At 58.0% G+C, this 252,640-nt stretch overlaps 16 protein-coding genes, 2 long non-coding RNA genes and 2 other non-coding genes across 35 annotated transcripts; 12 read left to right on the top strand and 8 right to left on the bottom strand.

Moving 5' to 3' along the window:
* The first annotated feature begins 23,593 nt into the window (after positions 1-23,593).
* On the top strand, positions 23,594-79,420 carry DCHS1 (dachsous cadherin-related 1). The gene is made up of 21 exons (XM_037376133.1): positions 23,594-23,833; positions 28,146-29,956; positions 49,741-49,929; positions 50,043-50,274; positions 51,341-51,577; positions 51,949-52,968; positions 53,175-53,362; positions 58,275-58,371; positions 58,548-58,705; positions 60,738-61,572; positions 61,887-62,126; positions 62,609-62,734; positions 63,026-63,235; positions 63,803-64,666; positions 65,159-65,272; positions 70,196-70,407; positions 70,574-70,728; positions 71,997-72,127; positions 72,644-72,930; positions 73,790-73,928; positions 74,178-79,420. The coding sequence occupies exons 2-21, from the start codon at positions 28,205-28,207 to the stop codon at positions 76,790-76,792; spliced, it is 9,801 nt and encodes a 3,266-aa protein (XP_037232030.1). The 5' UTR covers positions 23,594-23,833; positions 28,146-28,204; the 3' UTR covers positions 76,793-79,420.
* Positions 79,421-84,711: 5,291 nt separating this feature from the next.
* Positions 84,712-90,895, top strand: TPP1 (tripeptidyl peptidase 1). The gene is made up of 13 exons (XM_037376150.1): positions 84,712-84,773; positions 84,961-85,050; positions 85,120-85,259; positions 85,340-85,490; positions 86,072-86,193; positions 86,998-87,197; positions 87,416-87,614; positions 88,892-89,080; positions 89,305-89,377; positions 89,688-89,808; positions 89,997-90,155; positions 90,229-90,366; positions 90,711-90,895. Exons 1-13 carry the CDS (start codon positions 84,763-84,765, stop codon positions 90,852-90,854), a joined length of 1,737 nt encoding a protein of 578 aa, XP_037232047.1. The 5' UTR covers positions 84,712-84,762; the 3' UTR covers positions 90,855-90,895.
* A 202-nt stretch (positions 90,896-91,097) lies between these two features.
* Positions 91,098-92,950, top strand: TAF10 (TATA-box binding protein associated factor 10). The gene is made up of 5 exons (XM_037376173.1): positions 91,098-91,326; positions 91,574-91,731; positions 91,799-91,863; positions 91,999-92,113; positions 92,779-92,950. The coding sequence occupies exons 1-5, from the start codon at positions 91,140-91,142 to the stop codon at positions 92,866-92,868; spliced, it is 615 nt and encodes a 204-aa protein (XP_037232070.1). The 5' UTR covers positions 91,098-91,139; the 3' UTR covers positions 92,869-92,950.
* A 536-nt stretch (positions 92,951-93,486) lies between these two features.
* ILK (integrin linked kinase) lies at positions 93,487-100,341 on the bottom strand. 4 transcript variants are annotated; one of them, XM_037376152.1, is made up of 13 exons: positions 100,192-100,306; positions 98,540-98,639; positions 97,118-97,283; positions 96,669-96,764; positions 96,415-96,511; positions 96,230-96,313; positions 95,977-96,062; positions 95,535-95,644; positions 95,168-95,295; positions 94,770-94,891; positions 94,584-94,683; positions 94,364-94,494; positions 93,487-94,174 (listed from the first exon to the last, which is right to left on the bottom strand). In XM_037376152.1, exons 2-13 carry the CDS (start codon positions 98,626-98,628, stop codon positions 94,025-94,027), a joined length of 1,359 nt encoding a protein of 452 aa, XP_037232049.1. In that variant the 5' UTR covers positions 98,629-98,639; positions 100,192-100,306; the 3' UTR covers positions 93,487-94,024. The 4 variants fall into 4 exon arrangements, with proteins under 4 accessions (XP_037232049.1, XP_037232048.1, XP_037232050.1 ...); XM_037376151.1 differs by lacking the exon at positions 100,192-100,306 and adding an exon at positions 98,882-99,018; XM_037376153.1 differs by lacking the exon at positions 98,540-98,639 and having other exon boundaries at positions 100,192-100,341.
* A 205-nt stretch (positions 100,342-100,546) lies between these two features.
* Positions 100,547-117,263, top strand: RRP8 (ribosomal RNA processing 8). Of its 3 annotated transcripts, none has more exons than XM_037376135.1 (18): positions 100,547-100,745; positions 100,848-101,052; positions 101,169-101,625; positions 101,739-101,868; positions 102,182-102,288; positions 102,424-102,520; positions 106,092-106,217; positions 109,336-109,638; positions 110,901-110,983; positions 111,394-111,532; positions 112,024-112,158; positions 112,257-112,380; positions 112,537-112,673; positions 114,501-114,614; positions 115,336-115,517; positions 115,781-116,006; positions 116,368-116,578; positions 116,758-117,263. In XM_037376135.1, exons 1-18 carry the CDS (start codon positions 100,695-100,697, stop codon positions 117,024-117,026), a joined length of 3,096 nt encoding a protein of 1,031 aa, XP_037232032.1. In that variant the 5' UTR covers positions 100,547-100,694; the 3' UTR covers positions 117,027-117,263. The 3 variants fall into 3 exon arrangements, with proteins under 3 accessions (XP_037232032.1, XP_037232031.1, XP_037232033.1); XM_037376134.1 differs by having other exon boundaries at positions 106,092-106,262; XM_037376136.1 differs by lacking the exons at positions 100,547-100,745; positions 100,848-101,052; positions 101,169-101,625; ... (1 more) ...; positions 102,182-102,288; positions 102,424-102,520 and adding an exon at positions 103,994-104,189 and having other exon boundaries at positions 106,092-106,262.
* Positions 117,264-135,328: 18,065 nt separating this feature from the next.
* Positions 135,329-136,621, bottom strand: TIMM10B (translocase of inner mitochondrial membrane 10B). Its single transcript, XM_037376180.1, has 3 exons — positions 136,484-136,621; positions 136,125-136,220; positions 135,329-136,035 (listed from the first exon to the last, which is right to left on the bottom strand). The coding sequence occupies exons 1-3, from the start codon at positions 136,520-136,522 to the stop codon at positions 135,766-135,768; spliced, it is 405 nt and encodes a 134-aa protein (XP_037232077.1). The 5' UTR covers positions 136,523-136,621; the 3' UTR covers positions 135,329-135,765.
* A 24-nt stretch (positions 136,622-136,645) lies between these two features.
* On the top strand, positions 136,646-144,970 carry ARFIP2 (ADP ribosylation factor interacting protein 2). Of its 3 annotated transcripts, XM_037376159.1 has the most exons (9): positions 136,646-136,772; positions 138,242-138,349; positions 138,508-138,616; positions 140,667-140,777; positions 141,801-141,916; positions 142,169-142,390; positions 142,715-142,872; positions 142,983-143,157; positions 143,484-144,970. In XM_037376159.1, the coding sequence occupies exons 2-9, from the start codon at positions 138,251-138,253 to the stop codon at positions 143,637-143,639; spliced, it is 1,146 nt and encodes a 381-aa protein (XP_037232056.1). In that variant the 5' UTR covers positions 136,646-136,772; positions 138,242-138,250; the 3' UTR covers positions 143,640-144,970. The 3 variants fall into 3 exon arrangements, with proteins under 3 accessions (XP_037232056.1, XP_037232057.1, XP_037232055.1); XM_037376160.1 differs by lacking the exon at positions 140,667-140,777; XM_037376158.1 differs by lacking the exons at positions 136,646-136,772; positions 138,242-138,349 and having other exon boundaries at positions 138,530-138,616; positions 139,509-140,777.
* A 1,326-nt stretch (positions 144,971-146,296) lies between these two features.
* LOC119142808 lies at positions 146,297-147,755 on the top strand. The gene is made up of 3 exons (XR_005102431.1): positions 146,297-146,634; positions 147,089-147,340; positions 147,437-147,755. It is a non-coding gene; the product is annotated as an uncharacterized LOC119142808 (long non-coding RNA).
* Positions 147,756-153,183: 5,428 nt separating this feature from the next.
* On the top strand, positions 153,184-159,781 carry TRIM3 (tripartite motif containing 3). The gene is given in 15 exon segments (XM_037376142.1): positions 153,184-153,243; positions 153,870-154,033; positions 155,527-155,764; positions 155,960-156,112; positions 156,199-156,381; positions 156,604-157,013; positions 157,015-157,097; positions 157,100-157,321; positions 157,404-157,417; positions 157,420-157,509; positions 157,586-157,753; positions 157,825-158,005; positions 158,550-158,620; positions 158,714-158,854; positions 159,025-159,781. Coding segments are annotated over 15 exon segments (2,322 nt in total). The 5' UTR covers positions 153,184-153,192; the 3' UTR covers positions 159,178-159,781.
* Positions 159,782-161,309: 1,528 nt separating this feature from the next.
* HPX (hemopexin) lies at positions 161,310-164,860 on the top strand. Its single transcript, XM_037376475.1, is given in 16 exon segments — positions 161,310-161,417; positions 161,678-161,748; positions 161,894-161,974; positions 162,531-162,685; positions 162,995-163,031; positions 163,034-163,070; positions 163,072-163,106; positions 163,109-163,144; positions 163,262-163,315; positions 163,318-163,473; positions 163,645-163,704; positions 163,707-163,745; positions 163,976-164,040; positions 164,320-164,369; positions 164,371-164,465; positions 164,539-164,860. Coding segments are annotated over 16 exon segments (1,143 nt in total). The 5' UTR covers positions 161,310-161,403; the 3' UTR covers positions 164,697-164,860.
* Positions 164,861-166,176: 1,316 nt separating this feature from the next.
* Positions 166,177-172,940, top strand: APBB1 (amyloid beta precursor protein binding family B member 1). 6 transcript variants are annotated; one of them, XM_037376143.1, is made up of 15 exons: positions 166,177-166,227; positions 166,407-167,192; positions 168,786-168,976; positions 169,055-169,111; positions 169,200-169,285; positions 169,459-169,495; positions 169,741-169,878; positions 169,955-170,082; positions 170,769-170,774; positions 170,908-171,022; positions 171,237-171,321; positions 171,651-171,734; positions 171,828-171,943; positions 172,025-172,201; positions 172,275-172,940. In XM_037376143.1, the coding sequence occupies exons 2-15, from the start codon at positions 166,580-166,582 to the stop codon at positions 172,440-172,442; spliced, it is 2,001 nt and encodes a 666-aa protein (XP_037232040.1). In that variant the 5' UTR covers positions 166,177-166,227; positions 166,407-166,579; the 3' UTR covers positions 172,443-172,940. The 6 variants fall into 6 exon arrangements, with proteins under 6 accessions (XP_037232040.1, XP_037232042.1, XP_037232041.1 ...); XM_037376145.1 differs by having other exon boundaries at positions 171,299-171,321; positions 172,275-172,392; XM_037376144.1 differs by lacking the exon at positions 170,769-170,774.
* Positions 172,941-173,034: 94 nt separating this feature from the next.
* On the bottom strand, positions 173,035-176,740 carry SMPD1 (sphingomyelin phosphodiesterase 1). Its single transcript, XM_037376149.1, has 6 exons — positions 176,475-176,740; positions 175,062-175,825; positions 174,270-174,441; positions 174,111-174,187; positions 173,661-173,806; positions 173,035-173,573 (listed from the first exon to the last, which is right to left on the bottom strand). Exons 1-6 carry the CDS (start codon positions 176,697-176,699, stop codon positions 173,164-173,166), a joined length of 1,794 nt encoding a protein of 597 aa, XP_037232046.1. The 5' UTR covers positions 176,700-176,740; the 3' UTR covers positions 173,035-173,163.
* Positions 176,741-177,533: 793 nt separating this feature from the next.
* CCKBR (cholecystokinin B receptor) lies at positions 177,534-180,766 on the bottom strand. The gene is made up of 5 exons (XM_037376156.1): positions 180,573-180,766; positions 179,323-179,574; positions 178,978-179,242; positions 178,719-178,846; positions 177,534-178,426 (listed from the first exon to the last, which is right to left on the bottom strand). Exons 1-5 carry the CDS (start codon positions 180,727-180,729, stop codon positions 177,912-177,914), a joined length of 1,317 nt encoding a protein of 438 aa, XP_037232053.1. The 5' UTR covers positions 180,730-180,766; the 3' UTR covers positions 177,534-177,911.
* A 501-nt stretch (positions 180,767-181,267) lies between these two features.
* CNGA4 (cyclic nucleotide gated channel subunit alpha 4) lies at positions 181,268-185,896 on the bottom strand. The gene is made up of 5 exons (XM_037376474.1): positions 184,326-185,896; positions 184,088-184,194; positions 182,480-183,475; positions 181,809-182,400; positions 181,268-181,424 (listed from the first exon to the last, which is right to left on the bottom strand). Exons 1-5 carry the CDS (start codon positions 185,894-185,896, stop codon positions 181,268-181,270), a joined length of 3,423 nt encoding a protein of 1,140 aa, XP_037232371.1.
* FAM160A2 (family with sequence similarity 160 member A2) lies at positions 185,283-196,314 on the top strand. 3 transcript variants are annotated; one of them, XM_037376139.1, is made up of 14 exons: positions 185,283-185,335; positions 185,677-185,722; positions 189,180-189,382; positions 190,399-190,684; positions 190,789-191,391; positions 192,121-192,279; positions 192,346-192,432; positions 192,562-192,729; positions 192,843-192,922; positions 193,172-193,341; positions 193,437-194,477; positions 194,551-194,729; positions 194,815-194,977; positions 195,534-196,314. In XM_037376139.1, exons 4-14 carry the CDS (start codon positions 190,547-190,549, stop codon positions 195,827-195,829), a joined length of 3,084 nt encoding a protein of 1,027 aa, XP_037232036.1. In that variant the 5' UTR covers positions 185,283-185,335; positions 185,677-185,722; positions 189,180-189,382; positions 190,399-190,546; the 3' UTR covers positions 195,830-196,314. The 3 variants fall into 3 exon arrangements, with proteins under 3 accessions (XP_037232036.1, XP_037232035.1, XP_037232038.1); XM_037376138.1 differs by lacking the exon at positions 189,180-189,382; XM_037376141.1 differs by lacking the exons at positions 189,180-189,382; positions 195,534-196,314 and having other exon boundaries at positions 193,437-194,729; positions 194,815-194,931.
* Positions 196,315-202,890: 6,576 nt separating this feature from the next.
* LOC119142907 (G2/M phase-specific E3 ubiquitin-protein ligase-like) lies at positions 202,891-204,368 on the top strand. Its single transcript, XM_037376473.1, has 4 exons — positions 202,891-203,134; positions 203,254-203,360; positions 203,486-203,599; positions 203,843-204,368. The coding sequence occupies exons 1-4, from the start codon at positions 202,934-202,936 to the stop codon at positions 204,366-204,368; spliced, it is 948 nt and encodes a 315-aa protein (XP_037232370.1). The 5' UTR covers positions 202,891-202,933.
* An 18,538-nt stretch (positions 204,369-222,906) lies between these two features.
* On the bottom strand, positions 222,907-225,880 carry RPS11 (ribosomal protein S11). The gene is made up of 5 exons (XM_037376175.1): positions 225,754-225,880; positions 225,316-225,447; positions 225,018-225,093; positions 223,984-224,113; positions 222,907-223,079 (listed from the first exon to the last, which is right to left on the bottom strand). The coding sequence occupies exons 1-5, from the start codon at positions 225,766-225,768 to the stop codon at positions 222,956-222,958; spliced, it is 477 nt and encodes a 158-aa protein (XP_037232072.1). The 5' UTR covers positions 225,769-225,880; the 3' UTR covers positions 222,907-222,955.
* Positions 223,681-223,774, bottom strand: LOC119143906. The gene has a single exon (XR_005102875.1). It is a non-coding gene; the product is annotated as a small nucleolar RNA SNORD35 (small nucleolar RNA).
* Positions 224,583-224,675, bottom strand: LOC119143908. Its single transcript, XR_005102876.1, has one exon. It is a non-coding gene; the product is annotated as a small nucleolar RNA SNORD35 (small nucleolar RNA).
* Positions 225,881-225,883: 3 nt separating the features above from the next.
* Positions 225,884-232,051, top strand: LOC119142804. Of its 2 annotated transcripts, XR_005102425.1 has the most exons (5): positions 226,015-226,346; positions 228,049-228,163; positions 228,936-229,102; positions 229,722-230,158; positions 231,565-232,051. It is a non-coding gene; the product is annotated as an uncharacterized LOC119142804 (long non-coding RNA). The 2 variants fall into 2 exon arrangements; XR_005102426.1 differs by lacking the exons at positions 226,015-226,346; positions 231,565-232,051 and adding an exon at positions 225,884-225,925 and having other exon boundaries at positions 229,722-230,017.
* Positions 232,052-252,640: the final 20,589 nt, after the last annotated feature.

The raw sequence follows: 252,640 nt of genomic DNA, 5'->3' as shown, positions 1-252,640 counted from the left end.
AACAATCATCTAGTCCAACTGCCTGACCACTTCAGGGCTGACCAAAAGTTAAAGCTTTAAGGCATTAAGGGCATTGTACGAATGCCTCATAAACACTGACAGGAGTGGGGCATCAACCACCTCTTTGGTAAGCCTGTTCCACTGTTGACCACCATTCCTATGAAGAAATGCTTCCTAATGTCCAGTCTAAACCTCCCCTGACACAGCTTTGAACCATTCCCACATGCCCAGTCCCTGGACACCAGGGGGAAGAATCGGCACCTCCGTCTCCACATTCCCTCCTCAGGAAGCTGTAAAGAGCAATGAAGTTGCCCCTGAGCCTCTTTTTCTCCAAACTAGACAAACCCAGAGCCCTTAGCTGTTCCTCATAGGACATTCCTTCCAGCCCCTTCATCAGCTTTGTTGCCCTCCTCTGTATGCATTCAAGTACCTTAATGTCCTTAAATTGTGGGGCCCAGGACTGCACATTGTACTCAAGGTGAGGCCGCACCATCGCTAAATACAGTGGGACAACCCCCTCTCTTGGCCGACTGATTATGCTGTGTTTGATGCCCCCCAGGACGGAGGTTGCCCTCTCTGCTGGCAGGGCACACTGCTGCCTCATACTGAGCCTGCTGCCAGCCAGCACCGCCAGGTGCCTACCTGCAGGGCTGCTCTCAAGCCACTCCTCTCCCAGTTTGTACTTCTGCCTGGCATTACTCCACCCCAGGGGCAGACTACAGCTTTTGGTTTTGTTAAATTTCATGCCATTGATGATTGCCCAATGCTCCAGTCTACCTAGATCCCTCTGCAATTCCTTATGTCTCTCAAGAGAGTCAACAGCACCTCCCAGTTCAGAATCAGCAGACACACTAATGGTGCATTCCACTCCTGCGTACAGATCATAGGTAAAAATACTGAACAGACCTGGCCCTAGCATTAAGCCCTGAGGAACACCACTGGTGACTGATCACCAGCCAGATATAACCCTTTTCCCTACAGCCCTTTGAGTGCTGCCATTCAGCCGGTTCTCAACCCAGCACACCACGTACTTGCTCATCTCACAGTTGGACAACTTGGCCAGAAGGATACTGTGAAGGGCAGTATCAAAAGCCTTACTAAAATCCAGAAAAACTACATCCACCGCCTTTCCTTCATCCACTAGGTGGGCGACCTTATCATAGAAGGATATCAAATTAATTAGACAGGACTTTTGCTTTGTGAACCCATTATGACTGTGCCTGATAACTGCATTGTCCTTTAAACACCTTTCAATAGCACCCAGTATGATTTCTCCATAATTTTTCCAGGTACTGAGGTTAGACTCACGGGTCTGTAGTTGCCTGGGTCTTTCCTCACATCCTTGTAAACTGGAACGACATTGGCTGACTTCTAGTCAGCAGGGAGCTCCCCAGACTCCCAAAGCCTTTGGTACATGATTGAGAGGGGTCCTGCTGTAACATCCACTACTCCTTCAGTACTCTGGGATGAATCTCATCAGGCCCCATGGATGTTCAGCTGATACAACTAGTCTACAGGTTCAGTGTCCATAAATGTAAAGTCAGGGTTCCCACAGTTGTGGTCCTCCAACTCAGAGGACCGGGGAGCCCAAGGTCTATCATAAGCATTAAAGGCTGAGGCAAAAAAAAAGCATTGAAAGCATTCCGTGAGTCCTCTTCCAGCATTAGAGGTAACTGGTGCAGCAAACATGCCCATTTAGAATAGGAAAGAAGAGTGCTTCAGTCTACTTTCAAACATCATTCAGACATGGAAGAAAGAAGCAGAGGATGCCAGGGCCAGATGAAATCAGGAAGCATCCAGCTTATATAGCATATTTCAGGAAGAAAAAGCATAAGCAAGATGTATCTCTTGGTGTCCAAGCCTGGAGAGAGATGCGTCACACAGAAATGTATCCCAAATGAACAGTGACAGCCATGCGCTATTCTGCCCTCTTACTACCCACCCATTTTCTCAGCCATGCTCACATTAGATCAAAAGCCTCACAACTGTAACAATGGCACATAATATTCAAGTCACTGCACAAGTCAGCCTTAATAAGAAGGAAAGCAGGAGATCTATAGTGCCCTGCCTCCTAGTAGGTCAATACCTGAATATGCAAAAATTAAAAATTAATCTTGCTCTGCAGCATGCTGTCATCGTTTAACTCCACCTGACAACCAAGTACCATGCAGCCACTCGCTCTTTCCCCCCTCCCCCCGCAACAGTGGGATGGGGAGGATAATTGGGAAAAAGGTAAGACTTGTGGGCTGAGATAAGAACAATTTCACAATTGAAATAAAATAGTAATAATAACAACAATTGTAATGAGAAGAAGAGAGAAGGAGAGAGGAATAAAACCCAAAAAGGAAAAAAATAAAAAAAAAAACAAACCCAAATAATGCACAATACAATCGCTACTGCTCACCCACTGGCCAGTGGCCAGTGGCCAGCCAGTCCCTAAGCAGCAATTGCAATGCCCCAGCCAGCTCCCCCCAGGTTATAAAGTGAGCATGGTGCTCAATGGCATGGAATACCCCTTTGGGGTCAGCTGTCCTGGCTGTGTCCGCTCCCAGCTTCTTGTGCCCCTCCAGCCCTCTCGCTGGCAGGGCCTGAGAAACTGAAAAGTCCTTGACTTAGTATAAACATTACTTAGCAGCAGCTAAAACCGTCAGTGTGTTGTCAACTTTATGCTCATACTAAATCCAAAACACAGCACTGCACCAGCTACTGAGAAGAAAACTCCATCCCAGCTGAAACCAGGACACATGCAAACAGGCAACCTTGGGAGAGCTGCTGTTCTAAGAAAAAGACACACACAGTTAAGATTCACAGAGGTATTATAACAAGAGGAATTAGGTCACAAGAATAGAGAGAGAAACAAGGAGTGTTAGAGTCTCTTGCAAAGGGAAGGACTGTGGAGAAATAGAAGGTGGCTTGTTACAGGATTCTATGATGCAGCTCAAAAACATCTGGACTTGCAATAGCAGAGCGCCCTACATTAACAGCAGGTATCATTCACTGGCCAGTGTGCATTTTTCTGTCTCTGGCAAATGGTTTTGTAAAATGCTGCAAAGAAACTACTGTAATACCTGCATCATCATCAGAGTTTAGCTAAGCATCCGTCAGTGATGATCAGGATATATACACAAAATTAAAGCTTGCCCTTCCTCTGCAGATTACCAGCTCAAAGCCTCCAGATCAAGAACAGACCCATTGGGCATTATACCTTTTGGACTGATATCTTCATTTATGGAGTATGCATTTCACATCCCTCTAGATACATGTGGTGAGCGTTTCTTTAACTGATAACAATAATAAAAGAAAACCTTTTAATGTGATAAAATTTATGCCCAAATCCTCAGTAATCTGGTTGTTTCAAAAATTAAGATAGAAAGAAACTATATTTAACTTTCTCATAAAAGCAAGAAAAGATGTTCTAACCTGTGTACAAAGGTTCTAGTGGCATTCTGGGGAAGTGTCATGATATGCTTCCTCTTTTCTCATGTTTTGCTAGGTATGTGCTGTTGAAGAGAGGACACTTGGCTAGATGCGTCTTTGGTCTAACACACCATAATTATTCTAATGTATATGTTATAATACATACAATATATATTAGAACAATGTGTATGTGTATACATATATTTATAATTTATATATATAAACACACATACACACCACCACTCCATACACACCTCTTAGCTTTGACACTACTTTTTCTAAGTCAAGTATTTTTCTCTTTTGGATGCTGATAGGGAATATGACAGCTTTTTGGGGGGTATTGTTGGTTTGTTGGAGGGGGGTTTCCCTGCAATTTTAGAACTTAATAGACAGATATAAGAACTTGCAACACTCCAAGAATTTGCCAGCTCTCCCTTTTGTATTTCACCAACACACAAGCTCCTGAGAAACATTGTGAAGTTTTTCTTTTATAAAACATCACATCTTCCAGAAAAAAAACCCAAAACAGACGTCTGTATTGAATCACAGAGAGATTCTTAGTGTGTAAATATAGGCCTACACCGTTGAAATAATACTGATTTTTGAGGATGGTGGGGGAGAAAGAACCCCGGAAAGTTAATGTGCAACTACTTCTTGAACAAAATGTTTGTTTTAATGAAATCAGTGCAGCTTCACTGAGTTACACGTGCTATGGCAATACACTTCTGAAGAGTTAGAAATGATACTCAAACTGCCAGTGAAATGACAGGGATTACCATCTAACAAAGTAAAAAAAAATATCTGATTCCTCTACTGTTGTGACCGCTGCTTATATGATTTTACTTTGAATACTTTTTCAGGTTTGTAAGATGCATGATGAATACAGACTGCTTAAGTTGCTTAAGATCATATTTTGTCTTCACTAAAGAACCACAGAACAACCTTGGTCAGGGCAAGCCCTGGTATGAATACAAGCTGGGGTATGAATGGATTGAAAACAGTCCTGCAAAGGAGGACTTGGTAATATTGCTAGCTGAAAGATTGGACATGAGCCAGCAATGTGTGCCTGCAGCCCAGAAAAGCAGTTGTATCCTGGCTGAGAATACAATATCCAGGTTGAGAAAGGTGATTCTCCCCCTCCATTCTGCGCTGGTGAGACCCCCACCTGGAACACTGCATCCAGTTCTGGGGTCCCTAGCACAAGACAGATATGGATCTGTTAGAGCGGGTCCAGAGGAGGCCACAAAGATGATTCGAGGGCTGGAGTACCTCTCCTGTGAAGAAACGCTGTGAGAGTTGGGGTCATTCAGCCTGAAGAAGGCTCCAAGTACCCTTATTGCAGACTTTCAGTACTTAAAGAGGGCTTACAAGAAAGATGGCGACAGACTTTTACCAAGGCCTGTAGTGACAGGACAAGGGGTTATAGTTTTAAAGAAAAATACAGTAGATTTATATTAGACATAAGGCAGAAATTATTTACTATAAGGGTGGTGAGTCACTGGAGCAGGTTACCCTGAGAAACTTTGGACGCCCCATCCCTGGCACTGTTCAAGGCCAGGCTGAACAGGGCTTTGAGTGACCTGGCCTAGTGGAAGGTGTCCCTGGCAATGGCGGGGGGGGGGGAACTGGATGGTCTTTAAAGGCCTCTTCCCACCCAAACCATTCTGTGGTAAGCACAGAACCACAGAATCACAGAATGGTTCAGGTTGGAAGGGACCTTTGGAAGTCATCTTGTCCAAGCCCCATGCTCATGCAGGATCAGTGAACTGTAGATCTCCTCAGTTAGCTTTTTTTAAACTCATAAGTGCAAATCAATTTGGCCTGTTGATTTAAAAAAGCATTTGTTATTGCTAGACTGCTGTTTATTACCTGCTAATGTTTTCATCTTGCATCTCACACATACAAAAGAGAATTTTGACTGTCATCTAGCTGGACTTGTGCAAAGCATTTGACGCTGTCCTGCGCAACATCCTTGTCTCTAATTAGAGAGACATGGATTTGACAGATGGACCACTCAGTGGATAAGGAATTGGCTGGATGGTCGCACTCAAAGAGCTGCAGTCAACAGCTCGATGTCCAAGTGGAGACCAGTGACGAGTGGCATTCCTCAGGGGTCAGTGTTGGGACTGGCACTGTTTAACTTCTTCGTTGGAGATATGGTCACTGGGATCGAGCGCACCCTCAGCAAGTTTGCCGACAACACCAAGCTGAGTGGTGCGGTTCACACACTGGAGGGAAGGGATGCCATCCAGAGGGATCTTGACAGGCTGGAGTGATGGGCCCGAGTGAACCTCATGAAGTTCACCAAGGCCAAGTGCGAGGTCCTGCACATGAGTTGGGGCAATCCCAAGCACAAACACAGGCTGGATGGAGAATGGATTGAGAGCAGCCCTGAGGAGAAGGACTTCAGGGTGCTGGTGGATGAAAGGATGACATAGGGTCAACATGAACTGGCAATGTGCATTTGCAGCCCAGAAAGCCAACCATATCCTGGAATTATGTCACTTAAAAATTACCTATTTCCCCTTCCCAATTGCCTCATTTTCTATTTGCAGGATACAGATTTGACTTATGCCAGAAGCAGACCCCATAATCAAAGCTTTTTTTTGCAGGGGGGAACCCATGGTAACATGACACTGAATATTCTTATCCTTGAAAACCTCCAACCTTGTTGACCCTTCTGTTTAATTGTGTCTTGCAATTGTAAGATCTACAGTCTAATTGCATGTGTAACTGTGGGTTTTATCTTCAGAACAGTAGGATTCAAATTAATCTGGGATACAGCTACTAGCATTCGTAAATCATAAAACCACAAAAAGAGTACTGTCAATCAGTCTGTCATCTTGTAAAACACATGCCATAGAACTTTCCTGAATTACCTTTTCCTTCACTTACTGACATACATTTCAGGGTGAAACCAAAAAAAGGAAAGCAAAACCACACACAAACATGCTTTGATTCAGCAGTCACTGATCAGCAGAAATTCACAACGTCATCAGTTAAGTTGTTCATATTGTTAATTACTTCGGGTGTTAAAAGTTTGTATCTTGCTTTTGAGCTGAATTGGTCTGTTTTATAAGATTGCATCCAGGACAGTGCATTCTGTTACAATCAAACTAACAGACCTGTAATTGTTCAAACTAATTTTTAAGAAATCTCTTCCTAAATAGAGGCATTGCATCAGATATTTACTAAATATTTCATCTCCAATGTGGTAGAATTGCTTAAAAGTTGCTTACATTATCAATCGCTGCACTATGAATGCCCATTCTTTCCATTCTGGGATGCAGAGGCAATGTAAGAACCAAATTAAAATTGAATTCTAATTGATTCCATCAGAGAAATTAACACTTCCATATCTTTATTACTACTAGCACCTGTGCTTTTGACATCATGCTTCTCAGGTGTAGAAATCATTTATGAACAGTCCTGGCTAACTGGGGAGGTCCCAGCTGACTGGAGGTTAGCCAGTGTGACACCCATCTACAAGAAGGGCAGGAAAGAAGATGGGGGAAGCTACAGGCTTGTCAGCCTGACCTGGGTGCTGGGCCCTGGTGCGGCCGCCCCTCGAGCCCTGGGCTCAGCGTTGGGCCCCTCACCCCCAGACAGACCCGGAGGGGCTGGAGCGTGTCCAGAGCCGGGCAGGGGCTGGGGAAGGGGCTGGGGCACAGCTCTGGGGGGGGGCGGGGGGAGCTGGGGGGCTCAGCCCAGAGAGGAAGAGGCTGAGGAGAGGCCTTGTCACTCCCTATGACTACCAGACAGGAGGCTGTAGGCAGGTGGGGGTCGATCTCTTTTCCCAGGTAACAAGTGATAGAACGAAAGGAAAGGGCCTCAGGTTGCACCAGGGGAGGTTTAGGTTGGATATTAGGAAAAATTTATTCCCTGAAAGAGTTGTCAAGTATTGGAACTTGATAAATGACTGGCCTGGCAGATGAAGTCAAGCAGTGGATATTGTCTATGAGGACTTCAGTAAGGCCTTGACACTGTCTCCCATAAGATCTCAGTGATCTAGCTGTCAGTGAATGGGCTGGATGAGCAGACAGTGAGGTTGACTGAAACAACATCTACTGTTCTCCCCTTGTCTACCCAGCCAGTCATTCCACCATCGAAAACTATCATATTGGTCAGGCGTGATTTCCCATCGGTGAATCCATGTTGACTACTCCTGATAACATTCTTTTCCTCCACATGCTTAGAAATGACACCCAGGTTGAGCTGTTCCATCATCTTTCCAGGCTTGGAACCAGTCTGTAGTTCCCTGGGTCCCCCTTCTTGCCCTTTTTGAAGACTGGAGTGACACTGGCTTTCCTCCAGTCCTCAGGCACTTATCCTGTCCTCCATGACCTTTCAGAGATTATGGAGCATGGCTTAGCAATAATACCTGCCAGCAACCTTGGCACTCGGGGGTACATCCCATCAGGGCACATGTATTTGTGGGTGTCAAGTTTGCCTAAATGATCTCTAACCCAATCCTCCTCAATCAAGGGAAAGTCTTCCTTTCTTCAGGCTTTCTCTCTTGCCTCCAGGGTCTGGGATTCCTGAGGGGTGGCCTTAGCAATAGACTGAAGGAAAAGCAGCAGTCAGTAACTCCACCCTCTCTGTATCCTTCATGCCTACCTCATCCAGCAGCAGTCCCACTTTTTCCCTAGTCATCCTTTTCCTGCTGATGTGCTTGAAAGGTTTGGGTTGGAAGGGTCCAATTCCCCTTTCCATGGGGAGGGACATCTTTCACTAGAATAGGTTGCTCAAAGCCCCATCCAACCTGACCTTGAACACTCTCAGTAACAGGACAGGTTAAACACTTCTCACATCACTTTTAAGAACACCTTCACGGGATGTTTTTTCCTCCTTCCATTTAACTTGCATGATACTTTCTGTAACTGCAGAGAATGTTAGTCCCACAGCTATTGCATGGAGTCACAGATTTTAGAGCCAGAGTGTTAGTTTCCCCTTCAAAGTTTTTATTATTTATTTTTATGAGCTCCAGTGTGATTTTAAATTTAACTTTTCAAAGTTTATTATCCTTTTCTCCTCTATGATATTTCCTTTGATGAATATGAACAGGGAAGGATGCTATCTGTGATTAATGATGGAAGACTTCGGCAGCCACTAAATTGCCTTCAGGTCACAGGCACACAAAGCAGAAAAGGTACAATTTCCAGTTCATAGTGTTTATAATTGTATTCCTTACAAAAATCTAAACACCTTCCAGAGGTTTATTAGGCAATATTACAAAACCTCTCAGATGTGCTCTGCTGATAGTGTCCACAACGTGAGGGATGCAATAAGGAAAGGCGGAAAAAATGGGCTATGTCTATGTAATAGACAGATAATACATAGTAGTAGCAGAAGGCAAAGAGGACTACAAGAACGAAGAACCACACACTGTAGGAGACGATCAGATTTGAGACCACCTATGGAACCTGAAGGTGCACAAGTCCATTGGGACGTGATGAGACACATCTGCAGGCCCTCAGGGAACTGGTGGATGAAGTGGCTAAGCCACTATCCATCATATTTGAGAACTCGTGGCAGTCTGGTCAACTTTACACAGGCTGGAAAAGGGGGGAAAGTAACCCCGATTTGTAAAAAAGGAAAAAAGGAAGACCTGGGAAACTACAGGCCAGTCAATCTCACCTCAGTGCCTGGCAAGATCACAGAGCAGATCCTCCTGGAAACTATGTTAAAGCACACAGAAAATAAGGAGGTGACTAGTGACAGCCAACATTGCTTCACTGAGGGCAAATGTTGCCTGACAAATGTCATGGTCTGTCACAGCACTCTCAAAACCTAGCCAGCTGCAACAAGGTCTTTTACCATCTCATACCAACATACTCTTCATGCCAGTCCCTCTGCTGCCTTCTCCTGATCTCTCCTCACCCAGGGCACTCATTCTCTCTGCTTCTTCCTCCTCTCTCTTCCTTGGCTGCCCAAACTCTTAACAGAACCAGCCACAGCTGCACCTTATCTACATCAGCCAACCCGCTGACCCTGAAGCCAACCCACAGCTGTATATTATCAATGATAATTAACTCAGCTTCATTCTTCTACAGTGGCCTTCTATGATGAGGTTACAGTGCTGACAGATGAGGGAAAAGCAACTGACATCATCTAGCTGGACTTGTGCAAAGCATTTGACGCTGTCCTGCGCAACATCCTTGTCTCTAATTAGAGAGACATGGATTTGACAGATGGACCACTCAGTGGATAAGGAATTGGCTGGATGGTTGCACTCAAAGAGCTGCAGTCAACAGCTCGATGTCCAAGTGGAGACCAGTGACGAGTGGCATTCCTCAGGGGTCAGTGTTGGGACTGGCACTGTTTAACATCTTCGTCGGAGATATGGTCACTGGGATCGAGCGCACCCTCAGCAAGTTTGCCGACAACACCAAGCTGAGTGGTGCGGTTCACACACTGGAGGGAAGGGATGCCATCCAGAGGGATCTTGACAGGCTGGAGTGATGGGCCTGAGTGAACCTCACGAAGTTCAACAAGGCCAAGTGCAAGGTCCTGCACATGGGTTGGGGCAATCCCAAGCACAAATACAGGCTGGATGGAGAATGGATTGCAGCCCTGAGGAGAAGGACTTCGGGGTGCTGGTTGGTGAGAAGTTCAGCACGGCCTAACAATGTGTGTTTGCAACCTAGAAAGCCAACCATCTCCTGGGCTGCACCACCAGCAGTGTGGCCAGCAGGTTGAGGCGGGTGATTCTCCCCCTCAGCTCTGCTCTGGTGAGATGTCCCCACGGCACTGCATCCAGCTCTGGGGCCCCCAACATGAGAAGGACATGCACTTGTTGGACCAGGTCTAGCAGAGGGCCACAAAGACGGTCAGAGGGCTGAGGCCCCTCTGCTATGGAGACAGGCTGAGAGAGTTGGGATTGGGGGAGAAGGCGGCTCCGGGGAGACCTTAGAGCAACTCCCAGTACCTAAAGAGGGACTGCAAGAAAGCTGGGGATGAACTTTGGACAAGGGCATGTAGTGATAGGACAAGAGGGAGTGGCTTTATACCTAAAGAGGGTAGGTTTAGGTTAGATATTAGGAAGAATTTTTTTTCTGTGGGGGTGGTGAGACATGGGAACAGGCTGCCCAGAGCAGCTGTGGGTGCCCCGTCCCTGGCAGGGCTCAAGGCCAGGCGGGATGGGGCTGGGAGCACCCTGGGCTGGTGGAAGGTGTCCCTGCCAATGGCAAATGGGGTTGGAACTAGATGGTCTTCAAGGTCCCTTCCAATCCAAACCATTCTGATTCTATGATATTTCTCTCTCTTTCATAAAATGAGGTGAGACTGACTGGCCTGTAGTTCCCTGGATACTCCTTTTTTGAAGATCGGAGTGATATTTGCTTTCTTCCAGTCCTCAGGAACCTCCCCGAGTCACCAGACCTTTAAAAGATAATCAAGAGTGTCCTCACAGTGATGCCATCCAGCTCCCTCGCTACTTGTGAGGTCCCAGGGACTTCTGTAAGCCCAGTCCACTAAAAGTGGTCCCTAACCTTACCCTCCTCCACTGAGGGTAAGTCTTCCTTGCTCCGGAGTTTCCCTTTGGTCTTAGGGGCCTGGGATTCCTGAAGGCTGCTTTTCCATGTCCTTTGTCACCAAGGTGCTTGCCCCAGTGGGCCCACATTTTCCTTAGTCTTCCTGTTGCTGCAGATATACCTGCAGAAGCCTCTCTTGTTGCACTTCACATCTCTTGCCAGATTTGACTCCAGCAGGGCTTTGGTTTTCCCTAACCCATATCTGCTTGCTTGGATAACATCTCTGTATTCCTCCTGGGTTACCTGTCTTTTCTTCCATCTCACAGTGGCCCGAGTTATTTTTAGATATTTAAGAATCATTAAGTTGACTCTGAAACCAAACTTACTTTCTTCCTTCTGCAAGGTCAGTTATGGCCATTAAGGGTTATGCAAGGCAGAATCACCCAAGTGGCTGTTTATAGCCTGGCTCTGCTATTGGAGGAGCTACACAGCTGTGATATAACCTGGAGGTCTGAGTAACTTTTTCAAATGTGTGATAGGCTTGTATGTGTGTTTTATCCCATGGGATATTTTTGGATTGTGACTTGGACTAGAGCATTTGATGTTACCTAAAGGCAGCATCTTTGTCAAGTTATGTGCATCACAGCAACTCAAACTGCAAGTTATTTTATTTATTTTTTTCGTTTTTTCAAATAAGGTAAACACCGTAAGTGTAGCACAGCTACTGATCTGTACCTGGGACCCAAGCAGTGCTCCAGCACGGATAACTCATCCCCACGGCGCCGCTTGTGCAATACGCAAGCGCCCGCTAGATGGCGCTGTGCCCCGCCGGTTCGGGGGCGGGGAGGCAGCGGGGTGCGCCTGTGGCTGCGTGTCGCCCTCCAGTTCAAGAGCCACAGCTTCCTGCGTCTATTTATGGCAGGTATATTTAGTGCATTTCAGCCCTCATAGATGCATGCAGCATATTTAGCACGGACTGTTTGGTCAGAGGGCACACGCAGCATAGTGTATTGGGGGAATAACGCTGCATGCCGGGGTGCATTGGTTGTGGATGATAAACTTAATTTGTCGAAGGCAAAAAAGAAGGTCAGGCCATCTCGGGTTTTCTTTTTCCTGGAGGAATCATCTGATCTTACTTCAGAACCTGCCCCTCTGTGACAGACCAGAGCTTGAACCCAAGCTCTTTGGGTGAGGAGACCACAGGTAGCCAGATGGGTGTTCCTGGGCAGCCACACTGCCCCTCCAGCCTCCTCCCAGTTCCCTGCTGCTAGGCAGAAGAGTCCACTGGAGTCGACAGCATGTGGGTGAGACTTGACTGCTGATCTCAGAGCCTTTCCTTCCTGAACAAACATTTTCCATTCTGAAATAATCACTTCACTATATATAGAAAGCTCCTCCAAAGCAAAAGCCGTGTTCTTTGGGAAGGGATAGACCTCAAAATGCTTTCTGCCTTTTACAAAACAGCCGCAGGCCCTTTGCCTTCAGGCTTGTATCTGTCTGTGAACACTGTCAATCAAAGGCACGTGTTCACCTCACGAAAATAATCTGGATTCCCCATGCAGCTCCTGTGCTCCCCACCCCCACCCCACGGATTCAGAGACTATGTCTGTAATCACAATCCACAGTGTTTCGGAAACCACCTCCCCATCTCACTTCCTCCCAGCTGATTTTCAGGGGAACAGAAGGAGACTTGTTTGCTACCAGGGAGGAAGTCCAGACCTTAGTGAGCAGCTTTCTAAGAGGCACCTATGAGAATGGTGCACTTCAGTCAGCGTACGCTTGCAGAGGCTGCTGCCAAATGAGGTCACCCTGCTGCAGAAACGTGGATGAAGAGATTCCAGAAGAGGAGGATGGAGGAAGCCAGGACAGGAAGTAGAGCAGTCAGTAGCACCGGGCTCAGCTCCGTCAACTCCCCTCTCTGGAAATGTTGATTTCAGTTTTGTCTCGGCTCACAGACAAGAAAGTATTAGATGGTTTCCTTCTCATTGTTCTCTCATTCCCTTTTCTCATCATAAAAATCATCCCTTGGTTTGACACAGTTCAGCCATCTCTTTGGGAAGAGATTAATGGGGCGAGCAGCGCACAGATTCAGAGGACAGTTCAGGCACGAGGACTGGGTGACACTGTCTGTGACTTTTGAAAATCACAAAGCTCACAGAACTCGAAGGAGAGGCTCCTCTTTCAAGCCCTGTAACTTCTGCTGAGCTAGCACATCTCTTGCAAAAGATCATAGAATACCACATCGGAAGGGACCTCAAGGATCATCTGGTCCAACCTTTCTTGGCAAAAGCACGGTCTAGTCAAGATGACCCAGCCCCCTGTCCAGCCAGAGATGGACAACCTTGACCAGGAATCTGTTACACATTTTTCTTAGTTTATTCTAGTAATTGATTCCTCCTTCCATTGAACTATTGCTCTTTGTTTTCAGTTTGTATAACTGCAGTTCCACCCCATTGCTCCTGTTCTGCCTTCATTCACTAGACTGAAACATTATACACAATTTAAAAAGTTCTTTCTTGCAGATCCTTAGAAATCACTTATTTTTTTAATCTTTCTGACGCTCTCCATGCAGAAACTTGTTCTACAGATGTTGACTTACTGTCACAACTCTGACCGCTGTGAGTTTTCTACAGTCTTTATAAATATTGACCATTAAATTTACATTCCTAAAGCTGCAGTAATATAATTATCTTACCAATGTACACAAATATCTTGAGAGCAGCTGTCCAGAGGACCAGGCCAAGCTCTTTTCAGTGGTGCCCAGTGACAAGACAAGGGGCAGTGGCCACAAACTGCAACATAGGAAACTCCATCTGAGCATGAGGAAAAGCTTCTTTACCTTGAGGGTGGCAGAGCGCTGGGACAGGCTGCCCAGAGAGGCTGTGGGGTCTCCTGCTCTGGAGACATTCAAACCCGCCTGGACACGGCTCTGTGCAACCTGCTGTGGGAGAGCTGCTTCAGCAGGGGGTTGGGCTGGGTGGGCTCCTGAGGTCCCTTCTGACCCTGACCACGCTGTGATTCTGCGATTCCCTATTGTTCTGTGTGTTCCTGTTTAGTTAGTCCATACTTCCTTGCAGATTATTAGTCAAGATACTAAACAAAATTGATAGAAATATTAAAATTATTGTTATTATTCCTTGGTAGGAGGATTATCTGCTTGATAGATAATAATAAGCTGTGCAGATAGGGACTAGGAAACAACAATCTGTACAGTAGTTCTGTGTGTTTATAGTCACCTGTAGGCTGAATGTGAATCAGCTGAGGATATGTTGTTGCAAAACCAAAACAACATCATATGAGACGGTATAAACAGGAATATGACTTGCAGGGCTATGATAAGGCCCTTAGCTGCAGTACCATGCCTAGTCTCAGTCTGTGCACTTCAGACAAATCTGACACAGTCCAGAGGACATGATTAGAGGTTAGGAAAATACAATATGGAAAGATTAAATGCTCTTGGGCAGTTTAGTTTAAAGAAGAGTGAGAAGATACGATAACCACCTTGATTTGTAAAAGACAGTTGCAAAGCAAACAATTTCCAGTATTCGTGACAGATAGTACAAGAACTAATGTGTTTAAATAATAGCAAAGAAAATTTAACACTGAATAGATTGAGTGGCAGGTTTATGAAGTCTTCATTATGGGAAGACTTTAAGAACTAGTTAAGCGCTCATCCGCTGAGCATGACAGGGGCTTCTGGGTTCAATTGAACCCTCTCTGAGGAATGGGAATGAAGCAGCTGACAGCCCTAGATTTTTTCCTACTGTTTATAATCTGCCTATGCTATCCTGTTTAGAAAGTACCAGCAAAGAATATAGTTGCTATTTATCTTACTTGTAGCCTTATCCTTCCATGATCTTTGTGGTATCTACCTACTTGTTTTGACTTTAAATTATTTTGCCTTCTGCACATGAATTGTCTTATTGCTGCACTTGAAGTCTTAACCTTTAGATGCTGCTATAACTTAAAATAATATCAAAAGAGCGGCCTGAGAAGTCCCAAGCTGAATTACAAGAGAACCGATAATTGGGAGTACAAGGAACTGGCATAATTAAGAGCAAGTCCAGGTAAAACAATGAGCAGGGGGACTCCCAGCCTGCAAGATGCATGGTATAATGTAAGTTCAAAACAAGGAGGTAGCAAGGAGCAACATTTTAAGACCATCTATTTCACAGGTCTTGCTGTGCTAAAAGATTTGTCTAAAAAAGTAGGCAAGGTTGAAAATGAAGCATTCAGGGCATTTAGGGCTGTGCTAGATAGACCCCTAGAAAACAGACTGTAGGAGTCCTTACCAGGTTACCATGAGAAACACAGGAAGCAAGAGGAAGTGATGGCTGGGTATCCTTACTTCAAACATGATGGAGTGTCACAGCACTCTCCAACCTATCAAGCTGCAACAAGGTCTTTTACCATCTCATACCAGCACACTCTTCACACCTGTCCCTCTGCTGCCTTCTCCTCATCCTAGGCACGCATTCTCTCTGCTTCTTCCTCGGCAGCTCTCTCTTCATTGGCTCTCAACCACTTAACTTAACCAGCCACACCTGCACCTTATCTACATTGGCCAAACAACAGCCCCTGAAGCCAACCCACAGTTGTATATTGTCAGTGCTAATTAACCCAGCTTCATTCCTCTATAATGGAGCATAAGTGTGATGATAAGACCACTGCTAAATCCAGCTGCTCCCAACACTGACAGAGCTTCCCCAAATTTCCAAGATTGTAAATGTGCATATAAACAAATTAACACAAGCCATGAACTTTGCCTGCTCTACCCTAAAACCATGCATCACATGCAGCCCAAGGAGAGCAGCTTACATTCAGGGCTCCAGGCTGCTCATGAACAAACCCTATGGCACAGAAATATGCCTGTTGCAAGAACTTTATGTGATTTGTGGCCATCTAGACAAGCAGGAGATGCAGAAGAACTCTTCCACTGCAAGGTTCAAAGCTACCTAGTCAAGTTACATCCAGCAGCAGTGCACTAGCAGCATTTCCCTTTGACCAGGATGTGAATATAGAGCCGCAAAGCCGAGGTACCAGCTCCATTTGCTGGGTGAAATGATCTTGCAACTCTTTCTTGGATCTCAAGGGCATTCCAAATGACAGAGGCAAACTTCGGATCTCAGCCAAAAAAACTTACTCCTGTCTTGGGGAGAGTTATCCACTCACTTCTGTCCCCATCCCTGCCCTGGCTATGTATGTTTCTAGCAGGTGCCTGGCTTCTTTTATTTTTAACCTTCACTCTGAATGCAGGAAGTCTTTTTTTTTTGCTGTGAACATCCGGGAATCAGAGCCTAAGCACATCCTAGAAGGATTTCCTGTTTGGGACTTTTGAGCCAGACTCCAGCTTGCAAGAATGGAAGCCTCTGAGCAATTTGCTCAGTCCTGCTGGGCTACCTGCCAGATTGCTCCCATCCGGTTCAGGAGCAAGTTGCCATCTAGCAGGAAGGTGCTAAACTGCCAGACTACTTCCCACCTGCTATGGATGAGGGTGAGAGCATGCAAAGTCCAGTCTGGGTGGGGACATGCATGGCTCCAGGATCAGGGTCATTGTGGTGGCAGAACAGCAACATAAGAGATAGCACGACTTCCCATTACATTGCAGTATTTGCCTGTAGGTCTAGGGAAACACAAAGCATGCAGAAAGCACATTTTCTGTGCTGCCTACCAGCTATGCTTTGGTCAGCACTGACTCCAGTTTGCCATGTTTCACTAGCTCTTGCATTATTTCAATTTCAGAAGTTCAGCAAAGCACTGATTCACTCATCTTCAAATTTTGCTCCCTTCTCCATAGTCTGATCTCTATATCATTAATAATTCTACCCAAAGGCATGACACAGCTGGGAGCCTTGCAGTCCTGTCTCAACCTTTACTACTAGCAGTAACCTTCTGCCCTGAATAGCTGAATAACATATTTCTGCTCATTTCTGTGTCTTAGTTGCTCTTACAAGGCATACCTTGACTTAAATTTTTCTACCAGTCTACATACAGCTCCAAAGATGCTTGCTTATCAGAAAGACTGTCCAAGATCTCTCTGAATGTGCAAGCACATCATATGGATCTGTTCTTCCCTCTCTTGCCATGGGGCTCCAAGAATATATAGTAAATTATAATTTACTAGGAGACCAAAAGGAATCCACTAATTTCCATCTCTAAGTAGAGGCAGCACTCGTGTACAAATTGCAAGTCTGACAGAAGGGTTGTTTAATGATCTGGGGTAATGCCATGGGGCTGAAGAATAACAAACATTACAGAGACTGAAGAAAGGAGGACTGAAGTGAGTGACCTAGGGAAATTCAGATTGCTTGCAATAGTATAAAGATTTCAAAGCAGATTTTAAAGGGAAATGATTATTTGAAAACATGACAATAAATGGCAAATGTGATCAAATGCACCAAGTCTGCCAAATCATGCCAGACGAGCACATTAAACAACTCACTTTATAAGTGTTTTTTGGGGGGACCAAGAAAAAAAGTTGGTCAGACTACAGTAACACATGAGAAATTATTTATTCAAATGGAGAAGACAGAAATTAATACAAAAATTGTAAGATGGGGAAGATGGAAAAAAAAAAATTACCAGTAAATCAAGATTTTTATGCTTGAAGAAATGCACCGTCTTTTCAAGGATCAGTTTTGGAGCTCATCTATTTAATTTTTTTCAGTAAAGATCTCAGAAAAAAAAAAAAGAAGTATACTGATAAGGTTGATCAGTGACACAAATTAAAGAGGCATTGTGAGTATAGAGGATGACCAAAACATCATAAAAGTGAAAAGCTACTATTAAGGAGCAGCATAACAGAAATGGAATGAAATTCATAGATTCATAGTAGACAGTCCTTCATGGTTAAAAAAGGATGTCCAGAGACGCATATTCCAACCTCTCATTTGAAGATAGACTGTCGATAGGTCAGATCAGCCTTGAAAACTTGCAAGGAGCCAAGATTCACAGCTCAAAAGCAGCTTTTTCCAGTGCTACACTACTCTCCGGGTGAAAAGAAGTTTTCCTAATGCTCACTCTGAATCTCTCAAGCTGTAATTGTGGCCATTGTTACTGTTCTGTTGTCTGCTGCTATGAAGACACATTTAGTACCATCATCTCTTTAACCTGTCCTTTAAGTAGCAGTAGGATGCCATTAAAAAGCCTCTTAGCCTACTCATCATCAGACTGAGCAAGCCCAGCTTCTTCAGTGTCTCTTTATAAATCAGCCCCCTACCTATCTCCTACAGTTTTCCATATCCCTCACAAACAGGGGGAGCCAAACGTACATAGGATTCCAAGTGTGGCTTCACCACCTCCCAAGTCAAGGGGGATACCTATTTCCCTTGATCTGCTGCTCACCCTTCTCCTTATGTAGTGCAGTAAAGGTGTTTGCTTTATTTGCAATGCAAGCATATGCAACGAGAGCATATTATTGCCTCTTAATTCAGTGTCCACCCCTGCCTTCACATTCATTTCAGCAGGACTGCAACTCAGCCAGTTGGTTCCCAACCTTGTACCAACTACGGCATTATTCTGCCTCAGGTGCGGAACTTTATACTTCTCTTTATTGAGCTTCATGAGGTTTCTGCTAATCCAATTCTTGGAGTTTCTAGATCTCTCTGGACCAAAGTTCTGCCATGCAACATATTGGCCACCCCTCCTAATGCCATCTGCAAACTTACACTGTGTCATCTTGGAATATTACTGAATAATGTCTCCCAAATCAATGCTTGGTGTACTTTGTTGGCTGCCAGGCACCAACCTCATATTGAGTCATTGATCACTACCCTTCAAGCCCAGAGGGGCAGCCATTTTTCAGCCCACCTAATGCTCCATTCATTCAGCCCATATTTCCTCAGGTTAAAAATGAAAATTCACTGTCAAGGCACTTTGCATCCACTGCTTTCCCTTCATCCGTATAGCCAGTCATTTTTCAGAGAAGTTAACCGGGCTGCTCAAGCACAATTTGTGCTTGCTAAATCTATGCTGACTGTTCCTGATTGCCTCCTTGTTCTCCATATGTTCAAAAATGGATTCCAAGAGAATGGGGTCAATGAGTCTTCTGGGAATGGAGATGACCCTGACAAACTGATGGTACTCTGAGTTCCTCCTTGCCTTTCTTAAAGGCGAGTGTAATGTTAAATTCACACAATCACAGAACATTTTTGCGTCAGAAGGGACCTTTAAATGCCATTTAGTCCAACCCGCTTGCAATGATCGGGGGGACATCTTCAACTAGATAAGGTTTCTCAGAGCCCCATCCAACCTGGCCTTGAATACTTCCAGGGATGCGGCACTGACCACCTCTCTGGGCAACCTGTGCCAGTGTGTCACCACCCTTACAGTAAAAAATTTCCTCCTTATATCTAGCCTGAAACTACTCTCCTTTAGTTTCAAAGCACCCCCCTTGTCCTACCACTACAGGCCCTACTAAATAGTCTGTCCCCATCTTTCTTACAAGCCCCATTTAAGTACTGAAAGGCTGCTCTAAGGTCTCCCCGGAGCCTTCTCTTCTCCAGGCTGAACAGCCCCAACTTTCTCAGCCTGTCCTCACAGGAGAGGTGTTCCAAGCCTCTGATCATCTTTGTGACCTCCTCTGGACTTGCTCCAACAGGTCCATGCCTGTCCTGTGCTGAGGACTCCAGAGCTGGACACCGTATACCAGGTGGCATCTCTCCAGAGTGGGGCAGAGGGGCAGAATTACTTTCCTCAACCTGCTGGCCACACTGCTGGGGATGCAGCCCAGCATTCTGTTGGCTTTCTGGGCTGTGAGCGCACATTGCTGGGCCATGTTGAGCTTCTCACCTACCAGTAGCCCCAGGTCCTTCTCTGCAGGGCTGCTTTCAACCCCTTCGTCCCCCAGCCTGTATTGATACCAGGACTGGCCCTTACCCAGGCGCAGAACGTTGCACTTGGCACTGTTGAACCTCACAAGGTTCACAGGGCCCCACTTCTCAAGCTTGTCAAGGTCCCTCTGAACAGCATCCTGTCCCTCAGGCATGTCAACCACACCATTCAGCTTGGTGTCATCTGAAGACTTGCTGAGGGTGCACTTGATCCCACTGGCTGTGTCACGTCCTAATACAGACCCCTCAGGGACACCACTGGTCACTGATCTCAATCCAAACATTGAGCTGTTGACCGCTGCCCTCTGGATGCAACCATCCAACCAATTCCTCATCCACTGAACAGTCCACCCATCAAATCTGTCTCTCTCCAGTTTAGAGAGAAGGATGTTGGGGGGGGGGGGGCGGTGCGGTGTCAAAGGCTTTACAGAAGTCTGGGTAGATGACATCTGTAGCTCTTCCCTTGTCCACTGATGCAGTCACTCCATCATAGAAGGCCACTAGGTTGGTCAGGCAGGACTTGCCCTTGGTGGAGCCATGCTGGGTGTGTTGAATCACCTCCCTGTCCTCCATGTGCCTTAACATAGCTTCTAGGACAATCTGTTCCATGACTTTCCCAGGCACAGAGGTGAGGCTGCCAGGTCGGTAGTTCCTTTCTACCCTTTTTAGAACTGGGTGCAATGTTTCCCTTTTTCCAGTCACTGGAGACTTCACCTGACTGCCATGACTTTTCAGTTATCATGGAAAGTGGCTTCGCAACTGCATCAGCCAACTCCCTCAGGCCTCTGGGATGCATCTCATCAGGTCCCACAGACTCATGTATGTTCAGGTTGCTCAGGTGGTTTCAAACCTGACCTTCTCTTATAGTGGGAGGGACTTTGCTCCCCCAGTCCCTGCCCTGACATCCATCCACTTGGGAGGTGTGGGAAGAGAGGCCGTCAGTGAAGACTGAGGCAAAAAAGTTGTTGAGTACCTCAGCCTTCTCATCCCTTGTTACCAATTTGCCAGTTGTGTGCATCGAGGGGGTACGCTTTCTTCGACCTTCCTTTTCTGGCTGGCATACCTGTAGAAGACCTTCTTGTTCTTTGCATCCCTTGCCAAGTTCAGCTCCAGCTCCACCTTAGCCTTCCTGACCCCATCCCTACACACCGGGCAAGGTCCCTATACTCTTCCCAGGATACCTGCCCCACTTCCACTGCCTGTGCATTTCCTTCTTGCCCTTTAGTTTGACCAGCAGGTCTGTACTCAGCCATGTCAGTCTCTTGCCTTCCTTTCCTGATTTCTTACACATAGGATTCAAGAGCTGTTGCCCTCTATGTGAAGTGTCATTAAAGATCTGCCAGCTTTATTAACTTGTTTCTAATCAGCAAGGACCTCTCCAAAGGCACAAATGTTTATATAGACAGCAGCCTTGTGATCACATCAACATCTTTCAGCACCGTCAGCCCCATATATTTGATTAATGTATCAAAAAGTAAAAGTTAATGCATTTGAACCCGTATCTATAAAGGTGTTGCCACCAAGGTATTAGAAACCATAGAGAGTATATGCCTAAATCACGTTGTGGATCTTGGTCTTAGCAATGTATTGGAAAATATTTGGCCAGAAGATGGAAATGACCCTAGTTAGAAACCACAGAAGGGGAAGAATACCTGCATGTGTCGCATGTAAGACAGTAAGATGACGCAACCATGAAAAAGCAAATGTCATCCTGAAGTACAGTAAACAAGACATTTCCAGTAAAGAAGCCTTCCCTTAAATACTTTTCTGTAAGGTGCAGATGATATTTTTTCAGAACACAGTGGGAACGCTGATCTGCTATACTAAAGATACATTAATTTAAACTAGAAGACATACATATGGAATAGCAACTAGGATAACACCAATGGATAGCTGATCGTAAAATAAGAGCACAAAGTTTGTTCCATTTAGAAGAAGAGATGCTGAATGATAAGCTTACTGCTGTTTCTGAAAATATCTGGGAGGGAATAAGGTAATGTAAGGAAAAAAAATTGTAGACAAAAATAAAGAGAGATAAAGACAGAATAGCTAAATCAAGGCTGAAATGTTGTTGTTAAAACTGGGACAGACACAAGATTATAGGGACCATCTCATTGGGAGTCAGCTCAAGACTCCCTCTAGCCCAGGCTCCAACAGTGTCTACGAGTGGATGCACAGGAAGGTGTGGGAAGAGCAGGAGAAGCATACACAATATGTCACCTCGAGTACACCTCCAGACCCAACTCTTCGTGACTCACACGACGTTATGAGCTGGAGGTGGTTTCCTCTATTCAGGACCCATCAAAGAATTTCTCTTCTGTGAACTAATTCAGACACCACCTGGGCCAATGTGAATTTTGAGCATCCACAGCATGTTATGGCAAGAAGTTCCCTGGGTCCACAGCCACTCACATGAAGTATCACCTTCTTTTGTTTGTTTCGATCTTGGCTTCTGTTGGCCTCATTTCATGCCGCTTTTATATTGGAAGATGCAGTGAACAAAATCAGCTCCACAGAGCTGAACAAAATCAACCCCCAGAGACCATTCATAATTTCATTGTCCTCTTCCTCATTCCCCTTGTTTGCCTCCTTTCCAAAATGGAAACTAAATTGTTCCATGCATTGAAGATGATGGACCTTTATCATCCTTGCTCCCTTCTTCTGAACTTCTTTCCTGTCTTCCTGTGACCTGCAGAAGATAGATGTAGGAGGAAATAAACTGAACATATTATAGCTTGGTGAATTTATGTTAAGAATTGTAAGATGTGCTGTTCAGGGTCCAGAGTATTTGGTTTCTCCAAGGTACCTTTAGATCAGTAAAAGTAATCCAGAGTTAGTTACTTCTTGTTTCTAAATCCAGCTGAGCCTATAAGGTATTTGGGAAGGGGTGCAGACACGCAAATTTTGAAGGGTTCTTTCTCTATGAAACTAGTCTGGAGGTCCACATTCTCTGTTTGAATTGATCGTCACTGACGGAAGACCCTAGACAGTTTCCTGATGAAGCAGACTGAGCTGTGGCCTTTATAGCACACGATCTTAGCAATGGACTGTCACAGCCCTCAGTCGATGGCAATTTCTCTGCTAAGAAATAAAAGAAGGCCCAGTAGTGATGATTGTCCTGAAAGCTGAGTGGCCCCCAACAGACGCACCAACACGGCTGTGGCCTGGCCCGTCTGGAGCAGTGAAAACCAGTCTGAGGGGTCAAGACAAGCCAGAGAGCCAGCCACTGGTGGAGCAGCCTAGACAGTCACGCAGCAGATTCTTGGTTTGTCGCTTTATGAAGACTTGGTGGGGCCCCAGTCGCTCACAGCGCAGGCACTACAGGTGAGACCTTCCAGCCTGGACACTGGAAGCCCTGATGTGAGTCAAGGTGTTGGCAGGTTACACGTGCTCAGGCTCTGGGCTCTGTGCTGAGGACGGGACTGCGGTAGAGAGCAGAGAACAGGCTGTGCCTCCTCGATCGTGCCCCCACACGCCCCCGGTGTCACCCACTGCCTCCCTGCATCTCCTGCCCAGCCCTGTCCCGGCCCACCACAGCCCTGCCTCTCGCTCCTGCCGACCCCTTCCCATTTGCCCGGGCTCCCGTCACCCGTTGCTTTCCCCTCAGCCCCCCTTACCCCGGGGCTCCAGCCCTTCCTCCCGCTCCGCACCGACCACCTTCTCCCCGCCGCTGCTCCCTGGCCCCTCCGTACCCCGTGCCCCCGCCACGCCGCCCCGCTGCCCGGGGCTGCTGCGGGGCCGCGCTCTGCCGCGCGCTCCGGTGGCGGGGCGGGGATGGGGGCGGCGGGGGGAGCGGGGGGCTGAGGGCGGCGCTGGGTCGGGTTTCAGCAGGAGCCGCCGCGCCGAGCCAGCGCCGACCCGCCGCCTGCCGCCGAGCGCTCCGCGGGGCGACCGCGGCACCGGGGCGGCCGCCGCACCGGGAAGGCCGGCACGCCGGAACACCGGGGCGGCCGCGGCACGGCAGGGCACCGGAGAGCTGCGGGTACCGGAGAGGCCAGCGGTGGCGAAGCGACCGCGGTATCGGAGCGCACCGGGGTACCGGCGCGGCTGCGGGGCGTCTCGGCGGGGCCGGGTCCTGCGGGATGTGAGCGCCGCCGGCGCGGGACGTACGGTGTAAGTGCCAGCAGCGCCGGGCACCGGCCCGCTCCGGCTGCCCCGCCGCCCGCCCCGGTCCGCCGCACGTCGGCAGCGCCGCACGGCGGGCCGGTCCGCACACGAACCGGGACCGGGACCGGGACCAGAACCGGCATCGGAACGGGGACTGAGACCGGGACCGGGCGCTTTGTTCTGCCTCCGCTGCGCAGACAATGGGGCGGGGGGGGGCGGGCGGGGGGGGGCGCGCCCACGGCGGCGCAGCACCACGGATCCGCGGCCGGACCGGCCTCGCCCCTGGCGCGACGGCAGCGGGGCCGCTGCTGGCAGCGGGCGAGCGGGACGGGGCGGGCGCGGGACCGGACCGGCGCCGCCGGTGCCGCCGCAGGGGCAGCGCCGCCGAGGGGCGGGCGCGCAGTGGTCGCCGCGGAGGCGCCGGGCGGGGGCTGGGGGGGCCGAGCGTAGCGGGGGCCCGGGGCTGGCAGGGCTCCGGCACGGCGGCCGCACCGTGCCGGAGCTCCCCCCGGGGCCGGGCTGTGCGGGGGGACGGGGAGCAGCAGCAGGCGGTGGGCCCGGCGGCTGGGGAGCCCGAGGCGGGGCGGGGAACCCCGTGAGCCTGGGGGGCCGGGCTGCTTGGGAGCTCTGGGGCAGAGAAAACCCCGACAGCCTGGGGGCACCGGTGGACAGGGAGCAGAGAGAGCCTTGAGGCACCTCAGCGATGGGCATGCGGGATGGCAGGGGCCAGGTCAGCGCTGAGATGCATGTAGGCTGGGATTGTGGGAACTGGCTGATGCATGAGGAAATTTTATTAGAGCTTCCTTTGTGGGGGAAGCGTTTTCAGAGACATGACAGCCTGCGGGAAGCTCCAGTGTGGCACAGAAATGGGATGCACAGGGATGCAGTGGAGCTTGACTGCATCCTCATGAGAGGATGGTCACCGCCGTTGGCCACCACTCAGACCTGTTGTCAGAGGGAGCTGAGGCTGTGTGGCAGGGCTAGGAGTGAGCAATAGAGTGCTGGTCCTGAAGGCCTGGGTGGGAGGTGGTAGGAGGGCTAGGCGGCATGGAGATTGACTGTAGATAGCAGGGGTTGAAAGTGAGTCGTTAGCCTGAGGCTGCACTGGAGGCAAGCCTGGGCTGTGTCTGGTTCTGAGGGCAGATAATCTGAAACTCCAGAGACAGACAACTGTGTGGATGTAGGAGAGAAAAGCATAGTCCAGGTCAGTGACTGGTGCTCAGCAAAGATTAAAAAGGCTTCTGAATCCTTCCTCATCTGGACTGAAGTCTCAAAAAGATCATTATGTGAGTCATGGCCTCTCATGTGAGACTTTGGGTATGGCACCAGCAGCATCTGCAGCTTTGATGGAGCTTTTGCACAGCAAGCACTCTGACATCTGTTTGTGGCATGCACAGTGGGTGCCGTCTTTCCAGCTTCTCTGCTGGGGCCGCTGTGGGCCTGCTTCCCCTTCCTCATGGCTGACATGAGATGTGAGGTGCCCACTGGCAGGCAGGCAGGGATGCATGCAGTGGTCCCTCTCTAAATCTGTGTCTTTTTTGCTAAATGTGACTTATCTGCTAAGTGTAGGTTGGGATTTCCTGGTGCCGTTGGTCTGTCAGCCCTGGGCTTGAAGATGCTTGTGTATATTGCAGCTCACTCCGTTTTAGCTAACCATCCTGTCAACCTCCTTACTATGGCTCTGGACCCCAAACGCCTCTCTGGACAGATTCTCATGCTAGCCGTTTCCTTCAGAGGATTCTGCTGCCATTTTTTACTAGGGAACTCAGTGCCCGATGGTGGGAGGGACAGAGAGGGAGCAGGGCAGTCTGGCTCACATTACACAGGCTGGGCCTGGACCAGTCAAGCCAGCCCCTAGCGCTGGGCTATCTGCTAATTAGAAGCAGCTGTTCAGATATGGTGACTCTGCATCCACTGAGGTCACTGCAGTCTTCCTCTGTGACCCAAGCCTGCAAGCTTCACAGGAACAGAGGGCTGCTAGTACCATGGATGGCCGTCTGCCCATCCTGCACTAGTGCCATTTGGCAACCTGGCTGCTGCATCTCTTGCTGAAGAGGTAACTAGGCTCTGGAACTACCCACTTGTATCCAGGGAGGATGGAAATGAAGTTTACACAGACCTTCATCACCAGCTCCCTACCCCAAGGACCATAACTTGTGTTCCCTGGTTGTGCCAGTGCTCTCAGCTGCTCTTCACACTCCACAGATTCTTTTTCCAAGTTTCTCTCCTCCCTACCAGCAGCCCACAAAGCCTTGCTGCACTCCCTTCTGTTTCTCAAGAGCCACATCACTAATCAAACCAGGTGGGTTTTTTCACTGTATCTGTCCCCTGATCTGTTCCAGGCACCACCTAAGACCTTTCAGCTTCATCCTGTCCTCAGCTACTGAGATTGCCCGAGGGAGCCTTGTCCCTCTGTCTGTTTTTCTACTCAACTTTTTATTTAGTTTTTGTCTAACCTCCTGCCAAGGCTTTAAACCCGCTGCCCCATACCTCCCCATGACCTGAGTGGCAGGGGCACAGTTAGGATAGTGCAGCTTCATCACAGAAGCAAATTGGGACCCCGTTCCCCAGCTCTGCACGTTCTGGATGTATGCAGTTACCCCTCCAGCTGGGTAGCTCCACCTCGCTCCAACAGAGAGGTACACAGACCTGTCTAGGACCACTGAGTGCAGATCCCCAGCTAGCAGCCCACAGTGATAAAAGTACCTTCTTTTGACTTCTGCTCCTGAGACATAATGAGGATTCATATTTGCAAGGTGGAAGAAGAAGAGTAGGTGGATTTATTTGCCATGGATCTCAGACACTGGATGCCCACTGAAATAAACAAACACTTATTTATATGTAGAAAACACTTTTAAATGTTTTTCTTTCTGTCACTAACCCAGGGTTTCCACAGGGAAAACCAATCTGAACAGCTGACCTGAGGTGAGAAAGAGGACTCGATTATTCCTGAGTCCTGTGTCGCCCAGAAAGAGTTAACACTGCTGGAGGGTTCTTTAGATCAAGGGCTGACATTCTTAGTCCCCAAACTAGGCAATGTCAGCCACCTCCATCCCCCAAGACAGGGAGGTTCCTGCTGTCCTGCGCCTGACATGAGCGGCTCCTGAGTGTGGTTATGGGACCAGCAGCAAATGCTTTCAAGAGAGTCCAAGTGTGAGCTCATGCTGCCGCCATCCCTGCAGACCACTAAGCCTCGTTTACCGGGGGCCGAAAGCAGCACTGGGACTGGTGTTCTTCATGTCCTCCTTGACTGCTGTGTTTCTCTGGCTGTTCGCAGGGAGGGTGGGCAGAGCCCTGGAGGGCTGACAGCCTTTGGGCACTGGGAGCGTGTCCAGCAGTGGTGTTGCTGCAGGGAGCCGCTCCTCCCTGCTCGTCCCTCCCCCACTGCTGCAGTGAAATGAAGCTACGGCAGGGGGAAATGGAGTGAAGGAGCCAGAATGAGCAAGGAGCAGTGAGAAGGAGACAAAGGAGGAGAGTAAGCAGTGGAGGGTGTGGGACCGGGAAGGAGCCAGAGCAGCTGGCAGTGAGAGGGAGTTGCTGCGTTCCTACTGTACTGCCACCACCCTCCATGGTACCAGCTTGGGGCATCCACAGATCTCTGTGCCAGGCCAAACAATGGGGCCTGTCTGATTTTATCCTGGGCATTCCCAGCTGTGGGTACATCCTCTGCAATACAGCCATTCTGATTTACTGTTCACTGGATGTAAGCCCGCTCCAGTTCTGCTGCTCCCTCCCGGGGACACCAGATTTGCACTTCACGGGGTTTTTGGCACCTATTTCCCTGTGGTCCTTAAAGGCACGCTGCCAGGGCCAGGGGCTGGAGGGGTCTCAGAACGGTCACTTGTTCAGCTCTCTCCCAATTTGAGACCAGCTTTTTTCAGGGTGGAGAGGTGCTAGGCTGTTGTTTGTCCAAAAATCTCTGTGGTCTTGCAGACAGCCTCTCAGCCTCCCAGGAAGCATTCAGCTGTTAAAGGCACAGGAACACTGCTCTAGGGCAGCTGGATCCAGTGTTGCCTGGAGGGTGGGTGGGTGGAAGAGTGCTTGGCTGTGCAGGAGAGAGCCTCTGTGATATAAGGTACTAGCTGCTAACCTCAGTGCACTGTCAGGTGTGACCTGCTTGGCTGACTTTAGGTACTTCCCTTCTGGGCACACTCTGCTCTGATGCATTTTCACCTTCGCTCTTTGTGAGGTATAGGTGATACAGGGCAATCAGGCAGCAGGTACGTAGCAGATCTTCCCTCTCCAGGATTTTTTTTTTCCTTGTGCTTCCTTTGCTGCTCCCTCCTAACCAGCATCCTCTGGTCTGCATTCCATGCAGGATTAAAGCGCACACTGCAAAGGAGATCTAGCCACGCTCTGCTCTGCAAGTCACTAGCAATGGAGCAGATGAAGGGGTCAGCCGTGCTTCTGCTGGAGCTGCTAATTCTTGGGGGTCTGAGAGCAGGGAAGGGTTCTGCTGTCCTGGGCACCTTGGATCTACAAATAGATGAGGAGCAGCCAGCTGGCACCATCATTGGGGATATCAGTGCTGGCCTGCCCCCTGGAACTAGTGCCTACATGTATTTCATCTCAGCACAGGAGGGCAGCGGTGTCACCACTGACTTGGGGATAGATGAAAACACCGGTATCATCAAAACAGCTCGTGTCCTGGACCGAGAGACTCGGGACCGCTACAGCTTCATTGCTGTTACCCCGGAGGGCATTACAGTAGAAGTGAACATTCAAGTGAATGACATCAATGACCATGCTCCAGCCTTTCCCAAACCACACAGCACCTTCCAGATCCCAGAGCACACACCCATTGGCAGCAGATTTCCTTTGGACCCTGCCTTTGATGCTGACAGTGGTCTACTCAATACACAAGGCTATGTGATTAAGGGAGAGAATGTGGGACAGGCCTTCCGCCTGGAAACACGTCGAGGACCCAATGGGGTCCTGTATTTGGACCTGGTGGTCAGCAATGTCTTGGATCGGGAGAACCGCTCATCGTACTTGCTGCTGTTGGAAGCCTATGATGGTGGCTCTCCTCCCCAGACTACCCAGATGACACTGAATGTGTCCATCCAGGACATCAATGACAATGCTCCTAGCTTCAATCAGAGCCGTTATCATACTCTCATCTCAGAGAACTTGAAACCTGGCAGTAGCATCCTGCAGGTCTTTGCCTCTGATGCAGATGAAGGTGACAATGGGGATGTGATTTATGAAATCAACCGGCGGCAGAGCGATCCTGACCAGTACTTCACCATTGACTCTCGGACTGGAGTCATCAAGCTCAACAAGGGTCTGGACTATGAAGTAAGGAAGGTGCATGAGCTGGTGGTGCAGGCAAGGGATAAAGCTGTCCATCCTGAGGTCACCACAGCCTTTGTGACTATTCATGTCCGTGACTACAATGACAACCAGCCCACTATGACTATCATCTTCCTGAGCGAAGATGGCTCCCCTCAGATCTCTGAGGGAGCCCAGCCTGGCCAGTATGTGGCACGCATCTCTGTTTCTGACCCAGACTATGGCGAGTACTCCAACGTCAATGTCACACTGGAGGGAGGGGATGGCAAGTTTGCCCTCACTACGAAGGACAACATCATCTACCTCATCTGTGTGGACCAGCTGCTGGATCGGGAAGAAAGAGACTCCTATGATTTGCGGGTGACGGCTACCGACTCAGGAACACCCCCACTCCGGGCAGAATCAGCCTTTGTGCTGCAAGTGATGGATATCAATGACAACCCTCCACTCTTTGACCAGCAGGAGTACAAACAAAGCATCCCTGAGGTTGTGTACCCGGGGAGTTTTGTACTGCAGGTGACAGCTCGTGACAAGGACCAGGGTCCCAATGGGGAAGTGCGGTACAGTATCGTGCATGACCGTGACACCCACTCTAGCTGGTTTGCCATTGATCCTGCCACAGGTATCATCACCACCGCTGCCCCACTGGATTATGAGAAGGATCCTCAGCCTCAGCTGACTGTGCTGGCCACAGACAGGGGAACGCCTGCCCTCTCTTCTTCAGCTGTGGTGCATGTGGCCCTGCAGGATGTCAATGACAATGAGCCAGTGTTCAGGAGTAATTTCTACAATGTGTCCCTGAAGGAGAACACCCCTGTTGGGACCTGCTTCTTACAGGTAGGTACAACTGTCGGGAGCTGAGCTTGAGGAGGGCATGGCCAGGGTGGTGGAAGGCTTGGGATGGGAGACCTGCCACTGAAGGCTGTTCGGTGCAGTTGTCATGGCTTAGATGGGCACTGGTTGCAGCAGGAATGGTAGGACAGAGGTCCCTGTGCTCGGTGTGAGGCGGAAATGAGGCAGAGCCTGTTACACCCTTTCTGCAGGCCACTGCTGGGTTATGAGCACACCTCGAGGTGTAAAGCACAGTGTTGACCTCAGCTGAGATTGGAGCCTGCTGTGCCAGGCCTTGCTTGCAGAAATGTGGAGCTGCCTCGCAAGCCAGAACACTCAAAGTGGGTAGGACCTCAAGGAAGCTGCTTGTAGCCAAGCTGCTAACTTCTCTCTCCCCCTGTGAGATCATTAGCCTACGTTATTAGCATTTGTAAGGCTGGTTGTGAACATTAGCAATAATTATGAACAGTTGGTATTGTTACATCCTTGGAAACAGCATCAGCCTTCATGTAGGGAGAGGTCCCAGGTCTGGATGCCTGGAGAAGTGCTGCCCTGCTGACAGGTTCTGCAGACCCCAAGACACTCCAGGGATGCCTTTTGTGTTTTGTGTTTTTTGTGTCTCCTGTGTTTGTTGTTTCAATCACAGCTCAGGCCCTGGAGCCCTGGTTGCTGAAGGCAGGTGATGCAGCCCATCTGAGCCAGGATGGAGGGACACGGGGCTTGGGGCTGACAGGGGGGAGCTGGTGTGGTAGTGCAGCAAGACGCTGCCAACCAAAGCAGCATCCAGACTGTCCATCAGGACAAGCATCTGTGAAGTTTGGGGTACTTCTTTGCTGGAGTCGTGGGGTACTGGGATGTCTGGCTGGGGCTGGGAGGAGCTGTGGAGCCAGGTGGTGAGCAGTGCCCCTGGGGCCAGGAGGAAGGGGCAAGAGGAAGCAGGAATTCTGGAGTCCATGAGACAAGGCAGGAGGAGGCCAGGGAAAAGGGCTTCCAGGTGGGTCTGGAGGAGGCAGTGGAGCTTGCGAGAAAAACCCACCTGTGGGTATGCTGTGAGTGCACCACGGGGGCATGGTCGGGTGAGTGTGGGCCATCTAGGGTGTGTGAATGCAGGAGACTGGGATGGGAGTGCTGGAAAGAGGATCGTGGGGTGGGTGAGTGCTGGGGACAGGGGGTAGGAGCTGGGGGTAAGGAGGAGTTGTGTGGGAGCAAGGGACAGGTGTAGAACAGAGAAAGGACACGGGGAAGGTTTAGGATGGGGCAGAACTGGGGGGCTAGGAAGTGGGTCAGGGTTGGACTGGGGGGAAAGTCTGAGCAGAAGAAGTGGGTGAGGGATGATGAGGAAGGTTTAGGTGGGGAAAGATTTGAATCTGGTCTGTGCAGGGCAACACTCCACACTGTCCCAGCTGGGTGGGGATGGGGACAGGGACAAGACCAGGCCCGGGGACAGAGATGGGGAAGGGGTCAAGGGTGGGGGTGGGCTTGGGGACAGAGTCAGAGTGGAGGAGCCATGTGTCCCTGAGTGAGCATGGAGGCCCCAGGCGTGTGCAGGGATGTCTTGGCTGCAGCAGCCCCCGAAGGGAGGCCCCTTCTCTCTCCTTCTCCGTGCCTTCCTGCTCAGTGCCGCTTGCCGTGTGGGAAGGCGCTCTGGAAATGCAATCGGAGATGGCGGCTGGGCTCCTGACTGCGAGTGCAGGGACAGGCGGGACGGCGCATGGGACTTCTGGAGGAGCTGAGGCGGTGCAGGGCCATGGGGATGGCACAGAGAAGCTGGTCCAGCACCCGGCTGCCTGGCCACGGTGAGGCCAATGTAGCGCAGGGGCCAGCCCAGCTCCGCACTGCACAGGGAAAGGTGCTGGCCCGGCGGCCGGCAGCAACTGAGGGTTTGGCCAGATTTCGATGGTCTTGGCTCAGCCTTCATGTTTCGTTTGGAAACGGCGCGTCTGGGCTGAGCACAGGTAACTCCCGCGTGGCCTCGGCACAAAGCAAACAGCTCACACATCTGCTGCTGCTTCCTCTGAGCCGGGAAATGTGAGAGGATGGGAAAGGAGGCTGGCCAGGCTGCCGGCTCGGCACTGGGCCGCAGCAGGAGTAAGCCAGGTCGAGGAGCCTGGTAGAGCCAGGGCAGAGAGTCCAGGTCTCAGAGCACAGCTGCCTGGTGTGGCCACCCCTCAGCCGCGGCACCCCTGCTGCCCCAAACAGAAGGGCTTCAGAGGCGCTGTTAGGGGTCACACGGTAGCCAGCAGCTGGCACGGGGTTGCCCATGTCAGATGTGCTGCCCCACAGCCCCCGTGTGCAATTGTTCCCTCTTGACTCCATCTGTATGTGGCTTCTGGGCATCAGAGCTCACCCTGCCTTTGGAGGTTAAAGGGTCTCTGTCAAGGTCTGGATTTGGTCCAGACCCACATAATGGTCATGAGAGCTTAGGCCATGGGCAGGCCCTGCCAGTGTGATATGCAGGACACAGGACAGCCTCCAAGGTCAGCACAGAACTGAATGTGTTCGATTCACCATCAGACTGCCATGTTTCTTGAGCAAAACACCCTGGGAGGACCAGGTCTATTTTCAGACAGTGATGTCTGCTCTCCATGGGCAGGACAGAATGATGGAGAAATGGGGAGTCCATGCGCATGACCCAGAGAGACTTGAAGAATGGCTGCAGGTCTCCTGGTCCCTTGCACACCCCATCCGCTCTGCCAGGTCTGTCTTTGTCTTTGCTGTCTGAACAGAGATGAGCAGAGCAGGTTGCTGGCCTGCTCTTCCAAGAAAGAAAAAGGATCTCATAACATCTTCTTTATTTATTACTCATGTTTATCATGGGCCAGGTCCCACAGTAGCAGACTCTGCAGGAGCACTAAGCAAAGGAAATAGCAAACTGACAGTTCAAGTCTGAGATGAGAGAGAAACACCAGCAGAGAAGGAGCCCAGAGGATCAGTCAACATGACTAGAGCAGAAAGTAGAGCAAGGGACAGTCAATGACTGGTTGTCTTCGTTGCCCTCTATGGCCGTGGGTCGAAAATATAGAAGCTTTAGGGCTCATCAGGCTACATTCAAAGACTATGGTTGCATGATGTGCAGCACTGTTCTGGTGTAAATTCACCCTGATGGCTTAAATTTGTTTTAAACATTTGACTTTGTACCAGCAAGCTGCATGCATGGTCAGATATTGTCTTTCTGGGCCTTGCTAACTTCTCATGATAAATCAAGTATTGTCTGTCCTCTGGCAGCCAGCATAAAGCACAGAGAGCTGTGCAAGCCCAATGTTGTGAGCACAGGCAGATTTGACTGAAATGCGATTGAGATGAGATAGTGGATTATCGATTCTTGCACAGATCCAATATTAATGATTTTGGAACCAGGGTTTACATATTTCCTTTGCATCCATACACACAATTGTCGGGGAACAAGAACATCAGAAATCAAAAGCTGACCAGCAACACACCTGACCTACAGTCTTATCTTCCAGTTTTGAGGACAAGTGTGATAAGTTTTAAGCTTGAGTACTGATTTGTGATTCTGTGGGACCAACTATGCTGCATGCACAGCACCAGGACTGCCTCTTGGACTGTGCCTCAAGGTGGGAAGACCTGCATAGAATCAGAGAATCGTTTAGGTTGGAAAAGACCTTTAAGATCATCGAGTCCAACCGTCAACCCAGCACTGCCAAGTCCACCACTTAACCCTGTGTGATCCATGATTAAGGCTCAGACAGAGCTGTTCCTGTGGGATTAAATAGGGGCCATCACTGCATGAAGTGCTGTAGGCTAGACCAGGCCACATATACTGTATTTCTGAGAGTCTTGGCAGATAATCCTGATGCATCGGTTATGCTGTGAGAGGGCACAGGGAGTAGCCATACATGGGGACTAGAACAGCAAGAGGACTAACGCTCAGTGACTGCTGCCAAAGAGAGTGGCGGGAGGTGGGGAGGACATTACTACATGTATTCATTTTCCTGGGACAAGGGATTCAGCATTAACCTATTTTCAGATCTTTGCATGACATAGAGCAGGCCTCCCCCTCCTCGGAAATGAGGCGGCAATCTTCCTGAAGCAAGATGGGGAGACGCCTGTGAGCTTGCTGGGGAGCAGTGTGAGGAGAGGGAGTGCATCATGCTTCTGGGAGAGCAGGCTGTGATGTGGAAGGGTCTGGGGGTACACAAGGAGTGGGGACATGAGGAAGATGCTGGTACATGGGGAGCTTGTGGGGGAGGTGAGTGCTGTTGTTACCGCCAGAAGAGCTGCATTTGTTCCAAATTCCTGTGAAAGTTATTTCCTTGCACTGCCAGCAGCCTCCTCCTGGGCTTGGCACAGCAGCCAGCGCCATGATTAATTCAAGTAGCATTTCCCCTGGAGCTGCAGCAGCTTTTCCACTGCAGCCGAGAGGCCCCAGCCCCTCGCTCTCCTCTCCCCCCATGCTCTGCTCCTCCCCCCAGCCCCCTCGCACAGCTCCCTCCTTCCTCTATGCCGATCCCCAGCCCCCTTGCTGCTGCCCCTTTTCCCTCACCTCTGCTTTAGCTCCAGGCCCCTTTCGACTCCTCTTCCTCCCACAGTCCTTGCTCACACCCTTCCTCCTCCATGTCCACCCACAGCCCCACACCTGTGCACGCTGCCCTCCAAAGTGCCAGTCCCTGTGCCTCCCCTCCCAGAGCCCCAGCCCCCCAGTGTGCCCCCCCACCCTGCCCCAGTACCTCAGTCACTACTCCCTCTTGTTCTCTCCACACACCTTGGTTGATGCCAGCTGCTGTTGCGGGCTCGCCCCCGGGACCCTCACTGTTTTGCCCCCAGGTAGCTGGCACTGGCACTGCTCTCCCTCACCTGCGTGACCTTTATGACACTCCAGCCTCTTCCTGCTCCCCATCACTGCCTCGTTCCCCAAGGTCACCCTGCTCGGCACGTTCCATCTGCTGCTGCACTGAGCCCAGTCCGACCTGCATGTCTTGTCCAGCTATGTCCCATCTCGCTGTGCAGAGCTGCTCCATGAGCACTCCCTGCCTGAGCTCTGCACAGACGAAACCCAGCCCAGCAGCCTGGTTTGGAGCCCTTCAGCGCCGTTCAGGAGGCTGTGGCCAGACCCTGTCTGCCCACACTGCACTGTTGCTGCCCCACTTGAGGTCCCCACCTTGAGCACTCTTCCTCTGCAGAGCCCCAGCTTCCCTGCCCTGCTGCTCAGGCCCCAAACAGCACACTCTGTGGGGCTCCCACTCCAGCGCCCTGCTGCCCCCCCAGAGAGGTTACCTATCTGCCCATGTGTGAGCCTTGCTCCTCGTCTTTCTGTGCTTTACTCTGCCCCTGCACTCAGAGGCACTGGGACTCCCAGAAGGGCAGTGTTCACCTCCAGGCTCCTGCAGCCTGTTGCCCAGCCTCATCCTCCACAGTCAGACCTCCCTGCCAGTGTCTGTGATTTAACTGCTGCCCCTGCTCCCCAAAACTGAGGGCTTGACGCCGTCTCAGAGCAGTGCTGGAGGCCATAGGTTCTCTGTAGCCTGCCATGTATGGCTGTGGCAGCCCTGCGCCTGTCCGTGTCTAGGCTGTGGCTGTGAGGCCGCCAGCCAGAGCCCTTGCCCGTGCCCTGGGGCTGCAGGGAGCCAGCGGTGCAAGCAGGCAGTGCCTGCAGCTGTGCAGATGCAGAAGACTCCCCCCAGATGTGATGCTCCCTGCAGCCTCAGGGTCTGACCCTCGCCTTGGCCACGTGTGCTGGACAATCACTGCAGCCGAACCCTGACCCTGCTTACTCCCCCGAGGCCTGAGCATGCTGGAGGCTGAGATGCAGCCTGGGAGCCAGAGGCAGCTCCTGAAATAGCAGCCATGGCTGCTCCCTGGCTGCTTCTAGCTGGTCAGCAGCTGTGCCAGGGCTGGGGAGGGCAGGATGCCTGGCACACACTCAGGCAGAGTGAGCTGTGCGTGGGATCGTTGACCACACTGGCGCCAGCCTCCCCTCCTCTCCCACCAAGAGCCGTCACTCTGAGGGGCGGGAGCCCAAAGCCAGATGTTTGCCAAAGCCACAGCGTAACATGTGCGTAGCAGAGATCCAGCCAGGGCAGGGCTCCAGATGAGCTCCCTGCCTGCTGACTGCGCTTGCTGGAGGTGGGGAGGACAGCCAGAGAATGGAGGCTCAAGCTGCTGAGGAGCACTCCATCCCTTCCCAGCACTGTGGACTTTGTAGGGGAGTACGTGGGTCAGTGGTAAGGGTGCGAGAGCATGGGATGGCTGTGTTTGAGGGGCTCTGGTACTGCACTCTCGATGGGTCTGTTGGAAGGAGAAGCCTTGACTCCTACAGGCAACCGTAGAATCATAGAACACTTTTGGTTGCAAGGGACCTTAAGGACCATCTAGTTCCAACCCCATGGCAGGCCATGAGCAGGGACACCTTCCACTAGACCAGGCTTCTCAAAGCCCCATCCAACCTGGCCTTGGAACACTTTCAGGGATGGGGCAGCCACAGCTTCTCAGGGCAACCTGTTCCTGTGTCTCACCACCCTCACAGAAAAAAATTCTTCCTAACTTCTAATGTAAATCTGTCCTCTTTCCATTTAAAGCCCTTGTCCTGTATCTACAGGCCCTTGTGAAAAGCCCCTCCCCAGCCTTCTTGTCAGCCCCTTTAGGTACCAGAAGCTGCTCTAAGGTCTCCCCGGAGCCTTCTCTTCTCCAGGCTGAACAATCCCAACCTGTCTTGATAGGAGAAGTGCCCCAGGCCCTCTGATCATCTCCATGGCCCTCCTCTGGACTCACTCCAACAGGTCCATGTCCTTCTTACGTTGGGGGCCCCAGAGCTGGACGCAGCACTGCAGGAGGCATCTCACCAGAGCAGAGTTGAGGGGGAGAATCACCCGCCTCGACCTGCTGGCCACGCTGCTCTTGATGCAGCCCAGGATATGGTTCGGTTTCTGGCCACGTTGAGCTTTTCATGTACCAGCACCCTCAAGTCCTTCACTGCACTGCTCTCAGTCCATTCTCTGCCCAGCCTGTATTTGTGCTTGGGATTGCCCCTACCCAGGTGTAGGACCTTGCACTTGGCCTTGGTGAACTTCATGAGGTTCACAGTGGTCCACCTCTCCAGCCTGTCAAGGTCCCTCTGGATGGCATCCCATCCCTCCAGCATGTCAATCGCACCACTCAGCTTGGTGTTGTCAGCAAACTTGCTGAGGGTGCGCTCGATCCCAGTGTCTGTGTTGCTGACAAAGGTATTGAACAGATGTGATGCAGCTGAGGACCCCAGTGTGGGGCTGTGCTTCTCCATCCATCCGCAGCTCTGAGGAATGTAAGAGCATTGTGTTGCCTTGGCTGCACTCATCCCTCCTGTCTTGCTGGGGAGCTAGGAGGAGGGTGTGACATAACAAGGTCTTAGTGCCCATCTTTGCCCTCCCAATTCTCCATGCAGAGGGAGAGGCATACTTGCCCAGCGCCTGCCCTCCTTCCCTAACAGCAGTCATAGTTCCCTAAGACTGGTGCTCTGGGTTCTTTCTGTCTAACTCTGAGCCATCTTGCTGCTCCTCTTTGTCATCCACTTTTGCTCTGTTTTGGCCACAGCACCCCCATGAAGTGCTTTTCTGCCCAGCTGCAGTAGCTGAAGGGTACACAAACAAAGTCTGCTCACCAAACTCTCAGGGAAGAAGGGGCAGGAAGCAAATGCTGCTGCACAGTGCTGTCAGGGCAGGGGCTGTGTGTGCAGATCAGCTCTCTCAGAAGGACTGGAGATCACAGAACAGTTAAATTTGGAAGGGACCTAGCACAAACCCCGCTGCTCAAGGAGGGCCATCCAGAGTTGGTTGCCCAGGACCATGTCCAGATGGGTTTCCAGTACCTCCAAACATGGAGGCTTTACCACCTACCTGGGCAACCTGTGCCACAGCTTGGTCACCCTCACAGTGAAAAAGTGCTTCCTGATGTTTGGAGAGAACCTTCTGTGTTTCAGTTTATACCCAGTGCCCCTTGAGCCTTCTTTTCTCCAGGCTGAACAGTCCCAGCTCTCAGCCTTTCCTCATAGAAGAGATGCTCCAGTCCTTCATCATCTTCATGGCCCTTCACCGGACTCTCTCCAGTATGTCCTTCTCTCTCCTGCAGTGGGGTAGCAGCACTGGACCCAGCACTCCAGCTGTGGCCTCACCAGTGCTAAGTAGAGGGGAAAGATCATCTCCCTCGACCTGGTGGCATCACTCCTCCGGATGCATCCCGGGATACCGTTCGCTGCCTTGGCAGCAAGGGCACGTTGTTGGCTCATCTTCAACTTGGTGTCCACCAGGGCCCGCAGGTCCTTTTCTGCCAAGCTGCTTTCCAGCTGGGTGGCCTCCAGCACATAGTCTTGCACGGGGTTGTTCCTCCCCAGGGGCAGGACTTTGCACTCCCCCTTGCTGAACTTCATGAAGTTCCTGTCAGTCCATGTCACCAGCCTGTCAAGGTCCCTCTGGATGGCAGCGTGACCCTCTGGTGTATGAGCTGCTCCTTCCCATTTAGTCTCATCAGCTAACGTGCTGAGGGTACACCCTGCCCCATCATCCAGATCATTAATGAAGATATTCAACAGCACTGTACCCAGGATTGACTGCTGGGGTACACTGCTAGCTACTGGCCTCCCAGTAGATTTCGTGCCGCTGATCGTCACTCTCTGGGCTGAGCCAATCAGCCAGTTTTCAGACAACCTCACAGTCTGCTCATCCAGCCCATTCACTGAGAGCTAGTCTATGAGATCTCATGGGAGACAGTGTCAAAGGCCTTATTGAAGTCCTCATAGACAATATCCACTGCTTTACTTCATCTGCCAGGCCAGTCTTTTATCAAGTTTGTCAAGTGTGACTTACCCTTGGTGAAGCTATGCTGACTACTTGATCACAGAATCACAGAATCACAGCATGGTCAGGGTGGGAAGGGACCCCTGGAGCCCACCCAGCCCAACGCCCTGCTGAAGCAGCTCTCCCACAGCAGGTTGCACAGAGCTGTGTCCAGGCAGGTTTGAATGTCTCCAGAGCAGGAGACCCCACAGCCTCTCTGGGCAGCCTGTCCCAGCGCTCTGTCATCCTCAGACTTCTTCCTTACATTCAGATGGAAGTTCCTGTGTTGCAGTTTGTGCCCGTTGTCCCTTGTCTTGTTGCTGAGCACCACTAAAAGAGCCTGGCCCCGTCCTCTTGACACTCACGCCTAAGATATCTGTAGACACTGATAAGATCCCCTCTCAGTCTTCTCTCCAGGCTGAACAGCCCCACCTTTCTCAGCCTTTCCTTCTAAGGGAGATGCTCGAGGCCCCTCATCATCTTTGTAACGATTTTTTTTGTTTTGCATGTGCGCGGAAATCGTTCCTAGGATTAGCTGCTCCATCAGCTTCCCAGGGATCAAGGTGAGGATGACTGGTCTGTAGTTCCCTGGATCTTACTTTTTGACATTATGGAAGATAGGAGTGACATTTACTTTCCTGCAGTCTCCAGGTACTTGTCCTAAACACTGTGCTTGAGCAAAGTTTATTGAGAGTGGTCTTGCAATGACGTTCGCCAGCTCCCATCACAGTCATGGGTGCATCCCATCAGGGCTCATGGACTTATGTGTGTCGAGTTTGCTTAAGAATTCACTGATGTGATCCACTTCAATCAAGGGTACATCTTCTTTGTTCCTTCAGCCCAGCCTCTGGGTCCTGGGATTCCTGGAAAACTGGTCTCACTAGTAAAGACTGAGGGAAAGAAGGCATGAAGTTCCCCAGTCTTTCACATGTCCTGTGTCACCAGGTCCCCTGTCTCCTTCAGCTTTGAGCCTGCATCTTCCCTAGCCTTCCTTTTGTTACCTGTGTAATTACAGAAGCCCTTCTTCTTGACTTAGATATCCCTTGCCAGATTCAAATCCACTTGGGAATTGAATGCAAACAGCTACATTTCCATGTAATTACAATGATCAGTTAGTGATGTCAGCAGAAAATGTCTAAGATGTATTCCCTGAGCCCCTCCGTGGTAGCAGGCTTTTCTATACCTATCAAAGAAAAGTCTTGAAAACACAGCATCAGGTTCATCCCCTGGGTTCCTTAACACAAAATTAGGTCCCAAGGGGCACATGCCATTTCATTTGCATCCATTATTTGAAAGGAATAATAATTAAATAATTTAATATTATTTTATACTTTTATTATCTTATTAGTAATTAAATAAATAAATAAAATCTGTCTCTTTCATCAGGTTTCTCTTCCTGACTTTACTTCAGCAACCTGATCTAGTGGAAGATGTCCCTGCTCATTGCAGAGGCGTTGGATGAGGTGACCTATAAAGGTCCCCTCCTACCCAAACTATTCCATGATTCTGTGATTTTTAATGCAAAACCAACGGTAGTATATCCCAGCCTTCTGCTACCACTACACTGTGCTGTTCCTTTTACATTTACCATCCTACCCCTTGTCCTCCTGCCTCTTTAGGCCTTTCCCAGTTCTCCCTGGCACATAGATGGTGACTGTGCCAAACTGTAGCTATTTTATTTTAAGGTTTTGCATTTCTGTGTGGTTTTCAGTTAGCACATTTCTCCTGCTGGCATGCCTTTTACATACTAGCAGTCACATGACTTTCACGATATTCCTAACTCTGAGTTTACAGTATGTGGCTAATCACATCTCTAATTATTCACTGTTTGTCATGCATATAGACTTGAGAATGTCCCTCAGCCTTTTTATAGTGGTCACAAACAACTTCTGTAGACATGGAGAGGCCGCCTAATGTACAAAACATCCTGCTGGGGTTGTCTGCAAGGGCTCGCTGCCCACTCAGCAGCTGTCACCATTTGAGTGCCTCAGTCCTCTCTCCGCCATCCTGCTCTGGGGCATGGCTGCAGCACTGAGTAACAACTGCCCATACTAAACACCTATTCTCCAAAGTCTGCAGTGAAATGCAGCTTTTTCCCTAAGGCTGCTGATGCTTTCTGGCCCTGCAATCAGTCTCCATCCCCTGATCTCTGGCTGGACCTCCAGGTTGTCTACTTCCTTCTGCAGCACCAGGATGCTGGCCTCTGCTTCAGGCTGTCCCCTCATATTGAAGTGGCCTATCTTTCCTGGCTTCCACCTGCCTCTCCCTTCTCTTGCTTAATTTGTTTGTTTAGTAAGCACAATTCTGATTCCTCTCCATCGGGTTTTCCTTTGCAGCCCAGCTCTTGATTTGTGCTGCTGCAGAGCATGCCACTTGTTCTCCCTGGTATTTCCTTCTTACTTCCCTTGTCCAGTGTAAGGAGGAAACAACAAAAACCGTGCACACAACCCGTTTGCAAATAACTAAAATTGCCAGCCTGTCTTGTTAGGACTCAAGCATGAACTAGGACTGAAACATTAACTAATGAAGGGCACAGGATCATGCTGACCACTGCTGTCTTTTGCCATGCATAAACTTGTTCCAAGCCAAATACAGTGGCTGTCTCATGGCCCTTGGGGAAGGGGTTGGTTCATGCGTCTTTCTCCTTTCCCCAGTGATTATTTTCTCTCTTTGGCTACATATCACCTGGAAGCTCTCAGCCTGTGCCAGCACAAGGTGGCTTTACCCTTGCTATGACCCAGGAGTGTGAAGAGTTGTATGAAAGATGGGCCCTGCACATGCTGGAACTGTGAAAACACCCAAGGCAAAAGTTCTGAAGGTGCTAGAGGTGGGCTTAGGCTTAGTGCAGGGCATCAGTGAAGCCAAGGCAGTCCTGCAGGAGAGAAGCAGCCTGCAGGTGAGGTTAAGGAAACAGAGGATGAACCTATAAGCATGTGTACATTCTGCTATGTGGCACTGGTGAGTAGAGGCTTGGTGGGATGTGATATATTGAGTCACCGCTGTTTGCAGTGTCTGAGAGTGTCACTGCATGTTTATGTGTCTGGGAGATGTAGATTCTGTTGGAAAGATCTGGGAATCTGTACCTGTTGTTTTCCACTGGACCTCAGCATGCTGTAACGCCTGCTGTGGGTTGTGGATGGATTCAGGGGCAGCTGCAGAGCCACATGGTGTAAATGCACGTGGAGGGACGCTAGGGTGCTGTATGCCTTTGGCTTGGTGCAAAGCTTCTGCCCTCTTGTAGGGGACACGTCTGTGGAAAACCCAACTAGTCCTGCAGCCCTCTGCCTGTAAGATTAACAGGGACTGGAGGACTGTGTTGCTGGAGGCCTCCCAAATGTCTTGCATTTGCCCAGCCTCATGGGCACAGGAGGGGTGTGCATGGATTCAGAGGAAGAATTGTGAACTAGCCCGTGTGCATGTGGGAGAAGAGGAGGGGGGGCATCCGTTGCTGGGACTGTCTGGATGTGCTGCAGCAAACTGGGCTGCTGCTGAGCGTGCAGCAGTTGTGACTCCTGAGACAGGGATCCCACAGTGTTCAAGATAAAGGGCTGTATAGCACAGGGCTACACTGAGTGCTGGGTGAGAAGCCAAAGAGCAGCTATAGTACAGCAGAGCAAAGCTCTCTATAGCAAAGTGAGCTACTTTACTGGTGTCCCATAGCCTGTGCTGGGGAAAGGGCGCAGCAGCTAGATCACTGAGCCACACAGTAATTCAGATTGGAGAGATCTTGGGAGGTCTCTGGTGCAACCTCCTGCCCGAAGCAGGGGCAGCTGTGGGGTCAGACCGGGCTGCTCACAGCCTCATCCAGTAACGCCTTGGAAAGCCCCAAGGATGGAGGCTGCACAGCCTCTCTCGGCAACCTGCTGCAGTACCGGACGGTCCTCACAGGGCACAGGCTTCCCACCGTGCCCGCCCAAAGTTCTCATTTCAGACGGTGCCTGTGGTGTCTTGTTCTCCTGCTGTGCACCCCTGTGAAGAGCCTGGCTCCGTGTCCTTGGTAAGCTCACTGTCGGCGCTGGCAGCTCACTGCGAGGTCTGCAGCCTTCTCCCCTGAAGGCTGAGCGAGCCCCGGTTCCTCGGCAGCTCCTCACAGGGCAGGTGCTCCAACTCAGCGGCCGGCCCCGAACTCGCTGCAGTTTGTCAAGGTCTTTCCAGAGCTGGACATGGTGTCTGGATGCGGTTTAGCAAGGGCTGAGGAGAGGGGAGGAGAAGCCCCGGCCCCGGCCTCCCGGCAGTGCCCCCGTTGGCACCGGCCGGGGTTCTGCCGGGCTCTCCTGGCTGCCGGGGTGCCCTGTGGCTCGTGCCCGGCTCACTGCCCACCCAGACCCCCAGGACATTTTCCCTGGAGCTGCTTCCCCGACCCGTGCTGTCGCGGGGGTGCTCTGCTTCCCGGCCCTGGCGTTTGTCCTCGCTGCATTTCACGGGGTTCCCTGCGGCTGCCCTTGGGGTGCAGTCCTGCCCTCGAGCGTGTCAGCTGCTCATCCCCCCCACACCCCCGGCTGGTGTTACTTGTGACCATGAGGAGCGTGTGACCATGAGGAGCGTGCACTCTGGTCCTGCACGGGCCGTTGCTGAGGCTGCTAAGCAGGAGAGGTGCCCGGGCTGGCCCCTGCGGTGCTGGTGCTCCGCTTGTCACCAGCCTCCAGGCAGAGCACAGCTCCCGAGCCACAGCCCTCTGAGCCCGACCCTCCAGCCTGGCTGTGACCCACCCCCTGTCCAGCCCCCCAGACCGTAACACCCTGCCTCGGGTGAGACGATTGTGGGAGAAGGTGCCAAAAGCCTTCTTAAAGTCAGGGCAGTTGTCATCCACAGCTGCCATCCCTTCAGCCACAGATCCCATCATTGCATCGTGGAAAGCAAACAGGACAGTCAAACTGTGCCTGCTGTTCCCCTCCCAGGCTCCTCCATGTGGCCAAAAACATGCTCCAAGAGGACTTGCTCCATGAATCTCCCAGAGACTGAAGCGTAGGTGACAAGAGTGTAGATCCTCAGCTGATCCTTTTGGCCTCTTTTGAAGGCGGGTTGCAATAGTTGCTTTCCTCCAGTTGTCAGGGATCTCCCTCGATCACCACCATGTTTGAAAGAGCGTCCCTGCAAGTCCATTTCTGCCAGCATCCATTGATGCAGCCTCTTGGTTCCCATGAATTCATAGGGATCAAGTTTGCTGAAGAAATCCTGACTCAGTGTTCATCCCTGTCTGGTAGCTCTGTGAACCATTTCAAAAAGCATGGAGGCCTGGGAGACCTTTTTGGTGAAGACTGAGCTAAAGGAGGCACTGAGTGTCTCAGTCTCATCTGTGTCTGCTGTCACTAATCACACACTGCGTTCGGAAATGGGTCCTTATTCAGCCTTTTACTACCAATGCAGTGCTAGAGGCTATTCTTAGCACCCTCAGTTTTCCTTGCAAGGCTCAGCCCCACTTGAACTTTGACTTTCCTGACACCATCGCTACATGCCTGGGCAATATTTATAAATTCCTCCTTTGTAACTTGCCTCTGTGTCCACCTCCCATATGCTGCCTTTTTGCATTGCAGCTAAGGTCCATGATTAGTCAAGGCCATCTGCTGATACGTCTGCTTGTTTTCCTGAATACTGGGGTGGACTGTTCTTGTGCCTGGAGTATGCTGTCCTGAAGGCTTGCCAGCTTTCCCGAGCTCCCTTGGCCTTCAGAGCTGCCTCCCATAGGACCCCTCCCACCTACCAGTTCCCTGTATAATCTGAAGTCTGGCTTGAAGTCCAGAGCCCGTACTCTGCTACTCCTCTTCCTCCCTCTTTTTAGGATCCTGAGCACTACCACTTCATGGTCAGTACAGCCAAGGCTACACATCCTCAGCCAGTTCTCCCTTTCTAGTGAACGGCAGACCCAGCTGTGCATCACCCTTGGTTAGCCTGAGAAATTGATACTGAGAAATTGGTGCTGATACTATGATCCAGAGGCTTCCCTCAGGTTCTTCTGCCTCCTTGGCAGCTTCAGCTCAGGGATTTCCTGGCCCAGCATTGAAGTCCTTGTGTTTAAAGCCTTTAGTGGATTTTTCTCTGTGAACGTGGGCAGTTGCTTTCTGAATATATATAATTCGATATTGCAGTGCCCTGAAGCAAGGAATTCTACATTTTTGCATTTTTGTTGAACCCTGCACTGCTGGAGAGCAACCAGCTCCGTCTGGCCCCAAACCCAAGCACTGCCAGCACACCCTTTGCTCAACACAGTTTATGGCCATGCTGCACTGCCTGCTTGCTGCCCTGCAGGGAGGCAGGCAAACATGCAGGAAGACCCAGCACCTCAAGGCCAGGTGATGCTCTCCAGTCCATGGCCAGGTGCCAGCTCTGCACAGCCTCAGCAGAACTGTGGGGCACCACTGCGTGGCCCGGGGGATATCCTGGACAGGGGGTGTTGGAGGAAGATGGCAATACAGGGAGGCGATGGAGGTGTTGCTGGGGGCGACAAGAGAAAGGCGCCAGTCCTAGTGCCCATGGGGGAGCATCTGTATGGGGCCTGGGACATGGTAGAGCTGTGTGGGTAGGAGGCAGCTAGGGACGGGGTGTGCTGTGGGACATGGGAGAGGTGTAGTAGCCTGTTGCAGGCTTGGCTTGTCTATCTCTAGCACATTGTGCAGTGCTGGGGACCCCGGTGCTGCCCTAGGCTTGTGTGGGCTCTATGCGAGGCTATGTGAAGGCTGGGCTCTCCTGGGAGCATGCTGTAGGCAGAATGAGAGGACAAGGCATGGAGAGAGAGTAATGCTCCATGTGCTGTGCGCAGCTGCAGCAGGTTCCAGAGAAATACCATGCTTGCAGCCAAGCAGATCTTAGCAAGGCTGAAAGGCGGGAGCACTGGCCCTGTGCTGCTCAGAAACCCTGGCCTGATTCTGGACTTGAGCAGGGTGGTCTGCAGGACCCTGAATCTGTCTCCCTCTCTCTTCCAGACCAAGGAGCTGATTACACACCCCATATGCAATAGCAGGCTGCATTCATGCAGCCATTATCTCCTGATCGCAAAGGATTTTCCTTTGGAGGATGGGGTCCTGCAGGATACAGCAGGAAAAGCTGCAGGCCAGAAAACACTCTGACCGTGCAGCTGGTTTATCCAGAAAGCGGATGGGTTGCCTGGTTCACCCACCAATACCAATACTGAGAGGGTTTCTGAGAACAACCACCCCTTAGTGGTTGAATCACCCCTTAGAATCAGACACGGGGGTAGCAGCAGTGATTAGAAGTAGGTCTTCAACAGAGACATAATGAACCATAGAAACGGTTCACCATAGCTTCCTTCTCACTGCTGGGTCTGTGAATGGGAACACGTGGATTTGATATCAGAGTTCCAGGGTCACTACACTCCCTGCCTCACAGGGCATCCTCTGGAGTCCCAATATAGGGAGAGAGTGCCAGGCTGTGGCATCACTGCTGTCTCACGACACAGCACAGAACATTTTCACCCAGTGCGAGGAGTCTCCCTGCACTTGCACTTTGTGAACCCTCCTGTGCTTGGCATCTGGAACTGCAGCTGGACAGCCTGTAGTCTTGGGCAGAAACACAGCATGTACTTCACCTCTGCACATTGTGCCTGGTATATTCGTGGTGATCCTGCGAGCTTGCACAGGTGTCCTGTGCAGATGAGGTAACCCCACAGCTTTGTCCACATCTTGTATTTGCATGCTGACCCTGCAAGATCTTGCAGGGGTCTTGTTCCCATCCACAGCCTTCTCCTTCTCTCTCCACTCACGTAGCTCCTCCTGGGAACAGTCAGTCTTGGCCCTACAGGATGTTCAAAGAAGTAAGAGGTGAGGGTGCTGTAGGGGCTCCATTCAGGCTCAGAGCTCTGACTCCTGCTCCCATATATTCAAGCAGCAGGCCTTGCACAACCCTAAATGGAGTGTTTCCTGGGCTGTCCCATAGACAGCTTGGCCCCATTTCCCTCTTATTTCTCAGGCAAACATCAGGACGCTCATAAGTAAGCTACAGTAAAACCAGCTGTTGATCCAAGATTTGGGATGGGTGCTAAATGCAGAGCCCAGGGCTGCCCTGGATTAGCTTCTAGCAAAGTTCCTAGAAAAATATCCAGACTTGGTTTAAAAATTTCCAGGAATGGCGAATTCACCACAGGCCTTGATGAGCCCTTTTGGTGGTTAATTATCCCCACAGCTAAAAATGTGCACCATGTCCCAGACTGTGTGTGCTCTGCAGTCTGCAGCAGTGGGTCCCAGCTACGCATGCCAGCTAGGCTGAGGTGACAGCTGTACCTAGTGGCTGATCAAACCCTGCGCTGCCTTTCAGAGCCCGTCCCACAGAACGCACACACAGGACATCAGTGGTCTGCAGGCACTGCCTGCCTGCGGGCAGAAGAGCTCGGGCTGGGGGGTACACCAGCCACAGCCCCACTCTCCCCACACAGTGGCAGAGATGCAAAGCAAACTGTCCAGCCACCCCATGCTGAGCTAATGCTGTTAGTTGCTCCTTCAGGTGTTTTCTTGTTCCTGTGGCTTTTCTCTGGGCACTAGCTTAGCATCACCCCTCCAAGTGAGACTAGGACCAGGCACAAGGCTCCCATAGTGGTTCTCCCAGTGCTGGTGTAGCAGTGGGGCACGTCCAGGAAGGATGACCTCCCTTGGACACTGTGTGGGCTCATACAGGCAGGGTTTGTGTTAGACTGTTGGTCCACAGACCGTCCCAGAGCAGGGTGGGGAGGCAGAGGACCAGGCACATGTGAGCAGGGAGCTTTTCTGAGGCTGCCTTGCCCTGGCGCTGCAGCTAGGTTTGGCTCTGATGCCAGACTGCTGGCTCCGTGAGACAGTCTTGCAGGGAGATGGCCCTGGATACTAGGGAGCAGCCAGGGAGATGGTGCTGTACTGCAAAACAGTGAGACCTCATCTGTTTTTCCTGTTATCTGACCCAGCTCCTATGGCAGAAACTGGATTTCCAGATAGCTTCCCCTGTGCGTATCTTAGGATGGCGACCATCAGAGGATGGTTAAGGTGGGGAAGTGAGGCTGTTACGGCAGCATCAGAAGCCTTGGCCCAAGGAGCCCAAGGAAAGTATTTTACTCTGCTGCAGAGCTTGTTGCTGTACAAGCAGTGTGTAAAAGCAGCTGACATGCATTTTAGAGTGCTTTCAGAGTGATAAGCAGTTCATTTTGAAGGAAAAAAGTTATTAATCTGCCCCATAATGCTTATTCCAGTCACTGCAGCAGCTCACCAGTTTCAGGTGCTTTTCCAACCACAGTGGTAGAGAATGCTACCAGCTGAAACCCAGGCGTGACACACAAGTCCAGTGTATCGGTACAGGGCTGTTACCCCAGTAATAACATCCCACATGGAGCCAGAGTACAGGCAGCCTGAATACAGGTTTCAGCAATGTCAGCGAGGTCAGACTTACACTCAGATGAGCAGCTCCACAGCAAAGGGAGCTGGGGCAGGAGGGACGGATGATGTTGAACTCAGGGGGGAGGCAGGTGGGTCCAGTTTCCCAAAGTGGCCGGGCTGCTGTCATGGCACCTGTGGCTCTGAGTGCTCTGCAGCGGGAGCAGGGAGGGGGGATCCTGTTGCATGGCAGTTCTGGCAGCTGCTGCAGGGCTGGGGAGCAAATACTCTGTACAGGGAGCATGGTGCTCCTTGTAGGTGTGCTTTCAGCTTCTCCCCTCAGGCATCCCCTTAGACCACGGGCAGTGGGGCAGGAGAGCTGGTGAGGATGTGCCGCAGGTGCTGCCTCCCCTCCCTGGGGTGCAGAGCAAGAGTGTATGGTCTAGGGCGGGAGAGAGGCCCCCCCTCTGCCTGATTTGGTTTTGCTTCCCTGTCCCAGCTGTTCTTTGTACTCTTGTTGTCCTTGCATCTCTGATGGTTGGGCGAGTGGTTCAGGTTAGGGGCCCTGCCCGAAGGAAAGAGCTGTTTGCAGCCCCCAGCTGGGCCCTTTCCTTGGCGTGCATGCAACGTTCCTGTGCTTCTCGCTCACAGGAGCCGAGGCCCCAGCGCTGCTGCTGGGAGGAGCTGTGGCTGACGAGGACTGAACTCCACTTCACCCGGGCCTGGCCCAGCTGCCTCCCTCCTGGCTCCGTCCTCCAGCTTTGTTCTCTGTGCAGAGCTCCCAGCTGGTGGATGAGCCATGGGCAGTGATGCTGGGGTCAAGGGGAAGGAGCCATTTTCTGCTGACCCGAGCTCTGCAAGAAGCCCAAGGAGGAACTGGAGCCTTGCAAGCAGGCAGCAGTTTTAATACTCCTGCTGCATCTGTAACTGCTAATGCAATTCATGTGCCCTGGCTAGCCCAGGGCTGCTGGGCACAGAGCTCTAGGGGCAGGGTCATGGTGACAAGGGAGCTGGTTTTCTTCCTGGCTTGTCTTAAGTGTCTTTGAAGAAAAGAGGGAGCAGAGAGCCAGCTCTGCAAAGGTGCAGGTTGTCCCTGGCTGGCCAATCAAGCTGGATGCACGGGGGATGCTTGGCTGCTAGATCCTTGGCATCTGTGTAAGGCTTGGCCTTTCTGCACCCCCTTTGCTGAGGGTTCCTTTTGCACCTTTTCCTTTGCTGAGGCAAGTCTGTTGACCTGGGCCATGGATGTTGCCTCAGGGGTGCAAGAAGGGAGGTATCACCTGAAACAAGGCACCTCTGATGATGCAGGGACCCATGGCAGCACTGTAGATAGAAAAGCAGGGTGCAGCTCTTACAAGTCTCAGCTCTGTGCTCCCCCACCTCTGTGACCCTTCACGGGGACCAGGCCAGCATGGGCTGATCCTGGGATGCCCCACAGCTGCCTGCAGCAGGGCCCAGGACACTGTCTGCAGTCATTGAAGCCCTGGGACACCCTGTCCTCTTGCAGGGAGGGCTGCAGAGGGAGTGTTGGCTTGTCTGGGACAGGGGATCGCAGGGTTGAGGCAGTAACTGTCGGTCTGCTTGACTATGGACAGCTTTGAGGACTGTGCAGTGGTTGTGGGCCACGGAGCAGATGGCGGCCCTGGACTGCGGAGGTGGTGGTGATGGGCTGGGTCTGGCTCGTGGTCTTCTCTGTGATGCCAGCCCTGTTCATGTAGTGCCTTCCCTCATCCAGGTAACAGCCACAGATGCAGACAGCGGCACATTTGGCTCCCTTTCCTACTCCATTGGTTCTGGCATCGGCAGTGTTGTCCCCACACAGTTCAGCATCGACAAGCACACGGGGCAGCTGTGCACTGTGCAGCCTCTGGATCGTGATGAGGGCACATCTGCCTATGATTTCACCATCACTGCTGTTGATGGGGTGAGTGCTGGAGTGGCCGCGGGGATGCGATGCTGCTGTCTCGGCACTGTGCAGGGGACACTGTTGTTCTTGCCCCTGCTCTTTGCACCGTCTCTGATCAGGTCCTTCCACAGGGTGGCCTGAACTCCATGGTTTATGTGAAAGTTTTTCTGGAGGACATAAATGATAACCAGCCAGTGTTTTACCCCCTGGAGTATGCTGCCAGCATCAGCACGCAGAGCATGCCAGGTACAGCTGTGCTGCGTGTTACTGCCCACGACAAGGATGAGGGGCTCAACGGGAGAGTGACCTACCACATTGTCCTGGGAAACTCACCCCCTCTCTTTGCCCTCAACAAGGACACAGGTGAGAGAGAGCTCAAGGGCAGCCAGAGTAGGCAGCGCTCAGAGCAATGGGATGCGGGCAGGTGTAAGAACCAGCCTGAGGGACAGTGCTTGGTCATCTCAGCAGTGCAATCTGCCACCAGGATACATCTGTTCCTCTCCCTGCCACATCTTCCCTGCCTCGGCTTCTTGAGCCTCTGGCAGCCCTTTCCCAGACTCAGTCTCTGACCTTTTGTTTCTGCCCCCTGCTCTGTTCCTCACTTGTCCTGTCTTCCCTCCTCTCTTTCATTCCCCATCCGTGACTCACTGCGCCTTTCCTCCTGCATGCTGCTTGCTTTGCCCCATCAGGCTGTATCCTGCTTAGTTCCTTGTCCCTGCCCTGTTCCCTCCCCTCCCCTGCTCAGTTTTACTCTTCATCCCTGTGACGCTCTGTTGTGCTCAGTCCCACCTTTCCCGCTGGCTGCATTTGCTCTGCCTTGCTTTGGCCACCAAAGCCAGAGCAGTTTCTGCTAGGGAGGTGAGTGCATGGGTGTGTGGTGCCAGGGTCTCTCAGCAGAACAAGAAGGAGCCCTGTGCTCAACACAGGCATCAGGGTCCCTCCACACTGGTCCCCAGGTTCCCAGAATGTGACTGGGATGAGACAGGCCAACCAGCCATCCTAATGCAGGGCGACCTCCTTTGTAGGGCCTGTTGCGGATGGTCCTTCAGTTCTGTGTCTCCTCCAAGAGCCTCCTCACAGCCCAGATCCCACCTGCTGTGTCGTGACCCTGCACCCCGCAGGGGAAGCCCTGTTCACTCCTTCCCCTGTCCCAAGACCTGCCCTCTGGCTTATTGCCCCCAGCCCTTACCCCTGCTTAGCTCAGGGCTGGGCTTAAGACTGAGAAGGGGGGATATGGGGAGGCTTTCCCAGGCGGGCTCCTCTTCTTTACTCCGGTTCTTCCATGGTGACCTCCCCCCTGCAACACACACGCATTGTTGACTGTCCCCTTAGGTCTTCCTTTTCAAGCTTATGGTTCGGCCTGTTCCCTTGGTGCCAGACACAGGCAGGGGTGCGGGCATAGTGCCCTCTGAGCTGCTTTCTTCCCTAGGTGTCATCTCCCTCTCATGGTCGCTGAGTGGTAAAGCCAACACCCTGGTGCAGCTGGTGATCTCTGCACAAGATGGTGGGGGCCTACAGGCACAGCCCAATGCCCAGGTGAACATCAGCATCGTGGAGGGCACAGTCTCACCCCCTGTCTTTGAGCAAGCTCAGTACTTCTTCACAGTGCCTGAGGACATGCTGCAGGGTGCCAGTGTGGGAGCTGTCCGGGCCCAGAACCCTCCAGGTATGAGCTTGTCCCTTTCATACACAGTCACTTTTCCTGTCCCCACGTCATCTTGAAGCAGGTGCTCCTCACAGAGCAACCCTGTTCTGGGAGCTCTGCGCACACACAGGGGCACACATACCCGAATGTGCAGCCATGCGATTGTCAGTCAGCTCAGTGCATGCTCTCACATGTGTGCTTACACGTGTGTGTACACACACTTCCACACATGTATCTGTGCATACATGTACATGTACACAATGCCACTGTACGCCTCCCAAGCAGAGTCTGCCGCAGGCAGCGCTGCCCAATGCTGCTGCTGTCTGCAGGGGGCTGAGGAGGTGAGCTGGGTACACAAATAGTTCTTCCTGTCTTTGTTTCCTTGTCCACAGGTCATGCTGATGACATCTTTTATTCCATCTCCTCGGGGGATCCTCATGGCTACTTTTCTATTGACTCTGCCTCCGGGCAGCTCCGCACCAGCCTGCCTCTTGATCATGAGTCCCAGGCAGTCCTCGTTCTGGATGTCCAAGCCCGAAGTGGTTCACCTCCCGCCTATAGCAACACACGCGTGAAGATCTCTGTGTCAGATGTGAATGACAATGTGCCGGTGTTCCCAGCCCCCTCTGACTCCATTCTGCTGCCAGAAGCCACAGAACCTGGGACTACAGTGTACACTTTGCAGGCCGAGGACCGTGACAGTGGTGCCAACGGTCAGGTGTATTTTGAGCTGGTGTCAGGAGGTGATGGCACCTTCAGCGTGGAGCGCTCTTCAGGGGCGGTGCGACTGATCGGGGCCCTGCAGTATGAAGCCAGTGCAGCCTACAGGCTGGCCATCATGGCCCGCGATGGCGGTGTTCCCCAGCTCAGCTCCACGTTCACACTGCTGGTGCACGTGCAAGCCGAGCATGACAATGGGCCCATCTTCGACACACTCACCTACCGCGTGGAGGTGCAGGAAGGTGTGCCCGTCTCCACCCGCTTCCTGCAGGTGCGGGCCCTGGCACGCGATGCAGAATCCGTGACCCTTACCTACCACTTGCGTGCAGATGGGGATGCTGCCAGCTTTGGCATCATGCCTGAGAGTGGTTGGCTGTATGTCAAAAGCGCACTGGACCGGGAGACACGGGACCTGTATGTGCTCACGGTGCTGGCCTCAGCAGGAGGCAGTGGTGCAGGGGGGGAAGCCCGGAAAACAGGCACCAGCACTGTACGGATCAGCATCACTGATGAGAATGACAACAGCCCCCGGCTGAGTGAGGAGCGTTACTTCTTCACTGTTCCTGAGAATCAGGCTCCTGGTAGCAGTGTGGGAAGGGTGATGGCAAGTGACCGGGATGCTGGGCAGAACAGCCGGCTCACCTACCGCCTGCTCCAGCACGATCCCAACTTCCTTATCCACACACAGACAGGTGAGAGACTTTTGGCTTCCTAGGCTGGGGCTGGCTGGGGAGAAAGTCCAGGGCAGGTCAAAAGTGATGCGGGCCAGGCCAGCGCCACAAAAGAATACTCCTTTTCCTCCCTCTGTGGTGCTGGGCTCCCCAGCAACATACCTGAGCACTGGCTCTTCTCTAAAGCATTTTTTGGGCTGAGCTGTGTCCCCACTTCTCCCTCGCAGGGGAGCTCAGCACCAAGCATAGCCTGGACCGGGAGCAGCAGTCCAGCTACCAGCTCTTGGTGATCGTGCAGGATGGGGGAGCGCCACCCCGCAGTGCCACAGGAACCATCTATGTCACTGTGCTGGATGAGAATGACAATGCTCCTGCTTTTCTTCACGTGGCCAGTGGTCAGGAGCTACCCGTGCAGGTAGGGGCAGCAGGCTGAAGCCCTGGTGAGGCCGGGGTGTGATAGCCTCTGGGTTTGGGGACAGGCAGTTCTGCAGGGGCAAAGGGAGTGGGCAGGGGCACCCAGCCGAGTTTCAGGGTGGGAGATAAGCAGGCACAAGTTGCATCTATGCAGCAGCCAGGGCAGTCTGGTAAATCTGATTGAGATGTGGTACGACTGGTCATGTCCTTGGGAAATGCAGACAACCCTGTGCACAGAGCAGGTGAGGACTGCACAGGGCTCTGAGATCAATAGAACTGACCAGCAGGCAGAAGCTCTTGGCTCACACGTCTGCAAGCAGGGAAAGCGAAAGGGAGCCCAAAACCTGGTCCAGCAGAGCCAGGGGTGAAAGACATTGGCAAGCAGAGAAGCATGGGCTGCCATTAACATCTAGGTCTCAGGAATCTTGGTATAGCCACTTGGCTTTCTAGGAGGTCAAGAAAGCACTGCCCAGCTGGATTTTGCACTCACAAGGGTTTTCTGAGAATCTGCTATGGGTCCCAGGCCAGCCTTCCCCCTCAGTGCTGTGTGGTGGCAGCAGTCACGCGGGCACTGAGTGTGCTGCAACCCGATTTATGTCTGTGCTGCTCAACAGAAGTGGGTGAGGACCAACCTTCCACCCCCAGCCCCAGCTGGCTGCATCTGCTCGGCTGTAGCCCCTGTGGTGAGGGCTCGCGGGAGCTGGGCGAGTGGTGCTGGCCACAGTGGAGCAGGATGGGCAGCAGTAGAAGCCCTGTCCTCATCTCCTCTGCACAGAGTGAGGAGAACCTGCAGCCAAAAGGATGTGCTTGCTCTGCACGTTGCTGCGCTTCAGGCAGTGCTCTCAAAGCCACTTGTGCTGTGCTGGGTTTAAAACCATCACAGTGATGGCAGCCTTTGTCTGTCACAGGTCCTGCCTGAGCCGCACACCAGAGGCAGGTCAGAGCAGGCAGGACTGTATTGGCAGGTCACTGCCGTGCCTGGATGACCATCAGCACAGGACCCTGGGGACACTGCACCTCCAGTCACACCTTCCCTGTTCATTGCTTTTTCCCTTCCTGTTACAGGTTGCAGCCATCCCTTGCCCAGCTGCCTTCTTGCATGTCCAGCTGGCAGTCTCGGCTTGCAGTACTGTCAAGGCTTGGCCTGGATGAAGGCGTCTCTCAGGGCCTGGTGGAGGCAGAGGAGGGCAAAGTTAGTCTTGTCCTCTGTCTGAGCAGGGCTCTGGCCTTTGGGTCTCTCCTGCAGGCCAGGGGCCAGCCGTGGCATTGCCGAGGCTGTGACTGAACAGGCTCTGCAAAATGGCATAGCTCACACTGTGTGTCTGCAGCCTGCTGAGTGTCCTCTCTCTGGGGCAGGGATACCCACCGCACACTTGCACAGCAGGTTCTGCAGTTGATTCCAGTGTTTGGGGGCATGAAATGCTGGGAGTGTCCTGCTAGAGCTTGGGAGGTGTCTTCTCATACAAAGGTACCACAAAAGCATACACATCCTGCGGGAAAGAGTGAGGTCGGGACAGATTTAGAGTCCTGAAGGCAGGTAAATGCTATGACAGTTCTGAACGAAACAAGTATTGGAGCACTGTGGTTTGAAGCTCTCCTGCTAGAAACACAGGTAGGGAAGGGTGAAGCAGAGGAAGAGGCTGCTGTTAGTCATGATTTAGGTGTAGAAGAAAAGCTTGGAGGGGAAAGTAAGACCTGAATGATAAAAGCTCAAGTGATTTATTGCAGATTTGCTCACTGGAGTGTCCATATCAATGTTCATTAGGCAAAGCAGAGGGAGGTTTCTGTATGGGCACCTTGCTTTAAGCATCAGCTAGAGGGGTATCTCCCAGTGCCGGGTTGCAAGATGCGCTTGTCAAGCACATTGGTAGCACACTGGCAAGACCAGGTGGTTGCAGTAGTACTACCAGGAACTGCAGTTGTAATAGATCCTCCCAGGGAATGATCCCTGGGAAATGGGAGAGGGAGCAAAGAGGGGGGAGAAGCGGTCTGTATTCACAGAGCAGGGATATCACTGGTGGGTGCCTAGGACTGGTGCTGGCGCCCTTGCTATTTAGTGCTTACATATGTCCTCCGGAAGAGGTGGTTGGTTGTTGATGTTACTGATCTGTTCATAGTGTTCATAGTAATAAAGGTGAGGGCTCCCTGAGAAGAACTGTAGAAAGATCTTGTTTGACTGTCCAATTAGAAAAGAAGACGGGGAATGAAAGTCACGGTTGCTAACTGGAAAGTGATACAGATGGCAAACAGCAATATGAATTTCACTTACACAGTGGTGGGCTCTGAACTGGTTATGGAAGTTTAAGGAGTAGATTGGGGCGTCACCATGAATGCTTTGTGAAAATGTCAGCTCAGGGCTCAGCCGCATTCAAAAAGGCAAGTCAAATGCTGAGTTTTATTAGAAAAGGAACAGAGAATTAAAGAAAACATCATTACCCTACCTCTCAAATTCCGCACACACGCTCTGCCCAGCCTCCATTCTACTAAATAAGCAGTAGTGCTAGAAAAGGTTCAGAAAAGGATGTTAATGTGATCTTCAGCAGATAATGGTTTCCATGCAGAAAGAAAGTAATTTAACATTCTTTGGCATGGAAGAAACTGTAGGAATATAACAGAGGTGTGCAGTAAATGGCACAGAGAAAGTCATGGGGACATTAGAAGTTGCTTTTTTCACAACACAAGACCTATGCAGGCAGCTTCATAAGAAATGACCAGGCAGCAGGTTTCAAATAAACAAAGGCAGTACTTTTTTATGCAGAACATAATTAAATTGTGAAATCATTGCCAAAAGTTACATGGGTTCAAAACTAGATGAATTTATGGAAAGAAAAAAATCCATCAAAGGCTGTTGAACAAAAATACGATCTGTGGCTCAGGAAGTGACTTTAGCCACAGACTGCTGGAAGCTGGGAAGGTTTCACAGAAGGATTATTCCATACATACCCTATTTCTTGCATCTTCTCTATACATCCACTGCCAGCCACTGTCAGAGCTAGGCCAGTGGTTGAGGTGGCTCTCTGATCTTCGGACCAAACTGGTATTTGCAGCAGCCTTCTTGGAGGGTGGACACCTGACCTGGACAAGTCTGCCTGGTAGCAGTTTTACTAAGGCTGAGGTTTTTGCAGAGGCAAGACTATTTTGATTGCTGTTTATTCGTCTGGTTGTACATCTGAGATGGCATTTGTACATGGAGCCTGTGTAGATCCAACTCCTCTGCTGAGTCACTACTTTCCCCAGATGGAGTTTGAGTCCTTGTGGAAGAGAAGCGCGGCCATGCACATGAAGCAGGAGCCCCTTGTATCCTGATGGGGGGCGATTAGGGACAGGATGGGGGGCAGGCTCTGCCCCAGCCTGTTACAGAGGAGGGGCTGGAAGGGGCCTCCTAAGCATGGCCCCAATCAGAGGTGTCCACGCAGACACTCCTTTTCATAAACAGCTGAGCTATATTTAGAAGGTCCTCTGCCTCCATCGCTGCTGTGAAACGCTGTTCCAGATTCCTTGATCTGGTAGTTAAAAACCGTCTCTTAATTTCCAGCCTAAACTAATTTCTGACCACTTTATACTCATTTGTTCTTGTGCCAATATTGTGTTTTTGCTTAAAGAGCTCTTCTCTCTCCTTGGAATTTCCCTCCCCTCTCCCCAGTGTTTACAGAGTGCAGTCACATCACTGCTTGGCCTGGCTAAACAAGGCCAGCTCCTCTGGTCTCCCCTCCCTGAGCGCTACCAGTGTGATGCCAGCAGCTTGTGCAACAGCATTAACACTTGCCTCCTCTCAGGAGCTTGCAGCTTCTTTCCTGGGATTCTTTCCTTGCATTCTTGCTCTGATTCCACTTGTCTTTTTCACGAATACATTAAAGTGGTACCACACAGAGGTCACCTAGCACAGCTAGATCTGTGAGGATGATTTGTGCTGTGGGATGTGCTGATAGGATGTGCATTTGAGGTCTGTAGCTTTAGGATGTGAATTTGATGTCTTCTGGTGTGGAAGGGACCACAGAATTTGTGCCAAGTGGAGAACCTGCCCTACCCGTCAGGTGTGGGTGGCTGCAAGGAGTCTGTGCTGGAGGAGAGACAGGTCAGCCAGCAGGCATGGGTTGTTTGCTGAGGGTAATCCCAAAAACTGACAGGTGGTGAGGGACAGTAATGGGGATGGGTCCATTTCCATAACTATCTGGGAAAGGTGTTTGCATGCAATGCTGTTACATGTGGTCTCTGTCAGGAGGCTGGTAACTCACCTGAGAATATGGGATTAGTGGAGCATGTGCATAATTAATGCCTTGATGGTACTGTGATGCACTGGCACAAAATGGTGTTCTTAAGTGCCTACCGACAGGTAGTCAGCAGTGCTAGCTAGGAACAAGAGAGAGAAGGGAAAAGCCCTAAGAGTCCAGGTGTCCAAGCGCAGGAAGAGCTGCCAGCTGCATTTCCAGAGATTGCAGACCTCCCTGGGCTGGCTGGTGGGGACTGAGAAAGTCATCTTCCATTCCCAGAGTGACTGGCCTCTGAGCCCGTCAGTGCTCACACCTTTGCATGTTGCTGAAGGGGTCTGTTGGGGGGCAGAAAGAACCAGGACGGTGGTGGAGCCCTGGTTTACCTAGCTGTAGAGGCTTTAGGCATAACAGGAGTGAAATGGTGTCCCGCCATCACACTGCAGCTCACTGCTGCAGCATGCCCCAGCGCCGCTAAGCTGGTTGCTAAACAGGGCGGTATGGGAGGAGGGCTGGCATGGCAGAAACTCCCTTTGCCAGCTTCGCTACGGGCACAGCCTGTGGGTGTTGCAGCAGGATCTGTGCCTTGGGTGAGGTGTGCAGCTGCTGTAGGGAGGTGCAGATCCTGTGCCATGCTCGGGGTTTTGTGGGGGTAGTCTGAAGGGTGCCCTGTGCCACTCAGCTGCTCCCTGGGCTGTGCTACAGGTGCTGGAAGAGAAGCCATCGGGACTTCTAGTCGCCTCCCTGCAGGCCAAGGACCCCGACGAGGGTGAGAATGGGACCATCATCTACTCACTGATAGGTATGAGCTGCAGAACTGACTGATGGTGCTCTCAGCCTTGCAGCCATCACCCCTGTGGGCAAATGGGTGCCCACTGCCCAAGCTCTGCCATACCGTGCTCCCTCCTCCATCCCAACCTGCTCCCTGCCCTCCCTCCTCTCTGCTTTTTCCTGCAGCATTTCACCTTCTTTCTGCAGGAGCCTGGGCAGAGCGTTTCACACTGCACATGGCTACTGGAGAGTTGCGGACTGCCACAGTTCTACGCCGATCTGATCGTGCCGAGTACATCTTCACTGTGACAGCCAGTGACAGGGGCACGGTACCTCGCAGTACGTCAGCCATCATTCGCATTCAGGTATCCAGCACCCCTGCTCCTCTTCTCCTGCACCATCTATCCCTTGCTCGCGTCCTGGAGAACACCATCTAGCTACTTGGCAGCCCTCCTCCCTGCCTTCCCACCCTCCACTGCCTTCATCCCAGTGCACCCTCTGCCCTTGCTCAGCTATTGATCCAGCCCTAAAATCTGTGTGGAGAACCTGGGACGGGAAGGGGTGGGTCTGTCTGCCATTGTGTGTGTTCTCATTTGTAAAGTGGTCAACAGCATTAATAGTAAGCAGTTCTGTCTTTTTCCTGGACAGCAAAGCCTGTCCTGGATATGCTGTTGCAGAGAAGACCTCAGAGGTCCCCTGCACAGACAAATTAATCCTTCCCAGCAGCTATTGAAAACAGCATTCCTGACATGCGGGGTGTTCTTCATGTCCATATAACTTTGGCGCTTGCTGTCTGGTGTGTTGGCCCAGACAGCCAAGTCCTTTCTCTGTTGTTAGTAATGAGCTTCCTTTTACAGCAGAGACTTCGGTTTCCCCCTAGTTAAGGCACCTTCACAGCACACCATTCCACAGCTTTCTGTCCCTGCTCTTGCAGTTCCCAAAGCCATCTGACTCTCCTTGTTTGACATTCTGCTGCTTTCTGTGCTGGCCGTGCCCTCTAACATCGTCAACAAGTTAATAATGTGCTCAGCTTTCTTGTGCCCTTGCATCTGTCAAAAGCAAATACCAGCACCAAGAGCCATCTCTGCAAAGGCCAGCTAATGGCTTTCCTTGAGCCAGTCAGTCTTCTAGTCCTTTCTGTCACACAGCCACACTCATACTGTGCCTTTTCTCAGTGTAATGAGTGATCTCCCATGTGCATCAGAGCCCAGCTAAAACCCAGGCAAGTTAGAATCACTGCATTTCCTTTGTCCTTGAGGAGAGCAGAGGTGTTAGCCTGACACATCTGCCTTTAGCCATTTCACAATGCATTTTATTCCACTTCCTTTTTATGCCGTGTCTGTAACTGTTCTTGTCACTAAAGTTGTTCTACAGCCTTCAAAGTGTTCAGGCCAGGCTGGCAAGCAGGTTGTCCCTGAAGTGCATGTTGGCATCCCTATAATGTAGCAATTTGCTTGACAGTTGCGAGTTTTGATACCCCTTTGGGCTGACAGTTTTGCTGTATTCTCTCTTTCCCCAGCTCCTTGACATGAGTGCACTGAGCTTTTCAACATATTTTCCCTTCAGATAACACTGTGGCTTTTCATGCATCCTCTGTCCCATCTGCAGGTGCACTTCATCCCCAAATTAAATCCAGTATCTTTGGGTAATATTGGATAATCTTTCTTCTCTATATCTCTCATCTGGATGAGTGTTACCTCTCATCTTTCCCACTCTTGCTTATGTTTTGCACAATTTTTTCTGCTGGTGTCTGTTGCCTTTGCAGTATCTAACACAATCACAGACTCACAGAATGGTTGAGGTGGGGAGGCACTTCTGGAGGTCATCTTTTCCAACCACCCTGCTCAAGGAGAGACATCCAGTCAGTTGCCCAGGACCATGTCCAGGTGACTTTTGACTGTCTCTGAGAATGGAGACTCCACCACCTCCCTGGGCTACCTGTGCCAGTGCTCAGTCACCCTTCCAGTGAAAAGTGTTTCCCAGTGTTCAGAGGGACACTCCTGTGTTTCAGCCTGTGCCCATTGCCTCTGGTCCTGGCACTGGGCACCATTGGGAAAAGCCTGGCTCTGTCCTCTTTGCACCCTCCCTTCAGGTTTTTGTATTTGGCAAGATCCCCCCTGAGCCTCCTCTGCCCAGTCAGCAGCTCTGTCTGTCTTTACCTACCCTAACTCTCCTGGTGAAGCTCGTCTTTCACCCTGCCAAAACCCGTGCTTGTTCTCAGTGTGTTTTTCAGGTTCTCAGGTTGCTGTTCATCTGTTAGGCCACAATAGATGAGACTTTGCTTCCCGACAGCTGCTCCCTGCAGGCCCCATGTCCCACTCTGCACTGGCTCCCCAGTAGGACCTCCTGGCACACAGCACCCTGGCATGTGTCCCTCACTGCTGCCTCTCCTTACAGGTCCTGCCATCCTCCCGGGTGCTTCCACGGCCTGATGCCACTGTGTTGACCCTGCACCCTCTTGAGGGGGTCAGGCCAGGGTCTGTGATTGGCTCGGTGGCACCTCCAGATGCTCCTGCGCGAGGACAGCTGACCTACACAGTGGTAGGAGGTGGTGGGGATGGCACCTTTGTGGTTGACAGTGTCACAGGGGAGATTTACGCTGCCCGGGAGCTGGACTATGAAGCTGGGGCACGGCATGTGCTTCAGGTGAGTGCTGAGGACACACAGCATGGCTATCCCTCCAGCCGACTAGTGCTGGTACAGATCCACGTGCAAGACTGCAATGACCAGGCACCCACCTTTCCTGAAGACCCCATCACCATCGTGGTGCCCGAGAATGCCCAGGCTGGCTCATCCATCTTCACCTTCCAGGCACTGGACGGGGACGGGGTGGGCCCCAACAGCCAGGTGCGCTATGCCCTGCTGCACCAGGAGCCCTCCGGGGCTCCCTTTCAGCTTGACAGCCGCTCAGGGCTGCTGACCCTCCGCCAGAGCCTTGACCGGGAGGCTGCTGCCTCCTTCCTCTTGGTGGTGGAGGCCACGGACCAGGCTCGCAACATCAGCCAGCGCCGCTCGACGGCTGTCACGGCCCGTGTGTTTGTGACTGATGAGAATGACAATGCGCCCGTGTTCCTCTCACCTGCTGCTGTCAGCGTCATGGAGGACCAGCCAACGGGGTTTGTGGCGCTGCATGTGGTGGCCCAGGACAACGATTTGGGAGAGAACGGACGCGTGAGCTACTCGTTGCGAGCAGGCAACAGTGACGGCCGCTTCCACCTTAACCCTAGCACTGGTGAGGGCCCAGGGCGGTGCAGGGTGCACAGCAGGGATGCGGGGAACACGGGGACTGAGGAGGGTGCAGGGGCACAAGGGGATGTAGCATGGTGCGCAGGAGGAGGGCATGGGCTGGGGAACCCAGAGGAGGAGACTTGCGGGGTGCGTAGAGCCCCAAGCATAGCACCTGGCTGGCATGATACTGCTGTCTCTCTCGAGACCTGGCTGTCCCTGGCTCACTGCAGTGCCTGCAGCCTTGCAATAGCTCTGTCCTGGGAACAGTTTGCCCTGGTGCCATGTGGTCCCAGCTTGCCAGTCTCCCTGTGTCTGCAGGCGCGCTCTCCATTGTGCGGGCCCTGAACCGGGAGGAGGTGGTACAGCACAACCTGACCGTGGTAGCAACGGATCATGGTTTCCCACGCCGCTCCGCCACACAGCTACTGTCCGTGCTGGTGCTGGATGTCAACGATGAGGCTCCCACTTTTGAGAAACCTGAGTATGAAGCACACATCATGGAGAACTTGCCAGCTGGCAGCCCTGTGCTGCAGGTGCTGGCCACGGACCGGGACCTGGGTGAGGATGCAGGGCAAGGGTGAGCTGCCCAGTTTGTTCAGGGGTCCTTCTGGAGATGCAGCACCCAGAACTGGGTGCATTCTGCTTCCTTCCACCTGGTTTGGAGAGCCTGGATGACCATGGAAGGAAGGATCATCACCTGGCCTGGAGATAAGAGATGAAGGCTGAATCCTGGGAGGAGCTGAGAATGAGAACAGGGACTGTGATTCCCTCTGCTCCCTAAGCCTCTCTTCCAAGCTCCTCTGCTTCCTTGGAGGTTCACTGGCCCATCTTCCCTTCTATAAGCTGGGCTGGGCGAGGACCTCTTCCACCACACACCTCTGCCCCAGCTTTACTTGCCAGGGAGTGAGCTCATCCTCTCCCACAGCCTTCGTGGCCCCTGGGTGGGAAGCCTGGGAGGAGGGAGGTGCAGGGCTGTGAGCCAAATAAGAGGCTTCTGGGGTCACTGCTGGGCTGCCCTCAAACCACGTTCCTCCCTGCAGGTGCCAACGGGCAGGTGTCCTATGGGGGTCTCTCTGGGGGGCCATTCTCCATCCACCCACAGACGGGGCTTATTGTCACCACACGTGTCCTGGATCGCGAGGAGCAGGAGCAACACGTGCTGATGGGTAGGGCTGTGCTGATGCGCGAGAGGGGTGCAGCAGCGTAGGGGTAGGGAGCACAGGGGAGGCAGATGGGTGCTCCCTGCTGCTGGGGTAGGGCAGTATTGCAGGGAGGGGAGGCCATGCGATGTGATGGGGGTTTGTGGGGCAATAGGGTTGTTGGGTAGATTGAGCATGCAGGAGTGCCAGTGATCCCATGCCTGGCTGCCCCCGTGATTGGGCATTTGCATATGACAGCCTTGATAGCAGCTCGCAGTCAGGAGGGCAAGCTGCAGTGGTCTTGCTGTGTTCCTGCAGTCTATGCACGGGATGGTGGCCTGCCCCCCAACCTCTCCAAGGCAACCGTGCGGATAACAGTGGGGGATGAGAATGACCATGCACCACACCTAGAGAGCGAGTCCTGCTCTGTGGAGGTCCCTGAGAACCAAAGCTCTGTGGCACTTTACACCCTGCGGGCCACCGATCCTGATGGAGGCGAGAATGGGCGCTTGGAATACCATGTGGCAGGTGAGGAGCACAGGGAGCTCTGTAGCTTCTTTCTTTAGCAGTAGGTAAGGGCTGTTTACCCTGGGTTGCCCATGACTCTGCGAAGCATCAACCATGGCAGTTCATGTTCCGCTTCAGTTCTCTCCTGCTCCAAACCACATGTAGCTGCTGCCACCTCTCAGCCTTCTAGTTTTTCTGCCCTCAGTAAAGTGCACCCCAAGATCTAGACACCCTGCAGTTCCTCATTCCCCAGGCTCTTGCCTGGTTCCCTAGGCTTGGACTAGTTCCATACCTCTCTTGGCTAGTCTGACCTGTTGAATTTACAGGTTGCGAAGTGAGACGTCTTTGCTGTTATCATGCCATGCATTATCTGGGGGCTCCCTCTGGCAGCTGCACCGGCCTGTAAGCTGTTGGAGTCAATTCTTACATATACACACCCCTGGACCAACGAGATTCAATCTCACTGGGCCCTTACAGAGAACAGCTCACTCTGCCCTCCCTGCCAGGTCACAATGGGACGGACTTCATGCTGTCCTTCCTTGTACCAGTTATAGTCATGCAGTCTTGTTATTCCCTCTTCTTTTCCAGATGGAGACCCCAGGCAGGACTTCAGTCTAGATCCAGTCTCTGGTGTCCTCTCCACTGCACGTGCTCTTGACCGGGAGCAAGTTGCTTCCTACAGCCTCACTGTGGTGGTGCAGGACCATGGCACCCCCCCACGCAGTGCCACCATGTCAGTGAACGTGCGGGTGTTGGACCTAAATGACAATGCACCTGGTTTTGCTCAACCCACCTACGTGGTGGAGGTGCCAGAGGACTTGCCTGTTGGTGCCCTGGTGCTGCAGCTCGTGGCTGAGGACCCTGACGAGGGCACCAATGGGCAGGTCTCTTACTACCTGGGCAATGAGTCACTTGGCATGTTCCAGGTCGAGCCGCAGAGTGGGCACATCAGAAGTGCCCAGGTGCTGGACCGGGAACGCCAACCTAGTTACAGCTTCCTGGCCAAGGCTGTGGACTCAGCACCATGGGAGCCCAAGAGTGCAGCTGTGCGTGTCACGGTCACAGTGCGAGATGTCAATGACCATGCCCCTGCCTTCCTGCACAGCCCACTCACCGTCAACTTGTCCCGCCATACACCCCTCAAGCAGGTTGTGGCCACCATGAGGGCAGAGGACAGGGATGCAGGTGCCAATGCCTCCATCCTCTATCGCCTTGCCACCCCCAACTCTGCCTTCGCAATCAACTCCTACACAGGGGATATCCAACTGCTGCAGCCCCTGGGGTCACTCAGCCAGCGCCAGCGGACACTCTTCATCCTGGCCACAGACCTGGGGCAACCAGCACTCTCCTCTACTGGTGTGGTGGTGATCCATTTGCAGGAAGAGCCCTACTGGGGGCTGCGCTTTCCCCGGAGCACCAGTGATGTGGCCCTGCCAGAAAATGCTGCCCCAGGTATCAGCTGAGCAGAGTGACCAGCAAGTGCTGGGATGAACTGGGACAGAACAGGATGGGAGGTGGGTGCTGGGCTGGCAAAGCTGTGGAAAACTCAAACCAGGGAGCACTGCAGGGTCTTGGGAAGCCCCATTATGCTTTGGATAGAGCCAAGGGACTGCAGGCTGTGACTGGTGCCCAAGCTGTTCAGGGTGGTAATCCCTGTGCGTTTGCCTCAGGGTGTTTGGATCACTAGGCAATGACAAGTGCCCAGTTACTCCTGGAAGGTCTCCAGGGGTCACAGTGAGACTACAGAGGGGCCTTGGACAGGCCACAGGAATCCTGGTTCCCAGCCCAGAGTTACCATTAGATCTCGCTTCCTCTGGCAGCAGCGTCCTTGGGCAGAGCTGGGCTGCTGTGGTACAGCACGTGCTGCCCAAGCACCACCCTGACCCTCTCTGGGCCCTGCCCTGAGACTCTGCTGCCCCTTCACAGTGTTTCTCTCTCTTCCAGGCACTGCTGTGGCAAGCATCCAAGCTATGCACACCGGGGGATCTTCTGGACGCATCACATACAGCATCATCAGCGGCAACGAGAAGAATGCTTTCCTTATTCAGCCCACTTCAGGTACAGCACCGAGACCACCTGGGGAAGTAGTACGTGGGAGGCCACCTGTGCTCTGCCAGTGCCTGCACAGCTATCACAAGGCTCAGAGCCCCCTCAAAGGCACAGGAGCACAGTCTACACCTGTATACCAGTGAATTAAATAGTCTTAGCATTTAGACATGGACACTAACCTGTCATTGTCCAGAGGTTGTTAGCACAGCTCCCAGCGCAATTTTGGTCCCCCCTAACTGGACCTTTCCCCAAAAACCTCCTAGGCCCGGTTCAGGAGTTAGCAGAGGCCAGGACCATCACTAAGATGCAATCTGGTTGCAGTCCCTGCCTCAAATGGCAAGTTCAGCCAAGTGACACATGCTGTGTTGGGGCCTCAAGAGCCAGGGACCTGTAGTGCCATGCTTTGTTCTCTGATATGCATGTAGCTGTTGTGACTGCAGCACTGGTGTGGATTCATGACTGTCTCCGTGCAGTCCCACAGGTGACAATAAACAGGGAACCGCACACTGTCCAGTGGGCATTCTAACGGAGTCTTCCCTCTGCACCGGACTGTTCTTGAGCAGCCAGCAGGTGCTGAACACATCAGTGGTGCTTGTGGGTGGCTGGTAGCACAGGCACAGGCAGAGCAGCGATGCAGGTTGCAGGGTGCTGCCCAGTGACACTGGGCCAGCTGGCATTGTTTGCACCACATGCTTCAAAGGGCAGCCTTTGAAGGGCCGTACATTCCTCGGCATCACGGAAAGCCTGGCTGAGAGCAGGGTGAGGGGTGCCTTGCTGTGAGTTTGGTGCTTGCCCTGTAGTTTGGAAGAGACGGGGATATCACAACAGCTGGTATCAATACAGGCTGGGGGACGAAGGGGTTGAAAGCAGCCCTGCAGAGAAGGACCTGGGGCTACTGGTAGGTGAGAAGCTCAACATGGCCCAGCAATGTGCGCTCACAGCCCAGAAAGCCAACAGAATGCTGGGCTGCATCCCCAGCAGTGTGGCCAGCAGGTTGAGGAAAGTAATTCTGCCCCTCTGCCCCACTCTGGAGAGATGCCACCTGGTATACGGTGTCCAGCTCTGGAGTCCTCAGCACAGGACAGGCATGGACCTGTTGGAGCAAGTCCAGAGGAGGTCACAAAGATGATCAGAGGCTTGGAACACCTCTCCTGTGAGGACAGGCTGAGAAAGTTGGGGCTGTTCAGCCTGGAGAAGAGAAGGCTCCGGGGAGACCTTAGAGCAGCCTTTCAGTACTTAAATGGGGCTTGTAAGAAAGATGGGGACAGACTATTTAGTAGGGCCTGTAGTGGTAGGACAAGGGGGGTGCTTTGAAACTAAAGGAGAGTAGTTTCAGGCTAGATATAAGGAGGAAATTTTTTACTGTAAGGGTGGTGACACACTGGCACAGGTTGCCCAGAGAGGTGGTCAGTGCCGCATCCCTGGAAACTTGAGGTCAGGGTGGACAGGGCTCTGAGCAAGGCTCTGATCTAGCTGAAGATGTCCCTGCTCATGGCAGGGGGGTTGAACTAGGATGACTTTTGAAGGTCCCTTCCAACCCAAACTCTTACGTGATTCTGTGATTCTATGATATGAGAAAGTTGGTCTTCAGAGCCCAGACTTCAAGATGGACCTTCTTCTAAAACCCTTGTTCTCTTGTGCCTGCCAGATGGTTGGGCTTGGGACAGGATCCCAGGCTGACAGAGATCTTTCTGATACTGCTTGTGTCCTCTGCAGCCCATGGCCGCTCTGCAGGTCCTTGTGAACCACCCATGGTACGGCACAGTGGGCCCTCCGTTGGCACCATGATAAAGTACTGGCCACTGCAGATGGTGGGAAATGCTCAGCCATGCACAAGTACCCATTTGAAATCACAGTGCCCAGTGTTAGCACACATCCCCTCAGCCACCATGCAGGCTTCACAGCGCCCTGGTGTCACTGTGAGCCACTCACTGCACCGTGCTGCTGCTGCAAGCAAGCCACAGCATGGGCACTGAGAGCACTGTGGAGAGGCTGGACCAGCACACCGTATCTCATGAAGGAGGTCCCAACCCCGAGTGGGGCATGGCCCCACTGACTCCTGAGGAACCTGATCTACAGCTGCGGGTTTCCTGCTGCAGCCCTGCATGATGGCAGCTGGCCCAGCACCATGCTGAGCTGCCTCTGCAGAACCGCCTGCACCCTGGCTGTCCCAGAGGGCCCAATGCCACCTTGCAACAAAGCTATATGCACAGCCTGACCACAATTCTTCTGTCACCTTGTGCATGCCAGCACCCAGACAGTGTAACCCCCAATCCCAAACTGAGCTCAGGCGTTGGTACTTTGCAGTTCCGGAAACCCAGAGTCAACAGGCAGGTGTACTAAAACACCAATCGGGCTCACAGAGGTCTTTGACTGTGGAGAGCTGCTGCACCCACAGCTCCCCGCGTGCTGCCAGTCCCAGGGGTTGCTGCCTCCAAACGAGCAGCCTTTGCACACTGCCAAAGGAGCGTGTCTGTCTGGAGCTGCCATTCAGAAGTAAGCGTGTGATAGCTATGGAGCTTGGCCAAAGCTGCTGTGTCCATGAAGGAAGGGCTGACAGGGTGGCACCCTGGCTAACTCTGTCTGGTCCCTAAGCCAGCACCCAGATCTGTGAGCCAGCAGTCACCCTGCTCCTATGTGTACCCAGGTCTCTCAGCCAAAGTCTACATCATAGCCTGGGGGTGAAAGCAACCCCAAGTGACTCCCAGGCTGCCCATGGGGCTGCCAGAGCCATGCCTTGTCCCAGCCATTCCTTTCAGAGCCAGGCTGTGTGAGAACGGGGGCTGCTCGGATCTGCCCCTGAGCAGACCTGGTGCAGCCCTGCACCACTGCAGCAGCTCACACCTGAAACCCAGTGCCAACAACACAGCTGGAACAGTCCTCACAGAGACTTCTCCTTCTCCTTGCTTTTCCACCCAGGTCTGCAGCCAGACCCTGCACGCAGGGACCATGCTCCCCACTGTGGGAGGCTGAGACCTCTGAGGTCAGTCATGCAGTGAGGACTCCTCTCCCTGCTGTCCTAGGTACTGTGAGCAGGGCTGTGCTACACCGTGTGCGGCTGTGACACTGGCCTGCGTGGCAAGCTGCCATGCTGTGCTGCAGCAAGGCCTTATGGGGTCACAGTATCACATCCCCCTGTGATCCCAGTCCCTTTGCATCCCTTTGTCTTGTCTCTGCGCGAGCTGTGTGTGCCAGTGATTATCAGAACCCTGGGCACACCCTGGCTGCACCTGCATTGCATCTTGGTTGCTGTGGCAGTACACTTCATCACAATGAGGAAACATTTTCCTTGGGCAGAGTCCCCAGAATACAGGATTTTTCCCTTAAAAACGTGTCCCTCCTTGAGTACCGTTTGCCTGTCTGAGATACTTCCCTGCTTTCTCCCAGGGCAAGAGACTGCATGCTGCAACTGGGTATGGGTTGCTGGAGCACCACAGTGAGGGAGGCCAAGGGCACTGGCACAGTGCTGCTCTCCTGCCCTCTGCCAGCTGCCAAAGAGTGCTGTACTGGGCCCCTGTCCTTCAGCTCTGTTGTGACACTGGACCAGTGCATGGCAGCAGTCCATGACCATCCTCAAGCCACCCACAGGATTATCTCCTCTCCAGAGAGGACCAGAGGTGATGTCCCCAGGAGCTGTGTGGGAGCTTTGCATTGGAGAGCTCCAATGTCTAAAGTGCCCACTGTGGACAAGACCAGAGCCGGGGAATGCCACAGGAGCATCCTCAGCCCCATACTGTGGCAAATGGTGCCAGAGGGGCAAGGGAGCACAGCCAGCTCCCAGCCCTCACCACCTTGCAGGAGGTGAGGATGCAGCCATTCTCCAAACCAGGCTGCCATGCTGGTAACTGTAATCTTGTGTTTTCCATTCCCAGATGTATGGCCTGGTTTCAGCTGTGTGCACTGGAACTCATATGGTCATCCAAAGCTGCCAGCAGAGCTCTTACACAGAAGCTGAGCTCGTCCAAGGCCACATAGCTGTTCTAGGTGTCTGATACCACAACCCTATCACCTGACCACTTCACCTGATAGTTGCATGTAGATGCTGAAACAGGCTGCAGAGAGAGTGAGGCTTGTGCAGGACTCCCCAAGGCAGGAACTCAGCCACAGGAGCACTGTTCTTCCTTATTAGATTTGAGTGTGTGCCTGTAGGAATGCTGCCAGCTGTTTTAGTGTATTTTTTGGGATGCCCTCCACCTTCTTGGGTGGGACAGCAATAGCTCGTCATTACGAAATTCCAGGTGCACAGTGGCTCAGGAGGACAATAATGGATGTCTGTCCTGAGACCCATAGCAGAAGAACTGCTGGCAGCTCCTGCAGTGTCTTTGTAAGGATTTGACCTAGACTAATAGCTGCAGCTACGTGACTTTTCAAGCGCTGGACCAGGCTGCCCAAGGTGGTGGTTGGGTCACCATCCTTGGAGGTATGTAAAAGATGTGTAGATGTGGCCCTTAGGGACATGGTTTAGTGGTGGACTTGGCAGCGTTGGGTTTAAAGTTGGGCTCAATGATCTTAAAGGTCTTTTCCAACCTAAATGATTCTATGATTCTATGACTTTGGCTTGGAGTTTGATGAGCTTGTGTAGTCGTATGAGCTTGACATGGAGCAGTTCTTTTTTAAACCGGCCAGTACCTCAGATGGTGTCTCCATAGTGGGATGACTATTGCATGTTTTAATGTCAGCAGAAGCTGTCCGGCCCAAGCAAGGTGCAGGATTTATCACCCAGGGCAGCTGGCTGGAACTGATGAGAAGGCTGTCAGTCTGGAGAGGGCTCACAAGAGCTCAGTGAGTTTGTTCTGTCTATTTGAAAATGGATGGGTGAGCAGAAGGATGGACTGAGTGCAAGAGAGCAAAAGAGAAGATGAGGGGTGCATGTGCTGTTGCATCACTCAGCCCCTCTTCACTCACCCCATCCTGCTGTTTCCCTGCTCCCAGGTGCCATCTCTGTTCAGGACTCCAGCAGCCTGGATTTCGAGTCCAGCCCCCGGCTGCGCCTTGTTGTCCAGGCAGAGACAGCAGCTTCCTTTGGCTTCATGGCCATAAACCTTAACCTACAAGATGTGAATGACAACTTGCCACGCTTCCAGCTGCAGAACTATGTGGCATTCATCTGGGAGTCACAGAGCTATGACTCACCAGTCATCCAGGTATTGCTGGGGGCACAAACAGGGACATCCAGGCCGGTGGCCTGACTCTGTGCCAGGGGGAGGGGGGAGGGAGCTGTGCCGTGGGCCTGGGGCTGGCACCTACAGATAGGTCTAGCCTTGGAGGGCTCCACAACTGCACTGCTGCATCTCTCATGTCGCTTTTCAGGTCCTGGCAGATGATCTGGATCAGGGAGCGAATGGGCAGGTGACTTATGCCATCAACCAGTCCCTGCCAATGACAGGCTTGTACCACATCGATCCTCAGACTGGCACCATCACTACTGCCGCCATCCTGGACAGGGAGATCTGGTCCCAGACCCGGTGAGTGGAGCCAGCTAATTTGTGCCACAGATATGAGGGGAGTGTAGCTGCAGAGCAGCATCTCCAAGGCTGCGGAGGATACTCTGCTACTTGGTGCCACCCAAAGCTGTCTCAGCCCTGTCTGCAAAATGTTTTTGCCAAACAGCAGGAACTTAGTCTTAGTGTTAACACGGGAAGCAAATGGTATCAAAGGCATGTCAGATGGCCATGTTCAGCTTGGTCTCTTCACATCTGAGAAGAGTGTGAGAGGAGGCCGTGGACTTCTTTCAGAAGCTGCACCCATTCACTTTCCTGCCTGCTCAATCCAGACCACATATGCTCAGTCCCTTCCCACTCCCATGCATTGTACCCTCCTGACCTGACACACACGCTTCAGGCACTATGCACTGCCCTGAACCCTCTTGCAAGTCCTTCTGCATTCAGCCAAGGTCCTCTGGGCCCCTCACCATGTGCACATGTCTAGCCACATGTATATAAGATAATGGCAAACATGACACACAGTGAATTTAAGTCTTCCCCTACCCTTTTACGCATGCGTGGTTCAGATGCAAGGAACAACTTCTGCTACCCCACCCAGGCTATGTTCTGTCTGCTGTGTGCATGCTCTAGTGGCGACGTGTCTCCCTCCCCTCTTCCCAGGCATGGGGAGGCCTGGGGCATTCGTTCCATTCACACACCCATCACCATTCTGCACAGAGGCTCCATGTATTCCCTAACACCCAGATACGCTCCAAATGCCTGTCTCCCTGCACCACACAACATGCTCTGCTTGCATCATCTCTCACATACATTCCACCCCCTGCCCACTGTCAGACTGAAAATGCTGTGGGTGCACCCACTACCTCCCCTTGCAAAAGCCTCCAACTATGTGTGCATCTTTTGTCCCCATATGCCCATGCTAGGTCTGTGTGGGAATCCACTGCCCACATTTACTGCCTGCTCGCATGTTCCAGGTGCTGGACACAAACCCACTGCCCTCCGAACGTGCACCTCAGATATGCATCCATCTGCTGCCCTGCCCCACTGTACTCTTGATGTACACACATCCCCTGCCCCACACATGCAGTCCACGTGCTCTGCACATACCCATTGTCCCAGACATTCCAGATGCTGTGCACAGTTCCACTACCACATGTACACACTCCAACCTTGTGCACACATGCAGTACCCCCTGACAAGTTCCAGATGCTGTATATGCATGCATTGCTCCTCACACATACGGCCACATGTCTGTGAACTTTGTGCTGTGCCCTTGTGCTTGCCCACAGTTTGGTGGTAACAGCAATGGACAGAGGGACTCCGCCTCTTGTGGGCTCTGCCACGCTGACAGTTGTGGTGATGGACATCAATGACAATAGCCCCACCATCCCGTTTCCCTGGGAGGTGCGGGTCCCAGAGAGTAAGTGCAGCTCAGCCCCATGAGGTAATGCGTCACGGATGGCAAGCGCTGAGGCGCGATGGGCACCTGCGGGTCAGAGAGAAGCCCCCAGAGAGGCCTGTCCATTTCCTTGCCAAGGGCTGGCTTGTGCTGACCCACTGGCTGAGCTCCCCCTGAGCTCTTTGGCATTGCCCCATCTGCAGCAGCCTGGGACTGGGGGTTGTATGGCCCCTGTGCTGCAGCTGTGTCCTGAAGGAACCAGCTGAATTCCCAACTCATCCCTGGCCCCCTGCCCGCACTGTAGGGACTCCAGCTCCACGTACCTGCCCTGCCTGCTCTCTGTCCTCAGTCTGTGTGCCCTGTGCCTGTGTCAGCCTCAACCTGCCCTGCCTGGTGCCCCAGACCTTCCCCTTCGCCCCTAGCATCTCCCCCTTGTTCCCAGTGCTCATGCACTGGACTGAGCTGGGTTCCCACAACATGAGCCAGGTCTTGTCCGAGGAGATGGGGCTACTTTGTTCATGCCTTGCCTCTCCATAGACACGCTGCTGGGCACCCAGATAGCCCAGCTGACTGGGAACGACGTGGACTCAGGCCCCGCACTCTCCTACACGCTTATGCTGGATGGTGATGCCGTGGGCACATTCAGCGTGCTGCGATATGGGGGACACATTGCCCTGACAGAGCCACTGGACTATGAACAGCGCAGCCACTACACCCTTACCCTGCGTGCCTCTGACACCCGCCACGAGACCGAGGCCAACCTCACCGTCATTGTGGAGGATGTGAATGACAACGCACCTACTTTCAGCCAGGGCTTCTATCAGGTACTATATACGCAGGTGTGTCAGGCAGCGCAGGCCATCCTGGACAAGCCTCTGTCCTGCTCCTGCCTGACTCGCCTGGCCTCACGAGGCACAGAGATCCCCCTGAGGATGGGTCTGAGCCTGTTCCGGCCCCTCTCTTCCTGCACCCCCACCGCCATCCTGACACCCCTTGTGCTGTCACTGTGGCATGGACAGGAGGCTGAACCCAGGCACATAGCCCTGGCATCAGCAACTGCGGGCTTGCACAGCTGCATGCAGGTGGTACATGCTGGAGTAGGTGGGAACAGTTGGAGGGCCAGAACTGGTCTCAACCTGGACAAGTGTTTCTGGTGAGACCTGGCCTGGGGGCCCATAGGCAGATCACTAGATGAAAGGTGACTTGTGCAATGTGCTGCATCTCTGGAGCAGAGATGCAAGAAGCTGGGAAGCCCCAGAAATGCTTGAAGGCTGTGAGACCATGGACCAGTGGAACTGTCCGTACATGCTGTCTGGCACACCAAAGAGGGAAGAAGAGGTGTTGTAAATTGTGTAAAATACCTTCTGTGCAGAAAATACCAGCTATGAAAGAGTTATTTGGAATAGCAGAGCAAAGTAGTGAAAAGGATCAGGAACTGGATGCTGAAGCTGGTTAGGACTCACCCTAACAAGGCTAGGTGCTGTGCATGTGGGACAGGCCCCATCAGTGTGCCAGCCATGGCCCTGGTGCGGAGGTGGGGACAGTGATGAGCTGGGCCACCTTAGCTACCTCTGCCTTGGCAAGCCCCAGCCCTTCTCCCCAGCCCTGCGGGCTGGCTCCAGGCCAGGGGGATCAGGCGCCTGCACAGGGGACCTGGCGTTGACGGGCTTCCTCCTCTTCCAGGTGGCAGTGCCGGAACACACGCCTGCAGGCAGCATCATTCTCACTGTGAGCGCAACTGACCCAGACTCAGGGAGCAACGGGGATGTCACCTTCCACCTGGCCGTGCCCAGCCCTGACATCGCCATCGACCCCAGCAATGGTGCGTGCGGCTGGCTGCTGTGTGGGGCCCATCTTGTGGGTTACTCTGACAGTGCCTGCAGTGGGAGGTGTCCCCATGCTGACCCAGGCCCATCCTCTCACCTGGTCACTCTCTGCGGTGGTCAGTGAGGCAGATGTGATGGGGTGGTGTTCCCACCACAGCGTCCCAGATGACTGGTTCCTCCAGCCAATAAACCTAACACCCTTCCCTGTTGTCCCCCATGCTGACTCTGGCTTTGTGCCCACACAGGGACCCTCTTCACCATCCGGCGGGTGGAATTCGATGCCAGCCAGCCCACCCTGGACCTGGTGGTGGAGGCGCGTGACCATGGCTCTCCCAGCCTCTCATCCTGGGCCACAGTGCAGCTCCAGGTGCTGGATGTGAATGATCACAGCCCCAGCTTCCAGGTGCCACGCTACAATGCCAGCGTCCCTGAGGACCTGCGCCCAGGAACCACCGTGCTGACACTAGAAGCAGGTGACGCCGACCTCTCCCGGGAGAATGCTGGTTTTGACTACACCATTGTCAGTGGCAATGGCGGCAATGCCTTCCAGGTGGAGAGCCGGGTGGCCTGGGCAGGGGGGCATCTCCGCACGCAGGGTGCCTTGGTGCTTGTGGAGCCCTTGGACTTTGAGACCATCCCTGTCTACAACCTCACTGTAGCAGCCTCAGACCGGGGCCTGCCGCAGCGCAGCACCACAGTGCCTGTGCTCATCACTGTGCGGGATGTCAATGACAATCCACCCATATTCACCCGAGCCGAGTACCGCACAGCAGTGAGTGAGAGTGCACCACCTGGCATGGAGCTGCTGCGTGTGGTGGCCCATGATGCCGACTCGGGGCCCCACGGCCACATTCACTACACCATCAGCTCAGGTGACCAGCATGGGCTCTTCCAGCTTCATGAGAGCACAGGGGCCCTGTGCCTGGCACGGCCCCTGGACCGAGAGGCCCAGGCGCTGCACACACTCGTGGTGCAGGCCGCAGACGTGCCGGGCGGGCACTTTGCACTGGTACCTGTAGCCATTGAGGTGAAGGATGTCAACGATAACAAGCCGTACTTTCCGGTGGAGGTGCTGAGTGCCAGCATGCGGGAGAACCTGCCTCCTGGCACACTCGTCACCACACTGCGTGCTGTTGATGCAGACACTGGTGTCTTTGGGGAACTGCGGTACACAGTGCTGGAGCAGCCAGTGGGGGAGCCCACCATGGTGGAGGGCTGGGATGCCTTTGCTGTCAACAGCAGCTCTGGGGAGCTGCGCTCCCGACTTACCTTTGACTATGAACGAGCCAAAGCCTTCCAGCTCTTAGTCAGGGCCACTGATGCTGGCAATGCCTCTGCCACAGTGACCGTGCGGGTGCTGGTGACAGGGGAGGACGAATATGATCCCATCTTCCTGAGCCCCTCCTTCAACTTTGAGGTCCCTGAGGGTGCCCGCAAAGGGCAGAGCATTGGGCGGGTGTTGGCAACAGATGAGGACGAGGGGGCTGACGGCGTCGTACTGTACTCCCTGGCAAAGCCCTCGCCGTACTTTGCCATCAACCAAACCACAGGCACCATCTACCTGCGTGTGGACAGCCAGCCCCAGGCTGGGGCTGGGCGCGCCAAGAGGGAGCCACGTGAGATGAGCCTGGAGGTGCAGGCGCGCAGCCCCCTGCCCGCCTCCCGCTCTGCCGCTGCCCAGGTCACTATTGATGTCACGCACACCTCCTTCGGCCTGGCTCCAGACCTCAACCTGCTGCTGGTGGCTGTGGCTGCCTCACTGGGGGTTGTGGTGGTGCTGGCTGCCGTGGCCATTGTGCTGGCACTGGTCCGCTCCCGGCACCGCCGGGGCCGTGAGAAGGCAGAGGGGGACAGGCCACTGGGCCGTGTACAGAGCGGCTCCCTGCAGAAGCTCGGCCACGAGGAGCCGCCACTTTCTGGGGGCGAGCACATCTACCACCAGGCCCTGCCGGGGTATGGGGGCGAGCCGGCAGGGCCCTACACGCGGGGTGGCTCGTTGGACCCCTCGCACTCCAGTGGCCGAGGCTCTGCTGAAGCCGCTGAAGACGATGAGATCCGAATGATCAACGAGTACCCACGAGTGGCCAGCATCACAGCCTCCATGCAGGAGCACATCTCTGCCCGTGGCCCTGACTCCGGCATCCAGCAAGATGCCGACCAGCTGTCCGACATCTCCTGTGAGCCGGCTGCCCTGGAGAGCGCCCAGTGGTTCAAGAGCAAGAAGGGCTCTGGGCTGCTGCTGCCAGGGCCACCCCCGCAGCTGTACCGCGAGGATGGAGGAGGCAGCGCCTTCCTCGGCGTGCGCTGCGGCCTCAGTGTCTCCTCCCAGCCTCAGGACTATGCCTTCCCAGAGGATGGCAAGCCCTCTGTGGAGGGCTCGCTCACCGCCATTGTGGCCAGTGATGAGGAGCTCCGCGGCAGCTACAACTGGGATTACCTGCTGAACTGGTGTCCCCAGTTCCAGCCGCTGGCCAGCGTCTTCACAGAGATTGCCCGCCTGAAGGATGAGAGCTCCCTGCGCAAGCCCTTCCCGACCAAGCCCAAGGCAGAGCCCAAGCCTCGCATTGACCCCCCACCCCTCATCACATCAGTGGCCCACCCAGGTGCCAAGTCTGTGCCCCCCAAGCCACCGCCAGGCAGGACCTTCCCACACCCGTCCTCCCTGCGCCGCTCGCCCATCAGCCATGAGGGCTCCATCTCATCCTCTGCCATGTCGCCCAGCTTCTCCCCCTCGCTGTCCCCGTTGGCTGCCCGCTCCCCTGTGGTCTCGCCTTTTGGCATCTCACAGGGGCCTTCTGCCTCCGCCATCAGTGCCGAGCACTCGCTGGAGCCCCCTGAGGAGGCCGAGCTCAGGATTTAGACCTGGGCCCGTGGACTCCTCTGCCCCCCCCCCGTAACTGTGGGGTCAGGAGCGGGGCCAAGGCCAGGGCTACTCTGCACAGGTGCTAATCCTGCTCTCCCAGCACCTTGTCTGGCCCGGGGCCCCCATGGGCTGTGGGTTCCTGTGTCCTTTGGGGCTGTTGGTTCCTGCCACTCCCTGTGGTCTGGCAGATTCAGTGCTGGTTTTGATGCTCAGTGGACTGCTGATCCTAGTGCCAGCACCCCTTGGCGATGGTTCCTTGTACTGCTCATGGTGTCTCCACCGGTGCCTGGCAGGACGGTGCTTCATGGTACTGTGCGCTCTGAGAGAAGCTGGGAGAAGATGGGTGCTCCCTGTCCTGCTGGGCTGGGGTTCTGCAGACTGCAGACCCTGCCCTTCCCCGGCCACTTGCCTGACCCACTCAGCAGCCTGGGTGCAGCAGGACGCTGAGCCATCCCCACTGGCCCTCTCCTCACGGGAGCTCACAGGGCTGAGAAGGAATCCCAGGGCAGGGATGCGCTGCGCAGCAGGCACAGCCACGGCAGCCTGCCAGTCTGCCCGTGCTGCCTGTGGGGCCGGGGGTGGCTGAACCTGCTTCCTGATAGTGAGGGGAAGCCCATCCCAGGCCAAGCTGGAGTGGGAGGAGAAGGCAGTGCCTGCTTTCTGCTTGCTTGCCCATATGGCTGGTGGGGGGAAAGGGGATCCTTTGGGGTCTTTCAAGCCCTTCCAGCTCCCACCACTGCATATGACCCCTTTAAGGAATCTCCTTCCCAGAGCTTCTGGAGAGCCCTGTTCCTTGGGGCCTGGGCTGGGAGGTGGGTGCCCTGCTCAGCACAGGAGCCCCATTCCCGGACAATCTACTCCTGGGGCCATGTACCTCTCTGGGCTGCGGGCTGGCTGGAGCATTGGACACGGACACTGCCGAGGCACCAGGCAGGCTGTGCAGCAGGGCTGGCAGGAGCAGCAGTGTGAGAGCTGCGGCAGAGCTGACCCCAGGAAAGGCAGTGATGTGGCCCCTTGGTGACACAAGCCAGTGACCTCCTCCCGCTCCATCTGCCCCAGGCCTGGTGGCCAGCCTGCAGGGCTGCAGGGGAGCAGGTGGGAGGGGGTACCCCAAAAAGCCACAGGGCCTGAAGCTGGCATGGTGGCAGCCAGCTCATTCTCTTACAGCCGCAGTGTAGGACACTGGGCAGCTGGCCTCCCCCAGGGGCCTGTAGTGCGACATGCTCACCAGGGCACCTCAATAATGTGGGCAGGTGCCAGAACCACCACCCCCTGGACCTCAGCGCTCTGTGCAGGGACGGCTCCACACCACTCCTTCATGCCATGTTGTGAGCATGGGATAGAGCCACTCTTCAGTGGGGCTGGTCCCCATCCTCACTCCAGCACCACTCACAGTCAGCCCACACCCAGTGCTCACCTCACAGCCCGTGGCTGCTCATGGTGGAGCAGGCACGTGTGGCGCAGCCCTGTGCCCAGGGAGTGCTGTCCTAGGGCCTGCCACTGCGGCCCTGGGCCCCCGGATGCTCACAGTCTCTGTGACCCACAGGCAAGGGTGCAGAGCGAGGGCTGGGAACAGGGCTTGTGGAGCACCACGGCAGCCCCACTTACACAGGCAGCCTGGGTGTGAGCATTTGTGGTGTCAGGGAGGAGACCCAGTCATCTGAGAAGGGGGTCTGGGGGACTTTCCTCCCTGTCACACTTTTCCTAGACCCACTCTGTAGCCTCAGCCCAAAGCATGTCAGCACCACGGCTGCAACTCCAGCCCAAAATGTTTTGTCACAGCAACCAAAACCCACCACTTTTTCCCAGTCCCTCCCCAGTTCCCACTAAGAACCATCTGTGACTGCAGCCCCATCTGTCATTGTCTCAGCTTTAAGCCTCCTCCTTTCTGCCACAGGTCCCAGCCCAGCTTGCACTGTGAGTGTCCCTGCATCGTGGGCACAGTGCTGCACCCTGGTCCTCACAATGCACACATGAATGGGTCCCTGGTGCCTGGGACCTGTCCTGGGCACCAGGCAGCAACACAGGACAGGGATAGTGGCACCAGGGGGGCTGCAGGGCCATGCCTGCACTGCCTGGAAACATGGAGGACCCAAGGTGGCTCTGGGAGAAGAGGATGGGTTCTGCCTCATTCAGCACAGGGACAGCCCATGGAGGCTCTTGGGGCAGGCACCCCTCGTTTCTTCTCTCCTGGCTGGGCTACCCTGCTCAGGGGCACCGTGGGGAGCACGCTGAGGGTGCCGTGTGCTCCCTGAGCCCTGTGCTGGCCGGGGTCGCCATGCAGTCCTGCTCCGCCCTGCATGTTTGGGACAGGGAAATGTGGATGGGTCACTCCCCCTGCATGCCACATGGAAGGGTCAGACACACGGCAGCCCCACTTTGGTCTGGGGGGACACAGCCATGGGCTGCTGAGCCCAGCCAGGAGCCATGCCTCCAGTTATTTATTTTTACACATTGTACTATGATTCCTGTTTTCTACTTTGTTTGTACCTTTTGTATCGTGTCTCGCTGAGCTGCATGTATTGGGCGCTGCTCATCGGCCTGCACACTGGGCCATTCCAGCACAGCCTGGACCCAAGTGCCAACTTCTCAAAGAAATGCCTTAATAAACCACACTTGTTTGTACAGAGATGGACATCATCACTGCTGCTTTGGGCTGGCGGGCTGGCACCATGGCCCCACCAGGTGCTGGGAAGGAACACCAGGAATGCTGGCAGGTGGGAGAGAGATGTGAGGCACAGTGGGGCTCAGCACGTGGCTTGTCTGCTGTCGACATGCCGTGGGCCACAGGCACCCGGGTAGGACCCATACCCTGCACTTGGCTCTGGGCAGCTACTTAGCTGGGAGAGCTGGGACTGGCTGGGACACATGGGCTGTGCTGTGGCTGCCTCTGGCCCCTGGGGCAGACACCGCCAGCTCCAGGTAGCCCTGTTGCCTGGCCACGGCTGCCTGCCTCCTGGCCTCTGCAGCAGGTCGGGCCAGCACATGAGGTGCAGGTATTTCAGCCTGTAGCATAGCAGAGGAAATCAAGAGCCTGAGCACAGTGCTGTGGGCCTGGCCGAGGTGCCCCTGGCTGCTCTGGTGGTGCCTGTCACGGCATCACTGCAGACGCGGCCCTGGCTTGGCTGTTGCCCTGGCCAGGCCACCGGCACCCACGTGTGTGACTACATCATGCAAGTCCTTCTGTGAGAGGCTGCTGAATCCAGCAGGTGAGGCTGCCGCAGTGCCATGGCCCCAGGTCTAACCAGTAGTAAGGTTGAGCATGTTTTCCTGACAGGTACACACACAAACACAGGTGTACAAGACACAACTACATGCACTCACACAGCTGGCCACACAGAACAACACGGACAGACACAAACAGCACCAACAGCCTCACCCTGCTCCCCTCACTGGCTGATGAAGGTCTGTTAGCACGAATACACCCCTAAAATGTGGAGCTCTCCAGCAACTGGGCTCGGGCACACAGTCTGCCCAGCAGGTGCCCCCCAGATTCCCAGTCTCCCCCGTTGCCAACACCTGGACATATGAGTTCCAGAGGCCACAGCCCCACTCCAGCTGCTACAGGCCCTCCCAGTACAGACACCATCACACACAGACACACACGCACTGTGGATTCCTGCAGCAAGAGAGCTTAGAAAATCGATGTATGCAGTAGATTGCCTTTGGATCTCCTCACCCCCTGCTGCATAACACACAGACACAGGCATGCAGAGACACACAAGTGGTTCTCAGGCAATCTCCAAGCCCTGTGGTCTCTCTGGCATTTGGCTAGGACTCCCCGATCCCCCTGGCAGCCTTCTCCCCTGTGGTCCCACCACACACTCTCTATCTGACTCCTCTGCCTCCCAGGCCACTTCACCGACTCACTGTCTAGTCTGGCTTGCTGTTTGCTAGCAATGCCACACTCACACACCCCTGCTCACTCTCTCCAGTTGCTGGCACCATGGGCATGCTGGCCCTGTGACCTGTGATCTGACTCCACACACATCTGATGCACACACATGCATACAGAATAGAGGCCCCCTGGCCCAGGAAAATAGAAATTGAGTTTGAGAAGACAGGACAGGCTGTGCAGTCATTAGGCGTAGGACACAGCCAGACAAATGTACTGGCCATCAATCCTTTTACATGTGACCAGCCACTTTTATCCCTTTTTCCCCATTTTTTTCCCCTCCCCAAACCACCCTGATCCCTTGCTTTCCTCACCTTTTATTTCCTCTGCTAAATACCCCATAAGTCTTGTGCAACCCTAAAACGCTCTGCATTTTGCCTCTCCTAACGTGTCCCGTACTCCTAAGCAGTGCCCCTTCAGTCTGTGGCACGACTGGGAGAGCAGCTCCCACTCACTTACTCTGATGAGTGCCACCTGCAGACCAGGGGCTTGATCATGAGCCAGTGACAGCCTGGGCAGAGCTGAGGAAGGGTGTCCCCTTCTCTGACTCGGTTATTGGGGTTCCTCTGCCTGCCACTCCTCTGTGCTACTTAACCTCATGCCTTCCAGCTCCCTGACTGGTAGCAACAGCAATGCAAGTGCATGCTGGGCATGCTCGCTGCTCTGTGGCTGAGACCAAGGAGGTCTTCGGCCAGCAGGAAGGACTTTGACGTTACTGTTTTCCCCTGGCACTGCTTGACCTCCCCGTAATCCCAGCTGCCCAGTGGAGGGGGCACATTGCTTCCATCTGCAGGATATGCACACAAGCATACCCTGGGGCGTGAGAAGAGCTCCACCAAGGACACCTTGGCAGCTTCACTGGATGGATGCTCAGGCTCCCTTGTCCTCTGACTGCTGCAGACCAGCTAGTCAAACTAGCAGCAGATGCTTGTTACAGTAATTAGCTCTGTCAGGGCAACCTAATCTTTGCTGGCCAGACAGATCCCGGAAATAATCTCCTACAAATCTCATCCCACTTAAACCTCTGCCCAAAGCTGTAACCAGCTGGATAGCTGGGTGGTCTGCAGCTCTCTGGCAGTGCACGTTGTCCAGCACCCCAGGCCCCCAGCCAACATGCGTTAAGGCTGAGCAGTGAGTCCAGTCCCTCCAGGCTGCAGCTGTAGCTGCTGGGTTGGTGCCACACAGGCTAGGGTGGCTGGCTGGGTCTGGGGCAGCAAGGAACCAGGAATAGGAAGGTGGGCCACCTCGTACGTGGTGGGACAGGGTGAGGGTTGGGACATGGGAAGGTCTGTGTGCCCTGGCAGGATGAGGGAGCAGCAAGGGCTGCACAGCTGGGAGCACAGCGCAGCAGACGAGGAACAGCCAGATGCAGCCTGGGTGCAGGGACTGCACTCCGCCCTGCAGCTGCTCATCCCAGTGCCGTCGGGGCCCCACACACCTCCCTGCACATCCCCAGTCTTTGTTTCCTCACAGGACCCTGGGAAGGGACAGGACCCAGAACCACCTCCAGCTGGGCAGACCCACGCTTCAGCAGGACACTCACACGCAGGATGGGTGACTCCCAGCCCTGGCAGGCAGCTACCTCTGCGTGGTTCAGGAGCCTTCCTGTGGCACAGCAGAAAGCTCTTCCCACTGATGAGGCTGGGGGGACAGGGCTTGGCTGGGTGTGAGGGATTGCTGGGCTGTTCCCTCTAAACCTTCTCTGCTGCACTGGGCCCCACATCCCATAACCCCCAATGCCAGCCCTGCACCCACCCATGCCTAGCCCTTTCCCCTGTGTTCCCCGGCCACTGTCTTCCCACACAGAGCCCCGCTGCTCACCCCTACAGCCCTGCACCATGCAACTTGACAGCTTCAGGCGGGCAACCAGCTCCTGCAAACCACACAGTGTTGCATGCGTGGAAACGCTACATATGCTTCCGATTGCAGGAACCAGAAGTGCCCTAGGGCTTTGGACAGACACTAATGCTATGGGCAGCACCCACAGAGGAGTGCCGGGACATCCTGTAAGGAACAGGGATGGAGCACTGGGTTCCTAGAAGACACAAAAACTAGCCTCAAGGTGGCCATGGAAGTACCTTGGAGGCCAGGCAAGGGCTTGGGTGAGCCTGAGGAATGCGGGCTGAGACCCCAGTGTCAACGAGATGCTGGGTGGTGTCTGTGAACAGGAAAGATGCTGGGTCACCTGGCTGCCTCCCTTCACCCAAAAGGAGCAGGGCCAAAGGTCTGCAGCAGGCACTGCCCGCCTGGGCACACGGCATCTCCACCTCTCAGCCACACACATGGTGCAACTGGAAAAGCACCACCCACACAGCAGGGCTAAAAGCAGGAAGGAACAGTGGGACTACTACAGCCCTGGCCTTTCCTAGGAAAGGACCTTCACCTACCCTGCAACAATTTTAAGCATCAGCCCACTTCTTTGTTGATGCCTTATGCTGCTACTGAGGCAAGAGAGACTCCGGGCCTCTCTTCCCCCTGGCAGCTGCTGCTCTGGAGGGCCAGAGCGTAGCTCTGGCGTGGGAGACATGGCAGCCTGGGCCAGGCAGGTGGTTTTCCCATTGTCTCTTCCTGGCTTGGACTCTGCTCTTCAGAAGCAGGAAAGCAACTCGGAAATGTTGGAGCCATGCAGCATGTCTGTGCATGTGACCAGGACTGGGACAAAGACTAGGCTAGCTGAGCCAAACTGGCCTGGGGCAGATAGGGTCACAGCACCCTCTGCCTTACCAGCCACCTCCAAAACACCCACTCCAGCACTGCCCTTCATCTTGCAGGCAGGGGGACAGCCTCCATGGTGTCTCAGGCACCGTTTCCAGAGCTCCCTTGCAAAAATGGCTTGAACCTTCCACAACCCCAAGATCTGCAAGTATCATAATACCACTTTTGTGATCCTAATTAGGTGAGCTCCTAGTGTGGGAACAAGTATCTGAAAGAACAAGCACAGGAAGCTGAGAGCTGCAGCTCAGCACTGTGGGAGCCAAGTGGCTGCCTGTGCTGGTGCCAGCTGGACAGCATGCTGCACTGGCCGCTCAGCAGCACCATGTGGCTTCTGCTGCGCGACCCATCCCCACCTCACAACCCACTCCCACAACCAAGCGGAGTCCCACGCTCATAGTCTCCTGAGCCTCCACCACAACCCCATGCTCCTGACTGACCGAGACACCCCGTGCCCACAGCTTCCCTATGTCCCTGCACGCAGTCCCAGGTGGCTGGGGAGTGAAGGCCGGCAGGGCCAGGAAGCGGCAGCCCTGGGCAGCAGGGTACACAGACCTGCGCTGCCACTGGCTCCACGCCTCCCGGCTCTTGCTGGGACTCACTGATGACGCCCAGCCTCTGCGCACAGAAGACATCCAGGGCACTCGCCCTGGACTGCAGCCTGCTCGTGTGGGCTTGCTGCCCCAAGCCATGGGGTAGCCACAGAGGGACTGCCCCCAGAGGAGCTCAGAGCTGGCAGTCGCTCCCCTGCAGCTAGCCCCAGAGCTGGCAGTCGCTCCCCTGCAGCTAGCCCCTGGGGCAGAGTGCCGGGAATAGCCCCTGGGGCAGTGCAGGAACGGGGAGCTCCAGCCCGACCCTCTCTGTGCGGGCCCTGCTGCTCCTGAGCATCCCTCCCCTGCCGGGGCCCGCTTCCCACAACAAACACCCCATCCCTAGTGGGAGCGCTGGGCAGGACCCCTGCCCCTCCCAGCTGGCCCCCAGCCACGGCTCCTCAGCCCCGTCCACGTGGGACCACTGCCCCCAACTCAGCACCCCCGCGGGGCCACCAGCCCTATACGGACGCTCGGCCCGGGGCAGCAGCCGAGGCTGCACCTCCCGTCCGGGCCGCCCCACCGGGCTGCCGCGGGAGCGGACCCAGAACGCCGGCGGGCGGGCGGGAGAAGGACGGGGCTGACCGGGCCGCGGCAGTGCAGGCCACAGCGGGAGGCGAGCGGGGCCGCGCCCGGCGCCGCAGCCGCCCGGGCCTCCGGCGCGGGGCCCCGGCACCGAGGGGGCGGGGCGGGCCCGCCACGTGACCCGCGGCCTCCTCACGTGATCGCCCCTCATGCGCCCGCACACGTGACCGAGGCGCTGCGGCGGGATGGCGCGGGGGTAAGGGGGCTGCTCGGCCCGGGGGGCGGGCGGGGCGCCCTCGCCTGGGGGTGGCGGGGCTCGGGGGTCAGGCGGGGCTCCCCGGCCCGGGGCCGTCGGGGGCTCGGGCAGGTACCTGGCAGTCCCCGGTTTCCCCTGGTGCGGCAGGTGCCGCCGGTGCCCTGTCTCCGCTGACAGCCTGTTGCAGGTGCTGGGGGGTCCCCGCCGTGCTGGCGCTGTGTGCCGCTGCCTGGAGCTGTGCTGTGGGCCTGGCCCTGGAGCGGGACCAGCCGTTCCGGTAGGTGCCGGGGTCGGTGGGATGGGACTGGGCGCTGGTGCCCACCAGCCGCTCACAGCGTGCCCGCAGCATGCCCCCCGGCTGGACCCATACAGGCCGTGTGAACCCTGGCCATGAAGTGCAGCTGACCTTTGCTGTCCGGCAGCGAGGGATGGAGCGCCTTGCTCAGCTCGTCAATGCCGTCTCAGACCCTCACTCACCACGATATGGTAATGACTGCGCACCTGAACCCTGCCCGGCCCCATCAGGCCTGCAAACAGGGTGCTCTGACTCTCTCTGTGCTTCACAGGCCAGTACCTGTCCCTGGAGCAGGTACGGGACCTTGTCCAGCCATCCCCAGCCACACTCATGGCAGTGCTGAAGTGGCTGCAAGGCAGTGGTGTTGAGAACTGCAGGAGTGTGACCACCCTCGATTTCCTGGAGTGCCGCATGTCAGCAAGGTGAGCCCTGCATGGGGCTGGGCCCTGCTGTGGTGGCTGTGCTGCTCCCTTAAAGACAGAAGAAGCCAGACACTGACCCTGCCTGCTGCGACTTCCCCTTCCCCAGGGCTCTGCTGGGCAGTGCGGGCGATGGAGGGCTGAGCTGCATTTGTGCCTGGGCTCGAGGGTTCCACAGCCAAGAGCTGGCTGCCTGTGTGCTGGGTCCCAGTGCTGGAGGGAGTCACAGATCTAGAGTACTCGAAACAAGACACATGTACCCATTAGGTGCTTGGTCGAGCCCCACGCCTCCTCTTGCCTTCTGCGGGGCCACAGAGTCCCCACTGAAGGGCTGGGGGTAGAGTTGCAGGGGACCCTGCAAGCATCGGAGGTCTGGTTTGGTGATGGAAATTGGTTGGGCATAGAAGGTGCTATTTGCCTTACAAGGCCAGCATTGCTGGTGGAAAGCAGAGCTCATACCTGACTTCCCAGTAGCAGGAGGGGTGGCAAGGGTGCGGGAGGCAGGGCAGAGGATGGGCATGCTGCTGGACAAGCATGCTGATGGCGGCATGACTCCTCACACGATGGCCGTCCCTGTGTTGCAGCACGGCTGAGCATCTCCTGCCAGGGGCCGAGTTCCACCGCTATGTGAAGGGCCAACGCAGCATCGTGCGTTCCCCGCTGCCCTACACTGTTCCCGAGGAGCTGGCTGAACACATTGACTTCGGTACGTCCCACACAGGGGAGCTGAGGCTGCGCAGAGCTCTTGCTGCCTGGCATGCACATGCTGGTGGGAGGTTAAGCATTGAGCAGCCAGGCTGGCCATCTCCATGTCCCAGAGGACAGCGTGGCAGGCCCTCTGGCCATGGTCCCAGCTGCCCCTAGGTCCCCGTGAGGAGCTTTGCGGGTAGGATGTAGGTGCTCCATCTCTGGAAGCACTCAAGGATTCGGCTGGATGGGGCTCTGAGCAAGCTAGTCTAGTTGAAGATGTCCCTGCTGGCTGCAGGGGGTGTGGGCTGAATGGCCTTTAAAGGTCACTTTGACCCAAACTGTGCTGTGATGTTGACAGGCAGCATCCAAAGTTTTCCTTGTGTTTCTTGCTGGTGCTCTCAGGCCTGGATTCTCAGTGCAGAGAGTTCTGGTGCAGCCTGTCTCTGCAGACCATGCAGCTGCTTCCAAGGTGGAAAAAGCTCCCGTGAGTCCCTTTTGTGTGGGCATCCCCACCTGTTCCATGAGGAGAGCAGAGGGGTGCCAAGCTGCAGTAGTGGCCTGGTGGTGGGGAGACTGAGCTATGCAGCCTGGGAATACTTGTGAGGACTGGTGAGGAAGCTGAGGGAGCACTTCCCCACCTCCTGTGCAGTGCTTGGGGCAGGTGCTGCAGGGGATGGGCTCCCCTGAGCCCTGCTGCTGGCCAGCCCTCTTGGACACAAATCCTGAGGGTGGTGGAGAGGGAGCCAAGAGACTGGAATACTGTCCTCCTGGAGCTCTGGGCCCTAACAGCTGCTTCTTTTCCTGCTTGCTTGTGCACCAGTGGGTGGCCTGCACCGGTTCCCTGCAGAGAGAAAGGCGGTAAGCAGAGCCTGGGCCAAGAAGGGAATGGAGTCAAGGCAGCACTATGAAGGGAGAGCGGCTTTCCACCTGGGTGTGACGCCTTCCATCATTCGTAAGAGATACAACATGACAGGAGGAGACATTGGGCTACTGCCAAACAACAGCCAGGCCTGTGCCCAGGTAACTGGTAGGGCCGGTCCAGGTCAGAGGCCCACAGGCTGTGGGAATTCCACACATCGGTGCTTCTCCAGCACTTGGCTGCTCTGGTGGTCCCATGACAGCTGTGGGGATTCCTCAGTGGCCGGTGGGAGCACCTGGTGGGCTAGCATTTCACAGACGCGTGCTGAGCCAGTTTTCTAAGTCGGGAGAAGAAAATTGTCTGTTCCTTGTCCCCACAGTTCTTGGAACAGTATTTCCACCAAGCTGACCTGGCTGAGTTTATGCAGCTCTTTGGCAGCAGCTTTGGCCACCGCTCTCAGGTTGACCAAGTGGTTGGACACCAGGGCAAGGGCAAGGCTGGGCTGGAGGCCAGTCTGGATGTGGAATACATCATGAGCACAGGTGCCAACATCTCCACCTGGGTCTTCAGCAATGCAGGTACTGATCCCCCTCCGGCGTCGCCTGCTTCCGTGCATCCCACTTGCTGTAGCACCAACACACCTGCTTGTAGTTTAGGGAAAGGCTTGCCGTCTGCAGAAAAATGGCCATACTGAGTCTATCTGGTGTCTGTTAAGGGGGGACACCTGGAGGGCATACAGGAATGGCACCCTGGCTGTGGTACATCCCCGGGATGCTTTCTCAGCTACCACAGGAGCATACCGTGTGGGCTTCCAGAGCTGGAGCTGATGCTGGTTGCTGATAGCTCCAAAGGTGATCATCTTCCATTGATTTGTGCGCAGTTGCTTTTGAGCCCGTGTGAACTTTCAGCACCTAGAGTATCCCGTAACCCGGCCTTCCATGCTTGACTACACAATGAAAAGCACTCAGCTGCCTTTCCATGGAGGGAGGGCACAGCAGCTGTATTTTACTGGAGTTTTTCCTGCTTCTTTGGGGTTGAAGCTGATCTCTTGCCCATGAATCAACCGGTAGAGTGGATAAAGGAGAGCAATGTGATTTGAGAAAACAAGGTTGCAAAATAGCCTGCACAAATATGGCTATGGTGTTGTAGGACAGTGTCATCTGTCCCAGATTAGAAACTGGCTGAGCAGGAGGCAGAGTGCCCTTAGGACTACCAGCTCTGCCTTCCTGATGGGGAAGGCAGGCACAGCTCTGCACTGACTTGCACCTCCCCCGCACAGCTGGTGACTTGGGGAGGGCGCAGAGACAGGCAGTTACTCAAGCAGCTGAGAGAGAGAAGGGGTGGCTGGGGCTTGGCTCTCCCTGCCTCATGGAGAGGGGTGAGGGGCAGGAAGGGACCTTGGCAGGTGGAAGTGGAATGTACAGCAAACAGGTCTGGGACCCGCTGTTGCGGGTAGAGGGGCCAAGGCCTGGCTGGGTCTTAGGAGGGCTGCCTGGATGCTGAGGGTGGCTACAGCCCTGTGACAGATGCTGAGAGAGGGAGTGGATGAGTGTAGACCCCCTGCTCGGGTTCAAGGTGACCCTTTCACCAGACCTGCTGGCAGAGCTGGAGCCTGGTGCCTTCCGCTGTGACAATCCCCAAGATCAGCTGTGCTGCCAGCAAGAGCTCACAGAAGAGCTCCAAACCGGCTGTACTGTGCGTCTGTTCTCTGCAGGCAGGGCAGGAGCTGGAGGACCTTCAGCGCCCGGTGCTAGTGGTGCCGTTGAGGCATGGTCCCCCCTATGCTGTCCCCCTTTTTTCCTCAAGCTTGGTGTGCTAGGAGGAGCTGAACCCCCCACACACTCTGTCTCTGCAGGGAGACACGAGAGCCAGGAGCCCTTCCTGGCCTGGCTGCTGCTGCTCAGCAACATGTCATCGCTGCCTTGGGTGCACTCTGTCAGCTACGGGGATGACGAGGACAGCCTGTCCCAAGCCTACATGGAGCGTATAAATGTGGAGTTCATGAAGGCAGCTGCCCGGGGCTTGACCATCCTGTTTGCCTCAGGTTCGTGCCATTGCTGGCATGGTGCAGGTGTGTCTGGGGGTCCCAGCATGGCGGAGAACCTCTGTGCTGGTCACCAAATGAGGATGCTCTGCCTCTAGGCAGCGAGGGTCCCCTGCCTGGGAAACCAGCCTGGAAAGTGGAGGGAGACCTTCCTCTGGGTCACCCCGGGGAGCACTGGGTGGCTGGGATGCTGCCACGTTATCCCTGTCCATTTCTTTTGGCAGGTGACGACGGTGCTGGGTGCAGAAGGGTGCGCAGTGGGAACCACACTTTCCGGCCCAGCTTCCCAGCCTCAAGGTAGATGTGGAGAGGTTAACTGGGGTTCTGCAGAGACATGAGGCTCTGTGCAGAGCTGGCTGCTGCAGCTCACCCGCAGCCAGGGCCAGCTGAAAGCTGCTGCTGGCACGTCAAGCCCCAGCCTGTGGCCAGCTGTGGCCTCAAGCTGGTTTTGAGCCACTTTGGGGGATTCCTGAGGGTCAGCCCCACCGCTGTGCCTGGGGACACTCACAGACCTCGGAGGTGGGGGCATCTCTGCGGCTCCTTGGGAGGGGGCTGGCGTGTGGAGTGCCACTGCGTGCCCATCTGCAATGCCCACCTGTCCCCCCAGTCCCTACGTCACCACTGTGGGAGGAACATCCTTCAAGAACCCTTTCCTGGTGACCGCAGAGGTGACGGACTACATTAGTGGAGGGGGCTTCAGCAACATCTTCCCCATGCCAGATTACCAGGTGAGGAGGTGCCGGCTCTGCCAGACCCAGGGCAGTGGCTGGGGCCGGGGGGTGCTGTGTGGTGCTTGGCAGGGGTGACAACGGGCTGTGGTCGGAGGTGGTGGGCTGCAGGGCAGGGGAAGGAGGGGGGGAGGTGAACACAGGCAGGGTCTCACTGCCTGGCCTCCTGCTCCTTGTGCTGTCCACAGGCTGCGGCAGTCGGGCACTTCTTGCACTCGGCCTCAAAGCTGCCTCCCAGTTCCTACTACAACAGCAGCGGCCGTGCCTACCCTGACCTATCTGCCCTCTCTGACAACTACTGGGTGGTGACCAACCGCATCCCGCTGCCCTGGGTGTCGGGGACATCGGTAAGGAGTACAGCCCCATGCGGGCGTGTGGTGGCTGGGCTGCTGTGTGCTGAGCCGCCCTCATCTCTGGCAGGCATCGACGCCCGTGGTGGCCGGCATGGTGGCACTGATCAACGACCGGCGCCTGCAGCGGGGGCTTGCGCCCCTGGGCTTCCTCAACCCCGCGCTCTACCAGCTGCAGGAGCAGGGCCATGGCGCTGCGCTCTACGACGTGAGCTGGGCAGGGGCCTGCGGGGGGGCTGGGGTGGCTATCCTGTGTGGCGCTGGGGGGAGGCCCGGACATCCCGCTCCCGAGGCTTGGGGCAGCGGCACGTTCCTGTTGGAGGGGTGTCGGGGCAGGGGCAGGGGAGGGGTGGCTTCTTGAGCTGCTGGGGTGTTTGGAGGGTACCAGTGCTGCACAGGGGTGTCCGCTGCCCCGTGGGCTGTCCCGGGTGTTCCCGTGCCCACCCACGGGTGTGTCCCAGGGGTTCCAGTCCCGCTGTGGGCTTCGGCGGTGGTGTCCCTCCCCTGCGGTGGGTCCCTGCCGGCCGCACAGAGGTCTCATCCCCCCCGCAGGTCACACAGGGCTGCCACCTCTCCTGCCTGGACGGCACCGTGCAGGGACAGGGCTTCTGCGCCGGCCCCGGCTGGGACCCGGTCACTGGCTGGGGCACCCCCAACTTCCCCCGCCTGCTGCGGGCGCTGCTGCCGACACCGTGATCCGCCCGGCCCCGGACAATAAAGCCACGGGGTCGCAGCCCTCCCGCCTCCGTCTGTGCTCTGCCGCGCCACGCCGCTGGGGGGCGTGCGGGGCGCGGCCAAAGGGGCGAGGCGGGCGGCAGGGCCAATGGGGCGGGGCGGAGCGGGCGGCAGGGCCAATGGGGCGGGGCGGAGCGGGCGGCAGGGCCAATGGGGCGGGGCGGAGCGGGCGGCAGGGCCAATGGGGCGGGGCGGAGCGCGCAGGCGCCGGGGGAGGCGGCGACCGGTGTCGCGCGGCGGCGGGCGATGAGCGGCAACGCTGAGGCCGACCCCGCGCCCGCGGCCCCGGCCGCCCCCGCGCCGCCCGCCCCCGCCGCCGACAACAAACCCAGCCCGGCCGCCGTCGGCAGCGGTGTTCCCGGGGCGGCCCCGGGCGCGGTGGGCGGTGCGGCGCGGGGAGCGGAAGGTGGCGCGGCTGGCGGGAGGGGACCCGGTGAGCGCGGGCGGGCGGAGCCGGGGGGGTGGGGGGTGCGGGGTGCAGGGGGTCGAGCTGCGCCTGGGCTCCCGGGGGGAGGGAGCGCAGAGGACGGGGCCCGGGGTGAGCGGCCCGAGAGCCTGCCCTGGCACCCTGGCACTGGCCGCGTAGGCCGCGGGGGGGCCGGCCCGCGGGTGCCCGTGGCGGGTGGGGGGCCGGCGCTGCTCCCGGTGGCTGCGGCCTACCGAGCGCCCTGTGCCCGCAGTGCCCGTCTCGGCAGCTGTGGCTGCGGCCCCCCCCGAAGGGGCCATGTCCAATGGGGTCTACGTGCCACCCAGCGCGGCCAACGGGGACGTGAAGCCGGTGGTCTCCACGACGCCGCTGGTCGACTTCCTCATGCAGCTGGAGGACTACACGCCTACGGTATGGGGGTGCCGGGGCGCGGGCAGCCGCGGCGGGGCAGAGCTCCTCCAGCTTCTCTCTTTCACAGATCCCAGATGCCGTCACGGGCTATTACCTCAACAGAGCAGGCTTCGAGGCTTCCGATCCGCGCATGTAAGTGGTAGAGCGTGGCCTCCGGGATCCTGCACAGGGTCCTGTAGCTGGGGGCCCCTGTAGGAATTCCTTAATCCTAGTGGTGCTCTGTGCTATCTGCCTGAAACTACCCCCTTCTCTTTCCCTGCTGGGTAGCATTCGTTTGATCTCTCTGGCCGCGCAGAAGTTTATTTCTGACATTGCCAACGATGCGCTGCAGCACTGCAAGATGAAGGGAACAGCCTCGGGCAGCTCCCGCAATAAAAGCAAGGTGAGAGAAGGACAGAATGGCTGCTGAGCTGAGGGGAAACATCCTCTCCTGGAGCTGTAGCAAGCTAATCTTGCCACCACTGAATGCGGGGAGGGGGATTGTAGAAAGTCTTAAATCCATTGTGCTCCTGAAGGGTCAACGTGTTTGCTCATAAGCTGGGGTTCTGCTGGTGGAAAAGGAACACTGGTAAGAAAAGGAGGAGGGCGGTGGAATTTGCGGTGTACACTTTGGTGGCTTCACAGGAATGTGTGAGTAACTGCACCTCATCAGACCAAGGGCCATCTAGCCCTGCATCATCCCTCTGACAGCAGCCAAAACTGATGCTTGGGGAAGAACATAAATGGGTAGCAAGCGTGTAGTGATAGTTTCTGGGAATTCTCCCAGTCATCTGTTTGTGGTTCAGGGGCCTCATGAGGGTGATGTAATTTATGGCCTTGAGTAATGCTCAGCGTCTTTCTGTCCGCCGAGGGCACACAGCAAACTAAACACATGATATTTAGCATCTGGCTAGTGCCCCAAACACCAGCTTGCAGCTGCTTCTGGAAACTGCCTGTACAGGTCACCACAGCTTGTAGGGGGAAGACTGTAAACCCACAAGGTTTTGAAGGATACCTGGCAACAGAGGTTGTTCACACTGTGACTGACACTCCTCCTTGTCCCTTCAGGATAAGAAGTACACGCTGACCATGGAAGACCTGACACCAGCACTTGCGGAATATGGCATCAATGTGAAAAAGCCACATTACTTCACATAAAGACTGAGGGATTGTCACTGGGAATTTTTAAGGGTCGCTTCTGTGCCATTAAACAGCTGGGTAGTTTTTTTGTGGAAAGGCAGCTTGTCTCCTGCCCATACATTAACACCCTGCCCACAGGTGAAACAGCACACAAGTGGCCTGCCAGGGCTTCTGTTCTCAGTGCACCAGAAGCTGGTGATGTGACTTTGAAAGGCCAGTGCTGAGAGGGGTTGGCTGTAGGGCTCGCAACTGGTGGGGTTCTAATTGCACCTTCCACTGTTCCCAGGAGGGCTTGGCCCTGCCCCAAGAAGCTGAAGGGGGAAGTGGGTGTAGTGCTAACAGGACTGCCCAGTGCTCTTCATTTTTTTTTCTTCCCAAGCACACCTGTTGTCTCTCGAGAGGAACACTCAGGGGCCTGCACCAACAGTGCTGCAGACAGAACCCAGGCCCTTCTCTTGAGAGAGGAGGGTGCTGTTAGCCCACCTGCTTTCTTTGCTGCAGTCGCCAGAGAAAATGTGGTAGCAGCTCAGATCCTGAGCCTAGGACTCCACAGACTGTTGGGCAGTGCCCATGTCAGTGTTGCCCCCTTTCTGCAAGGCAATGTCCTGTGCACATACGCACCCCTCCAATAGCAGCCAGTTTTAGTAACAAATGTTTATTTCAGATGCTGGCGGCTTTTCCACGTGGCCTGGATGGAAACGATAAAGAGTGAAGCGCAAAGCTGGGGTGGTGCTGGGCGCAACAGGCGAGCTTCACCCCACCGTCCTGAGCAGGGAAGGGCACCAGGACTGGCCGTTGCCTACTGTGAGACGGCTAAGTGGGCGAGCTGCTCTGGGCCTGGGGATGAGGAGGACAGGGTGGCTCGGCAGCCCTATCCCAGCCTTGCAGGAAGCAGAGCCCAGCCATGCTCAGTGTGGTGGGCCAGGCCTCCTGCTCAGTCTCTGCCCATAGCTGCCAGGGAGGATGGAGGTGCTGCCATAGATTTGGTGCCAGTGACTGAAGCCTGCAGAGCAGCTCCAGAGAAGGCAGCATTGTCTGTACCGTGTGTCCGTGGCTGGCTCAGGGTAAGGGGGCATTCCCTGCTCCCCCTTGGCTCTGGGGTTAAAGAAGGCACTTGGGGGTGGTGGGGAGGGGAAGCATGGCAGCGTCAGGTGGCTGGGAGGCACCTCCCTCTCTACTTCTCCTGCATCTTCTCCAAGATGGGCACGATCATGTCAAACTTGGGGCGCTTGGCTGGGTCCTCATTCATGCAGATCTTCATCAGCTTGCAGATGTGTGGGGATATGCCAGGTGGGATGGTTGGACGTAGCCCCTCCAGTGCCACCTGGGAGCATGGGAGAGCAGGGCCACATCAGCAATCTGGGCCCAGCCCTGCATTTGACAGGCAGAGCCCATACCTCCAGGAGTGCGGGTAGGTTCTCCTCAGGTAGTGGGCCTTGCCCCTGCTGCCTGCTTGGGCCCTGTTGTGCCCTGGCTGTCTGGATCGGGGCATTCTGCCCAGCCCTCTCCTCACCTTCATGCCTATCTCCATGTTGGACAAGTCTGCGAATGGCACCTCACGGGTCACCAGCTCCCACAGCAGCACTGCGAAGCTCCACATGTCAGCCGAGCGCCTGTTAATTTCCTCTGGCTTCTTCTGCAAGGCTGTAGGGAAGCCAGCATGGGGGGCTGAATGGGCCCAAGGGGTCGGAAGGGGCCAAGCAGCAGGAGGCAGCTGGCTACCGGGCACTCACCTTCTGGTGCCACCCAGGCTGGCGCGTACATCCTCCCTGGGCACTGGAAGGAGAACTTCACGTCGGCCATGCTGAGTCGTGCTGTCATGTCCTCATCGATCTGGGGAGAGGGGGATGGTCAGAGGGGAGCCTGCCCTGCCCCAGTCTGTGGGACAAGGGGCTGGGCAATGCAACACTGGCACTCACCATGATGCTGCGGCTGTTGAGGTGGTGGCGTGGAATGAGGGGCTCCAACGTGTGCAGAAAGGCCATGCCCCGTGCAATGTCAAAGGCGAATTTCACCGCCTGCATCTGGTCCACCACAAAGTCTGCAGGGAGTCAGGTGGCATGAGGGTAAGCAAGCGAGGCAGGGTGCCATGCCACTTGCAGTGTGTGTGGGAAGGGGGTGGTGTTGGCAGGCACACAGCACACGGGGTGTGGGGAAGGCATGCAGACTGGAGATAGAGCTCGCCTCAGGGCCCCCCCCCCACCCCGTGTTGCAGCTGGAGGGGTCCCTGCTACTCCCCCGAACACACGGAGAGGCAACTTCTCCAGGATGAAGAGACTAGCCTCCACCCTGTCTCTGTCACCCCATCAGCACTCACTTGTCCCTTCATGTAACACGTTGTAGAGGGAGCCATAGGGCATCCAGTGACTGATGACAATGGGGTGTGGTGCTGGGGGGGACTGGCAGGCGCCCAGCACCGGCAGCACATTGGGGTGAGAAAAGATCCTGCAAGAGAAGCAACAGCCCTGAGAACAGTGGGTGATGCCCACACCCCCCCCCCATTGCCCCCCTGCCCTTTGCCGTCCTCCCAGGGCTTCCTCACAGCTGCTGGGCACCACTCTGGAGTGCTCCCACCCGACCCTGCAGACCTGGTTGCCCCTGACCTATTTTGTATCCCTCTGGAGAGAAGAGCATGCCTGCCCTTGAGAGCCACAGACACCTTGGGGAAGGATGTCAGCACTCACCGCAGCTTTGGGTATTCCTCATTGAAGTCTCGGCTCTTCCGAGTTGTCCAGTCCCGGATTTTCAGCATTTTGATGACAATGTCGTTGCCTTGCCAGCGCCCTTTCCACAACTGCAGATGGAGACAGTTGCTGTGGGAGGGCCACACAGTCCCTGAGCCCCTCCTGGCCCCTTGCGCAGGGCTGTGGGGCCTACAGAGCCCACAGAACTGATGGGTCCACAGCGACGTGGAGCAACCACGACAAAGCACGACAGTGAACCCTGCCCTTTCAATCCCAGGCTGGTGCCTTTCCTCTGCGTGGGCCAGCCTCACACTTGGAGGTGGAAACCCACCAAGCTGTCATGCCCCCACTCTGTGCTCTGCAGCCAGCCAGAGGCTGGGGGGAGAGCAGTGGTCTGCATGGGTGCAGCTACCCTGTCCCAGGGGACAACAGCCCTGTGTACCTCTCCTGACTGGTTCTCGTTGAGTTTTTGGCTCAAGCTCAGCTGTTTGAAGTCTATTCCAGCAAGTTTGTTAAGAGTTCCGTTTCCTGCAAGAAAAAGATGAGATGCAGCCTGTGGCTGCACGGACCTTCCTCTTGATGTCCACCTGGGACTGCAGAGGGTGGCAGTACCAGTGGGGTGCCCACCCTACCGCGCAGGAGAGCTCTGCTCTCCCCTCAACAGTGTGCCCCATTAAGGAAGGCTCTGCCCTTACTGGGACGCGTGCGGGTTGTGCCCTTCCAGAAGGTATCCTTGTAGGGGATCTTGGTAAGGCTCTGGCCCAGCTTCTCAGCACGCTCTGGAGAGGGACAAGGAGTTTGGTAGCCCAAGCAGAGAGCTCAGTGATGCCGAGTGCGGGAGCTGCAGGCAGGTTCTGGGGTCAGGATGAGAACCTACTACCTTTCAAGACCTCTCGCAGTGGCATCTTGGCTTTGTCAATGGGTGTCTCACCGTATTTGTTTGCAATGCTGACCAAGGCCCCGTTGCCCACCAGGTCCTGAGGGAGAAGAAAGTAAGCATCTGCAGAGTTTGTATCCTCAGCCTCTTCAACTGCACCCAGCCTCCTGCCTCATCCTTCCTTGCCCTCCCCGTGCCTCCCTCAGCCACCTCCCTTGCCCTGGGCTCCTGCTTGTGTCCCAGGTGCTTCCATTCACCTCTGCCACTTGGTCATGTCCCCAGAAGCAGGCATAGTGTAGAGGTGTGTTCCCGTGCTCGTTCACCGCATTGATGTCTGCTTTGAACTGGATCAGCTGGGGGCAGAAGGACAAACTCATAAATACGTTCCCTTCCACCCAGCACCTTGCCCTGGGAATGGGCAGAAGCACCAACAGCAACACCTTTGCTGCCTTGGTGCTGGCAAGGTCTGCTGTTGGGAGGGGGCTGAGACTGGAGGCTGGGCTTTTGTGGGGAGGGTGCAGGTGCTCCAAGGTGCCGAGGTGGGGATGCAGTAAGCTTGTGGCAAGGAAGCTGGCAGGTGACAGCGGGGAGTGTGTCCTGGGTGGAAAGGGCAGAGGGCTGCAGAGTCCTTGCTCAAGGCCGCACAAGGCATGAGGTGGGTGCCTGGAAGGTGGTGGGGAAGGGGCAGGGTGTGGGAGGCAGGTACCTTCTGCACGATGTCACGGTGGCCGTGGCTGGCAGCCAGGTGCAGCGGGGTGTCGTCACCGCGGTTCATGACATTGATTCGTGCTCCCCGCATGATAAGCATGTCGACCACGTTGGAGCGGCCCTCGCGGCAGGCCCAGTGCAAGGGGCTGAAACCATGGTCATCCCTGCGGAGGCGGCGAGGACAGCTCTGCTGAGTGGCTGCAGCCTGCCCACTGCGTCCTCCCCTGGCCCAAGAGAAGGGCCGAGCACCGCCAGGGTGCTGCTGTGGCACCACAGCCAGGCAGGTATCGCCCTGCGTGCCCACACACAGGCCACGGAGGTGAAGGGGACAGGCTGAGCGATTCTCCCCGTCTCTCCCATCCCCATGAGGGCCCCAGAGGCCCTGGCCAAATCTCATCTTCTCCAGGGCTGGATCACAGAGATGCTGGCAGGAGCTGGATCCCCTCCCCGGCCCCCCCTCGCTCTGGCAGTGCCTGGCCAAGTAAGGGAGGAGGAGACCAGCCAGGCCTTAAAAGGAGCTTAGGGCCTGGCAGGGGGGAGCGGCTGCAGCCCCAGCTGCCCCCCAGCTCCCCGGCATGGCAGATCCCATCTACTCCCCTGACACCACCCCCACAGTCACGGGGTACACCAGCACAGGCACCTGGGACCAAAATGCCCCAGCAAGTGCTAGCTGGCCTCCAATCCTTCAGGCAGGACCCATGGGACCGGGACGCCCAGGAGGGACTGACAGACGTGCCCAAGGGAAGGCCCCTCATCCAGAACAAGTTCAGGAATGATGCTGCCATGGTCCAACAAAGGATCTTCAGTGTGCGGGCAGAAGGCTGCACCTGCCCACAGGCAATGGAGATGTCTGCTCTAAACTTTGTGGCTGGCCTGAACGCCACTCCTGAAAGGCAGGCAGGCAGCATGTTGGACCGCATGGTCCCGGCAGGAGCTCCTGGAGCAGGGTATGTGCTGTGAGGAGCAGAGATCTGGGGCAGGTTGGCCGGGGATGAGTGCCCTGCGCAGCAACTGGCCCTGGGGTCATTCCCAGCCCTCCTGCTAGACCCCGACCGTGCTTCCACATGTCAGCTGCAGTGCTCCCAAGAGAGGGGACACGAGAAGCGGTCACCCAGACATGCCAACCACCCTGGGGACAGGGCGCTTCTCCCCAGCACCCCCAGCCTGACCGCTGGATGAGACGCGTTCCATCCCACGACCGCGCAGCGAGGAAGCGGCTGGAGGATGTGCAGCCCTCATGCCTCAGCGATGCGGTAACTTCCTCCCGGCGGGGAGGAGCCGAATCCCACTCCCTCCCCAGGACACGGAGCGGAGCGGAAACAAGCCCCAGCCCTGGTCCAGCATCCTCAGCCAGTGGCGCAGCTGAGTGGGCGACAGCACCCTGGCAGGTCCAGCCCAGGCCAGGTCCTCTCCTGCTCACCCCTGGTTGAGGTCGTTCTCGGTGTTGTCCAGCCAGAGGCGCACAGCCACCGCGTTGCCCTCTCGGCACTGCGTGAAGATGTCGTCCATCGCGGCTCTCGCTGTGGGGAGGGGTGCGTAAAGACACGGGGCCCAGCTGTGGGGCTGGGCTCCCTGTCCCCCTTTCCCACAGGCAGCCCGGGGACCTGGACATCGCTTCCCACAGCCCCTCTGCTCCTGGCAGCCCCCTCAGCTGGGGTGTCTCCCTGGGGAGCAAGGACAGGAGCCTCATGTTCCCCCTCCTTGGCAACCCTGCAGAAAACCGTGAGGACTGCTGGAAGGCTGGGGACAGAGCTGGACTCACAGCTGAACGGGAAGTTCACAGCTGACTTCAGCATCACGAGCGCCTGCAGCAGCTCGCAGGAAGCAGATTGGGCATCCACAGGCTTATCGCCAGGACCAGCCAGACCTGGGTGTCCGCATCTCGCAGAAAGGCCATGGTCCCCAGCTCCGACCCAGGCTCGGCTGAACTCGTCACAGCATCACGCTCAAGAAACTGAGACCCCAAAGGTCCACAAGCTTCCCCTTTCTCCACTCTAATCAACCGACACCCCAGGCCACAGCCAGGCAGAGAGCGCGTCCTGGTTCCATTTTTGACCCCCTCAACAACAGCAGCCTCACTGAGACCCAGGGCCACGCTGCCCCAGGCTCCCAGCAGCGCAGGGATGTGCCATCCGTGCCCGGCAGGTACTTTCCTGCTGGAGGCTCTGCAGCACCCAGTGGGGGTGCGGGGCTGCCCTCGGCAAGTCGCACAGTGCAGGCGGCCAGGACAGACCCGGCACGGTGCCCTCAGTGTACACTGGCACTGGGCCTGGCGCTGCCCCCGCTGCAGCAGGACCCCCCACCCATCCTGCGCAGGCAGGACGGGCCCCAGCACGCTCTCTGCGCTTGGCAGCTTGCCCCCCGAGGGTGGCCGCCCTGCCCGTGGGGCCAGGGATGCAGCAGACCCCTCAAAGGGGCAAACTCTGGTGAACCGGGCGCCTCCCGGGCAGTACCGGCCCCGCTGCCCGATCAGCGGCTGCGGAGGACAGACAGCGCAGCTCCGCTCGGGGCCAGCGCCGTGCCCTGACGGCCTGCGGGTCCTGCCGCCCCCGGAGCCCCGCGCTGCCTTCACCCACCCACCCGGGACGGCACCAGGGAAAGGGCACCCCAGCGACACCCCGTCCCCGGCCAGCCCTGCGGCGCTCGCACCCGCTATCGCCAGCGCCTCCCGGGCACCGGCCGGCCCCCGGCTCCGCCCAGGGCTGCCGCGCTCCCGGCTGCCACCACCCCGGCTGCCGGGCCCCCCTGACCGAAACGAGCGGCCCCGCCGAGCCTCCGCCGCCCCTCTCCCCGCCGCTCGGGCCGTGGCCCCGTGATGCGGAGCCGCAGGCCGCCCCCCTGCCCCTCCCCGCAGCCCCCCGCAACCCCAGGGCTCGGCCCGGCCGCGGCATCCGTCCCGTCCGACGGCACCGGTCCCTGGCCGGGCCGCGGGGCCCGGGGCAGCGCTGCGTGTCTCCGCCCGGCCCTACTCGACCCACCGCGGCCACGGCTGCCGCCAGGTCCCCCAACCCCGTTTTGTCCGTTTCCCGCCCCGGCCCCAGGCCTGCTCCCTCCCGGCCCGGCCGCCCTTACCGGCTCCAGCGGCGGCGCAGGGCGGCGGCTCGGCGAGCGCGGGGCAGCGCGTGGGCTCCGCCCCGGACCGCCCGCCGCCAGCGCCCCCTGCCGGCCGCCCCCCGCACGGGCTGCACTCGCCGGGGCACCGAGCGCAGCGAGGGCGGCGGCGCAGCGAAACGAGGGCGGCACCGGGCGCGGCGAGGTCGGGGGCGCGGCCTGGGCAGGGGGCGCGGGGCGTCGGCCCAGGAGCACCGGGATGGGGCGGTGCTAACCGGGGCAGGGCGGGACTAACCGGGGCGGGGCGGGGCGCCCGCGGCATTGCCCCGCACAGCCGGGCCGCTTGGCCTCCTGGCCGCGGGGGGGCGGGGCTTCCGCGCGTGCTGCCGGGGCCGCTCTGGCCGCGCGGCGCGGATGGCACGTGGGTAACGGCGGCGGGGCCGGGCCGGCCTGGGGGTTCACAGCGGAGCCGCCCGCGCCAGCGCCGCCCTTCCCGGCGCAGGCGGGCGCCGCGCCACCGGGCCATGCTCGCGGAGGGGGACAGGAAGGATGGGGCGGGTGTCCCTGGCCGGCCGGTAAGGGGTGCGTGCACGGCGCCGCGGCGGGCCGGGCCGGTTCCTGGGCGCGCGGGAGGTGACCAGTCCCCCGGGAGGTGACCAGTCCCCCGGCCTCCTCAGAGTCCCGGGGCAGCTGCGGGGAAGCGGCGCCGGCCGAGGGACAGCGTGGCCGAACCCGGCCGGGACGGCGAGCCAGCGCGGAAGCGGCCCGGGCCGCGGAGGAAAGCCAGCGGGCAGCGGGCTGCGGCCGAGGGGCGCCGGGACGGCTCCGGGGAGCCCCAGACGGAGCGGGAGCCGCGACAGGGCGGGCAACGCCCGGACAGAGGTACCGCCGCCCGCCGAGGGCAGCTCCCGAGGCGCTGGGGGGGCCCCGGTAGGGAGCCGGGCTGGGAGCCCCCCCACACCCCGTCGCCGCCCTGACTTCGCTCCTGGTCCCCGCAGGCGCGTCGGCTGAGCTGTCGGGGGGGCGGCCCCGGCCGGGCGCGGAGCCCGGGGCGCGGGGGCCGGGGGCTGCGGCTGGGGAGCCAGCGCGGAGGCTGAGCAGGCGGCAGCGGAGGCACAAGCAGAGCAAACGGCGCCAGCAGCAGGAACGGGCGGGGACGGGGCGGGAGCAGGGCGCGGGCAGTCGGGCGACACCGGGAGCCCCGGAGGCGTCCGGCCGGGGAGCAGTTCCCTCGGGACGGTCGGCGGCACTGCGCGCACGGATGGAGGAGCGGCTCCTCGCCGCCCGGTTCCGGTACATCAACCAGCAGCTCTACACGTCCACCAGCCGGGAAGCGGCGCAGCTCTTCCAGAGCGACCCCGAAGCATTCGAGATCTACCACCGCGGCTTCACCCAGCAAGTGGGGCGCTGGCCAGAGAACCCCGTGCATCGCATCGTGCGCTACCTGCGGCAGCGGTGAGTGGGCAGAACTGGGGAGTTGGGGCCAGGGCCCTCTCTGAGCTGCAGCGACCCGAAGCGCTGGGACAAGGGGGAAGGGATGTTCTGAGTTCTTGCTCACCATCCCCCAGGCCAGCCTCGCTGGTGGTGGCAGATTTTGGGTGCGGTGACTGCAAGATTGCGAGCAGTGTCAAGAACAAGGTTCACTCCTTTGACCTGGTACCTCTCAGCCCGCTGGTCACTGTCTGTGACATGGCCAAGGTAGGGGGGCTGGGCAGCACGTGGAGGGGATGGTGAGGGATGGCAGCTCAGCGGGGTGAGGACTGTGGCACGGTGGCAGTGCATGCATTGCACCCACCAGGGTGTGGGTGGGGGTAGGCCAGGCTGTGTGCTGCAGGGGCATGACAGAGAGCATGTATCAGTTCAGAAAACTGGGGTGCTTCTGTCTGTGGGCTCTCCAGACAAGATGCTCAGTTGAAGCCAAGAACTCAGGGAGTAGCAAAGCATGGAAGGGCTGCCCGGGCCCCGTCACCATCCTCCTCCTGCGGTGGGTGTCCTGCTTGGTGTCTGGTAGGTGCCTTTGGCAGCTGAGTCCGTGGACATTGCAGTGTTCTGCCTGGCGCTGATGGGCACCAACCTGCAGGAGATCCTGGAAGAGGCCAACCGCGTGCTGAAGCAGGGGTAGGCAGAGACACGGGTGCTGCCCTGGTGCTGGGTGGTGGGGCACAGGGGCATCAGGGTGAGCTGGGAGGCATTGGGCTGTGCCCTGGAAGACACCTTTGCCACCACTGCCGCTCAGGCCTGGGTGTTCCACAGGGGTACCTTGATGGTGGCCGAGGTGGCCAGCCGCTTTGAGGACATCCGAGCCTTCGTGAACGCCATGGCTCAGCTGGGCTTCAAAAGCATTTCTAAGGTGTGTCCTCATGTGTGCCCTGTGCTGCTGGGTGCAGGGTGCACTGTGCCCCTGGCAGCCAGAGACCACCCTTCCTGCTCTAGCAGCAGGGCAGGGCAGCACAGCTTGGCCTGGTGCTGGTAGGGAGTGGACCTGGGGGTGGTGACAGCAGCATGTGGTGGGGGGATGGGGACAGGACACAGAACACATAGGGGCTATGGTGCTGAGGTCTGGGAGGAGGTTTGAGGGACCTGGGTCCTGTGGGCATTGCGGTGTGGGTCTTGAATGGAGGTATGCAGGCCTGGGGCATGCTGGGGTCATGGTGCTGGGATCTGGCGTGGGATAGGGGGGACTTGGGGCACCCCGGGGATGTGGTGCTGGGGTCTGGGCCAGGATCTGGGGGACTTGGGGCACCCTGGGGACGTGGTGCTGGGGTCTGGGCCAGGATCTGGGGGACTTGGGGCACCCCGGGGACGTGGTGCTGGGGTCTGGGCCAGGATCTGGGGGACTTGGGGCACCCCGGGGACGTGGTGCTGGGGTCTGGGCCTGGATCTGGGGGACTTGGGGCACCCCGGGGACGTGGTGCTGGGGTCTGGGCCAGGATCTGGGGGACTTGGGGCACCCCGGGGACGTGGTGCTGGGGTCTGGGCCAGGATCTGGGGACTTGGGGCACCCCGGGGACGTGGTGCTGGGGTCTGGGCCAGGATCTGGGGGACTTGGGGCACCCCGGGGACGTGGTGCTGGGGTCTGGGCCAGGATCTGGGGGACTTGGGGCACCCCGGGGACGTGGTGCTGGGGTCTGGGCCAGGATCTGGGGGACTTGGGGCACCCCGGGGACGTGGTGCTGGGGTCTGGGCCAGGATCTGGGGGACTTGGGGCACCCCGGGGACGTGGTGCTGGGGTCTGGGCCAGGATCTGGGGACTTGGGGCACCCCGGGGACGTGGTGCTGGGGTCTGGGCCAGGATCTGGGGGACTTGGGGCACCCCGGGGACGTGGTGCTGGGGTCTGGGCCAGGATCTGGGGGACTTGGGGCACCCCGGGGACGTGGTGCTGGGGTCTGGGCCAGGATCTGGGGGACTTGGGGCACCCCGGGGATGTGGTGCTGGGGTCCAAGCCAAGGTCTGGGGGTAGGAGGGCCCGGGGCATGGCGGGGGGGGGGGGGGTGTGTCTGTGAGGAGGTTTGGGTGACCTGGGGCCCGAAGGGGATGAGGTGCAGGGCTCAAGATGGGGTAGCGGGGACCCCGGGCACACTGGGGACGAGACAGTGATGGGGTCCGGGGGCCTGCGCTGAGGCGGCGCTTCCCCAGGACCTCTCCAGCGCCTTTTTCCACCTCCTGGAGTTCGCCAAGACGGGCCCCCCCCGCCGGCGCCCGGTGCCCGGCCTGCGCCTGCGGCCCTGCCTGTACAAGCGCCGCTGAGTGGCGCAGGCGCAGTTCCCAATAAAGCGGCTGTACCCGCACGGCGCCGGTGTCCGGGGCGGGGCGGCGCGGCGCCTGCGCGGGGCGTGCGGGGCCTGCGCGGCGGCGGCGGCAGCAGCGGTGTTTCCTGCCGGGGATGTCGGGGCCGGGCGGGCCGGGCCCCGGCGGCGGGGGGAAGCTGGACATCAACCGTGCCGGCGTGGCCGAGCTAGAGGGAGCGCTCAGCGGCATCGGCCGCCGCCGCGCCCGCGGCATCGTGAGGAAGAGAGAGGTGCGGGCGAGGGGCGGCTGCTGGGCCCGGGCGGCGGTGGCGGGCAGCCGCGGGCAGGGGGCGGCGGGACGTGCCGGTGCCCGGTGGCAGGCGGAGCCCGGGGAGGGCCTGGGCTGCGCGGCCCTGCCTTGGGGCAACCGACCGCCGCCTCCGGCCTGCCGGCCTCGGGAGGCCGGGCTGGGTGCGAGCGGCCCCGGGCCGTGTGGCAGGCGGCGGGGACCGCGGCGCCCCCGGGGGGCTTGCTGGCGCCGCTCCGGGCGAGGGGAGCGGGCCGAGGGGCTTTCGGTTCGCGTGCGGCGGCGGGGCCGTGGCGGCCGGCGTCCTCTTCCCGGTGCCTCCCGGCGCAGGCCGGGGCGGGCTCCCGCGGCGGCAGGGCCTCCCTGGGGCGGGCGCGCCGGCCCCGCTCCACAGTTTCCTTGTTGCTGGGGTTCGGGGCAGAGCCCCGGGGGCTGGTGGCAGGTGACGTTGCTTGCTAAGAGCGGAAAAAAAACGAGTTCCTGGGTGGAACGGGCAGGAGCAGGAAGGGGTAGAAGCGCGGCTGGTGTGGTGAGGATGGGCTGCAAGTCCTGCCGCTCCCCCTTGATTGACTGTTGAGCTCTGTCAAATGACAGAGTAGGAGAAAAGCCTGTGTGTGGTAGTCACTCATAGGATGACTGGGCTGCCAGCGTGACACAGCCACCAAAAAGGTAAGCGTGATCTTAGGCTCCATCGGCCGTGACGCTTTTAGCAGAGACAAGGAGACTAATGCCATCTTTTTGCCACTAATGCCATGAAGAACTGGTAGGATCATGGCTGGAATACGGCATCCGTGTTGAAGCAGTCAGAGGAGTGAGGCAGGAGGGATCGGGGGGAAGGGGAGGCTGGCTTGACAAGGCAGGACTAGAAGAGCTTGACTTTTTTTGGCCTGGAAAAGAGGAGGCTGAGAGAGGGGCAGAGCCACTAGCTATAAATACAACAGGAATGTAAACACTGGAGGCAGAAGAGCAAGAGGCATTTAAACAAGAGGACTTCTGGTATGAGAGCACGTGAGGACAGATTGACAGAAATGGGGTTTATTGCTAGAGCTGAGCTTTTGGGTAAAACCATTTATAGGGGAGAAGCAGCACAAGCGCCTTAAAATGACGCATGGTGGATTTGAAATGAGGATCAGAACCGTGTCTTGGCCCTGATGTCTGTGTTAGCTGGACAGGGTGGATGCTTTCCACGCTGGGATCCTGCCCTCCTGGTAACAGGCAGGCCATCCCTGCTGCGTGTGGGCCCTTCAGGCTCATGGCAGAAGCTGCTTGGAGTCCAGGGCTGTAGGTGTGGTTGGTGGCAATGCGTGGTTCTGAGCGCAGGGCCGGGCAGTACTTGACCTGCCCTTTTGCAGGGTGGTGGGTGCCACGCAGGAGGCAGGGGCTGTTGCCATTCCCTCGGGCTGCTGGTAAGGGAGATTGACTGTGTGGACTGGGGAATGCTCCCAGGCTTGGTACTAGCCAGCAGGAAGGCACAATTCTCCTTTCTGAGCTTTTAGCCTTTGCTTTTGGGCCACTGCTCCCCTTGTTGGTAGCAGCTCTGGTGCTGTTGCCTGATCTTACAGGCACTGTGGTTGTCGCTCAGGCAGGGAAGGTTTGTGGAAACCCTAGGGGTTGTATGGGAGTGGCTGTTCTGGGCAGAAGGCATCCTGTACAGTGAGTGGGAGCAGCAGCAAGGACTTGCAGTACAAAGGTACCACCCTGCTGTGGCACCCGACCTGCGTTCCCTGAAGGCCTAAAGGGAGATAGCAATTGTAAGCAAGATGCAGGCTGGTAGGTCTGAACCAGCCAGGAGAGAGCCTGTCTGAGGAGGGTGTGAGTACACTTGGTCCAGCTTTGATGCTGGGGTTTCTCCACTCCATATCGAATCTTACTTGTCTTCTCACAGGAGCTGAAGGGTTTCAACTCACTTGATGATCTTCTCCATGTCAAAGGCATCACCACCCGCATCTTGGAGCTGAACAGTCAGCGGATGACTTGCAGGAGGAGGCCAAGCAGTGAAGAAGCTGCGAGGGTGAGCCCTGGTCTGCAGGGGGAGAGTAAAGCTCCTGTGCCTCAGGTAGGAAAAGAAAGCTAGGGTTCCCCCACCTACCTGGCAGGGAGGTGGTCCTCGTGGTGTAGGAGTTAAGGAGGGTGTCTTATGCTGGGAGAGCTGGTAGCTGGGAGAGGGTCAGAGGAGGTTTACAAGGGAGGAGACGCTGGAACGAGGAGGCCAAACGAATGCTGCGCCCTTTCAAACAGCCAAGTGATCTGTCTGCAGTTTTCCTGTAAGGTGGCAGCTTGGTTTGGGGAGCATCCTGGTGGGAAGGCTGAGATATTCCAGGCCTAGCTGGCTTTGTGGTATCTTGCCAGAGGCTGCAGCAACCCCTGAGCACAGAGCCTGGCTGGGAGCTGCTCTGGCCACTGTGATGCGCCCACCCCATCATCCCTGATAGAAACTGCTCTGACCCCAGAGGGCACTCATGGCTTCCTGCAGCCTCCACAGCCCCAGAGCAGCTAGCCATCCATAGATCTCCTGCAGATAGTTGTTAAGTTCCACTGTTGTTCATCGCTGGAGGCCAGAATTGGGTGTGGAGAGAGATTCTTCCTCTGGACCAACAGCTGAGGAGGCCAGAGTCTGTGTCTCTTGCCAAGCCTTCTAGCCTGTCGTCTGCCTCATCTGCGGAGAGCAGCAGCCAGCATGCTGTCCACTTGGGCTGGCACACACCCAACTGAGCTCTGGGGACTTCTTCAGGAGTGTTATCTTCCCGCAGTGCTGTGGGGCAGAGGAAATTCACTCACCTAAGAGCAACCCTGCCCTGTCAAGCTCTGGAGCACACTGTGCGGCCGGGAGAGGATGACTGTTAGAAGGTGTTTTACTGCCTGGGAGGTGTCAGTGACTGTTCTGCCCCAGGAGCATTGTCCTGGAGTTTGTTATCATCCGACACCTAGGTGCGACCCTCGATTCTAGATGCCAGAGGATGTGCTTGAGAAGCCTGGGTTCAGTGCTCCCTCTCAAAAAGGTGTGTCCAGATGGGCTGTTGTGCTGTGCCTTCTCATCTGGCCACTGCCCCTGCTTGAGAGTCCAGCCCTGTTCCAAACCCACCTGCCAGACAGGGTCCAGTCTAACTGGGCAGTGTGAAGAGATGACCAGTCTGCCTCTGATCTGGCGTGTCTGTCCAGGGCTAGGCACATGAGCACTAAAGCCTAATTTTCACATGTGAATAAACCTGGCCCTAACTGTGGTCAGCGTTGCAGTGCCTGGTAGGAGGATTTCTCCTTCCCCAGCTATATTGCCTCTCCATTTCTTTTCTTATTTTCTCCAGATTTTGAATCATTTAGGGGAGGAGATCAAGCAATAGCTTTGAGGTTTAAGCATTGTGTTTAAAAGTGGGCTGGGCCTTGCATGACTCATCTGTGTAGGGCAGCACAGGGGATAGTACTGCTTTCCTGCTCGTGCTTCCCTGTTCACGTTTTTGAGCCTGAAGCTTGTGCCGAGTGCAACCCCTCAATCCTTTTCAGTTACTGCTTTACAGGGCGCACAGTGCCTGGTGCCCAGCTGGCCGTGCTCTCCCTGTCTTTAAATGGAGAACATTGCTTCTGGATGTATTGAAATGCATTTAATTTGGGTGAGCCCAGCTTACAAAGTGATGCAGCTCACACCATGTAACTGCTCTGTCCTTGCTACCTACCCAAGTGTCAATCTTAAAATGTAATCAGAAAAGATTTTATCTACTTCCATATTGTGAATAAAACAAATTATAACTGCTGTGGTTTTCCACACACACAACCCACTCCTACAGGTCTGTGCTAGGCCCATCAGCAGAAAATGCACAGTTTCCCATTAACAGGTACATTTTGAGAGCTGCTCACTAGCTCTTTCTTGATCCAAGCCATCTCATCCAGCAACCCTTCAGAGGATATGGTGTGCCAGTGTCTCTGTCAGAGGCCTGTGCCTTGCTCAAATGCTTAGAAGTGTATGAGTGTGTCTCATCGATGTGATTTATGTAATTGGTTTTTTTGACCAAATGTAACACTGCAAGGAATAAACTCAACTGTATTTGAAAAGATGTGTTTTCGTAAAGACTCATCAGCTGGTGCAACGCATGTCCCTGTCATTGATCTTTTACTCGTTGAATGCTGCACCGGCTGTTTTATTGTCAGATGTCAGGCTATGTGAAGACTCGTTTTCCTCCCGCCTTCCTCACTTCTGGCACAACACTTTCCTGTCTTTGCATTTTCTCCTGTATTCCAAGATTTAACAAAAAATAATTGCTGTGGGCCAGTAATCTCCTGTACTACTCCCTAGGACTCTTATGTGCAAATTATCCTGGGCTGCTGATTAAGTAATTTTCTTGGTGTACTGGAAAACAGTTCCTCATTCCCACATGATACAGGAGCATTGCTCTGCTTCCTCCAAGTAATTGCTGGATACTTCTGCTTTTTCTGCTTTTTTTTTTTTTTTGCTTTTTTTTTTTTTTTTTTCCCTGTGATGTTACAGCAGCGCTGGTTTCTTTGGGGAGGAAGGGTGCAGGCAGCGTTAGATGGGCACATGCTATTTGCAACCTTTCAAGTAATCCTGGTCAGGTTGACTGGAGGGCGAAGGGGCCTCTGCACGGTGCTGAGGGCTGAAACACCCAGCATGCACCTCCTTGCTGGTGCTGGGATCCTGTCTGGGCATGGCAGCTCTGCTCCTTGCTTTGATCAGCGAAGGGTAGAGGGCTGTTCCCAGCTGCAGGCAGGGAGATGGCTCGCTGCAGAGGTGGAGCTGGCAAGTTTGGTATTGTTCAGCACCACTGATGCTCCTGCAGGGTTTGTGTTTTCTGCTCAGTTGCAGAGTTGCTGGCTGCCACGTAACACGGTCATGTTGTGGCTGTGCTTCCCTGTGGGGCTGGGAAGTGACCTGCCCCCAGACTGCTTGGCTGTAGCTGCCCTGTGACCCTAGAGAGTACCTTAGATCAGTAGTCTGCTCCCCTCTTCCCATCTTTGCCTCTGCTTAGCTCATCACTCCCTTTTCCACGCTGCCGAGGGAAGCCTCGGTGTTCCCTGGGCTGCTGCTCTGACTGGCAGCCCCCTCAGCTCCCTGGGCCCCGGGGCATGCTGCACAGAGCTGCAGCAGACAGACCTTGACCCTGCCTCTCCCTGTGTTGTAGGTGGTGGCTGAGGAGGAGGATGTTTCGGGCCCCTGGGAGCCAGAACGCTCTGGGAAAGGGAGCCCAGGGTCAGGACCAGAGGCTGATGGCTCCAGTGGGCGAGGGGCGCAGGAGCCTGTCAGCTCCAATGTCTGCGGGGAGCAGGAGGAGGAGGAGGAGGAGGAAGAAGAGGAAGAGGGGAGCTGCTACAGTGAGGAAGGGGAGGATGGCAGCAACATCTACTTCTATTACACCATTGGAGAGCGCTGGATAGACTACCTGCAGCGGACAGAGGATGGTGGCCTCCGTCACGTGCGGCCCAAGGTAATGCTGCTGGGAGGGTAGCCCCAGACGAGGGCTCTGCAAAGGGCAGGGCTGCCTGTGCGGCAGGTAGCTCTCAGGCAGGAGCTGACAGTGGCACGCTGACAATGGTCCCGTCCTGGTGGCTGGTGGCCTCGGAGCCGTTGCTTGCCGGAGTGGTGGTGCCAGAGTGGGCCATGGACTGCCGTAACGCTTCAAGCTCCTGCTGCGTGGGGCATATGCCTGGCTGGCATTTCTGCTGCAGACCCCCAGGATGCAGCAGCCAGGGAGCTCGGGCTGCCTGCTGGGTGCTGGCTAGGCTGGAAGGCCTGTGGTGCAGGTTGTGCCTGGCTGTTAGGGCTGAGGGAAGGAGGGACAGTCCCAGTCTGTCCAAGCCCTGCTGGCAGTCCCCAGCCATGCCCGTTCCCAGCAGGGCCACCCTGCTCTGCGCTGGGGCGCCTATGTCATAGTGCAGAGCCTGGATTGGGGCAGCAGGAATCTGCTGGGGAGCAGACAAAGGCCTCGGGGAGGTTTCTGCAGGATGAAGGGGTTGTGTTGAGAAGCCCCAGCCAGCCCTGAACACAGGGCCCCGCAGCTGGTGCCCAGGTCAGTTACTGGAGGGGAAGAGCCCCCAACTTCCTACCTGGGTTGGGGGAGCTCCCTGCTCACCTTCTGGTGGCTGCCAGCACTGTCCAGTAGCCACCCTGCTCTCCTCATGTTTCCTGTTAACCCAGTTCCTCTTGTATGGAGCTAGAAGGATGTAGATTCCTTTTGATGTGGCCACGTTGGGGTATGGTCTGCCACAGGTCCCAGCATAGCCCTCCCAGTAGCTGCCCAGTGTAGCAGGGCATGCTGAACAGCATTGGGGCCTGGCTGTAGGACTGGTTTGCTGGGAGGCTTCGGTCTGCCGAGGTCCCTGCTCAGGCTGCAGGTCTGCCTGCTCCGTGTTGAACTGCACCTAGAGAGGGGCCAAGTGGACATACTGACAGGTGTTCTCAGCCACTGCTTTTGTCCCTGTGCAGCTGTTTTGCTGATTTTTTCCCCATCAGGTTTGATATGCCCTTCAGAAGGACCAAGTTCTATCCCTCCCACAGAAATTAACTCTTCTGCCAGCTGTATAGCTCAGGTGGCCATCAGCTTCCCTCTGCAGGTCCCCAGCATGAGTGTGGGCTCAGAAGACTTGCTAGGCTGGGCCTCCTACTCTGTCACTTTGGGCTGAAAAATGAGTGACCCAGAATGTGTGCAGAAGGCTCTGCTCCAGCCTTGAACTTGCCTTCTCCTTGCAGATGAAGCGGAAGTCAGAGAACGGCCTGGATGGCAGAGCCCTTTCCCCTGGTAAAAAGCTGTGCAAGGGCTCTGAGTACAGCAGGTGAGTGCTCTGTCTGCTGAGCAGCAAGTGTACCTGGGAGGTGGGAAGATCTCCTTCTACCAGTCTCCTCCCTCAGGCGTCTAGGTGTCCTGCTGAGTTGTGGAGTCTCCATCCTTGGGGAGACCAAAAGCCATCTGGGTTGTCCTGCTTGAGCAGGGCATTGGACCAGAGGACCTCTGGAGTTGCCTCCAGCCCCAGCCTGTGATTTTGTCGTCCTGTAGGGCGGGCCAGGCTAAGGGGACTGCATGTATAGCTGTGGTCCCAGTGGAAGTGATGGGGACAGGGGTTGGTTATCTTGGCAGGAGGTTCACAGCTGGTGGTTTATGGAGACTGTTCTGAGGACTGCAGAGCGTGGCCCAGCATAGCACTGACGTGTCTCACTGTTGCTTTGGTCTCTCCCCATGGTCCAGGACGCTGGGTCCCTGCATGCCCAGTCCTACCACCACCTTCGGGGACCTGCGCAATGCCAAGGCAGGCCAGGCACGGCGGCGCCGCATCCCCTCGGTTGCCCCCCCTCCCGAGCTGCAGGACTGGCTCCGCACCTTCCAGGTAGGCTTAGGAGCCTGGCCAAAGAGCTCGCCTTGGAGGGCCCTGAGAAGCTGTGGGTTTGACAGGCAGGCAGGAGGGGAGCCAAGCCCTCGGGAGTCTGTCTGTCTGCGTGAAACCTGCCACAGTCAGGGGCTTGGGTCTCACAGTGCTTTTCCAGTGAGTTTTTGCCTCGAGTAAAGGAGCACAGAAGTGGCATTAGCCCCCATCTTGCTCCCCTTTGTCCTAGAGTTGTGTTGCCTTCACTGCCATCATACAGCACCTGTGTTCTGTCTTGTGTGATGCACTGAGCTCCCAGCCCCGTCTCTGTGGTTCCTTCATCTGTGTAGCAGAGCCCTGGCCTGCTGCAGAGGGCTGGCTAGCCTGTCTTGTCTGTGCTGGTTGGTGTCCCTGCTGGGGTTGGGCTTTGGGCATAGGCATTGCAGAGAGCCACAGGGGAGCCTGTGAGGGCCTGTTGTCTGCACAGGCATTGAGACTGATGTCCCTCTCCTCAGCGGTGGAGCGGCCCAGAGAAGCTGCTTGCTCTGGATGAGCTCATCGATCGCTGTGAGCCCTCCCAAATCAAGTACATGATGCAGGTCATTGAACCCCAGTTCCAGAGAGACTTCATTTCCCTGCTGCCCAAGGAGGTGAGTTGAGGCAGGGACAGGCTGGCCTCAGTGCTCGCCACCCGTTACCGGCCGTGGGATCCCTCTGTACCCTTGTGACTTGGCTTCCTCTCCTGCAGCTGGCACTCTATGTCCTCTCATTCCTGGAGCCTCGGGACCTGCTCCGTGCTGCCCAGACCTGTCGCTACTGGAGGGTCTTGGCTGAAGATAACCTGCTTTGGAGAGAGAAATGCCGTGAAGAAGGTAAGGAAAACTACTCCACATGGCACATAGTGGCTGGGATCTGCAGTGGAGCAGCCCACAGCTCCCACAGATGTGCATCATCTTAGCTCCCCAGCAGGGTGAGGGCATGTGCTGCCTGTGTGCCATGAGGCACGCTACTGTATTTTCCCCCTGCAGGAATTGAGGAGCCCTTGAACCTGCGGAAGCGGCGCCTGCTGAGCCCTGGATTCATGTACAGCCCCTGGAAATTTGCCTTCATGAGGCAGCACAAAATCGACATGAATTGGCGCAGCGGGGAGCTTAAAGCCCCCAAGGTAGGTGCCTTCAGGAGTCCTTGCTGAGAACCAGACTCTAGAGCTTTGATGTGTAGCAAACTGGTAGAGGAAGGAAGTAGCAGTGAAATATCCATGAGCAACAGGATGCAAACAACACTGAGAATTTTAAAAGTGCCTTGGGCAAAGATCACAAGTTGCCTATCTTCAGGAGGCACAGGCCAGAGGCATTCACCTGGACATACTTGAATTTAAAGGTCCTTGAAGCTGTACAGCCTGCCAGCTTCCTGCAGCTCCTGTCCCTGACTGTGGGGAGCAGATCCACAGCACAGCTTGCTTGCAGCTGATCTCAGCGATTGCCACAATGGGCAGTGCAGGGCTGCAGTTCTGCCAGCAGAAGGGTCACCCCGGACCCCAGAGAAGGGGGTTTCCATCCTGCACCCCTCCTCTGAGCGCCTGCGGCAGGGCTGTAGCCTGCCTTGGAAGCACACTGTTGTTTAGGGTGCCAAAGACCTTTAAGGTCATTGAGCCCAATTGTTAACCCAGGACCGCCAAGCCCACCACTAAACCACGTCCCTGAGCACCACATCGACATGGTTTTTAAACACCCGTGGGGATGGCGACTCCACCACCTGCCTGGGCAGCCTGTGCCAGTGCTTGACCACCTCTTCAGCAAAGACGTCTTTTGCAACATCCAATCTAAACCTCCCGTGGCACAGCTTGGGGCTGTTTCCTCTTGCCTTACAGACCCGTTGGCATCCAGGGAGGGACACAGCCCTCCTGGGCTCAGCCAAGCCTTGTCCCTGGTGTAAGGGTCCAGAACGCTTGGGTGTTCCCTCCCTGCCAAGGTCCCTGCCTGCCCTCATCCTGTCTGGGAGGCAGGGAGAGCAGAGCCCCAGCCACCCCTTCTCGCAGCCTCTCCAGTCCAGGTGCACGCTCTCCACCTCCAGAGACTTTTTCCAGGCCCCTGGTGTTCCCAGCCCCTTCCCCAAGCCCCTGCCTCGGTGGCACCTGGGTTAGCAGCAGTGCTGTGCACAGTGCCAGCACTGCAGGGGCTGCACCCGCAGCAGCAAACTGGCACAGGCAGCCCTTTCCCGAGCCCCGCAACACCGTGGTCTCTGCGCCCACTACCAGCAGAGCTGACAGGTGCTGCTCACGGGGACGTCTGCCCTCAGGGGTGTCTGCCCTGTACCTTCCTCTGGCTGAGGGCAAGTTCAATATGTTCCCTGCAAAGGGCAGCTCTGGTCTTGTTTTCACACTGAACTGCTGCTCACCTTTGTGCTGCCCTTCCCCATGGCTCGGCCAGGTCTGATGTGCCAACTCGTCCCCTGGGGTCCTGCCTAACCTGCCTGGTCCCTGCCGACCTGCAGATGTTACTCGATCATTACCTGCCTTTGCTGCCCTTTTCGCACGTCACTGTGTTGGGGAGGTGGCAGCTGGTGCGCAGCTGTTTGTGTGCTGCCTGCCTTCTGCTGTGTGGCCAGTGGAGCTGGTGGTCCTAAATGTACTGTGGGTAATGGCTGCCAGGTTTTGGTCTAGGACAGAATGCAGCTCTGAGCGGGGCAGCTTGTGCAGCCTTAATACCCACAAAGGTCCATCCATGGTTTGGAGTCCCCAGATAGCCCACTGTCCCACAGCAGTAGCCACCAAATGCCACCCCCCTCCCCTGACTCTTACTGTAGCTGCTGCTTTGTAGAGAAGCAATAGGGAAGTGGCTGGTGTTAGAAGGACTCTCCTGTTCTTCCTACCCTCAGCGCTTTCTGCTTACCCACCATGCCCAAAGGCTGCTTTTGAGGCCCGAGGTTCTGCAGGGTCCAGGGCTCTGAGCTGCCCTCGCCTCCTTCCTGACTCGTGTTATTCTCCATGCAGGTGCTGAAGGGACATGATGACCATGTCATTACCTGCCTGCAGTTCTGTGGCAACCGGATAGTCAGTGGCTCAGATGACAATACGCTCAAAGTGTGGTCAGCTGTCACTGGGGAGGTGAGCTGCTGTGCACAGTCACACCACAGAGCTGCTCCACTGGCATGCTGGGAGGCATGCTGATCCTCAGCACTGCTGCAGGAAAGGGTGGAGATGTGAGAGGCATAGTGGCCTTTTCGGTGGGTTTATCTTGTCTCTGGCAAAGTGCAGCTGGGGAGAGGATTTGATAGATCCTGTGGCTGCAGAAGCAGTGGGAAGAGCTGCCTTAAGCGCAGGTTTGTTGGTACAGTAACGAATCACAGCATGGTCAGGGTTGGAAGGGGCCTCTGGAGGCTATCTAGCCCAACCCCCTGCTAAGGCAGGTTCACCTGGGGCAGATTGCGCAGAGCCACCTCCAGGCTGTCTCCAGAGCAGGAGACCGCACAGCCTCTCTGGGCAGCCTGTCCCAGCGCTCTGCCACCCTCACAGTAAAGAGGTTTTTCCTCCTACTCGGATGGAATGAGCAAGAGTTGGCCACACGCATGTTTTAACTGGCAGTCAGCAAGTGTGGACCACCCTTCTGGAGATCCAGGAAGGGCAAGAAACTTGACTGGGTTTGGAATAGCAGCTGATCATTGTCACGGAGAGGCTGGGAACCTGAGTGTGTCTGCAGGGAGGTGGATCGCTGGCCTGAAGAGCCTGATTGATCCCTTGCCTGGAGGAAGTCCTACACTTTGCTTTTCCTTTTTGCTGTGGTGTTCAGCCTTTCCCCAACCAGTGTCTCGCATCTTGTTCTTTGCAGTGTGTGCAGACACTGGTTGGCCACACAGGCGGTGTGTGGTCTTCTCAGATGAGGGACAGCATTGTCATCAGTGGCTCCACGGACCGGACACTGAAGGTGTGGAATGCAGACACAGGTGAATGTGTGCACACACTGTATGGGCACACATCCACCGTGCGCTGCATGCACTTGCACGGGAACAGGTAAGGGCGTGACGGTGTTGAAGGCCTGGTCTGGTCTCTGGAATGGGGCAGGTGGAAGTGTGGAAGCACTGGGGCAAGTGAGAGTGCAGAGGTGGTCAGGGCTTGGTCTGATCTGTAGCTGGCAGATGCTGTGTGGGAAGAGGTATCCCTAGGGAGGAGAAGCTGGACCTGCTGCTTGGGGAAGCTCGGGTATCCAGGGTTGACTCAGCTGGGTGAGGTCCAGAGTCAACACAACCAGGCTCCAAGTCCACCCTTGCCCACAGGGTTGTGAGTGGCTCACGGGACGCCACTCTGCGCCTCTGGGACATCGAGACTGGGCAATGTCTGCATGTGTTGATGGGGCACGTGGCTGCTGTACGCTGTGTGCAGTATGATGGGCACAAGGTGGTGAGCGGTGCGTACGACTACACAGTGAAAGTGTGGGACCCCGAGAGCGAAAGCTGCACTCACACACTGCAGGGACACACGAACCGCGTCTACTCCTTGCAGGTAATACCCTGGCTTCCCCTTCCCTCCCGCGCGCATGCTGCAGGGACATGAGCCATGCCTGTTCTGGCAAGTGAGAGGCTGTCTCCCCACCCCATACACATGCTGCAGGGATGCACAGGCCATGTCTGTTCCCTGCAGGTGAGGCACACTCACCCTGACCCACACTCATGCACGCACTGTGGGAACAGAACACACACACTGTCCCTTTCCTGGAAGGAAGATGCTGCCAAACACATGTGCATCCTGATTAGCCAAAGGGGATGTGAGCACATCACTTAGCACCGAGTCTCTGGCATCAGACTGCGAAGAACACTCCTCCCCTCTCTGGGCAGGCCGTGCTGATCTGTGTCTCTCTGGGCAGTTTGATGGGACGCACATCGTGAGTGGCTCTCTGGACACATCGATTCGAGTGTGGGACGTAGAGAGTGGAAACTGCCTGCACACCCTCATGGGGCACCAGTCGCTCACGAGTGGCATGGAGTTACGTGACAATATCCTTGTATCTGGCAACGCTGACTCAACAGTCAAGATCTGGGACATCAAGACGGGCCAGTGCCTGCAAACACTGCAGGGTGGGTAAAGGAGGATGGAGCAGCTCCCCTTGGTAGGGCTGTTGGAGAGGGGTCGTGTTGCTCCTAGCTGCCAGATGTGGCAGGAGCAGGGCAGATGATGCCCAGCAACGGGTGCTCCTGAAGAGCCTGGGGTTGGAGGTGGGAGCCCAGGAGAACTAACAAGTACCCTCTGCTTCCAGGCCCCAGCAAGCACCAGAGTGCCGTGACCTGTCTGCAGTTCAGCTCCAAGTTTGTGGTAACCAGCTCCGATGATGGTACCGTCAAGCTCTGGGACCTCAAGACGGGCGAGTTTGTGCGCAACCTGGTTGCACTGGAGAGTGGGGGCAGTGGGGGCGTAGTGTGGCGCATCCGCGCCTCCAACACCAAGCTCGTGTGTGCGGTGGGCAGCCGCAATGGCACGGAGGAGACCAAGCTGCTGGTGCTGGACTTTGATGTGGACCTGAAATGAACCTGGCCAGTCCAGGGTGGGATGGAGGATCCCGCGGGTTGGGCATAGCAGCTGGTCTTGGTGGGGCTGGCCCCAGAGCAGGCACTAGCCCCCCGCGGGCTGTAAATACTGTTTGCAGCTGTCTGGGCCTTATTTATATATGTGTGAACTCCCTGTGGGGAGCCTGCGCCCGGCTAGGGCACTGTACAGAGGAAGCAGCATGTTTTGTACACACTAATATATCGATTTATTTCTGTACCTGGGGCCTTCTTCTCCACCCCTGCCATTCCCTGAGCCCTTCCTTCCTGGAGCTTGTCTCTTCTGGGGGAGCAGTTGGTGGCTGCAGCCCATCCCATTTGATTCCAGCCAGAAGCAGGAAGGGTACAGACTTTCCGTAGTTACTGACCTCGGAGACCAGCTGTCTCTTCGAGCACACAGATGACGTTGTCTGGTGGAGTGCCCTCTGCCTGGAGTCCCATAGTTTGTGGATTCCAGGTTCTGTATTTTGGGCATGGCAGTGGGCTGGCAGTGGGCATGAAGCGCTGAGCACACAGTGCTGGGGGGATCTTGCAGAGCAGCACCACAGGTAGCACAGCCTGATGGCCAGCCAGGCAGGGAGGCTCATGAAGCTGTCCTGAGAAGATGAAGCCCCGATACTGCACCTGGGAAGGGAGCAGCGCCGTGAGCAAACACGGTTTTTTTGCTTCTGCATAGCTCTGATCCAGCCAGAGGGAGGCGGACAGGGCTGAGTGGATTGATAGATGGTGCAGCAGGCAGCAACTGACCGGGCAGCACCTGGACGTGGACCACAGGGAGACGAGATGGGGCCTGAGCTCTGCTGTAGCTAGGGGTGTGTGCATGGAGGGGAGGGCAGCGCTACCTTTAGTGTTGTCCCAGCTCTTGTGGCCTGCTGGGGCAGCCCTCGGAGCAGGGCCAGCAGGAGGTGGCATGGGTACTGGAAGGCAGCACAGGCAGCCCTGCCATTGCACCCAGGCAGACGTGTACCAGCTGGCAGCAGCTGTAGCGATTGCGGCTGCTTCCCTGGGACCCCTGGCCCTACAGGGTGCGGCGCAGCCACCACCGTGGCAGGCATCCTTGCTCCTTGCTGCAGTGCTCACGGGACGGCAGAGCAGCAGGGTGACTGGCAGCCCCCCTCCTCTCTTCAAGCTGTCCTGCAGGCAGCTGAGGACCTTGCCCACTTGGTGCAGTGGAGCGGGGAATCTTCCATGCCTCCTGTGGGGTCAGGGCTTCAGCCAATGTTGTCCACGTGGAAGATGGCTTCTGCCTCCTGTCCTTGCATCTCTAGGTCCTGCGGCAGCCCTGATGCCAGTGCAAGGGCCTGTTCTGCTAGAAGCCTTGGGGCTGCTCGCTGGCTGAGCGGGAGCTGCCAGGCGTGCTGGGAGCAGAGGAGGTGGGAGAGCAGGGTGCAGCTCGGCTGCCAGCAGCTCCTCCTGCAAGCCCTGGACTGCCCTGGAGGGGGGTGGCTCTGCTGGGCTGCTGAGCTGCTGGATGTGCATCTGGTTCTCTGAAGTCACCTCATCCTCGGGCAGACGTGGCGGCAGGCAGTGCAGGCCTGTGGCCCTGTGTCTGCCCTCCAGCCTGCAGAGGATGGCTCACCCTCACTCTGCCGTGAGGGGCCGTTGGCACTAGGGGACCGTGTGCTTTCCCAGCCATCTCTTGCCCCAGATGCATGCACGGCCCAGCTTCCCTAGGTCAGTGCTCGTTCCTACCTGTGTTGAGGCATCCTCGGAGAGGAGCAAGGAGGCTCTGGGATTCAGAGGGGAGCTGGGCTGTAGTGTCCAGGCACTGCTGAGTCGGGCTCTGCGCAGCTGCTGTGTCTCCATCCAGAATACGGCCTCCATAAAGAATTGACCCAGAAAGAAGGGACTGTCATCAGCCCAACTGGTGTGTAACATGCTGGGCCCAGTCTCCCCCGCCCCTGAAGGCACAGTTTGTGCTGTGTGCTGCTGCATGATGGCGAGGCTGGGAGAGCAGCCGTGTGATTTCGTGGGGGCAGCCAGCGTGGGCTGGGGCCAGGGGAGCAGCGCCACTGCGCTGGCAGCACGGGGCAGCCCGACATGTGGCAGCAGGAGTGCTGTGCCGTGCTGCACATGCTGGCTCAGCGCCTGCCTGCGGGTGTGGGACAGGAGGGGCAGCGAGGCCGGGGTGTCTCGCAGAAGGTGGGGATGGTGCGTGGGCACTGCAGCATGCAGGCTGTTGGTCCTGCCCTCTCTGGCAGGCAGGGGCAGTGTGCAGGGCTGGGTTGTGCCATGGCCCCGGGTGGCTGTACCACCAGAGGCCCGTGACAGACACACACTCGCACCTGCTGCAGTGCAGTAGCGCACACGACACATCATGGCGCAGAGTGAAAGCCCTTGCTAGTGTGCCATCCCTCAGACATTGCCACACCACCCCACAGCTTATCACCAGTAAGCCTGATTTTATCCATTCCCCTGCTTTGAACCTAGTTTGAAACTCTTCCAAGTCATGAGCAAAATACTTCCCCACCTTGAGACAGGTGAATCCCTCAGGCCCCAGCAGTCCTGGTATCACCTAGACCATCCTGTGAGACCACCCCCTGAGTGCTCTGAGGGGTAGCCTGCGGGAGCATGTGCTGGGTCAACCTCGCTGCAGACCATGATGGTAGGCTTGCTTCACCCGCCAGCTCTCCAAGAATCTGTCACAGCAGCTGCTGCTGAAGAATGGACTGAGCCACGTCTGACCGTCTGCTGTGGCAAGCAAGCCTACCTGGACCTGCTGCTGTTCCAGCTGTGTCTGTTAAGCCACTCATCCATACCCATCTGCAAAGCACTGCTGCCCAGAACATTCACCCATCAGACTATGTCACATACACACTGTGCACCAACCAGAAAAAGCCACTTTGCCCTTTCTCCTCGGTTCCTTCCAGCCTACAATCCCTGGGCCAAAGGGCCAAAGATGGAGACAGGAGAAAAGTTTTACCTTGCCAGCATGCCCAAAAGCATTTCATCATTTCATACAAACCCCAGCCCCATGCCTGTGCAATGCAGAAAGCCCCAGGGCCCGCTCTCGGCTAGTGTAAACCAGCAAACTGACTCAAAGAAAGCAGGAGTGGAATGGCACACCATGGGCACAAGAGGGTGAGGGGTACTTGGGGCAGGGGACCAGTAAAACAGCTTGTTGACACATCTGGAAATGCAGCGATGTGGGGTATGGCCAGGGCTTTGCCTGTATCACGGTGCTGGCAGTAAAAGGGAGCACATGTGGGCACGTGCACACAGACACATGTAAACCTATGTGTGCACACTTCCACAGGCTCACAGAGCCCCTGGGGACATTGCAGGAGCTAACTTGTGCCTTCCAGGTTCCAGCTTCCAGCTCTCCACAGGAATCACCAAGACCAGAGCTGCAAAAAGGCTGCATCTCATTTTCCTGGAAGTAGTCCATCCTGCAGGGGATGCTGACATTGCAGAAGAGACTAAAGAAACTCTGCTGCCAGAATCTCTGATTTTTTGCAGGTGACATAAAATGGGAAGGAGCAGCTCATACACCAGAGGGTCACGCTGCCATCCAGAGGGACCTCGACAGGCTGGTGACATGGACTGACAGGAACTTCATGAAGTTCAGCAAGGGGGAGTGCAAAGTCCTGCCCCTGGGGAGGAACAACCCCGTGCAAGACTATGTGCTGGAGGCCACCCAGCTGGAAAGCAGCTTGGCAGAAAAGGACCTGCGGGCCCTGGTGGACACCAACTTGAAGATGAGCCAACAACGTGCCCTTGCTGCCAAGGCAGCGAACGGTATCCCGGGATGCATCCGGAGGAGTGATGCCACCAGGTCGAGGGAGATGATCTTTCCCCTCTACTTAGCACTGGTGAGGCCACAGCTGGAGTGCTGGGTCCAGTGCTGCTACCCCACTGCAGGAGAGAGAAGGACATACTGGAGAGAGTCCGGTGAAGGGCCATGAAGACGATGAAGGGACTGGAGCATCTCTCCTATGAGGAATGGCTGAGAGCTGGGACTGTTCAGCCTGGAGAAAAGAAGGCTCACTGTGTTCACATCTATTTGTACAAATACCTGAAGGGAAAGTGTAGAGAGAATCAGTGAAAGCACAACAGGCAAAGGGTGCATACACGCACACACATATATTTTTTTATGGTCAAGTGAGGGTGGTCAAGCACTGGCACAGGTTTCACAGGGGGGTTGTGAAGCCCCCCTCCATGGAGATTTTCAAAACCCGACTGGACATGGTCCTGGACAACCAGGTCTTGCTGAACCTGCCCAAGCAGGGGCTTGGACCAGGTGACCACGAGAGTTCCCCCCTACTGCAGCCATTCTGGGGTTCTGTGCTTATGGTACAGCAGTGAGCTGGCAAGTTGTTGAGCAGACTGGACAATAAAGGTGATGAGTGTCTCTCAGGAGTGCAGAGCTGTCTGTAAAAACACAGAGAAGCCTGTAAATGTATGTGTCCGTGTCTGTGCGCATTATATACAGGCCTCAACAATATAAAAAGAGGCCTTTCATGAGGCATGGGGGGTGAGAGAAGGTGGCTATAAAAAGCATTTAGTACAGGAACAAGTGCTTTGGTGGAAAGAGTATGTTCCACTTGTTTACAGACAATATAAATGCAAAGGGAACAGAGTTTAGAGCATGACGTGCTGGGCAGTGGTACAGTAAAACACTGCTGTCAGTGGCGCTTGTCTGCAGACATGCAGTGAAGATGCACGTACACAGTTAAAACTCCACCCAGAGAAGGTCCATACCCTCTAGCCGATGCCAAGCGGGTGATGGCAGCACCGCAGCCCACACCACAGGCGTGCAGTCTCAGACACGAGCGGTGCCACAGGTAGGGCTGTGGCAAAGGAGGGCTGGAGTGAGCCAGGCGCTTCAGCAGGCAGGCTTTGACTTGGCTTTGCCTTTCTCAGGTTCACACATGTATGCAATATGGCAGTTTGCTCTCAGACAAGCAAACTGCACTGCTGGGGTGGTGGATAGCATCTCGCCAAGTGAGGCACGCTCGCTTTCTCCCAGGTTTGGGAGTGGGATAAGCTGCGCACGCTGTACGACGGGGGCTTTGCAGTCTGGTCTGTGTGCGGGAAGTAGCCTCCAGGTGAAATCCAGTGCAAAAGGGGTGACTAGCTTTTGTAAGATATGCTGAGCCAGAAACCTGGGGAGATGAGACATGCTGTGATCTGGAAGGCAGCAAAGAAACAGAGCAGAAAGCCTCACTGGGAAACTCACCGATCTGTGCAGCAGGATGAGATCCGGCATTGCTGGGTAGGTGACAAGTTCAGAATTGCCGTAATAAGCTGTCACCAGCTGTGCTGCAAGGGTCCACTCATGCTTGTGAGCTCCTGTTGCACTAACCAGCTGCACAAAACCTCAAGCAGTTGTGCAAGCTGCAGTGCACAACTGTGTGTCACCAGCTGCTGTACACTGCCCTCGCCCTGCTCGTGACAGTAAGCAATTTGGCAGCGGCTGGCCAAACAAATCTGCCCACTTGCCTTTAGGATAAATTATTTCCCCAAAATAATATAAATCCCCAGGGCCCCTATTTTAAACTGTTCTGGATCATTCTGCCTTTTCAAAGACAGCTGCAAAACGTCAGTGATGAAGGAATAGAGTTCAAGAAAAGAATCTTCCCTCTCATCCCACCCACATGCTATCTTTTCGGAAGACTGAAAGACTGGGCAGATGCCATTTGTTCTTGGTTGAATTTTCTGCAACACTGTTTATGGGTGAAATGCCTCTTTCACAGTGGAGACGGCTCCTCCCAGTGGAGTCTGTCAGAGACCTCTGTGATGGCTCCGACTCCTCTTTTCCATAGGATAACAGAATCACAGAATCCTAGAACACCAGGTCAGAAGGGACCTCAAGGGTCATCTGGTCCAACCTTTCAGGGAAAAAGCACAGTCTAGACAAGACGGCCCATCACCCTGTCCAGCCGAATCTTAAAATGGTCCAGTGTTGGGGGGTCTGCCACTTCCCTGGAGAGTTTATTCCAATGGCCGATTGTTCTCATGGCGAAAAATTTTCCTCCTGTGTCCAGTCGGAATCTCCTGTGCTGGTTTTGGCTGGGATGCAGCTGCTTTACTTATTAAACTGTCTTTATTGTCTTTATCTCAACCCACAAGTTTTCTCACTGCTACCCTTCTGATCCTCCCCCCCATCCCACCAGGGGGGTAGCGAGCGAGCAGCTGCGTAGTTCTGAGCTGCTGGCTGGGGTTAAACCATGACATCTCCCCAGGAGTAACTTGCACCCATTACCCCTCATCTTTTCCATGTGACTCCTTGTAAAAAATACTGGAACGTGGTGATAAGGTATCCCCATAAGCCTTCTTTTCTCAAGGCTGAACAGACCCAGTTATCTCAGCCTTTCCTCACACAGCAGGCTTCCCAGTCCTTTGATCATCTTTGTGGCCCTTCCCTGGACCCTCTCCAGCATGCCTGTATCTTTTTTTGTACAGCAGGGACCAAAACTGAACACAATATTCCAGGTCTGGCCTGACAAATGCTGAGTAGAGTGGACAATGACTTCTTTATCTCTGCAGGTGATGCCCTTGCTGACACAGGCCAGCATCCTGTTGGCCTTCCTTGCTGCAGCAGCAGCACACTGGTCACTCATACTGAGCCTGTGGTCCCACAGGACCCCCAGGCCCTTTTCCACAGAGGTGCTCCCCAGTCAGGTAGATCCCAGCCTGTGCTGCACTCAGGGATCATGTTTTTCCAGGTGCAGGATCTTACACTTTCCTTTGTTCCATTTCATAAGATTCTTGTCAGCCCACTCTTCCAGCCATCCAGGTCTTTCTGCAGGGTGGCTCTCCTTTCTGAAGTGTCCACTTGCCTGCTCAGTTTGGTATCATTGGAAAACTTCATCATGGTACACTTGATCCCATCTTCCAGATCACTTATTTTGGTATATATGGAAGCAATTAGGATCCCTCTTCAGCACCCCCTGGAAGACCACCTGGTTATCCACATAACGAATGATCCATAAAACCGGTGAGGTACACTCTTTGCATAAGAGTCCTGGCCTACACACATCTATCCTGACAAAGTCTTCAGTAACACAACAACCAATAAATGAGGCTCTAAAAGTTTTTACTCTCAGGCAAAAGTGGCATGAGATCTGTAGCACCAGGCAGAGCAACAAGCAGGGACAAGAAGACCTGTGCTGACAGCTTTGCAGGTCTCTGACTGCGTCATCACGTGTCAGCTGATTCCGCACTGAGAACCAGATCCCACACCACCGAGATCCTCATAGCTGTGTCCTGGCAGTGGGGCCCAAAGCTGCCCCGCACAATGCCGGGCCATGGGCAGCATCCGTGACATGGGCTGTGCTGCAGGTGGGGACAGCGGGGGGGTTGCAGCTTGGCTTTGATGGGAACCACTGCGGTCTGGGGAGGCTCAGGCTGTGGGCACTGGGGCTGCCAAGGAGAAAAGCAACCAGGAGAGAAGTAACCCCAAAGCAGGACTGACAGCAGTTCTGCTGCATGATGGCTAGCCTGGGGATGCAAGTGAGCAGCCCTCTGGAAGAGGAATTTCTGGTGCCTGGAGCTGCTCCATGCAACCCTGGAACCTGTGAAGATGACAGGTACGCCAAGGGTCTCGTCCTCTGTTGCTGCCAACCTTTGAGCTGCCAGATTACAGCAACGTTTCACAGTGCACAGCTTCACGTTCACCTGCTTACGCACACAGGCAGGCCTGCCGAGGCTTTCTGTCTATAATCTGATCAGGAGCAGTAACATGGATTGAAATAAGTCCATGGGTGTGAGGAAAATGACATAACTGCTATTAAAGATGCCAGCATTTCTTTTACAGCCAACAGCTCGGCTCTGCACTTCTGTCAGAGGTGTCTTGGGACTGCAGGCTCCCAGAGAGAGAACCGGGTGTTTGCTGCACGCGTCAGCTTGCAGCACGTGGGAGAAAAGCTGTCTCTCAATGGGAGGACTTGGTTTGGGACACAGATGCTGAAGCCACTAGCTAGTCCAGAACAAATCATCACTGCAGTACCTGAAACATTTTAATCCATATTTTTTAGCATGAGAGGTGCTGCAAATACATCTCTGAGAAGACGACCTGACTGCTGGGCGGCTGTCAGCGCCTGTGCTCCTCTGCATCCTACACCAGTGAGCAGAGGACAGTCGTAGCCAGCAGCAGCTGTAACTGATACTGCAAAGAGGTTCAATTCCCACAACGAGGAACGCCAACATTAAACTTAATCAGGAGGAGTCTTTTCAGACTGAAGAAACTTGTGAGATTTTTTTCAATTTCTTCAGCTGTGAAGCTGTTGGTTCTTGGCAAGCAAGGAAGGACAAGAAATCTAGAAGGATGTTAAGTATTTGCTAGAACATAACGCTCCTTTGAAATCAACAGCCCTAAATTACTTGCACTGCGCAAAGCAGTTTTTGCTAAAGCCATATTCTGAGACAGACTGAAGGAGCAACTGCTGCCCCACTTGGCAGCTGGTCTTGGTCCAACCAGGATCCAGTGCAGGAATGGAGCGAGCATCTTTCCCCACCAAAGATGCACAGCCTGCTCGCTTGCTCCAGCCCTTTGACCTCCCTTGCTGCCACTCTCTGGACCTTTTCCACTTTGAGAAGGAGACCGTAAGGATGTTCTGTTCTGTCCTCCACGATTGCCTTTGTTCCACTTCCTAGCACCTAGCTCCTCTTTCCTTTTTGACCACCTCTATGCACTGAATGGCCGTTTACATAGAAATAGCTATCATCCCCTGGAGACCTAACTCCTGAGGGGCGGTGGTAAGCTCAGAACTCATTGTTTTACCTGCAAAACATGAAATGGGTGTCCCTTTCCATTTATTTACACTGAGTTGATCCTGCCCTTATATCACACAGCACTGCAATGTTCTACCGCAGCTTCTCAGAGCCTAATTAGCTGCATTATTTAACCCACTGCCGTGAACAGACTTTCTCACCTCGCTCTGCCACCATGCCAGATCATTCATGCACAAACTGAGCAGCGGCAGCCACCGTGGGGGGTCTCTGTGGGACTCCCCAGTGAACTCCTTCCACAGGGATCAGCGACCCTTCTCCCCTGCCCCTGTTCTTTGCTTGGTCACTTCCTAGCAGAGGACCTGCTCGCCTCTTCAGGGCACCTGTGGCTCCTCGGCAGCCTTTGCGGAGGGACCTTGCCAAGGGCGGGCAGACAGTGTGCTGAGCGTGCCATACATCTGCTGCGCAGCTGCTGCTGGGACCTCTCCCAGCCTCTGCACCAGCAGCAAGAGTGACCCTCACCGATTGCACTGCTCACAGCTGGCCACTGCCACAGCACAGCTGGATTTGCCATCTCAGGGTGGCCTTGCCAGGTGTCCCACGCACCAAAAAAGGTCAACCTGGGGAGCCTGTGCAATTCCCCCTGGGCACATGACAGCCAGCTTTGCCCTTGGATGGCAGACCTCCTGCCTGCTGGGACCAGCCACACCAGGCAGCCTGGCCCAGGCATTTCTGCAAGCAGAGAGCAGCTGTGGCAGTCACCCCTGCACAGACCCCGCACTCTGCAGCAGCTTTTTAATGTCTGAGCACCGGTGTATGCACGGGGCAGCCTGCAAACGGCATCGCCACCTGCCTGCTCGAGCTGCATGCCAGGGGAGCCTGCCTCTGAGTCCGGAGAGGGAGCAAGTGTCGGATGGATTTTGGACAGCGTTTGTGTTCCTGCCCTGTCCACTGCCAGCAGCAGGCAGGAGCTTCTGCTCCAGGCTGGGGTCTGTACCTGGGTGGCACCTGAAACTTTATTTCAGGTGCCACCGTGTGACTTGTTGGGTCCTGATCACTGAGGAGAAGGTCTGGGCTGATGGAGGGAAAAAGGAGACTGTCTCTACCCAGAGCCCTCTTCCTTAGGGCTTCTGAAAACTCCAGGGAGAAGCAGAAAGAAGAATGTCATCTGTTCATATTTACCTTTCCCAGAGCCCTGTGCGGTAAAGGAGCTTTTCAAGGAAACACCACAGTCCAAACTGCAGCGTTTGGAAGACAATATGATCACGGGAGACTGCCAGGACTCTGTTTGGGGACATCATCCCTGTGGTCCGCAGCAGGCTGGGCTCTCCTCACCCTCCCTTTGGGGCACTAGGCTCCTTGTGCAGCCCCGTCCCTACCTGCCTCGCCAGACACATCGCCCTGCCTGCTGCCTGCCCTCTGGGAGCCGGGTAAGGGGCTGCTGGGTCAAGGGACCAAGGCCAGACAGAAAAGCAATGACATGCATGTGCATGGAGCAGGGGCTGTTTGGTGCCAACCAGTGCCCTGTGGCTCCTGTGGGCTCCCAGGCACAGGCAGGAGATCAGAGCTGTGTCATGCAAGCAGCAAAACTGGATTTCAGGAGCTTAACCAGGGCACAACAGCACCATTCTGAGCTGCTGTTGCATGTCCCTGGGCTCCAGGAGACCGTGGCAGCCAGCACACAGTCCTGCCATCTCTCCAGCAGCTCTTGGTGCCACACTGGGGGAAGGCTCCGGGCAGGAGAATGCAGCCTCATCTCCCTGAACTGTACTAAATCTCTGCTCCAGGAGCTGCTAAGAGACAAGAGGCAGTCAGGAGGCAGCTGTCCCTTCTCATGCCCATGGTGGCACCCATCAGGAGACCGCTCTCCCCACCCAATGCAGGAGACCTCGCACCAGCCAAGCAGAAAGGCCAGAGGGAGAGAAGGGAGGGGGAACAGGACACACAGATGGGAAAACAATGTCTTCCCGGGGAGCCACCTGTGGGGTCTACTGAGGGGTGGGCAGTGGGGTTGCCATGAGCCCTATCTCAGCACCCCCTGTCTGGCTAGACCCCTGCTCCACTATGGAGGTCTCCTTGTCCTCCCTATCCCTCCCCAGCTCCACACTCCATCTGCTGGCGAGTGCTCTGAGCCTCCCACCCACAGGTACAGGATGGGGGCTGCTGGATGCAGGGAGATGGGCAGCAGTGGGTGAGGGGGGGACACAGTGGGGTGACAGGGTGCTGAGGGGGTGCAGACCAGGAGGCAAACAGAGCTGCCATCCTAAGCAAAGCATCACCCTGGCTACTGGGGGACGGTGAAAACAATGGAAAGATATGAAGGCATGCCCAGGGATTTACATCTGATATGGAGAAAAGTCTGTGGAGCAGGTCACAGCATGGCCTGGCCCTGGATGGAGAGCAGTAGCCAGAGGTGCGGTCTGGGAGACGAGGCTTGGCCGGCACTGGGGCAGATGGGGCAGGGTCCTGCCAGGGAGAGAGGCAATGCCCGGAGGAAGGGTCTGAGGGGTAGGGCATGAGTCCAGCTGCAGTGCCAGATGTTAGTCTGGGCTGTGAGGTGGCAGCAGGACGTATGGCAAGAAAGGCCCTGGAAAAATATCAGAGGGGCTGCTGCTGTGTGACGAGGCTTCAATGGGCTTCAGCTTTCAGCATCTGCGATGGCTTAGTCCCTTAAGCGTGGCAGATCAGAGATCCACAGTAACTACATGCCAAAGCAGAACTGCGCTGCAGCAGTCCCTTTCCCTTTCCCTTCCCTTCCCTTCCCTTCCCTTCCCTTCCCTTCCCTTCCCTTCCCTTCCCTTCCCTTCCCTTCCCTTCCCTTCCCTTCCCTTCCCTTCCCTTCCCTTCCCTTCCCCTCCCCCTTCCCCTTCCCCTTCCCCTTCCCCTTCCCCTTCCCCTCTCCCCACCTCCCCTCAAGAAGGGAAGGGCAGATGATGCACCATGCCAAGAACAGCATCTGGTGACTGGACTTGTAGTATTGGAAAGGGACAATAAACAAAATGAGACAAATGGCCTGAGTTCCCTCTTTATTTCTCAAAGCCATCTATTCTCACACAAAGTCATCCCCGCGGCTTCTCCCAACCCTGACTGACTCAGAGCAGTGCTACAGCATGAAGCAGCTGTGGGCTGTGCCGGCACAGGGTGCAGGGGCTGACATGGGGTGCAGCAGCTGCAGTGGCCAGCATGGAGTGCAGCAGCCAGCGTGGGGTGCAGCAGCCGGCACGGGGTGCAGGGGCTGGCAGGAGCAGCTGTCAGCACACAGGATCAGCAGGAAACAGGCACCAGCATGGGTTTTGTCAGCATGCTGAGAAATAAGATAAACCAACGCTGGGTCACCGAGAATTCAGAAAATTCACCAAAGTTTACTTAATTGTGGCCAGAACTAGAGACTGATATCACGTGCCTCTTAAGTTTATGCTCTTTTATTTTTATGTTGTATAAATGTTTCCAGTCTCTGCAATACAAAACCTGAACCCTTGCTGCACCAGAAGCAAGCGTGCTGCTTTCAGGTGAGCTCATCTCTTGCCCACAACCGCTTTGAGCCATGCCGTGCCGTGCCGTGCTGTGCCATGCCCTGTGCTGCCCAGCAGTGCCCAGAGAGGCTGCCCGGTGGTGGGGACCCTGCGACAGCACTGCAACCCAGCAGCGACGGCTGCTCCATGCTGGCCCTGCTCCTGCACCTGGCAGGAGTGCTGGTGAGGCCATGTCTGGGCTGCGCACTGGGCTGCGGTCCCTGGTCTGTGGGGCTGTGGCAGGTGGTCCTGGCACGTGGTGAGCAGGGTCATCAGCCTCCCCGGCTGGGCTGCTAGCCCCAGGAGAGATCCTGGTCCTGGGGACAGGAAGGCAAAGGTGTCTCAGCAGTGCCGGGTCGGCCAAGAGGACACCATTCCCACTGCCAGGAACGGTGCTGACTCTGGTCCCGGCTCACCCATGATGACAGCGTACCCACCAGCCAGCCAGCTCCTGGGGTGGTTTGGTGAGGGCCGCTGGCCCAGCAGCACCTCAGAACCACCCGTCTGGACACCCGTGAGTGAATAACTGCAAGCATGCACTTGCTTTACCACCAGTAATTGTTAACAAGGATATTCAAGGAACCCCTCACCATGTCCTGGTGCACGTGGGAGTCCTGTGGCCCTGCCATGGTGACCCTGGCCCAGTGCTGGGTGGTGGCACTGGTCACGAATGCCAGTGGCTTTAACCCAAGCACATCCCAACCCCCAATGGCAGCACTGTCTCCTTGACATCCTGTGGATCTCATCCTGCTGTCCCAAGGCTGCAGGGTGGAAATCCCTCACCGCCATCAGCCCAGGGCATGGTGTGAACCCTGGGGTGGCACAGTGGCAGGGTCAGGCAGGAGATGGGGGGACATCAGGTGCTGAGGGTCCATGGATGGGAGCCCAGCGCAGCCCACAGGTAGTGTAGATGGAGCCCATGTTTGGGGTATTCAGGAACTCCTGACCTGCGCAGCCCCCCCTGCTTTCAGGGACCGAGTGACTCTGCAAGAGGGAGCTGCTCCAAGGCCTAGCTGCTGTAGTGTCCATCAGGGTCTGCGCAGCTGGAGAGCGGCCGGAGTCCTGACACAAACACTTTGAGGAACGACCTGTGGGCAGCAGCTTGCAAAGCCGGGGAGCTGCAGAGTGAGCTGCTTGCCCAGAGACTGGTGGCGATACTGGTTCAGCCCAAGGGTGACCTGACCACATGGCATCAGCCTCTTCTGCCCAAAGAGACAAGGAGCACAGCAGATGCTCCCAGGTGGAGCATCTCCCTGCTCAGCTCGAGAGGCCACACACTTGAAGCTGTCGCACCTCTCGCAGCACAGGGAGTGCTGGGGCCCTGGGCAGTCCCCAGGGACCTTCAATTCAGCTCTGGCTTCTGTGGCTTTCTCCTTGCTTGCCCAACAGCAGTGCCCAAGCAGGAACAGAAAGCCAAGTGTGCCAGGCTGACCACCAAGTTCAGCCAGGCTGTGACGAAGAGTGGGGACCCCCGAAAAAAACTTTTCACCATAAAGGTGATCACACATTATAGCAGGGTCAGAGTAAGGGGAATCTACATCCTTTGAGATATTTAACATCCGTCTGGACACTGCCTTGGGCAACCTGCTCTACCTAGACCTGCCTTGAATTGAGGTGGAGCACTAGCAATCCCTCCCTGCATACACAGCCCTGAAACATCCAGGTCTCCTGGTGACAAGCGATCCACCACTGTCCTGCATAAGTTGTTTGCACAGTTCATCCTCTTTCCTGCTGAAAATATCTGCTACATTTCTGTTTGACATGTCTGCCCTCAGTTCCCAAACACTGCGTTTCACCAGACCCCAAATCATTTCGGTACTCCTCTGGTCTGTGAACTTGGACAGCCGCAGTGTCACTGGTGCGGAGCACTGCAGCATTCACCCCTTCAGTGCTGGTAGCTATGATGCTGTTTAGCCCAGAACTTGGCTTCCTGGCAGTTCCCACAGTCACCCCCACAACCCTCTTCAGCAGAGCTGTTCATCAGGACACCACCTGCCCGATCACAACCTTGACTTGCATTCTTTGTAGCTGAGGGTACGCTCTTGTGCAGATAGCTCTGCAAACACAGGTCATCTCTTGTAAGATGGTAAAACAGCTCCAGAAGCAGATTGTGCACCAGGCGCTGGGCAGAGGAAAAAGGTGGCAAACATCCACTAATCTCCACAGGCAGATGACAAACACACTGAAAAGCACGATCTGCCCAACAGCAGCCATGTCTCTGCCAGGAGCTAAAATCTCTACATGATGCTTCACTCTCATAATTACGTTTTCAGACCTGTCAGTAACCCAGCTTTTACCCAGCTGGTGAAGCATTTTTCATAGACCCACAGAATGGCTGCGGTTAGGGGGAGGGGCTCTGGAGGTCACCTGGTCCAACTCCCTGCTCAAGCAGCATCAGCCAGCGCCAGTTGCACAGGACCACATCCAGTTGGTGCTGACCAAGGATGGAGACCCCACAGGCTGTGCCAACGTATTTGGAAGAAAAGGGACATGTGGCCTATCAAAACGCACTCTTGCCTTAGCAGCTTGATACGATTAAAAGCTTTGCCTGCTCAGCAAGGCCGCAAGGTTGTGAGAAAGACACTGAGAACAAAGAAAACGGGATCTTTGGCAGTTAAGCAGGCAGAAAAACAGGAGCTGAGCTGGGAGCTGATAACTGCAGGAGTGTCAACAATTTTAAAGATGGGACTAACTGCTCGTGTGCTTTTAACCAATTAGTTAATTTTAACCAATTAGTATAGCAGTGTCTGAACAGGGTATGTAACCAACAGAATTAAGGTGTGATGTGTGTACGAATATGAAAATTGTATATAAGCTTGCAGAAACTTAAGTAAAGCGTCTTCAACTAGGATCATATTGATATGTCATTGAGTCCGTTATTTCACTCCTGCACCAGGCAACCTGCGCCACTGCTAGACCAGCCTCACAGTGGAAAAGTTTTTCTTATGTTTAAGTCGAATTTCAGTTCATGCCCATGGATTCTCACCCTTGGGACACCCTTTCCTCCTCATAGACAAGCCAATGAAGCATGGGTTAGTGGCCGGCGAGGTGGGTTGGCAACTGGCTGGACGCAGAGGGTTGTGATCAGTGGCGCAGAGTCCATCTGGAGACCAGACACCAGCAGAGTCTCCCAGGCTCAGCACTGGGGCCAGTGCTGCTTAATGCTGGATGATGTTGTTTATTAATGACCTGGATGATGGTCATTAATGACCACCCTCTACAAGTCTGCAAGGAGGAATGGCTGATAGGCCACAGGGCTGTGCTGCCATCCAGAGGGGCCTCGGGAGGCTGGAGAAATGAGCAGAGAGGAACCTCATGAAGTTCAGCATGGAGAAATGCCAGACAAGGCAAAGGACAGAAATTAACACACATGGAATTTGAACACCAGGAAACTTTTTCATATGAGGGTGGTCAAACCCTGGCACAGGGTGCCCAGAGAGCTGGTGGAGTCTGCATCCTTGGAGACAGTCAAAAGCCATCTGGGTACGGTGCTGGGCAGCCAGCCCTGGGTGGCCCTGCTTGAGCAGGGGTTGGAGACAGTGACCCCCAAAGGTCTCTGCCAACCCCGACTGTTCTGTGATTCTGTTCTGTTACTGGGAACCACCGTGAAGAGTGTGGCCCTATCATCTCTCCCCTCTTTCATCGGCTGTTCATACATGCTGATGAGATCCCCAGCACAGCCTCCTCCCCATGCTGCAAGTGCTGCACTGAAACTGGCAGATTCAGCTGCCCCTCCACCAGGACACGACCTCCCAGCAGGCTGGGAGTGCTGCTGTAAGTCCTCCTGCTCCATCAGGGGTTGTCCTGCACCGAGCAGCCCCAGCGCGAGAGCCACGTGCCACAGAGGTGGACTCCATGGCATGCTGTCTCCTCGCTTGGGCATCTGCCTTCCATCTCGGGCACCGTTCAGACTGCAGCTCACCCATGAAGATCTCCTTCCAGCTGCTGCTTTTTAGCAGTGGGGTGCTCAGCCCCATGGAGAAGAGGCACGGGCCTCTGGAAGCTGGCTGTTACACCCATGCAGCTCTGTGGGATGGGGTGATCAGCTGCCAGAGACTCTGCTGTGAGCAACAGTTCCCTTTGCCACGCAGCCACCATCCCACTGCCAGGGAGTAACCGAACTGTTGGGAGAGAAAGACAGAGCAGAGGCAATTCATGTAGGAAGAGACCCAGGCTGTTCTGAAGACGGGCTCTGCCAGGTCAGACGAAGGGCTTGCTTACAGTAATGTTCTGAGAGCTACAAGCAAGAGATGCTTAGGGAAAAGCATCAAAGTAGCTTTTGCCAGTCCTTGCCCAGTCCTCACAGCCCAAAGCCAGACAGCTTCATGGGTCAGAGTGCATTTACACCTGTCTCTAGAAAATTATCTTTGAACTGTGAAAAGAGAAGAACTATGATCTGGGAAGCCTGGAGCCACACAACAACTCTAGAAATAGCTGCGTGCTGCCAGGCTCAATGTTTGCTGATACACCAGTGAAATCGTGATTAATGTATCACAACCCCGGCCTCTGCCTGGCCAGGGCTGATGCAGACCCCGCGGCCCCGGGGAGCAGACGGTGCTGCCGCGCAGAAGGGACAGTGGCGTATCCGAGCACCACCAGCAGGGCGACAGGGGCCACCTCCCAGCGCCGATGCTGAAGAGGGCAGCGGAGACAGAGATCCCCCACGGGCAGACATCCCTGAGGGCAGACGTCCCCGTGAGCAGCACCTGTCAGCTCTGCTGGCAGTGGGCGCAGAGACCACGGTGTTGCGGGGCTCGGGAAAGGGCTGCCTGTGCCAGTTTGCTGCTGCGGGTGCAGCCCCTGCAGTGCTGGCACTGTGCACAGCACTGCTGCTAACCCAGGTGCCACCGAGGCAGGGGCTTGGGGAAGGGGCTGGGAACACCAGGGGCCTGGAAAAAGTCTCTGGAGGTGGAGAGCGTGCACCTGGACTGGAGAGGCTGCGAGAAGGGGTGGCTGGGGCTCTGCACTCCCTGCCTCCCAGACAGGATGAGGGCAGGCAGGGACCTTGGCAGGGAGGGAACACCCAAGCGTTCTGGACCCTTACACCAGGGACAAGGCTTGGCTGAGCCCAGGAGGGCTGTGTCCCTCCCTGGATGCCAACGGGTCTGTAAGGCAAGAGGAAACAGCCCCAAGCTGTGCCACGGGAGGTTTAGATTGGATGTTGCAAAAGACGTCTTTGCTGAAGAGGTGGTCAAGCACTGGCACAGGCTGCCCAGGCAGGTGGTGGAGTCGCCATCCCCACGGGTGTTTAAAAACCATGTCGATGTGGTGCTCAGGGACGTGGTTTAGTGGTGGGCTTGGCGGTCCTGGGTTAACAATTGGGCTCAATGACCTTAAAGGTCTTTGGCACCCTAAACAACAGTGTGCTTCCAAGGCAGGCTACAGCCCTGCCGCAGGCGCTCAGAGGAGGGGTGCAGGATGGAAACCCCCTTCTCTGGGGTCCGGGGTGACCCTTCTGCTGGCAGAACTGCAGCCCTGCACTGCCCATTGTGGCAATCGCTGAGATCAGCTGCAAGCAAGCTGTGCTGTGGATCTGCTCCCCACAGTCAGGGACAGGAGCTGCAGGAAGCTGGCAGGCTGTACAGCTTCAAGGACCTTTAAATTCAAGTATGTCCAGGTGAACAGTCCCCCCAAGCCCTTTCCCAACCACCCAGCACGGGTGGCTGTCCCTTGTGGGGCTGGCAGTCCTGGCTGCCTTCCAGCCTGAGTAGCCTACAAGCCTCAGCGGCTGGGCCTGGCAAGCCCAGAACCACTGCAGCCGTGCACCCATCACATCACCAGGAGAAACTGACCCCTCTCTGAATCCCCACCGGGTTCGGCCACATCCAGCACCTCCTTGCTCTGCCCAGGGCCAGAGTTGGCTGCACTCCACGAGGATGCTTCTGCTACCTCCTCGAGGAAGGACTCGCACCTGCAGAGCCACGACCTGCAGCCAGTTCTGATGCCAACAGCCAAAGTGGGGACAAAAAGGCTCCCAGAACGAGCAACACTGACCCTTGGCACCAGGGAGAATGGCCCATGCCCCTGCAGGGTGCACCACCCAGTAAGACCAGAGGAGCCAGGGCTCTACTCACCCTCATGATGCGTTAGTAGCAAGACATTAACAAAAAACCATTTTATTAGCCCTAGGAAACCGTTTCCTAGAAATACAGGCACCCCAGTCTAGAGCAGGAAAGCCCAGCAGGGGAGCCATTGGGGCAGAGTTTAGGTGGGATCCCACCCAACCGGAGAGCCAGGCACTGTGATTTCTTTCTTGGTGCCCCCCATGCACACTGTTGGCCCCACCAGGCACAGAACAGACTTGGCCACTGCCACGAGGTTCTTGATGCCGACGCACAGAGGACACAGATCTACAAGGCTGGGTCTTAGTGCAGGGCAGATCTGCTGTTCCAGACCACTGGCAGCATGCAGAGGTCCAGACTGCGCTGCAGTGCTGAGACGTTACTTCTCCCACTGGTGATGCAGGGCCTGGATCCATCCTGCAGCCACCCAGCCCACCGCTGCTGCCAGAAGGCACAATCCAGATCAAGAGCCATGCTATGTGCCAGTGCCTGGAGCCCCCTGCAAGGGCTCACCAGGGTCTGGAGCTGCTGGTGGGCCAGGAGAGGGGTTGGGGCCCCCAGCCCCAGGCAGGGCAGTTACTGGCGCATGTTTCTCCTGGGCTGAGCTCTGGGATGCTGGGGCTGCACTGGCCTCATAGTCAGCGACACGGCGCTGCATGATGGAGGGCATCAGTGCCACGTAGGCACGCATCAGGCGGTGGTTGGAGTGGACCAGTTTTCCTGCGCAGCTGTCGAGGCACATCTCCTGCAAGACGGGGAGGATCAGTGCAGCAAGGGAGCTCGCAGGGGCCAGCCCTGCCAGACCCAGGGGCTCTGGCCACCCCGGGGCCTCACCTCACGCCCAGTGAGCAGGCGGTAGTTGAGGTTGGAGACGCAGTGCCGGAAGCAGAGCTCGGTCATCCGGTTGTAGACCAGCAGGAAGTCCCGCAGCTGGAAGAGAGGTGACACCGGCACATGCTCGCTCACCCCGGTGCCTGTCCCAGCCAAGGCAGCAGCACCTCTGGGACCCCCACCAACCCGGGGCTCCACCAGCTCAGCCGGCCCGACTCCGGACCCCAGCGGAGCCCCTGCATCCCCACCGGCCCCACCGGCCCCGGGCCCCACCGACCCCTGGCCCCCACCAGCCCCAGGCGCCACTAGCCCCCCCGACCCAAGGGCCGAGGCTCCCGCCAGCCCCAGGCCCCCGCACTCACGCTGCGGAGCTGCTGCTGGTGCTCGGCCGCCGGCTCCATGCCGCAGAGGCCTGCCAGGCCCCGCCGCTCTCGGAGGGGCCCCACCACCGCGGGCAGCCCGGCCCCTGCAGCGGCGCTTCCGCCGGGAGGGTCCGCTTCCGCCCGGCGCCGCCGGTGACGCCACTTCCGGCCCGTCTCCCGGCGGCCCTCGCTCGTGGCGTGACGCGGCTTCCGGCGTGCCCGGGACCGAGACGGAGCGGGGCTGTCGAGCTCCGGGCGGGGGGGCCCGGCCGCGGCCGGGGCGGCGCAGGTGGGCGGGGGACGGGCCGGGGCTGGCGGTGGAACCGGGGGCCCGGAGGGGCCGCCGGGAGCCCGGGCAGGGTGAGCCCAGCCTACGGGACAGCGACGGCCGGGGCCGGGCGCTCCGCGGCGGGGCTCGCAGCCCGGGGCCGCGGCGGGGACCCGTCCGGGACGGCCGGTTCCCGGGGTGGCCGTGCCGAGGGCAGAGCAGCGGGAGGGCTGGGGACGTGTCTGACCTCGCGTCCCGCCCAGGACGGGGTCTGGGGGGGTCCCGGCCCCCTCGCCCGCGGAGCCCCCCGCCGGGCCCTGCGGCCCCTCCCCGGCTGCAGCCGCCCCAGTTCGAGAGGGAGCCAGCTCAAGGCGATCCCTCGGCGCCGGGGACCGGGGAGGTTTGGCTGAGAGAGGCTGGGAAGCAGGGCCGCCGTCGCAGCCTCTGCCTCTGGCCGCCTGCCCGGGCCTGTCCCGCCGCGCTGGGTGCTGCGTCTCGCCGGCTTTGTGCGGGACCGGCTCTACAGACCTCCTGCCAAAAGCGGCCGCCGGTGCCGGCCGTTGCCCCGGGGCAGCCGGCTCTGCCCACCGGCAGCTGTGTGGCCTCACAGCCAGGGGCGCCGGGCACCTCAGGGCGCTGGGACCCAGAGTCCCGGCCCTGCCAGCTGTAGCTCTTCCCACACTGTCATCTCCCCGGCTGGGCCATCGCGGTTCCCCTTCAGCCAGGGCCCTCTCCCGGGGGTCCAGCCGTTGGGGCAGTGTCCCCATCTAGGTAGGCAGGTAACGGAGCGTGGGGCTGTTGGATCCGGCCGGTGCTCAGGTGCCTGGCATCCTGCCCTGGAATGTGCTCTGACCGGCCTGGGTGCAGTGGGGCCCTTGCCACTCCCCCCTCTGGTGTTTGGCCTGGCTGCAGACGTGGCTCTTGGCTCTGTTCTCCTGGGCTTAGGGCCAGGAGCTGCTGTGCTGCAAAGCCTCGGTTTTCCTGGGGCAGGGTCTGCCACCCAGTCCAGACAGACAGACTGCTGCTGTACCCAGCGATTCGTGAGGGGTGGGGGAGTGCCATCTTGTTCAAAGGCATGCAAGCAGTGGGTCAGAGGGGTGGGAAGAACAGCGCAGGATGGCTGGCAGCTGCTATACTCCAGGCTTGTGAGGAGTGGGGCTGGGGCTGGCTCCTCTGGGACGTGCAGCTCTGCTGGGAGCTTTCTGGGAGCCAGGGTGGCACATCCCAAGGGATCGCTGTGCAGTGTTGCAGTGGGCAGCGACTGCAGGAGGCCCCTAGGCAGATGGCAGAGGCTGCTCAGTGCACAAAGCTGCCAGTGCAGCACCAGCTGCCTGCTGTCCTCTGCCTGCTAGCTGGCCGTCGGGAGCTCAGCCCAGGCCTTGGTCCTGTGGAGTCCTCGCTTGGAAAGCCCAGGGACCCTGGCCTCGGGGGGGGCGGTCTCTATGTTTCCGTGGTCCCCAGGCTCCAGTGCAGTGTTTGTGTCCTTGCAGGCCCTGAGGATGTCGGATGGGATCATGAGCAAGGCTGCCACCATGGAGATTCCCATCAGCAGCAATGGGGACACGGGCAGCCTGCCGGAGGATGACAGCTTGGAGCAGGTTTGTGGCTGGGGCCAGGTGGGGATGTGCTGGACCCGCGGATGTTGCTTTCTGGGCTGCATGGGGCAGGCGGGGCTGTGCCACGCTGCTGTGCTATTCTCTCTGCCACACGCTCTGGCTCTGCGCCTCAGCTGCCTGCGCTGCTCCCTCTGTTCCAGGACCTGCAGCAAGTGATGGTGTCGGGGCCCAACCTCAACGAAACCAGCATCGTATCTGGTGGCTACGGGGGCACAGCAGAAGGCATCATCCCCACCAGCACCATCAAAGGTAGGCTGGACCACAGTGCTGGCTTGCGTGGACGAGGCTGGGGCAGTGGAGGAAAGCTGGGTCTGCCTGGCAAGGGCACTGCTGCTCCTTGTGCAGTGGCAGAGGTGGGAGGGAGAGGCTTCATCACGGGAAGGACGGCACGGCTCATTTCCTCACTGGGCCGTGGAAGCCTGCAGGGAAGGGAAGGAGTTATGCTTCTCAAGCTGCAGGGCCCAGGAGCCTGCCCCCTCTGCCAGGCCATGGTCTGCAGTGCTGCCGGGCAGGTCTTGTGTGGGTCTTGTGTGGGTGCATGGGCAGTAGCTCTGTCTCCAAGCTGGACCATCGCCTGGGCCCTGGAGTGTGTCCCTTCTCTGGTCCTGATATGCAGTTCTGCCTCAGCCTGGCCGCTTGGCACAATGCCTCCTTCCTTCCTGGGAAGGCAGCTCCTGCCAGCACAAGGCAGCTCATTCCCTTTCTTTCCTGCTGGGCTTGGGCTCTGCTGACAGGCTGGCACACATGTGCCCCTGGCAGAGCCTGGCAGCCTTGGAGCGAGGGGCTGCCACTTTGCTAATTGTGCTCCTCTCGTGCTCTCCATGCACAGGAACTAACAGGGAGGTACCACAGGAGGGCTGAGCCACAGGCACTTCCCTGTCTTGCAGGCATGGGGTCTCCCACTGGGGAGGGTCCTTTGCATAATGCTCCCGGGGCCAAGGGCTGTGGCTTGTGGCACCTGGGTTTTGTGCCATGCTGAGGTGGGGTGGGTCTCGAGTCCTTCCTCCAGTGAACAGGAAGCTCTGGGGGTGCTGGTGCCAGCAGTTGTGCGACAAGGACGGGAATAGCTTGCTCGTGGCAGGATGAGACAGGGTGGCTCTGAGCCCCCTGTCTCCGCTTACTTTCTCTTCTTGTTGCTCAGGCCGGTCCTGGAGTTGCAGATGCTCTTGACAGCAAGGCACGGCTGTGAGCATCCTGCCTGCCAGGCGGTGGCATGGACAGGCATTCCACAGCCCCGGGGCCCTGCTGGTGCCTGCACCCCCCTGGGATCACTGTCCAGGTCCAGTGGGTCTGTGATGATCATCAGTGGTGATGGGCTGGGTCAAGCCAGCACTGCTGGGGCAGCTCTGGCACAGCCATATCCCTCCTGGTCCTGTTTCACACAAGTTTTTGTCCCCTGACTCTTGCTCCAAGCGGCTGTTCCACAGCAGGCTGTTGCTCAACCCTGGGCACTCTGTGCCATGCTGGGCCTAAGCGAGTGGATTTGCACAGGTAGAGGGAATGTATGCATTTGCTCCCGGCCTGCTGTGCCAGAGCAGCATGGGTGGGTGCCAGGAGGGGGCATGCAGGAGTGAAATAATGGACTCAATGACATATCAATATGATCCTAGTTGAAGACGCTTTACTTAAGTTTCTGCAAGCTTATACACAATTTTCATATTCGTACACACATCACACCTTAATTCTGTTGGTTACATACCCTGTTCAGACACTGCTATACTAATTGGTTAAAATTAACTAATTGGTTAAAAGCACACGAGCAGTTAGTCCCATCTTTAAAATTGTTGACATTCCTGCAGTTATCAGCTCCCAGCTCAGCTCCTGGTTTTCTGCCTGCTTAACTGCCAAAGATCCCGTTTTCTTTGTTCTCAGTGTCTTTCTCACAACCTTGCGGCCTTGCTGAGCAGGCAAAGCTTTTAATCGTATCAAGCTGCTAAGGCAAGAGTGCGTTTTGATAGGCCACATGTCCCTTTTCTTCCAAATACGTTGCCACAGGGGCATGTGTAGTGGTTTCTGTCCCCATGTCTCTGTCATGCCAGGCCTGTCCAGCTCTCAGCTCACAGGACACAATGGTGTCAGCGGATGGGATGGAAGGAGTGGGGAGGGAACGATTGGTATGGGAGGTGGCCGTCTGGCAGCCAGCTGTGCCTTCTGATTTCACTTCACACTCATCTGCTCCCATTGCTCTCCCCTGCTGCCATCCTACCCGCACACTCATCCTTTGTCCTGCCCATTCCTGCCCCCATGCCCGTCACACCACCCCATCTCCTCTCACCCCTCTCTGCTCGACACCTGCCAGCCCCTCCATTTCCAGGCTGTCTTGTCCAACCTCACCCACCCCGAGGACCATCCGTCTCCCCCAGTGCATCTGCCGCCAGCAGGATGGCCAACCAGGGTGGTGCTTCAGCAGGTACTGTGGCCATCTGGCCCCTGGCTGGTGCTCCACAGCCCCCCAGCCTGAGCTTGGGCTCCTCACCCTGGGTTTAGGGCACCTGGTTAGTGCTAGGTCCCTCGGGGCACCTTCACAGAGACGGCTGCAGCCCCATGTTGCTGCCAGCGTGCAGGCAGGCGAGCCCGCTGCTGCAGGAGGAAGAGCTTCCCAATGCTCACCTCCCATGGCAGCTGTAGCAGGGTGTTTGTCCCAGTGCTCTGGGGTAGAGGGTGGCGCTGCCAGGGCCCTCGGTGGCTCAAAGGTGAGACCCAGGTGGTGCCTGATTATGGGAGGTGGTTCCTGCAGTGAGGAGCCCATGTGTGTGCCTCCCCAAGGTGCTGCCAGTCGCCATCTCTGCCCTGGGCTGCTCAGTGAGGAGGGGAGTTGGGCAGGATGCTGCTCAGGGCTGCAAGGAACGAGTTGGGAGGCACCGGGGCCCGTCTGTGAGAGCAGACGTGGCTGGGCTGGTGGCAAGTCAGCCCCAGGGCTGGTTCCTGCAGGCAGGCTGAGGTTGCTGCCTTCCTTGCCGGGTTGGCTGCCAGCACTACTGGGACCCTGCCTGGAACACTCTGGAAGGGCTTGTAGCAGCCGGTTCCCTGAAAGCACGCACGAGGCATCAGGTCATGATGGCAGCAAGACGGTTAACTGGTGTGCAGCAGTGCAAGGCTGGCTGGAGCCTGTTAACGCCAGCAAGGGAGAGCTGCTCCAGCCCAGGGCCTGAGCAGGGCAAGGTGCCTGGCACGGTGCTGCAGCAGGCGCAGCAGCAGCTTCCTGGACAGGAGTGGGTGCTGCTTGGACCGTGAGTCTGTTGTACGTGGGCTCTGTCAAGCCCCACTGCAGCCCTGTGAAACCCTGTGCTTCTTGCACTGCCCTTAGTGCTCCAGGCAGAACCACGGTGCCCTGGGAGGACACCATTGCTTTTGGGTGAGCAGCCTGGCTTGTGCCCTTGCACACGCTGCTGCCTTGCTGAACCGATGCCACACAGGGCTCGCTCTGTTCCAGGCTCTGGGCTGCACCAGCCCCACCCCAGCCCAGCCACTGGAGGAGAGGAAGTCGTCCGTGGCATCGCCGTGGAGAAGTTTGATATCGTCAAGAAATGGGGTATCAACACATACAAGGTGAGCTGCTTCTCGGGACCGTCAGGATAGCCCAGCTGGCTGCCAGGGGCAATGCAGGAAGCTCAGAGCTGGGCCAGTCCCTGCACTAGGGGTGAAGGAGTAGCAGGAGGTGGAGGATGCCCCCAGGGGTCTCCCCGCAGAATTTGCAGAGACAGCTCTGCAGCTTTCTGCTGCCCATAGCAGCAAGGCATGCTTTGTCCCTGTCAACCGGGCACCCGGGAGCTCCTGATGCCTCTTTCCCTTGCCCTGTAGTGCACCAAGCAGCTGATCTCAGAGCGGTTTGGCCGGGGCTCCCGCACCGTGGACCTGGAGCTGGAGACGCAGATTGAGCTGCTCCGGGAGACAAAGCGCAAGTACGAGTGTGTGCTGCAGCTCGCACGGGCTCTCACCAACCACTTTTACAGCCTGGTGCAGACACAGCACGCCCTGGGGGATGCCTTTGCGGACCTCAGCCAGAAGTCTCCTGAGCTGCAGGTATGCCCGCTGGGGAGATGGCGCATGCCTCACCTCTGCCTGTGCTGCAGCCCCTCGTGCCTGGGAAGGAGAGCTAGACACCCAAATCAACCTTGGGCTCTGCAGCACAGCTGGGGGCGGCGCTCTGCTCCACAGCACCTCAGGTGCGTGAGGAGGAGGAGGTTGGGGATAACTGTCCTCGGCGAAGGCTGTGGGGCCAGGGAGAGCGTGAAAGGCCCTGTCACAGCACCTCCTAGCAACACCTGGGGCCAGGCTGATTCTGGGTGTGTGGGAGGAGAGAGGGGGCCTTGCTGGTATGGACCCTGACTCATCCTCCTCTCCCAGGAGGAGTTTGGTTACAATGCGGAAACGCAGAAACTGCTCTGCAAGAATGGAGAAACACTACTGGGTGCTGTCAACTTCTTTGTCTCCAGCATCAATACACTGGTGAACAAGACCATGGAGGACACACTCATGACAGTCAAGCAGTATGAGACAGCCAGGTAGAATGGCGGTGTGGGCTGGGGCTGGGTTCGTGACAGGTGCATGGCATTCCCGGGGCGGGGGATTGCAGGGCTGCAGCGGAGCTCTGACACCGGCTGTCCCTACGCAGGCTGGAGTACGATGCGTACCGCACGGACCTAGAGGAGCTGAGCATGGGCCCTCGGGACGCCAGCACCCTGTGCCGGCTGGACGCGGCCCAGAGCCAGTTCCAGAGTCACAAGGACAAGTACGAAAAGCTGCGTGCTGATGTGGCCATCAAGCTCAAGTTCTTGGAGGAGAACAAGGTGGGGCTGGGAAGGGGCCGCGGGGCGCAGAGTGGGGGTCTGCCATGCACCGGTTGTGTCCCTTGGCTGTGCTGCCTTGCAGCCGCCTGCCCAAGACCTGTCTTTGGGTGGGCAGCACCAGCGGGGAAGGGCAAGGGAGCACCCGTCTCTGCCCACCTCTCATTGTGGCTTCTGCCGCACGGCCTTCTCCCAGCTTTCAGCTTTTGGGGGCTGTCAGCAGCAGCACTGACCTCCCGCTCCTGCACTAGGTGGGGGCCATGTCCCTGCTGCCTGCCCCTTCTCCTGGTGCGGGCTCACGGCGGGCTGACCCCTCCTGCTCTTCCCAGATCAAGGTGATGCACAAGCAGCTACTGCTCTTCCACAATGCCATCTCTGCCTACTTTGCTGGGAACCAGCAGCAGTTGGAGCAGACCCTCAAGCAGTTCAACATCAAGCTGAAGACCCCTGGTGCTGAGAAGCCCTCCTGGCTGGAGGAGCAGTGAGCCGCCCCCACCGCCCCCCTGTGTGCTCTGGCCACGGGCACCATGGACCTGAATTGTGACCTCTGGCCGCTGGCGTGGGGCTGGGCCACGTGCTCGGGGGTGAGCGGGGGATGCAGCCTGGGCCCTGCTGCAGCCAGGGGCTGCCTGCTGAGCACGGGAGGGGGTCTGGTTTGGCAGGGAGTGGGAGGCTGCAAGCAGGGCCCTGGTCCTGCCTGGGGAGAGGAGCCTGGGGAGGCTGGGGCGCTCCCCATCCCACGTCTCCCCTTCAGGGCAGAGTCCAGCCCTGCCTGGCTCGTTTGCACTCTCTCCGCACAGACCCCTGGCACTGCACGATGGCTGGGAGCCCCCCCTGCCTCCCGGCACCCCTGCGGGCCAGCAGACACCTCCTGCGCTGGGCCCGCATGCCCCAGACCCCACTGCACACCCTGGGGTGGGACAGGACGCCCCACAGTTCTCCCTCTGCCAGCCCCCAGGGGCAGAACAGGAGTGCAGCCCCCTGCCCCGGGCCTCCTCCCTGCCCACCAGGAATAGCCCTGCCCTGCCGCCTTCATTTCCAGATGAAGACGAAGCTATGGAGGGGCTGCGGGTTCCCACCCGCTGCAGCTGGCAGCCTGGGGGCTGGGTCCTGCCTTCTCTCCCAGCTTTGGGGTTGCTGCAGCTCCCTCCTGGCTGATCCCTGGTGTTTCCCAGGCAGCTGCTCTTGCACTCCCCCGCCAAGCTGACCCGGGGGCCACCCCCCCAGCCTCACACTACACTCCCTCATGCGCAGGGTGGGCTGTGCCGGCTGTCTTTGGGCCTACAGCATGCCTGTCCTCCCCTCCGCATCCCCCAGCCTGGGCTGTGCTTACCCGGTCTTTGGTGGGGGGCCCTGCGCACTGCTGCTAGCCAGGGGTGGGTGGGCAGGTGCTGGCCAGGCACGGGTCCTCTCACCGCCCTGACGCTTGGAGGCCAGATGGCTCCAAAGTGGGGACTCAAACCAAGGACCAAACGCTGGCCGCGTCCCAGGAAGGTGCATGTGCATGCCTGCGTGCGTGTGCCGAGGGCACGTGTGCCGAGGGCATGTGTGCCACGCGCAGCAGTGCCAGGGCCTTGGCCGGCGTCCCAATGAGAGAGCTCTGTCCCGCTCCAGCTGAGTGTTGCTTCCAGCCCTGGCCACATGCAGCACTTGGGCACTTTCTCCTGAGACAAAACAGTTATGTTTTTCTTGCTAATTTAATCCCTGATAATTTAATATTAGTCTGGATCTGACAACCCCTCCCCCCGCCTTTCCCGGTGAAGGTCTTCCCTCCCTACTTGTGTAAGACTCCAGAATAAAACGGTACGGATCACTCTGCGTGTGGAGCTGCAGGGCTGGTGGCTGGCTGTGGGCCTGGGGGGCGGCGAGGTGAGGCTGGCCCTTCCCATGGCTGTGGGCTGGGGTCCTCCTGCAGCTGCCCTCTGCGGGTGGGGGTCTGGGGGGGCAGCAGGGGCTGTGCCCCTCCATCCTCCTCCCCACTGCCAGCACTGGAGCGAGGGGCCGTTGGTCCTCGGCCCCCTGCCCACTCTGTGCCCAGGGCCAGAGGCACTGCTTGATCCTGCTTGCGTGCAGCCTCGGCCAGGTTGGCAGTCCCGGGGACATGTCTCTGGGGAGCTCGGGGCTCTTCCAGCCCCATCCTGCCCTGTGGTAGGAACGGGGCTGCCGGGGGCCGACCACAGGCAAGTCCCCAAACCGCCCCTAAAACAGCCGGGGGCTGGGCCAGGAGCTGGCGCTGGGAGGGCCCGGGGCCGCCGTGCGGCACCTGGGGGGGCTGGGCGACTGAGCAGGAGGGAGTGCTGGGGAGTGCTGCGTCTGGCTCGGAGGGGCGGGAGAGGGCTCCATCCTCCTCCTCGCTCCCTGGCCGTGAGGAAGAACGTTACAGAGGGTGGCGGAGCGCTGGGACAGGCTGCCCAGATGGGCGGTGGGGTCTCTCTCTGGAGACGTTCAAACCCGCCTGGAGGCGGCCCTGGGCAGCCTGCGCTGGGGGAGCTGCTGCAGCCCCGGCCGGGCTGTGACCCCGAGACGTGCTGCTGTTCGCCGAGCCCTGGGGCGACCGGCCTGGCCCTGATGCCCGCAGCCGTTCCCCCCGCAGCACCGGCAGGCACCGGGACCCGGCTGCCGGGACAGCGCCGCTCCCGCCTGGCAGCCAAATGCGTGGCCTCAGGGAAGGGGCTCGGCGGGGCTCGTTTCCCGGGGACGGACGGGGGGTCTGCTGCTCCCGGGGGCGGCCGGCGCTGCCTGTCACCGCAGTCCCGCCGGCCGCAGCGGGGGCTCGGAGGGTCCCACGGGGTGGACGCCTGCAGCGGGGCCGGGGTGCCCGGGGTCCAGCCGGGTGCTGCACCCCCCCAGGAGGGCAGCGGGCTGGGCATCCGCGGCCCCGGCGCTGCCCTCGGCCGCCAGCCCGGGGTGGGACGGGCCCGGGGCGGGGCGGGGCGGGGTGGGCCGAGCCGCAAGAGCCACGGGGCGGCCATTGGCCCCTGTCCCATCCCGCCTCGGTCCCATCCCGGCCATTCCGGTCCCGCCCCGGTCCCGCCCCGGCCATCCCGCCCCATCCCGCCCCGCCATCCCATCCCAACCCGGTCCTGTCCTGGTCATCCCGGTCCCGTCCTGCCCCATCCCCCCCGCGGTCCCATCCCGGCCCGCCCCGGCCATGGGCTCCTCGCGCCGCACCGCACCGCCGCTGCCCCCGGGGCCGCCCCCCCGGCGCTGCCCTCCCTGCCGGCGGCGAGCGGCTGCGGACGCTGCACTGGGAGATGGTGCCCGCGGCGCGGGCGCGGGACCGCCGCTCGGTCTGGACCCAGCGGATCCCCCTGCCGCCGATCGACCTGCCGCGCCTCCGGCTGCTCTTCCGAGAGCCCCGCGGGGCCGACCGGGGACTCCCCGCCGCCCTGACCGCCCCGTGCCCACCCTCCCCCAGGCCGCGCTGCTGGAGCCCAAGCGGAGCCTTGCCGTCGGCATCTTCCTCCAGCAGATCAAGCGGTGAGAGCTGCTGCCTCCCCGGGGACGCCCCCCGGAGACCCCGCCGACCCCCGCCGGAACACTGCCCCACCCGCCCGGGAGACACCCCAGCCCTGGCAACCAGTACCCCCGCCCCAGGGCCCGTACAGGGGTGGTGGGGAGACACCCATGTGATACATCCCCCCTCCCGGGTCCAGCCCATGGTGGGGGCAGAACGAGAGCTGTCCTCACGGGGGGGGGTCCCGTCGCAGGGGTGGGAATAGGGGCTCTTGCTGCTCTGGGCACCAGGCATGGACGCGGACGGGTGCGTGCTCCCACCGTGCCCACTGCAGGTGGTCAGGGTGTCCCTGCCCCCCTGGGAGGGATTGAAGGGGTCTGTTGGCCGCCAGGGGTTGTTACCCCACTGCGGGGGGTGCAGAGCACTGCCCATGTTTCTGGGCCAGGGGGATCACCAGTGTCTGATGTGCCCCCCCAGGCCCATCCACCAGATTGTGCAGGACATCCAGGAGGGTGTCGGGGTCCCTGAGGGGCAGAGAAGCTGCTGGAGCTGTCCAGAATGCTGCTCAGTTCTGCAGAGGTGAGGGCTGGGATCAGAGGGGGGTCCCTGGTGACCCCCCCTGACCCCCCACCTCTGCCCACAGGTGTCCCAGCTGCACTTCTTCCCTGGCAGCCCCCACCAGCTTGCTGACCCCGAGCTCTTCATGCTGCTGCTGACAGAGGTGCCCAGGTGGGAGCCAGGGGGAGGCAGGTCCCGTGCACCAGAGGGGTCCCGTGCACTGGGGGTTCTCACGACCCCACCTGCTCACCCTGCACTTGCCCCCAGCTACACCCGGCGCCTGGAGCTGCTGGTGCTGAAGGAGGACTTCTTCCCCCAGATCAGCACCCTGCACAGCTCCATCCAGACCCTGGCGGACGCTGCTGTCTGTGAGCAATATCACGGGGGTGCGCTGGGAACCATGGGGGGGGGGGGGGGCACTATCCCTGCCCCTGCTCATCTCCCCGGCCACTCCCCAGTGCTGCTGGAGTGTGAAGAGCTGCACACCATCCTCCACCTCATCCTGAGTGTTGGCAACCACCTGAACTCGGTGAGCCCGTGGCACAGGGGCCCTGCTGCCTGCCCCCGCTCCCCCCTGGCACAGCAGGGCCACGGCAACTCCCCTGCTCTGCTCCCAGGGCAGCTATGCTGGCGGTGCCACCGGGTTCTGCCTTGCCTCACTACTGAAGCTGCCCGACATCAAGGCCAGCGAGCCAGGCATGGACCTGCTGCACTTCGTGGCTATGATGAGCGTGGTGGGGCTGAATTTTCTGGGAGGGCAGCCATTTATGGCAGAGCTTCTGGTCCGTGCTTGGAGTGGTCTTTTCCCTGGTGGCGGTCCTAAATGGAAGGTGATCCCTGTGCACCGCCGCAGCTCCCCTCCACAGTCTCATCCCAGTCCCCTGCCCACTGTCCCTGTGGCAGCACCCACAGTCTTGTGGTCCTTGTCGGGGTGCCAGGCTCCCTCCCGGGCTGCAGCCACCAGCCTCTGCAGGGACTGGGCTCTGCAGCAGCTCCTCTGCCCACTGGCTACCAGCATGCCATCACTGGCCCATCCTCAGCTGCCTCCCCATGCTTGGGAGCCACAAGGTGCCACCGGAGTGGGGTTCATCAGAGCAACCCCATGGCTGTGGGCACTGTGTGTCCCTGGGGAGACACTGCTCCCTCCTCTGCCCTGTGCAAGGTCACTGCCCTGACAGCGATGTGCCCGGCTCGCATGCAGGGGTGGCTGTTTTCCCTGTCAGGCAAGCTCCCGTGTGGTTTTTCCCATGCTTGCCCCTGCTGCCACCTCCTCACCTTCCTGCTCTTGGTTTGGGCTTGTTCCTCCTTGGCTGGGTACCACCCTGTTGCCACTGCCATAGCGCCCCCTGAAGCCCCCCGTGCCTTCAGGGATGTTTTGGCCCTTCCTGGCCGTTCGGTTATGGGTGCTGGTTCAGATCAGTCCCGCAGTGACCTGGCAGCACATCTAGCTGGGGATGCATGCCCGAAGCTGGCCCCCAGCCCTGCTGCACAGATGGGGAGTCACCTCCACCCATTCCACCAAGATCCAGCTCTGCCAGGGCCCTGTGGGATGCCCCTCGGCCATGTGGGGGCTGATCGCTGCCCCTCTCCCCGCAGGAGGCAGCCAGGGTGGACAAGAGCCTGCTGGACTTCCCCAATAAGCTGCAGCATGTGGGCCCAGCCTCACGGTAAGGGCATCCCAGCACTGAGCTGGGACCCTGCCCTGGGGGCTGGCACCCACCGAGGGTGGGAGTGGAGGGGTAGGAGGGGGTCCTGGCTGCAGTTCGCATGGAGGGGGGGGGGGGCGGGGCAGAGCATCGTGGCACAGTGGGGGATGGGTGACCCGGGTATGTTGGCAGGATTTAGGTGGCAGAGGGGGAGGGGGAGCTGCGGCAGCTGGCGGGGCAGCTGGTGGGAGCACAGAGCCTGGGCACGGAGGGGCTGGGGCTGCAGCTGCAGCCCTTCCTGCGCACGGCTGAGGAGAGGAGGAGCTATGCAACACCTGGGATACACTGGAGCAGATGCACCACGCTGCAAATACCACCCTTGATTTCTGCGAGGATGCGGTGCCCCACGGCTTGCAGGAGCTGTGTGCTATCCTGCACAGCTTCGCAGGCCAGCTCCACACTGCCGCGAAGGTACCAGCCCCTGCAGCCCCATCGTGTGTGGGACCAGCCCCGGCTCTGCCACCCTGCGCCTGGCTGGCCCTGACGCTCCTCTGCCCCACAGGAGAACTGGGTGCAGGAGCAGGCTCAGCGCTGGTGGCAGCAGCTGGAGCGGGACAGGCTGAAGCGCCGCTCCGTAGCCATGTGCTCCACGTGGGACACGGCCCCCCAGCACGCAGAGCCTGGCAGCCCCTTCCCGCTCACACCACAGCATGACATACACTCCCTGCACCCTACTTCCCAGCCCTGCCTGAGCTTGACCCCCCAGGACAACCGGCCTGGTCCCCCAGGCTGCTGGAGCCCCCGCCTGCCCCTGGCTCTGCAGAGTCCCACCTGGTCACCTGGAACCCCCCTGGCCCTCCTCCGGTGGCACATGGAGCCGGCACTGCCACCCCTGCCCATGGTGGGGGGCTGTGACCAGCCCTCCCTGGGCACCCCGGCCAGCAGGCAGAGGGGGCTTTTCGAGCCCAGTCCTGAGCTCGGGCTGCCGGACCCCCCTGCCCCAGTGGCAGCCTCGGCCCCCTTCAGCCTGGCCAGCCTCTTCAGGCAGAGAGGGGCCCGGAGGGGTCTTGAGTGCCCCCCGCCATCCCCAGCCACCCCCACTGAGGGCTCTGCCCTGTGTGGCTTCCTCTGGCGCTTGGCTGGTAGGAGGGGGTGCTGGGCCTCCCCTAGCTGAGGTGCTGCAGGGCTGCCACATTCTGCTTTTGTCCTTCCCCATTTCCCTGCTCCCCTCTGGTTTCTTGTGGTAATAAACGCTGAGGATCTCCCTGGCTGCCTGCTCAGGACCTGGCTGCTGCGCTGCCCTGCCTGGCTGTCACACAAGGCCACGCCGGTGCCTGGCTGCCTCCATCCAGCACAGCACAGCGTGGTGCTGGCCCTGCTGCCCATGGCTGCAGCTCCCTGCCTGCTGCCCCCATGCCACGGCTGTGCCACAGTGCCTGGCACTGCAGCTGCAGCAGCCGTGTCCCCGGCCCTGCACTGGACAGTGTCCCCACTGAGCAAGCCATCCGCCAGCCCCATCACTATGCCCTTTGTTGTGGGGCTGGTGCTGGCCGTGCCAGGCACGGCTGCACACACCCTCCGTCGCCATGGCTGGTTCCCTCCATCCTGGCAGCGGGTCCTGGGGGGCTGTTGTGGGGGGCCCAATGCAGCCTGGAGCGTGACCGGGGAGGGGAGTGGAGCCAGGGACCCCGGGGGTCTCTGGTGCAACCTCCTGCCCGAAGCAGGGGCAGCTGTGGGGTCAGACCGGGCTGCTCACAGCCTCATCCAGTAACGCCTTGGAAAGCCCCAAGGATGGAGGCTGCACAGCCTCTCTCGGCAACCTGCTGCAGTACCGGACGGTCCTCACAGGGCACAGGCTTCCCACCGTGCCCGCCCAAAGTTCTCATTTCAGACGGTGCCTGTGGTGTCTTGTTCTCCTGCTGTGCACCCCTGTGAAGAGCCTGGCTCCGTGTCCTTGGTAAGCTCACTGTCGGCGCTGGCAGCTCACTGCGAGGTCTGCAGCCTTCTCCCCTGAAGGCTGAGCGAGCCCCGGTTCCTCGGCAGCTCCTCACAGGGCAGGTGCTCCAACTCAGCGGCCGGCCCCGAACTCGCTGCAGTTTGTCAAGGTCTTTCCAGAGCTGGACATGGTGTCTGGATGCGGTTTAGCAAGGGCTGAGGAGAGGGGAGGAGAAGCCCCGGCCCCGGCCTCCCGGCAGTGCCCCCGTTGGCACCGGCCGGGGTTCTGCCGGGCTCTCCTGGCTGCCGGGGTGCCCTGTGGCTCGTGCCCGGCTCACTGCCCACCCAGACCCCCAGGACATTTTCCCTGGAGCTGCTTCCCCGACCCGTGCTGTCGCGGGGGTGCTCTGCTTCCCGGCCCTGGCGTTTGTCCTCGCTGCATTTCACGGGGTTCCCTGCGGCTGCCCTTGGGGTGCAGTCCTGCCCTCGAGCGTGTCAGCTGCTCATCCCCCCCACACCCCCGGCTGGTGTTACTTGTGACCATGAGGAGCGTGTGACCATGAGGAGCGTGCACTCTGGTCCTGCACGGGCCGTTGCTGAGGCTGCTAAGCAGGAGAGGTGCCCGGGCTGGCCCCTGCGGTGCTGGTGCTCCGCTTGTCACCAGCCTCCAGGCAGAGCACAGCTCCCGAGCCACAGCCCTCTGAGCCCGACCCTCCAGCCTGGCTGTGACCCACCCCCTGTCCAGCCCCCCAGACCGTAACACCCTGCCTCGGGTGAGACGATTGTGGGAGAAGGTGCCAAGAGTCATGGCTGCTGTCACCTGTGGCCACTGTCGCTGTGCCACGGGGGGCAGACAAGGCGGTTGGGGGTGGCTTCACCCGGGTCACCTCCCAAGGCCCCACGTGGCTGTGGCGGTGGTGCCATGCTGGATGGCAATAGTGTGAGGTGGGAATGTCACCCAGCCGGTTGCTCTGTGTGGTTGGGGCCAGGCCGTCCCGCAGGGCTGCCGCACCCAGGGGCAGTGCCAGCTCAGGGACCTGAGCACCCCACCTGCACCGACGGCCCTGCGCTGCGGCTGCTTGCACGCTTGCACGTGGGTGTGTGCACACCCCAGGGCCTGCTGCATACCTGGAGCCCACCCGCCTGCCAGTGGCGCTCCGGCGCACGGCACACAGCAGCAGCACGGTGCCCAGCCAGCCCCGGCGACGCGGCGGAGATCCCACCAGACCCTCCATCCAGGATGGCTCCCGGGGGCAGGTGAGGTGGTGTGTGCCAGGCATGTGGCGTGTAGGTGGGGGACAGTGGCACCGCAGATTCACCCCGAGGGTCGCCGGGTCACCGCCCTTGTGCCAAAGGAGCGGCAGAGAGCAGGAGGGCACACACAGGCAGGGCACGGGTGTGCATGGGTGTGCAAATGGGCACGGGAGCGCCCCGAACACGGGTGAGAGTGCATACCTGCACACGTGGGGCGTGAGCACACAGGCGCAGTGTGCGCAGCCCTGGGAGGGCAGGAGTGCACACACACTGCACAGCGTGTGCGCACACCCCCACCCCCCACCCCACGCACAGGTGGGTGGGCGTGCACACGGGCACTGCCTGCACACTTACACCATTGCACGGCAGGGCGGGGTGGGGGGTGGGGGGGGCATGCACGTGCCCCGGCTGCAACCCCCATTCAAGCTACGCGTGGGCTCTACCCCACCCGTGTCCGTGTCCTCGGGACAGCCCCGGCCCCCACACTTAGGGGTCTGCCAGCCACGAGCCCCCACACTTTGAGGGCTCGGTGGGGGGACACGACGGGTGGGATGCGGTTGCCGTGGTGACAGCCGGGTACCCCGGGGATGCAGGGGGGCGCGCCCGGAGCCCCCCCTACTGCAGAGCCACAGCCCGGACCCGACCATTCGCGGTGAGGGGGGGTGCTGCTCTCTTTCCCCGGTTTCCCACGGGACCCCCCGCGCGGGTCGCCCACTCGGGAACGGAGCCGCGGTGCGCGGCGCCGCGGCGCCGTTCCCGAGTGGGCGACCCGCGCGGGGGGTCGCATGCGGTCCTGGGGGTGGTGTAACAAGCGTGTGCACCCCCGCCGGCGGCATGGTACGGTCCGCTCCGGCAGCTGCCTCCCCTGCCCAACCCTGGCGCAGTCCCCGCCGCGCCGCGCCGAGCCGTGCCGGGCCGAGGATGCGCGCTGCCGGCCCTCGGCGGGGGCTGGGGCGAGGAGGGGGCTGCGGGGGGGGTGAGTGGGGCCTGGAGGGGGGACACACACGGGTGGGGGCGCCTGGGGACAAGGACACGGGGTTGGGGGGCGGGGGGACAAGGCGTCAAGGGGGAGAAGGAAGGCGGGGGGGCGCGGGGATGGGCCCGCAGCATCCTCACGGTGGGGCCCGCGGGCGCTGCCCCTCTCCCCCGCCCCGTGGCGGTGCCGGTGGGGGGGGGCGGTGCCGCACAATGGCGGCCGGGGCGGGGCCGGGGCCTGGAGCGCGGAGCCGCCGCATCGCCGTGAGCAGGGCCGTGGGGCGCGGGGAGGCGTGGGGCAGGGGCTGGGGGCCGTGGGGCAAGTAGCAGATGCTGTAGGGTAGGGGCTGGGGGCCGTGGGGCATGAGGTGGGTGCCACAGCGGAGGCAGGGAGTGGGTGCTGTGGGTCAGGGAGCAGATGCCATAGGGCAGGAGGTGGATGCTATGGGCAGGCAGCGGGTGCTGTGGGGCACGGGCCGGGTGCCGCAGGGCAGGGAGGTGGATGCTATGGGGCAGGCAGTGGGTGCTTTGGGGGAGGGGGTGGGTGCCACGGGGCAGGCAGGGGCTTTGCATGTATGTGGTCCAGTGCTACGGGGCAGGGATGTTGTGCACCCCGACACTGGGATGCAGGGCAGAACTGTGGGTCGCGGATGTGTGTGGGGCTGGGCCAGGCAGCTCTGGGGCTGGCTTGGGGCACCCAGGGACCATGGGCAAGGTGGGGGGCAGGGCCCCCCCACCGTGCATCCTAGAGCATGTAGGGCCAAGGGCTGTGGGGCAAGCATGCTGCTGTGTGTCCAGCATGGGGCAGGTGTGGGGCGTGATCTGGCAGGGCTGGGGGCTTTGGGGTGCAGTGGAGCTGCCTCGGCCTCGCTGACCCTCCCTGCCCCCAGGCTGAGCACCGTGGGGCCGCGGGGGACGCCGCCATGGCCAAACGGGAGGCCAGCGCCAGCCCGGTGGTGCGGCAGATTGACAAACAGTTCCTGGTGTGCAGCATCTGCCTTGACCGCTACCGCAACCCCAAGGTGCTGCCCTGCCTGCACACCTTCTGCGAGAGGTGAGAACCCAGCCCCACACACCCCACTGTGTGCCCTGCTGCATCCCCGCTGCATCCCCACTGTGCCCCACTGCATCCTTGTTGCACCCCACTGCAGCCCCACTGCATTGTCACTGCGCCCCACTGCATCCCCCCAGCATCCCTGCTGTGCCCTGGGGCCCCACTGCATCCTGACTGCACCCTAGTGCATCCCCACTGCATCCTGTTCTGTGCCCTCTGCACCCCACTGTCTCCCCAGCCCCGCTGTGCCTTGCTGCAGCCTACTGCGTCCCCCAGCTTGCACCCCTCTGCTGCGCCCTGGGCCCCGTTGTGCCCCTCCCGGCACCCCCCTCGTGCAGCCCCTGCAGCAGGGTAGCTGGAGTCCCCGCACCCCTGACATCCATGCTGCACCCCACCATGTATCCCCAGCACTCCCTGCCTGCACCTCCAGCAGGGGACGGGCTGGGGCCGCTGTGCCCCACGGCACCCCTCCTGCACCTTGTTGCACCCACGCTGCCTTCCAGCTGTACCCCACTGCATGCCCCAAGCATTCCCCAAACCCACAGCGAGAGCAGAGCTGCCCTCCCTACGTGTCTCCCGTCACCCACCGTGGGGCAGCCAAAGCCCCCTCTGCCCCCAGGCCCCCCCACGGCTAGTGGTGAGCCAGGGCCCATCGGCACACTCACAGCCCCCAGCCCTCCCCAGTGAGAGATGGGGCTGAGCCCTGCTGTGCCCCAGGGGTGGGGAGCTGGGACCCTGGCACTCCGCAGTCACATTCCCCCCAACACTTGCTCGTGGGGGGCTGGGATCCCCACTGACCTCACACCCCCCAGTTCCCTGTAAGGGCTGCACAGCCTGTCCCTGAGCCCCCCACCCGTCTTGCCCCCATGGCCTGTAGCAGCCGGGGCTGATCGAATGCTGGTGCCCACCAGTGCCAGGGGGCTGGGGGCTGTGGCTGCGGTGGGCGGTGGTGGACTCTCTACTGATGTCTGCTCTCTCTGTGCCTCCCCAGAGACCCACCACCACCCCCTCACCCCCAGCCTGGCCTCTTCTGTCTGTCTGTCCGTCCACCCCTCCAGGTGCTGGCAGTGGCTCCTCATGGCACCATGGTGCAGCCCTCCTGTCCATCTGTCCTGCCGTCTGTCTGCCCCTCCATCCCCCACCCTTGTTCCTGCAGCCCGGTGTGCCGCACGCAGCATAGCCCTCCTGTCCATCCGTTCGTCCCACCAGCTGGCTGCCTCCCTGGCCCTATGGCTGTGCTCCTGCCCCATGCACCCCGATCCCTCCTGTCTGTCTGTTCGTCTCACTGTCCGCCCCTCCAGCCTGGTCCCTCTGCTGTTGTCCTGCGCACCCTGATCCCTCTGTCTGTCCATCCCGCTGGCTGGCTGCTCCCCTGGCCCTCTGCTCCTGCCCTGCACACCCCTGGCCCCGTCTGTCCATCCGTCAATCCTTCTGTCCCAGCTCCCTCCCCACTGCGTGGGTCCTGACCCTCTGGTTGTCCCCGTTCACCCCAGGTGTCTCCAGAACTATATCCCGCCCCAGAGCCTGACCCTGTCCTGCCCCGTCTGCCGCCAGACCTCCATCCTGCCCGAGCGCGGCGTCGCCGCCCTCCAGAACAACTTCTTCATCACCAACCTGATGGAGGTGCTGCAGCGGGACCCTGAGAGCTGCGGCCCCCACCCTGGCCGCGGCCTGGACCCCGTCAGCGCTGTCACCGGACAGCCTCTCTGCTGCCCCAACCATGAGGGCAAGGTGGGTCGCCCCTGCAGGTGGGGGGACTTGGGAGGGGCTCGGGGGGCCGTGGGTATCTGGGGGGACTGCAGGGGCTGGGGAGGGGGTGCAGGGATCTGGGAGCACTGTGGGGTCTTGGGGGGGCTGCTGGGCCGTGGAGGAGGTGCGGGTATCTGGGGGGGGCCGTTGCAGGCTGCCCTGAGTGCCCGTGCACAGGTGATGGAGTTTTACTGCGAGCCGTGCGAGACCGCCATGTGCCGTGAGTGCACCGAGGGGGAGCACCGGGAGCACATCACCGTGCCGCTGCGCGATGTGGGGGACGCAGAACAAGGCGGCCCCTGCAGCAGCAGCTTGATGCGTCAGAAGCAGGTACAGGGCTGGGGGCGCTGCTGGGGCCAGGGCGCTGCTGGGGGTCCCCTCCAGCAGTGCCCACCCTGTGCCCGGCTGCCCTGCAGGCTCCCACAGCTGGCAGCGGGCCATTCGGGCTGGTGTCAGAGATCAGCCAGCAGCTGGTGGAGCGCAAGAACGAGGCGGTGCTGGAGATTGGCAGCACTTTCGAGGAGCTGGAGACAGCGCTGCGGCAGCGCAAGGGGCTGCTGGTGCGGGACCTAGAGGCCACCTGCGGGGCAAAGCAGAAGGTAAAGTGCCTGCGCCGCTGTGCCCTGCGCCACTGTTCTCTGCACCACCATGCTCCTGTGCCGGCATCCCTCCCCTGCGCCTGCCTGCCGCCCCAGCCCTGCCAGTGCCAGCAGCTGGGCTCTGGGCGCAGGGCCATGGGACCAGCTGAAGCTGTGGCCAGGGTCGGGGTGCCAGCTCGGGTCCCAGCCCAGCGGTGAGGGTGACCTGCCCCATCCCGGCAGGTGCTGCAGGCGCAGCTGGACACCTTGCGCCAGGGTCAGGAGAGCATCCTCAGCAGCTGCGCCTTCACTGAGCAGGCACTGCACCACGGCACTGCCACTGAGGTGCTGCTGGTGAAGAAGCAGATGAGCGAGCGGCTGAGTGAGCTGGCCAGCCAGGAGTTCCCTGAGCATCCCCATGAGAACGCCCAGCTCGACTATGTGGTGGAGACTGAGGGTGTCCGCAAGTCCATCCTCAACCTGGGCGTGCTGATCACCACCAGTGCCACAGCCCACAAGACGGTGGCCACTGGTGCGGGGCTGCGCATGCCGTGGTGGGCAGCCCTCCTCACTCAGTGTCACCACCAGGACAAGGATGGGGAGCTGGTGCGCAGTGGCAGTGCCAGCCTGCACTTCCAGGTGACAGCGCCGACGTGGCGCGGCCGAGGCGGAGGTGCAGGACAAAAGAATGGCACACTACGAGCTGCTCTACACACCCCGTGCTGAGGGCGACTTCCCTCCTCTATCCTGCTGTATGGGCAGCCCATCCATGGCAGCCCCTTCCGCGTCCGCGCCATCAAGGCCTCGGACGTGCCCCCCTCTCCTGACGACGTCAAGCGCCGCGTCAAGTCCCCCAGCAGCGGGCACATTCGGCAGAAGGCCGTCCGGCGCCCCTCCAGCATGTACAGCAGCGGCAAGAAGAAGGAGAACCCCATCGAGGATGAGCTCATCTTCCGTGTGGGTGAGCGGCAGGGCCTCCCCGGGGGTGGTGGGGGCTCCCCGGTGTGAGTGGGCCCCCCCCGTGACCCCCAGTTTCACCGCAGGAAGCCGTGGCCGGGGGAGAAGGGGGAGTTCACCAACCTCCAGGGCATCTCCACCTCCAGCAGCGGCCGCATCGTGGTGGCTGACAGCAATAACCAGTGCGTGCAGGTAGGGCCCTGGCCCCGGCCCCGGCCCCGGCGCACCCTCCCACCTGACTGACACCCCCCCTGCTGCCCCCTCCCAGGTGTTTTCCAACGAGGGGCAGTTCCGGCTGCGTTTCGGGGTGCGGGGCCGCTCCCCAGGCCAGCTCCAGCGCCCGACTGGTGTCACCGTGGACATGAATGGGGACATCATCATTGCCGACTATGACAACCGCTGGGTCAGCATCTTCTCCCCCGAGGGCAAATTCAAGGTGAGGGGGGAGCTGCCGGGCAGGGGGGCTGCAGCTCCATACCAGGCCCTGACGACCCTCCCTGGCTGCAGACCAAGATTGGGGCTGGGCGGCTGATGGGCCCCAAGGGCGTCGCTGTGGACCGCAATGGCCACATCATCGTGGTGGACAACAAGGCCTGCTGCGTCTTCATCTTCCAGTCCAATGGCAAGCTCGTCACCAAGTTTGGGAGCCGTGGCACGGCCGAGCGGCAGTTTGCAGGTACACTTGATGGTAATACACCGACTGGCAAGTCCCCTCTTCCTTACTGCATGCCTTTGGCTTCCCGCTGTGCCGGAGCCGGGCTGGGACGGTGAGTACAGCACACCTCGCTGACAGCGGCTGGTGCCCCACCAACACTAGGACACCTGGGGCTGGGCTGAAGGCCCTGGGTTCAGGTCCTGGGCTCTGGCTCTTCTTTCAGGCTCAGGTTTGGGTTCAGGGCTCTGGGCTGGGCCTCTGGAGCGAGACTGGGGCTCTAGGTTTGGGGCTCTGGTTGTGGCAGCAGGCTTTGTCCCTGCGGGTCGAGGCTTTGGGGTCTTGGCCCATCCCCAGCGCCGATACCACTGTGGAGCTGGGTGCCCCCCCAAGCCATGGGGGGCCGAGCACTGCCTGCGCTAACCCCCTTGTGCTGGCCTCACCGGCTGCTCGCGCGGCACTAACCACACTAACCGGCCACCTGCTGTGGGACTGAGGGGCATCCCTCGCTCTCCGCGGCGCTGGCACTGGACCAGGCCCCCCCATCCCTGGCTGGGGCTGAGCCCCCTCCTCTCCCCAGGACCCCACTTCGTGGCGGTCAACAACAAGAATGAGATTGTGGTGACCGACTTCCACAACCACTCAGTGAAGGTGAGTGCTGCCGTGGCCGCTGGTGTCCCTGGCTCCGTGCCATCCCCGGTGCTGCGTGCCGGGGGAGCCCACGGTGACCCCCGCTCTCCCCAGGTGTACAATGCGGATGGTGAGTTCCTGTTCAAGTTCGGGTCCCATGGTGAGGGCAATGGCCAGTTCAATGCTCCCACTGGTGTGGCTGTCGACGCCAACGGCAACATCATTGTCGCTGACTGGGGCAACAGCCGCATCCAGGTACTGGCACTGGTGCTGCTGCTCCCGGGGCTGCCAGTGGGGATGACGTTTGTGTCCCAAGCGCTGAAGCGTGCGCAGGGCAGGGGGACAACCTCCATTGGGGCAGGGAGTCCCAGGGCAGCGGGGCCATGGGGGACGGTGGGTGCAGCACATCTCTACCCACCCCACAGGTCTTTGACAGCTCGGGCTCCTTCCTCTCCTACATCAACACGGCTGCTGACCCCCTGTACGGGCCGCAGGGCCTGGCCCTCACCTCTGACGGACACGTGGTGGTGGCTGACTCCGGCAACCATTGCTTCAAGGCCTACCGCTACCTGCAGTAGCCGCCACGGGGACAGGGATGGGGATGCGGACGCTGCCAGTGCTGCCCACGCCATGACAGGGCCTGCGGGACCCTGGGAGAGTACCCACAGCGGGATGCCCTAAGCAGTGGCTGCCCCACAGCCCTCACTGCCCCATGGCTCTCGCTGCCCCCCAAGCGCTGCCCCAACCTTCATGTGCACTTTATCCTGGGGGGCAGCCAGGCCCAGAATGGGGGCAAGGACGGGTCCAGCTGGGGTGGGGGCTGCCTGGGGACTGTGGCCGAGCCCTGCCTCTGGCCCCACAGCAGGCCCAGCAGCCCCACTGCCCCTGCTGCCAGGGGTCCTGGGGGCGTGTGGGGCAGGAGGAGCCACCAGGCAGAGCTGGGGGCTGTGCGCACTGCTCGGGGCTGTGGGGCAGCTGCGGGGCAGCCAGTCCCGGAGCTCCTGTGCCCTACAGGGGCTGTCCCCCCCAGCCCTGCTCCCCTGGCACTGTGGCCCCGCTCCCCCAGCTCAAGCCCCAGCTGTGGGATGACCACGCGTGCCTGCCTGCCCCACAGCGGGGCTGTGTGGGGCTGCCGCCGTACGCTGACAAATTGTATGTACAAAATAAAGTATTCTGGAAGTACTCTGTCCCCCAGTGCTGCCAGCCCCACAGCAGGGGGAACAGGTGGTGGGAACAACGGCAGCTCACACCCCACAGACCGACTTTGTGGCCATGGCACCATGTTCTCCAGGGGTCCTCACCAGGTGCAGTGGTGGGTGCCCCTGTCCTGGGGGCTGGGGGGCATGGGCAGGGGTCCGGGACCAGGGGAGGTGGGACCTGAGCCAGGCTGGGTGCTGCTGAAGCACTCTTGGGGATCCCCAGGCTGTGGCAGGACCCCCATGCCATGGCAAGACCCCCAGGCTGTGGTGGGACCTTGATGCTGCAGCGGGACCCCTGTGCCATACTGGGACCCCAGTGCTGTAGTGACACAGTGGGATCCGGAGGCCATGGTGGGACCCCAGTGCTGTAGTGGGACCCTGATGCCACAGCGGGACCCCTGTGCCATGGTGGGACCCCCGGGCTGTGGCAGATACTGGCAGTGCCAGGCCGGGCAGGGATGGGCACAGTGCCTGGAGCTCCCTGGCAACACTGAGCACCTGCCTGGCACAGCCTTCTGTCAGCTGTGACCCTGACCCGTGGCACAAGGACGGGGTTGGAGTGGTCCATACTGGGAGCGGGAATGGGGTTGGACTGGCCCATACTGGGTCTGTGCTCACCCTCCCCACGGGGAGGGGGGTGAAGGGGGGGGCCTTTCCCACGGGAGGCTCACTCACACACAGGGGCTGCCCCCCCGGCTATGGGGCACATAGCTGCAGGATGTGCACCCCACATAAGGGTGTGCCCGGCCGTTGGCAGCCCCCTGACCCCCAGCACCGCTGCCAGCTGCCCGCGCCTGGCTGCCTGTCCGGGCCTGTCCGTGCCCATGGCTCGTGGCCAGAGCAAACAGGCGCTGTGGGGCCAAGGCCCTTCCCAGCACTGGCTGCTGGGAAGAGGCTGGGATGGTGCCAGACCCCCCTGCTGCACCCCCAGCCCTGGGCAGGCTGCTGGGGGATAGCGTCTTCCCCACCCCACCACATGGAAGGCTGGCCCCTGGCCCCACCCTGCCACATGGGGGCTGAACCCCAACGGGGTCTGAGCCCCCTCCCCAGCCCCACTGCACAGGAGGCTGAGCCCCACCGGGGTCTGGGCCCCCTTCCCTTCCTTGCCACATCAAAGCTGAGCCCCCTCCCCAGGGCTGAGCCCTGTCGGTCCAGGCCCTCTTGGAGTGGGACCCTCACCCTGTCCCTGCCACATCAGTGGCTGAGCTCCCCCCGCCGCAGGCTGAACCCCCATGTCAGGGGCTGAGCCCCACTGGAGTTGGACCCTCGCCCCTGTCCCCTGCCCCACCACAGTGAGGTCTGTCTCTAGCCCCACCACACTGGGGTCTGACCCCATCCCCCTGTGCTGCCCCAGCCAGGCTGGAGGGCAATGATGGGGTCCCTGTCCCGCCCCTCCATGCACTGCCCTGTCCCTCAGCCATGTCCCCCCCCCAGCCCCCCCGTGCGGATGAAGGTTGCGTGGGGCAGGCCAGGTTAAGCAATGGGGCAGGGCAGGTTGTGCAACGGCCTCTCCTGCTCTATATAGGTCCAGGGACCGCAGCAGCCCCAGGCACACCATGGGTCTCCACTGCCGCCCTCTGCCTGGCCTGGGCCCCGGGCCCTGGCATGCGCCACCCTTTGTGTGTGGGGTGCTGGGGATGGGTGTGGGCAGGGGGCTGCGGGTGCTGTGGGGGGCTGCGGTGGCTGCGTGGGGCAGGGGGCTGTGGGGCAGGGGGTTGCCGTGGCTATGTGGGGCAGGGATCTGTGTGGTGCAGGAGGAGTATTGGGGCAGGGGGCTGTGGGGGGCTGTGTGGGGTGGGGGGCTGCGTGATGATGTGGGGTGCGTATGCGGCTGTTTGGAGGGGCTGCATCATAAGCCCATGGTGCTGCCCGTCCCCAGGCCCCACGGCAAATCAGAGGCAGCTGGAGGAGGGCACCCCCATGAGGCTGAGCCCCCCAACAATGACACTGGTGAGACCCCAGGGATGGGGGGGAGGGCAGAATTGCATGTGGGGCACGGGGGTGGGGGTGGGGGGGCACAGCAGGTGCTGGGGGTGGGACATTGGGGGAGGTCTGTCTGGGGGGTCCACACCATCCTGACTTGCCCCCCGCCAAGACCTGGCCCAGCTCTGCGTGGATGAGGGCAGCTTCGACGCCGCCACACTCAATGAGAATGGCACCATGCTCTTCTTCAGAGGTGGGGCTGGGGGGGCAGGGGGGTTGTGCGTGGGGCTGGGGGGCGTGGGGCTGGGGGGCACAGGACTGGGAGACATGGCGCTGGGGAACATGGGGCTAGGGGCACAGGATGGGGGCCATGGGGTGGGGGGGCAGGGGCACTGGAGGAAAGGTTCTGAAGAGGATGGGGTTTGAATGTGGGGGGGAATTGGATATACAGGGGAGGGGAATGGAGTTTGTGGGTCTGGGGGAACTTGGAGGGGGGACAGTGACACATGGGTCCTGGTGAGTCCATGAGAAATGGGGTACGGTGAGCTGGCACTGGGAGGTTGGGAGGGGGGATGGCATGGGAGGGTCTGGGGGAGATGGGGGAGGGATGGGGGTGGGAGGGGGTCTGTGGGGATAGATTGCAATGGGGGTCTGGGGAAGGGGCCTGAATAAATGTGGAAGGGGGTGGAGATGGTGCCCTGGGGGACAATAAGGGGTGGGGGGTGCTGTGGGGTGCCCCGGGGCTGGGGGCTGGGGGAGTGGGGTGTGGGATGGTGGTGGGTGTGGGGCTAGCCGCTGCCCCTGCCCAGGCGAGGGAGTCTGGGAGATCTCTCGGGGGGCGCACCGACCCCACATCCGACCCCTGGCTGCATCCTGGCCTGAGCTGGGGGGCCCCGTGGACGCGGCGCTGCGCCTGCACCGCCGGCAGCACCCCCAGGAGCACCAGAACCTCTACCTCTTCCAGGCCCGGCCTGGGGTGGGGGGGCGGCAGGGGCAGGGCCCGGGCTGCATGGGGGCTCAGGCAGGCTGCTTGGGGGTAGGAGATATTGCTCTCTGCCCAGCCCCCCTGTGGGTCCATGGGGCTGGGGGAGGGATGGAGCTGGGGGTCCCAGCCTGTGGGTCAGATCTTTGGCCGGGGGGGGGGGGGGGGGGGGGTGGGGGGGGGCGGGCTGTCTTGTCCTGCTGGGGAGCTTCTGTCTGGGGGTCTCCCCCCAGTCTGGCCCCACGGGGTCGGGGGGGTGCCCGTGGGGCTCACCCTGTGGGGCACTTGCAGGGCGAGCAGGTCTGGGCCTACGCTGGGGGGCAGCTGCGTCTGGCTTCCCCCGGCGTGTGGCAGATGAATTCCCGGGGCCCTGGGGGGCTGGACGCCGCCGTCGAGTGCCACCCGAGGAGTGCGGGGGCGAGAGCATCCTCTTCTTCAAGGGTGAGTGGGGCCGGGGGGCTGCTGTGGGGTGCGTGGGGGCTGCTGGGCATGTGGGGCTCAGGTGCTAGAAGCTGCACCGTGCCAAGCCATGCCGAGCTGTGCCATTGCTGCATGCAGGGGACACGGTGTACGCCTTTGACCTGGAGCTGCGGGTGACGAAGCCACGCACATGGCCGGGGCTGGGCCCTGCACTGCTGCCCTGCGCTGGCTGGAGCGGTACTACTGCCTGCGCGGGACCCGCTTCCAGCGCTTCGACCCCCGCACAGGCGAAGTGCCCCCAGGATACCCCCGCGACCTCCGCGACTACTTCATACCCTGCCCAGGGCGAGGTGAGCACCTGGCCACCCCATGGAACCACGTTCATCCTGGGGACACCCCCCCCACGGGTCCTGAGCTCCAGTTGCCTGGACCCGCCCCCCCACAGTGGCAGAGGTCCCAGACCCCCACCCCAGTGCCTGCCCTGGGGTCTGGCCCCACTGTCAGTGCTGACGCTGCTGCAGGGCACGGGAATGCCTCGTGGGGGGACGCCGGCCATGGCTGCAGCAAGATGCCCTTCCAGGCCTCCTCTCCGATGACACCGGCCGCATCTATGCCTTCCGCGGTGAGGGGTAGCGTGGGGCTGTGGGATGCTGTGCTGGGGGAATTGGGGAGGGGCATGACCATGCTGGGGGCTGTGGGGTACAGAACTGTAGTCCCAGCCATTCTGTGTCCACAGACCATAGAGCTGGTGTGGGGTGGGGTCGCGTGGGGCATGATCATGGGGCAGGTCGTGGGGCAGTATGACTGACACAGTCCGCAGGGGGTCTGTCATTCCGCCTGGACTCGTGGCAGGATGGCACATGCCTGGCCCCTGGGACAGACGGGCCAGGCTGGAGGGGGAGGTGGATGCTGCCTTCGCCGGGACGGACAGCACCTACTGATACAGGTCTGACCCACTGGCTGCCCCTCCCCATCCTCTGCCCTGTGGTCCTGCCCCCGTCCCAGCTTGCTGCCCACTGCCAACCTCCTGGGCCGGTGCTTGAGGTGGGGCAGCTCAGGGACTGCTGGGAGACATCCCTCCCGTGACCAGGGACCTCGGGATGTTGTGTGTGTGTGTCCCTGCCCAGGGCAGCCTGGGACTCCTCTGACGCTGTGTCCCCACTACGCCCACGGCCCACACTGCCTGCTCTCCCCAGGGCTCCCAGGTCTCCATCTTCCTTTCGGAGCAGGGCCACCGGCGGGTGCTGGGGTAACCCACGGGCGCTGCAGGAGGAGCTGGGGGTCCCCAGTGCCGACGCTGCCTTCACCTGCCCCGGCTCTGCGCACCTCTACCTCATCACAGGTGTGCAGCAGGACACCAACCCCCGGCTGCTGGGGTCTCTGCCGGGGTGCGGGGCGATGGTGCGTGTTGGCAGGGGACCACATTCGGCTGGTGGACCTGACGCAGACACCACGCACGTGGGCGAACCGCACCACTGCCCCACGACCCGTGGATGGTGCCATGTGCACCAACGAGTGTCTTCCTCTCGATGGCACTGGCTACTACTGGTACCCCACGTGGCCCAGCTGCTAGGGGCACAACACCTGCCCCCCTCCGGAGCATCACCACCGACTTCTTCCGCTGCCCACAGTGACTGGGGCCGGTGCCACCGCCCAGCCCCTGCAGCACTGCTGGCACCGACTTTGCGGGCCCCGCCACCTGTGCCTGGGACACAATAAAAGCCAGGGAGACCCTGAGACCCTCCCCGCTTTGTCTAGGGGTGCCGGGGTGGAGGGGATGGTGCATCTTGTTGTGGCAGCTGTGGGTGGCGTAGCACTGTCCTGTGCCACTGGGTGGGTGTGGCAGGGGTGGGGCAGGACCCGCTGGGTGCAGGAGCCTTGTGATGGTAGATCAGGACCAGGAGCCTGGTAGATGACTCCTGGGGGATGTGGTACAGGGGCGGGGGGGGGTGTCCACGGCTGTGCTGGGCTTTACCACACTGTGCCATACCACAAAGCATCGTTTGATGCTGAGCCACACCGTACTGTGCCGACTGAAATGTTGCCCTTATGTGCCACAGCGCACCGTGCTGTGCCATGCCCCATGGCACTATGTCATACCGCATCATACCATGTCATACTGTACTGTACCATACCATACTGTACCGTACCACACTGTGCCGTACTGTGCATGCCTTGCTGTGCTGTGCCACACCACAGCCCTGTGCCATGCCGTGCCATGCCGTGCCATCCTGCCCTGCGCTGCGGGGCTGGAGAGGTGCCAGCCGGGGGGTCCCATCCGTGGGCATCAGCACCCGCGGGGGGCAGGGGGAGCCGGGCTCTCCCGGCAGTGCCAGAGTCATGGCACGGGGGGCCCCGCGAGCAAAGCCCCAAAGCCTCGTCACGAGGCGGTGACACGGGCCACTGCCCAGGGCGGGCTGCAGTCGCTGTGCCCGGGGGCTGGACGCGTCGCCGGGGGAGAGGGGCTGGACCAGAGGAGCCCTGGCACGCTGCCAGCATCACCGCGCTGTGGCCGATGCCGCTGGTCCCTGCCAGCCCACCCTGCGCCTGCCGTGCCGTGCCAGCACCCCGTGTGCCCTCGTGCCGTGCTCTGCCGGTCCCGGCTGCGCCCCTCGCCGCTGCTGCTCCAGGCCTTGTGTCCCGTGCAGCGCCGTGCTGGGCCGGGCCGGGCCGGGCCGCTCCACCGCGCTCCCGCCGTGCCGAGCCGTGCCGTGCCGAGCCGTGCCGTGCCGAGCCGTGCCGTGCCGTGCCGTGCCGCTCTGCCCCGGCCCTGCCCAGGCCACCCTGTGCTGCGCCCTGCGGACCCACCCCTGCCGGTGCCGGTGCCGGTGCCGGTGCCGGTGCCGGTGCCGGTCCGTGCCGGTGACAGTACCAGTGGCACGATCATGCCGCGCCGCGCTGTGCCAGCCGGTGCCGGTGGCAGAGGAGCGGTACTGTGCCCTGCCGGTGGCACTGTCAGTACGGGGACAGCGCCGGCACCAGTGCCGTGCCGCTGTGTGCCAGCCCCGTGCCGGCGCCGGTGCCAGTCGGGAGGGGAGGGGCTGCGCCGCCCGCGGAAGCGGAAGCGGAAGCGGACCCCCGCCCCCCTAGCGGAGCCGCCGCAGGTACCGGCCGGGCCGGGGTTCGGGCCGGGGGGGGGATCGGAGCCTGCGGGGATCCCGCAGGCCCGGGTGGGGGTGCCGGGGCGCGGCGGGGGTCCCGGGGCTGTGGCGGGGCCCGCGGGGCCGGGGGGCCGGGCGCGGGGGGCCCGGTGCCGCAGCTGCCCACCGCCCGCTGCCCGCAGGCCCCATGGACGCGGAGGTGCCGGCGCCCCGGGGGCTGTAGGAGCCTCCCGCCAGCCGCAGGTGAGGGTCGGGCGGGGGCTGGTCCGGGGGGGCACCCGCCGTGTCCCCCGGTGCCGGCGTGCCACCTGTCCCCGTCCGTGCCCCCCCCCCCCCCCCCCCCCAGGCCCCGACGATGTCGGGGGCCTTGAGCAAGCGAAGCGACCTGGCCAACGACAACAGCTGCCTGGGGCTGAGCCTGGGGCTGCCAGGCGCCCCCGAGCCCCTGCGCCCCAAGGCCCCCCCCGGCTCCCCCCAGGGCCCCCGCCTGTATGGCAGCACCGAGCTGCAGGGCGGGGGGGGGCCGCCAGGCCCGGCCGGCGAGGAGCCGGCCAACGCCAAGAGGGTGAAGGACGGGCAGAACCAGCTGCGCCGGGCAGCTGAGCGGGACCAGAACCGCAACGAGCTGGCCCCCCCCCCCGAGGAGCTGGAAGTCTCGGCCCGCAACGCCCGCAACGCCGGCAACAACGCCGGTGGGGGGGCCCTGCCCCTGCTCATCGACCTGCGAGGTGCCGAGGAGGAGGAGGAGGAGGACGAAGAGGAGGAGGAAGGCGACGGGGACTCCACGCCGGTGCAGAGTGACCCCATGACGGCCGAGTCGGAGCAGAGTGGGGAGCGGGCGCCCCGCGAGCATGGCCGCAGCGCCAGCCTGCTCTTCGGGGTGCGCAGCGGCACTGCCAGCGATGAGGACTCCAGCTGGGCCACGCTCAGCCAGGGCAGCCCCACCGGCAGCTCCCCCGACGATGCAGGTGGGCACCCGCGGGCACCAGGTGGCCCCACGGCTGCCCCACAGTAGCCGCCTGTGTCTGTCCCACGGCTGGTCCTGGCTCCCCTGTGGCTGTCCCTGCCGGCTCTGCCTGTCCCGCTGTGGACCCCACCTGCCCCACAGCTATGCCTGCCTGTCCTGTGCCTGCCCCTCATTCCCTATGGCTTGTCCTGACTGCCCCACGGCGGCCCCCATCTGCTCAGTGGTGGCCCCCGCCTGCCCCACAATGGCGGCCCTGCCTGCCCCCCATCTGTCTCTGCGAGCCCCACAGTGGGCCCTGTCTGACCCATAGCTGCCTCTGCTTGCCCCATGGCTGCTCCATTTCCCCCACCACTGCCCCATGGCAGCCCCTGCCTGCCCCCAACCTGTCATGCCCAGCCTGGTCCTGTCAGCTCTACATTTTCCTCCGCCTATTCCTGGCTGTGTGCCCACCGCTGCCCTCCAGCCTACCCGTTGCTGCCTGTGTTCCTGATCCCCGCTGGGTGCTGTTCTTGGCCCCCCAGCCCCTGTCAGCTCCGTGGCACTCCACTGTGTGCCCCACTGATGTCCCCCCAACCCCCTCCATGACCCTGTGCTGTTGCTGGCAGCTCTGTGCCCCATGGTGCAGGCTCTGGTGTGCCGTTGCCTACCACCCCTCTCTGCGGCTCTGGCCCTGCTGTGTCCCCCGCTACCTCTGTGTGCCTGTCCCCTTCCCCCCTCCTCCGGCCAGTAAATGCCCCCCCTGTGTCCCCACGGTAGGCAGTGTCACTTTCATGTGCCCCACAGCCTGCACTGTACCGTGCTGTCCCCCCCCATCCCTGCACTCCAGCCTCTCCCCCATCCTTCTGTCCCCCCCCCCCGCCCTCCATGTCCCCGCCCCCCCGCGCATCCCGATCCCTCTGGCGCATCCTGCATCCCGCCGGCCCCGGCGCTGTCGTCAGCGGTTGCCGGGGAAACGCCTGGTCCAGCCCCGGCGCAGGTGAGCGTGGGGCGGGCACCCCCGCCGCCACCCGGCTGCCCCACAGCTGCGTGGGGCCGGGGCTGCGGGTGGGGCAGTGTGTGTGCGGGGGGCTGCGGCAGGGCAGGCCCCACGGGTGGGCCCGCGGGGGCTGCGGGCTGCGCTGTGGCCGGCAGCCGGCCCGACCCCCGGCATGGGGCGGGGGCACGATGTGCAGCGCGGATTTCTTCGTGGCCATCGTCCTGCTGGACCCGCGCCCAGGTAGGGCCGGGGGGGGAGTGGGACGCGGGGGCTGCGGCTCGGCCCAGCCCGGGGCGGGGGAGGGGGCTGCTGCCCTGCTGCGCCTCTAGGTCCTCCCGTGGGGCCCGGCTGGGGGCCCCCGTCCTCATAGCGGTGTGGGGTACCCTCATCTTACGCCACCGGGAGTGGTCCTCAGCCCTGCCTGTCCACGGCCCCGTCCTCATGGCGATGGGGGAGCCTGGAGCCCGTCCTGAGGCGTCCCCACCTTGCTGGGTGGGTGCCCCATCCGGGGGGGCTCCCTGGGGCTGGGTGTGGGGGCCGTGTCCTGCTGGGGCTGCCTGGAGGGGCCCACCCCCGTGGCACCCGGCCCCGACCGCGCCCCTCACCCCGCCCCCCCAGACTCCTTCTGGACCCGCAACTCCTTCGAAACGGACTCGGACCTGCCTGCGGGATGGATGCGGGTGCAGGACACCTCGGGCACCTATTACTGGCACATCCCCACCGGCACCACGCAGTGGGAGCCCCCCTCGGGGCTGGCCCGTGGCTCGGCCCCTGGCTCCCCGGGCATCACCCCCTCCGAGGAGCCACCGGTGAGTCCCGGCCAGCCGTGGGGCGCCATGGGGCTGCCCCACAGCACTTGCCTTGAGCTGGCCCCGCTCTTCCCACAGCTCGCCTGGACGGGCTTCGCCCCGGCTGAGCGCTTCGGAGAGGGGGATTTCTGGAAGGTGAGGGGGGGGGGGGGGCAGTGGGCAGCCGGGGGGGCAGCACGCTGCGGTGCCCAGCTGCTGCCAGCCCCCCCTGCTCCCTCCCCAGGACCCTGCGGCGGACGAGGCAGATGATGAGCCTGGAGTGCAGGACACGGAGCCGCCGTCGCCGGGCCTGGCCTCGCCGGGCACTGGGTGTGTGAGGCACGGGGGACCTGGGGGGTGTGGGGCTGCGCCTGGGCCCTGCAGGGCAGTGGGACCCTTGGGAGGGGGGCTGCCAGTTTGGTGTGGGGCCAGAGCTGCGCCCTGTGCAGGGGACCAGGGTCTCCAGGAGGCATCAGCCAGTGATACCCCCTTCGCTCTTGCAGCGCGGCGCTGGCCGAGGAGGACAAGCTGGGCTCCAAGGTAGGCTGGGGGCCCAGCCCGGCCCCTCCCTGTGCCCCAGGCCCCCCACCGGCTTGGGACCCCCACCCTGGGGTTGCAGCCCGGTGGTGCCATGATGCTGTCACCGCCATGGGAGGGGGCTCAGCAGAGTCTGGGGCATGCGGTGCCTCCACTGCGGGGTTTGCCCTGCCTCGGGGGGTGGGGGGCAGGTAGGTGGCTGGGGTCCCCACGCTGGGGCCATGCCTGCCCCATGCCGTCCCCCGCAGCGCTTTGCTGTGCGCTCACTGGGCTGGGTGGAGATGAGCGAGGACGAGCTGGCACCGGGCCGGAGCAGCATCGCTGTCAACAACTGCATCCGCCAGCTCTCCCTGCACCAGCGCGGCCCCCCTGGCTCCTGGGGGGAGGTGAGTGCCCCCCGCCCCGCCTGCTGCTGGCAGCCCCCGGTACAGCCCCCGCACACCCTGACGCGGCTACCCCCAGGGCCGGGCGATGCTGCTGCTGCTGGAGAGCCAGACGCTGAAGCTGGTGGACCCGCAGGATCAATCCCTGCTGCACGCGCAGCCCGTGGCCAGCATCCGCGTCTGGGGTGTGGGGCGTGACAGTGGCAGGTGCGGGGGGCACGATGGGCTGGGGGGGTGCAGGTCCTGGGGGCAGAGGGTGTCTGGTGCCTGCGGGAGCATGCAGGGGTCCCGGTGCACATGGGGTCCAGGGCTGATGGGGGTCCAGTGCACATGTAGTGCAGTGATAGAGGTGTGCATGGGGTGTGGGGCTGGGGTCTCCCATGCATCTGGGGTGCAGGGGTGTGCGAGGATCTGGGTACATGTGGGGCATGGGGCTGTGGGGGTCCCGTGTGTGGAGTACAGGGATCCGGGTGCACATGGGATGTAGGGGTCCTGTGCATGTGGAGTGCAGGGATCTGGGTGCACGTGGGGCTCAGTGCCATGGGGGTCCTGTGCGTGTGGGGTGCAGGGATCCAGGTGCATGGGGTGCATGGGGCTGCAGGGGTCCCGTGCATGTGGGGCTGTGGGGTCCCATGTGCATGGGGTGTGGGGGGATGTGGGTGCACACAGGGTGTGGGGCCCTGGGATCCTGCACGGTGTGCGGGCATGCGGGATCCCAAGGCTAAGCCCCCTAGTGATCCTGGGTGTGTGTGTGTGTCTTGTGGTGCCATGGGTTGGGCATGACCCTGGTGGGCATGGGGGTCCCACGTGGGGGGGACCAGGGGTATGCGTGTGCCCCGGGCCCACTAACTTTGCTCTCTGGCTCTCTTCTGCTGCGCTGCCCGGGGATGCAGGGAGAGGTATGGCAGCCCAGCCCTGCACCAGTCCTCCCAGTCCTGTCCCTCACTGGGCTGGTGGTGGAGACACCCGGGGCGGGGAGCTCAGGCAGCTGGGTAGCTGGGGGGGGGTCCTGAGTGCAACCCCTTGCCACAGGGACTTCGCCTACGTGGCCCGGGACCAGCTGACACAGATGCTGAAGTGCCATGTCTTTCGCTGTGAGAGCCCTGCCAAGAACATCGCCACCAGCCTGCATGAGGTCTGCTCCCAGGTGAGCCCCCCCAGCCCCAGGTAAGCCCCTCATGGACCCCCCAACCAGCTCTGAGGTCTGTTCCCAGGTGAGCCCCTCCTCACCATGTCCCCAGGGAACAGCCGGCTGGTGGCTCACCATGGGGTGCCATGGCCCCTTGTGGGGGACAGGGGCTGGGGGCTGTGGCATGACAACCTGCGGGGGGCGGGGGCGGTGCCCCTCATGCTCTCCCCAGATCATGGTGGAGCGGCGAAGTGCCCGGGCCCTGGCTAATGGCCTCTCCATGGACCCCTCCAGGCTGGTGGAGATCCCCTTCCAGGGTATGGTGGGGCAGGGCGGGGAGGGGATGGAGGGCACTGGGAGGGGATGGGTGTGGGTGTATGGCACTGGGAAGGGATAGGGGGTGTTGGCACGGGGGGGATATGCAGGAAGGGGATGGGTGTGTGTGTAGAGTGGGCACTGGGACGTGATGGGGGGCATGTGGGACACTGGGAGGGGACGGGGGGTTGGACTGGGGGAGGGAGCTTGTATGTCCCACTGCCACATGTGCTGGGGTGGGGGGCAGTGCAGGCTGTTGGGGGCCAGCTGGGGGGGCCAGGCATTGGGGTACAGTGATGTTGGTGGGGGCTGACCCTTCCCTGTGCTACAGTGGAGTTCCCGGCGCCCAAGAGCGAGGTGGTGCAGAAGTTCCCGGTGTGCTACCTGGGCTGCGTGCCCGTTGCCAAGCCTGTGGGTGAGTGGGGGGGGCACTCGCACCTTGTGGGGCTGCCATGGGGTAGGTGCCCTGGCCCCATTGGCCGTCCCCGAGCCCCCTGCCCATCCCCAGGCATGGACGTCATCAATGCAGCACTAGAGGCAGCACTAGCCACCAGCAGCAAGGAGCACTGGACCCCCATTGTGGTCAATGTGGCACCTGCCACGCTCACCATCATCCACGAGCAGGTGGGTCTGGCCCTGCGGTGCTCCGTCCCCATCCTGTTGGCATGGTGGGGATGGTGGTGACCCCTGGCCACATGCCTGCAGACGGAGGCGGTGCTGTGCGAGTGCCGCGTGCGGTTCCTGTCCTTCATGGGGGTGGGCCGGGATGTGCGCTCCTTCGCCTTCATCATGGCCAGCGCCCCGGGTGCCTTCCGCTGCCACATGGTCTGGTGTGAGCCCAACGCCGCTGGGCTGAGTGAGGCACTGCAGGCCGCCTGCATGGTGAGTGTCCACCTGCTCAGCCCCTTCCCCGGCCCCACGGTCCTGGCCCCACTGCTGACCCCGCTCTCCCCAGCTGCGCTACCAGAAGTGCCTGGATGCCCGGCCCCAGGCCTCCAGCTCCTGCCTGCCCGCGCCGCCGGCTGACTCGGTGGCACGCCGGGTGGGCTCCTCCGTCCGCCGGGGCATGCAGACCCTCCTGGGCAGCCTGAAGCCCAAGCGCCTCGGGGCCCAGACGCCATGAGCCAGGATGGGGGGAGCAACCAAGACCCCTTCCCCATCTGCCACCCCCGGCATGGGACAGGGGGATGGGACGGAGGGGGCGGCAGCGCCTCGGAAGTGCGGGGCACCAGCGGGGGGATGAGCCCGTGCCGAGCGGTGTGCGTGTGTGTGTGCAAGTGTCCCCATGCGCCGAGCCATGTGCGAGGGGCTGTGGGGCACGTACCTGCACAGGGGGTGCGCGCCGAGCATGGTGCCGTGCTGTGGCTCTGCCCCCCGCGGCCGTGCCCCAGGGCGGTGGGCTGGGGGGGGTGTCCTGCTCTACACGCCGGGATGAGCCCCCCGCTGCCCCGCGGGGACGATGGGGCTGGCGCGGCGGGGGTGCAGGGCCCACCCTGCCCCGATGCATGCGGTCTAACCTGCAGCGTGGGGCTCCCCGGGGCCACCGGCTCCGGAGCTGCCACTCCTGCTGTAATGAAGATCTGTGTCGTACTAAATAATTAATAAACCCATTCCACCAGCCCGGCCTTGCCCCCTTCCTGCAGCACTCTCTGGGAGGATGAGGAGGAGCAGCAGGCACCCTCTGGCGCGTCCCGCGGGGCCTCGGGCAGGAGCCGCTGGGTCCATCACGCCTTTATTGTGCCGCGGTGGGGGTGGCAGCCAGCAGGAGCCTGGGGACAGGCAGGGCCCTGCCTCAGCCCCTGCCGAGCCCAGGCACCGCCGGTGTCCCGGTGCCCGATCTGCCCTCAGCAGAGCCGCCGCTGCCGCCAGAGCGCCTGGATGCGTGGGAAGGGCAGTGCTGGGCGCAGGGCCTGGCAGAGGCTGGGGTCGGCTGAGCGGCCGGTGCGCAGGGCGCAGAGCAGCGCTGCCTTGCAGGCGGCCAGGCAGGGCTCGCGGGGCGGGTGGCCCTTGTGAAAGAGGAACCAGAAGAGCTGGAAAAGGCGCTCATCATCCTGGAAGCGGCGGATGAGCTGGTCCCAGTCAGCGGGGAAGGCGCTGGGCAGCCCATAGGCCTCACGGGCGCGGTACAGGCGCTGCCAGCGTGGCTCTGCCCCCGGCACGTTCGCCTCCGTGAGGTTGAGGATGAAGGTCTCATGATCCAGCACGGCGTGGGAGCTCCCGGGGTAGGCGCCGTCCACCTCGTACACACGGTAGCCTGTGGGCAGGGCAGGCAGGGTCAGGGGTGAGCACTGGCACCACCACCAGAGTGGTGGGCTGTAGGGGGCTGGGGGTCCAGGCGTACCTGGGTTGAGGTTGATGTAGGTGGTGACACTGGGGGCCACGAAGGCGACAGAGACGGGGCGTGTCAGTGTCTCCTCATCGTAGAACATCTCAAACTCATCCACATGTGTGTGCCCAAAGAACTGAGCTGCAATGGTGCCCTCAAACCTGCGCGGGGCCAGGGCGTGAGTGCTGCCAATGCCCACACCCCCATCCCATCCCCGCTGCACCACTCGGCAGCTGGTGTGGTGCAGCTGATCCCATGACCCACAGCCCCCGCATCGCGCCAGGCTCAACTGACACCCCATGTCCAGGCCATGCCCATCGGCTCTGGTATGGCCCTGCCTGGCACAGGCAGCTTTGGGATTCTGACTCTGGACACTCTGGCGCGGCACCGTCGCCCCATCCCCTCCTGCGCCTGTGCCACCGCAGGCTGGGCAATGCAGGGGGGGTGCTGGGCCGCAGGGCTGACCTGCTGACAATGCGGTAGTAGTTCCAGCTCCAGCTGCGCAGGCAGTGGGCCGGAGGGATGTGCCCGATGATGTGCACCTAGGAGGCAGGGGAGGACAGGGCTGGGGTGTGCCTGGGACGCCCCTGCATGCAGGGCCAGTCCCCCTGCCACCACCCTCACCTTCTCCCCGGCCTGTTCGGCAGCAGCCAGGACCCCCACCAGCCACTGCAGCTGCCCCGCAGGGTCAGTGGAGTTGATGAGGAGCCAGAAGTTGGCCTGGGAGCAGAAGTTCATGTTGAGGGAGACAAGGCGCAGCCCAGGCCAGACCTGTGCTGTGTAGAAACCGGCAGCACTGCAGGGATTTGGGGCAGGGAGTGAGCACTGCTGGCCCCCACCCCTCACTGCAACCCCTCACCACAGCCCCGCGACATGCCCTAGGCCCAGCTGGCTGCCTGCCTGCCCCTGCACCCCCTCCCGTCTGCCCACAGCATACCACACCCCCCACCTGGAGCCCCCCTTGCCCCTGCCCACCCAAAGCGCCCTGCACCCCTGCCAGCCATGAGCCCACGCTGCTGCTCCTCCCAGGATGGAGACACCTGCCCTGACCCCTCCTAACCCGACACACCTGCACCCTGCCAGCCTGGGATCCCCCTTGCCCCCTCCAGTCTGGAAACCACTCTGTGCACCCCCAGCCGTGAGCCTCTGCTAGCACGAAGCCCCTCAGCCTGGAGCCCCCCCAATCCCTGCTAGCCCAAAGTCCCCCAGGCCTGAGTCCTGCAAGGCCAAAGGCCCCCCTTTCCCTCCCAGCCTTGAGCCCCTGCTAGCCCAGGGCCCCTCACCCAACCAGTATGGAGACTGCCCTGTGCTCATCCCTCAGACCCCTGATCCTGCTAGCCCAGGCCCCCCACCCCAAGCCCCTGCTAGCCTGGAGACTCCCTTGCCCACCCGGCCCCTGCTGGCAGCTGCCCTCACCGGAGGGTCCGCAGTGCTGAGGGGGGCAGCCAGTCCTGCCAGGCCTGGGCCATGGCATCGTACAGCCAGGCAGAGGACTGGTTGCCCTGCACATATGGTGGGGGGAAGGCGTTGACGGGGGTAGCCTCATGGTTGCCCACGGCTGGGTAGACGGGCAGGTCACCCAGATACTTCTGCAGCAGCCTGCTGACAGTGCGCAGGGCCAGCAGCTGGTCCTGCCGGCTCTGTTGCCAGACGTCGTGCGCTGGGATGTCACCCGTCCAGTACGCAGCAGCGAAGGTGGCCGCGCTGGGCAGCTGGGCCAGCAGGGCCTCGATGGTGTGCAGTGGCAGGTCGCACTTGCCGTACTCGCCCCAGAAGCCGGCACCGCCAGGGCCAGGGTGGGCAGCTCCGCGGCAGCAGAGTGGGTCAGGGCAGGCAGCCTCGCTGCCTGGCACATAGTGGCGGTCCCAGTGCAGGTCGGTGAGGAAGAGGAGGCGGGCGGTGGGAGCGCCGGGTGGGGGGGGCACCGGTGGTTGCACTGGCGGCTTGGGGGTGGCAGGTAGGGTGATGTTCCAGGCACCGAAGATGTCCCAGTGGCCGCAGTGCTGGCCCAGCAGCAGCCCGCAGGCCTCACCAGGCCGCAGCACCGAGCGTGCCCAGGCTGACACCATGTCCTGCTGGAAGAGCTGCACGGCCTGCTGGCAGATCTCGGGGCGCGCCAGCCGCAGGTCCTGGCACAGCCGGGCCGCCAAGTGCCCCACGCGTGCCACGTTGGGCTCCAGCTGTGGGGCAGGGACCATTTGGGCTGCCGCGGGGTCCCCAGGACGGCCCCACCGCCTGCCAGCCACCCCAACCCGCTCAGCTTGGCTCGGTCCCCTCCATTGCCGTCACCCCAGCCCCAGTCCAGTTCCCCTTTGGAGGAAGGAAGGGGGGCCTCGGCCTGTCCCTGTCGCTCAGAGCAGAGCCGCTGGCCTGTCCCCAGCCCTGTCACGAGGTCCCGTCCCATCCCTGTCCGAGCTCCTGTCTCCCGCCCTGTCCTGACCCCTTCCCTGTCCCCATTGCTAGCCCGTTCCCCCCCACCCCCACCCCTTCCCTGTCCTCCCTTCACTCCGTTCCTGTCCCGGACCCACTGGCCCTGCTCTGCCTGTTCCCATCCCCTCTCGTCCCTGTCCCAGTACACCTCTGTCGTCACCCTGTTACTGACCCCGTCCCTGTCCCTGTTCCTACCGGTCCCCACCCTGTGCCATCCTGTCCCCGTCCTCCCTCGTCCCGCCCCTGACCCCATCTCTGTCCCTGTTCTCCCCGTCTCCGTCCTCCCATCTTGTCCTGTCCCCACCCTCCCCCGCCCTTGTCTCCCCCGTTCCCCCCCATCCCCTCCCTGTCCCATCCGGTCCCTGTCCCCGTCCCCCCTGTCCCGTCCACTCCCCGCACCTGCAGCGCCAGGTCCAGCACCCCAAAGAGCAGGTGACACACGGGGCACGACACGTTTCGCCAGCCCCAGCGCGGCGCCGCTTCGAGGAGCGCCCCCCCCGCGCCCGGGGCCGACCCCGCCGGCAGCGACAACGACAGCGATAGCGACAGCGCCAGGGCCAGGGCCAGGGCGAGCGGCAGCGGGAGCGGCGGAGCCGGGCCCGGGCCCTCACCCCGCGCCGCCATGGCCGAACCAACGCTGCGCCGCGGGAGGGCGGGGCCGGGGCGGGCGGCGGGGCGGGGCTCCGAGGAAGGGGCGGGAACACGTGGGGGACGGACGGACGCTGGGAGCGGGCCCCAGGGGCACGGTGGGAGATGGAGTCCGGTGGGAGATGGAGTCTCTCGGGCACGGTGGGAGATGGAGTCACTTGGGCATAGTGGGAGATGGTATCTCTTGGGGGTCCTTTCCCTGTCGCTTTGGGGTCCCCACACCGATGAGTGGGTCCCTGCAGCCACTGCAGGTGAGGACATGCCTGTAAGTACAGGCGTCTGTGTGTGTGTGAGCATGTGCACACCTGTGTGTGGGCTGGGGTTATGTGCAGCTGTGTGTGCGCATGTGTTCGTGCATGGGCAGGTCTGTGCGTGCACGTGTGAGTGTGCAGGTGTGTGCGTGTGTGCCAGTCTAGTCCTGGTCACGGTGGGCACCGTGGGGTAGTAATCCCTCAGGGTGGGTTGGGAGGTCTGGCAGGGCCCACTGCCCAGGAACCACCCAGCCACGCTGGGGCCAGTGTGGTACCATGCAGTGTCATGCCAGTGCCATGCTGTGCCATCCCGGTGCTGGTACAGAGCCTGGTGACGCTGCCTCAGAGCAGGCCATCCCCAGCCCTTTGGCATGGGGTGCACCAGTGCTGTTGGTTGCACCAGCCACTGCCCCAGGATTCCCACAGTGGAGGGGCCTGGCCCCTGGCCCTCCCGAGTGCTGTGGAGCCCCCATCCCACCCGTCTCTGGCCTGTGGACTCCCAGTGCTGGGTCAGGCTGAGAGCAGTGGGAAGCAGTGGCGCAGGCGGGTGCAGGCGGGCACAGGGCAAGTTTATTGCGTCCGGAGCCAGGGAGAAGCATAGGGAGTCGCTGGGCTTGGCTGGGGGCATCTCACTCTCCCCCCTGCCCCCAGCTGCCAGGCCCGGGAACCCCTGCCCTGGCTCCTTGCCCCCAGCCCAACCCGGGCACAGCGGTGTGTGGAGCTGGGGGCACTGGGGGTCCAGGGGCTCATGGGACAGACTGGCGTGGCCCAGTGGCAGTTGAGTGAGGCGGTACTCGGCGGGAGCATAGAGGCTGGTGGTGCACTGAGCTGTGCCAGGCATGGAGGGGGGCCCACGGGGAGGACGCCAGGGTAGGTGGGGGCACAGGGAGATGCAGACAGAGCCTGGGGGAGAGCAGGGGGGGCCGGGGGGGCCAGATCAGGGGGGTCCAAGGCTGCTGACAGTGGTGTAACTGAATTTGGAGAGTGAGGCGTTGGCATTGGCAACCTCCTCCTCAAGTGGGCGGTGTGGGCAGGCATGGCGACAGCCAGCACAGGTGGCTAGGAAGGCTTTGCGGAAGCGGCGGTTCATGAAGCAGTAGATGAGGGGGTTGGCGCAGGCGGAGGTGTAGGAGAGGAGGTGAATGAATGAGATGGGTGTCCCCGAGAGTGCTCGCTGGGCCGCCCGCGGGGCGAAGGCACGCCACGTGTTGGCGGTGAAGATGGGCAGCCAGCAGAGGAAGAACATGGCCACGATGACCACTAGCATGCGGATCACACGCCTCTTGGCCACCAGCTTTGCCTCTGAGCTGTTGATGCGCGCTCGGTCTTGCTGCGCACCTGCTGCACCCAGTGCCCGCAGCTCCAGCGCGCCACCTGGCCGGGAGAGCTGCAGGTAGCAGCCGTCCCCCTCGTCGCAGGTGGGCACTGGCTCCCCACTGCCATTGCGCTGAGCTGTGGGGCAAAGGGATGTGGTCACAGCCGTGGCACCATGGGGACCCACATTACCCTGAGCACATCCTCTGCTGGCATGCAGCAGGGTGTCAGGATGGCATGCAGCACAGGCCCCTGCGCAGGGAAGGGGTCCCCAGGGAACCTCCCAGCTGCAGGGAGCTGGGGTGGGGGCTCAGACTTCCCCCTTGTCCCAGGGCAGGGAGCTCTGCCCACATGGGGGCCGTGCTGCAGGAGGCAAAGGCAGGGCCAAGTGCTGCCCTCAGCCCTACCCCACACCAGCCCAGCCCCTCACCTGCAGCCTCCCCTTTGATGTCCAGCTCGAAGCGGATGCCTCGGTAGAGCTCACGGGAAATAAGCCCATAAGCCACGATCATCACCACACCTGGGATGAAGAAGAGGATAAGGAGCAGCAGGACGTACCTGAAAGACATGGTACCCATTGCTCAGTGGCTCCCTGCCAGCCCAGTTGCAGCAGCAGGGCTGGCAAGCAGACCATGTCCCTCGTCATGCGAGGGTCCTGGGGGTGGGTGGGAGTCCTAGTGCTGACTCACCAAGCCTGTCGAACATGCTCACTGGGCCAGTTGTGGGTGCACTGGCTGATGGGCAGGCGCGTGCCACGGGTCGGCATGGCATGCGTGGTGCTGTAGACGGCGTAGGGCAGCATGAGCAGTGCTGAGAAGAGCCAGGTGCTGGCGATGACCCGGCAGGCATGTGAGCGTGTCTGCCAGACACGGGACTGCAGTGGGTTGCAGATGGCACTGTACCGTTCGATGGCAATGGCCACCAGACTGAAGGTGGAGACCGAGACGGAGACGCCTGTGGGTAGCGAGGGTCAGCACCCATGGTATGGCGTGGCTCAGCCCTCCCCCGGCCCCTGCCTGCCCACCCCCTCTTACCCATGAGGTAGGCCATGAGCTTGCAAATGGCCTCTCCGAAGATGAAGGTGCCCATGAGGTTGGGAACAAGTGTGAAGGGCATGCAGCAGACTGCCAGCATCAGGTCGCTGAGTGCCAGGGAGAGCAGGAAGGAGTTGGTGACGGTGCGCAGGCGGCGGTTCAGGAGCAGCACAGCCACGACCAAGGCATTCCCGCAGACACTCAGCACAAAGATCAGCGTGTACAGCAGGATGCGCACCGTTAGGTCCAGGTCTGTGGGCAGCAGGGTCATGGGTTGCCACGTGGGCACCCCGGTGGCACCCCAACATGGGTGGGCAGCGTGGCCAAGCATGGTCCAGGCACCTGGGCTCCAGCTGGCTCCAGCTGTGTCCAGTAGACTTGGTGGGGAGCTGGCAGCCAGGCACCTGGGTTCCCTCCGTGTGGCTGCTGCCGCAGCAGACATGGGACCAGGATGCTCCACCTGCCCCACTCACTTGGCTCCAGGGGGGTGCCGCTGGCTGGGCTGGGCTCCAGTGCTGGGACACTCCGAGCCTGGTGGGTGCCGCGGCTGGAGCCACGGTGCTGGCTGTCCCCAGGGCTGAGCCCGCTGCCCAAGTCCCCACTCCCTTCGGCCGCGCTGGGACGTGACCAGGGCTGTTTATCCCCAGGAACCGAACGGCAGCTGGTGCTGGTGCTGCATCTCACTGCCCGCGGAGCCCCGGCTGGCGCGGTGGCGTGAGGTGGGGGTCCCGAACCCCGGCAGTGGAGCAGACAGTGGCTGCACTCCGTGGGGTCCCTGCCAGGGTCCCCTTCTGCCTTCCCTGTGTCCCCTCCCCGAGCAGCCCCGGGAGCCGACACCGGGACCGCTGGGCAGTGCCCGTGCCGCCGAGCCCCCAGCGCGGGGCACATCCCTATGGGGACCGGGGACCGAGACTGGGGACAGCGGTTGGCTAGGCATGTCGGGCCCGCTGCAGCGGGACGGTGTCGCACGGGGGGCACGACGGGTGCTGCAGGCTGCACCGGGGATGCAAACGGGGAGCGCCGGGGCGCATGGCAGGGTAAACCGGGGTGCGTCGGGCAGCCGGATGGGGTGCGCCGGGGTGGGACTGGGCGGGCGGACGAGAGCACCGGGGTGCATTGGGTGGGCGGCTGCACCGGGAGGCACGGCGAGGTGCACCGGGAGGCACGATAGTCTGAACCGGGGCAGGTTGGGTGCACGGGGGCGCACGGAGGGACAGCGAGGGTTCCCTCCCGTCCCCTCCCGGTCTCACCTTTGGGCGCCGGGGGCCCGCGGAGGCCCCTGCGGAGGAGGTCGCAGGCGGAGCCGTTCCCGGCGGAGCCGGTGCCGGTCCCGGTGGCAGAGCCGGAGCCGTTCCCGGGGCGGCAGAGCAGCTCCTGCAGCGACTCATTGAGGCGCCGGGGGTCCATGGCGCCGGCGGAGCCGCCGTCAGAGCCGCCCCGCGCCCATCGCAGCGGCACCGGGAGCAGGCTCCGCTCCGCTCCGCTCCGCTCCTCTCAGAGCCGCTGGGGGAGTGAGCGGGGGCGGTGCCCGGCGCGGGGCGGGCCGGGGGGCGGTGGCAGGGAGCGGGGGGAGGCAGGGGACGGGGCTGCCAGGGCCCCGGGGGGGTCGCGGGACTCGCATGGTGCTCGCCGGGGGCTCCTGCACGGAACGCTCGCGGAGTACCAGGCGGCCGTCACCGTGGTGGCTGTCACTGTGCTGGCTGTCACCAGGCGGCGGTGCCGTCGGCCGCGGCTGCTTCCTGCGGGTGCCCCTGGGGCGGTACGGCAGGGCTGGGGGACCCCGGCTGGCCCCGGCCCCGGCTCGCCCCCTCCCCGGGCCCGGGTCTCGCCTCTGCCCACCCTCGCCCTGCTCGGGCCCTTCTCCCTGGCCGGCTCCTGCCCCGACCCCTGTCCCTGTCCCTGCCACATCCCTGTCCCCACCCCGGTCCCGGTCCCTGCACCATCCCTATACCCATCCCAATCCCGATCCCGGTCCCTGCCCCATCCCAGTTCCGGTCGCGGTCTCTGTCCCATCCCTGTCCACCTCCCAGTCCCGGTCGTGGTCCTTGTCCCCATCCCAATCCCGATCCCGGTAGCTGTCCCACCGCCGTCGCAGCGCCGTCCTGGATCATGAACAACTCATTGTTACTTAGCAACAGCTGTCAGTGTTACCTAGCAACGGTTGTCACCGTCATCCAGCAGCTGTAGTCGCTGCTGTCCCAACCTCAGGCAACCCTCAGCGCCGGGGGCCTGTCCCCCGCGTGGGACCCCGGCCCCTGCTGGGACCCTGCACACCCCTGGGACCCTGCACCCCACTGGGACCCTGCATTCTGGGGAGATCCTGAACTCTGGGGGGGCCCTGCACCCCACTGGGACCCTGCACACTGGGGGGACCCCGCACTCTGGAGGGGCCCTGCGCCCCACTGTGACCCTGCACCACACTGTGACCCTGCAGTCTGGGGGGACCCTGTGCCCTGGGGGGCCCCTGTGCCCCACTGTGACCCTGCACCCTGGTGGGACTCTCAGCTCTGAGGAGACCCTGCACCCCACTAGGACCCTGCACCCTGGGGGGACCCTGGACCCCACTGGGACCCTGCACCCTGCTGGGACCCTGTACCCTGGGTGGACCCTGAGCTCTGGGGGGACCCTGTGCCCTGGGGGAGGGCAGTCCCCCAGCAGGACGCTGTGCCCCAGTAGGCTGCTGCGGTGCAGCAGGAGCTGGTTTTTCTGCAGGACCTGCTTCCCCGGCAGACCGCTGGAGCTGGCACTCGAGGCGCTCAACGCGCAGTGCCAGCTTGAAGGCACTGGACTCCAGCTGGGCCAGCAGCCGGGCTGCCTGGGTCTGCAGCCCCTCCAGGGCCACCTCCAGGGCCTGCACCTGGCGCTCAGCCTCCTCCTCTGCTGCTGCCGCCACTGCCTCAGCGTGCACATCCAGCTTGCCCATGCGCAGCAGGAGCTCGCGGCCCTTGGCCTCCATCATGGCCCGGGCACTGGGGAACTCAACCAGCACCTCTGCCAGGTCCTCCTTGGAGAGGCAGAAGAGGTCCGAGTAGCCAATGCTCATGATGTTGGCTGTGCGCCTGTTCCCTGAGATGTTCCCTGGGGAGGTGGGGGCTGCGGTGAGGCTGGGAGTGGAGGGGCAGGGGAGCTGTGGCAGTGTGCAGCGGGGTGGGCTTACCTTTGATGTTGATGAGGCTGATCTCCCCGAAGTAGAGCCCCTCACCCAAGACAGCAAGCTGTGTGATGCCATCCTCTGCCACCACAGCCAGCCGCCCCTCGCGGATGAAGTACATCTCACGCCCCACATCACCCCTGCGGCAGACGAACTCGCCGGGTCCAAAGACCTGGGGCTGCAGCCGCAGCACCAGCTGCTGCAGCACGCTGCGCTCCCAGCTCTGGAAGAGTCCGACACGGCGCAGTGCTGGGAGGTGGACGCTGGCTGCTACCTCGGCCCGCAGCCCCCACGGCAGGTACTGGAGCACCGCCCGTTCTGCCGGCAGCTTCTGCTGTGCCCGCAGGTGTTGGTGCCAGCGGGCCACCCGCCGTGCCAGCCGCCTGCTTGCACCCTGTGCCTGCAGGTAGTGCCGCACCGGCTCAGGGTCGGGGTAGAAGGCAGCATCGGCCGCATTCATGTTGGAGATGACGGAGCTGATGCTGCCTGTGATGGTGGCAAAGCCCAGCACAGCCAGGAGGAAGCCAGTGGTGACGAAGAGGAACTCCTCCTCGCGCTGGGGCTCTGGCGTGTCACCCACAGTGGTGAGGATGAGGGTGGAGAAGTAGAAGCTGTGGAGATACTGCCGCAGTGGGCGGGCAAAGCCAGGGCGGCTGGCGTTGGGGCAGACCCAGCCATCCGTGCCCAGGCCCAGCCAGGCTGAGAGGGCAAAGTAGAGGCAGCCATGCCAGTGTATGGTGATGAAGACATAGAGCATCAGCTTGGCAACACGAAAGGCGTTGGGGTGGGCTGTGCGTGTCTCCTGGCGATCAAAGGCCTCGAAGAGCCGCGGTGCCTGCAGGCAGCGGTTGGCACGCACTACCGGCACGCCCAGCCCCAGGCGCAGGTAGAGCAGGTCGGTGGGCAGCACTGCAGCCACATCCCGGGGGAAGGATAGGGAGCGCAGGTAGCGCCACTGGATCCGGCCATGGTCCTGCACCAGGATACCATCCTCCAGGAAGCCTGGGAGCAGTGGGTCAGGACCCCAGTCGCTGCCAGGGTTCCTGGGTGGGGGGCACGTTGGCACTGGGGGGTGTCCTAGCGAGGGGGGCGGAGAAGTGAGGTCTGACAAGCTCAGGGTGCCCAGGGTTTCCCTGTGCAGGAGGAGGCTACTGATGGAGGACCAGGTGGGTGCCCAGCACAGGGGGGTCCCTGGGCCTGGTTCTCCTGGAAAGGACCCAGGGGGTCCTGTGGAATGCTGCTGTGGGCTGGGGGTCCTCTGTGCTGTCTGTAGGGCTGAGGGGCTCAGTGGTGGGTGGTGGAACCCCAGAGTGCCCACCCTGTGCTGGGCTGGCTGATGGGTGACAGCCATGCCTGCCTGCTGGGAGCACGTGTGCATGGATGCACACACGTATGTGTGTGTGCATGTACACGTAGGCATGCCCATGCGAGTGCATGATGCATGGCTGCTTGCCACATGTAGTTGGGAGTGCACATATGTGCTGGTGTGCATGTGTGGGCATCAACATGTCTGTGCACACAGGTGAGCGTGCATTTGGGTGTGCAATTGGGGCAGGCATGGCACAGGTGTGGGACCAGGGCATGGCAGGGGCATGCTGGGGCACGGGCACCAACCGGTGTGGAAGTGCACAGCAATGTCCAGCAGATAGAGTGCGTCGCAGAGGTAGTCCAGGCTCAGCCACAGCACTGCATGCTGCTCCTGCAGGTCAGGGAAGCAGGACCTGGCAGTATGAGCGGTGTCACCAGGGCTGAGATGGTGCCAACAGGCGCCAGCAAGCCCCGTGCCCTCATGCCGGCCCCCACCCTCGCTGTGGGCACCAGGGGCCTTCGGTAGCAGTGCCTGCTTGGGTACCTGCAGATGAGGAAGATCCAGTTGTAGAGGACAGGCAGCGCCATGATGCTGATCCACCAGTAGTACCAGTCTCCAGAGGGGTCTAGGATCCAGGTCCGGGAGCGGGTAGCACTGTGCGGGGGAGGCAGAGGGACCTCAGAGCCTCCCCATCCCCAGCTGGCTGCAGGCTCCCGCCCGGGTGCCCCTCGGCCGGCACCCAGCCGCTGCTGCCGGTGGCTCCCCGGCTCCGCCGGCCCCTCGCCCTGGCACAGGGTGCTCCGCGCCCGCAGCTCCCACGGGACCGAGGGGGGTCCCTGCTGCGCGCTCCCGCCCCGGGCCCCATGGCGGGCAGCCGCGCCCTGCTCACCCCGAGGCGCGTCCGGTGTCGGTGCCAGGGTCGGTCGTGGCGGCGAGCTCGGTGCTGCTGCGCCGCCGGGGCCAAACCCAGCGGCGGGACAGCAGGGAGCCGAGGCTGTGCATCCTGCACGGCGGGCGCGGGTGCCGGGGAGGGTCCTGCGCCCAGTGGGTGCGCAGCGCTGCTGCGGCACCGAGCACGGTCCCTCAGCGGGACGCAGCCGCGTGGCTCCTCCAGCGCTGGGCGCATCCTGGCAACGCGGGGCTCCCCCGGCGCTCGCCGGCCCGCCGGGGCTGCAGGCAGCCGCCGCCTCAGCCGCGCCGGTGTGCCGGGGCCGTTGCCCGGTTCTGCCAAAGGCTGTGGCGGACCGGAGCGGGGACGCGCTGTGGGGTGGTGCAGGAGCCCCCGGTGCGGGGGTGTCCGGCGCGGCGGTACCCGAACCCCGCGCCGCCGACCCCTCCCGCCGGCCGCCCGGTACTCCTGGCCCCGCCCCTGGGCCCCGCCCCTGCGCGGCGCAGCCAGTGAGGTGCCCGAGCCCCGCCGGGCCGGTGCCACCTCCCGCGGCGGGCAGGGCGGGGCGGGGCGGGGCGGGGTGGGCGGGGCCTGCGCGGCTGGTGCGTCGGGCGGCGGCGGGAAGATGGCGGCGGGCGCTTGGGGCCCGCAGCGGGGGCGGCTGGTGAGCGCGGGGCGGTGGGGCCGGGGGAAATGTTGCCCGTCCCGGGGCCCGGCGGGGCTGTACCCGGCTGGGCGGAGAACCCTTCTGCCGGTTGCCACGGGGGCGGCCCGGGTGGCCGCCTGCCCTTGGCCGTGCCGTGCCGCCCGGCCCCGGGGTGCGGCGTGTGCGGGCCGGGCCGCGGAGCCTGGAGGTGCGCGGGTGCCGTGAGCTGGGCCGGGCCCTGGGCCGGGCCGGACGGGGCCGCCGCGGGTGTGGAGGGGTCAACGGCCCGGGGGGGCCCTGGCCGGCGCTGGGGCGGGGGTCCAGGCGCCGCGTCGGACGCCTCTTCTCCCCCTGCCCAGGTGCGGCGCTGATGGGACCGGACCCACCGCGACCTTGACCCCACAGGTAGGCAGCCCTGCCCTGCGCCGGGGTGTGTGTGTGTGTGTGATTCCCCGGGTGGGGGGTGCCCTGGGTGGGCAGCACCTCGGACGGCGCGGGGGGACCCCGGACCTGGTGGGAGGACGGTTGGCAGCAGCCCCGGGCAGCCAGGGTGTGATGCCCGCCCAGCAGTGGGGACATGGCGATACGGTGAGCGTCTCTGTGTCGGGGGCCCTGCTGCAGCTGGAGGGACCCAGCACCCTGCCCGTGACCTCAGCCCCCCGGCTCCTGGTGGCTGCCATTGACAGCCCCTGCCTCGGCACAAGGGCCCGGCTGGCAGCGAGATGGGGCTGAGCTGCGGCCTGGCGCCTCCAGGCTGGTGGTGGGCACAGGCAGCTTGCTGCAGGGTGGCCTTTGGCCTCACCAGGTGCCATGGCAACCCCGCAGCTGCCCCGTAGTCAGCAGGGCCAGCCCTGCGCTGTGCTCTCGCCCGCTGGGGTGCAGAGGTGGGGGGGGTCTGGTACCCACCGAGTACAGAGATGGACCTGAATGCCTCCCCTTGGGAGGTGCTGCCACCCCTCTGCCTGGGGCTGCCCACCTGCCCCTGCAGCCCCTCATCCCTCTCCGCCTGTGTGGGGCTTGGTCCCTGTCCCTGTGGGGGCTGGGGCTGCTGGGCACTGCCACCGGGCTCTTTGCTGGGCAGCTCCCCAGTGTGCAGCCCTTGGCAAGGGCAGGGCGCTCCGCTCAGTGTCTGGTGTGTGGATCAGGGTCAGGGCGGGCAGCCGTGCCCCCAGCATCCCAGCCCTGGCTGCGGTGGCACCCTGGCTGCCTCCCTGTGTCATCGGCCACTGGATAGCTGCTGCCTGCAGGAAAGACTGGCCGCCTCCTGGCAAGAGGGTGCTCCCTGGCAGCTGGGATGCCTTGCTGCAGACCGACCCAGGATGCTGGTGATGATGGGTGAAACACATGCTCCCGGTGTATGGGCAGGCTTGACAGCACCATACTGTCCCTTTTGGCTCTTGACTGGCGGCTGGGTCCCCTCCATGTGTGGTGGGAGCTGCTGGGGTTAGGAGGTTGTGGCTGCGGTGAGGAGGGAGCCGGTGCTGGGATGGAGCTGGTGAGTCCTAGCTCTTGGGGCTGTTGCGTGGTGGCAGCCAGCATCCCGCTGGCACGAGTCTGGCCACGTGGCGGATGGGTCCCATGCCAGCTTGGCCATGGGGCTGCACGCCTTTGTGCCTACTGCATGGCGGGGGATGTCCCATGGTGTGCGCTGCACCTTGGGTTTTGCTGCTCTTTGCCATCATGTCCCTGCTTCAGTGAACACTTTGCTTTGGCTTGTCGCCCACCCCACTTCACCAGCTCCCGTGAGGGGCTCATGTGGTGACACCGTGCCCGGCAGTCTGGCCGCAGCCCGGTGTGGGTGTGAGCTGTGGTGCCGGTGCCCCTACCCCTGACCGGTCTGCTTCAGAGCTCACCCCAGCACGCTGGCATTCTGCAAGGTCTAACTTTAGCAACTGCATCAGACCTCACCCGCGCTGGAACAGGACGCTGGTCCTGCCGTGGTATAAATATGCCTGGCCTGTGCCTGAACCACAGGGTGTGTGTGCCTGCCTCCCGCTGCTGGCGCTGCTGTGCTCAGCTCCCCGGGGCCGTTGACCTGCTCGTTAATGTGTTTTGAGAAGGTGCTGGGCCCTGCCCTGCCTGTGTTGGCTTTTGGCTGTTCTTGCTCCAGCCCTGCCACCATCAGCTTCCCTCTTTCTGCCTCTTGTGGTTTGGGTTCTCTTTAATGGCCGTTTTCATTTCCTCCTGCCCGTGCTGCTGCTCTGTCCCCTCTGCCATGGGGCTGTGTCCTCAGGGGGCAGCTTCAGGCTCAGCCCTCCAGGCTTCCTGGGCCACCCGCCTCCCTGCAAGGTGCTCCTTGCCGAGCCCTGGTGTGCGTGTGCTGCTGGCGGTGACTTGCCAGGCCATGGCGCTGCTCCTGGCCCAGTGGCAGGAGGTGGAGGCCCAGAGCCGTGTCCTGGTACAGGGGCTGTGTGTGCTGGCTGCTCCTGGCCACATCTGCACTGGGCTGCCATCCTCAGAGAGCACTCAGTGCCTGCCCTCCCTACCCTGGCACGCTCTGGCATGCCTGCTGTGCTCGGCACGTGTGGCACCTGGCCCTAATCTGGCTGTCCCTGCAGTGTGTGCTGCCCGGCCACCCTGGGAGGTTATTTCTGGCAGGTCTGGGCAGCTGCCGGGGTGGGGGGGCAGCTGGCGCAGGGGCTGCCGACGCCAGCTCTCTGTGCTGTCACTCTTTCCATGCTCCACTGAGGGGGTTGGTGGGGCCCTGCATGGGCGCAGGGTCTCTGGGACAGGCGCTGTGGTGCTACAGTGGCTTCTCTGGGGCCAGCTCCCGCCCCGCGCTCCCCAGGGGCCCCAGCAGCAGTGGTGGGTGCAGGCAGCTGCCTCCCTGGGCATTGCGGTGCTCTGGGCCACTGTGCGGTGGTGGGCCCAAGCAGCGGCGGGGTGCCAGGGCGCAGGGCCCTATAAATATCCATCCCTGCTGGTTCCCTGGCAGCAGCATCGTGCCGCACCGTCTGTGGGTGCGCCGTTGGTGCTGCTGCAGCCGCCAGGCTGGGCTTTCCCCACCTTTCTGAGGGCCGATGCTGCCAGTGCCTCCGTCCCTGAGGTGACAGTGGTGGGGGCCGGTGGGAGCCCCGTCCTGCGCGCTGCCTTGGGTCAGCCCCAGCCTGCTTGCATGTCCCACCATGGGCTCTGGTTGTGATGGCAGCCAGCTGCCCCAGCCTCACTGCCTTCCCCAGCTCCCTTGCAGGGCAGGGAGCATGTGCTGAGACTGGTGTGGGGTGGAGCTGGGGTGCTGGGAGAGCAGACCCTGGGCTGGGCTGAGGGGTCAGGATAGGTGCCTGTGTTGGTGCTCGTGCACGAAGCCATGTCCCACCACAGGACTGTTGGTGGCTGTGGGTGGGAACAGGGGATCCCATCTCTGAGGGATGGGGACCACCAGTCGCGGGCAGCAGGGGTATCCACTGCTCCCTGTCACCATTGCTGTGGTGGCAAGGCTGGTGGTTGGGCTGAGACACCGTGGTCGAGGGGAAGGTGCTGAGCAGGACCTGTGCCCAGTGCCATGGAAGGGGCCTGTGGGCATTCTGCTTCCCATGGCAGCGGCTCTGGGGGCACCTCATTCCCCTCCTTGCCTGCTTGCATGGCAGTGGTGCAGCTGGTGGCTGCTGTCAGGCCAGGCTCTGGCTGCAGTTGTCAGGGGGTTCGTTGCCCCCCAAGCTGGTGGCTCCTGGGCCATTGGTCCTGCTGGGTGCAGGATGTGGGGGTGGGTGGCTGTCCCGGCTGGCTGCTGGGTGCTTCCCACACCCCTGGGCTGTGCCGGCTCCTGGGTTCAAAGTACAGGGCTGGGCGTGGAGGCAGGGCTGGCAGCCAGAGCTCTCCCGGCCTGTGCCGCCCTGGCACACTTGCCTTTCCTTTTCCCCAGCCCGCCTCCTGGTGCTCCAGCACTCCTTCCTCTGCCAGGCCTGGGGTCAGCTGTGGAGCAGCACCCCACTTCCACAGCGTGCATCCTTTTGGGGCTGACACAGGGCTGGCAGTGACTCGTGGGGCAAAGCCACCAGGTGCGGTGTTGCTGCTGGCTCCTGTGCAGTGCTGGGGAGCTGTGGCCCTGTGGCCTTGCTCACCAAGGTAGGTGATGTGGCTGCTCTGCCTGACCTGTCCCATGGCTGCTTGCCCAGGGAGCTGTGCCTGGCACAGGGTTGCGGGACGGTATTGGCACCAACTTTGCTTCTGTGTGCTTCTGTGCCTCCTCTGGCCTGGCTGCCTGGCTCGCCACCGTGCTGCCTGTCCTGCTTGATGGTGCCAGCCACAGCTGTGTGGCTGTACCAACCTCGGCTCCGGGGCCTGGGGCCGGCATCACTTGGCTGCGTGCCGTCCTGATGCTGCTTGGTTCTCAAGGGCTTCCCTGGTGCCTCCCCACTGGCTTGTTGCTCCTGTGGTGACCTGCCTTGCCGCGCCAGTGGCTGCGGCTGAGCTGGTGGTGCCTGGCAGGGTGGTTGCTGCCCATCACTGTGAGGAGTTGCCCCCACACTGCTCCCCCCACGCTGTGCTCTACCTGCCCATCCTGTGGTTGGCGTGGCAGCTTTGGCCTCGGGACAGCGTGGCTGCACCTCCAGCTGCCCAGGTACCCCAGGACGATGCTTCTCCCGAGTGCCCTTGGCCAGGATCCATGCCCCCTGCTGCCGTGCTGGCAGCACTGTGGCTGTGCTGGACAAGCCAAGACAAACACAGGGTTGTGGGCAGCACTGCTGCCTGCCATGGCCCTGCCCCGGGGCAGAAGCAGCCTCTGGGTGCTGGGTTCCCCTTGCAAGGTGAGGTTTGGTGGTGGAAGGTGATGCAGGGAAATGGGCAGCTGCCTTCGGACAAGGCAGGGTGGGGAGCTGCGGGGCAGGCTGGACAGGGCTGTTGCATTCGCCAGCCGTATTGGTGCGGAGGGAAGAGGCAGCTTGGGGGGGCCCTGGGCTGGGGCGGGGTGTCAAGGAGGAGCCAGGGCGATCCCGTGCATCTCAACTGCTTGATGGGTTGTGCTGCCAGGCCCGGCCCATCTGCCTGCCCCCTCCTCCTTGGTCATGGCGTTGAGCACCCCAGCAGTGCCAGGTGCCTGCCGTGACTGTGTCTGCTCTGAGCCACCACTCTCCCCGCAGCCCAGCCCGGGGTGGCAGCAGCATGGAGAGAGGGACCTGGTGGCCCGCCTGCTCCCTCATGCCCCTACGGCACCTCGAGGCAGCAGTTCAATTTGGTCCGGCCCACGAGGTGCCCTGCCGCTGCCTGTGACCGTCCCCCACACTGCTGATGGAGAGGATGAGCTGGCTGAGCAAGCTGAACCCGCGGGCAGCCGGGCAGCGTGCCCCCCGCAGCGCCAGCCTGCAGAGCCCTGTCACCGCTGACCCAGAGACCTGCCTCATGGTTTTCAAGAACCACTGGTCCCAGGTGAGCCGGGATGGGGGGCTGGGGCGCCGGGCTGGTAATGGGGACCCCCTGACCCTCCACCCAGCACTCAGTGCTGGCACTGTGTTTCCCCTCGCCTCACCCAGGTCCTGCGCATCCTGGAGCGGCGCGGCTGCAAGCCGGCCCCTGATGACCTCAGTGCCGTGCGCAACAACACCTACCAAATGCTGAACCTGCTGGCAGAGGACCGGCCACGGGGAGAGGCGGCGCGGGGGCCCATCCTGGAGTTTGTGGCCTCAGAGAATCTGCTGGAGCGGCTTCTGTGCTGGCACCTGCAAGGTGACTTCACCGAGGAGCGCAAGGTGGAGCAGCTGAAGCTCTATGAGATGCTCATCAGCCAGGCCCGGCAGCCCCTGCTGCGGCATAAGCCGGTGCTCACACCATTGCTGCGGCTACTCAGCCTCTGTGCTGAGCCCAGCTCTGCCCTGCTGGAGAACAGCCTCGTCCTGCTGCTCAATCAGCTCTGCGTCTCCGTGGCCAAGGAGCCCTCCATCCTGGAGCTCTTCTTCCACAGCCACACGGACCAGGGCCCCGCCAACCTCATCATATTCTCCCTTCTCATCCCCTTCATCCACCATGAGGGTGTCCTAGGGCAGCAGGCCAGGGATGCGCTGCTGCTCATCATGGCGATGTCTGCCAGCAACCATGCTGTGGCCAAGTCCATCACCGACAACTCCTACTTCTGCCCGGTACAGCACAGTCCATCATGACAACTCCTACTTCTGCCCTGGGGACCTGATGTGATGCCCCCCTACCCCAAAGTGGTGCTGGGAGGTCGAATTGCTCCGCTGCTGATGCAGGGTTGGATTTGGCTGTTGGGGCAGGAACCACAGCCACCCCTGGAGGGAAGTCCTGCCCTGGCTGGGGAGCTGGGATTGCTGAGCAGGGAAGGCTTGGAGGTGGAGGGCTTGGCAGCGGGCTGGAGACAAGGGTTCCCTGGGGACAGCAGGAGATGTAGGACCCAGCAAAGCTCCCCTGCTTAGAACCAGGATGGAGGAGGGCAGGCTTCCCTGTGGGATTGGTGTTTGGAGGAGAGTGGTTGGGTCTGATGGCTGGAGACCCAGAGCCTCCAGCATCTGGCAGGAGCAGAGCAGGCAGGGCTCCGTGGCATATGCCAGGGCAGTGTTGCAGTCACCTGCACCCACCTTCCTCCTGCTGCCTGCCCTGCCTGCCCTGCTGCTTCTCTCCTTCTGGCTCTGGCAAACTGTGGCTCCAGTCCTGGCTGTGTGCTGGCTGTGCTGAGGGCTGGAAGTGGATCCATACGTGCAGCCGTGCTGGGCTGTGGGGGTGGGACCTTCCTGGTGGGCTCAGCGTGAGTGGGGCACTGTGGTGGCTGTCCTTGTGCACGCTGCCTGGTGCCACAGCTTCCTGGCAGTGGGGCTGGTGGCTTGGGGGGAGCTGACTGCCTGTGTTCCCAGGTCCTGGCCACGGGCCTGAGTGCCCTGTACTCCTCCCTGCCCCGCAAGATTGAGGTGCGCGGGGATGACTGGCACTTCCTGCGCCGTGAGGACTGGATTGGCGTCTCCTCCCTTGTTCTCTTCATGAACTCGCTGGAGTTCTGCAACGCTGTCATCCAGGTAAGGCTGGGAGGCTGCCAGCCCTGAGTAGGACTGGCCATGGCCCTGACATCCCGTGCTCCACAGGTCGCCCACCCCCTCGTGCAGAAGCAGCTGGTGGACTATGTCCACAACGGGTTCCTCGTCCCTGTCATGGGGCCGGCGCTGCACAAGGTGAGGGACCTCCCCACAGCGGGCTGCCTGCCAGCCTGGGCAGGGGGTTTCCTGCCTGTACGTGTCCGGGAGGGGGGCCCAGGGGTGCACGTGTGGCCCAGCCCTGTGCTGAGCTTCTGCCACCTGCAGACCTCCATCGAGGAGATGATTGCCAGCACAGCCTACCTGGACCTGTTCCTGCGCAGCGTCAGCGAGACGGCCCTGCTGAAAACCTTCCTGCGCTTTGTTCTGCTGCACCGCCACGATAACAGCACCATCCTCGACACCCTTGTGGGCCGCATCAACAGCAACTCCCGGGTGAGAGGTGCTGGGCTTCCCCCACGGACCCCCACAGCTCCCTGAACTGCTGCCCACCCAGGGCGCTGTTGTCCTGCCCCACTGCAGCTCCCTCACCTCCAACTTGTCCCCAGCTCTGCATGGTGTCCTTGAGCCTCTTCAGGACGCTGCTCAGCCTCAACTGCGAGGACGTCATGCTCCAGCTGGTGCTCAGGTAACTTCCCTGTGTCGCTGATGCCAGGGGCTGACCTGCTGCTGCCCGGCACCTGGGGGCCGCCACGTCTGGGACATGGCCTTGGGCATCGCTCCCTGCTGTGCCTGTGGGTTTGGGGCAGCTGCAACTTCTGCCCCACAGCTGGAGGCACTGGGGTCCAGCGCGGTCCCCCATCCCTGGCTGTGTCCCGCTCCCCTGTGTGTGTTCCCCCTGCCTGCGGCCCCTGCGTGCAAACCCGTGCTCCCCCAGGTACCTGCTGCCCTGCAGCCATGTCATGCTGAGCCAGAAGCGGGCGGTCAGGGACTTGGACATCTATGGGAAGACAGCTGCCAAGTTCCTCTCCCTCATCCCGCGGTGCTGCCGTCCCGAGAGCCTGCTGCTGCCTGACCGGGAGGAAGAGCATGCTGCCTGGTCCAAGGGTACGGTACCGGGGTCCCCTTGGACCTGTACTGTGGCTGCTGCCCCATCCCCATCCCGGCTCTGTGCTGAGCCTCCTCTGCACCATTGCCTGCAGGCCATGGCAGCCCCAACGTGGACACCTCCTCGGTGGTGACGGTGCCGAAGCCCTCCACTCCCTCCCGGCTCTCCTTCTTCATGCGGCAGCAGGGCACAGCCCCTGAGGCTGCCGGCCCGGCACCCCGCTCCCCCAGCACCCCGTCCGGCAGCCCCTGCCACCGGGCTGGCAGGTGGGAGGAGGTGTCTGAGCTGGACAGGAACTACCTGGAGTACCTGCGGGATGCGCGCCGCAGCATTGACCGCTGTGCTTGGGCCTGCCGTGTCTGGTCGGCCCCCTATGATGGCGAGGAGCCCAGTGCTGGTGGCTCTGTCCCCCAGCTCGACAGTGGCCCCCCACTTGGCCCTGACTGCCTCGGTGCCCCACGCCCCCTGGGACCCCCCACCCCACGGACTAAAAAGCGGGGCTTGCCGGAGGAGGGGGCGAGGGAAGGGCAGGGGGGTGCCCTTGGCAGCAGTGGTGAGCCCAGCATGGGGGGGCCTGGCCCTGAGGCCCGGGACTCGGGGACCCTCGTGAACGGAGCACATGGGCCAGCAGAGCCGATCCGGCCCGAGGGGGACGTGGTGGTGAAGAAGGTGCGCCGGAGCCCCCAGGGGGAGGGTGATGACGTGGGGGCCCCCCCTGAGCGGGAGCACCGGCCAGTCCCAGCGCAGAATGGGGCCACGGTCCCTCCGACTCCCCGGCCGCAGCCCCCGGGCTGGGAGCCGCTGCCCTCGGTGGACTCGCTGATCGAGGAGCTGCTGGCCCGGGTGCCGGCTGAGCCCAATGGAGCTGGTGTCACCATCGAGGCCTTCACCGAGGAGCTACAGGAGATTGAGGCTGAGATGAAGAATGGCAGTGGTGGCGGGACCCTGCCCGCTGCTCAGGACCCCCCCGAGGTGCCCCTGTCCCGTGAGGAGGAGGAGGCCTTTGCCAGCTTCGCCGCCCTGCCCGAGGGGGATACCACGGGGCGGGCACTGCTGCGGCTGCAGGACCCCCTGGCCCAGCTGGTGGCTAGCCCACCGCGGGCGGTGGGGCCGCCCCCCAGCCAGCCCTTCACAGGTGGGGCCGGTGCTGGTGGGGGGTCCCCGCTGCCTGTGGCCCTGTCTGACATGTCCCTTTCCCTTGCCCACAGGCCCCTTCGTCTCGGTGCTGTTTGGGAAGCTGGAGAACATGTTGCACAACTCGCTCTACGTCAACTTTCTGCTGACAGGGCTGGTGGCCCAGCTGGCCTGCTACCCCCAGCCCCTGCTGCGCTCCTTCCTCCTCAACACCAACATGGTCTTCCAGCCTAGCGTTAAGTCCCTGCTGCAGGTATGTCCTGGGCCAGGCAGGCAGAGCTCCCTCTGGACCTCCATGCGCCCAGGGTAGGCCATCATGATGTTCCCTTGCCCCACAGGTTCTTGGCTCGGTGAAGAACAAGATCGAAAGCTTTGCTGCTAGCCAGGAAGACTTTCCGGCTCTGCTCTTCAAAGCCAAGAAGTACTTGATCGCCCGGGGGAAGCTGGACTGGTCAGACACGCCGAGCGCAGTGCCCTCCCTGCGCCGTGCTGAGACCCTGGGTGAGGGCAGGCAGTGATTGCCACGGCGAGGCACGGCACGGGCTGGGCAGCTGCATGTTGAATTTTGCAGCCCCCAAACCCTGGTACACTGCATTGCATAGAGGGCTGGGGGCTGCATGTCGTGTTGCAGGGAGGGCTGGGGGCTGCGCATTGCCTTGCATGGAGGGCTGGGGGCTGCACGTTGCTTTGTACACAGGGATGTGGGCTGTGTGTGGGGCTGGGGGCTGTGTGTTGCATTTCACAGGGGCTGGGGGCTGTGTGTTGCATCGTACAGAGGGCTGTGGGCTACATGGAGGGCTGGGAGCTGAATGTTGTGTCGTGCAGAGGGCTGGGGGCTGCACGGAGGTTTGGGGGTTGCATGTTGCGTTGCAGGGAGGGCCAGGGGCTGCATGTTGGGCTGTGCAGTGGGCTGGGGGCTGTCCCCTGCATTACGCGGGCGCTGGGGTCTGTGTGTTGCATGGTACAGAGGGCTGGGGGCTCTGCAGAGGGCTGGGGGCCCCTCTCCAGGGTGCTGGGGCCCTGGGCCGTGGGTGCAGGACTGACCCCATCCCCACAGTGAAGAGCCGGAAGCCATCCATCGGGGAGCTGATCCTGCGGCACACCAACAGCCCGACACGGGCACGCCAGGCAGCACAGCTCGCCTTCCAGCACGTGCGGGATGGGCAGGTGCTGCAGGCCTTGGCTGGGGCATCCCTCTTCCGTGGCTCGGCCGAGAGACAGAGTGAAGCGCTGCGCGTCAAGAATGCTGTCTACTGCGCCGTCATCTTCAGTGAGTTCCTCAAGGAGCTGGCTGCCATCACCCAGGCCCACGCTGTCACCTCCCCCTTCCTGACTGAGCCCCCTGAGGAGTGACCCCCTAACCCGGCCGGCGCCTTTTTAACCACCCCCAGGACACGGACCTTTTTAATTTATTGGGGACGAATGTTTGGCTGAGACCTTGCTGCAATATGTACAGGAGTGACCGGTGGCCCGCTGCCCTCAGGGGGGTGGCAGGGCAGGACCCTGGGTGGCCCCTGGCATGGCAGTGGGGGCTCGGGGCGGGCTGGCTCTGCCCCCCTTTGCCTCCCACCACTCACCCAGGGGCTGCACGTGCTGCAGGGCCCCGCTCTGGTGCAGAGCGGGCTCAACAGCGCCGCTGTCAGCTGTCACCCCCCCCTCCCCCCCCCCCCCGACCCCTCTTTATGCAACGCCTGCCGCCCTCGCTGGCACACTTGTGCTACTGGGGGTGTGGGGCTGTGGGGGACAGGGTGCAGCGGGGCTGGGGCAGTGCATGAGGAGGGCTGCGTGTGTCTGTGCTGTGTAAAAGCCCTTCTGTAATAAAGGGTCTGGTCGAGGGCGTCGCCTGCCGCTGCCTGTGCTTCTGGTGGGGCAGGGGGGGACTGGCCTGGACGCTGACAACCCCCTGCATGGCCAGGTCCCCAGCATTCAGCTGCAGTGCCAGCTCCCCTGTGTTGGAGTGGGCTTCTCATCACCAGCGGCTGTTTCCGTGGGATCCACTGCTTCTACTGGTCTTTAAATGGAAATACGCTGTATCGGTGGTATCTGATGTAATGTCCTGGTGGATACTGCACAGGGCCTCACCACCCCCTGCACCACAGGTTGCATCCACATTGCACCTACCGGTGACCCAAACCATCGGAGTGCTCTAGGGAGTGGTGTTGATGGGTGTTCATTACCTTTTTGGCCCTTTAAGCCTTCATTTGCAAGTTCCAGCTTGCCCCAACTGAGTTTGGCAGGATTTTGATGTGCCTCCTGCCTGCCTGGCTTCCTTGGGCGCTGGAAAGCTGGATGCAAATCCACTGGATGAGATGGGAAAATCACCTGGACCATGCTGCTCAGTGATAGAGGTGTCACTGTGGTCAGAAGTGCTGATGCAGGGGACAGTTCGGTCTTGGGGAGAGGTCCCAGATTGGCACCCCTCTGGAGCCTGCAATCAGTGGGAGCATGGAGCCGTTCCAGGCAGGGGTCCTGCTCCTTCGCTGCTGGCAGACCTGCACTGCGTGTCCTGCACTGTCGGGATCCTTCTACACCCCCATCCCTTGCAGCACAGGGACTGATGCCATCACCCCTCGCACAGGGATGTGGTCCCTGGTGCAGTGTAGTGGCCATTGCACACAGGGCAGGGTCCCAATGTTCCCCACAAAGGCACTTTGTGGTTTGAGGGTGATGTCCCTCCTCAGCCCCCACCCTCCCCTCTCCCTCAGTGTCTTGCTGGTCCCTGCTCTGCAGGATGAAGACAAGCAACCTGCCCCATCTCGCAGGAATGCTGCAGTGCTGCCAGGATGGACAGATGGAAACAAGCAGCAGCCTATAGCTTCATGTCCTGCTGGCAGCAGCCCCCCACTGCCCTGACTGTTCCCACTGAGGTGCATGCTTGCGGCTGGCTGGTGTTCCTAGTGCTCACCACACATCTGGCCTCCCAGTGGTACTGGGGCAGGCATCCACCACTGGGCTGCCCAGTGAGCGTTTTCTGCCCCAAACAGCCCACTGGTCCCCGCACATGTGGCTCCCCGGGCAGGCAGGTGGCTCTGCAGCCACCACAGCCACAACAGCTTTGGTGTTTGGGAGGTTTTTTCTGTCACCCTGGGGAATACGGGGTGCAGCATCAGCACCCCCAGAAACTGCTGTGGAGGGGACCAGGGAGCCAACATGGGTGGTATCTCTAGCTCTGCACCCTCTGCAGCCCAGGGCTGAGGCTGGACACTGGGTCAGGAAAGCACCCACTCTGGAGGCTGGGGCCAGCTGGCTAAACCTGCCTGTGCATGGGATGTCGAGCGGGCATCTCTAAACAGCGGGTTAGCTACTGGGAAAAGATGCCCCACGTCATGTCAGCACAGAGCAGAGGGGGATCCCTCCTGCTAGGGCTGACTCCTGTGGGAGTGAGAGAAGCTGGAGTTAGGACTCAAAATAAGGATGCTTGTGCACCACAGCATCCCTCCAGCGTGTGTCCTGCTGCAGAGACTGCCCAGGGAAGTGTGGGTGGGACAGGGGACACACGTCTTTGCAGGGGCTGTAAGGGCACCTGAGTCCCAGGGGCAGTAGGGGAGGTGCTGGCTGCCATGCCTGGCACATAGAGGAATCTGACATGATGGCACAGATCTACCCCAGGACCCCTGACTCTGGAAGACCCCAAGCTGTTTGTGCCCATTGGCTTCCGGCAATGCTTCTCTCCACTGGGTGCATGGCTTGGGAGGTGGAGGAGATCTGTGGCATGACAGACCATGGTGGGATGGAGAAAGTGTAGGGCACAGACATTCCTGTGCGCTGGCTGGGCCATTGCATTGGTATAATATGAAGGGTGAAGCCTGGTGGGAACAGCTTCCCAGGGTGCCCTTTGGCCAACTCGGTCCTCCCTGGCAAGCAGCACTGGGTGGGTCCTGGAGGGTCCTGCAGAGGGGAGATGTGCCTGCTGGATGCTTTGCTGGCAGGCAGCAGGACTGCCTGGCTATGTTCCCAGTGCTCGTGCTGCCTCAGTGCCCACGGTGGTCCCCCAGCCCCCTTGGTGCTGCTCAGTGCCTGTAGGGAAGGGGCTTCCTCAGGTGGCACAGCTGAGCTCATGGGTATGGCACAGGGCATGTGTGAGGGATGGGTAAATGCAGCCTGGTTTGGCAGTGATGGTGACAAGCAGGATGTGGGTTTTGGCTCCAGGAAATGTGGCTTGGTTTGCTTTTGGATGTCGCCGGCAGTGCAGCAACAGCCCCATGCAAAACCCAAGCGACAACCCTGAAAGCTGTGTGGGGCCAACAAGGGGTTTGACCCTCCACCAAGTGATGCGGGAGATGTGCAGGCTCGTTATGCTGGCGATAAAAATATGGGTGGTGTTTTGGCAGTGACAGGCAGCCAAGGCAAGGCAGGGAATGAGCCCAGGGTCTGCTTCACACCTCTCCTCCCACCTGGGGCCAGCTCGGGGCATCTGGCAGGCTTGATTGCAGCTGAGCTGGGCTGAGGGCTGCGATGGGGCTGTGGAGTCCTGGGGGCTCCTTCCTGACTCCCCCTGCAGAGTTGGGGGTGCCGTGTCTGTGTGTGTGTGTACACGAGCATGTACATGCGTGTGCAAGGAGCTGCTGGAGCTACGCTCTCTGTAAAGCCTGTGTGTTGCATTAAAGGGGATGGAGTAATTTAGCAGAAAATACCCTCCCTGCCCCCACCTTCCAACTCTCCTCACCGAGGTGGGAGGTTAGGTGTGCTAGGTTTAAATTCTAAGTGATGTCCAAGTTACCACTATCAGTCCAGTTGCGTATAATGTGTCTATTAAACGACCACGGTTCTGGATACACAGATAGCAGTCTGCACTGCCAGTCCAGCCGTGCTCATGAACTAGCACAGCCACACTGCAGGGTTTGGCCGCGTTCAATGAGAAACTGCGACAACCAGCTACTTAACAGTGCAGTTTTATTTGTGCAACAGATAGACAGGGGTTTGGATCGCTGGTGATAGTGACTGTCTGCAAAAAGACACATGCAATGTTATGATGTTATAAAGTATAAAACACGTGGAAAAGTTATGAACAATACAGCCTGGCTATAACTGTTAAAGAGTAACTCTCTAGAGTTTAGCACTTAGTTTAAGTCTCACCCAAGGTGTCCCAAGCCGGGGAGAAGAAAGGCTTAGCCCATCGGCCGGTCCCAGGAGTCAGTCTCGGTGCATCTTCCCTTAACTTGTTCTTGGTGGTGTCTTTCCCACTTTTCCCCTCATTTATTCTCTTTTTATACTTCTCTTTACTCTCAGGTGGAGCTTGAGTGACTCTAGTCATACATTCTTTGATTGGTGCAAAGTTCTCTCACTGTCATTTAAAGGTTCAGTTCATTTTAAATTTACTGGGCATGCTCCCAGAGTGGGGGATTCACTCTCTTCAGGAGGGCCATTTGAGTAGGAGGTTTCGATCTCCCACTGCCACAATTATTTTACCCTAGCATCCTTCAGTCTTATCTTTTCAGCAGTTTGCTTTCTTTTAGCAGTTTGCATGTCCTCCTCAGAAGGCTTTGAAGTGCTAAGGGGGCCTAGTTCCCGACCTTCTCTTGCAGATAATGAGGCTTTTGCTTGGTCTTTGACACATTTGTTGGCCCAGCAACAAACACCTTCTCATATATTTTACAGCCACTATGTAGCTTATCAGCTGTATGGTACCATCAGGTTCCCAATCCTGCAGCGAGCACAGCAGAGCCTGGCTGTGGTGTCTCCACTCTGCTCCACCCTCCCCTATTCCTCTAGGATAGCAGCTTGTGTGGCTTAGGGACCTGTGGTGATGTCAGTTCCATGCATGCCAACCATCCTGAAGGCGATAGCTGTATTTTACCCTAAAAAGCTTTCTGTAATACTACGCTTCTATTAGGACCCAGTTTTTCTCTAATTCCCGCCCCACCCCACCCCCCAAGGGTGATTTTCCCACCCTGTGAGACCGAGATGTGCTCAGCACCAGGCAGGCAGAACAGAGGAGCATTTACCTTCACCCAGGGGGTCTGGCGCAGGGTGGATGGATGCTGACTCAGCTCCAGGCACCAGCACTTGTTCATTCCAACTCACTGTGTCTTTACTTAATGGGAAAATAATGGTTATATGGTTTTGGAGTTCCCTCCCTGCTGCAGTGGCACCAGGCTTGCCACTGCCCCAGCCCCTGGGCAGGGATGTGCCAGTGCTGACGTAGCCAGCACAGGGGTGCTGTGCCTGTGCTGTGGCTGGAGGGTTGGCAGCCCATTGCTCTGCCTGGGGATGAGAGTGCTGCTGGATCAACTGGAGGACAATTCACCTCCTTCCCTGCCACAGCCTCCTTTAACAAAGGGCCAGGCAGAGAAAAAGGCAGGCAGGCAGGGCAGTGGGCAGGCATCATTCCTGGGGCTGCCTGTGGTGCATGGGGCCCTGGACCAAGGGACAGGCTAGGGTGACTGGTCCTGCCCTGACATGCTGTACCAGCAGAGCATGTGCCAGGGGGATGCACCATCCCGTCCCACTGGCAGGAAGGGGCTACCACAAGAACCCTGGTCCTGGTGGCTGCTGGGGGCTGCAGGGGAAAAGACACATGCCCTGGACGAGAGCATGTCAGCATGTTGCACATTTCCTCCACTTTGTTTTGTTTCTTCCTCCATCAAAACCAGCTGGGTCCTGAGTCATATCCTGAGCCTAGCATGGCCAACGGGCAGCACAAAGGCAGCCATGATCCTGGAACCCCAGGACTCTTGAGACACCCAGGACCATGCTGCCTGTTCACAGCCATCACCCAGAGCTTTCCTAATGCTGCTCCCTGCAGAACTCCAGCAGCCTCCCTCCCTGGCAGCAGAACTCACAGGGGCAGGGGCAGTTTGGGTCCTTAGCAGGGAGGCAGTGACCTTGAGCTTGCCCCCATGTTGCCATGCCCAGATTCATGCGTTCTGGGGTTGGGACCATCCCCGTGGTGAGTGCTGGCTCCTGGAGGCTTGGCTGCACATGGAGAGCAAGCAGAAGGAAGGGGCTGACTCTGACGGTTGGGACATGGGTGGAGCAGGATGGGATGTGATGGGATGAAGAGGGGGATGGGATGAGGATGGGATGGGATAAGGATGGGGACCCATCTCCCATTACCCTCCTTGTGTCATATTCCCTGGCAGTGGTCCCCCAGGAGAGCCCTGGCCCCACACCTGAGTCCCAGCATTGGCGGTGGTCTCCTGCTCCCAGCCCTCCTCACAGCCATGAGGATCCATGCTGACAGGGTTGGGAATCTGTGGCTGCCCTGGCAGCTCCTGTGGAGTGGTGGCAGACCCAGCCCTGGGGAGATGCAGCAATACCAGACTCACCAAGATGGGCCTCGGACCTCGGACCAGAGCAGGTGGCCACAAGGAGGAGAGCAACCAGGGTGGCTGCAGGGACCTTCATTGTGCTGTGGGGCTGAGGGAACTGTGACTGGGGCTGAAGCTTTGGGGCTGCGGGGCTCTCCTCTGCACGATACTCGTCTCCTGTGGCAATGCACTTCTTTTACCCCTGGCTGTTGTGCAGGCGCAGGGTTTCAAGGAAAGAAAATGAATGCATCGTAGCAAAGAAATTATGTTAGGATTGCCCAGGTTTGCTGAGCTAGAAAAGGAAAGGAAGCCACAGAATGGGCAGTGCTGGCCACTGGTCAGTGCTTCCAGCAGAAGCCTGAGCCTCCCTCCTTCTCCAGCCTGGTCCTGCCACCAGACCCTGCATGTCAACAAGCACACATGGCAAGTTCTGGCTGTTATGAGTCAGGATCTCCAGGTTTCTTGCAGAGGGGCTAGAAGGGAATTTGGGTGTCACGTTGTCCTTGGAAGACCCTGGCTTCTTCTCTCTCAGCAAAAGAATCAGGAATCAGGGCGCTAAGCAAGAGTACCTGTGCTGGGGTACTCTGGGGTACTTAGACTAGCCAGTCTAAGCTGGCTAGAAGGAAGGACAGGGCATGTCAAGGGGCAGTGACATTCCTTCCGTCCATACACAACAGCCCTGGGCCTGTCCCCAAGTCCCAGATGAAGAAAAGGGGATGAGTAGGTGTAAGGACGTTTGCCAGGTGAGATGGCGGATCACGGTGGTCACTACACAGTCCCGACATTCCCATGCCCAGATAGACCCATTCCTGCCGCTGTGAGACGGAGCTGAGGTCAAGGTGCCACAATAGGCCCCGCTCCCCGCAGCCCAGTATTCTGCAGCTGCGCTGATGGACCTGAGGTCAAGGCACCGTGATGCGCCCCGGTCCCTCACGACCCAGTGCCCCACAGCATGGCCGGAGGAGGGGACCCGACATTGCAGCCGGACCAGACTCTTGTCCCCTGGCGCAGGGACCCTGGCACAGCGCTCCCAGTAAGATCACTGGCACAGGCTGCCCAGAGGCTGTGGAGCCCCCTCCTCTGCAGACGTGCCAGCACCACCTGGACACAATTCTGTGCAGCCTGCTCCAGGAGGGCCTGCTTTTGCCGGGGGTGTGGCTGCCCCGCTGGGCCCGCTGTGTGGCAGTGGAGGAGGAAGAGGACGAGGATGAGGGCTGCGGATGAACTGCCACCTCCATCCCGGAGGTCCTTCTGCTGGAGGCACCGGCTGGTGCAGCGAGTGAGGGCGATGCAGCGACACCAGACCCTCTGCCTAATCTGCCGGGACGAGGTGGCGGGGCGGCCCTGTTATACCACCATGGTCTGCCCCAGCTGCGCCAGCGCCTGGTTCCACCGCCACTGCATCCAGGTAGGCGCCATCGCCCCGGTCCCTGACATGGTCAGCCCGGTGGTCACCCCGTCACCCAGCTCCGGGGAGCGAACGGGTCCCTCCCGCCACTGCTGATGCCGATGCCACCTCTGCCCTAGGGCCAGGCGCTGCGCTCGGGCCTGCACCACTTTCGGAGCCCTCTGTGCCGGGACATGACAGCCTTCCAGGCAGAGATGTTCCGCTTGGGCATCAAAATCCCCGACAGGTCGGTACCCTCCCCACTGCCTCCCTTGCCCTCCACAATACTCCAGCTGATCCCCTCCAGCCCTCCTGGGTGCCGACGGGGTGTCCCCCACGTCCCCGGTGCTGAGTGCTCCCCTCTTCCCACAGGGATGCTGCCTGGGAGGAGGAGGGCTCTCTCCTCGACTTGGTGCTCTGGCAGAGCTCCTGCGACGCCGACCAGTGCCTGTGCCCTCTGGGCCGCGACCAGGCAGAGCAGGCAGGGTGAGTGCTGGTGGTCCTGGACCCCACAGCCCCAGTGAGGACACGATGCCTTTGTCTCCTCTGACGGGCAGGGGTGGAGGTTCCCTGGGATGCTGAGCCAGGCATGGCGCAGGGTGCGTTCTGGCAGCTCAGCCCCGGCTGCCAGGACGGGAGCAGGGGAGAGCTGGGCTCGGCACAGTGCCGGGGCTGTCGGCCCACAGCTCGGGGACCTTTGGTGGCAGTGGGTACCGTTGCTCTCCGCAGGCCGTGGAGACTCCTGGTCTGCAGCTCCTGTGGCTCCCGTGGGACCCACCAGTGCTGCTCCGCCCTGGAAGATGCCACCGAGTCCTGGGAGTGCAGGGACTGCAGCGGCACGCACAGCGGTGAGGGGGGCAGCGGGGGGACAGGGTGCCCAGGGCGTGGTGGCTCCCACAGCCACTGGGGACTTGGGGACAGGCGCTGTGACGCGTGGAGGGAGGGAGCGTGGCAGGGGCTTGTTGTGCTCATCATCTCCCTGCCCCTTGCAGTGCCCGACATTGCAGCCGGACCAGACTCTTGTCCCCTGGCGCAGGGACCCTGGCACAGCGCTCCCAGTAAGATCACTGGCACAGGCTGCCCAGAGGCTGTGGAGCCCCCTCCTCTGCAGACGTGCCAGCACCACCTGGACACAATTCTGTGCAGCCTGCTCCAGGAGGACCTGCTTTTGCCGGGGGTTGGACTAGATGATCTCCAGAGGTCCCCTCCAGCCCTGACCATGGTGTGGTTCTGTGACCCCTGGCACTTTGGCTGAGGAAGTTGAGCAAGGCTTCTCAAGGGACAACCTGACATGCAACTGCCCTCCCAGCTGCTGTGCAAGAAACCTGCCGATCCTCACTAACAGAAGCTTGAACTTTGCCCGTGGGCTTGCTGATGTGCATGAGCACCGCAGGGCAAGAGCCTTCGCTCTTCCCCATCCTCCAGTGCCGGGCAAGTGCAGATGCTCTGAGGAGGGAGCACCAGGCCCCACAGGCCCCGCTGCCATCCCTGTCATGCAGCGGCTCCTCTTCCCTGGGCTCCTCTGCTGTGTCCCGGAGCCCGTGGCCTTGGTGCGATGGCAGAGCCAGCCGCAGTAAACGCGCATGGGACTTGGCCCGGTCCCCCAGAGCCACCTGGGTGCTGGTGGGGAAGCCGGGGCTCACCCTTGGCCAGGCCATCCCACTGGAGCTGCCAGAGGGGCCAAAGCACAAGGAGTTCCCCACGGATGGCAGGGACAGGCCGCAGAGCCCCGTCGATGTGGAGCCACCCCCTGCAGCCCCTCGGCCACGGTCACGCATAACCTCGCTGAAGAGCTCATGCGCATCGTCCAGGACACCCTCGTGATGGCCATGGGGTACCAACGTTTCTGCAAGTGCTGATGCCAAGTGGCGAGGGGCGGCCTGTGCTGGGGCCCTCCCCAGGGTTCCTTCCCCCCTGCTCACCAGGGAAGAGGAGCAGCCCCAGCCAGGGGGTGCCAGGGCTGCTGGGGACCAGAGTGTGGCCCCAGGGCCTTAGAGCCGAGCTGCCGGGGGAAGGTGCGCACACGGACAAGGCTGCGGATGGGGACAAAGACCAAGATGAGGACACGGGCCCGGGCACAAGTAGCCCTGTGCAGCTTCCGTACCAGCATCTGGCAGAATGGCGGCATGGTGTCGGCTTCGGAGAGCCAATTACGGATTCGTTGTGAAGCCGCTGTATGAGCTACTGAAAGCTTCCTGCAGTGGCTGCATTGACTGGACAGAAGGGGGTAACGCTGCTTTCAAGCGCCTGGAGCGAGCTCTGACGGAGGCCCCCGTGCTGGCATTACCCGTGCTTTTAATAAAGACCTTTGATCTTTTCACCCAGGAGAGAGAAAGTACGGCCTTAGGAGTTTGGCACAAGTTTTTAGGGCCTCAGCGGCACGCTGTAACTGACTTCTCCCAACAGCTGGATGAGCTGAGCTCAGGATGGCCTGGATGCCTTCAAGCAGCAGCAGCAACTGGGCTGCTGATTCACGAGGCCCCTAAGTTCCCGTGGGGCAGAAGGTTACCGTCTAGGTACCACACTTGGTCATGACGGTACTGAAACAAAAAGGAGGACGTCGGCTGGCCCCGGACCATTGAGGAAGTCTGCTCCAGCCCCCAGATCTCAAGAAGCAGGCTGGGAGCTGTATGCTGACGGCAGCAGCTGCCCCCGAGAGGGATAACGATTGCCTGGGTGCGCTGGAACTGCCATCGACGAGGTTAACAGAATCACAAGCTTTGCCCGCAAAAGGTCCTCTGCTCGGGAAGCCAAACTGAATGCCCTCGCGAGGGCACGGGCCCTGAGCAAAGGGAAATGAGCCCCCACACGGGCAGGCTCCAAGTATGCCTTTGGATCGGTTCATGCGCATGGAGCTCTTTGGAAAGAGAGAGGACTATCATCTGCTCGAGGAACTGTGCTCAAATATGCGCCTCAGATCCAGGAATTATTAAAGAGCATTCAAAAACCAGCGGCGGCCGCAGTTACGCATTGCAAGGCACGTCAAGCTGGTAAGACCGCTCCGGGATAAGGAAATCAGTGGGCAGGTATGGCTGCAAAGGGGGCTGCAGAGAAAGGTATCCTGACTCTGACCCCTGCAGAGGGGAGAGTCCCGCCGGAAGCACCGCCAAAACATGATGAAAGAGGATAATAAGTGAATAACTAAGTCACTGGCCGAAGAACAGCTAAAGGGATGGGCAGTTCCACTGGGGAATTGAAAATTCAGTGAAACTCCTCCGCAAGGCACTTGTAAGTAGGGCCACGCACAGGTTATCAGATCCATTACAGGGAGGTGTGAAATACGCCTTAGAGACAATCCAAATGCTACTAGAAGCTGATCATGGGGGTGACTAAGGTAGGGAAAGTCTCCTGGAGATTATTGGCAAATAGATTTATCACCGGCTCACCCAGAAAGAAGGATATCGATACATTTGGCCTTGGTTGATACCTTCAGTGGATGGCCTGAAGCTGGAAAGCTTGTTGAACCAACAAGGCGGGGGACGTAGCCCAAATCCTGTTACAAGAGATTACTGCCTGCCTTGGTATGCCTTCAGGAGTGCCATCAGACCATGGGTCCCACGTTATCGCTGGAACCGTAAAAGAGTTGGGTAAAAATTTGTTCCTAACCTGGGATTACCGCACTCCATACAGACCGGAATCTAGCGGTCAAGTGGAGTGGGTGAACTACGCCCTTCAGCAACAGCTAGGAAAAAATGGTCAGGAAACACCTATGACTTGGGTTCAGGCACTACCTCTGGCGGCACTGAGAATCAGGTTCCAGCCTCGAGGGAAGGGCGATTTGAGCCCATACAAGCTGTCGCATGGATCGCCCCATCAGGCTGCACATACACCCTCTGATACCCATCTAACGGGGCAATGAAACGGGAAAACTCAGCTAGTTTCTTTAGGGAATATTTATTTTTAGGGAGTATTTTGCAGGAATTTCAGAAGTACACGACAGCGCGTAGATCCTTGGAACTCGACACACGGCTCATCCTTTCCAGCCCGGAGACCGGCTGCGTATCGAGTGGTGGAATGCAGAACCTCTAAGGGGAAAGGGGAAAGGACCATATCGCATCCTTTTAACAACCTCTACAGCCGTCGAGAGTTGGGGCAAAGGACCCTGGACACATTATTCAAGAATTAAACGAGCCCCTTCATCATGGACAGCAGAACAGCTGGCCCCTCTCAAACCTTTAGAAATGGCATTAATGAATCGATGGGACAGCAGAAAAGGCCAGATAAATTGTTAAATCAATAGTTATAGGCATTTGTAGCGTGGTACAGTGTTTCCCACTGAAGCAGTTAGGAGGAAGTTGCTGTTCATCTCCTACTGAAGCAGCATAAGCCTAAGCGAAACACAGGAGAATGTGATCGCAAAACTGGTGCGAGAGCTGGGAAGAATGAGAAACCCAAGCGGCATCGGTGCTTGCGTTCCTGTACCTCCGGCTGTGGGAGACCCAGCACCTCGGGGCCTTCTCCCAGTTGATGACAGTTATTTAGAATGGGTAGGTCACGTCACCGGCGAGGCCCACAAAGCTGGGGCGTCCCATTTTCTTGGCAAAAAGGGCCGGTGTCGACAGCGAGGAGGCGAGGGACTTCACGCTCCATTGACCAGAGGGAATAAAACTCTGTTTTCATCAGGAACTGGTGAGTGCCCCCTCAATTCACCAGCCCTAGGTTTAGGATTTGCTTCCGGAAGCCTGGATGCAGTGCCACCTAACATTCCGTATAGGAAAGGCTACCCAGTGAAGTACAACTAGCCGGCCAGAATGTGAAGACTTGAAGAGGTCCCCAAAACCATGGTCTAAACGAATTGAAGGGCAATGGAACTGCACCTCGCGTGTTTGAAGGCGTCCTTGACGGGGACACCAAAACGCGTGGAATCTGACCCTGTCGAAACGGAACTGCACCAAGGTTGTTGATGGAAGGAAAATGAGGATTTTGAAAGAGGGATTCTGGATAATGAATACCTGTAAGCAAAATCAAAATCGGGGAAAATCTTGTTCCCTAGGCCTCTCTGCTCCGGGCCTCTTGGTACGGGCAAGTGGAGATGGATACTAGACAGCGAGACTAGAGCTTGCAAAAATAACTCGACCAGTCACCCTAGGTGGACCGACCTTATGCCCCACATGGAGACAGAAACCAATTGAATGTAAACATTGGGGAAAAATTAAAAGAGCTCAAAATGCAGAAGAGCCCTGGCATGGACCCCCCACTTTGGAACTGGCAAACTGGGGTCTTGGCAGCTTTATTCTAGCTGGCTTAATGGCACTAGAGGATGGATAGTTGCTAGAACATGGAACACGGCAAAGGGAAACACTAGCTAAAGCAGCGGAAAAGGGATTCAAACTGATGGGTGAACAAGTACAAGCAAATAGCAAGTGTGCTTTACAGAATCGGCTGGTGTTAGCTTTAGTACCGGCTGAAGCACATGGAGTATGCGGGTACGTAAAACTAGATGTTGCTCACATGTCCCAAATGCTACTGAGGATCTCCAGAAACAACTGGATGAGATGCAAAGGGCTGCTTCAAGAGTTAGGCGGGCGGTCAATAACCGGGCGCCTAGCGAATCCCTTACAAACTATCCTTGTTATAGGTATCGCTGTCGTAGTTTTGTTGACAACATGTAGCTGTATCAGATGGAACCTCCCTGGAAATCTATGTTGCAAGATGAGCAAATATTATAGTTATCTGATCTAAATGAGGCTTTTGATTTTGAAGATTCAAAGCCTCCAGAAAAAAAAAAAAGCGTGTGCGTGTGTTTGAATGATGCCACAGTATAGATACCTCTGTATATACATTTATGGCAACCTGGCCCAGGAACTGGATGGGCACCACTGTGAAGAGCCTGGGCATGGGCTGAGGGTCAGGGGCAAGATCTGGGGGTCTCCCCTGCACTCACTGCATCTCCAGCTCAGTGTGGGCTTCTCCACTCAGAAGCACGCCTGGGGCGAAATGGGCCCTGGATGTTCCCCACATGCTTGCACCCTTCTTACCCACTCGGGTGCAGCCCGAGGGGTTTGAACATCCCGTTTCCCTCGGCTGTCTTTGGGGTCAGCAGAGGCCAATGTTCTAGAGGGGCATGTGGTCGGGGTACCGATAGCACCGCGTAAACACGCTGTTCCGTGCACACGCAGGTGCGAGGACGTCTCCAGAAAGGACTCGGAGGGGCTGGATATTGAGCGGTGGAGGGTGGCGACGGGTCGTAGGTTTTTCCTTTTCCTTCCCACACAAAATTCCACTGTGCTTCGTGGGTAGGCAATACTCTACACTTCAACGCTGTTTCTCGATGGACAGTTTTTCCAAAACATGTGGGATCTCCAGGTTTAAACCCTGATGCCGGAAAACCCCAACAAGTACGTATATGCCAAATAAAAGCTCGCAGCTCTGGGGCACACCAGGTTTCCGTCCCTTGGGTCCCACGACCATGTTTCACAGCTCATTGTTTGTGAACAATTCCTTAGGGAAGTGTTCTCATGGGCTCGGGGATTTATTTCCCGTGTATCAACTGTTACGTGCATTGGACAAAACAATATGGAAGGGACCAAGCCCATACCCCATTTGTTACGAATCTGAACAGGCCAAACTGGGGACAATGGGACGTTAAATTCGTGGTATATGGGCTCACCGTGGGGTCTCGATACAAACCGGATCCCACCTTTCCAAGGGGTCCAGACCCCCTGCTCAACGGGCAGCTGGTTGAGGTGCCCACCAGGCCCCTCTCTGCCAAGCTGCTTTCCAGCCAGGTGGCCCTAGCCTGTGCTGGTGCCGGGGCTTGTTCCTCCCCAGGGGCAGGACTCGGCACTTGCTGCACCCAGTGAGGTTCCTGCCAGCCCCTTTCTCCAGCCCAGCCCGGTCCTCCGAAGGCAGCGCAACCACTGGGGTGCCAGACACGACCACCCCCCATTTTGTGGGTGCCAGCAGTGCCCAGTGCCAGCCCGTCCCCACTGGGGTTGGGCACCGAGGGTGTCACACTCCCACCTGCGGAGACAGATGGATGGAAAAGTCACAGCACCGGGGCAGAGGAAATATTTAACATTCCAGATGGGGGGGCACTGCGGGAGGCTCCCAGCCCTGCACTCCTGCAGCCGCTCACTGGCAGGGGAACCTGTTCCTCTTCTGGCACCAGCGCTGCCACCACAGGGGCTTGTAGAAGCAGATGCGGTGGGGCCAGCAGTGGCATCTCCACCAAACCTTTGGGCAGCCCCAAGACGGGTGCAGCCCTCCCTCATGCACCGTCCTGCCCATGCCACGCTCCCTCTCTCCACGCAGCACAGCCCTGGGCCTCTCCCCGGGTCCCAGATGCAGGCAGGGGGATGAGTGGGCGTGGGAGGCTTAAGACCAGGTTAAGCAAATGCGAAACCCCATCGGTGACTATACACGCTTGCAGTGCTGTGTCATAAAGAGCCAGGGCTCTTGAATAGATGCACGCAACCGCCCCCAGCTCAGGGGTGTGTTTACCAGTGGTGCTGGAGAATGACCGTCCAGAACGTCCCAATGCCCCGCCACCCCCTATTCTGCAGCTGCGCTGATGGACCTGAGGTCAAGGCACCGTGATACGCCCCGGTCCCTCACGACCCAGTGCCCCACAGCATGGCCGGAGCAGGGGGCCAGACCCTCCTTGCGTCCCCCCTGCTCAAAATGCGGTGTCAGGCCCCAGGGTGGACAGTGAGTGCAATGCATCCCCTGGGGACCTGCCAGAGGGGCTTCTGGCCAATGCCCACCTCTGGAAGCAGAGGCCACAATGTCCTCCGGCCTCTCCCCATCCCACTTGCCGGGACGAGGTGGCGGGGCGGCCCTGTTATAACACCATGGTCTGCCCCAGCTGCGCCAGCGCCTGGTTCCACCGCCGCTGCATCCAGGTAGGCGCCATCGCCCCGGTCCCTGACATGGTCAGCCCGGTGGTCACCCCATCACCCAGCTCCGGGGAGCGAACGGGTCCCTCCCGCCACTGCTGATGCCGATGCCACCTCTGCCCTAGGGCCAGGCGCTGCACTCAGGCCTGCACCACTTTCGGTGCCCTCTGTGCCGGGACATGACAGCCTTCCAGGCAGAGATGTTCCGCTTGGGCATCAAAATCCCCGACAGGTCGGTACCCTCCCCGCTGCCTCCCTTGCCCTCCACAATACCCCAGCTGATCCCCACTGGCCCTCCTGGGTGCCGACGGGGTGTCCCCCACGTCCCCGGTGCTGAGTGCTCCCCTCTTCCCACAGGGATGCTGCCTGGGAGGAGGAGGGCTCTCTCCTCGACTTGGTGCTCTGGCAGAGCTCCTGCGACGCCGACCAGTGCCTGTGCCCTCTGGGCCGCGACCAGGCAGAGCAGGCAGGGTGAGTGCTGGTGGTCCTGGACCCCACAGCCCCCGTGAGGACACGATGCCTTTGTCTCCTCTGACGGGCAGGGGTGGAGGTTCCCTGGGATGCTGAGCCAGGCATGGCGCAGGGTGCGTTCTGGCAGCTCAGCCCCGGCTGCCAGGACGGGAGCAGGGGAGAGCTGGGCTCGGCACAGTGCCGGGGCTGTCAGCCCACTGCTCGGGGACCTTTGGTGGCAGTGGGTACCGTTGCTCTCCGCAGGCCGTGGAGACTCCTGGTCTGCAGCTCCTGTGGCTCCCGTGGGACCCGCCAGTGCTGCTCTGCCCTGGAAGATGCCACCGAGTCCTGGGAGTGCAGGGACTGCAGTGGCACGCACAGCGGTGAGGGGGGCAGCGGGGGGGACAGGACACCCAGGGCGTGGTGGCTCCCACAGCCACTGGGGACTTGGGGACAGGCGCTGTGACGCGTGGAGGGAGGGAGCGTGGCAGGGGCTTGTTGTGCTCAACATCTCCCTGCCCCCTGCAGTGCCCGACATTGCAGCCGGACCAGACTCTTGTCCCCTGGCGCAGGGACCCTGGCACAGCGCTCCCAGTAAGATCACTGGCACAGGCTGCCCACTGGCATTGGCAGCCCCAGGTGAGATTCTAGTGTCACCCCATGGGGCTGTCTTGGGTGGCACTGGATCTGAACTTGGGCTGGGGAGGGCGAAGTACCGTGGGAGCTGCCTTGGGTCGAAGGACAACCCGCTCTGACGGAAGCAGCGATCCCATCGTGTTGGAAGGTCAAGGTGGTCCCTGTGGGTCCCTTCTTTCACATTGTGGCCCCAGCAGGGGCTTCAGAGACACCCAAGGTGATCGATAGCATTCTGTATTGCAGCACCAAAACTCCTGACTCTTCATTAACAGGCATATCGATATAGTTAAATTATTTCTGGGTTAGGTTATTAATTGGACATAGTTCAAAATATGTTTATATTTTCCTTTTTTGCAGCAATTAATATTTAGTTGAACTGAAGTAAGTTGAAGAGATCGCACTGGCAGCAACCTGGGTGGCCCTGGCCATGTCCCTGTCCCACCACCTGGCAACCCTTGGGGCAGTGCTCCAGTCGTTGCACCCCAAGCCGCCAACAACGGTGGGTACTCACATCACCCCCGGCTGGGTGCAGCTGCTGCTGGTGATGTGGGCAGAGGATGAGGCCCCGTGGGACAGGGTGTTGCTGGTAGCTGAGGCAGCAGGCGGTGGGGACGTCATCTGTGAGTGCAGGGAGAGAAACGGACAGCTCTGGTGAGACCCGAGGCTACAGTACAGGCCCTGGCCCCACCGGTGCTTGGGTTTGCCCAACGTTTTTGCCATCTCTCGTCTCGTCGCTTGTTTCATATTCCCTGGTGGTGGCCTCCCAGGAGAGCCCTGGCCCCACGTTTGAGTCTCAGAGTTGTTGGCGGTCTCCTGCTCCCAGCACGTCGGCACTGCCCTGGCACTGGGATGCTGCACAGGGCACGGTCACACTTGTTACGGTGCTGCAGAGCAGAAGGTGCAGCCCCAACCATCTGGGGACATGTTTGTTGAGCCCTGTCCAAGGCAAAGAGGCTGGGATACTGCTGCCAGCTGCGGAGGAGCCATGTTTGTAGCGCAGCTCCTGCTCCCCTGGGGATGCCAGCTCGTCCCTGAGCCCAGAAGGCCCATGGTGATGAGTAACGGATGTCCGTGCCCTCCCCTGCAGATGCACATCCAGGCTGAGCCAGGATGGAGCCACCATGGGACTGGGCGGATGGCTGTCTTGTGCTGGGTCTAGAGGAGGACATGGGGTCACAGCAGCATGGCATGCCCCCAAAACAGCTCCCAGCATTTGCCTATCCACACCCCGGTCCCGGGAGCCTAGAGAAGCATGCGAGTCCCTTTCTCAGCTCGGGCAGGGAGGGGGTGGCAGCCAACACGATTTGGGGTTGAGCTGTGAAAGATTTGAGGTTTCACCAAGAAGTTTTCTGAGAGTCGCTTTTTCTCCCTGGCAGGAGGAAACCCTCGCTCAACCACTGCAGATGGGGAATCACAGATGGAGACGTCTCCAGGCCCTGGTCATCACCTGAAGCACCAGGAAAGACCCAAAGAAGCAAATGGGGGATGCGTGCATGCATGTGTGTGTGTGTGCCATGGGCTCCCCAGTACTCCCACCAGTGGGAGATTTACTGGCCCAAGTTTGCCACAACTTCCAGGCATTTTCCCATCACTCTGATGGTGGCTAATGGCACGTCTAGGGGATGCCTGGGCAGGACGGCTTCGGCTGTGATTTTGAGAGCCGACACGTTCCTGGGCAAAACAATTGCAATGTGTGTGAGTATGAATCTGTTCAGCGGATAAAGACCTAATGTGGATCTTTAATACTATTATTGCTAACAATAAATATCACAGTGCTATGGAGCGATGTTTGTACTTGTTAGCTGGCAGCATGCTAGCCATAGTTCATGATCCTTAGGGTTAAAAAGTTGTTTCACCATGGTGATGTCTTCACAATAACAGTTCTTGGCATTTATGGTTATTCTCTTTTTTTTTTTTTTTTCTCCCCTCTTTTGGGCTTTCTTCCTTTAAAACCTGTCAAAGCTCCCCTTGTCCTGTAGCCCGACCCAGCGCTCTGCAGTACAAGGTGGGGCTCGGCTTGTGAGAGGACAGACACCTTTGGGGTTCTTCTCCCTGCCCCTGCAGAATTTGGGATGGCTGGCCTGTAGCAGGGGACAGAGCACCAGAGGGAGGAAACAAACATGCTGGCCCAGTGTCCCTTTGGAGGGGCCCCTACAAGCTGTGCTGGCTGCTTTCAGCTCAGGAAAAGTTTTTCCTCCTGGCTCAGTAGACCTGGATCTCAGAAACCTGGCAGCTCCATCCGCAGCGGGGTGCGTGGGCCACGGGCTGAGGCTGCCCGACATGGCCCGCAGCCAATGCCCAGCTGCAGCCAGCCGGTGCCAGTGGGCCCAGACATCAGGAGCAGCCGCTCAGGGACTGAAATACTGCAGAGAGACCCCCGGCTCAGCACAGCAGTGGCTGAGTAAGAAGATCTCCGGCTCCTACTGGTCTTAACTCTCATGGCATGAGGAGGGGCACGGGTCAGCATCTGCCACCCACAGCAGTCTTGCGGGGTGACATTGACGCTGGATGGGCAGGGATCGTCACAGCACTCTCCAAACTATCAAACTGCAACAAGGTCTTTTACCATCCCATACCAACACACTCTTCATGCCAGTCCCTCTGCTGCCTTCTCCTTGTCTCGCCTCAGCCAGAGCCCAAGCCCTCTCTCCCTCTCTCTGCTTCTTCCTCCTCTCTCTTCCTTGGCTGCGCTCTCTTCCCTGGCTCTCAACCACTTAACCTAACCAGCCACAGCTGCACCGTCTCTACATCAGCCAGCCTGCTGCCGCTGCAGCCAGCCCACAGCTGTATATTACCAGTGCTAATTAACCCAGCTTCATGCCTCTACAGGGATCACTTGTGCTCAGGCAATTAAGGAAAGGATGGACTTTGGTGGGGCAGGTGGGTGGATAAAAAACACTGTAGTGCAGAGTGGGAACGTGCTGAGATCAGAAGACACTTGTTCCAGGTGGGGCAGGGGAGAGCCAGATACCCAGTGGTGAGGCACGACAGAGGTGGGAATGGGGAACGAGAACTGGGCAGCTCTGCCCAGCCTGGTCGTGCTGCACAGGAGAGCATGGTGAGAGGCCTTTGCTTTGCCCGTACTCCTTGGGATCCTCACAGCTGTTGCCCTCTGCACCCAGGGGACAGCAGGGACTGCCCTGGTGGGACGAGAGCTGGGGCAGCCTGGGGCGTGCAGGCAGGAGGCTCCTCCTCGAGGTGTCTGCACAGAGACCCTGCAGCTCAGGGTGTGTGATGGGGGCTCTTTGCTAGGCTTCAGCTCAGCCACTCCGGTGGCCTGGCACGGGGACTGCTCTCCAGACCGGCATTCCCATCAGCAGTTTTGGTGCTGGGATGCTGCCTGGCTTCTGCTCCAGCAGTAAAATCTCTGTGGATGTCTTGATGGTGAGGGGCGGCTGTGTTCTCACCTTGGCTTTCAGCTGGGGACTTCCCAGTTCCTTCCTTGGAGCTATTTCAAGGAGGTGTGAGAGGGGATATTTGGGGGGGACGGTGTGTGAGGGCTGTGCAGGGCTTGTGGGTGCAGGAAAGGAGGAAAACTCTGGGTGGGAAGCGAGGATGTGCATGTGTTGGGGGGTGCAGCTGAGGAGACTATCTGCATGCTGGGGAAACCCATGCACGTGACCTTACAGATTACCATCCACGTGCTGGGATGACTGCCGTGCTTCTGCTGTGTCTTTTGGGTGGCCACGTAAGGTACGGCTGAAAAAATATATAAATTTTTCTATGAATATAATTGCCTACAGATATTTAGTGAAGATTCTAAAAGAAGGTGAGACAAAAAAGTGTATTCTCCCAGCTATTCCTTGTCAATAATCTACACCTGCCAGAACTGGTGGCTGAACACCGAACACGCCATCTGCGAACCATCAGTTGGGCTTGCTACTCCCTTTTGTAATTATTTATGCTTTTGGCTTTCATAGGTGCCTGACACAATGCACCATTCATTATTGGCCTCCAAAAGAAGCTTCCAGATTTCAATATTCTGTTGCCTCTTGTGTCTTTATTCAGGAAACACGGTGGGCAGATGAGGATTTCCCTTCAGCCAGAGCTGCTGGCAATGGGCACTGTGCTCCGAGGGAGCTGTGGTGAGGTCCAGCCATGTTGGGAAGTGTTTGCTGCCTTCATCCTAGATGGGATCCCGGTGTGGAATTGGCTCAGCGTGGGCAATTCTTCCCTCCTGCTCTAGGCCCTGGTGCCGTGGGAGGGTCCAGCTGCACCCACATCTCCTCCAGACCGAAGGCATGCCAGCGGGCACTGCTGGGAGCCCCTTGGGAATGCCCTCCTGCACTGGCTGATGCTGCCTGCCCAGCCCAGATATTCACCACCCATGCAGCCACCGTGGTGGCCTCGGGTCCATCACCCTTGACCAGATCCTTGCAGCCTCCAGCCCACCCAGGCTGAAATCCTCTGGGTTTCTGCCCCCACCAGCCCGCAGGAGGCTATTCCAGACCTTGCATCACTGCTGCTCAGACTTTTTTTCCCCCCTCATTTCCAGGTGAGATCAATTTGCACCCAATTTGAACTCATTCATTTTTGCTCCAGGGTCATCATCTAGCTGAACTGTGCTGTTTTCCCCATTACCCCTGCTTTTTTCTCCCATTTACCCCCCACCCTAGCTATAGACAGCAAAACGGGCTAAGCAGCACATCACTGCTTCTAGAGTTGGCTGCTGATTTCCCCCACTATTTTGGCAGGCTTTCTGTGATCCCACTGGGGCTTGGGTTATCCTCTCTGGTACCTGGGATGCTGAAATGGCAGGTGAAGTCCTGCCATTGCCCTCTGCAACAGCTCCAATGCTTGCCTTCAGCGAGTACAAGATCTTTTGCGCTAGGCACCCTGGAGAAATTGTTGCCCTCCTTTTGCAGCTGTATTGCACACCTCTAGCTCCTAGCAGACAAGATCCTGATATACCAAAAAGCCTCTTTTTTTAGTCTGCAGAGCATGGCCTCGTTCCACATACAGTTAAATTTAATCTCAGTTCAATTAATCCAGCCTCCAGCATCCCTTGGGTACTTCTGAGCAATACTCAGCCCTTTGTCTATGTTGGCGGCATCTCCTGTCTTTGCCTCTTCCTCCTCCAGAGCTTGCAAACGCGTTGCCAACCACACCTGCTCGACACACAGCCGGCGGAGCCGGCACAGAAGCATTTATTTTCCTAATTCGTAAATAACAACTGCTAAATATAAAATGTTCTTCACTCCCCCTTTCCAAAATGCCACGGCAAAATGCTCTCGCAGCCCCCGATCAGGCTCACGCCGGCAGGCAGCAGATGTGCCTCCATTAAACGGGGAACCTCGGAATAAATTTTGCATGGTTTTATAAATCCCTGCCGGTCCTAGGTGGGGGCGTGTGTTTTTTTTCCCATGCCGTCTGCATGAGCTGTCAGGCTGAGCGCTGGCCTCCCTCCGGGCTGCAGGGAAACAGTTTATTATTTGCAAATATCTCAAAGCTGTTTCTGAAAAGATGGAAAGGATTAGGGACATGTCTGGTAACAAAGCAGAGCAGCAGAGAGCTGTGGCTCACAATGTTCCCCGTGTGCATGACAGGGAAGGGAACAAGTGTTTTGGGGACAGTGTTTGTGCCATTTACTCCCCACCTGAGCTGGCTGGATGCTCCTGCACGGCAGCTGCTTGACTTAGCAGAGGGGATGAGGTCGGGCTGGTGAGAGCGTCTCCATCGCACCCCTCTTGCAGGGATGCTAGGCAGGATGGTCATATCGGGGGGGTAGAGATGAGCCACCCCTGTCCCGTGCAGGTCCAATTCCCCAGGTCTGGCAGGAACGAGGCAGCCGCAGGAACCGAGCCCTGGCTTTCTGTGTCATTGGGGTTTCTGAAGGCGTACCTGGAAGTCCTTGCAGTGTGCAGTGAGATGTGAGACAGCCAAAAGCTGGCTCCAAGACATTGTCTCTGGCTTTGTCTCCATGTGGGCAAAACACCTTGTCCTTATCTTTGTGGCTTCGACATCTGTTTTCCTGTCTGCTTGGTTTTATTAAGTACCAGTTCAGTCTCCCTGAGGGGATGCTGCCTTGAAGATGTGAGCCAGCAGGCTGAGTCCATGAGTTTGAAAACCACGAGTACCTTTGCTGTGATGGTATCTGGGTGAAGGAAATGTTGTGATCCTCCAGCTGCTGGGGAAGGATCCCTCTGAGGCCATTTTCAGCCTGTCACACGCTGCTTCCAGGGAGTGTGTGTGTGGGGGGGTGTACACGGATGCCAGGCAGCCCCCAGGAGCAGCTCGTGGGTCTTGTGCCCGGGCTGAGCCAGAGGGAGTCTTGGCTTGCGGGCTGGAAGCAGAGTTAAAATAGTTTGTGTGACAGGAGGCTGCCCCTGAGGGAAACTTTTCAAACAGTCTTTTGATTTCCCCATCTTCAGTTTCTCACAATCATATCCGTTTTTTCTTATTTTCCAGGTGAAGGCACGCGACTGCAGCGCCAGGTATGCTCTCCCCGTGTACAAACACGAAGAATCATCCTGTTTTCAGCTGCCTCGTGTTTAAGCCAAGCAGTCTGGCTCCTCAGCTCCAACTCCAAGACGATTTCCTTTCCAACCCACTTCTGCAGGTTTCCCCTGAACCCGCACCAGGTTTTCAAAGCACTTTGGGGCGTTTCCACCTGTGATGCTCTCACCCTGCCATGCACGCTCTGTAGAGCTGCCCTGCTGCACCCAAAGACTGGGGCGCCGAGAGCCCAGGACTGCGACTTCCCCGGATCTCCTCACAAGGGTGCAACGCAGCAGTGGGTTTCAGGAGCTTGATCTTGGTGGAGGAGACAAGTTGTCTGCCTGGGGAAAATACGCAACTTTTGTCGTGGGTGATTTCAGATTCCTGGTAACCTTCACCCAGCAGCATGGCTTCTGTTAGGATCTGGACAGACCCTTAGTTCCAAACTATTTAATACTTTAAATCAATTAACAGATATGTTTTGAAATCTATTCACTCTGTAGTGTACTTACTCTGTGATTTGCTGATACATTTTTAATGACAATGTTACTGCAATTGAGAGTGTAATTGCAATATGAGACTGTTAGGCAATTGCTAAAGAAAACTCCTTCCAGAAGTTAATTGGCCATGATCTATTTTCCATTAAAACCAGGCTGATGCATTAATCTCTGTTACCAAGTTTTACAGCTTTGTAGACTGAGCTGTATATGAGATGTTTTTTCCTTTTTTTCTGTGTCCCTATGTGGGACCAGAACAAAATCAGCTCACCCCTAACAACCTGGGTCATCTCTCGGTGGCTTGAACATGGGCTGTGGCTGGTCGCTGCCCCCCAGCTCTGCCCTGAGGTCCATCCCTGTGCCCTGACACAGGTGGGAAGGGCTCCTGGTCTGCTCCAGCCTCTTGCTGCCCATACTGGGGGACCTGAACAGCAAGCACCCGGGGCCCTCACTAGCAGCACAGGGCTGCTTTTGAGGCACCACCAAAAATACTCGTGCCTGTCTGTGGAGTGGCAACAACGGAGGATTTCTGTCCTCACACCAGACCAACGCCACATGCCGTCGCTCCAGCTAATGACAACATTTATTGGAGATGCCATTGGTGCAACTCTCAAATGTTCATGATTTCTGAAAGCAAAAGGAGCCACCTATTTTAAACCGCCAAAGACAACAAGGTTCCTCACGCAGAGTGCGGCTAAGCTAAGCTCTCATTTAAAGCCTTTAACCATGTTCCCTGTAGCTCTGGTGAAATTTTGCCAGTGAAAATGGGCAAATTTTCCAAAATTTTGCCAATTTTACAGTGAATGCAGTGGAACATCCTCCCTGTGAGCCTTTCTGCTAATTTGAAGACACCTCTGAGCAGACACCAGCCCCAGTGAAAACGTTCAATACTGGATGCCCTGCCCAGCTACTGGGGACTGATTAGAAGGTGTAATAGGATTTCCAGAAGAGGTTTGGGAATATTGAAAGTGTAGTTTTATCTCTTCAAAGATAAGTGCATGGGTCCCACTCAGCAGCTGAGACAAACGCCTTTGGCATGATGACCTACATGGAGAGCTGGATGAGCGGAGGCTCCTTGCAGCCACTGATGGGTGCCCAAAATGAGGGTGAAGCAGGTTTCTGGATGGGGGAGCTGCCGGCTGAGTGGCCAAGCTGCATCCTTGTCAAAGACAGTGACATTAAGGAAGGTGGGGGGTGCAGATTTGACAGTGAGGCCACTTATCCCCCCTCCTCCCAGCTCACCTCTCTGTGAGATTGTTCAGCTCACCAAACCAGCAGAAAATGACCTGGAGAGAAGAAAAGCTGGCTGTTTTCTGACTGGTTAACGAGCAAAACCTGCTGGGAGGGAGAAGGAGGAAGGACAGTGAGACCCCTCCATTGGGCGGCAGCAAGCTACCAGATCAGCCTTACTGGGTCACACAGCCACCCTCAGATGCTGCAGTCTTGCTGCTCCTTCAGCTTCTGAGCAAGCTGGAAGTGGCCTGATCTCTCTCCTCTGAGAGCTTCTAAGGGACAGATGACATACTTCTGCAGCCACAGAAGCTGACATGCTCTTGCTAAGAGGCAGCAAGCAGAGACATGCCGAATGCTGTATCCACAGGGACTGCTTGCGCTGGGGAAGCTGCTACATCATAGCAGCAGGACACAGACCTTCCAGCAGTGGTCTTGCTGTATGTGGAAGTGGTAAATAATTAGTATTTTATCTGCTTGGTGTGAAGCCAGTGAGGCATCCCTAATCCCTCAGCCTACTGCTGCAACAGGCCCAGTGCCTTCTCAGCACAGCCACAGTGTGACAATGCCATCCCCAAGGAGATGCCCAGGCATGGCAAGCCCTCTGGAAACCATCACCTTTCCAGGTGCCTTCCCATATATTAGCTCCCATCTGACTCCTTGACACCCAGGGATGGACCTCCAGAGGTGCTCCTCCCACTTGCTCTATGGCCAACCTGTTTCAGCCCTGGCCTCAGCAACTTTCGGAAAGTGCCAGCCACCTCTTCATTGCTCTGGCCTGACCCGCTGCCTCCTACCCCCTCTGCTCCAGGCAGACGGCACATCCGAGCTCTGGGCAGCAGAGCAGAGGAGCTGATGCACGTGCTGGCTGCTCCAGCAGTGACATGCCACGGAGGCTGCAACATCCCCCAGCCTGGGTGGGAATGTCATTCTGGAGCTCTGCGTGGATCCCGTACCACCAGCTGTGCCTCCACTCCTCCTCTCTCCCAGCCCTGACCTCAGTCTCCCTCAAAGCTCACAGATTTCAGCGGAGAAACCTCAGGGCACCACAAACCCACGCAGCTGGCTGCCCAGCATCCTCATCCAAGGGTCCCCACAGGTAACAGCCATGGCATGACTGTACAGCCACCCAGACTGGGCTGGTTCAGTTTGTTACATCCCTGTCAAAATAGAGCTCAGGTAGAGCCCCATGGAAGGAGGGACAGGCTGCTGTGAAGCCTGGCAGGAAGGACACTTCCCGCTCAGAAGCAAGGAAAAGCTGTCTGACCCGGCAGCTGCTGGAAACAACCACTCATATCCTAGTGAAAGCTGACCCTGAGCTTAAAAGCTTTCTGCTCAGTAGGCACTAAAATACCAAGGTATAGAGACCAATGCAAAGATATAGACCGATACAATTCTGGATCCTACCTTCGCTCTATGGGACTGACTAGAGATCAGCTTTATTCAACAGCTCCAGCCTGGCACGCAGCAAGCACTGCTCCCAGATCCCACTGAATCACTCTCCCTAGATGCAAGAGGACATCCCCGCCACAAAGGCACAAGGCAGCTCTCACAAAAATGCTACTGAACTTTTGCAAGCCAGGTGCCTGTTAATATAGAAGTCGCCACAATTCAGTTTTCTACAAGCTGTGGGCCACAGAATTGCTCTTGCAGCCCTTCCTAGCACCAACTCAACAGGCAACACTGCCAGAGTCAGCCTGGGGTTAAGGTAACTGCCAGCTGAGCTACATGCGTTTAAAACACTGGATTTTGTTTCCTTGTTCCACATCTGGTTATCATACACACCTCCTGTCATCTGTACCATGTCATACCATTGCTCCCTTCTGGCTTCTCCCCCCTGAACACAGGATCGGTTTCCTACGAAGGGCTTACTCAGATCCCAGAAAAACATTTCCTATGACTGTTGGAACCACAAGCAACTATCACCTCTAAAAAAAAAAAAATCTGCAGAAAAAGCAGTTTCTTCAGCGTTAACTCCCATTCCCTTCAGCTGCTGACACCACAGCCTTGTAAAAATGTGCTCGGACACCTCCGAGTGTGAAAATGCCACATGGCATCTCTCTTTAAATACATACTTAAGCTTTCTGAGAAATGATCTTTTAAAATCACAACTGCCTTTGTTATCACTAAGAGGCTTTATATTCTAAACCAAATTATTACATAATCTCCCATCTGTTACCATCTGCAGCAATGCTGGGAAGGGGTGAAATGGCAACACCAGACATCAGTATTGAACCGGAAAGCCACAAGAACTCTCCAGAAAGTAACTAAAAACAGTTAGCAAAAGGGGACGTGCTTTTTTTTTTCTGTGCCCTGCTTTTCAACACAATAAAAATTTGAGCCTTGGTAAGCCTGTCTGGGATAGAGGCGCCAGGAGAAGAAATTGCCAAGGCACCTTTCCTTCAGACAGGCTGTGACACACCCCAGACCAAGCACTTGCTGAGGGTTCCAGCTGGACTGTGAGTCACTGCCATTGAAAAATACTGCAGTCCCTATTTATCAACAAAGGCACAACACTCACTCCTTGTCCGTCACCCAAACTGTCATCATTTCTGAATAGAAAACCTCGAATATCTTAACATAGCTGCATAACACTCGCATGTTTTCCTCCAGAGATGCACTCATTTTGCCTGTTTCTGCAGTCCGATGCATGCCATGTGGCTTTGCGTCCCCATGCTGTTTATTTCAGGTTACACACACAGGGTACATTTTTACAAGTTTTATTTGTCCTGTGTATCTTCCATAAGCTGTTTTTAAAACTTCTGGAATTGCTTCTTGGTACCAGCAGCCTTTGTGACTTTGAGGACATTGAACCGGACAGTCTTGCTGAGGGGACGACACTCTCCCACGGTGACAATATCTCCAATCTGGACATCCCTGCAAAGACATTGCTGCTATTTCAGTAGTTCTGAATTTCCCACATATGCAGTTGGTTTGCTCTGCAGTGCAGGCACTTGCATTGCATAACGCTACCGAGTAATGCAGTGCTGAAAGCGACCTTGGATAAGCTGTGAAGCAAGGCGGTTTAATTTTAAGCAAAGACGAATGTGCCTGATAAACAGCAGTCACCCTGCAGCAGCTGACACAAAGCCTTCCGAGTCTGACCACACTAAGTTCAAACTCAAAAGACAAGGCTAAACACGAGCTTTTCAAGAACAGGATGAGTGCTGAGCACAGAAGGGAAACCCTTCAGAGGTGGGGAGTTTCCCTTCCAGTCACACACAGGCTTGAAGCCCTTCTTAAGCCAAATCAGCTGCACTGCAACGCTAGTCCAGGTTTTTCTGGAAATGCTGCACTACAAAGACAGGCTTAGGAAACATGCAAGTAGAAAAAAAAAAAAGAGCCAGCCTCTGAACCTGTCCCCTCTGACCTCAGCACTTACTTCAGAAACATACATATTTGTTATGCTTTCTCAAGGACAGCAATGCTGTAACAGTGGATGGTTTCAGAAGGCAACAGGCAGACTGACTGGAACCTCTCTTACGGTTCAGCAATTGCCACTGGCGTTGTCAGCAGTCCCCTCTCACCAGCAGGGACTCTGAAGACCATCGTGAGTTTAGACATCACCACCAGTAAGCAGATTCCAGGTCAGAAGCAGCAATAAAACCACGTGTCACCTTAACTGCACACTTGCAGTTTCTACGTGAAAGCAGAGTTCAGCATTATAAGCAATACATATAAACAACACATATGACATGTTCTGAGCATGTATGGCACTCCCACACATCTCTTCTCCTGGGGTTAACACTCCCCTACTGTCACTGCCGGAACTTGCACGCACCTGAAGCAGGGGGAGAGATGCACAGACATGTTCTTGTGGCGCTTCTCGAAGCGGTTGTACTTGCGGATGTAATGCAGGTAGTCCCGACGGATGACAATGGTGCGCTGCATCTTCATCTTAGTAACCACACCTGGGCAAGAGAAGTCGGGGGGAATGTGATGAGCATGACCATAAGCACGGATGCACTGACCACTGGCAAACTGGCTGGAGACTGGGGTTATAACTTAACACGTAAAAGATTTCTCAAAGAGTTACCCAAGAGGATCAGCAGAGATGAGTGGCATCTGACACCTGAAGGCAGTACCTATCAATTCCAGCCATTTCTCCTTGCCTACTTTAATAGTAAACGACAACACATCCTTTGGAGACTGCTGTGGTGTTCTACCAGGCAGAAATGGCTTTCCACTTTTCTGCCAGGTTACAGCTTTCAAATTTGTATTTTAAAACAAGTTTCTCTTGTCTTTTTTAAGACTTTCTAAGCATACTGTGCCCTGCTGCCTAGAACCAATGCTCCCTACCTTATCTGCTACTGCATTACATCAGCATCTGCACTACAGAACAGCACATCTGGAAGGGTAACTGCCAGCAACTGGTCCTTTCACTGGGCATCAGCAAAGCCGTGCAGCATTGTCGTCAAAGCCCCTTCAAGGTAAGGCTTAGAAGACCATCGTGAGAGAATGGCATCACATGCAGCTCAAGGACCACAGCAGTTTCCAGGCAACTCCAGACTGCTGCTCACAGGCTTTGCTTAGAATCACAGAACACTCTGGGTTGGAAGGGCCCTTCAAGACCATCTAGTTCCAACTCCCCCACCATGGGCAGGGCCCCCTCCCCCCAGCCCAGGCTGCTCCCAGCCCCATCCAGCCTGGCCTTGAGCCCTGCCAGGGATGGGGCACCCACAGCTGCTCTGGGCAGCCTGGGCCAGCGCCTCGCCGCCCTCACAAAAAAGAATTTCTTCTTTATGTGTACCCACTTCCAGGCAGTCCAGGGATTATGTCTATATCATTACTCCTTAAGGTGCCTACACAACCCACCTGACAGGATTCGGCCACGGATAGAGACATTACCAGTGAAGGGACACTTCTTGTCGATGTAAGTGCCCTCAATCGCCTATAAAAAGAAACAATTGTCAGCATTTGGATAGACCAACAGGTCAGGCAGCACCGAAGCCTAGTGACCGTGCTCAGAGGAGTCACAGCTACATCGCCTTAATAGTCTGCGGGACCATCACGGCCTTTGGGTTGCAGTGGGAGGAGATGCCGGGCTCGGGAAGCACGGCCGGGAGGCAGGGCAGCCCTGCCCACCTGCATCCTGCAGATAGCCAGGCCTTACCTCCTTGGGAGTCTTGAAGCCGAGGCCGATGTTTTTGTAGTATCGGGGTAGCTTCTCCTTGCCACCTTCGCCCAGCAGCACCCGCTTTTTGTTCTGGAAGATGGTGGGCTGCTTCTGGTAGGCCCGTTCGGTCTGAGGTAGGGGAAGGCGAGGAGAGAATCACCAGCAGCCCTGGGGCACGGTACCTCCTCAGCACCGGGAACATGTCAGGCCCCACATCGACACCGACAGCAATCCCCGCCCCCCAGGGCACAGTACCTCACCCAGTACGACCGGCCTGGCCCGCCCGCCCGCCCCACAGGCCGCCCGCCGTCACCCCTCGCAGGGCCGGGCCGCATCCTCCCCGCCCTCCAGCAGCGCCGGGGCGAGCAGCGACCCCAGAAGGGCCCGTCCCGAGGCCGGCCGGGCGGCCGGGGCCCAGTCACAAGCAGCACCCACCTGCGTGTCCGCCATCTTGCACCGCGCGGCTGGAAAGGGGAAGTCCCGGCGCACGCGGCACTATTTATCTCAGGGGCGGGGCGAGGGAGCCGGAAGCGACATCACGGGGAGGCCGATTGAGTGACGTCATTTCCTCCCGCCGCGCAGAAGCGAAGGCAGAGCAGCTGCAGAGGTGCCTGCCCGTGCTCCGCTTTGCTGGCTCGGGGGGGCGCGGTGCTAGGCTCGTCGTAGTCCCGTGTCCCACCCCCCCTCCCGCCTCTGTCACTGTGTGTCCCTACTCCCCATCCCACCTCGCCCCCGTTACCGTTTGTCCCCCCCGCCGCCCTCGGCCTAGGCGCAGGCCGGGACGCGCTGGCCGCCTGTGGTGCTGCCGGGCTTGGCTGCTGCTGGGGAGAGAAGGGCAGAAGCTGGCTGGATGCCTAGCGCTTTGGTGAACGCACCGCCAGCCCAAGAGATTCTTGTCCCAAGCATGGTGGATTAGATCAGGGGACGGGCGGCCGTGCAGGATGCGGAGGGAGGATTCCTGCCGCAGCGTGACTGCTATGTTGGGTGCTGGAGTTTTAAGAGGAAAAGATGCAAACAACGTGACGGAGGTAGGAGAAGTGAAGGATTTCTGGAGGACCTTTTCCAAGAGCAGGTGCAGGGCAGCATCGACGGTTAAGAAATAAAGGGAGTACGACACAGCCCAGGCTGACTCACAGTGGTTCAGCAGTTCAGTTGTGTGCCACTGGTTCAGACACCCCGTGGAACAGCTTTGCTAGTGCCTCTTTGCTTTGCTGGCTGGCTTTGTGGGCTGCAGCTCCTGAGATGCTGAGCTCTGTAAAGCCTACGTGTGAATCGGGGTGAGACCTTTTCTGCGTTGGTTCCCTACCTGGACAGCAGAGAGGGAAATTCTCAGGAGAAGCACATTATGTATTGATACCGAGACCTAGGGTTTGTAGTGTTCCTTTGGGTGAGGGAAAATTTAACTACCGCAGGGTTTTGGTGGGAATTTCTTCCTGGTCTCGGGCTAAGGGACAAAAATATCCACCTGTGAGGGCATATGCTGTCAAGGGGTCTCCAGATGTGCTGGTGCTGCCTGATGTCCAGAAAATGGGGGACCTTTTGGGTGGATACCTCTGCGTCCAGACAAGTGCTTCTGTTTCTTCAAGGTCTTTTTCAGAACCTGTTAGCAATATTACTGGAGTTGGACCTAAATTACAGTTTATGGCTTCCTGCTAACAGATATATTACATGCGGCAGTGTACCTCAGAAAAGGCAGTAAATCTGCTTTTACGTAGTTTGACAAAAAGACATCAGTATAATTTAACATCATTTGTGATGCAAATAAAGTTATATTAAACCAACAGAATATAGTTCCCTGTTTACTGCGTATCGCATTATTAATCAATTGTTTGAAGACTAAAGGGAGATTTTAGGGCTTTTTAGAGCCCTTGTGCTAAAAGGCATTTTGTTCTCTGTTAGTCATTGTCTGCCTCCTTAGGGGCTGAGTGCAGGGAGAACTTCAGTAGCTGAAAGCAAAGTAATTTCTAGCCATGAAGAGCTACCTTGTGTGGATGCTGATTTGACTCTTGCAGCATGAGAAATGAGGGCTGATGTGGAACAGTTTCAAAATAAAAAGCAGTTTGTTCTTTGTACAGGAGTAAGCCATAGCAGAACTCCTCAATGAGCAACTGGGGATGTTGAAAGTTTACAGGGGCTTGTGGAGGGACTAGACAGGTTCATGGAGGAAAAATCCATTTGTGTTTGCTGAATATGTAGCAAAAACGTGCAGCTCAGGAAGTCTGGGCTGAAAATCCTCAGCACTAGGATGTGGATGAGGCAAAGCAAACCTTGATTCAGAAGAGACTTCAGATCTGCAACCCAGATGGGGCAGTGGGATGATCCTGTCCAGTGGGCTGAAGTAGGGCAGAAATATTTTTAAATTTTGGTCGCTGGGACACTGGTGGTTTTGTGATTAGTAAGTGCCTAGATGGGCCCTTGCACTGGTCACTACAACGTTGTGGTCTTGGACAGGTGGTAGGAAGACCTCAAGGATTTTTGTGTTTGTTTTCAAAGGCCTTTCAAACTCTCAGGGGAAAAGCAGCTTGAAATGGAGATATGTAACTAAATTCTCTTGAAAAACACTGTTCTGCTCTGCAAATTATCCATAAGCTGATGAATAAATAAAATACCATTTCTTTACTAATTTGTTTGACACTAAAAATGAAACTCAGTCATCTGCTGCCTTTAACTCATGATGAATTGTGAAGAATAGGGGAATAAAGAAATAATAGCAATCTTTTTCTCATTTAGGTGAGCACATTCTGTAGGTGTTTGCATCTGCTCAGATGAACCTGCCGCCAGTCAAGAGTCTTGTCTTTGAGTTCAGCATCTGCAGCGGCAGTTGGAGAATAGCTGCCACTTTGTGGTATGGAACTGTGTTCAAAACGAGGGAGGAAGGTGGGGGAGTCAAACTGCTGAGCTTGATCCTGATGATGCAAAACAGAGCAAAAGGGAATTTCAGACAGTGGCTTAATCAGAAATCCCTGATTAACCCCTGATTAATCAGCAGCAGAGTGCTGTGGCTTTAGGAGAGAATATGCATATTGGTAGGCTGCTAGAATGCAAAGAAAGAGGTTCTTCCACCAGAACATGTCCAGACTGAGGTGAGGAGTCTTCTCTCCAAGAGTTACTAGTGCCCCTGAGTTGTGTCATGAGGGCGTTTCCCCTGATCCTGCTAGCAGCCCTCTGTGTAAGGCTGTGTTTCTTCTGATGGCCCGCAGCAGGAAACAGCTTCAGAACATTGTGTGGGTCCAAGGAGGAAATAGAGGTAAATCATAGACATAGTGTGGCGAGAGAGGGGGTTTTCCTCTGAGCATTGTCTGGCTGTAGGAGGTACCATCAAGCCTTTGCCATAAGGAAATATGCAGAAGCCATATTGCCTTTTCAGAGGAAGCTCAAGGAAGCTTCAGCACCTTCAGAGACTGAGCTGAGGAAACTAGTGACTGCCTGGAAGTGTGTTTCTTCTGGCAGCGAGAGAAGGTTCTGAAGCACTTTGAAATGACACAGGAAGAAACCAGAAAATTGTGTTCTTGTTTTATGACCTGCAGCATCAGGTTATGATGAGAGATTATGGAACTGCTTTCACTGATTTTTTTAAAATAGACTTAACAGCTACTGAATGTGCTCTGTTTGGGCAGCCTGATCCTTTCCCGGTGTGCATGTTTGGTTTCGGTGCCATCTTGAAGTCCCTCCCAGATAAGCATTTCTGCCCTTTCTACTGTGCTGTCATGCGTGGCTCAATAAAACAGAAGCATGAAGGTGTGGTGTGACGTGGCAGAGAGGAGATACTCGCTGGGGTCTGAAGGTGGGTGTCCTCTCCCTGCTGAGTGCAGCCAGCTTTCCATGGACATGGATCCTATAGACACTCCAGGGGGCTGGTTCTTGGCCTCTGGCTGCAGTGGGATCCACTCTGGGAGCAGACTGGCTCTTGGCCTCGCTCACCTGATGGTACAGTCAGTGCTGAATTTGTTAGTCTGCTTTCTTAATCCCCGCAGTACTGATTGTAGACAGTAGAGATTATAATGTATTGATGGTTATACACACTAGGGTCTAAATGCATGACAGAAATTAATTCAAACCGTGGTTTCATTTTTACCTTAGCTCAATTAGATCCTTGTTCTATGTCTTCTGAGGGTGGCATTCCTATCACCTGTCTGTCCTGTGTCAGGTGGTCAGTTACTTTATCTGTACACAGCACTCCCACCAAACACAGCACCAAACATTTACAGCATTGTGGGCTCAATGCATATTTTAATTGTTTAGGTAGACATTGAACTATCTGCACATCCTCTTCCTCACAGTGCCACAGAAGGCGCATTTAGGCCTTTGTTAGGATGTTGATAGTTACTCAGTATTTATTTAGTATTAACTGTCCCATTATCTTTGTCAGCTCATTATTTCACTTGTAATATGTTTTTCTGCAGTCAGTCCTGTGTTCTATAAGAAGCGGCCCCACAGAAGAACAAGGAATGCCCTGCCAGTCTGCTCAGGATAGTACTTGAGTTTGCAGCCTACCTGGGTCCAGCTATGGCAATACCTTTTGGCTACCCAGTGTGCCGAGGGGCCAACCAACACAGATTCCTTTGTGCCTCATTAAGAGCGTGCAGCCTGTGCAGCATTTCTGATGATGGGCTTTGCTGACGCTCACTGTGGGCAGGTGGAATTGGTGCACAGAATTGTCTGAATCCATTGCAAGAAGAGAGAAACGTTTCAGAAGTGATATTTGTGCCCTAGTGTTTTGATGTGATAGCAGCAAGCTTCAGACGGGGATACATGCAAGGCATCTGTGCCAGATCACCGTAGTCACTGGGTTGTCTGTCACCCTGCTGAGTCCAGTCGTTATGTTTTATAGCTGATATAGGTAAGGTGCAAAGACTGTGGTAACACATCTGGGCCCATCTGTATTTCCGGGTGCATGTTGCATCCTGGTGAAGTTTGGGAATTACAGCTGCCAATGTGCCCCTTGTGACTAGCATCTGGCTAATTTCAAGCCTGTGCTGGTGTTCAGCAGTCTCTACTCTTGCTGCTTCTCAAAACCTGAGTACTGAGCAGGGCTCAGTAGCTGTCCTGTTCCCTGGAAGCTGGAATGGTCCCTATTTCAGCCCTTTTTTTAACTTGATGAATTCCTCCCAGGCCAGGTGAGCAATGGTGCTCTGAAAAAGCAAACCCCTCTGGGTTTCTATAAGGGAGCTCTGGACGAACCAACGAGAGTTGCATCTCCTCCTGCAGATCCAAACCAGTATGTGGACAAGCAGGGCAGAGCTGCGTGCTGGGACAGTACCTCTCTGTGGCCATGCACCCTGCTCACCAAGCAGAGCAGCCAGGGTGCCTCTGGAAGCTTGCAGGCACAATTATGGCACCCACTCTGCTCACAAGAGCCTTGCCAGCCAGCAAGCAGAAACGGGGCATCAGCCAGCCCTGTTCAGGGTTACCAGGAGTACTGTGTGAGGTAGAAAAATCAAGGACATGATGGGCTTGGAGGGAGACAACCCATAGACTTCATCCTGTACCATGCGTGCCCAGTGGTGCTGACTGAATTCAGCTTCTGCAGAAAGCAGGGTGCAGATTACTGCACCTTAAGAAGGACACGGAGCTGTTGGAGTGAATCCAGAGAAGGCTGCAAAGCTCATCAGAGGGCTGGAGCACCTCTCCTGTGAAGAGAGCCTGAGAGAGTTGGAGTTGTTCAGCCTGGAGAAGAGAAGGCTCCAGGGAGATTTTAGAGCAGCTCCCAGTGCCTAAAGGGGCTGACAAGAAGGCTGGGGAGGGACTTTTACAAAGGCATATAGTGATAGGACAAGATGGAATGGCTTTAAACTGAAAGAGGGGATATTTAGATTAGATACTAGGAAGAATTTTTTTCTGTGAGGGTGGTGAGACATACGAACAGGCTGCCCAGAGCAGCTGTGGGTGCCCCATCCCTGGCAGGGCTCAAGGCCAGGCTGGACGGGGCTGGGAGCAGCCTGGGCTGGGGGGAGGGGGCCCTGCCCATGGTGGGGGGATTAGAACTGGATGGTCTTTAAGGTCCTTTCTATGATTCTATGAAGTGCAGTGCAGAGTGGGTTGAGCCATGGCAATCTGACCCCCTTGACACCCATTTTCCTGACCCTAGTCTGCAGCTTAACTCTTGAATAGTTGGGGTTTTTTTCCCCCTGGTTCTCAAGTCTGGTGTGATTTTAAGGCTCCTGTCTATCCTCTGTGGAGAATTGGGGTGACTAAAGGAATTCTCTTGATATCTGGAAGAGAGCTAATGCAACTCTAATCTTTCAGAAGGAAAAGGAGAGTCCAGACTGTTATGGACTGGTCAGCCTCAGCCTGGAAAGAACATAGAGCATATCCTCTTGTGATCCCTGTCTCCAAACAAATGAAGCACAGGAAGGTAATCGAGCAGCTGACATGGATTTGACCAACAGCAAATTGTGCTTGACCAAGCACAAAGTTAAGGCTTTAAGTGCTTTAAAGCAGCAGCCCATTAAATATTTTGTTTGTTATCTTCTTGACATCCCTCCTGTTAACGTCTCATTAGATCTTTCAGTGATTGTTAACAGCTGTGGTGGTCAGGTTTTCTGAAGCAGTGGCTTAACACGTTCCTGGCACAGCTCAGTATTCACACAGGCATACCTCAGCTCCACAGAGGCACAAGGTGGGGTGTCGGGAGCTTGAGCACTGCCAGAAATCTCTCCCATCTGTATTCCCCAGAGCACTAGGAGCTCCCCACACTACTTGTTGAGGGATAGCAGGGGTTTATGCCACTCCATGGCAAGGAGCAGTTGTCCTGGGGTAAGGCAGCGCAGAGTCAGCGGCACAAGAAACCTCTCTTCCTCAAAATACCACAGGATGGCCATCTGTACTGCCACGGGGATGGCAAAGAGGGACCATCCCTTGTGGGTGTGTGAAGACCATAAACATCTGCCAGGTGGCTGGAGGGTGAAGCTTGTTTGGGGGTCCCAGGAGCTTGAGAGAGTCGATGTAAGTTGCTGAGAGCAACTCAGTCGCTGAGAGCTAGGATGACTGCAGTGGCATTTTAGGCAAATGAACTGTCTGACCCCTCAGTGTCTTTCTGTAGTGAGGGGCCCCAAACTGAACACGGTATTTGAGGTGTGGCCTTTCATTCCCAGAGAAGTGAAATTGCCTGTGGGTGGCAAAGGGTTGAGAAATGCTTTTCTGAGTCCAGTACTGACTTCCGATTAGCCAGCTGACCAGGGGAATCCCAGTTTGCTCATTATACCAGCTTTCACAGGAAAATCAGTAAGGACCTCCAAACCAGCTAGGGAACCTTCTGCACCATGGCTCATGGTCCCTGTACATGAGGTCCTGTGTCCTCTTCTGCTGTTGCTGAAGTGCTTTGTTCTCTCTTTTTTTGGTGTAAATGTGCAACTGTTCCTGTGGCTCTTGCAGCTCTGCATGACTCTAGTTGTGAAGTTACAGGTTGTCATTAAGTACTGAAAACCTGGTGAAGTTAATGGCAATTGCATGAACTTAGCCTAAACTCTGAGGCTTGTTCAAATAGTCCAAGCCTATAGTACAGCTAAAGGCTCAAACCCCGTCAGCTCCAGTCTATCTGTGAAGGTCTGTGGGTCACATAGAGTCCTGAGCAGGTGGAGACAGCCAGAGTTCTTGTAGCCAAATTGCAAACTATTTTCCCATCTTAGGCAATTTTTTATTTGCCCGAAGTCCAGTATATTGACCTCACATAGACTCTCAAGTCCTTCCTCTACTCATTACTATTTGAGATATTGAAACCTAGCAGGTTTAAAAGTTAATTTGCAATTGCACTTACTCCACAATATACTGAAGGCCTGCAGAGAGAAGGCACAATGCATTCTCTTCAGATGATTTGCAGCCCGGGCACAAAGATGCAGTTAAGTAGGGCAACAGCGACTGAGCAATCAGCAAAACATGTTTCAGAGAATCACAGAATAGTGTGGGTTGAAGGGAGCTTTAAAGGTCACTTAGTCCAAGCCCCTGTCATGAGCAGGGTCATCTTCAACTAGATCATGATGCTCAGAGCCCTGTCCAACCTGGCCCTGAATGTTTCCAGGGATGGGGCATCTACCACCTCTCGGAGCAACCTGTGCCAGTGTCTCACTGCCCTCAGTGTGAAACATTTATTCCTTATATATAGTCTAAATCTCCCCTCTTTTAGTTTAAAATCATTGCCCCTTGTCCTATTGGTACAGGCCCTACTAAATAGTCTGTCCCCATCTTTCTTATAGCCCCCTGTAAGTACTGAAAGGCTGCTCTAAGGTTTCCCCAGAGCCTTCTCTTCTCCAGGCTGAACAGCCCCAACTGTCTCAGCCTGTCTTCACAGGAGAGGTGCTCCAAGCTTCTGATCATCTTTGTGGTCTCCTCCATGTCTTTCCTGTGCTGAGGATTCGAGAGCTGGACACAGTACTCCAGGTGGGGTCTCACCAGAGTGGAGTTGAAGGGGGAGAATCACCTCCTTCAACCTGCTGTCCACTTCTTTTTATGCAGACCAGGATTTGGTTGGGTTTCTGGGCTGCGAGTGCACATTGTTGGCTCATGTCCAGCTTTTCGTCCACCGGTATCCACAAGTCCTTCTCCGCAGGGCTGCTCTCAAACCCTTCATCCCCCAGCCTGTATTGATACCTGGGGTTGCCCTGACCAAAGTGCAGGTCGTTGCACTTGGCATTGCTGAACCTCACAAGGTTCACAGGGCTCCACTTCTCAAGCTTGTCGGGGGCCCTCTGAACAGTATCCTGTCCCTCAGGCATGTCAACCACACCATTCAGCTTGGTGTCATCTGCAGACTTGCTGAGGGTGCACTTGATCCCACTGGCTGTGTCACTGATGAAGATGTTAAACTGTATTATAAACGTAGTATTACAGAAAGCTTTTTAGCGTAAAATACAGCTATCGCCTTCAGGACGGTTGGCATGCATGGAACTGACATCACCACAGGTCCCTAAGCCACACAACCTGCTATCCTAGAGGAATAGTGGAGGATGGAGTGAAGTGGGGACACTGCGGCCAGGCTCTGCTGTGCTCCCTGCAGGACTGGGAACCTGATGGTACCATATAGCCGATAAGCTACATAGAGGCTGTCAAATGGAAAATATATGAGATGTCTGTTGCTGGGCCAGCAACTGTGGTGAAGATGTAAACAGGAGCCTCATTATCTGTGAGAGAAGGTCGGGAGCTCAGTCTGCTCAGCACTTCAAGAAGGGACAGTTAGTACAGATGTAGATGAGCTCAAGAATGTAAATAAGGAGCCTTCTGATGAGCACATGCTAACTGCTAAAAGAAAACAAACTGCTGAAGAGATAAGACTCAAGGATGTTAGGGTAAAGTAATTGTGGTAGTGGGAGATCGAGATCGCAACCTCCTACTCAAATGGCCCTCCCGAAGAGAGTGAATCCCCCACTCTGGGAGCATGCCCAGTAAATTTAAAATGAACTGTATATTTAAATGACAGTGAGAGAACTTTGCACCACTCACAATAAAAGAATGTATGACTAGAGTCACCCAAGCTCCACCTAAGAGTAACGAGAAGTAAAAAAGTGAATAAATGAGGGGAAAAGTGGGAAAGACACCACCAAGAACAGGTTAAGGGAAGATGCACCGAGACTGACTCCTGGGACCGGCCGATGGGCTAAGCCTTTCTTCTCCCCGGCTTGGGACACCTTGGGTGAGACTTAAACTAAGTGCTAAACTCTAGAGAGTTACTCTTTAACAGTTATAGCCAGGCTGTATTGTTCATAACTTTTCCACGTGTTTTATACTTTATAACATCATAACATTGCATGTGTCTTTTTGCAGACAGTCACTATCACCAGCGATCCAAACCCCTGTCTATCTGTTGCACAAATAAAACTGCACTGTTAAGTAGCTGGTTGTCGCAGTTTCTCATTGAACGCGGCCAAACCCTGCAGTGTGGCTGTGCTAGTTCATGAGCACGGCTGGACTGGCAGTGCAGACTGCTATCTGTGTATCCAGAACCGTGGTCGTTTAATAGACACATTAAATGCGACTGGACTGATAGTGGTATATTCCATCCCCTTTAACACAACAATCATGCAACATCAAGGCTGGGGATGCCGGGTGGGATGAATGCAGCAGGATCAGGAAGGGTGCCATTAAAAGCAAATATCACGCGCTAATGGCAGAGCAGGTTGAGAAAACATCTTGTCATGTCAAGTAAACAAGAGCCCCTTGCTTTGAGATGGTTAACACTTCTGTGTTTCAGTGCACATGGTTTATGTTCCTGGCTGTTGCTGCTGTGGCTTACAGACACTGAGTGTAAAGGGACAGATTTTAGAGGCCATGTGAGGCGAGGCAAGTATGAAATGAGCAGAAGGTGAGGAAAACAGGAATTCACTCAAGTGTTTACAGGGTTTGATATTGGTATGTGCCCTTGCCAGCTGTTTCCCTGTCACTGTCTCTCATAGCTTGTCTTCTCTACCAGAAGAAATAACATGCTCATCCTTCAGTTATCTCCTTATTCTAGGCTAAAAAGTCAGACTCTGTGAGAGACCTCTGAAAGGACAGCATGTGCCAAAACGGGGCTGCCTAAGAGCAAGACTTTGGCCAAAGAAGCAGCTCAATGACCACCTTCTTTGCAAAGTTGTTGTCAGAGTGTAGCACCTCTCCATGATGAGGCACCTGTGAAAGACACTTGGTTGGATGAAGTCGGGTGTTGGTAGAAATGTCCTGCACTTGGATTACCAGAGCCAGGGCCAGTGCAGCCTCAGCACTGATGTTCCTCTTGGAGGTGACAGCATATCAGAGAGGTGTTGGGTCTGGCTTGGTCCTGCTGAAAGATCTGCCCTTCTTTCCAGTTTGCACCATCCGTCAGCACTGATAGGGATTGGGAGCATAAGAGCATTGACTGCAGAGAAGGTGGAAAGTGGGTGGATGTGCTTGCACAGGCTTTCACATGTGGGTTGAGAGGGGGATGGCTCTCAGAGACTGCTGCCTACTGCCAAGCCTGGAAGTCTCAGAATCACGGCATGGTCGGGGTCAGAAGGGATCTCTGGTGATCTAATCCAACCCCCTGCTGAAGCAGCTTTCCTCGAGCAGGTTGCACAGAGCCGCGTCCAGGTGGGTTTGAATGTCTCCAGAGCAGGAGACCCCACAGCCTCTCTGGGCAGCCTGTCCCAGCGCTCTGCCACCCTCAAGGTAAAGAAGTTTTCCCCCATACTCAGATGGAGTTTCCTGTGTTGCAGTTTGTGCCCACTGCCCCTTGTCCTGTCACTGTGCACTGCTGAAAAGAGCCTGGCCCTGTCCTCTTGGTACCTGCCCCTAAGATATTTGTAGGCATTGATGAGGTCCCCTCTCAGTCTTCTCCTCTCCAGGCTGAACAGCCCCAGCTCCCTCAGCCTTTCCTCATCAGGGAGATGCTCCAGCCCCTCATCATCTTGATAGCCCTAAGTCTCAGCTGAGTTAAGCCCAGAGAGCTGGACCTTGAGAGGGTGATGCCCTGGGGTGGTCCTGGGCCAGGCCAGCTGGGGACTGTGTTTTACAGATTTCACCCATGCAATGAGGAGGGTCTGGGGGGAGCCTAGAGGTCTCTGAATGGGTGAACTCTGGTTTTGCTTTAAACATTGCAGCGTGGTGCAGGTATCCTCTGGATGGGGTCATCACGCAGAACCAGTAGCTGAGCTGTGGTCTGCTCACAGCCCTTTGCATTTCAGCAAGTGACTCTCACTGGTAGTTGTCATGGTCCACCAGCTGCGATTCATTTACCATTTGCTTAGTGACACCTCCTTTCAGCGTGCCCTCGAAGCAAAATCCTTCAGTTTCCTATTGATGCGCTTCAGGCAAACTCACTGTGGCTCTTAACCCGGCAAAGGGAACCTGCTGAGCATTGGCGGAGGTGCAGCAGCTGCATGATCATTATCTGTTTGTCTGCTGAATGGTTCACTCAACAGTGAACACATGCAGGCAAAGGGACATTTATCTGGAAGGTTTAGGAAATTAGAGACTGTCTAGAGATCTTTACAGAAAAAGATTGCATCTCCCTGAAAATTTCTTGAAAATCTTAAAAAAGAAGCACTGCTGCTATTTATACCAGTGACCCAACAATCCAATTTCAAATTCATATATAAAGCTTTGCTGAAAAGTTATTTGCACTTACCATGTACCCACATATCAAATACTGCAGAAACACCACATTGCACATTTATCGTTCTTCCCTAATGTGTGTCTGCAAGGAAGCCCCAGGCAGACTTGATGTCTGAAGTCAGGGGTAGCACAGAGAAGAAAGTGCCGTGGATGTGCACTGAATATAAATGTGAGAGAAATTAACAACCTCTGTTGTAAGGAAAGCTCAGAGTTTCAGACCCTTTCCAGTACATAACTTGGCTTCTGTCTTACAGTTGTACACAATCACCTCCCTCGACCTGCTGGCCACGCTGCTGGTGGTGCAGCCCAGGACACGGTTGGCTTTCTGGGCTGTAAACACACATTGTTGGGCCATGTTGAGCTTCATGTCAGCCAACACCTCCAAGTCCTTCTTCTTAGGGCTACTTCTAATCCATTCTCCACCCAGCCTGTATTTGTGCTTGGGATTGCCCCAACCTAGGTGCTGGACCTTCGTTGAACTTCATGAGGTTTACTCGGGCCCACCTCTCAGGCCTGCCAAGGTCCCTCTGGATGGCATCCCTTCCCTCCAGCATGTCAACCGCACCACTCAGCAAACTTGCTGAGGTGCACTCGATCCCACTGTCTGTGTCGCTAACATCACTATTGGATGTTGTCCTCAGAGAAGACATTGAGGTTTGCCAGGACTGAGCAAGTGTGGAGCTGGAGGTAGTCTGACTACTTGATGATTATACCACTAGTCATGGGTACAAGTTGTGGTAGCTTTTGATATATTTTTTTCACCAGTAGACATTTCTCTCACTGCTGTGCAAATCATAGCACTGCAAGTCTGGTTGTGCAGCAATGAGTGCTCGCCCACAGGTCTCAGTGAGCTGTGGAAGATGCAGGAGTACTACATTGACACCTTAACACTTTTGATGACAGCTTTGGTCATCTTTGGTTGCCCACTGGGTTGACAGCTTGGTTTGCCCAGAGAGGTTGTGATGTCTCCATCCTTGGGGATATTCAGTGTTGGGACACGGTCCTGGGCAACTGGCTCTAGGTGGCCCAGCCTGAGCAGGAGGCTGGACCACATGGACCCCAGAGGTCCCTGCCAGCCTCAGCCATTCTGTGTATCTGTGAACTTTGCAGTTCTCCTCTCAAAGGTTATTTTGGAATTGCCAAACCTTGTTCCTGTCCTCCTAGGGACTGACATCTCATCCTGCATGCCTCCTTCAGAGCTGTCTGCCAACATGCTGACTCACGGGCCTCTCCTAAAGTCCTTTCCCCTTTCTCCAGCCTTCAGCCAGGGGCCCAGCAGCTGCATGGGCTGGGATGGAGGGGGGTGGGCAGACCCTCCTGATGCTGACTGTGGATGGGCACCAGGGCATGGGAACAGCTGTGTGAGGCAGCAGCTTAGCAGCTGGGACTGTAGAAGTGGGTGCGGTGGGCAGTGGGAGCATGAGAGGTCTTACACCACGCCTGCCTTAGCACTGCCTTCCCAGCTGCTCTGACCACCTCCCCAGCTGCTCCAACTGCCTCCCCAGCTGCTCCTACGATCTTCCCAAGCACTTCAACCATCTCCCAGCTGCTCTGGCCACCTCCCCAGCTGCTTCGACTATCATCCCAGCTGCCTCCACCGACTGCCCGGCTGCTCCCCAGCTCACCAGCTGCTCTGACTGCCTTCCCAGATGCTCCCACTGTTTGCCCAGCCAGTCCAACTGCCTCAGCCACTCCAACCTCCCCAGCCTCCTCCTCAGCTGCTCCCACTGCCTCCCCAGCTGCTGCTACTACCTCCCAGCTGCTCTGACCACCTCCTAGCCACTGGACCACCTCCCCAGCCACTCCCACCACCTCCCAGCCAGTCCTTCACCAGTAATGCTACCCAGAGAGCAGTGTTTCCTCTGTGAATAGCCCTAGAGCTCAGCAGAGCCAGGCAGCACAGGCACTCCAGGCACTGGTGGCTGCAAGGACAGTGTGTGGCTGTTCAGCATGAGGATTTATCAGATCAGATACTAGACTGTCTCTTGGATCCATCCAGCTATACTGAGTGTGGGGATTAAGCCAAAGGAGAAACAAGAAATGAATGTAGCAGGCACAGACAGAGCAGCCGGCCAGGAATCACCTGAGGATGACAGTTGCTCTTTGGCTGGAGTGGTGTTGCCCAAAGCACGAGCCAGCAGCAAGGACTGGCCCAGTGGCTTTGTGCTGCTTCTGTTGCTTTGAATAAAAGATGTTTTTCTCTGAATAAGGAGTAAAAGGTTACCCCTTGCAGGCTGTTCCTTCGGAGGTCCTCTAGCAGTGACACAGCTGTAGGGAGGAGCTCGGGGGTGCTTTATGAAAAAAGACATTATTTATGTGAAAAGCACTTGCCTCCTTGCTGCAACTAGTCTTGAGTTGGCCCAGATGTAACCTCAAGCCATTTGAAACTGCACTGATTTGGCTTTTGAATGCTGCTTTGTGTTCCACTGGAAGGTAAGCACTGATTCCAGCGTTATGGCTGGGGAGCATCTTTACCTATTAAACCCAGGTGAGTAGTGCTCAAACTGCTTTACGCAACCTTCTCTGAAAGGGATTCTTTGATAGAGGAACCCTCATTGTCCTCGGTGTTCTCGTATGTGACAGTGTCTCCTTTTCCTCCTTTTCCCAGGAGACCCATCTCAGGTACAGCAGGTTGCACTGGTGGTACTGGGGGCCACAGGAGACTCATGGCAGGACCTGAGTGTGGTTGGAGGTTAAGGGAGCAGAGATGACCAGTGGTGGTAAACAGCAGGCTGCACCACAGGCAGGTAGGAGGATGGTGGTAGGACTGGCAAGCAATGGCAGTTGAAGTTTGGTGATGAAATGAGATTTTCTGAATCTCATTTTGCACTGTCCTGATAGCCACAATAGCAGTGCTTGTTTTATCCATCTGCTTCTCAGCTCCCAGTGTTTATCCTGCATGTCTCCGTCCTCTCTCTCCATCTTCCCTCTCCATCCTCCCTCCCTCCCTCTGTCCCAGGAATTAAGAACCATGTTTCAAGGTGACTCCCTGGAGCTGTGATTCGCATTCCTGGATGGGTCCAGGACTCTCCAGGGGACACTCAGGAGGTCAAGCCTCTCTGACTTTTCTGGGCTGTCACCAGCGTGGCACCAGGGTTTGTGAGCATTTTCCCCACACTTTCCTAACTGCCCGGATGTGGAACTGATGCTTGAAGCTCCAGGGCCTGCAGTGATTGAGAAGCCTCGGTCCCCTCCCATGCCTTAAGGCCCTAATTATTTTCTCTTTGGGAGATTAACCAGAGCCTTTATTCCCCAGAGCAATTAGTCCTCCTTCACTCTTGTGCTTTCTTTAGGAAGATTTATTGGGCTAATGTGCTGGTCTTGTGAATTAGCCCAACAAGCCTGTTCTTAACAACCAAATCATAAATTTATCAGAGAATAAGGGCATCTAAGACATGGGGTGGCCTGACCAATCTCTGAGCCCTGCTGGGAGCTTCTGCTCCCTGTGACACTCCTGCTGAGTGATTGCCCATCAGCAATGGCACAGTGAACAGCTTGTGTTTAAAAGCCTTCCCTCTTAATCCCTTCCTTAAGCCCTTCTGATGACAGCAGACAAGCTGTCTCAGTACTCAATCTGTACTCAGATGTGCTATGATTTGGGTTTTTGGGGGGAAGGAGCTCCCCAGCAGCGGTGTGGGGAGCAATCCGTGTCCCCTTGGTCAACAGGAGCTGGTGCTCCCTCCTCCTGTGCTGCATCCCCTGCCGCACTGGGGATGGGTACCCCAGCATTTCAGAGCCGTACCAAGACTCCTGATTTTTTTCCTCCTGATGAAAGTTCACAGAAACTGCAGCGTCAGAGGCCGGCTGACCAAACTCATCTTGGAAGCAGGATCAGGGCTTTTTGTCCTTTTACCTCATCCCCACAATTCCAAGAAGGAATCCCCTGGTCTCAGGCTGCAGGGATGGAGAGTTGCATCTCCTGGCAATGAGACTGCTGCAGCAAGGTAAGAGCAGCCATTAATCACCGCAGAGGTGTCCATGACCAGAGCTATTATTGCTGCTGTGGTCTGAGTGCAGCGAGACAGCATGGCTACTGCCTGGCAGGGGAGAACCTGCCTGGCACAAGCAGTGGTGCTGGCAGAGCCGATGGTTATCCTATGGCCCTGGGTGGATTCCTCAGTCAAGCCAGTCGCTCTGCAGCACAAAATATATGATGCTTCCCAGCATCAAAATATATATGCACCCCAGATACATGCTAGTGGCAATTTCATTAATTACTTCAGTTTCAGGGTGCACTTGATCAGCTTTATCTCTTCATCCAACTTCTCAAGGTCAGTGCTTTTCAGATAAATCTTGGAATTAGTGCTCCCATCAGGAAGCTCAATTATTCTACATTGCTGCAGCTGACTAAGAAAACTCCTCATACCCTCCCTGCTGCTTGCAGCCCTCGTATCATGGAAAGTTAACTTGCCAGCCTTCAGATTGACCATGACACCTCAATTTCCAAGTGCAAAGTTTCCAAATGCATAAGCATTTATAGGTCTGACAGGTTGCTTGATTTCAAGGTGGGGAGCTGTCCCTGGGACCTGTCTGCTGAAGGCACCCACGTGTGTGTAAGAGGGGGAGAAACCTGTTTTCATCACCTGTGCAGACAGGCAAGACAGCACGACCTTTTCTAGAGAGGCAAAACCCAATCTCAGCATCTCTTTGCTGGTTTGTTTTGAATAAATAAACTGAATTTGCAGGTCAGGACCCTGATGCCTTCACTCAGCTTTTCAAGCTGAAGCTGTGGCTCTCTTGTGCAGCTAGCTCAGTGCTGCAGTTTCCCTGGCTGCTTTGGATGTGGCCAAAGTGCAGCATGTGCCTGTGCTTGTCTGCAAGGATGGGGGGATCCCACGGTCCTTCAGCTTTTTGGGGCACCCCCACCAGTGACCCTAACCCAGAGGAGGTGTTTGTTGCATGCTACTCAAATGTGGGTGGCTCAGCATGAAACACAGAATGGCAGCTTGTCATCTGCTGTGGGAGGTTGTTGGCGATGGTAATATCAAGGTGCACATATATATATATATTTTATTTTTTTTTTAATGAGGTATGATGCCTAATGAAGGAGGTGTTTTATCAGCTGAAGGGTCAATTAACATACTGGGCTAGTGCATACATTGATATTTTATCAGGCTTTAAAAGCAGAGCTTGTACCAGAATAGAAATATAAACCACAACTGAAGAGTGAAAAACCCCAACAAATCAGAGTAATAAACTGCAGAGTAATGAAAGATATTGCCTTTGGCAGCGAGTGTGATTTAATAAACTTGGAGGACAGAGCAGATTGCTGTGATTGCAGCCAGGGAGACGGTGCCCTGCACCCACTGTTGCTGTCTCACAGAGCACCTTTAGCAATTTCCCAGCTCCATCCTTAAGTGTTGCACGTGTTCCTCCTCGTGTGTGCCCCTCCTTGCCGCTCCCATGGCTGAAAAACTCCCACCAGGATTAGCTGTCTCCATCTGTGTGATAAATTGCAGGACAAGCAACTTCAACACAGTGTCCCATTGCACTGTCCCCTTCCGCCTGGTGTCTCTGCCTGCAGAGGGTCTGTGGGCAACACGGGGGACTTCGGGCTCTTTGGGGTTTTTCTGGCAGGGGCTGGGTAGAGGAGGGGGAAGGAGATTATGAGAGTTCCCTGAATTTGCATTTGCCATGGACAGGGGGCTGGAGAAATGATGCTCCTGTAGACAGCGCGAGCCATCATTTCATTATTGCCTCCGCTTTAGAATGTATTTGGCCCACTTCTTATCTTCTGCATCCAAGTTTCTGAAGGTCAGTGCTTGTCAGAAGCAGCACTGGGAAGACACACTCATGCACACCTGCTGCCTGGCTGCACACACACACACACCCCCCGCCCCCCTGCCATGCTGAATTATTAACCTCAGCCCGAGTGCTTTTGCTGGCTCTCCACCCCCACACACCAAAGGTAAACACACACTAAAAACTGAGATGGAGAGAAATAGAGGCACAAAGCACCACTGAGGCACTGTCTCATCTATTCAGGGGGCTAGCACTCTTGCCAAACCAAGCCAGTGACCCTTCTGTTTTCCTAGCCCTCCCTGCCCCAAGCCCAAGCAGATTGGCTAGGGCTGCATTTCAGAGACTTTGAGATATGCACGGTGGCTATAAAGCAGAGGTGACTTTCCTGCTACGTTTTGTCATGGTCCTTCCCATCTCCTCCTGGTCCTTTGCTGCATTTCAGGGTGGTGGGAGGATTTCTGTGGTCTTGGGGGCGATACCGCCACACAGGTACTTGGAAATCTGAATTTCAGAGAAGAGGGAAAAGCATCGCTTGTACCGGAGCAGCATGTGGCAGTGGTGCAGCCAGCCAACATGGGGCTGTGCACAGGGTCACGCACGGCTGCGGAGCACCCAGGGCTGGCATGGCTGCAGCCCCAGCTCTGCCATCCTGGGATGTCCTCTGCTGCGCCACGGTCCCATGCCAGCTGCCCGTACCCCAGCTCCTCTGGAGATGACATTGGCCATGGAGCTGCTCCCTATGTCAGTGCTCTCCTGGCTGGCACCCATTGGTGTCCCCACTGTGACAGGCTCTGCTGTGCCAGCAGTCAGCTCCAGCTCCAGCCCCAATATGGTGTGTGGAAAGGCCACAGTCTGCATGGAGCGCCGCTGTTGCTTGCTTTAGACTCAGGAGGTGACCATCACCATAGTCAGCATGGGAAGCATCTCCAGTGGTTTGGAATTTCCTTTCAGACGAGTGTTAGTGCTGACCAGAAGAATGCTGGACCTGCAGAGCCAGAGGTGCTGGTGAGATCCAGCTTCTCCAAGCTGTCTCAGCCCCATCCTGGCAAGAAGCAGGTGGGAACAGCCTGGGATTTGGGGACAAATTCCCAGGGAGGTATGGACCTGGTCCGACATGGTGGGCATGTTGTACCGGGACAGCTCTGCTGGCTTGCTGCAATTACTTCTGATTTGCAGATGTGTGAGCTCCCTCTTCTGCATCCTCTTGGAATTTACGCGGAGTCCACAGTTCAAATTAGCATGACTTGTCAGTTGTAAATTTTGGTAAACAGGAGTCTGGCTTAAATTTTGTAATCCTGGCAGAGATTGCAAGATCAGCAGAAAGAGAACGGGGGAAATGCCCAACTTCAGAGGAATTTGAATGTGGGGTATCTGTTTCTTATTTGGTGTAAATCTGGGGAGGTTTACTTGAAGGCTGAATAATATAAATGAAAACGTACATCAGAGATGATTTCTTTACTGGTACTGCTCCAAAGAAAAGGCCAAACTTCAGCTGATGATTCTGCCCTGCTAAAGTTTCCTCCCTTTCCTGTAATGACATGGAATAGAGAAAACTCAGGGGAACCATTTCACACAAGGAGCATTAAAACACGAGGAGTCGTAACAGGATTGAGTCTGAAATCAACGTGTGAGTGACTTTGAAGATCAGATGGTGCCTGAGCAGAGCTGGCAGCGCCTAGCTCTCTCCCCAGAAGCCCATGCAGACTTTGGGGTGACAAACTGGGCATTTCATCTGCTGGATTGACTCAGCCTCCCATCTATGTAATTGATCTACGGTGGGTTTGCTCTTTTCTCTGGGAGGAACTATGTACCAAATGCATTTAAGGAGATTAGGAATTAATTAATAAATTATTAAAAGTATGCTTTCTTGCCATGATGCAAGAATAGATGCATTTTTGTCATGAAGAATACACTTCTGCTGAGATTATCAGCACACAGCTTCCGCCTGAAAGATCCTGCAGATGCTTTTGATTGAATTATTGGTTTGTGATGCTGACCTCCTCTACAATAGCAAGGTGGGATGGGTGTGCTTCTGGTGTCTGCTGCAATGTCTTCCCTCAAAGAGCAAGTTAAATACGAACTTTGAAAAACAGCAGCATAAAAGGTCAAAATGATGTTATCAGGCAGTTTAAATTCATTAAGTGCAGTTCTTGTCTTTTGCCAAGAAAATGTTGTCGGTAACAGAATGGCGTTGTTTAGAAAACAGATATGATGAAACTGTTTTGCAGATGACACAATAAAACACATATCCAGGCAGAAATGACAGGAGTGTGACAGAGGCTCACGTATGACTTGGACACTGTCAGGTGAGATTAAGCACTGAAATTTGAGGCAGCAAGTGTGCTGGGCTCAGGTGAGCCTTCCCCTTCATTTGGAGGTAAGCAGTGAATGTGATGGAAGGAGAGGACCTGCTGAATTGAGGCAGTGCCCTCCCACTGCGTTCCAGTCTGGCTGCTGGGGCTGGGAGTGTATCTCACATCATGGCGCCACGCTTGTGGGGCTTTCACCTTCATCAGGAGGGTCATGATGATGACCCTTAAGATGAGATCATGACAAAGACCCATGATGAAGATGCTGCCTGAGGGCCTCCTAAAGTCGATGAGATCTACCAGGATCCGGGTGGACATGGTTTTGAAGAGAAGAGAGAATAGGAACAAGCCTTTCCATTCCAGGCACAGGCTGGCGGATGGGCTGGAGAAGCTGCTCCTGCTGGGGTGTGCTCTGTGATGGTGGGGGGCAGCCCCCCACCCAAGGAGGGTCTGCCAGGGGACTCTATTGGTTACTCTTGGGGAAGCTATGAACTATCAACAATAAACGCAAATAATTTACCCATCTTCTCTTCAAAGGCTCCATGTGCTCCAGGGGCTCCTTTTGGCCAGGACCACCCCTTGGTCCTGCAAGCTCTCTGCTGTGCTCCCTGCTCTAGAGGTGTTTGAAGAAGGGTCTAAGGCTGGTTTGGAACCCCTGTACAAGTGGCTTTCAGCCTGCCTTGCGTTTGCCAGAGTTTGCACCTGCTTTCTTCTCTTGGAGGTGCCTGCAGCATTTTTGTCCATCCAGCCCCTCTGTTTAGCTGGACTGGCTCCCCTCTTCCCTGCCTTTGGCCCTCTGAGTTGGAGGTATACCTTGGCCGCAGTCTTCCAGCACCATGTCCTTGTGTAGTCTCCAGCCTGCCAGCAAGGATTTCCTTCTGCTGTGACGGAGAACCCAGCTCTTCACATTGCTGCTACATTTGCTCTTCCCTCCAGCAGCTCCTGGTGGCCAAATCCAGGTTGGATTTCCAGTTTTGAGCTTCTGAAGAGCTGCTCTGTGAGACACCGAGCATGCCTATAGCCTTGTGCTGTGTGAGCTCTTCCTGGTACCCCCATCCCCCCAGGCTGGGCAGCTGCTATGGCAGATGTAGCATAAACTCTTCAGGTCTGAATATCAGCCTGTGTGTATTTCATTATTTGTTGAGGAATTTAATTTACTAACTCAATTTAATCTGAAGATCTCCTAGACATGGAGATGTGCTACGCTGCCAGCATGGGCTCCTTCCTCTTTCTGTAGATTTCCTGGTATCGGTGTCCTCCTGGCTGTCTTTGTTTTGTTGAGTTTCTAGGAGACTTATTACAGTGGTGCTCTCAATTAAGGCCCAGCACCGAAGCTCTCATCTTGTTTCTTAGCCCAATAGCAGTGCTGCTGACGCACCACTGATTTGGTTCCCCTCTCTGCACCTCTATTAAGCAACACTATTATTTTCATTTTTGACCATTTCTAGTCCTTCACTTGAGAACACTCAGTTTCCACGGTTTTGCTCCTAAACCCAGTCATTTCTTCTGCCAGCACTGGTGTTGCTCCACACTTCAGTGTAAAGCTCCCCCCTCATGACCTTGTACTTTGACGGCTTATGTGAAGTCTGCACTGAAGGCTTCCTTCCTCTCTCATCCCAGTGACAGGGGAGATGGCACCAGGTTGTCCATGTGACTGCCCAGTGGGCAGAGACCTGTGCCACCGTTTCAGGGATGTGTGGGATGTGTTGGCAGGTCTTGCTGCCCACAGGACTCAATGTTATGGAAAGGGAAGAGGAAGGCTGGATGGACTGCAACAAAATGCAGATACTTATTTTGGAAATGTCCAACCGATATTAGTAGGTGTATATTTTCATACAGGATTTGCCCCCAGAGTATGTTTTCATATGTCAAAATTTTCCTATTGAGATGCCTAAAATGAGACAACTAATGAGCCTCGAGGCACTGACATGGAGTGAGCTCATTGCTGAGTTCATCGAGGCTCCCAGTGACTCAGGGTGCAATGGAAAGTTTCTAGACATAGTTTGGCTGATGCCTCCTCCTCCTGCCCAGCAGGGACCACAAGAGCAGGGTCCAGGCACAAGCAGTGGTTGGGATCATCATCACTGCTCATCATCTGTATGTGGAAACCTTCTCATGAGGCTGCCGCCCTTCACTTGCAGAGCATGGGTGATGAGCCTGGACAACTGAACCGCAATCTGGGGTTTCTGTTCTCATAAAGACAAGAGCAAAACAAGCCATTTCTGTGGTTAATTATTCACCTCTTGAGGCAATTCCTGCAGAGAGCAAATGCCATCGAGGAGCCTATGAACCGCCAAGCTCTCTGTCCACAGTCTTGAATTGCATTTTATGTGCTCCCTCCCTCTTTCCCTGGGGAGTGGTATGGACAGACAGATGGAGACAGCAGTCGCAGGATGATGGCTGCTCGGGCAGTGTTCACTGCCGGGGAAGGTTTCCTTTTGGTTGCACAGCAAGATTGAGCAATCACCCTCTACCCTTATCATCCCAGGTCTGTCCCCAGAGACACAGCTTCCACTGCAAAGGGATTTTAGATACTACTTCTGGACTAATTAAAATTTGCTGAAGTAATTAGGAGATAACAACCTCAGCACTTATTCAGATATGAGCCTTAAAAGCCTGATTATGGCATGATTAAATCTGTACTGGCTATAAGAAATTTCGAGCATCATGTAAATGATGATACTTTCAGCTTTGCATAATAGAAAATTGTTAGAAGACCTGGAGTCACCACATGCTCCCTCCATGGAGGAGAGGGAGCATGTGTGTGCAGGCACCAGGGCTGGCCACTCCCCCCAGCACCGTCCCCATCCTTGTCCTTCGCAGGGAGCTAAGGGCACTCACCAAGGCTCTGCCTTCAGTTGGTGTGGTGCTGCCAGCTGGGATGGAGGCCAAATGGGTTGGAAACCTGCAGCATTAGAGCACTTCAGGTCCCAGCATAGGAATTGCTAAATGCTTCCTATGGCAAACAGGGGACAATAGCCATCACCTCTTGGGGATCGCTCAAGGCAGTGCAAGGTCAGGTCCTAGAGGAGTTTTTCCATCAGCCCACAACACCTGACTCCATCCCACAGCTGCCACGGGGACAGACACACGTGTGACCCCTGTGGAACCACAGGGCAGCCACCACAGTGTGTGCCACCAGCTCTCCGGGTGTCTGGTGCTGCTGATGCACCAGAGCTCTTGCCCTTTCAAGGGTGGTGCCCTGAGAAGCCCCGCTGGGCTCTGCCACCCTGATATATACATGGGAGAGCCATTGCTGCTGCTGGTACCCTCCTGTACCTCACAGCTGCCGCCGTGCCCGGGAGCAGTGACTCAGCATGGTGCTTCAGGATGGGGACAAGGTTTACAGAGGTCCCTATGAACTCCTCCACTTCTTATTATCAGATCATAAAATGGAGCATGTTGGCTCAGGCCAAGGGTCTTTCCAGCCCTGTGCTCTGCCAGACATGGGCCCCAAGGGAAGAGCATGAACATGGCAAATGCATGATGCTTCTCCTGGGCTGCTCCCAGCTCCGGGTGTTTCCTGAGCTGCTGCAGCCCTTGCATTCACCAAGGTGCAGGGTTGCCAGTGGAGACCACGGTCTCAAGCCCATGCTCCAGGCTTCTCGCTCACAGTGTGTGTCAGTGGCAATTTGCTCTCTGCAGGTTTCTAGGTTATTCTGGTCTCACTGGTAAAAGCTGCTTTCCTACTGGAAATCCCAGCCCAGGTCTGGGATTACGTTAACTGCAGGGGTTACTGCTTGACCACCCTCATGGTGAAAATATTCTCCCCAGTATCTCATGGAAATTTCCCCTGCTGCCGTTCACTGCCTCGTGTCCTGTTCCCGTGCCCCTCCATAAGAGCCTCAGCATCCCTGGGCCCCCGGGAGAGGAGTGCGGCAGGGCTGGGGGCCAGCTGCCTTGCAGGACATGCCATGCAAGCCCTGTGCCATCGTCCATGGGGCCATATCCAGCTATTGATGGAGTCCACGTCAGAGAAACCATGCCTTTACCCTGCGTGGGGCAGGAGGGGCTTGGTCCTTCTTTGCTGGGTGAGACCCTGCCCCATAACTTGGTTCACACCTCTCAATACTGGTGCGGGGCCAGTGCCTGCTCCCTGAGGATCCAGGATTGGCCCCACATCCCTACGGCAACAACCAGGATGCAGCACTTTCCATTTCCATTTCCACCCCCCACCCCCCACCCCACCCCACCCCCACCCCCCGAGGACACCACACAAGGAGTGCGTGGACCTGTACAAAGGGATGGGGAGCCTGAGTGGGGGTAAAGCCCCAGGCTGGATGGGTAGAGCTCAGTTTCGCCCATGAATTTGGATCTGGTTTCCCTCACATGTATCACACCACATTGATGCAGATCGACTTTCATCTGCAGTTTCAGAGATTGCTGTTTTGCAGGATCCCTCTGCAGCTCCTCAGGATTGTTCCTCCTCTGTGCCACCCTCAGCTACTCTGACTGTAAATTAGCAGGGATAATGAAGTAGAAAAGAACAGTAAGTGTTGGGAGGGAAAAATCAGATGACACAAGAAAATGCAAAATGCGAAAATAAAAACAAACTTCAGAACAATAATGTGCTGTGATTAAGCTGCTTAAAGAAGCGCAAACAAGTTCCAGTGAAAATGAAAACAAGTGGTGCTTACAGACAGCACCAGAAATAATTACAGCAAAAGCACTTAAAACCAGTGATATTTTTAACTCTTAGAGCAACCTGATAAAATGCCATTTGAAACAAAAAACAAGCGAATGTTGTGTTTGAATAAACAAGTTTTAACATTATGAATTAACTAATGGAAAAGCTCGACTATTAAAAATGCTTATTTAAAGCACGGTCCTGGCAGTGCCTGCACTTACAGGGCTGGTGCAAGTGTTGGCTATGGCAGTTTGAAATCGGCAGTGGCCCTCAGGAGGGGAGATGGATTTTTCCAGCCAGAGCAGCCACAGGGATAGGTCTACTGTAGATGCTGGTGGTGCTGGCATCACTCCCCACTATAGGCACTCTGCGTGCTGGGCTGGAAATTGCCTGGAGAAGGTGGTTGGGGCTGAACCGCTGTGTGCAGTGCTGGAGCTGTGCCATGGCTCTACGCAGATGTTACCAAAGGCTGGACACTGGGTCCACTGGGATGTATGAGCAATGAAAACTTTCTGAGTTAGAGTTTTAGCACGGCATTTACCAGAGGCAAAGAGGAGAAAAAGCCAGCCTGCAGCTAGAATTAAATTTTAAATTAAATAATGGCAGGTGAAAGGCAGTTAAGAAGCTATAGTAGGTTCCTGGGAAGGAGACTTTCGCTTCTTGTGCTGCATTTCAGACCCCATAGCCCAGCAGCCTCATGGGCACAGGGAGATTTGAAGTTGCCATGCCATAGGGAGAGATCTCACTTGGGGATGTACCTGTGGGAAATTTGGCCGGGACACTGCTGTATGCTGGTGACAGGCGCACAGCCCGGATGGACAGAGAGGTTGTTTCTGAGGCTGTCGATCTGCCAGTGCTGCAGTTGGAGCCTCTGGGGTTGGTGGGATTTGGTGCTCTCCTCCTGTGCAGAGCAGCCATGGGCTGGGTTTGGTGGCAAAGTGAGGGGTCTGCCAGGGGCTGTCCCACCAGGCAGGCAAAGTGGTCGAGCCTGTAAGTCCCAGCCAGGCACTGACACAGCCCAAGCAGTTCCCCAGGCCAGTGACATTTTCTGTACCTATCTGAAGATTTGTTCAGACAGGGCTCTGGGCAGCTACGCAGCTGGGCTGTTGCCGCATGCTGGCCTGGGCTGTTGTTTTCCAGTCCTGTCCCATGGTGTGGCATCACCTCACGGTCAACAAAAGTCTCTCTCATTCCGTTTTCCCCCATAATTTTGCTAGACTCTCTGTCTTGCACCATCCGGCTTACATGTTGGCGGCCTCGCACGGATGGTTCATCTCCTGCTTTGGGAGGGCAGGGACTGATGCATTTGCAGGGTCCTTATAGGATCACACGCAGAGTAATGGGTGTACCAGCACAACCTGCAAGAGAAACAGGCACTTTGGTCTTAGGGCAGGCAGGATCCTCGGACCCTGAGGCACAGCCGGCTGTGGGGACAGAAGAGGTGAGATGAGCTGGCTGGAGAGGGGTACTGGGAGGGCACTGCAAGGGTGGCACAGGGGACCAGGGACACCAGGAGCTGTTGCCAAAACGTTCTGGCAAATGATACCTGGTGGGAAGGTAGCTGGGGCTTTTAGAGGTCATCGAAGATGAACACTCTTAAAACAAAAAATTACAGCTCTAATAACATCAGCCCCAGCACTGTGGCCTCTGCTGCTCTGGGAAGGATGCTGTTAGGACTGCCTGCAAGTGCTCTCCCACTCCGAGGAGCAGGGCACATGAAAGGATCTTCTTAAAATGCAGATGTCTTCAGAAAATTACCTCTGCTCAGCACACATTGTGGGGGGTGCCGCACTGCACAGCGGGGAGCAGCAAATATATTCAGCTTGTAAGTAATAATTGAAAATGGCTCACTCATCTTTACTGAATGCTCTGCATATGGCCAGTGTCAAGCTGAGATTGTCCCCCTGGGCTGTTTCTCCTTCTTGCAATGGAGCAAAGCAGCCCTGATCCCATGTTCACCTTCCTCTCCATGCTGCTGCAGTGCCTAGGCTGTGGGGCACCTTCTGCTTCAGCCCCAGGAGCCCCATCCCTGCCTGTCTCACCTGGGTGGTCTCCACATTGGGCAGGGAGCTCCCACCTTCAGCAAGGAGCGGCCAGGAGCTCAGGGGCCTTCAGAAATGGGCTGAGGGGGTTTCAGTAGTGGAACTGCTGTTTATCTGACTTCTAGGAAGCCACTGCCCTTTGTCTGCTTCTGGCAGATAAGAAGGGCCTTCACTTTAGTGTGAATCATATGCATGTAATTATACATAATCTTTGCCATTTTATGTATGCTGTGAAAATATTTGCTGTGGTTAATTCAGCACACGCTGAGGTAGCATTTCACATATGGCTGCATGCCATGAGACTTGCCCTGTGGGAATTTCTCTTCATCACCCTCATCTTGCTGTGGCCATACGTATTGACCTCTGCAGCACCTCAGGGTGGTGCTTTCAGATTTCAGGGGTGCTGAGTACGGCAACAGCTCAGTGGGGAGGCAGTTGCCTGGACCTCTCTTTAAATGAGGCTGCATCTTTCTGCCAGAAGCTGGACTGAATGATGTCTTATCCTGGGACTGCATGGGAAGGAGCAGTTGGGGGACTGAAAA

This window comes from Falco rusticolus, chromosome 2 (assembly GCF_015220075.1).
Source record: "Falco rusticolus isolate bFalRus1 chromosome 2, bFalRus1.pri, whole genome shotgun sequence".
NCBI classification, from domain to species: domain Eukaryota; kingdom Metazoa; phylum Chordata; class Aves; order Falconiformes; family Falconidae; genus Falco; species Falco rusticolus.
The sequence above is the reverse complement of the archived record's forward strand: the minus strand, read 5'-3'. Positions and strand labels throughout refer to the sequence as shown.

Coding starts and splice junctions, on each gene's coding strand:
- TAF10 (XM_037376173.1), top strand. CDS start 91,140: ATGAGCGGCAACGCTGAGGCCGACCCCGCGCCCGCGGCCCCGGCCGCC. Junction 91,327..91,573: donor GGCTGGCGGGAGGGGACCCG/GTGAGCGCGGGC, acceptor CTGTGCCCGCAG/TGCCCGTCTCGGCAGCTGTG. Junction 92,114..92,778: donor GCTCCCGCAATAAAAGCAAG/GTGAGAGAAGGA, acceptor TTGTCCCTTCAG/GATAAGAAGTACACGCTGAC.
- TPP1 (XM_037376150.1), top strand. Junction 85,491..86,071: donor GAGTGCCGCATGTCAGCAAG/GTGAGCCCTGCA, acceptor CCTGTGTTGCAG/CACGGCTGAGCATCTCCTGC. Junction 89,378..89,687: donor CCCAGCTTCCCAGCCTCAAG/GTAGATGTGGAG, acceptor CTGTCCCCCCAG/TCCCTACGTCACCACTGTGG.
- RRP8 (XM_037376134.1), top strand. CDS start 100,695: ATGCTCGCGGAGGGGGACAGGAAGGATGGGGCGGGTGTCCCTGGCCGG. Junction 101,053..101,168: donor CGGGCAACGCCCGGACAGAG/GTACCGCCGCCC, acceptor TGGTCCCCGCAG/GCGCGTCGGCTGAGCTGTCG. Junction 112,159..112,256: donor TTTCCCTGCTGCCCAAGGAG/GTGAGTTGAGGC, acceptor CCTCTCCTGCAG/CTGGCACTCTATGTCCTCTC.
- ARFIP2 (XM_037376158.1), top strand. CDS start 140,450: ATGGGATGGAAGGAGTGGGGAGGGAACGATTGGTATGGGAGGTGGCCG. Junction 141,917..142,168: donor GGGGTATCAACACATACAAG/GTGAGCTGCTTC, acceptor CTTGCCCTGTAG/TGCACCAAGCAGCTGATCTC. Junction 142,391..142,714: donor AGAAGTCTCCTGAGCTGCAG/GTATGCCCGCTG, acceptor CTCCTCTCCCAG/GAGGAGTTTGGTTACAATGC.
- ILK (XM_037376151.1), bottom strand. CDS start 98,915: ATGCTGAAGTCAGCTGTGAACTTCCCGTTCAGCT. Junction 96,512..96,668: donor GACATGACCAAGTGGCAGAG/GTGAATGGAAGC, acceptor CTTCTCCCTCAG/GACCTGGTGGGCAACGGGGC. Junction 94,892..95,167: donor CGTGTTACATGAAGGGACAA/GTGAGTGCTGAT, acceptor GACTCCCTGCAG/ACTTTGTGGTGGACCAGATG.
- SMPD1 (XM_037376149.1), bottom strand. CDS start 176,699: ATGGCGGCGCGGGGTGAGGGCCCGGGCCCGGCTCCGCCGCTCCCGCTG. Junction 173,807..174,110: donor TACTACCGCATTGTCAGCAG/GTCAGCCCTGCG, acceptor GGCCCCGCGCAG/GTTTGAGGGCACCATTGCAG. Junction 173,574..173,660: donor CTACATCAACCTCAACCCAG/GTACGCCTGGAC, acceptor CCCTGCCCACAG/GCTACCGTGTGTACGAGGTG.
- CNGA4 (XM_037376474.1), bottom strand. CDS start 185,896: ATGTCCCCACTGCTGGGCGGGCATCACACCCTGGCTGCCCGGGGCTGC. Junction 184,195..184,325: donor TGGATCTTCCTCATCTGCAG/GTACCCAAGCAG, acceptor TCATACTGCCAG/GTCCTGCTTCCCTGACCTGC. Junction 181,425..181,808: donor GCTGAGAGTCCCACCAGGGT/GCAGGGTCACAG, acceptor TTCATGATCCAG/GACGGCGCTGCGACGGCGGT.
- APBB1 (XM_037376143.1), top strand. CDS start 166,580: ATGTCGGGGGCCTTGAGCAAGCGAAGCGACCTGGCCAACGACAACAGC. Junction 171,735..171,827: donor GCCCGTTGCCAAGCCTGTGG/GTGAGTGGGGGG, acceptor GCCCATCCCCAG/GCATGGACGTCATCAATGCA. Junction 172,202..172,274: donor CACTGCAGGCCGCCTGCATG/GTGAGTGTCCAC, acceptor CGCTCTCCCCAG/CTGCGCTACCAGAAGTGCCT.
- TIMM10B (XM_037376180.1), bottom strand. CDS start 136,522: ATGGAGCCGGCGGCCGAGCACCAGCAGCAGCTCCGCAGC. Junction 136,221..136,483: donor ACCAGCAGCAGCTCCGCAGC/GTGAGTGCGGGG, acceptor CCTCTCTTCCAG/CTGCGGGACTTCCTGCTGGT. Junction 136,036..136,124: donor GCCTGCTCACTGGGCGTGAG/GTGAGGCCCCGG, acceptor CCCGTCTTGCAG/GAGATGTGCCTCGACAGCTG.
- FAM160A2 (XM_037376138.1), top strand. CDS start 190,547: ATGGAGAGGATGAGCTGGCTGAGCAAGCTGAACCCGCGGGCAGCCGGG. Junction 192,280..192,345: donor TCTGCAACGCTGTCATCCAG/GTAAGGCTGGGA, acceptor CGTGCTCCACAG/GTCGCCCACCCCCTCGTGCA. Junction 192,433..192,561: donor TGGGGCCGGCGCTGCACAAG/GTGAGGGACCTC, acceptor TGCCACCTGCAG/ACCTCCATCGAGGAGATGAT.
- LOC119142907 (XM_037376473.1), top strand. CDS start 202,934: ATGAGGGCTGCGGATGAACTGCCACCTCCATCCCGGAGGTCCTTCTGC. Junction 203,361..203,485: donor GGCATCAAAATCCCCGACAG/GTCGGTACCCTC, acceptor CTCTTCCCACAG/GGATGCTGCCTGGGAGGAGG. Junction 203,600..203,842: donor GACCAGGCAGAGCAGGCAGG/GTGAGTGCTGGT, acceptor TGCTCTCCGCAG/GCCGTGGAGACTCCTGGTCT.
- DCHS1 (XM_037376133.1), top strand. CDS start 28,205: ATGGAGCAGATGAAGGGGTCAGCCGTGCTTCTGCTGGAGCTGCTAATT. Junction 58,706..60,737: donor CAGCCATCATTCGCATTCAG/GTATCCAGCACC, acceptor CTCTCCTTACAG/GTCCTGCCATCCTCCCGGGT. Junction 61,573..61,886: donor CCACCTTAACCCTAGCACTG/GTGAGGGCCCAG, acceptor CTGTGTCTGCAG/GCGCGCTCTCCATTGTGCGG.
- RPS11 (XM_037376175.1), bottom strand. Junction 225,094..225,315: donor GCTTCAAGACTCCCAAGGAG/GTAAGGCCTGGC, acceptor TTCTTTTTATAG/GCGATTGAGGGCACTTACAT. Junction 223,080..223,983: donor CATCTCTCCCCCTGCTTCAG/GTGCGTGCAAGT, acceptor ATGTCTTTGCAG/GGATGTCCAGATTGGAGATA.
- CCKBR (XM_037376156.1), bottom strand. CDS start 180,729: ATGGACCCCCGGCGCCTCAATGAGTCGCTGCAGGAGCTGCTCTGCCGC. Junction 179,243..179,322: donor GCTCATGGCCTACCTCATGG/GTAAGAGGGGGT, acceptor CGCTACCCACAG/GCGTCTCCGTCTCGGTCTCC. Junction 178,847..178,977: donor GAGCATGTTCGACAGGCTTG/GTGAGTCAGCAC, acceptor CATGTCTTTCAG/GTACGTCCTGCTGCTCCTTA.